The sequence below is a fragment of the Anabas testudineus genome, chromosome 21 (assembly GCF_900324465.2).
Source record: "Anabas testudineus chromosome 21, fAnaTes1.2, whole genome shotgun sequence".
Classification (NCBI taxonomy): domain Eukaryota; kingdom Metazoa; phylum Chordata; class Actinopteri; order Anabantiformes; family Anabantidae; genus Anabas; species Anabas testudineus.
This window is the reverse complement of record NC_046629.1, coordinates 22,036,717-22,325,074: the sequence shown is the minus strand read 5'-3', so window position 1 is coordinate 22,325,074 and position 288,358 is coordinate 22,036,717. Positions and strand designations below refer to the sequence as shown.

General features: G+C 39.1%; 5 protein-coding genes across 10 annotated transcripts; 2 read left to right on the top strand and 3 right to left on the bottom strand.

Annotated features, from left to right (window-relative positions):
• Positions 1-6,386: 6,386 nt before the first annotated feature.
• calcrla (calcitonin receptor-like a) lies at positions 6,387-30,515 on the bottom strand. The gene is made up of 13 exons (XM_026376900.1): positions 30,310-30,515; positions 15,309-15,417; positions 14,678-14,822; positions 14,338-14,448; positions 13,479-13,591; positions 12,666-12,757; positions 12,441-12,567; positions 12,058-12,211; positions 11,826-11,886; positions 11,139-11,205; positions 9,773-9,991; positions 9,189-9,230; positions 6,387-8,705 (listed from the first exon to the last, which is right to left on the bottom strand). Exons 2-13 carry the CDS (start codon positions 15,381-15,383, stop codon positions 8,484-8,486), a joined length of 1,428 nt encoding a protein of 475 aa, XP_026232685.1. The 5' UTR covers positions 15,384-15,417; positions 30,310-30,515; the 3' UTR covers positions 6,387-8,483.
• Positions 30,516-33,554: 3,039 nt separating this feature from the next.
• tfpia (tissue factor pathway inhibitor a) lies at positions 33,555-62,789 on the bottom strand. 2 transcript variants are annotated; one of them, XM_026376341.1, is made up of 7 exons: positions 62,637-62,789; positions 45,353-45,556; positions 37,890-38,066; positions 36,901-36,963; positions 36,376-36,435; positions 34,750-34,944; positions 33,555-34,562 (listed from the first exon to the last, which is right to left on the bottom strand). In XM_026376341.1, the coding sequence occupies exons 1-7, from the start codon at positions 62,713-62,715 to the stop codon at positions 34,486-34,488; spliced, it is 855 nt and encodes a 284-aa protein (XP_026232126.1). In that variant the 5' UTR covers positions 62,716-62,789; the 3' UTR covers positions 33,555-34,485. The 2 variants fall into 2 exon arrangements, with proteins under 2 accessions (XP_026232126.1, XP_026232127.1); XM_026376342.1 differs by having other exon boundaries at positions 45,353-45,553; positions 62,637-62,764.
• A 58,006-nt stretch (positions 62,790-120,795) lies between these two features.
• On the top strand, positions 120,796-187,940 carry gulp1a (GULP PTB domain containing engulfment adaptor 1a). 5 transcript variants are annotated; one of them, XM_033326849.1, is made up of 13 exons: positions 120,796-120,985; positions 148,591-148,676; positions 163,246-163,326; positions 174,869-174,930; positions 180,453-180,524; positions 182,828-182,926; positions 183,075-183,212; positions 183,411-183,527; positions 184,407-184,493; positions 184,952-185,182; positions 185,300-185,438; positions 185,622-185,716; positions 187,044-187,940. In XM_033326849.1, exons 3-13 carry the CDS (start codon positions 163,299-163,301, stop codon positions 187,113-187,115), a joined length of 1,140 nt encoding a protein of 379 aa, XP_033182740.1. In that variant the 5' UTR covers positions 120,796-120,985; positions 148,591-148,676; positions 163,246-163,298; the 3' UTR covers positions 187,116-187,940. The 5 variants fall into 5 exon arrangements, with proteins under 5 accessions (XP_033182740.1, XP_026231718.1, XP_026231720.1 ...); XM_026375933.2 differs by lacking the exon at positions 184,952-185,182 and having other exon boundaries at positions 120,799-120,985; XM_026375935.1 differs by lacking the exons at positions 120,796-120,985; positions 148,591-148,676; positions 184,952-185,182 and adding an exon at positions 157,544-157,643.
• A 498-nt stretch (positions 187,941-188,438) lies between these two features.
• On the bottom strand, positions 188,439-222,905 carry col5a2a (collagen, type V, alpha 2a). Its single transcript, XM_026375932.1, has 54 exons — positions 222,645-222,905; positions 205,875-206,096; positions 205,471-205,490; positions 205,348-205,380; positions 205,220-205,252; positions 204,913-204,966; positions 204,108-204,200; positions 203,783-203,851; positions 202,170-202,214; positions 201,955-202,008; positions 201,708-201,761; positions 200,840-200,893; positions 200,659-200,712; positions 200,440-200,493; positions 200,245-200,289; positions 199,912-199,965; positions 199,720-199,764; positions 199,473-199,526; positions 198,902-199,000; positions 198,700-198,744; positions 198,512-198,610; positions 198,357-198,410; positions 198,113-198,220; positions 197,816-197,869; positions 197,601-197,699; positions 197,423-197,476; positions 197,215-197,313; positions 197,075-197,128; positions 196,853-196,906; positions 196,692-196,745; positions 196,517-196,570; positions 196,346-196,390; positions 196,156-196,254; positions 195,964-196,071; positions 195,824-195,877; positions 195,574-195,627; positions 195,254-195,307; positions 195,106-195,159; positions 194,869-194,976; positions 194,561-194,614; positions 194,254-194,307; positions 193,690-193,851; positions 193,267-193,374; positions 193,012-193,119; positions 192,873-192,926; positions 192,685-192,792; positions 192,542-192,595; positions 192,297-192,404; positions 191,724-191,777; positions 191,445-191,552; positions 190,990-191,299; positions 190,635-190,816; positions 190,285-190,527; positions 188,439-189,919 (listed from the first exon to the last, which is right to left on the bottom strand). The coding sequence occupies exons 1-54, from the start codon at positions 222,733-222,735 to the stop codon at positions 189,773-189,775; spliced, it is 4,485 nt and encodes a 1,494-aa protein (XP_026231717.1). The 5' UTR covers positions 222,736-222,905; the 3' UTR covers positions 188,439-189,772.
• A 23,625-nt stretch (positions 222,906-246,530) lies between these two features.
• slc4a3 (solute carrier family 4 member 3) lies at positions 246,531-285,706 on the top strand. The gene is made up of 23 exons (XM_026377368.1): positions 246,531-246,660; positions 253,753-254,130; positions 261,513-261,687; positions 262,126-262,376; positions 262,535-262,722; positions 264,767-264,993; positions 271,554-271,699; positions 273,099-273,279; positions 273,527-273,662; positions 276,795-276,978; positions 277,665-277,770; positions 278,185-278,369; positions 278,765-278,987; positions 279,103-279,318; positions 279,412-279,560; positions 279,682-279,876; positions 280,009-280,200; positions 280,867-280,956; positions 281,053-281,219; positions 281,306-281,559; positions 282,077-282,246; positions 283,319-283,492; positions 284,561-285,706. Exons 2-23 carry the CDS (start codon positions 254,077-254,079, stop codon positions 284,636-284,638), a joined length of 3,741 nt encoding a protein of 1,246 aa, XP_026233153.1. The 5' UTR covers positions 246,531-246,660; positions 253,753-254,076; the 3' UTR covers positions 284,639-285,706.
• Positions 285,707-288,358: the final 2,652 nt, after the last annotated feature.

Here is a 288,358-nt window from a genome sequence, read left to right as displayed (position 1 = left end):
TGAGTCATACCACTCATTCTATGAGGTGTTAGTTCTCCATATTGGTACTGAACCAAAGGTCAATCAAATGCATGTCACTGGTTTAAAATATTACTTTATCTTTCTGTATGACTTACATCACTATTTAAACTAGTGCTGCTTCCAGTGGTGTCGGTCGAGGTGCTGTTTGTTTCTGTGTTCCAGGATGTTCACTGCCTAATCCACTGGTGTCAAATCCACTGGCACAGGAAGTATGACTATTACAACAAACAGTGAGTATATGTTTGTTACCATGGACACAAATAGTATTTGCATCAGCAGAAAATTGCACGATAGGCACACAGTATTTTTAGTATAGAAAGTAATTGCAATTTTTTGCACAGACTTGCCACATACATATGCACATGCAAAGCTACACTAATACAAAAGAAATAAAGATGCACGTACAAGACATCCAGATCTCGTCACACACACGCAAAAGGCTCTGTGACAGCTTATCCTTCTATTCTCACTTTCTACAGTGGCTCTACTAGGAATGACACACCTGTCATCACACTCTTCTGCGTCAGCTGCCGTCTAGCTTTTGGCTGCTGTGCATTAGCTACTTCCTGGAAGCCCCTCAAGCTTGATATAGATTCACGGACATACCACAGTTTTACAGATTGCCCCATTCGGTTGGCAGCTGCTCACAAAAACATTTCTGTGAAAATATGCCTGTATAAATAGTGAGATCTGCCTATTTGTCTATGTATATTACTATATATCTATTGTATGCAAGATAAGCACACCTTACAAGCAACAACTGCTATAACTATGCTGCTGATCCTACCCTTTGACCAGTTTTTGTTATCCAGCACTAGCAAAGCATTGTAACATTTCTGTGAATGTACAGTAATTGACAAACAGGTTTTTCAGGTGCCTGTGTGTTTCTGGTAATAATGATACTGTGTTTTGCACTGGGTAATAGATATTTTACACCTTAACCAAATCGTGTTTACAGTAGATGCTGCAAGAGTATCCTCCAAAAAAAAGGATGAGCTCTCTACCTAATATGTTTAATCACACACTCTCGTTCTAAGTCAACCAATTCTGCTCTGACAAAAGAGAATTCAGCTCAAATTACTTCTCAACAAAGACTCAGTAACATGCTCTCTGCTCCCTCCATCTGCAGGGTAACACTAGCTTACTCTAACCTCCTGCCAACACCTTGCACTACACCTTTGGGGACAGGGCTTTTTCCACTCGACTTCCATCCCTCTGAGACTCCTCAGCCTGACCTACAAGAGACTTTATAGTATTAAAGTAGTTGTCTGTATTTCCCAATTTCTACAAAATCACACAACGTGAATAAAAGAGGAAGTGCACTTCTAATGTACTTGGTACTTGGTGTGTACATAGAGTCATATAAATGTACCAAAATGACCATAAAATGGATGTTTTATAATATGGGCCCTTTAATGATTAACAAAAGTTAGATATAGAGTTTAATAAGGTTATGTACTTGGACATATCCATTGCTATGCAGACAACACCCAGCTACATTTATCTATGATATCAGACTAAACAAGTCAATTGAACAAAGCTCAGGCGTGTTTTAAAGACTTAAAGACGTGGAAGTCCAGCAGACACGCAGCAGACAAGGTGTGCTGAATAATAAAGGGAGCAGTAGCAACAAATACAAAATGTGGCTTATTGTTTAGTCGTGGGGGAAGTATTAGTATTATTGACGTATTTTCATCCATCTCACATGTTCTGTATATATGCTGAGTTCTCTGTATTGATGTTATTTTGTATTTATGTTGGTGTGGATCTTTTCTGCTTGTGATTCCTTTTTTTTCTGTCTGTGTTGAGAACAACTGTAACAAGGCAAAACAATTTCCCAAAATCCCTCTGGGATTAATAAAGTTTTTTGAATCTTGAATTTTAAATCTTGATTCAAAGGGAACCAAAATTAATGGAGATATTTCTGAGATCTGCATCAAGTGCAGCTAATTTACACCACAGTAACATAGGAAATAGCTTTTGTACAGTAGTTTCTTTGTTTTTAATAAAAGCCATCAGACAGTGAAAATAGTTTGAAGTATTGCATCAGAGTAACACAGGCTTATTTACTTCACTCTTATCAAGAGCCAGAGCTCAGGCTACATTCTTTAAAATTCCACTTGACCTGTAAATAGTAATTTCCGAGATATCCTAAAGCTAACAAGCTTCCTCTTGTCTTTCTAATGGAGTTGGCTGTTCTCCTACATACACACATCAGTAGCAGACAGGCAACATGTTTTCATTAAGCTAAAGGCCTGCCCTCGTCCCCATTTCCTCTGCTATCATGGATGGGTACAGGATGGGGTTGATTAGATAGTGACAAGCACACATGGCACCGATGGAGCTTTTCATTGTGCTGCAGTGAAGAAATGAGACAACACTGTGGAGGAGAAATTAAGCTCAAGCACTAGTAGTGTGAGAAATTTAACATCTGCTGGGGCTGCAAAGCCCCTCTGGTATTAAAGAACATGGACTGAGGAAATCTTTGCCGTATCCTGATTAACAAGGGGACGCTTAAATGAAATAGTCTACCCTGTGTAATGAAACAAGAGTGATGATATACAGTACTTTAGAGCTCAGTCCACTTCACCAGGACAGTGAAAAGCAGGGACACCTCTGACTTTTTACCTGCTTAAAGGTACTATAGTCATCAGCTCTGTTAGTTACTAACAGAGTCTGCCCGCTGTTTGCTGCTGAGCAACTAGTTCCATTGTTTTCATGCCGTCTTTTGATATAATGTGAAGAAGTATTCATCGCATTGCTCTAATCCACATCTAGAATATTTACAGAAAAAGAAACGCTGTCTCACTCAAATCAAGTGTAAGTGTAGTAGCTCTGGTGTTGTACTTTGTGCAGTCAGTGTACAAATGTATCCCTGTTTTTGAGGCCAAGTGTAGCCGACATCACCCTAAAGCAGCCTCTTATTATTTACCAGCCACTAGTGTGGAGCCTTACTTATTCAGGTCAGAGGGAGACAAGCCACAAGAAGCACAGAAGAATTTCTGTTTAAATGGACCTACCGGAAACCATGCATTTTTAAAGCATGTGCTACGGTGACATGTCATGACTTAGATTTAAGCCTGACTTGCCACATTCAAGAAAGCTAGCAAAGGGTCATAAAAATTCTGTATGTCAGCACAGGCTGGTTGGGGGCAGTGGAGCAGCAGTAAATGAGCAGTACAGGGAGTTATAATTGGACAAAGTGGGATACAGAGGCTGTGGGTGGTGGAGATGTGTCCTGAGCCTTATGTTCTGCAGCGAAAGAGCTGTGAACGAACTTTTGAACCCATCTGAGAGCAGCTTGTGAAACAAGAGCGTGAATGTATTTTTGTTTTAAAATAGATTATTGGGGCATTTACACATACTGAGTTTCTGACGCTCTGAAGCATTGTGTGTTGCTCATGTGTGCAATGTCTGGCAGATCTCAGTCAAAGCACTGTGTCACATAATTTAATGAATAATATAATGCCAGTAATAATTTATGTTAAAGTGTTTATCTATAATGGAACCTTCCAAAGGAAATAAACATTTCAATGTATTGTACAGTGATAGGCAATTTAGTCAGGTGCTGCTCTTCCTGTCCAAAATCTGAAGATTATTACATATTTCATAATTATGTATAATTTCTGATCTTACTCATCATCTCTTACTAATCAAGCTTCATCTTGTCTTAAAGACCTTAAAGACCATAGTTCCATATTCTCCAAGCAGAACACGTTCTCAGAGTGCAGGTCTACTTGTGGTTCTTAGAGTTTCCAAATGTAGAATGGGAGGCAGAGCCTTTAGCTATCCAGCTCCTCTCCTGTGGAACCAGTTCAGGTTCTGGAGTCAGACACCCTCTCCATATTTAAGACTAGACTTAAAACTTACCATTTTTTATAAATCTTATAGTTAGAGATGGATCAGGTGACTCTAAACCATCTCTCAATTATGCTGCTATAGCTTAGTCTGAAGGTGGAACTGTACTGATACACTGAGCTCCTCTCCTCTCTCCTTTCTGATATATCCATTCAAATGCTACCATTGCATGTCATAAACTTTGTGTCTTCTCTCTCCTGTAGTTGTGTTTCTTCCTCTCTGTCTCCCTCTCTCTGTACTTTTCTGCAGGTATCCTCGGCCTTGGAGCTGTATATCACCAGAGTGCAGTTACTGGTTCTACCAAGCTGCCCAATATTCTTGCTGCTTGTTGTTGTTTTTTGTTGCCTGCCGTTCTCGCTTCACCTTCCACTCACCCCAACCGGTTGAGGCAGATGGCCGGCCACCCTAAGTCTGGTTCTGCTGGAGGTTTCTTCCTCTAGTTCCTCTTCTTCCGCTCCACTGTTGCCTAATACTTACTCTTTTGTTTTGTATATAATTCTGTATACAGTTATATTTTGTAAGGTCTTAAACCTTAAACACTGTAAAGAGCCTTGAGATTACTTCTGTTGTAATTTGCTGCTATACAAATAAAACTGAATTCAATTAAATCTCACCTTTACTTCATGGGAGCAGTAATGAAAACTTTGTCATCTAGAAACACTGACACACAATGGTCAAAAATACTGGAATATTACATATCCATGAATTTGAGCTATAATGTTTTGCCTTTGTTTTGACTTCAAGGTGACATGATGATGATTCATTAATAAATGAGCATCAGAGACACATGTTCTATACAGTGACTCAAGATCAATTAACTGTCCCAGTAATACATCTGTGTTAGACAAAGAGAGATATGTTGAATTGCCAACAAGCTCAAGAAGAAAAGAGAACAACTAGTGGTGAGGGCTAGTTCTGTGCTATAATGTATTAGTATGCATATACACACAAAATAGCAACATTATCGAATTCAGTGAAATAATAAAAAAGGAGACATTTTATGTAAATATATATATATATATATATATGTATATGTTTGTCACTTCCAAAGAATAAAACCACCAGATACATTCAAACAGCAGTGTGGAGTCAGCACGTCAAGACTACCATAGTAAAATACAGTACAGTCTAAACAAAAACTACAGACATTGTCCTCAATTCTTTTGTCATACATTACAACATTATACCAAAGTATCACTGGGGACTTCACAACCTTTTGGAGAGTCATATGAAAATTATTCACACATAAATACACAACTTAAGTAGTGCACAGGAGTTAGTGGATTTCTCACACATCTTAGCCTTCCCACAGCTGTGATAGAAATGATTGTAGTTGTATATGTCACATTATGATGCATCACCGCACTGTAAATGGATTGATTTATGAAGACTCCACATCATTGCATATTAGTCACTGCTTGCAAAGCACTGCTATTACGGCCATAAACGGGCGCTGTATGGTTTATGGTTGAATTAAGAAAGTGTCCGGCATATAAAAAAGTACAAAATGTGTACGTGTGTGTGTGTGTGTGTGTGTATTTGTGTGATGCTGTAGCTTAGATCTCGCTTAGAATGTTGTTTATTAACTTCCGTCTTATATTAAACTCTAAACTCAAACACTGGCAGCAAAAAATATGCCACCATACTGTTTCCTATACTGTATAGGTTTCTTAGAAGTACACCACCATTCCTTGTCTGTGTGGAATCAATTATTACAGTGGATTTAAAGACTGTAAAAGACAAATATTACAATTTTCTGTTAGAAATTGTCATTTTAGACCATTTATGTGACTGTAAAACAGAATCTACGTGTTTGTTTTCTATACTCGCCAATGAAATGACAAAGAAAACTTGCCCTTTGGAAGATTGCAACCTTGTCTCATAAAACACACTTTGGTCTGATCAGTGATAATATGCCATGAATAAGTTACACAGACTTTTCTTTCTTCACTTTCAAATACAGACAAAATAGAAAGGTGACAGAATTTATCAAGGGTGATGACAAATAATACGAGTAGACAAATACAGGAGCTCATAGAAAGCCCCTAGTTAGTAACCCCAGCCCATTTCCCACCCCTCCCTTCCCTTTTTTAAAACGCAGAAGCAGAACAAACAGCTTCTTCATCATCGTCCCACACACTGTCACATAAGACGGTCACTTCATGGTTGAATGCTTCTGACTGTGATGTACTCATAAATAGTGTTTATATATATATATATATATATATATATATATATATATATATATATATATATATATATATATCTATATCAATCATGCACACACATACAGTGTCAAAAAAGTATGTAAACCCAGCAGTGGGGGGGGGGGGGGTCAACCAGTTATTAATTTTAAGGGTTCAGATACTGTTTCAACTATCTCTCTGAGGCTCTTATGGTTGTTCTCAATAAAGAAACATGAAAAATCCAAATTGTTTTTGTCATTATTTTAGGCACATTACATTTGTTAGAACTCTTGACTTAGATGAAGATGATGACAAATGAATGCAGAAAACCATGACATTCCAAAAGGTTCACATACTTTTTCTTGCCACTTGTATGTACACATACACACACTCACACTTTCAACTTGTCTTGTTTTCAGAAATGCAAGATTTACAATAGTATTTACATCAGGTCATAGGTACTCATGTTCCCAGCACTGTGGACAATGTGTAACACATATTCTTAAAATGTAAAAAAACAAAACAAAAAACAAAACAGTGATGGTTTTGGGATTTTGAATGACTGAACTGACAGCGTAACTGTAAAAACGTACAATACCTACGGACCAGGTCTGCATGCAGCCTGCTTAAGTTAAATGCTATACAGAGAAAGTTTTTTGCATTATGTTTTAGCACAGCTTGTTGTGAGACATGATCATGTCATCACACATACTTCTCAATAAGGCTGTGTTCAGACTGATTAGCAAAGAATGCAACTCCCTCATTCACTTGAATGAGGTCACTGCATTGCTGCATGGGTTTCCAAAGCAGAGGACAACAAATCGTCTAATTTTCCGGGTAGTACGACATATATGTATTTGCTCAATAAGTAAAATAAGGGTTTCCATCCATGACTTCTACCCAAACCCACGCAAATTTCAATCAGATTAAAAAAATGAACAGAATGAATTTCCTAAATTTCCCTTCGGAGATTAATACAGTTTATGCAGTCCTATTTATTAGCTGTCTCCATGCTGCTCTTGAAACATCAGGCACTAAGTATACAAGGAGTTTTCTACAGCCAAAGCTAACATGAATCCCTCTTGGGCAGTCTTAGTTATCCAAACAAAGTGGCTTGTGTTTTACCTAGAAAAAACTGAAGCAATAAACTGCGTCTGTGAAGAGCCTGAATTAAGTGAATGACATGATTTGACTGAATATTTTTGCTTTGACTTGATTTTAACATTGTTATAAGAGAACTGCAGGCTAGTTCCCCATTTCTAACTGTTTAGTTGCACTAGAAAGGAAGTGATTCATACTGAGGCTTGAACAACAATTATTACATAATTCTTTCACTGGCATATTGTACTAAAATCGATATGAAAAAAAAAAAAATCTATTCGCGGAGGTGAAGTATAATTCAACATGGATTTCCTAAATCAAACAAACATAATTTTAACACAGCGCTGCTTTCAGTCTGAACAGCCAGTCATGATCATGTCTCAGTTGGATTAAGTGCTCTGAGAATAATAAGGCTAAAGACCGAAGTGAAAGGGAATGTGATGCAATGGTGTTCAACAGAGGCAGGTCTTTAAAACGGAACTGTTACATTCAAGTATAATGAGCAAATATTGGAGTACATGCGACTTCACGATGGCTTCTTGGTGATATCTATGTGTCACGAATCATGTTCCAACTTACCGGGATGCACATGGCAGTAAGGATCACTTAAACACGCTCATGAAATCTCAATGAAATGGTTCGATTCTATATCATTTGCATTAACTGCACACACACAGAAACAAACCGCAAATGCTTAGAAGTCATATTGGTATTTAACAGTGATTTTGAGAAGTAGCATGTCAGATTAATAAATACTGTGTGGTATGCACTGTAGTCCCTACAGTAAAACTGGTAGATAAATTAAATTGTGAAAGATAAACACTAATATAACTTTCATATATTATTATACACCTGTCTCTTCTCAGATTTTGTTAAAAAAAAAATGAGGCAAGCTGGATTTCTCACTGTTTTGGCACTACTCATGTCAAAAGAATTTACAGTGTAACCAAAGGCTTTTTTGTGCACAACATGACCCCGACTGGTAGTCAAACAGTTAATATTCATCCATTTCAAAAGAATTTCGCCAGACAGAAAGATCGTAACAATATTGTGATTATCAGAATGCATCTTAGTCCAGTTGAAGAACTTCAGTTGCAGATTGTAGACGAAAACAGCGCAGCAATCGTTGTATCGAGCTCACTCACAGTACTGAGTCTGTGTTGCTGTGACGGGGAGGTGGAAATTGGCTCGAGACGGGGGACAGTCTGTGTACTTCCTCCCTCGTTTCTGCAGTAGGAGGAGAGTTGTCCTTTTTGCCATGGAGCTCCAAACATGCTGCAGTTTTTACAGGTGGGACGGTGCAGATAGTGTTTGCCATCAGGCGAAGGGACTGTCTGATTTTAAGATGGAGACGTCGGCGTCGTGGCAGCCCTTCCCATTCATGTGTTCCGTGTGGCTGTCGATGCTGTAGCAGCCTTGCACCTCGGTGATGGAGGACGCTGTGTAGGAGGCTGAGCGCAAGGCATCTGAGTGGTTTCCAATGCTGCTGCCAAACTGGGTTTGATACTGGTTCCAGTGCCTCCTCAGAACAGCTTGAACCTAACAAAAGAAACCACATTTCAGATGCTGGGACTGGTTAGGAATCTTATGTTGACATAAAACTTTTACTGAGAATGTGGTGAGAATAACAAGTACAAGTAGAGGAAAACTTCTAGCTTTGCTTTTTCCAAATAAAAAATAAATACAAAAGTTATTTCCAATTTTGAGCATTTATTGAAGGCAGGTTCATTCTAAAATGTTCTATGTACATTTTGGAAACAAAAAATATGGCAGTAAAGCTTCTGTATTTGTCAGTCCCTTGCATAATTAATTGCAATCAGTGCACAGTTGCGGCTACTTGCCAACAGCAATTAATAGTCTGAAGCAATGCCCTGACCTGACATGACCGCCGTTACCCTGCTCTAAGGGTAAAGCAGAGGAAGTGGCCCTGAATATGCCTGGTCACACAGTGGAGGTGTGGATAGCTTTGTGTATGTGTGCATGCAAAAAATAAAAATTAATAAAGGGCATATCCCAGCTTACTTCTCCATTGAAAAAGCAGAAGATGGTGGCCACCAGCAGACCCTGGAAGGGAGACAAATGAAACACGTAAAAAGGGAATCACATAAGCCTTAGTAATTGGTCTTAAACATGAACAGTCAGTTGTTTGTAGATGATATCTTGCCGTGCAGTTGAGAAACTTAGAGGTCAAATAAATAAATGTAGCTGATCCAGCTTGTTGCTCAAGACACTCAGCATCCACTGCCAATGGCAGGACAGCACAGGATTATCAGATAACACCTCGCCAACATCTGATTTCAGCCCGTTTCAGCTCAAATAATTTATGCCTTCCTTCCTGCTGTTCTTCCCTGAGCTATAACATAAACAAAGTCTTGTCTGAGGCTCATGGGGATGCTTTTTACTAAAAGCGATGAAAATCATAAGGCATGTGTCCAGGCCTATTAAAAAGTTCAAAGATGTTGTTGAGTTTCATGACGTACAATATACAGTACGTGTTAAGACAACAGGAGGCTGCAAACAGTGAGCAGGAACACTGGAAACAGTTACCAGTCACACAACTACAACTGAAGCACTTCTTGATTCAGATAGTCTGACTGTCGTCTCACCTGGTAATGCATTAGTATGTGCATGATGTAGTCGTATATTTCAGAGGAAGCCCGTCCCGATGGCTTGTAGGGGAGCAGGACATACTGAATTCCCAGAAGGGGGACCAGGATAAGGGTGGCTCTCACTGCCTTCAGGTATAGGCTCGACTCTGCTTGATGGGTCACCTTCAGTTTGGTGATGAGCACTCGGACAATGTTCAGTAGAAAGAACAAATTGACCTAGATCAAGAGCAACAGAGAGGACGTCATAACAACATAATGTCATGGCTATTAGCTGCTGCTGGTCTGTTTAAGAGTTACATAAATTCACTTTATTAATATGTTAAACATACACTGCCCGTCACAAAAGAAAAAGTCACACACACTGTAATATTATGTTGGACCACCTTTGGCTTTGATTACGACACTTATTGGCCCTGGCATCTGCAATGTCACAACATTTATTCTCATCCAGAGTTGCATTCATTTGATCATGATCATTCGCCATGATCTTGTATTGATGATTAAATATATTTTCCATCACTACAGGATGTGTCTTCTAACATGGTTGTTTAAGAAATGAGAAGCTACTCACTGCATCAGTTAGGGTTAAATAACTTGTTACCAACTAAAAAAATAATCATCCATGCAGTAATTATCCAGTGGGAGTCTCTTACCTATTTACTTAGTTAAAAAAAAATCACCACCTGGATTTATTTTGGACGGGCAGTGTATGTACCACTGAACAGCAGAAGCCAAAATAAATAAAGATATACTGAACAGAATGCTACTAGATTATTATGCCTGACAGTCTCAATGAAAGCTCTATTTGTTCTCATAGTCTATATCCTCAACATTTGAGGATTTGTATGCATCTGATTCCTGTTCTTTCAAATTTAAGTAAACCCTAAAGTTAACTGCCACATTATACGGTTACTAAACTGCATTCTATACTGTAAGCAGGTTTAAAAAACATGATGAGCAAAACCACAGTACATCAAGACCTGAACTTGAAACCTGGACAAACTATTATAAAAGTTGCTTAACAGAGTCTTATGGGGCCATTTTTCTCTGAAGCACGTATGACTATGCTGATTGGGTGAATTCCTAGAATGCAACACGGGGCCTGGAGACCAGCGGATGGATCGTCAGAGAATCTGATGCACAGTTATGCATGTTATGAGACCGTGTCCTGCTTACATACCCCCCACTGTGTGCACTCACAAGAAGACAAAAGCAGCTTATTGTTGCTCGTTGCGCAATAAGAACAGAGTGGCAAGTGAAATATGGAACAAATCATCTGGTTTATTTTAGTAAAGCAACATTATCATGATTTACTTTGCTAAAATTGATTGTTTTTGGGGAAAAAAAAACGAAACTTTCTTACCACAAGAGCAGCACAGATGGGACCATGGATGATGTAGAGTAGGGATGTTTTGGAGCTAATCCAACAGCTACAGGGGAGAGGGGGATAAAAGAGAGACGTTTACCCAACAGCATCAATGTATCACATGTCAGCTGACCCATGAAGCAGATCAGTGGGTTTTCTGATTAATCATTTGCATGATTAATGCAACAGCTTGGGAGATGCTATCAGCCCTGTGTGCAACATGCAAATAAAACACAGATGAGTTCAGACAATGTTTTTTTTTTTTTTTTTTATTTAAAGGAAATATAAATCTAACCTTTGCCTGATTACAGCCGTCCTACATTTTAAAACATATGTTTTATTTTGATTTGGAATTATGAAAAAAATTCCCATTCTCTGTGTTTATGAACGTGTGCATTGGTGGTGTAAACAGACATCATGCAGGAAAGGCTTTTTATACAGACAGCACACTGGGTGGCAGTCAGCAGTGCCTGGACATATACACAATGTTTATAGATCAAAATGGGCTGTAATTTGAACTAAATACTAGAGGAAAGTGTGTGAAACAGCAGAGAGAATAGAAAGGTTAAAGTGCTATATTAACAGGCTGGTGAGTTAGCACTCAAGTTCACCAAATAGACATTAGATTAGATTTGGTAGAAACTGTACAATTCAATCCAATAGATTGTGTAGTGAAGTGCTTACTTGTCGTTGTAGTAGTAACTTCTCGCAATAGCGTGAATGGAAGCTGGAAGCAGAGGAAAGCCTGAAAAAAGAATTAATCAGACACATTAGACATAAGATCGAGGAGTCTGGAAATATTATGTGTCTGTGGTAGTTTCTCATTCATTTTGTTGTTTTAACTGCTGTGTTGCCTTGTATTAATGTCCTTTAACAGATAATACAAATACGGAACATACAGCTATGTGCTACATACCCCAGCCAAGAAGATAGTACCACATCAGATGCTGCTTCTCAGCAAACACAGCCACCACGATGAGAGTGTGCAAGTAAATTCCCTCACACAGCATCCAGAAGTAATTACAGCCAAACAGGTACAGATGTATGAACTGGGACACTTTGCAACTTGTCTGAAAAAGAGAAACATGCATAAGAAATGTGTATGGTGGCTTTTCTTTTTCCTGGCGCATCACTTTCGAGTTTGTGTGAATAAAATAATGTAGTTAGAGAACAGTTTCTAGAGGAAAACAAATACTTAAATACTGAAACTACCGAGGAAAAGGAAATCGCTCCAATTGATTTTGCAGAGAAGTATGATTGTAAAAGCAATATAATATTAATAATCACACATAAACTCACTGGATTCCTCTGCAACAGCTCCTGGTTGTTTGCCACAGCCGTCAACAAAATGATGGTGATCACAGAGTTCAGCACATAAGAAAAGAAGAGGTTTTTGTGAAGGGTGATCCTTTGGCAACTTAAACTCCTGCGAAAAGAGAAACATGATATTGCAACCAGCATGCTATCAATTTATGTGAGGGACGAGAAAGACCTGTCTATAAGAGGTGTTGTAAATGGGCTCACTTGAAATGGAAGAATATTCCGAGAGAGATGATGAGGGAGGTCAGTGAAAGCCCGTGTCCAATAAGGGCTAAGTAGAAATGATTCATCGCAGTCTGGAAGGAAAAGAAAAGACACAAATAAAATATCTGGATTCTCCTTATGACTAACCATGCTGTGAGACAATAGACAATCCGTGTCACCAGGATGTTTCCATGCAGCTAAATGTTTCCATAAATACCCCCCCCCCCCCCCCCCCCCCGAGGATAACTCATATCCTTTTCCTGTATGCTAAATCAAAATCAATTCGTTTACAGTAAATATGTCAGTCAAGTCAATTGTTATTATAAATTAACTTGTTAATATGAAAAGGAAATGGATGATTGGATGGAGATGTCAGGTTGGCTAATGGAAGGTTGGAATATAAGTGTATGCTGCAATGGTGAGATTTCCATTTGATTCGGATAATTATAATGACTATTTTTATTTTGTCTCTTTGCGTTAATGAAGCCATCATATTTTCTTGTCTAGCACCATCTCCAGGAATAACTGCCTTTTTTTAAAGTCAACCATTGAAACATTTTATTACATTTCAGCCAACAATAGCTTGACATTTGTGTCCAGTTGTACATTTTGGTTAAATATATAAGGAACTAATGTCTACTGACACACAGTGTTGCATGTAATTTGCACATTTGTGACCTTTTACTGCCCCTATCATCCCTGCATTATAGCAACTGCCCAGACATTTATTAAAAGGTCAGTGCTAATGCAATGACGCATCTCTTTATATCTTATACTGTGCTATATAGTATATCATGTTAGAAAGTGACCAACCACTCTTCCTTCTTTGGTGTGTTCATTACAGCGGGTGTAGTTGGTCCATGTCCGGTTGCTCTCAGGATGCTGGAACCACTGACCATCGTCAGTGCAAATCTTTGTAACAATCTCTGTGGGTAAAGATGACACATAGAGTGGGCGTGAGGCACAACACGTTCCAAACACACACAGCTTTGAAATTCTACACTGAAAACCACTTTCCATTTAAACCACAAATTCTAGAGAATATTTCAACCATGCAGGCTGAAGTTTAAATAATATTTTATGGTATTATTTGTAGCAAAGCAGGTGGGAGAATATCAAATCAATAAAGAAAGAGAATCAAGAAGAAGCTCCTCTTTCACACACAACTGGGCTGTTTGAAAAAAGCAACTTCCTTTACACCATGAAGTTAAAATGTAACTTTCGTAATAAACACATTTGTGCATTTACACTAGTGCACACAAAGAAAAATACTGTAACTACTGTCAGTCAATTACTTTTTAAAAGATACAGCAGAAATACACCCGTCTGTCTCTACTCATAAAGCTTCATAAAACTTCATGTCCATTAGTTGCAGCTGGTTAGTTTTTCTCTTAATACAACATAATAATACTTAATAATACATGCTCTTTCAGGTGTTTTACTTTGAATGAGATTTTCATCATCTGGACATTTAAATCAAAGTTACAGGAAGCACTCACAAGGAGCACTAAGCCTATGCAATAAAAGCTCACGGTACTGTAAAAGTTTGGGCTTGAAAGTCTCCATTACAAACTACAAGTGAGGGACTGACTGATATTTGGGATTCAAATTCAGGATCAATGTATTTGAAATGGACCAAGTGTGTTTGGCTACTATAAACCACAGATCTCACCTGAAGGATCAAAATCCTGGAAATAGTCTGGGCAATGCTGTTCTGAGATAACTCCTGGCCTGGTGTCGTCCCAACACAGCCAGCCATCCCAGGTACGATTACACATGGGCTCTAAAACCACAGAGAGTGGGGGGACCGTCAAGCAATGACACAACACACTGGTAAGTGTTTCAAGACATTAACATTATAAAGGTTTTTATGTATTCATTCAAAATAGACTGATAATGACCTCTCTGGTATTTGGACAAGACACGACTCCGACTGACAACTGAATACACTGAGCCCACAATGAGCAGCTTCACAGATACAGTTAAACATAGAAGAGCACAGATACAGATACCTGGTCTGCTTTCGGTATTGTCCTTCATTATCTTCTGATAGCACTCAAACTGCGCCGTAACTATCGTGTTCCTGGTTAGTCCCAACTCGTGGTACACACTGGTCGTCTGGGTTTCATTGACCTCCAGGCTTGCCCTCACAAAAATCTGCAAATCAAATCAAATCAACAATGTGGAATGCTTCATAGCGTCTCTGCTTTAGCTGAAGAAAATACAAAGTCATGTTTGCTGCCTGTGCTTGATTGAACTAATTGTGAATTTACTTTTAAATGAATGTTTACTGTTTGCTAATCAGTCCCAAGGCAAATATTTCCCTTTACTTTTAGTTTTCCAAATCTTACTCTTGAGACTAGACTTAAAAATTCCCTTGGCTGTGTATGTTGACTCCACAGTGATGTACACAAGCTTCAAGTAAATCCATTTGGGCTCCGTGGAAAACATGACTCTTTACAGAAACATTGCCAAACAGATGTGTCTAGCTTTTTATTACACTTCTAACCTAACCTAATGATTTTTCAGCATTTCTAAAACTGACTAACAGCACAATAAAATTTTTTTTTGGACTGGTAGTGTATATACACATATTGTATGTGGAGTTCATGTTCAGGCTTTAGCATCTGCAGGATGTCCTACCTTTGTCAGATTAAACAGCAGTATGAGAGCCACTGTCCAACTCCGCCCGATGCTGTTTATCTTCCGTCTGGCCATGTCAACACAGGTTGATGATTTATTGGCTGCAGATCTGGAATGAGGTATAAACTGTTATTACAGCAGAAATATTTGATTAAGAGAACCTCTCAGCTGTTCCGATCTTTATCCATTGCTGCTGGATTGTTTTCCCCAGTGTCTTTAATTTTACTTAATGTGTTTCAGTGTGCTTGATCTTTGGATTTAATCTAAAGAAAGAAAGAAGCATGAATTGAATGATTGAGTACATGCAGTATAGTAGATACTGCAAGTACATCTGACCATCTACAAAAAATGGAAGGAAGTGACTAATTCAGATTAAATTGTAGAAAGGGATGTGGGCAGGAATGCCCTTTCTGCGTTCTAGTAGTAAACACTGACTAAACTATGACATAACCTGACTCTGGCTCCATTTGTTAACTTGTCTTTCTCAAATCCAGATTCTAGTCATAAAAGTCAAACAACTTCAAAATCATCCTAATGGGAACATCAGAGAGCAACGCGTTCAGAAAGCAAACAATTAGAATCATTAAACACAACAAACTGTATGATTTTATCTCCTAGCTTTTACCAGACTGCTCCAGAGTAGTGAGCATTTGGGTCTAGTCTGATTCGATCATAGCGACGGCATCACTGTCTGTGCATGTGAAGTCAATTTGAGGTTAAATGTACTGTACTAACAATGCTAGTGCTCTGGCATGCTGATCAAAGAGCAACACAGCTGACAAAATAAGCATACGGAATGAGCCCAGCTAAACCACAGGGATTTAAGAAAATTCCCTGACAAAAGTCATGTAGCTGAGAAAGTCCGTGCTCTCGCTGCTGCACTCATACGCAGATCATTTCATCTTTAAAGGTGATGCTGGCATCTCGTGAAAGCAGGATCCCAGTAAGTTGCAAGTGGCAAAGCTGCAGGCCACTGGGATTTCACGTCATGGCTGCTGCATAGCAGATGAGACTAAATTGAAATGGAAACATATCCCTCAGGTTGTACAAATCTGCTTTGCAAAGCAGTGGGTGTACAAATGCTTGGATAGCTTTAGACACTTTAAGCCTGGCTGCTGCCTGATGTTTCTCTATCAGATTCTATGTGACGCTTAAGGTCAAGCATTTTATCTTTTTTTTTTTTTTGTCAGTATTTGTTAACAATATGAAGGCTCCCTTTCTGCATTCTGTGTCTTGTAACTTTTTTCCTGCCATAAACGTATAATAGAGCCAAGACGCCCCTCGTGACTCCCACTGGGCTAGGATATTGTGGCAAGGCAGCACCCACGATGATGTAAATGGAGGTACGTGGCAAACAGGATTGAATTACACCTCATTCAGAAGTGAAATTGAATAAAGTCCTTCATACCCGAAAGGAACTAGATCACCACTTGTATTTGCCACAGCCTAATTAAATTTGGTGTAATGGAACAACTTAACAATCGGAAATGGGCGAGTGCATTTGAAAGGCAGGGACTTACAGTACAAAATGGAGGGCCTTTGACTATATGTTTATTTTTTTAGATGTTTTTTAATTTTCTCTAGATGTGTATTAAGACTCACAATAATGTGTCATTTAACAAATGTATACACCACATGACACAGAGTGGCTACTGGTCATTTTTTAACAGCTTGGTCCAATCATCCGTGGCGGTGATTACAGTGAAACATTTTAATCCTTTGTTTTTGTGCTGCAAATTATTTTTATTATGGACAAGTCTTCAAGGGGGGGTCATGGAAACCCAAGTAGGGTGCAGGAAGTTAGAGAGCAAATCAGAGTAACAGCAGCATAAATCAGACTTTATAAGGAGACCAAGATGAAGAACTGGGTTGTTTTTTGTTTTTTTCATGAACTGCATGAATCGAAAGGTTATGTGTGGAAAACCTTCAATATCCCAAGAAGGAAACCTCCCCTTCAGCACTGAGAGAGAACTGGCAAGAGCTGGACTGTTTTGCACGGAAGGAGGTGAGGATAAAAACACCAACACAAGACAACCCACACTGCCACTGTGGGTTATTGACTGTTTTATGAATAGAGTGAACAACACTTTGCTAATCAGTTTACTGTATGTTTGTGATGTGATGGAAGTGCACACTTACGGCTTTGGATGGAAAACAGACAAACGTTATGAGTAAAGTTTTTCCTGTTTACACTGCAGGCACCGCCATGTGTGGTAAATGTCTAGTATCTGTCCTGGTGTATCGTGATTATTGTATCCAAACTTTAATAATACCCAGGATGAGAGGACCTCTACTGTACACTTGTGATGTAATCCTATCCTCCAATGACAAATGCAAACTTGGAAAATGTTATTGCAACAGATATTTGACCATCTCATTTGGAACCTTTTCACACACGCGGTGTGGCTTTGATGACTTTTACTGCAACAAATTATTCAAATAATGCAGCTGTTCTAAGCAGGGGACATCTGATGTATTTGACTCTACTGGTTCTTAGAAGTCTCTCTCACCAGAGTGACTGGACCAGCGCCTCCACAGGTCTGTTTGGAGTTAAAGGAGCAATACACTGGGGAGGGGAGGGGCTTACTGAAAAAGGGATTGTAAAACATTATGGTGATGTGCAAATTAGAAACAGCCAGGAAATGATCAGCTGCTCTGTCACACATGCATGCAAACACGCAAAAATGCACCTGCACACACATACACACTAGATGCTATTCTACGCCAAGCTCCCCTGTTGTTCTTTGGCAAGGGCTGTTTTTCATACATTAGCAGACCAATACTGAGGAAACATCTTGTCAGATATCAACAGAGAACAGATGTTAAACAATGCTCTCCCAAAAGCTGCTTCAATATTGCATGAAGCTGGAGCACATTTGTTTCTGATTCTATTTTCTTTGCTTTTAGTGCTCATACAATCCCATTTAACAAATCATAAAGGTGGAGAGGAAAAAACCTTGGGAAATTTTAGCAATGCATTTAGTTTCTGCCATAAATATGTTATTTATGTTAGAACAACAGTATCTTTTTAAATAATGGATGGTTTCCACAAATGATTGAACTGTTCTCTATTTACATAAATGAGTTGGTCAAAACATTAGAACGACCTCTTTATGTCATGCACTCCAGCACTCCAGTACGTTCCACCACTGCAACATTTATTTTTATAAAAAATTTTATTAATTTGCAAAATGGGACTGCAACCTTCACAGAGGCAAACATCTGATTATTGATCTGCTTGGGTTAACTTAATCCAACCAAAGACCAGTGCAAACTGTGGGTGGACCGCTATTATCTCTAGTACTTGTGAGTGTTTCACAGAAGTGGTTAGTCATGTACACTTTGCACAGGAGCTGACGTCACCTATTACATCCATCAGCATGTAGAAACATACCTGGAAAAACAACCAAGGCACAACAGTTGTTGTCTTCTCATGAATCAGCCTGGCCTTATCAACTGTCCCTAGTGAGATGTGCTGTCATGTAAACATCCTTTTGCCTTCACAGGATGTGAGACTCCAGGTTCTGCTCAGTGGCATTTAGATGTCTATAGGCTCTGGGGAGGGCCTAAACGCAATTACTGTCTATTTTCTATTCTATAGCAGGATATGGGCTTTGACAACAATCAATTTATCAACTATGTCCAGCTTTTGCTCTCTGGAATTACTCAAATGTGCATTTTGAGTAAAAGCTGAGATACAGAATGTTCTCTGCTCTATCAGGGAGTATCTGGTGAGGAAAAAATAAAATAAATACTGTCCTGTTGCACAGCGATGTTTGCTTGACTTTTATCAGACTGGTCACTAGGGTACACTGTACATTGAAGTATCTCATGATTGCTATATAAACAATAGACAAGACACTACTTAGCACAGGAAATAGCACACCCAGATTTGTGTGAGTACAGTAAATAAATATAGCTTATAACATTTATATTTTAGTTAGTTCATGTGTAGCTACCTCTGACAAGAGCCTGAAAAGAGCACATACTGTAGTAAAACATATTTTTCATGTAGTAAAACTCAGCTGTCTGTGTGGTCAAATTCTGTAATATGGAAGTTTTTATACAACAATTGTTCAGGGTTGTAATGGTTTCACAACAATGAGCTTGCTAATCAATCAAATTAAGCTTTAGCATAGAGCCCAACACAGAGAATTAATGTCACCAGCGCCAGAGACCTTTACAGACGAGTTTTTCCACTGTGAAATGTGTTGTTCAGTAGCTGGGAAAGGGTCCAGCACCTTAAGTCTACAGCTGGTGAATGATTAGAAGGGGATTGATACCCTGGCAAGCTCAGCTGGAGCATGCATTTGTGATGGAGGTCTTCATCTAACCGAGGCCAAGTATGACGGACAGCATACACCTTTAAAACATAAAATTACGGAAAGATTGGACATATGTGTAATGGCTTTAAAGAGTTAGTACATAAAAAAGTAAAAAAAAAAAGTCATCAACTGGATAAAATGTGATGGTGCTGACAGCCTCTCAATATGCTCCCACTTACAATTTTTCAACATGTGGATTTCATATGTTATATTATCATACCCTAACCCTTTGTTTATTTTTATGTCTTGCTTTGTGAAATTTGTCAACGTAATCATAAGACTGTCTAACCTCTGATGAGCACACTGTTCAAATGTGCTTGTTCTAACACCAGACCAGTTGACTCTTTTGTCAATATGCTCTATTGTGTCTCGTTTCCTTAGACGCTGACAAGCCCAGTTTCACTTCGCGTGCAGCATCTGCAACCTGTGGCCAAGGCCTGCGTCTTTATTAGCTGGCTCATGTTACGCTAACATCAAACATGTTCGTTAGAAAACAGCTTGCAGAGTGCAGGTGTTGGAGCTGTATCACTCCAAACTAATGAGCAACATGATACCCTGCATCCAGCGGAATTGTTAGTGCATACCAATGTTTGCTTTTAACAACGCAGCAATGCAAGTAGTAGAAAATAATCCTTAATCTCTCTGTGGTTGTGTTTAACTGATGGTTGAACGGAGTTGATAGAAAAAGGATCAATCAAAGAAGAAGCTTTTCAAAACTAGCACCTTTTAAGCCTTGTGAAAGCTTCCCCTCTCAATAAATGAGTCTAGATACAGCAGTCACATTTCCCATATTACTATAAAAATGTTAGAATTAGACTTCAACATCTCAATAAGTGATGTTACCAAACACGGGACATGAACACAGACCTCATGCAAACCTGCATGTTGCCAAGGGCATCACCAGATGTCAGTGAAAACAATAACAATCCCACACAGATGTGAAGGAGGAGTCATCTTTGTTGCATGAAAAGACCTACTAAACTCTCAGCCGCCCTGACTGATGCACGCAATATTCTTTGCATTAACATGGAACAGTTGTGTTCCACCAGTCTAGCCGCAGACAACAGATGCCTAAGTATTCATGTCATTGCGTTCACGCCCTCGTTGCCATCATGCCAATGTTCTCAGGGCAAGCACATGGATCTACTTACAAGTATGGTGCTGAAGAGAAGAAACGACTACATTCTAACACCAATGCAGCTCACAAGGAAATTACAACTGGGACTCATACTAGTCCTGAATATTGTAACTATAAATTATGTCAGGTGCTAGAGCTACAACCAGTCAGAGCCAAGTAACAGAGGGCACAGCTACGGTGAAAAATTCTGTTGTACATGTTATTCAGAACATAGTGTGCCCTTCTACAACAAGGTAGAAAGTAGGTGTGTGGAAAATGGGGTGGTGGATGGACATGTGGTGCATCCTGTGGATTTCTTGTTCCTTCAAACACCAACCGCTAATGAAGGCTTTACATTTCAACATTACTGCTGTCTGGCAGTCTTTGCCTAACCTTAATCACTTAGAGGAAATAGAGGCACTCAATGCAGCCTGGGATTTAATAACAACCAATATTAATGTTCTGTCTGGCAGAAAGGTGGATTATCACTACTACAGCATTTTGTCTTGGCTTGGGCATCCATCTAATAATAATGTCTATTGTCAGTTATGATGTGTACTTAATTACCTTTGCATCAGTGTAGATTTCCCTGGCTTTAAAATTTAAGCTGCAATAATTATTTTTTTTCCACTTGTCGGAGGTACAACAGGCTGAAACACCACACTGACAACATATTAACCTGCTAATTTTCAAACCCAGCAAACACAAAGCAAAATCAGCATTCTTTGGACTTTGATGTTCTGTTTCTGCTGTGGTCTCCTGAGGAACTGGCCAACACAGATTCCTGCTGTTGATGGGAGCTGAGTTTATAACCCAGAAAATAAAAACATTATGCTTAAAACAGCTAAAATATTCTCTGTAGATAAAGTAATAATTATATGTGCATTCATTACGACCAGGGACACCATTCACATGACACACAGCTATTTGATTATCACCATGTCAACTATCAACTGGATGGAAATGAACCTGAATATGTTTCTATCTGTTATGCAGTATCTTGCATTTCACTGAATTATATCAGCCAATTAAACATACTATGGCCTTTTTTTACATTAAAAGAGTAGTCCATGCAGTGTTCCTGACAAGTCTGGCAGCAATTAGGGCAACAATGCATAAAAAATAAATGTGGTTTGAAAAGGTTTAGAATACCCAAAGAGCCATCACAGTAGGGAATAGCACACTCTAACTAGTACACTAGCTGAACACAAGTAATAAGTTTCCAAGTAGATGTGGTTTCACATTTCAATTACCACAGCATATAGTACACAAAATAAGCAGAAAATATCATGATGCTGCACTAATGAAACAGTAACACGTGAATTGTCTTTAAAAAGGTTTGACAGTTTGATATGAGTTTTGTGAATAGCATGAAGCACAAAGTGCCAACAATGCCAAACATTCAATGCCTGAGCTCTTCAGTTGGTACATGAGTAACAAAAATAAATAATGAAAAAAATCCAAATCTTATTTAATGAAGCCTGGGGAGCAGTCTGAAAAGCTGTCAAACACAGCAGCAGCATCAAAAAGGAACAGCGGGCATCAGTCGTAGCTCACTGAAGAGAAGAAAAAAAACGTTACTGTGTAAAGATAGTTTTAAATCAACTCTGAGTAATGTTCACAAATACAAATCAAAAGAAACCCAGGGAAAGCCCAATTAAAAGTGAATATCCAGTATTTTTTCCATGTGCTCTTTTCACCTTTTTAGCCATAAGACAATTTTAGTTTGGTTGGAAACAGGGAACACTGCGGTCTCCAGTAATGAAATGCAACATAACGACTGTAATTTACTCAAGTATGTTCCATTTGGGGCTAATTGATGTTTCTACCCACTACATTTCAGACTGTACTTTGGAACAACTACCTGACAGCTGCATCTAGGATTCAGATTTTACACTAAAATTTGTTTTAGAAAGAAGTTTTCCATAAATTCTAATGTATTTCTAATGATCGGTGATCCTTTCACATGAATAAACGTCTATTAGCAAACACAATTTGCTGTTGGAAGACACTAGTGCTAGTTGTAGTGCTGGTTGGTGGATTTTGTTAATGTACTTCTGAACAGAGCCAGGCTGGCTGTGCTCCCTGTTTCCACTTGTAGTGCTTGGATTATCTAACTGGCTGTAGCTGCATATTAACTGTTCAGACGTGTGGTATCAATCTATCAGGCACTTTTTTAAAGAGACGATACCAAACACTGGTGAACTTGCTGCTATGTAATAACAGCCATGCCATTGGAGTGTCATTTCTCCATGGAATCTGAAATCACATCCATTTTAATGACAAAAAAATCTCTAACACCACAGTGAAATGCCTTACTTTTAAAGGAGGTTCACATCACTAGTCTTACCAAAGGATCCCCCTTTCAGAGCCTCTAGTCTACGCAAAGGAAAAAATAGCACAAATACCTAGATAAAAATACACTGGTTAAAAATAAACCAGGCTTCCATAGTGCATTGCACATACATAGCTGCTAGTAATTCCCCTCAGTGTTAATGTAAATGTTTTGATGTAGCTATAGGACTTCTAGGCTGGGTTTTAAATAGCCCAACCTGCTGAGCCTGCGCTGAGTACTCACAGTACAGTGCATACAGGACACTCTGGTGGGAAAGAGTGCTTAATTCCACCAATTTTTTCCACTACATGGAGCTCCATTTTCACAGGTCACTAGGTTTTCTTTGTCATGTGCTTTAAGTGCCCTGACTGTCTGACAGCTGACACAAGCACTTAAGCTTAGTATTTTTTCCTACTTCCTGTGTGATATTTCTGCATCCTAACTGGCTGACTGTTGCATTTCAAAGAGTTTTGTTTCACAACTGTGTTTTCTGCAGCGATTAGCAGTCACTGAACTGGCATAGAAGAGGATTTTCAGGCCAAAAACTGCCCAGAGAGTTTAAATGGGTGTTCACATGTTCCCTTTGATTTTATTGGGAGACATGGAAATTGTTGTTCACATCTCTGTATTTCATCAAACGATGCTTCAGCTAAATTATCTGTTTTTTGTTTTAAGCATGCTTGTTTAATCTGGCTGTGTACATTATGAACCTGGAATGATTTCTACTGGGATCTCTCCACAAACTGGTTGAGCACCAATCCTCCCTATGCTCAGCATCATTGTAGCCATCCACATATTTCTAAAGCTCTATATTACACTTACCACTTACAGACTGTGTAAGTAAAAGAGAAATTTCCCCCCAAAAACACATACATGCAACATCAGTAAAGTACTATAATAGAAAGGGGATATCACTGATGCATTATTTCATTATTCAGTTAGTTTAGTTCAACAGAGATAATAAATCACTGAAATACACATTTTCATTTAAATGTTTAGTGTCTGGTTGGAGTCTTACTACGTCAACAGAGGACACAGGGTCTTCTAGGACTGGTGTGAGTGGTTCCTGATAGTGCCATGACAGAAATATCCCTCGGGCTGGAGTCCAATGGGCCCTGGACTAATTCACGTCACTGCTAACTGGCTTAAGTTGCTGTCAATGCCCCTGGTTTTGTGTAACAAAAACATTGTGCAAGCAACCAAAGTTATTGGATATTTGTAATATTTCTCTAATCAGCAACAATAACAACTTATTTCACCAAAGCAACAATTAGTTGAGGCTGCAACTTAGTATTTTAATGAGTAATTCTGTTCATTCTTGCTTCACTAATGTGTTGGTCTGTAGGACGTAAACACGTAGCAAAATACCTTCGAGGTGGTGCTGGTGATGTTTTCAATAAGCTTGTTTCACACTTCTAAAACAGATTGACTGTCATATACTGTATGAATGGGGGAAAAATTAAAATAAACTAATATTTGTGATATTTTGCTTGAAAATTAAATGATCAATTGAATGATCAATTGATTATTACTGTGGAGTTTTTGTGTTGCTTTGAACGAGAGCCACTCATGCAGCAGTAGCCAATAGAACAAAGGTGACTGTAAGAAGATGTTTGTAGGTAGGATTGAAGGTGGTTAAGAGAAATGGCCATTATGCCTGATGAATTGTTAAAAAGAAAGAGGAGTATAAAACAGTAGGCCTAATGGTCCAAGTCTAGCAGGGGAATAATTAGAAAAAGAGTTGCATTAGTGGTGTTGAGGAACAAGATCAGCGTTTATCAAAATGAAAACTTTATAGGTTTGTTTTTTTTTTTAGTTTGAGTTCATCCAGGTGACACTGTAAGATGCGATAATAATTACTATTAATATTGACAATACTAATGCTGTGTTTTCCAAAAAAAGACCTAAGCAATTTGGGCCTTTTATAAATCTTGGATTCCAATTATCTACGATAACATGGAGAGGGTTTAGGCACAGCTAATGGCAGACTGAATTTGACAATAATAATAGTCACATTTTCACAGTAGAGTAAGTTAGCTAATTGGAAATCCCACAGAGATGCCTTCTGCACACACTTGCTCACAGCAGCAGAAAATGCAGGGTGGAAGAGGGGGTCCAAATTGTGTGCACTGACTGAAATGTGACCTCTTCAAGACCACAAATCTCTGCACTTACTGTAAAAAAGAATCATCACTGCACTGCTCTGTCAAACCATTGAACAAAATATGGTAATTTTGTGTTATAGGAGTTTGAAAGACCTTAGACTGCAAAATAATTGTGGTTCAATACTCATCGTAAGACACAGCTACACATTACTGCAGGTTCACCTTTGGAAGACGAATGGACATACAGAGCTTCCCAGAGACCATTTCCTCTACTCTGTATGCCAGAAGCCCCCTCCCACATAGTAAATTAAGAAGGTTTGTTTAGATGACACCCTTAGAAACCACACAGGCTCTTTCCACTTTGCTCTATTATCCACAAAGCACTGCTGCTCACATTGGCAACCGAGCACAGAGACAAAGCTCTATAGGTGCTGCTTGTGACGATTAGCCCACCGCAGGCCTCGTCAGGCTCACTGTACTGAAACTGAAACCTGAAAAGGAAAAATCGACCCTCCATAATGCATGAGTGGAAAAATTACTTCAAAAGGTTTCACATCTCTGAAACTGAATCCAGAATCTGGAGAGAGCATTTTGAAACTGGTGCATATACATCACTGTGCTTTTGTGTAATACAATAACTTCAGCCAGTGGGAGATCAGGCAGGATGTCATAATCTATACTTGGGTCAATTATACAGTGAATGCACCTGAAGGACAAGAACAGATGCTGATAGAACATGAAATTGGCCATCACAACCTTTTATACATACACGTGTGAGCATAACAGTATCCACAACAGCACATGCAACACAGAAGATAAATCAACAGGATAAACGGTGCAGAAGCCCAGTGACCAGTGATGATTTACGAGGGGTTAAGTTTCAGCATTACCCTTGTGACTGTGAATCTGGTGGTCTTTGCACTTGCCAGTGTTTGTAGGAATATGGCTCCTTCACACAAGCATCATGAACATGGCAACATGCAAATGCTACAAATGCTAGGACAACAGCCCTGAAGTTAGAAAGGAAATGAATCCCTTGGTGCTTTACTGCAAAGACGTAATCCTAAATTCAACCCTTGTGTACCACAGAGCGAATAGTAGCAGAGAGAATGGTAATGTCACTTACAATGTGAGTAAGATTCCAGGGGTGCAACCGTTTAAATGCCATTGCTTTAGGAACAGTTCCACCGTGGAGACATTTAGCTATGCTGTCCAGACCTTTATCTCACCAGCATTTAATAGCTGTTTTCTGGACTCAGGCATTAAACACTCAGCATAGATAGTTCGGAGGTTGAATGTGATGGATTGCATGACATTCCCACAGCACAATCAGCTTATGTATTTAGCATAGGCTCGGGGCAGTTGGAAGATGTCAGAGCAAGAAAGGCCTCACAGATTCATTTGACAGTGCTGCCAACTGGCAGCTTTAACACGGTCACTGTCACTCACTGTCACCGTCTGTCTCTATCCTGCATGGACAGTGAGGTGAAAACCCAGCTATACCAAGCTTACTTAACATCTGTCCTTGAGGAAGAGCATCATCAAACGTGGGCACAAGATAATTACCAAGATTTGAAAGCAGAAAATAAATATTTCTGCCACACAAAATTATGTTTATATTTCCAGATTTTCTTGCTAATCCTCAGGAAGAGCACCGTTAGTTAAATCGCTCACATCATACTGACATACGCAACAAATGGCAGATGTTCAGATGAAGAAGTAAACAGTGCTCTCCCTGAAAGGCCCTAAAAACATATTTTCTCAATCAATGTCTTACAAAGGGCAGCGGGGGGGTCGATGAACACAAAACAATCTGCCAACATTAGTTAGTTCGTGGTTATTTCACATGAGAGATTTCTGAATGTGTGTTGGCTGTTTTCTTCTCACTAGTTTGACAACTAAAGAAAGGGGTCAGGATTTTGAAGCTGGTCTACAGTACTGACGTCCATATACCGACATGTATGTCACAGTAGCTCTTGATCACTACAGCTGCTGCTTTTTGTTAAACACGTTAGATCAAATTTCAACTGTAGTAAATCGGGCTAAAATGCACAGCTGTCGTTTCATGCAAAAATGCACTCCAGAGTTCAGCTGTAGTCCACGCTGTAGCCTGATGTGCACCTTCCAGGAAATGTACCTACGCGCTGCGGCGATGCTGACTGCATTAACTCTGATCGGTCAGTTCACATGGTGGCAGAGAAGTGGTCACACAGGCCACTTCTCTATAATTTATATAACTAAAACATAAAGGTGAAGAAGTTCGTTGCGGTGCCGTGGAGGTCCCGCCACCAACTTGCAGGTTGGTGGAGTGATTGCAGAGCGACAAGTTACAACACACAAGTCTTAATACTCACAACATCCTAAGCCACGAAAAAGCATGAAACAAGATTAAGAAGAACAGAGAGCAGGTATTTTTTCATTTGTTAGGTGGTGACAGCAGTTGGTTACAGCCATACTTAAGCTCTGCTGCCTCCACTTCTGCCTCGTGTCTTTTCTTCAGTGCCACTGTCTCTACGCCGTACAGCATCGCAGGTCTGTCTCATCATCACTTGAACACCTTTCCTTTCACTCTCGCTGATACTCATTTATCACACAACACGTCTGACACTATTCTCCACCCGTTCCATCCTGCTTGCCCACACCTCTTCACCGCTTTTCCTACTCTCCGTTGCTCTGAACCATTGACCCTAAGTACCTTAAGCCCTGCGCCTTCTTTGCCTCTGCTTCCTTTAATCTCACTTGTCCACTTGGTTCCCTCCCAGTCACACACGGGTATTCTGTCTTGCTGTGTCTTCATTCCTCTGCTTTTCAGAGTACACCTCCACCTCTCTAGCTCTACCTCCTCCTACCACCTGCTCCCTGGTCCCTGCAGATCACAGTGTCATCTGCGAACATCATACTCCATGGAGATTCCTGTCTAACCTCATCTGTCAGCCTGTCCATCACCAGAGCAAACAAGAAGGGCCTCAGAGCCCATTCTTGATGCAGACCCACCTCCACTTTGAACTCCTCTGTCACATCCACAGCTCACCTCACCACTGTCTCGCAGTTCTCACATGTCCTGCACTACTCTAACACACTCCTCTGCCTCTCCAGACTTCCTCATGCAATACCACAGCTCCTCTCTCGGCACCCTGTCAGACACTTTCTCTAGATCTACGAAGACACAGTACAACTTCCTTTGCCCATCCCTGTACTTTCTCCATCAGCATCCTCAGAGCAATTACTGCATCTGTTGTACTGTTTGTAGGCATGAAACTATACTGCTGCTCACAAATGCTCACTTCTATCCATAACCTAGCTTCTACTACTCAATCTTTCAAAACAACATAGTTAAATGCAAACATGAACCATTTCCACTCAACTCTTATGGAGGGGTCTAGATAACAACAAAAGCAACAGCAAGAAGTCCCACACGCACTTCCAAACACAGAAGGTGACCCGTTCTTCATAATTACTTTATGTGTATTTCCACTGAATTTTCAAAAGACATGATGTGTAGCACACGCGTCGGATATAAATCGCTTCCAAAGCCTTACTTGATGGACTGTGATGTGCTTTTTGCTGGATTTGCTCATTCAAGGAGAGATTTTGGCTCAGCTTGATGTGCATCAGGTACAACATGAACATGAGGGATTACAGTCACAGATTCAATTTTCTGCAGCAACACGTGGGTGATGCGAAGCTGGAGGACAAATGGAGAAGCAGACAGTCGCAAAGAGCAGCTCTGTAGTTGGAAGAAGTTATTTGATAAAGAGTTGGAGTGAGACCGGGGTGTACTTAAGCATTATTATAGACGACAGCTGACGAGGGCTGTGTTACAAAAACCTGTCCACCTTCTTCTGCTGCCTTCGTCTAACCAATATTAACCATGTGAAGGAAATTGAAAATCTTTTCAAACACAAAGCATTTTTTTAAATGCAAAGGCACAACAGCAAAGAAAACCAGCACATAAAACCCGGTGACTTCACTCTTTTATACAATCAGTTTCATTCTTCCAGTTATAATTTGCCATCCTCTTAGGAGCCACAGTGCATTATACAGTAATTGGGAATCCTCCACTAATGCAAAGCCCAGGAGAAATCTGCAGAGCAGCCTGCAGCAGAACTATATCAGATTTGACGTGTTGACAGAGGGAGAATGTCCAGAAACTCTGCTATGGAAAACAAATATGCTTTGTCTTGAAAGTTACCTCTGCTCTGCCTCCTCCCTACAGTGCGTCTTTCTATGCTGTGCCCGTGGTAAATATCGTCATCACATCCTCCTCTTACGCATCATCATCATTCATCACTACCATCCCCTTTTTTTTTTTTTTTTACTGTCCAGCCCACAAACTTCCAGGATGTCCAAATCAGCTTCTTATGTAACCATAAAGATAATTTAGCAACCAGTGACCATGGCTTACATCAAAGGCTCGGTGCTGAATGGAGCACAGTCACTGTTGCTTTCCAGTCCAATCAGAGTGAAAAGCCCGAGGACAGTCCATGTCTTCATATACTAATCTATGGAAGGGATGGTAGTAATCCACGGATGGATGGCAACCATGTCTGAGTCAGCCGCACACAGTCGACGCTTTGGTAGCTATACCAACCTCGTCAACCTAACAGATCCAGCATAGTTTCACCTCCCCCTTTGAGCGGCTTTTACGCATTTCCACAAGCATGAATTTACTATAGGCAGAGTAACCGGCGGTACATGAGTCGATCGCATCGATCTCACACATCCTATGGATAAGACGGACAGTGTGGAGAAAGGTGAGCCTGAATAGCTCATGTGAACCATGCATTAAATATATGCATGGCTCACCTATAGCACGACGCGCTTGGATGGTCTGATCGTGGCCAAAATGATATCCACGTTTTTCACACTGCAGCTCATAACAGAGGCGTAATGCAGAGTGACTGCTGTGGATGCTCGTGTTGAACAGCATATTGCATTAATGCACATTCCTCGGCTTTGCAATCCACGCAGACACAGTTGAACTGACCTCGATAAACACGCAACGATCAACGAGATGCCCCGTGAGAAGCCGCTCGGCTTCTATTCGACAGTTCTGCAGCGCTATTTGACCAGACAGCCTGCAAGCAACTCAGCACAATTTCATGTCAGCGCGTCCTACCAGAGAACGATCCAAGCAGAGGCACCGGCTCTGAGGTGGAATCAACTCTTGAGGCAATCCCCAAAGTGTCTTCTGTGGTGGGCTTCGGCGAGAGCACTAAACGCAGCCGATCTCCGGCGTTCAGTGAGCGCAGCTGAGGCGGCTGTCAGGTTGACGTTGGAAGGCAACCCACTACTTCCTGTTACATCACACCGTAGCCTACAGCTGAGGACCTGGGAGCCGTGGCCAGTTTCACTCAGTGCAGGATGGTTTGCCACGCTCAACTCCCACACTCAGACTTTTAAATCCCACGTTTTGTGTCGTTCAAATGTGGATGTAGGCACATTTCTTTCCCTAAGCAGCAGTGTCTTGCAGCTCAAGCAAATCTAATTTGCATATTACAATTAACTCTGAAAAACAAACAGAAAACATTAAATTGCAGCATTCTACTAATGGTGTGATTTCCTCCCAGTCCTTCTCTAGCTCCTCCTAAAGGTGTCCAGCATGATGGGATTCAGATCTAGTCATTACCTTGGCCTTTTTAATTTACTTTTTACAATTCTCACACAACCAGGAAGAACGTTTACAATCATTGTGTTGTTGTAAAACGAAGTGTTCCTAGAGGGAATGATGTATCCCTTCAGTATGGAGTGGTATCTAGCTGAGAATGCCGTACACATGATGTCCCACTGTCAAAGCATCCCCAGATCATCACACTTCTACCACCATGCTTCACTGTTGGTGTTAAGCAGCCATCTATCATCTTTTCATGAGCTCTCTTTCTGACACACTCTACAGTTTGTTCTTTGATTGGACACCTCAAACTCATCAGGCCACAACACTTGGTTTCAGTCATCTAAAGTCAACTGTTTGTGCATCTTAGTCCACAGAAACATTTTCTTCAAATCTGTCAACTCTTTTTTTGTTTGTTTGTTTTTTTTCTTGGCAACTCTTCCCATGAGTCCAGCTGACCGGAGTCTTGTGTGGACAGTGTCTGTGCACACTGGTTTCTCTCTCATCTTACTCAGTGATACAACCAATTGAGAGCAGTGAGGCATGTGTTTCTCACGGAGGACACTCGTAAACCCTTGTCCTTTTGGACAGGTAATTGGGGTTTCCACTATGGCTTCTATTCTTGTTTGGATACAGTTGTGGCACGTCTCTAATGCTTTCATTTCGTGGCTGCATCCTGGAGATAGTAACCTTCCCTTCCTAGACAAGTATAGACTGGCGAGTTTCTAAGGAAGCTGCTTCTTAGTTTTAGCAGCAGTTTTAGTCACTCTCCCTGTGGAGGAAGAGCCAAATATAAACTCAAACTGATGGTTTACTGGACATAAACCTGTTTTAATGTTTTAATACTTGAGAGGGCAGACATGATCATTTTAAGCCAATCCATATATAGAGTTTGAAGTTGTAAAGTCTTCAATCTCGATTAAGTAGCAAATTGAGGTTGTTTTGAAATTTGTATTTTACATTTCAATGTAAAATTAAATAATACCTACGCATTTCCAAGCTTTTTCTTTCCAATATAAAAAGATTTGGCAGTGATGCAGAAGCCATTGGTCAGGAGTGGGTCAGTATGCTATGATATCAGGCACGTCAGAAAAATCATGAAGACGGGTCAAAATTGTAAATTTTCAATATGCCTCAGAAAAATGAAAAAAAAAAATAAAGCAACAAAGTTACAGTACCACAACAGTAAATGAAACCTCTTTTCTTCTTTTAGCTCTGTTTTGCTCTTCTCCAAGTCTGGAAGGAAATACCTGACTCTACAGCTGCTCAATGGTCATTCAGCAGATAGTTTGTGTCTTTGCCATTTGATGCTGGACAGATATTGCAAATTGGGTTGATCACATCAGAAATTTTTTACTGAAAAGAGTTTCATGCAGCTGCTGGAAACCATGTTGATTGGAGCAGTAAGGCCAAATTAAACACAGTAGAGCTGAGGGAAACTCCAGTCGGGTGATAATTCTCTGTCGATTTGTCACTATGAGCAATGACTTTCACATTATGTAGTCATTTCATCTATTGTTCATGTAAAAATATGAACTAGTGCAGGTTAATTTCAGCATAATAACTGGATTAAATATAGAATCATTTACGATTGTTGGTGAAATCCAAATATGCATTACTGAAACTGCTAGCACCTCCCCAGAAATAACGTGTCCTCAGTGACATCACTGGTAGAGACTGACCCAACACTGACGTTCAACGTACCGTTTATTGCAGTAGTAGTATCTTAATTTTCAACTAATGCAGTAACACAGACCAGTCACCCAGGATTTAATATTCCTTGGTCCAGAGGAGCTGTGAAAGGATATTTCAACAAAGAAAATCAGTCCATTTCAGAACACCCATGTGAATGATGACATGTTCATTTTCATTGTTTGCCTGAAGCACTTTGTACACAAAAAAGACCAAAGGGGAATTATGGCAGAAAAAACCCAGAGAAAGACAGGGAGGCTGTAATAGAAATGTATTATATGAAATCTGACAGTCCAAATTTTTCAGAGCTATAAAAAAAGCAAACACAGCATTTAAGAGGGGTCAGAGCTGAGAAGCTCCTCTAAAAGTTATACAAGACTGACCCCTTGTGTTTTTCCTTATTTACTACAACTGCAGGTTATATTGCAGCAGGCACTTTGAAACAGATAGAGTTGTAAATAGATAATATAGTTATCAGCTGCAGAAGAGCTGATCAGAATAATTTCAGCCAACTCTGGGTATGTTTACTCTGAGCACATTTATCATTGGATAACACAGCAGCAGCAGCAGCAACACATGCACATCTATGCATGTATTATACTTTTAACCACCTTACTCAGCATCATCTGATGACTGTATTTCAACACCCACTACTATTCAAAATGTTAGAACATCCTTGTTTCTGAAAGAAAAGTAGATTTCATAACAGTATGTGGACATGGGTACTGTTGTACATTGCTGAAACCTATTTTCTAATAGGCCCCAAATCTGCAAACGATAGTCCTCTGTTCCAATAGCATGTTACTAATGCATGTTTATCAATTTAAAAAGCAAGTTGCAACATATGTTTTTTTTATGGAAATTTCTAAGTGAGCCTAACTTTAAATTAGAGTATAGCCTAGACATAAACATATCACCAATATGTTATGAATGCACCAACATGGTGATCAGTGGAAACACAGAAATAGATTCTTCATATATTAATGTCTTATGTGTCATTTACAATGTTAACATTTCTCACAGTAAGTGTTGTGCAGAACAACTGACACCGTGACTGTTCCAAACATGGAAGGTATATAGTTTTATTCTGAACTGTGGATTACATTCATAGGACAGTCATGAAAACAGTGACATTATTAAAGATATGTAGGCTTATAAACCTAGATCCATACAGGATTTCTACCTTCCACTCCTGATGTAAGCCTCTGCAAAGGAATGTGATCCAATAAGCGCTTTGATAAGAAAACAAAACGCTGTGGCAGACAGCTTCTTCAGACTTGGCAGGAATTCGGGGTATGCAGAGGAAAAGCAGTCAGTGAGCAGGTCAGGATCACCAAAGTTAAAACTAAAACGGTATCTGACTCAGATTTGTGGTCCTTGGAACTCCAAAAATGTCTTCCCTCTCAAGGTTAATGAACTTCCAAGTTCTCACTTAACCTGCTTCCTGGAACACAGCCAGGGCTGCAATAGTGATTCATAAAACTGCATAAAAGAATTAATGCTTCTTCTGAACACTAAAAAACAAGGAAGTCATTACCTTGTTTGCATCGATTTACCACGGCAAGAACACATTTCGCTTGATCAATGCGTTGGCATGTGTTGTCCTTGATCCTGGAATAGGCCACTCCAGACTTCTTTATTCTATGAATCCTCTTCCTCTCATTGATAAACAACAGCAAAGCTTTACCAGACACAATGTAGAAAAGCATTGGACACTGTATATACAAAGTCAGTATGCAGGAGAAGCGTTCATTCTGCTAGTAATAATCCAGTAGCCTGTACACTGTCCAAGGCATTATCATAGAGACATATAGAGACAAATATGTACTTTGTTGGATAAATTGAAGCAATGTGGATAATGATTCAGTCGCTACAAACCTATTTCAACTACATTAGAAGTACTAAAGTACTCCAAAAGCAACAGATATGAGTGAGTAAGCAAAAAATAAAATATGCACATAAATACACGCGACTCCACAGATGGTGTCGGGTTTAATCCTGAGCCCTGGGCTTAGAAAAAGGTATCTTTGACCAGAATTTCTTCTTCACTGGAATGGTGAAGCCACGACCTGCAACAGAACAACGCAAAAAAAAAAAAAGAAAAGATTTTCTTAAATACAACAATTTCTTAAATAATAGTATAGATATAATATATAATTTACATAATCTCTGTAAATTTACAATTAAACAATACAAAGCATTTTTTATCTAAAGCAAGTCATGCATGCACACAATAATCTTTTAGAAACATCATACCCTGTCTGCGTTTAATGCACTTTCTAAAACACTCTTTGCGGGATTGGAAGTTATTCTCGTTTCCCCCACAGCCTCTGTAGTAGAACGAATGGCATCTCCTGGTTTGGGGGTTGTATGCAAACCTCTTCTCAACCGTTCCTCCGTCACATGTTGCCGCTTCCATGGGTTGGAGGCACACTTTATCTACCTCCCGCACTGTAAACCGGAGCAAGAGCAACAAAATATCAAATATTAATTAAATGATATGAAAATTATAAATAAAATATCATGTATAATTGCTGTATACAGTAGTATATTCTTTACATTGTGCATCATTAGTTTGATAGCTGAGCCAGGAGAACCCCACGATAAAGAATCTCTCTTTTCTTTTTATCAACATCTTTTAACTTTTTCCCAGTCACTGAAAGTGCACTTCATCATATCACCATAAGATGTCACTCTTTAGTTTCACCCTGACGTTGTGACTTTGAAATTCAGATACACCCATTTTAAGCTGATGACAAATAAATGTCACCCGACACGAATTACTGACACACAACATTATCAAAAATTATTCTCTAAATCTGTGTAATTTCACTTCCCACTTCGCTCCTTGTTTTAGAAGTTTGACTTTTCATGGCAGTGTTGTTTCTGCTCGAGGCCTTGCTGCAGAAGTGCAAAAAAAAGTTACTTATTAAAGAGGCCGAAACTCTTCCTGAATCTTTCCTTCTCGATATTTTCTGACAAGAGTGAAATTGAACTCTTAGAATTATAACTCTTTGGAAGAGTTGAGGGAGGCCGGACAGTCTCCCCGTATTCTCCTGTCGCTGCACAAAAGAGCCTTGAAACACGACAAGTTTGATATGTGCTCCCTTGCTGCTAATACACAGAAAATTAGTAAGTGGGAATATGTGACAAATGGGCTGTGGGAAGGAAGGAGACACTGAAAGACATTGTTTCTGCCCTTTGCCTTTCACAACAGAAGCAATTTTGCAAGCTGTCTGCCATCTATGCATCAAGGTGCCCTGACATTTAATTTTACTTTATTGACCTATAGTAAAGGGATTGTCAGCAGTACACACTGGTTTAAAAAAAAAAAAAAAAAAAAAACTAGCTTAGCTTGTGGTTTAGATATAAATCTGATTCAATATGGAGTAGCTGCTACTCTAAGGACAAGATGATCGATTTAATAACACCTTACTGACGTTTAATTATACTCTGCAGTGTGTCTATCCTAAACATCTCACTCTCTGTGATTTTGGTAATGAATTGTACTCCATGGCTTGTGCTTCGCTGTCTACATGTGTGTGACAACACAAAAAGTATTATATTTCTTCCTGATCAGGGTCACTGAACTAAAAATTGTAATGAGCAAACCCAGCAGGCGGAACTCTGATGTCATTCAGCCTGAAAGTAAAGCTAGTGTTATTCTATTGGTCCCAAAGAGCCAGTGTGGGGACTGTACGAGATAATATCCACTGTGTCTACTGTAGAGACACCAACTGATCAGAGCTCCCAGGAAAATTCACAGTTTGTATATTTATGAAGCAACTCTGCAAGGTAGCCTCTTGGGTCTACAGGAAATCCCACCTCATCTAGAACTTTCTGTCCCATTCTGTCGGATCACATCGTACAATACTTTCTTACCATTTGTATCTTGATTAGCACTGTTCAGTTGCACCTGAGGTTCGTGTACACCCAGTTCTCCTGAGAAACAAGCACAGATGTCAGCCATGTAAGGAAACAGGTCATCATTTCAAAAAGCTTGCTTTAATAAGATGAGAAGACTGATTAGTCTTCAGTTAAATGCACTTCAGACCGCCTTTTTGTGTGTGTTTCGTTTAGTGCAAACACTTTTGAATAGAAACTAGCCTTGAGACATAGCCAGCAAAACTGTTCCCCCCTGATTGGCTAATACCCCCCTCATACACAAGCCCTTTCTCATGCAGCAGCATCATGCATATGATCATGCTTACCACTTGCACTTAATCTATCCTTTAACTAAACCTACAAGTCCAACAGGAAGCCTCTGTGAGCCCCGTGGCACCCACTCCCCAGTGCGCCAAATAGTGATGCCAACAGATAAGCGTCAGTATGTGATGTTATGGTATGAGAACATGTTAGGTACACATATATCTCCTTGTGGCACAGTAAGGTGTCAGTGAGTCTTACCGGTTACTATCGCTGGCTGCACAGCATCAGATTTTATGACCATTGGTGCCTCACTGGGTTTTACTATATTGACAAAAAGGACGGAAAATCATCAAAGTGAAGTTGTGTCTCCAGTGTCGCTCCAAAAAACATAAACCCAAAACACTAGTAGCTGTGAGCCAGGCCTTTTACATCAACTATATTTAGAACAAATCTCATTAAATCCCAGTGATCAATCATAATTAAAATGTGTTTAATTTCATTAGTATCAGACTAGAGGTGCTTTTGGTCTGCAAACAGATACCATCTACTAATGAAAGCAGACAGAGCCATCTATCTGAAATTGTTAAACAAAGAAAATGAAAAATCACACAAGCTTTTCCAATTGATTTTCACTAGAGTACGGAGCTGTGGGCAGGACCGGTCACAGCTGAGTGACTTTCTTGCTGTTTTCTCTGACAATTTCAATATCTAAACGACTTCTAAGTTGTGCCTAAGTCGAGCGTAATTGAACCTGTTTGGGCCACTTCAAAACGATTTAAATGCTAAATCAAGGAGGAATGGGATTTCATGGTCAGCTAAAATTCATCCGAAAGTAAATTTTTGGAGGTACAACTATTCTGATTATGTCACCTCGCTCTGAAATAGGTTTTCATTTGTTGTGTAGCAACTGGGATCTGCTGTGTCTCAGCTGCCTGTGAACCCTGAAGTATAAAAAATGATGCATCGTGCTTTGAAAGTAAATTCAAAAGCAATTATTTCACTCAGGTTAAATTAAAGAACTGAAAATGGGACAAACTACAATTAGAAATCTTGAGTTATGCATCTGCAGAGAACTTCGAAGGCTGAGGTGTTGATGGTTGCTTCTTTATAATTCACTTCCACTTAACCTCATGTGTGTAACATTCAGAGAGACTGGACACAGTAGCTCCACATATCTTATCTTATCTGTGGTTGCGGTGACAGCTTGCAATGTTTGTTAGAGTTTGCTGTAAAAGAACTCGACCCACCTGGGCTCTGACATTTTGCCTGGCAGGCCTCCATTCTCCTGAAATTGTTAGCATTGCCGAAGCAGCCGCCGTAATAGAAGTGCTTGCACTGCTGACTCTCGCTGTCAAAAAAGTAGCGCGTCACCAAGCCTCGACAGGGGCCAGGAGCCTCCGGTAAATGACACGGGTTCTTGTCATCTAGGAAATGAAGAAGTAGAACAAGTGTAAGAAAGCAAAAGCTGAGTCTGTTGCCAAATAAATCAATAGTAAATGTGTGAAGTTTCTTTAAAATGCACAGTCAATATCGCATCTTCTTCTTTAGCTTTGGTTTGAAATCTAAAATGTATGACTTTAACACCAAAGTTTGGAACATAAGGACACTTTGTTTCGTGGTGGATTTATTGGACCAAGAAAGAAGGGAAGATTCAGACAGGAGAGCTGAACTGGCTTCAACTCTCCACATTATTCAGTATCAACTTCACTTTGTTTGTATTGATTAGTGTTACTTTTACACTTTCTTCTTCCAAGTTCGTCTTTTTCTATCTTTCTTTTTAGTTTTTGTTCAGAACTCAGAGCTCCAATAACTCCAATGTTTTCTCCAACTTCTTTTGTAGAAAGAAAAAAAAATGACAAACTTCACTGACTCAATTGAATTTTCAGGACAGGGAACATCTACAATAAACTGTACTTTATATACTATGTAATATCTAATAGCTACTGAATAACTCCTGAAAGAGAACACTGAGAACAATACCACCCAACAAAATGTTCACCTTACTGGATTCACATGAAGGGGAGATGTATACTACGTGCACTGACTCAAAGTGTGTGGAAAGTACAATATGCAGTGAATGACATCAATGGTCATTCACTGACAGCTCCTGGTACAGTGACATTTCCACTGCAGTCAGGTCTCCGATTCAGATTCACTCCCAGTCTGCAGCAAGCTGAAACTCAACACTTCCTGCAACAGCTTCCTTATGTTGCCTTGTTCCCAGTGAACCGCATCTCCTCCTCTCCTGTCAAATATTTTCTACCTCTTACCTCAGCTCTAACTCCCTGTGTTTCACTTCTCGGCAGTTGTCGCCTATATTATTACCCTTGGGTCTAGGAGTTTTGGGATAGGGATCTGCTGGATCTGAGCTCCAATTCTCATCTAAATTCTGCCTCTTTTATTGTCTAACATCATTTTGGGTTGTAGTACAGTTTTGTTTCCTGTTTGTCTACTTTTCCTTGAACGCGGTTCATATCTGTCACACAAATCACTTCTATCGTCTTTAATCAGAAATGTGTTATAATGTAATAATAAAATCATATTTAGACATTTTGGAGTGTGGAGCACTGCATGGAAAAAGACAGCAGAGCTGTTGTGCAAGGCTGTGGGGAGTCATGCTGTTTATCTGAATAAGGAAGCTGGTGGCTAGGCATAAGCTTGATTCAGGCCTCTAACACACTAAGGCAATAAGTAGAGTACACACACACACACACACACACTAACGATCTTCTTCTTCTTCTGGAAGAAGTGAATAAGCATAATCCTCAAACTATTGCTTTGAGCTGTAATGGTCACCCGCTAGCTTGCATTCGACATGCAGCCTTTACCCGTTTCCAAATAGATGATTACAGTTGGCTGATCACAGAGCGCTGCTTAACATAAAATCAATCACACTTGCCATAAGCCAAAGCACAGTTGTGCTGAGACGTCTGACGCGTGTGTTGATGCTGGTGCCTGTCTGCGCTCACTTTGCCGCGGTAGCTGAGGACTTCACCTAAACGTGATAATGATAATGATGCGACTCTATTTGGTTTATCTGTTAAGTCTCTGAATAACCACACTCTAGTGAAGGGTGACCGTGATTGAAACACTATCACTACAACATCTAAATACATTTGAGGAGGTGACTTTGACTTAAAAGCATGGGCAAAGAGATGTGTCAAAGGCTAGTCTAGCACTCTCTCTAGAGCAATGCGGTGATGAATAATTCAGGAACAAATCTCTATTAAAGCTGTGAAGGTGGAAGAGGTGATTTGTGTTTTGAGAAGAATTATCGGTCAAGTGCTGGGTGTGAATCATGCAGTCCACCGTTCAGGGGAACTTTGGCTGCTCTCCAAGGAGAACCTCAATATTTCCAGCACAACAGATTTTGAGGGCTAGCCTGGTTTGCCTGTGAAAAGACCCATCTTTTTATGATTGCTTTGATTCTTTGGCGGCTGGCTTACCCAGAATGGGGAGAACAATGAATCTATTGAAAACAAACTGCACTCTAGTTTGTGTCACCCAATCCTTCTCTTATCTCTGCTCCGTTGCTTTCCCCACTACCCATTTTCTGCTTCCAACTATCTTCGACATATTTCAAAGTGCTGACATAGTCTTGCTGAGGTCTCCTGTAGAGAAAAGATAACTGATCTCTAATGGAGTAGAAATTTAAGCTAAGTCAGGCGCATAAACAACAGCGGCCACTGGATGGAGACAGACATAGTCCATTCACAAAGAGTCTGGGCTCCAACAATATCAACCTCCCTGTACTCCATTCGACTTTAAATATCTAGGGGAATCAGCTAATTATTAGTCTTTCAATAAAAACCAATGAAAATTGAATGAGATGTGTTCAAAAATCTTGTTTGGTCCGATTAAACATTCCCAAAGACCAAATGATCAATTTAAAGTCATGTTAGCTTGCTTTTAAACAGGATTTAATACTAATCAATAATAATAATCAAAGTTTATTAATTAACTACTTGTTTTGGCTGCACAGCGTGGGCTCACATGTCCTTACCAATCTAGCCCTCCTTACCATGTGTAGCAGCATCATATGGGTCGTGCTGTTCATTTTTGTGTCCTTTTCCCTTTGCAGTTGTTTGTTCTCACAGACTGAGCATAAGGCTCTAAGCCAAGGACACAAAAGTGCACCTGTCACAAAGAAACTGCGTGTGTGTGTCTGTGTGTGTGTGTCTTTGCCCACTTCAAGCAACGCTGCAAAAGGGAAACCAGACCAAACGATGAGTTAGGGACACTATGGTTGTGAGTCACAGGGGTTTCAGTAAAACATCAGGGCTAGACAGTGAAAGCTTTTGCAAGGCTGAAGAGATTAAGAAAAAAAAAAGTATCCTAGACACTAAGCAAGAATGCTCTTTATGTTGGTCGGTGACCTTTATAAGACCAGGCTTGTTAAACCGTCTGTGGCTGTTTCACCACGTGTAAGAACCACGAGAAGGTATAACTAGCTGACAGGTGTAAAATGGCACTGATTTGACGATAACAGTCCTGCTGTCCAGGATGGGTAAAATACCACGCAGCGCACAGAAAAGAGAAAAACAAATAAAAATAACCTTTAGTTCTGGAGCTTACTGCAAGTTAGGTGTATAATGACCTTTTCAAATGTGTGTAGGTGATAAATGAAATCCTTCTCAGAAAAGTCTGCACTCACCTTTTGTTAGTGAGCCATGGGGTTAAGAATTTAATGTACAGTATAGATGCTTTATACAAAGAAACGTTCGACATCACAGTGTAAAGACAAGGACGAAACAGCAACATGCTTCACGTATAGAGTGTACTAAAATATGTGTGGGCGCTGCTAGTCAGTGAAAATTCAAAGACAGTTGTTAATGTTTTATTTCAAATTAAATTAAAAATGCATTAGACTTAATAAGGCAGACACAATCAATACAACCCTAATTTTACTGCAGCAGTGCTCAAGGCTCCTAATTTTCTCATTAATGGTTTCATTTGTTTGCAGTGACCACACTCAGGTCTGCTGTTTGTAAAATATACTGTGCTCCATTCTGTTCTTACAAAGCAGTGTTGGACCTCTCCCCAGGAGTACCGCAGCTCTAAGGCCAGCAACATGACCTCATTCAACACTATTTCTGTCCAAGATGTCTTATTTAACGGCAACTTTTGGATCTACTGCAGCTGCTTAATTATTTCTGTATCATCTTGCTGCAGCTCTAACTTGAGGTTCTACAGTGTTGACACCTACAAATTCAATACTTAATATATAAAAACATTAACTTTCACAGACTTTTACAGTTATTTCCCCACATTTTAGTGTGATAAGCTTTGGCATGTGTGGAAACATCATGTGAACATGTTTTACAGTTCTGATCCACCAAGTGCACTAGGTAGGTTTGAGAGACTTTTCGCTGCTTTATATGATATGTGTGAGTATGTGAAGACAGAAAGACATGCCTAACTTCAAACATATTTTTGCAACTGGATGCAGCTGCTTCAGGCCTATTGTTCATTGCATTGTTCAACAATAAAGTTATTTAATAATACGTCCAAAAATCGACTTTTTCAGAAAGCATACTGACCTGTTTTTACTAAGTACCCTCACGAATTATGCTGGTGTGGTCCATTGCAGTATATATTTAAAAGAAAAGTAGGCAGTAACAGTAATCACAAGCAGACTTTTGGCCCTTTAACAATTTCTTTGTAGGTATTTGAGCTGTATATGGGCTGGCATATTTCTCCCTGTATGTTTGGGTCTGTGCCATTACCTAGTCGTAGTATTACCTTAGTTAAATTAACAAACTGTTTAAACCACCCTGACAACTGTTTTTCTATTTGCTGTTTGAATAGAGCCAGTTGGACAAATCCTAGAAATCATTTCCAGGATTGAAGTGTGATACAGTTTTTTTTTTTCCACTCGAGCTTTTACTTTGCCTATTAAACCACAGTCAACACACAGCACAGCTAAAACGGACACACTCATATATGGGTGATTCAATTTAGATAACCACTACTACTACTACAGGCTGTTCTACAACATACCATTTTTTTGTTCAACGAAGAGCCAATAAAAAAAGTTGGGAACGTGCCCTGAACGCGTACGTTTCAGAGCTCTTTCTGCAGTATTCTTTTCCTTATGACCAAGATGCAGCAGGTTTTATTTGTGAGTGAAACTTTGCATGCAGACCAGCTTGATCATCTGACGCTGTCCAACAGTAGCTGTTTTATTTCATGTCAGCTTTGGCTCATCTGCAGCTAAACATTGCATACTTCACAAATGTTGCAGACAGTAAGAAGAGAAATGAACTTACTACATATATGTATGTGTGTGAAATAAAATTCATTTATAGTCCTCTTGTGTAACTATTACTAATACTTGGCATCCAGCTTGAAGGTGAAGGTTGCTGTTTGCCACTGGGAGAAAGCATCTAAATGCTGTGATAGATGTGCTACTATGGTGCGTGCAAGGACAGATTTCATGTTGCTCAGACAAGCTTGGGTATTAAATGTGTAATGTTTCCCTGCTGTAGATGACAGCAGCATTACATACTGTATGCAGCTCTTATATCAGAAAAAGGTGTTCCTAAGGCATTCTCACATTTCCTCTTGTGGACGTCTTGGTTTCAACACACTGTTCCAGTCACATAAAGTGCTTTTGAACACCTCACACTGCATATGAAGTCAACTCCCAGGCGAGAAAGGTCTAATTGTTCGAGCTTTGATTACTTTTCAAGAGCAGCAGTTTCCCGATCCATTAGTGGCAACATGATGACACAGTGTATTACTGCACGGTCAAGAAGAAATGATAAAGCACAGGAACGACACAGCAAAGATCAGTGAACGCGTTCCATTTTTGTGTTTTTCTGTGTTTTTGTCATATTCACACATGCACACCTTCACAGTCCTCTTTAATCTCAACTTTTAGTCACCCTAAGTTGCTCCTGCATTGATGTAAAACATCAAACTTCAGCGATGTGTGTAATCCAGGATTAGTGTCAAGGATTGGAGCTTTTTGTGTGTGTATCCATTTACTTCAGTCACGCAACACCACAAAAAAAAAGTTAAAAAAATCAGCAGCTGCCACATAACACGCTTGAACTTGTGGCAAATGGCTGCTTGACTGTAGCAACAATGATGATGATGATGATGATTGAGTACATTTTTCCATTCAATGAAAAAAAAACAAGTCTTTGTCTTTGTGTTTTCATATCACTGCCTACCAGAATTGCAAAATAGCTGCTGTTTTAAAGACTGTATCAGAAAAAAGAAAATGAATCTCTGTTCGAAATGTGAAGATGTTTTCATCAACTGTGTTTTGAACTCACTTGCACCTGGGAACACTGCCATGCAGCTATCCCCCCCACCCATCCAGAACAGAGTGAGAAAGATTATTTTTAGCTACATTCACATTTCACTCTAATATAACTAAAAAAGAAAACGCACATAGCAAAACTATGTAATGCAACACAAACACATACATAGTTATAAATACTGACAAACACGTACAGAGCACACTGGGCTCACAATAAATATAAAACGTGCAACCATCCCAGTTCTGTAAATTCATGCTCCCACTTCCTTGTTTACGTGCTATTATGTGTGTTTATATGTTTATATGCTTGGTTGTGGTGACAACTTACCTTCATCACAAGACATTATATTGTCAGTAATAAAGTGATTGACAACTGCACGGCATGTGAGGACTGATTTCATTCAGATGTGGGAAAATTCCTCTCAGCTACAGCACTTTCTATGACTGTTTGCAGTGTGCTTACAACCCTAAGGGTAACAGTCATGCTTGGCTAACTAACATAATCTGACTTCTTACTCACTGTCACACTGTTCAATAAATATGATACACTGTACGAGGTTACACAGAGGTCCATATTTGGACCTCTCAATTTTAAACTTTGTATACACACGCTACATTATTTGTTAGATTATCAGCAAACATACAACTATTTACCCTAATCTTATGTTACTATTCTACGCTAATCAATGAACTGAACAAATACCTCACAGCTCACTAGCAGGAACGTTATGGCTGTGTGAGCTAGAGCTCATAGGCAGTTGAAGATAACAGGTTAAAGTCTTATGAATATTTATGGTTTGTGAATTTAGTTTTTGAGCTCGTATCAATAGCATCTTTGAGGTCAATTTTTACCCAGTCTGACTCCGAGAAATGGATGCATGAATTTGTCATGAGCATACTGGAATAGTGAAACTCCCTGTCCATGGGCCTTGTGGCTAATAACATTCATAGATTGCAACTTATTCAGCACATTGCTCTGGTCTTCTGAAATCTTCATTGGCTACCTCTAGCTTTTCAGGGCACAATTTAAAACCCTGCTATAAAAAGTTTTTAATGAGCTGGCTTGACAGTGCGTTTCAGACGTGCTTGCAGCCTGGTAGCATTGAGCATTTATGCACCTGAAGAAAAGAAGAACTTGCTCTAACACTATGGCTATATTATTCAATATGCAGACTAAAATATTGTGTGTACATGCTTATATTAGGTTTTTCTTCATTACACTCTCATATAAAACAACAGGCTTATTTTCTGGATCCAGCTTGTAAAAAGAATGAGGATTGATGGGGGGGGGCCGAAGCCAAATGTTATCATGACCAGCTGTTGAAAACATGAAAATGATTTTTTTTCAGTCCCAGAAGGCAATGCACTTTCTGCTACTTACAGTAGCTAGCATTCCTAACATGAGCTTTTAATGGAGACATCATGGAGTGGCACACTCACCTGAGACGACACAAGTGTCCTCACATTCTTTCAAGCTTCCAAAATTGTTGCTGTTTCCCCCACAGCCTCCATATTCGAACATCTCACACTTTCCTGTTAAGACACTGAAGAAGAATCTCTCCTTAATGCCCTTGCACGGCCCTTGGTCTTCCTTTAGGGCACATACCTCGTTGAAGATGAAGCGTTCATTTGGTCGTCCATCTGCTGGGAAGAGACAGAAAGTCACCTTTTAGTACTCTGCTTCTTGTTGCACTCTGTGAAATGCATTTTTTTTATGTAGGGGGAAAAAATTAGGTCACAGCATCCAACTCTAACCTCAGGCTCTGAGATAAGGTAAAGTTGCATGCCACTATAATTTCCAAAAAGACTGCTGTGTGAAAGGTTTGACAGCCTACTGTCTTAAGATAGTGGATTGCACAGGGAGGCAGTGTGGAGGATTTGTTAACTGCAGAGAATATTGAGCTGTGTGACCTGACTCCACACTTGAACTGAATAATTTAAAATATGGAAATGTCATGAAAGTCAGAAAATCAACTTTTGGTTTAGGCACAGGCCTATAGCTGTATTATTGTACTTCTTCTCAGTATTGTACACTGAGAATAAGAAACCATCGGGGAGCATCAAAATCCCCCCCTCCCACCCCCACATAAAAGCCGATCCAGGCAGGTGGCAGCTGCAAGGAGAAGAGTGAGATAAAGCAATGGAAATTTCACAGCATGCGGCTCACAGCAATAGTTTGCACAGCAGCGGATCAGACAGTACTGTAGTGTTCTATATACCGCACAGGTTATCACACACAGATATCATTCAAGTGTGCTTTAAATAATCAGGCCCAGTGTGGACAGCATGTTCAATCACTAATATTCTGCTGCAGAGACACAGAGGTCACATTATTCAATACATAATTATCAAGCTCGGATGTTATTATGAAACCTGCACATACACACTTCCCCACTTTCATTATCATTCATAAAAGGAATGAGATGACACGAAACCCTCTGAGCTCTACTAACCACTGTTGCGAATGTTAAATCACTGTCTCAGTGCACTGCTGGGAAATGACTCACTGGCCTTATCTTTGCTGTTTTTTGGGTCAGGTCTCTGTTAGGCCCGCCTGTAGCGATGCAGTTACTTCAAAATCCAAAGAATCTCTGTGCAAATGGATTTGCACATCAAGGTCAAAACTTAAATGGCAGTGTTTAAAAATGTCCATCTGGATTGCATATTCTAATGTAATAGTGTTTCAACATTCACGTACTGTCATCTGTTGTCATTTAGGTCCCTACATTAAGGTAACATTTAGCTCTCGCTATCATTTTGTTCAAATGTAGTTTAAACCTATTTTCTCTGGTGTGATTGGAAAACTTGGAAAATGCCCATTAAATTCTCTTTCCTGAGTTTCATGGGGAACCATCCGCCCTGTCCTATCAGCACAGCTGTCAACAAACAGTGAAGGTAATGAGGGCAGCGGCTCACCACTACAACCTGCCCTTCTCACTCACTCATCCAATTCTAATTTATAGCCAGGAATTGGGGGCACCAATCAAATAGTACCAATCTCCCTTCTTCCACCCAACCTGCAGTAGTGTTGTTGTGTGTGAGAGATGTGGGTGATGTCAGCAGAGCACCCCCGCAGAGACTTTATATTGATGTTATCCTTGTTGTGGCTGATAAGCAGGAGAAGATTGGATTGTCTAGAAGGGGAGAAGTTACACATTGACACTGGCAACGTGCATCTCTGTCTGGTACCAGACCCTGTTTTGGCTATATAAAAATAAAAGATCTGGACCCTGCACGCATGCACCCTCAGTGGGCCATGACGCCCACTGGCACAGCTGTACAAATACCTGAATCGACCAGTCAGCACATGTATGTGTACTGGTTATTATAAGGACGATATGTTCTCAAGTGTTTGTAAGATATGAAAAAAATGTTTGCTTAGAAAATGAAAATTGACGTAAACTATTCTCAAACTCTGTTAGCATCGGTTGTTATCACCAACATCGCAGCTCCACGTCTGAGCTCTTTTTGCTTATCCTACTGCGATAGTGTTTATATTTAGTCAACAGTAGCTCACAATGCTTATAACAGAGAGACTTTTCATTCCAGGCATTTGACGGCCCTTGGTGATCCCTTACAATGTGCCCCTCACTCCCACAGTCCTGCTCATTGCTGAACCTCACTGAACAAACTTTGCAGAAATAATGACAAGTTGAGATTGTTTGCTCTCTTCTTTGTCAATGGATGCCTCAAGCTGCTATGGCTGCAACACTTCTCAGAGGAAGAAAGCAGAGATGAGGTGCAGACTGGGCTTGCAAATAAGAACGTTCAATAAGGCAGAGTTTGGCCGCCCCGAGGAGAGGGAGGAAAAACTATTGATTTCTACTCTTCTTGTCTGAGACAGAACAAGGTACAATAAGCAGCATGTCCTTCAATCACTCACGTCCAATATCCAGACAGAGCCATTGTTAGGAAGAAGAAAGATAACAGGAGATGATACTAAGAGACAAATTAAAACGTATTATCTGCAAGGAAACCAGAAATGGTCCTTAAAGACCAGATAGACACGTGCACCGATGTGGAAAAATGGATTTATGCACAAAGGAAGTTCTGTTTTTTTCTATATTGATATCAACTAGGATGGGATGCAGTATTTGCCCGAATACTGTACAGTGTATTACCACTGAAGTGTACAATCTAATACAGCTACCAATTCCGTGAGCAATGAGGGGCTATTGCTAGTAAATTGTGATTTGACAGAATTTACACAGTGATTAAACATTGAAATAAAGGAAATGCATGCAGCATAGACTATATTTGGTTTTCTTCTTTGCTGTTAGTCCCCAAGACTCTTATTGGCTAACATTAGCTGGTAGACTTTAGACAGACTTGTATGGTTACAAGTACTTATTAAATCAATTAAGTGTGTAGACTAGAAATTAGATCAGCCATATACAGAAATCTGTAGTAGGTAGTAAGTAATAAAAGTAAAAAAGAGGAGTTCTGCAGCTTTTATGATGGTTTTAAATAAGATAAATAAATAAGTTTTCCACAAATCCACCCGAAGCTCTAGATCTGTGACCAGGGATCTTCTGAGTTGTTGAACAGAAAGTAATAAATACAGCCGTGATCTCATGGTGAATTAGCCAGAACCCAATATGTAATGTGGACTGTGTTCAACAGGGAAACATATTTTAGATTTTAGATGTGTTATTTTCTGAAAGGTCTTAAACCTTACACTGTAAAGTGCCTTGAGATAACTTCTGTTGTAAATTGGCGCTATACAAATAAAATTGAATTGAATTGAATTGAATTAATCTTCCATCAATAGCTAGTCTACCGAACACTGCTGACAAGATTTTAGCACACACACACACACACACACACACACACACACACACACACACACACACACACACACTCTGGCCATCTTAATCTACTCTGTATTGATTTTTTATTTATCACCTGTACTGCCTTACCCTAACCCTAACCACAACTGCCTCAGTCTAAACTTTACACTAAGCCTAAAACCTAAAACCTAGTCTTAAACGCAAAACTGCTCTTTAAACACCCAGCTAAAATGTCCTCACTTTGTAAAAAATTTCTCAGTATAATGGTTAAAAATAGCCACCCCCCACACACACACACAGTCACGCACACACATTTGGATGTGCATTATGCCAAGCACCTCTATAATTTCCAACATGGACATGTTCAGTCAGTCTGAGGCCCAGTCCCTGCTTGTTTACTGTAACAGAAAATTACCTTCATTTCTAGATTCATTAGCAAAGAGGACTTAAACACCAACTCTGCAGTACCTATGGAACCACAAACAACAAGAAAAAGCTTCCTACTGATGACTCAGTAAAAGACAAACTTCTAAAGAGAGCACATCGTCATCAGGATGGCAGGAAAGTATGATATACTAAAACAATCAGTTGGACAAAGTGAGACAGATGAAGATAGAAACAGAGCAAAAGGGCAAAACGATGTCCCAGTCGTGACAGCTAGACAGTTTTGTCATCAGCAGTTTTATCATCTGTAGCTTCAACTGCATGACAGAAAAAAACTTTATATGCTTTCCAAAGGATGACCTCCACATTTCTCTGTGCTATAAGTTACTATATGCAGCAGTAGATGTGTGCATTAAATACAAATATATAAAAAGTATAGTATAACAAGTAGCTAATTTTAATACAAACATTGCACACACACAAACACAACTGTCTTCAAAGTTACACTCAGTTGTGTGTGCATGCAACGCATATTTAAACAGTCAAGTTAGTCACTGATGTTGGGAGACTCATTTCTTTAGTGACTCACTTTGCTAATTGGGTAGTGAAGCAAAGAGCACAACATCCATTAAACAAAAATGATTGCAACACTCGATTGGAGCAGTATGCGTGTGCTTCGGTGAAGAAACCAACAAGGTGCAACACCAGAGCTGGGCTAGATAGGCCTGTAACGTAAGAAAGCCTGTCAGTGTTTATCAGAGCCATGCCCAGTGCACAAAAGGCTGAGGGTGAGTCACAGCCTGGCCCAATGTTTTACGTACTGGAGCTGCCCTCATTAAATGATATTTACTTGGATATGTAGTGTGTGTGTGTGAGTGTGTGTGTCTCTGGTCTTTGTACAACATGTATTTTTGTTTTTGTGTGTGATTTTAAAGAGAACTTGAAGAATGCAGGAGCTACAAATAGATTAATGATTTGTTGTATTAACAACACAAGACATTTGCAGTATGTGGTCAAAATGGTTCAATATCTCTCTTCAAGGACCGTGGCCATTACTTTTAAAGTGCTACAGAGTGCTGCTATGGTATATTTTTAGCCCTGTTGCCATTCTGCTTCAGATGCACATGTGTGCCATTCTTTTCCAGGACCAAAACCACCCAGAAAGTCCAGTTTTCTACTGGGTCGTGTGATATGTTTTGCTACATTTGAGGCAATGCTTACCAAACTGCAGGTAATACATTTGCTGGATATAGCTGCCTGTCAAAACTGAATGAACAAAAAAAAAAATGTCTACTATCAGCCACATTACTTGATGAACAGAGTTGAATAAACTGGAGAAAACAGTAAGAATTTGACTTTCATTATTTTAAAACAATATTTTTTTAGAAGAGGACGGACTGAAAGTCAGGTTTTTTTTTTTTCTTTCTCACGATAAATCTCCTGTCCCTGAACACACACACACACACACACACACACACACACACACACACACACACACACACACACAGCGTTGCGTTGAGCTCAGCTGAAATCAGTTGTGTTGGAACTTGTTTCTACTGTTGGCATGTTGACAAAGTTCTGTCAGGAATCACACAGTAGCTGCTCTGGGTGACCACCTTCAAAAGATGGGCTGTTCTGACCTGTTTAGTTATATTGTTTAACTGTATGCACTGATTTACATTACTTAATATGAATACACTGTACATATCTGCTTTAACCATCTGTTTTTCAGGCACCCTAAAGTATCACACAGTAATGAACCACCACAACTAGTGTTCTTGGCATATAGTTGTTATAGTGGTCATAAGGAGCAGAAAGAGTATTAAATGTACTGTTATAACAACACGTCTCAACTAATTCAACACAGAAAACTGGCAATGTCTTGAGCACAGTGTGTCAAGATATTGGTTTCACTTTAGATTTTGCAATATGAGGCTGTGTGAAATTGGATAAAGCTCAACAACAGAACTTAAATTATGTGTAACCATAGACAGAGGTGCATGACTGGAAGATAAGAAACAGCAAAACAGTGACTGATAGGAAAACTAAAGTGAAACAATGACAACGACCCCTACAGATGATGACACAGCTCATTAAAACGACTTTGGCCTTTGAGCTGCCATAGAGTGATGAGCCAATTCCTGCAGCAATCTTTCAAAACAGGGGGAGAGCACTTCCTGTGGAGCTTCATCTTGGGAGACAAAGTGAGCATACACCTTCCAATGCACCTTCTCCAGCAGATCGAAGGAATCCTAATGAAGCATGGACACGCCCAGGCCTCCAGGAGGGATCAGTTTCTATTTCTATAAACAATAAAAACTTGGAGAGATCTCATTACTTAGACTGGGGGCTACACGGAAGAACTTACTCATGTTCGGGCAGCGACAGGCCTGGTCCTGCATGGCACAGTACACAGAGCGTGACACAAACTCAGCCAGGACCAGTATTTTGATTGTTGCTTGAGACATTCAAGCAGATAAAAAAACTTGTGCATGTCATGGTTCAGTGACATTAAAGAGCATACGAGGTCTTTTACTGTGCAAGCCGTTACTGTGTGTATTAGATCTGCTCCCTCCTTCATTGCTCTACCCAGCAGCACCACAGAGAAACCTTCGCAATTATCTAAAGGGCTTGTAAGAACCTGCATTTTTAATCAGAGCCTGTGTGTTGGTATGGCAGGTGGTGAAGGAGGAGAGATGTTAATTGTGGTGTTAATTGTCCTCGCACAACTCTTGTGGACCCCTTTGTCCATGGCAAGGCAGATTTAACATTCATCTCAGCCTTGCATTTTCCACCCACGAGCTCTAAGGGCTTGTGTTTTTTTGTCTTGCACTTTCAAACAGGAGACTCTGGACAGATGAACACAAACAAGAAACCCTCTGTCTAGCTCTCTATGACTTCCACCTTCTTCCTTATATCTGCAACAGAAGCAAACTTGAAAACTTGTTTTTATTAATCTGACTTTCCTCCAGTGCAAGCTCAGTGGTGGAAATCTCTATCCTCTTCCCATCCTGCAATGGCATTATCTTTTCCAGGCAATGACTAAGCTGAGCCCCTACCTGTTTCCCACTTGGTCCTGAGAAGAAAACAACGGTGGGAACCGGAAATCCCCCTCGCTCCAGTGATTCTGCCAAATCCGCGCTCTGACATTTGCAAAGTCTGAGCGCCACTGAACCGAACAATCCCACTCAATGCCAATTAGAGCTTGTCTCGGCTAGTTCTCAGCCAATCAATTGGACAAAATGTGTTTCCTGGCCTGCAGACTAATGCTGGGTGGGCGAGTTGGGGGGGTGACCCGGGTTGGTGACAGCTATGCTTAAACCGCTCCCAACTTTACAAGAAATCAAGGACACTTGTTCCACACAAAGTGCTTATCTGCTCCTTTAATTTGACCATGCAGAAGCTTCTCAGTCCAGAAGGAGCATATGGCAAACAATACTGTGGACATATGATGACATGATGTGAGTTTGCCATAAGTTGCACAGGCCTGTAGGGAAGAAAGTCCCACAGCACCATCTGCCAAACTGATGGAGCACCAATTATAAAATATCCAGTGAATTATTCATCACTTGCTGTAACAAGCAAATGATTCACAAGAATGGAGGTGTTCAGACCAGTAATAATAAATGTCCTAATGTCGAAAAAGAGCATTGGTATATTAGAATGAAATCATATTAAAGTGTCTGCTTGAAGTGAAGCAGAGGCTCTGAACAACTTTAATTAAGACAATATCTCATAAAATCCAACTACAGCATTATAACTGTGTGTTAATTTTACAGCACTAAAAAGGTATGACCTGCTTCTGGCCTATTGCACTTTTTCCAACCTCCCAAAACCTGGTGGTTGCTTACCTCCATGTACCAGCATCTCCCAGATTGGTCATGCTCCCTTGATTGTGTGCGAAAGATCAGAGATCAGTGGTGGGAACACAGAGGACTTTTCTAGCCCTGACGTGTATGCAAACCAGGCAGCAAGGAGAGCGAAGTTCAAACAAATTAACTAGCTCCGTGGCAACTAGTCTCATCTCAGATCTGCTGTGTAATTGATGCACATAAATAGGAATTGCTCATTATTTCCACTTCAGATGCAGCTGATAGCCGAAACCGAACAAAACTGTATTTAAAGGCAAAATCAGCACAAAGTAAAAGTCTGATTCTGACTGGGATGTTTTGATTAGAATAAACAATGCTAGTTAGATACATGACATTAAGGAACTGAGAACACAAAAAATTTGAGTCTACAAAGATGTGCATTTACAAACTATCCAATCTTACCACAACACAAGTGAGAATGTGCTAGAGTGAGATTATATCTTGATGACGATATCTTCTGCTCTAGCTTGATAAGAACTCCTCTAACTGAGGTTCTGGGAAATGCACAGCATCTTAGCTGTTGCCAGTGCTGCACTGTTCTGGACAGAGATCCTGGAATCTGATTGCGGGTCAATATTAGAAAAAATATACAGACTTTAGATGTATTAAAATTCAAATTAAAATGGCTGTATTATGTAAAACGGTATTTTAATATACTTTAAACATCTTTGTGATAAAACACTTGCAGAAAACATAGATTTCTGCTTAAAGCTACAATATGTTTCTTTATTTGAATTGCTCTTCTAACGAGTCAGAGGATTTCTGCTAGGTTAGCATTTTATAACAACAACTACTAGAACTTCGCAGAGCACAGTAGTGTAGGGAGGCAGACTGATGGGCAGAGCACAGTGGATTGATTTTGAGTCTTATGAAATTCACTTTACACATAATATTGGATATAGTACGTTTGAAAAACACAACATACAATAGGAGGTGCAATATTAGTGTAATCAGTGACACGTGAATTCCATTCACACCATATGCATATCCATCCACCGTAGTGTTGACAGTACTGTTACGTTTTGATATCTCACTATAATATCACAAGTTCAATATCTAGTCAATATGAGCTTATTCCCCAGGTCTGTTACCACATCATTGTGATATGTGAGGGCAGTGTTTATGGAGTGTACTGTTTGCCGTGAGGCAACATTATTTGCTGTCAGAAAATCACAAAAAGTCAACACTGTAGCAAGTCAATAGTCCCACAGGTCAGGACCAGAGCATGACAGTAAATGACAGCGTCAAACACTTACAAACAACAAAAAACCTACTGCACATTACAATCATCAATTAAGTTGACAAGTTGATATTTGGTCCTGCATGAGTAGCAAAGTCAAAATGCTATTTTCCTAAGTGCATCCCAAACACCCACGTACAGTGAAGCCTTGTCAACCACTGAATGGACCTTCAAGGACTCCACAGACGGCGGCCATGAATGTCTGTGTCTTAGCCTCCTCTGTGTTGATGAGTATCTGATTATACAGCAGAATCAATGGAACAGACAGAAAGTGAGAGCAAGTGGCTCATTCTCAGCCTGTGCAAATGTCATCCTCAACTGATTGTACTGTAGATGCACTCCACATTAGATGAGAGGATCGATACAGCGGCCCGTCTCTGTAGTGCAGGTTATCATTCAAACAATACAAATGAGGAAAAAAAAGAGAATGCTTTTTTTTTTTTTTGCTAGTGATCAGTAGGTGGTGGTGCGACTGAAAGTTTAGTTTGCTTTCCTGTGAGGGATTAAGCCTGCTGCTGCTGCTTCTGCTGGGAATAGGCACGCAGAGCAAATGATTAAAGATGACACAAAGAACATTGAAAGTACAGCAAAGATTACAGTTTGCTTTTGTTCCATTTCCACTGAGTTCTAAACAGCAGCATCTATTTTCGTCCTCGTCATGGTCACAATGCCACTGTTATTACTGCAAACTGAAAAGAATTAGCTGTAGCATGTCTGTAAATTGCACTTCTTTTAAGGCTGAACGTGGTCATCATTTGTTGATTTACTGTCTGAAACAAGGCAGAATGCAAAGGGAATTTGAGAGCAGTGTGTTTGCATACAAAGCCGGTGGAAAGATGTGATTAGACTCGTCAGTGTGAATTGAAAATGATTCAACTTGAGAGAAAAATCCGCACATATGCCAAGGGTTTATGAAACGGCCTTATTAACACAGAGATGAGAGAGACACTGGAGGGAAATAACAGAAAAAAACCAAAGATGCTGGTGAGTTAAGTCAGAGGCTCAGCTGAACTGAGCTGAAGACACAAAACAGTCGTCTATCCCTGGTTTGTGCCCCTCATGTAATACCCCCACATTAGAAGACACAGAAATGAATCCGAAAACAAGTTAGTGGTAAACTGTCCATTTTGGCATCTCTCACCAAAGCTAGAGAAGCTTTTTCCAAACCCTTATGAAGCTACATTCTCAAAATGAGCCAGACAATTTCTGAAGAACCATAACTGAACAGATGAGAAATCACGAAATACAATATCTTTAAAATTGTTGTCAGAATGTCAACATGCAGATGTATGATGATGTCTCCCTGAATTGATTTTGGAGATGGGGAAGGGGATTTTGTAAGGGGATCACCAAGGTTATGAAGGTTTATCTTCTGGTAACCATGAGCCATAGTCCATCTGGTACTGTAGATGTAGAACTAGATTAATAATTTCTGACCTGCTAGTAGTTTTTTAATTTAATTTAAGTTCATGGTAAACACAGTTCCAACGCTGCTAGCATGTGTGAAACTAAATTTGAATAACTACTATTTTGTCATTTCTCATTGATGGTGCATTAACAGCCTCGTCGATTTCAATTTCAATCAGAGGAGAACAAAGAAGCTGGGTATGATAGATCTGAGGCACTTTAATTACAGAGGAACAACCAGACCTTGTGTGGACTCTGCACATTTCATGCAAATCAAGTTTAAAAAAAGCAGTGAGCAGATGAAACAAGAGGCAGGAGAGCTAAGAAGTTTTGCCTTCAGATATAAATTCATATTGTTATTTGGAATATTTAAATATCCTACTTGCTTAGAATCCTAGATGCAGTATGTCCAGTCTGTGCTGTTATTTCTTAACTGATATTGTTCCATCTTGACAGTCACGTTGCTTTATACAATGTGGAACTGTGCTTGACTCAGTCAGTTGCCCAGTTTTATGTGAAAACGTGTCGTCAAGGACTGCATTTTTCCTCTTATCTGTTTCTTGGTCGACTCATGATCAGGTTCATCTCTTTATAGGGTTCATTGCATGCGTAGCACCCTGATGAAGGCGAGATAGCTGAAAACATTTAGTAAATAAAACATGTCGTGCTGAAGAAGAGTTGTGCAATGTGTTTCTACAAACTTTTACTGAACCCGACGGTGCTCTGCACCCTGAACGTTAGGAACTGAAGACAATCAGCAGTCAAAAAACAAGAAGCCCAACATCCCACTCCCACCAGTCTGGACTGGTACAGAATGAACCATTACTCCTACATCATTTTTGAATGCTACTTCAACAAGTTCAGACTTACTTCATGTCTTACTTTTATTCCTTAAAACTTTTGCAAACACATCAGACAGTAGCTGCTACGGTTGAGTGAGAAACTTTGTCAATTTGTCTGCACACCTTGTCTCCAATGTCACTTATGTTTTTATGCTACATGGTATCAAAAAAAAAAAAAAAAAGCACACACAGACATTAAAAATAAAGAAATACAATAGCATGCCCTTTAATCTGTATATAGCTTGTTTCCATTACAACTTACGATAACCGGTATCTGCCACTATTTCAGTATTTTATTAGACACACCGCTTCCTTCCTGTTCTTCTTTCCATCACTTCTTGAAACTCTTCTCCTTAAATATAGCTCTTAACCCTCAATTATCATCACGACTCATACAGGAAACATTGCCATGACCTTATCCCTCTGCAGAGGGGCAATTGGGCTGTGCTGAAAAAAAAAAAGGCATTCCAGGCATGAAAAAGATACCAGATATCTTTCCAAACAACCCAGAGAGACTGAGTCATGCATACAACTGGACATCAGCCCTAATTAGTTTTCTTGTTGGTGTCATTCACCTCCTGTGCGAAATGTGAAAAAAATGTAGACAATTATGTGTCAACTTTTAAGAGATTAAAGCTTCCTGTAAGCTACAAAGAGACGCTAATAATGTCCCCAGCAACAGACTCTGCTGTCCACAAACCTCCCTTCATAATTTGACACACTATGTATACAGACAGGTGAAGCAACATATCCATAAAAGCCTTACTTTGTCTGCTTCGATTAGGGAACAACACCAAAACCCACAAATCAAATATGTTGCTCCATACAAAGCAACACGTGAGCTGGGTTTCATCCAGCCACCACAACCACAGTGGTTCATGTTTACTCAGGTAAACTAGCTTTTCCTGGGAATATGACCTTTGTTTTGCGCATGAAGAACTCTTACATCAGACACTGTAGCCAGGTGCATGATCCTGTTCAAAAGATACATTGAAGATGTCTCAGTGCAATTTTTCTCATTGTTACCAGATATCAGTAATATTAGTCACCATGTACTGCTTTAAGGGCTGTCTGAAGACTCAAATGTACAATATGTAATACATGAAGCTGTGCCCAGAGACATGATGTCTTCATCATTTTCTGGAATTATCAACAAATCATACAAATGTAAAAACACAACTTGAGGTTATGCTGTCAGATCCTGTTTGTATGAATCAGCATTATATATATATATATATATATATATATATATATATATATACCGTATATTCATTGGACAGTGATAAAAAACAGAATGCAGCAAATCCCCACACAGAAGACGGAGAGACAATGTCACATTGACTTGAGAAATCATTTTTAGTTTTTGTATCATTGGCATTATGTTTACATCACATTATAAGTGAACATGCACAAGTGGCCAACATTTCAATTTGATCCTCACTTTTGAATAAACTCTGCTTTTTTAAAGTAGGGAGTCATTTTATTAGGGTACAGGAAACTATTTCTGGAGAACCTGGGATCTCCTCCATTGCTCTGTCTGTCTGTAACATTACATCATAAAGCTCATTTTTATGGATTTAGTCTGGTATATCACTGTGAGCCGATTGCCTCTGAGCTGTGCCATCTTCTCCTGCTCCTGGGCAATTAAGATGGCACTGAGATTTCTCCTTTGTCAGTTGTGGAGACAAATTTGCACGCGAGCTGCACTCAGTCTGAGGTTACCTCACTGTTAGTCATGAAATGAACTGCTAACTTAACCATCTCGTCAAGTTGGTGGGGAAACAATTGAGGAGACAGTAGCTTCTGTCTAAAAACAGAACCAATGAGGTATCCTATGTCTCTACAGTCAACAGTGCCCAGGACGCACAGATTAAGTTGTGGCTAGTTTGATGTTGGGAATGAGTGTTTGAGAATCTGTGTTCTAATCAAACAGGAGAATGTAGAAATGTAGCGTGTTGTGTTCCTGTTAACAGTTTACTGCACATGCTGGAAACACGTACACTCTCATCTAAAATAGCATTCCTGCTCTCATGTTATACACCATGTTTTATATTCTGTAGCAGGTGACTCAGCTACGACTTTTGAATTCTCTGGTGTCAGGTACTCTGTAGGTGTGAAACACAAACTAAATTCATGAGTTGTTCTAAATCAATTAGATTATATAATGAGTTCATGACTCCCAGAAATGGGGGACCTTTATCCATTTGCGAAGTGCTATGCAGACGTGGTAGACATATATTAACGAAATGGGAGTAGACACTCCGTACTCACTCTAATTTATCAGAACACAGAGAGAAAAAGACAACATCCACCCATCCATTACTGTTACCACCTTTTCCCTTTTAGGGGCACAAGGGGCTGGAGCTGAACCCAGCTAACACTGGGTGACAGACTGTCTACCCTGGACAGGTTGCCAGTCTGCCCCAGGGCCACACAGAGGCAGTCCACCATTCACAGTCACATTCCCACCTACAGGCAATTTAGAGTCCAGAGGCAACATGCACTTCCTGATTAGACAACCAGTTTCTTAGATGGAGGCTTCACATGGAGCAGAATTCAGTCGTATTGCTGGAAAACCACACAGCGCTGCTGTTAACTGGCAGATAAAATGTCTGCTACAGCAAAGATATATTTGATCAGAATATTTCTTGCTCCTTTTATGACTAGAATTGAAGAAATTTATCAAAGCTGAATTCATTTCCAAATCCACACACATCGAATCCAAAAGCTTTTGGAATCCCTCATCACCTTTTTCGTAATGATTTTTTCCCGTTCAGATCTCACCTGCGAATATCAAATTAAACAGACTGCAGAAGACCACAGTCCAAGTCTCAGGTGTTAGAGAACATGTCCATGTCCTCAGACAGCATGTACATGTCAGGTGTTAAATCTTCAAAGAAGGTGTGGGGGCCTAGTCTTAGGTCCTTAGATGACACATATACCTGCACTCAGGTATCTAAGTCCTCAGAGAACATATAAACTCGATTTCAAGTGAGGTTTTTCCGTTCTGTTGACACTTGATATGCAAATCACCATGACACTACAGCCAAAATCACATGATGCTTTAAAACAGTAAACTGAACGTTAAGTTATATTATCATTATTATTAAATCAAAACATCTTAGGTGTTAAATTCTAGTCCAAAGCCTGACATTTAACTGTGAACTATTGGAATTCTCTCGCGATATAATTACACATAAACAATCGCCCCCTACCGGTTGAAAACCAGGTGCTGCTTTACTACTATTGTGGCAGCTTTTGTCACCAACCAACCACCGCCTCCTACCATCCCTCACATGCTCCCTTTTATCAAATTAACATCTCCCACAGTTGCAGTAAAGAGAGAATTAAGGATACATTGTCAGCGTTGATTGCTTCAGTGTCAGTGTTGTTGTTGTTGTGTGTTAAATACAAATTAAAACTGCTGAACCAAAGGCAGAGAATGAATTCAGACAGAAAGTGGGAGTGGGTGTATGTGTATGCAAACAGAGAACAGACACTGTAATAGCGAGTTGCATCAGTCAAAGAAGATTTCATGCAATTTTGGCATTAAGTCTATATTATAATTCTCCTGTGGTGCCCCCAGAAAGAGAGGCTGCGTTCAAATTGCTTCTAGGTGAGTTTTCTAGACAAAACAAACATTTTGTGACTAAAAACTATAGGTCTGTATCTATTTTCAAGGCAGAGAAATAGCCACAGTGTTTGATTCTAGGTGTATTCATCTGATGGTTAAATGAGTTCTAGTGACAGTTTAGTTGAGCCCTTTTCAGAAGTCCACTCCTTGTTGCAAGCGTTAATTAAGATAGGACATGCTACATGGTTTCTTCTCTGTTTATGGCCTGAGGCGATGTAATAAAATGACTTCAAACAGCAAGTGAGTGTCTAATTAAATTTCTCCACAAATTAATGAGACACAGTGTTTACGCCTGATTAGTGAACAGTGAGGCTACCAAGAGCGCGCACCAATGATACTGGCGTTTAATTTCAAAGAGGCCCAGTGACTCCCTTATTGTTTTACCTCTCAAGTGCACGTAAATGATATGCAAATAGTAAAAGCTAATCTTCGTCTATGAACAAAACCCCGTTGAAGGTAATGTAAATAGCCCAGATTGGCTGTCTGTATTTATTTATGGCTTGTATTCCCATATCTTTGATGGATGCAGAGTATAATTGCTAAATGGTAATGTGTTTTTGTAATAAGGCCTAGAGCCCCGTTCTTTGTTTTGGAAGCCTCAGTACTCAGCATATTTGTCCTTATGTGCTTTAAGGTTAAAATGATAAACGTGTGCTGCTTGTAAATGTTAGCCATCAACATGATGTCAGCCGACGGCATCTTGGAAATCTCATCCTCTTAGATGTAAACAATGGCAAATGCGTGCTTAAAGGTGTACAGTTGATATGTGAACTCAACAGGCAAACAAATACACCCACCCCTCCAGTGTTCCTTCAGTGACTACACCCCTCTACATGTCATGCATGCACATGGGCACAGCAACAATACCTGCGACTAGGGCTGATCCAATAGATACAACCAAACAAGATGTAGCCACACATTCAGATAAGCACGAGCACTAAATACGTCAAACGTTTGTGCAGACTGGTGGTAATTACTCAATCTGAGCTGGAACTCAGTCGAATGACCTTTGACCTCTAACACTTCACCAACAAAACGCAGACACTCCTGCGCCACTAAGTCCTATCGTGAAGTCAGCCCTCCCAAAAACGTGGATGTTATTTTTGACTGTCGCTTGAGCCTGAAGCAAAGTGAAGAGATTAGCCCGGACGTGTTGTTATCAGCTGATGAATATCTTCTAACAATCTCACTTAGTAACACACAGAAAATTCTATTAGCTTTTTATCCTTCCTCCTGATTTTTGCCGTGGATTAACTGTTGAGCTATGGAACTGCTTCAAACTTTTCAAACTTCAGCAGCCAGAGTTTCTCAAACACTAATCACACTAATTTTAGTTTCACTACAGGCTGCCAATCATGTTTTAAATATCATTTGCCTGGCACACCATAAGTAAACAGAGTAACTAAACGGCTGATGTCTTTGTGGTTATTTAAGTGCTCTTAAAGAAACTGCTGCTGTGATTGTTGATACACATTTGAGCTACAGCTCATTTATTTAGTTTAGAAGTAGCTGTTGTTTTTTACCTTTGGATGAAATCTAACCAGCTCTCATGTGTATTCTACAGTGTCCCTCATTGTGTCTCAATAAGACAAAAGTCTCCATGTCTCATATTTTATTGTAGGGCCTCCTCATAGACTGTAAATGTTCCTTCCATGATGGGAAATGATGCTTAAAACCTACTGTGTGCCATTGTGAGATAAGGGAGATACAATAAAGACATACAGTAAATGTTGCAGTTCATCTCCAGTGCTCTTATTCATTCAGCCAATATGTGACCCAACACTCTTAGAATAACTTTCTGCACTTTGGTCTCTGCTGCATAGATTTATAGGTAGGAATCAGAAGTGCTCAGTATTTGCTCTCAGAGGTGGAAGAAGGGAACATTACAATTTCTCCTGCCTCTCCTCAAACCTTCCCTGGCTTGTTGGGTGTTTGACATTTAATCCCAGCAGCTTCATTACCGCCAGCGAGGCTGTTGTTGCGACATGACAGGACAAGAAGAAGGTGCCAAGCAGTTCAGGTGTGGGTCGCGGCCGGTAAGAGAACTGTCGAGCTGGACTTTGACCCTGCCTGACGCCACATCTCTCCACACGCTAATAAGGAGCTGAAGCGCCTCCAACACAACAAAGCGAACTCGGAAGCTGTGGTGTGGAACAGGAATTCAGTAGATATTGTTTAAAGTAGTTTGTTACCTGTAAGGCAATAAACCTCCAGTAACTGTACCTGCTTTATCCTGTTGAAGGAATCACATTGAAGCGCAGCTGTCCAGGTCCACACATTTACACGTTAACGTAAATAGATATAAATCGTGTGTCACAACGATAATAACACACACTGTAATGTAATTTATTTAATGCCACGTTATAAATGAAATAAACTTAAAAACGTGACATAGTAATGTGTGGATATTCACTAGTGTGTACTCAGTTCCATTTTACGCACGGGAGGTTTCTGCGGTGGAACTTTCCCCTACAGCTCAGACGCACTGTGAACACAGTTAAAATATGAATCTGAATCTAAATATATATATATATATATATATTTTATTATCTTACCATGTCTGTGGCAGGAGCCAAAACGGGCGACACAGAGGAGCGAAACGGCGCAAATCCACCACTTGTCTGACAGAGCCATGCTGCTGGAGAGGGTGCCCAACCGCGCTGAATGTAAAGTTTAGAGGAGAACTTCTTGAAGTTTAAGGGCTGAAGTCGTGAGTGTGGGTGGGGTGTGTACTTCCGTTTGATAACACCGTGCCAGTCTGCAGGCACAGAGAAATTGAAATTCACAGTAATTTCGAGGAGGGAAACATCACTGTAAGGAAGTAACATATTGCTCCTGAGTCATAACGTTTTCTGAGGAATTAAATCAAAACTGGCTTTTTTGTTTTTTTATTATTATTATTTTATTTCTATGTATCATTGGTCGTCATTACAGCTTATCATTTCCCCCATACAAGGACTATGACGTAATAAAATAACCCAATAATAGGATTGTGGGCAACCATCTCAGCAGCTGTTTATCTCTCTGTCCGTGACTCTGTCTCTCTGCTGGGAGCTGATTAGCTATAACAAGCCGAGTCCCAAGTTGCATCTTCTCAGCCCCCTCAACAGCACTTTAATCTGAAGCAATTCATCTCTCTGTGATGAGAAATTTTCATCTGAAGTCCATTACCTAGACTCTGCTGTCTGTTTCATTTAAGAAACTCGTACCTGACTTATGGCCTTTGGAGAGCTGCGGAGAACCCTTTCAGCTACTTCAGGCTTCTGCTAGTGACACACAGTGTAATTTAGCTTCAAACTGGCAGATATATGCTGTAATTATAGTCTGGGAGCCTCTTTGCACCTCATACTTGCATAACTTGAATGAATTCATTGCATTGTGTTAAATACTGCAGTGGATTTATGTGCAGCAACGTTGTGTTAAGTACAAGTGGCTGCACTGCTGCAAGGTTCAGTATTTGTTACACAGCTGGGGGATGCCCAGAATAAAAAGTCACACACTCACTGTTATACATGGAAATTAATCCTTTACTGATCTAAATAAGAAGTCGGACATGTGCATGGAATCATGTTCCCATTGTAAACCCCTCTGAGACCAGTTTGCGCTCAGGATTTATTAATAAAAGTTATTCAACTCATCAGTTTTCAACAGGACAACGCCCCCAGTGCACAGCACAAAGTCCAGAATGGGTTGGGTTTTACAATTTTCTGTAGAAGACCTTGATTAACCAGCACAAATCCCTGACCTCCTCCACCTAGCAGATTTCTTGTTGTTGGGTTGTTGCTGTTCAATGCTCTGATAAGGGTTAAAAACTTTGGGTGCATTTACAACCTATATGGCAGCTTTAATGGAAAGGCTTGGCTGAAAGTATTTGAAGGCATTACAGCCACTTTTATTCATATGTACATATATGTACTGGACTAACTAATACTAATAATGACATACTTTATTGATCCCCTTGGGGGAAATGTGGTTGGACAGCTGACAGACAGTAGATATCAGTGCCACTACAGGGTTTCGGTGTCTTGTCCAAGGACACCTTGACACGTAGCCAGGAGGAACCGGGAATCAAAGCACTCACCCTGGGCTTTATAAACAACTGCTCTACCACCTGAGCCACTGCCACCCTAATGTAATTGTACATTAAAGTGTTAATTTTAAATTGAAGCTGAAAATATGATGAAAATTGCCACTGTCAAATTCTGCACCTGTGTCTGTTCATAACTTTACTTGGCACAGATTTAATTTAAAATATTATCTACCACTGTGAAGACTACATTTGGTTCATTCAGTTCCAAGATTTGTAGCCACTAACTACATAGTTGTTTAATTTTTTTAAGTAGCTGATCACCTTGACTGAAAGACCATTAATAACTCGACAACATCACACCGGTGCTTGTGCCTGTTCAGTTTGTTGCTGGCTTCAACAGCCTTCACTCAGCTAAACACTTGAACTGTTGAGCTTGAGGATTCAGTGTTAATTATTAATGTGAAAATGTACCAAACCTTCCTACTCTATATACTGTCAAATAGTCTAAGTGCAGGCAGTAATAACAGGCACTCAAAGTGTGGAGTATATTTCAGATTCTCAATAATTGTGACTCCTTCAGCTAGAAACTGATGAAGAAAGTGAAAGAAACAGGATATTGACATTGTTCCAAAACTGATGACCGCAGTCAAACTTTTTTTGCTCTCTGACATGACAGCTGTGGGAGAGGTGGATACTGGTTCATCTCTAAAGAACAGTTGGGAAAACCTGAGGTGTCATCAAACCAGCCGGCACTCATGGAGCTCATAAACAGCCAAAAGATAGTAGTCATACACTCCCAGGGGTGACTATGTGAAACTTTATGAGTGGTGTGTAGCAAAAAAACAAGGGCAAAGATGCTCAATTCACCTTCCTTTGGCAAATAAAGGTTTGGAAATAAAATCATAAATGATAAAAGTGCTATATCTCTGTACGTGCCAGTGAGATAATTGAGTACGATATATCCATGGAGATGTTATTAACTTTATGAGTCAGTCAAATCACAACAATCCTCCCTTAGTAAACTATGACTATTTCATTCCACATTAGCCACCTTCAACACAAGAAGCTGCTTGAGAGTGTGTCATCATTAATAAAGGTTTTACTGTATTTTCTGAGATGCAGCGTCTCGTATTTAAATAGGTTTAAAGCACGTTGGTTTCAAAGAGACACTGTCTGCTATTAATAATGTTCATTTACAGCAATTGCTAAATAGTAACTTAGATGTAACTTGGTCATTTTAGGTTTAATCTAGTGGAAACCAGGATGAAATGACTTAGTGAATATTAGATTATATATTAGATTAGCATTTGTAACATAAACTGAAACATTCATTGCTTCATGTCTGCTGGATGAGATATATATTATATATATTATATATACATTATATATATATCACTAACCCTAGCCCTATGAATAGTTTGTACTAATGGTTTTTAATGTTAGGTAATTTTAGTTTTACATCATTGCTCTTGAGCTCATTTTAGTTGTAATAAATATTTTGTATTTTAACTTCATCAGTCATATTGTTCTTGAATCCTCATCCTGATCTCCACCCAGTCTTTCATAGGTTTACATATTAAATTGTGTTTTTATATTTTCTGTAAATACATCAGCTCATTGCACCAAGAACGTGACACAGTGTTGCCATGATGCTGGCATTTAGTTCCCTGTGTGTATATGAACTCCATCCTGCACATCTACAAAAAAACATCACTGTTGTGCATTGAAAATTATTTTTAAAAAGTAGGTTAACAACAATCACTTTTAATAAACCTGAACAAAAAGAAAAAAGGAAAGCACAATTGGACTGAATTATGTCACCTCTCTTGGCAGATCTGTTCTTCTTTCATCTAAATGGGCCTAGACGGCATACCATATGTGTGACTTATTTGTAACACACTGGGCCACACTCCTAGTACTGTACTTTGTCAATGTGTGTTTGTGTGTGTCTGGGAGACTAACCACACATCACTTACTCAGTGTGTTCAGGGAACTGTGGTCCCCCACATTCTGACTGGAACGGTGTAGAGTATGAGAAAGTAAAAGTCACATGGTCAGATATGCAGAAAAGGTCTGCTGAAATTTCCTGCGTGCGAATTTTCCCACGGATATCACGACCTCAATATTTCTTACAGGATACAATGTGTTGGAGTAGAAGACTCACGTAGATGATGAAATGATGTTATCGTCTGTCTGCTGAGGAACTCTAGAGATGAAAGGGACACATAGATTAGCTGCGGCTGAAAGAATGTGTTTTTTCAGATGCAGAGGGAAAAAATTGAATAGTAGCCTACACTGTTTACTTATTGAGTATAGTAGAAATGAAAAGAAGAGGTTATTCTGCTAACAGAACTACACCAGGTTGTGTAACGTTTGTAGATTGATGTAAAAAAAAAAAAAAGATGTAGAGAAGAGATGTAAAATAAGTCATCATTCTTTATCCTGTTGCTGCTGTACCCACAAGAACTGGATTAGGCTCAGGACCACTTCATTCTGTCATACCTCCGTGTGACTAACAAAACACTTGCCATGCTTAGAAATCCTCTTCTACAGCTTAACATGTCTCAGGTTCTGAAGGGTGCAGGGTGGGGGTTAAGAAATAGGTGAGACGGCATTGATGGGACGACACAGTGTGAGTAAGTGAAGGTTTGAGCTGAGGGAAGTGCACTCACTTTATAGTGTTCAAAATGGATGCTCCTCTATGAAGCTAGCCGTCAGATGAATTATTATTTGAATGAATCAGAAGAAGACAAGACATTGTCCTGTAAGTGGAGGGTGAGAAGCCAAATGACTGAGGATGAGCTTGTAGTTTTGTGGCCACAAATAAAGGTGCAGAGACATGAGTCACAGCTGCAACATCTGCAGGCTTTAATGTGAAATCCCCCCGCTGGATTCTGCAACCACCTGGAGCACTTCATTAACTGCCTCACTGTAATCTTTGTAATTTCCCAGAGCACATGGGCCAGTGAATAACCAGCTCTCTTTGATTGTAAAATGGTGTCGCGGCAACACAAACAATTGATATCACCCACCAGTGTGTTAGGAAAAAGGGTCAACAGTTCATTTTTTCCCTGCTGGCAGCTCCACCTACTGAGAGCAACCTGGAGTCAGCTGTCAATAATAACAATGGTGGATATTTAAAAGCTGTGTGACCTGGAGCTGAAATACAAGCCACAGCTGCTTGGATAACACAACGTTGTGGTGTGCATTCATTTTTAAAACCTACTACCTATAATTCCCCGTGCTCCATCTGAACCCAGGTTACATTGTCCTTGAGTCTCAGTTTACTACACAACAAACTTTAATTGTATCTCCAGGAGATGATGAGTCACTTTTTATCTGGAGGGAGACAAGCTAATGTTACATTGCATTTTCTTTTTCTCTGCTCATTTAACATTTACATTATGGAAGTGAAAACTAGGAAAATCAAACATCATTGTCTATTGTACATGATCAAGAATCCTAGTCATATTAATAAGAGCAGCAACTTATGAAAGACTCTGCTGAATGTCATCATTTGCAAAGGCTTGTTGTGCTTGAAAGTAATTCAGATCCCGAGACAAAACATTTCTCTGTCAGGTGAAATTCAATACAAATGTGTCCTTGAAAAAAGAAAACAACATCTCTCTCATGTTCATCCATCACTTTCAGCTAAATGTTTATAAAAATAAATTCTACTGGATGCATTTTTCTAACTCATCCCAGTCCTTATGTGTTTTATTTAAACGGAAGCTGTTCTGTAAAGGCATAACTGAGCAACAAAAGTGGATATTTGCTGATATGATCGGATTTCAAAAATTACTACATAGGCTAGATGGTGGTGTATTGACAGTCTCAGCAGCTAGAGACTTCACTAGCAAACGTCACAGGGGTGTGATCGTTCACTGCAGTGGTAAACAAACCTTTTCAGTTCTGCGTAGGTCTCCCAAGAAATCAAATGCAAGCGTAACACAATAAAACACCTGAATAACAGTGTATATATTTTCTTGTTAAAAACCATATTGGTCTTTGTTATCTTCTTGTTCCATCTAGTGTAACTACAATGTGCATTAAACAATGCTGGCTGATCAATAACTATTGACAACTTTGAGGTTTGTTTGTTGTTTGCTCCCCAAAGACGCCCAGTCATTGTTCAAAACTACTGACAGCCTGGTCTGATGAAAACACATTTCTGATTGTAATATACTATTGTAATATAGTTTTTTTTCTGAATTGGGGTACAGGTATCCCGGGTTGTGAATCACTGTCAAGTTCAAAGAAGTTTAGTTTCACTTAGTCAGAAAAATACATCTTGCTCAATTTGAATACGTCAGATAGCGCATGTACATTAAAAGAAAAGCCCCCTGGATATCAATTAAAATGGATTTACATGCAAGGCTAATGTCAAACAATGGAGCCTGGGGGGATTTCCAGCTCACAAAATAATTTCATACAGAAAGAGCAGTAGAAAGACTTTGCTCTGCAATTAAGGTCCTTGTTCTATTCCAACTCACGGGTATACAGTAGTATGGTTACAGGGCAAAACTAAAAGCAGCAGATTGAATATCAGACATTATAAGCACTCGTGGAGTTAACACATTTTACGCTACATCTGAGTTTTAAGATGATGCAGCACTCTCACTTTGAAGAAACTCTTGGAAAAGCACAGTCAGATTTCAAAAGCATAATCAGTTCTAAGCTTCCAAGTTGGATCAGAGACAATTGGACCCATACACACTCCCTCTACCATTGTTTCTTTATGCTTGGAGGCATCTGCTCCTGAAAGAAAATGATCTCTTTTTTGTATTGTTTTATGATGAGGCGGAGAAACCTCATCAAGGCGCTGTCTCGAGCTCAAGCATCAAGCTACATTTAATGAGCATGAAATGAATTCACATCGGGTTCGAATTTCCTCGCATCCTGTTTAAACAACTAATATTTAAGCAGAAGTGCATCATACAGAGACTCCAGGTTGGTTACGCGGCCAGAAATCATTCTGACACTGCAGCAGCGCGCACACACTCTGGCAGCCACAAGGCATCCACCTGGTAATGTGGATAATATGATGCTCTAGAGATGTGATTATTCATTTTGAGACTTCTGTGTTTTGTTTACTGATTAAAAACATTAGAGAAACAGTGGGAGGAAATGTAAAACAATGGAAACACTAATGTGCATGCATTGGCAGAAACAATGTAAATGCTTCTACAGGTCTTCCAAAAGTAGCGGTGCAAAAAAGCCCATTTACACTGAAGATATGTAAAATTCTGAATTTTATCTTCTGGTGTGAATTCTTGTAAACTAATGTTTCTGTCAGACCACGCATGTTCTGACTTTCCTCTTCAGATAAACTGATTTCTTTTCACCATTTTTTTTGAATGTCTATATGGAGCTCTTGCACTGGCAATGAAATGACTGTAAAACTGTTTAGTCTTACACTCATAACTTTGTTTTATTTTACTTTTGCAGATTATTTGGTCATATCGTCTCCCTGAAGTGCTGTGTGCAACAGCTGCTGTGTGTATGCTGCTGGTATTCGGGAGTTTACTGCCTATTCAATCATTACAACTAAAATAATAATAAAATGACACACTGCAGAATGCATTCACATGTGTTTCTTTTTAAATCTTGCTTTTCCTCATATAGTTTAAAGAAAACCATGAAACTTTCTTCCCCTCTTAGACAAAGTCCTTTTTTGGCTGTCTCCGTTTAATACGTGCATAAATTGTGAACTTGATGAATGCAGCGGGGATGCCTAAGAGGGAACATTAATCATTAGTCATGGAGGACATGCTGAAATAATTATATTACGGGCTGAAATTAGAGGCTTCTGCACAGATTCTGCCCATGATGGCAGTGATTCCCCTTGGAAGCTATTCTGCTCTGCTGCACAGGCTTCCTCTGAGGTGATGCAGTCACATAAGGCAACGCGAAGGCAACTCTCTAAGACCATTTTAATCATCTCCTTCTTAACAGTCTAAATGTTGTCTGCATAGACCCAAAGCAAGAAGATGAAAGGACTGTGTAAGTGACAACATCAGTATTGTTATGCATATGATGTGACACTTGTCTTTGAGCTGAAATACTTTTCATTGACAGGGTAGATTTGTACGGCTGATGGCTTCATTCAGAGCTGCTCCACTGACTGTATCATACAGGGTATCACACCTTTACAATCAGGACTGGAAACCACAAATAGTGCATGTGCTGTTATTACATACAGTGCATTCTCCAAACCCAGAGGTGTCTTGAAATGTCAGTAACAGGGACATTCTGCAAACACTAAACTCTCCACTTATGGGTTGTAAAGTAATTGAGGCTCTGTGGAACTGCTGAAGAATCCACTGAGCCAAAGAGACAACTCTCTAAAAATGATGCTACTGTCATCTTGTGCTTTTGGAAAAAAAAAACTTTAGAAAAGGTGGTGAGCAGTGTGCTACAGTACATGCTGGCAGCAAAACAGTGCAGCACCACATATAATCAAATTGGACTGATTAAATGTATTTGGTCTGGCAGTCAGTGCCCATACAGCAGCACGAGCTGCATTGTGCTTTTGGTTAAAACAAAAGAGTTTGCCAACAATTAATCATGTGTCAGCAGAAAGTTGTCCTCATTTTATACTGAAAATCTTCCTGAAGCAGAACTAGTGTTAATATGAGGGTTAGACCGATTTCTCTGTGCTGGTGACTGATTTTCCTTTGTGCATTTTTGCACTGAATCGTTAAATTGTTCATTGATGTGCTGCATGGATTATATTTCTTTCACAGAAAGTGAAAGAGAGAGTTCACGTTAATGGGTCAGTGTTTTAATTATGAGGGTAATTTGGCATGAATATTTAAACCTGAGGTCCAAGCGCCCACGCTGCCAGAACCCCTGACCAAACTGTCACTACAAAGCAAAATTAACTGATTGCCTGGCAGCAGCTAATTGTCCACCACATGAATTAACTCTAGAGAAAAGTAAGTGCTCCACTGTGCTCACCGGCTCATTGTTGTTTCCCATTTAAAGGGAAGAGCATATAGTGCATTTATAAAAACAGTTCTGTATTTAAAACCTCTCACGATCCTGGTTCGGTAGCAAGCAAGGTCAACTGTACGATGTACCTTTAATAGATCCTTTTTTGCACAGAAGCCTCTTCTGGTCTGTTCAACACTGAGTCCATTCTGAGCTGCGGTTGAAACTTTGAACATTTTTGTCATGGATCAATCACTGTCATTGAGTTTTACTGCAACTGAACATGTTTGCGTTTTATGTTGTTTTGTTCATTTTGAAGATCCATTTTGGAACCGCTTCAGGCTATTAGAGATGTGGTACTGCATGAGGCATTGATTTAAGATACACACTTTCCCCGTGCAAGTAACGTAATAAATAAATAATATAAAATAACAGAGCAAGACACTGGTTGTCAAAATGACTAAATGATGACATTAATATACTCTGCAGATTTCAAGACACTAAATAATGAACCTCAGTCAAAATGTCACAGTGTTTTTCAAAATAGACAAATAGTGTTTTGGAGACCCAGTTGATGTTTCAATCTATCTGGAATCTGTCAGGCTTCACTGTTTAATCAATAATGCTCACTTGTGTTACTTTATGACAACGATACAGCAGACGAAGCAAATCAATCAAACATATTTCAAACATATTTTCAGCTTTGTAGGTGACCCCTTACTGGAGAAAATCTAATATTGCATTGTGTCATATACTGTATTAATAGGAAGCGGGTGGTCAGGAAAAAACATTACTTGCTTTAGTATTAGCCCGTGACGACTTTATCTTTTATTAAATCAAACAAGACATCCACTCGCTGGAGCTGACGCAGCTTCACAGTGTAATCTCACGGAAAGCTGGAAATAATGACTGCCACTCCCCGCTGTCTGTGTCAGGGTGTAGTTTGCACCAGCGGGAGGCAGGAAACAAATAATAAAATGTGAGATGGAAACATTTAGATGGCATAAGACAATTTAGTGAAATGACTATAACAGGCATAATGTAAACAAAGACAGATGGCAAAAAGACAAAAGAAATCTCTAGTAAATAATTTCTCAGTGCTGAATTTTTCATTCAGTCATTCTTAGATAGCTGCAAAATACACTTACAGCACTTATCTAGGACTTACAGGATAAGGAATTTGACGCCTAAATTAACATAATGAATTACGCATATCCACATGAGGCTACATCCTCTTTTCTTCTTGACATGCTTCCTGTATTTGCTCTGAATGTTACCTGATGGGACCTCATGTATGCATGCTGTCAATACACTGCTGGATCCCTCATTTGCTACCTGTCGCAGGCTCCATCAACACGACTAATGAAGTAAATAAATAAATCTCTCCCCTCTTTGAAACTCCCTCTGCCTCCCCTCCACCACCAGATGAAAAGCTGCTCGGCGGCCGGGAGATCTATTTTGAGGTTGTATTTCCTTGATGCATCTGCCAAAGCTCATCAAGCAACATTAGCAAGAAAATGCAGTGCTAGAGAAAAAGAGGGTGGGAAAAAAAATCTCTCATAATCAATGCAGTGTATGGGATGTAGCTCTCCTTAAGGATAAGTCGGGCTGGGACGTGTCATAACTAACCTAATCTAGACAGAACCAGCCATGGGGGGAAGCATTGTATATTTTTCTCATTAATTCATACAAAACCTGGCAGAAATCTTTGATCATTTTCATGTGTCAAAATTCTGCCAGACAAATCTAGCTATGCACAGTTTATGTACATACATTGGCTACATGTGTTAAGGGGATTTTAGTGCACTGGGCTTCATCGGTATACGTGATGGAGTGGACCCATTAACATGGAAATAAGAGAACGTGTTCAAATTGACATCTTTTTTTTTAAGTACACAGCATCTGAATGCCCTGGAGGTGAACAATGTATTTTTACATCGAGGACAAGAAGGCAAAGTGACTTTGACAATGGCTGCAGACTAAAAACAATTTCCATAAAAAAATTATTTAATGGGACCGGACAAATAAAGGACAGACTTTAGTGAATAGTAACATGCATTTAAAAATATTGCACTAATATGTGTTTTTATTCATTTTGATTGACATTTATAAACCTGGTCCCACAATGAATCTCTCACCATAAAAAGGAAGAGCAAGTCATTATCAACTGTAATTAAATGAACATGCTACTAGTACTCTGAACCTTATTTACACACATTAGAACCATTTTATTTACTTTTTCCAGCAATCTTTTCTCTGATTTACAGAAGCCAATTGCCAACACTAGGAAAATAAAAAAAGAAGAAAGGTTTGCAACGATGGGGAAAAAAAACAATAGTAAGTCAAAATCATGAATGAATAGGTAAAACTTATGAAATAATAAGTAAAACTTTCGACTTACTAAGTCAAAATTATGAGTTTTTACTTATGTCTACATGCGCAGCAATAGGCTTCAGAGAATGCAACAGTACAGTAGACTTCAAAAGATGCAATTCTTAATAAGGTAACTATCAGGACTATTCTTCGTAAATATTGGGCAGCAATAATTTCAGTGTTTTAATCAACAATCAACAAGGTGTTTCAGCTATATTAATTAACTAATTTTGCTGCTGCTGAAGTTTCGTCATACAGACGCTGTGGGTTATTGCAGTGGCATTCACTCCACTAGATGGCAAACCTTTACAGTGAATAGGAGAGAAATAGGTTTAGACTTGAAGACTTAGCTGCACGTTGTATTCTGGCACAAGAGACGTAGCTACATCACTCTCCAGAGAACGTAACGAGCTGATACGTGTTGCCATGACTACAATATTTCATTAATACCTGACAAAATGATGTCTTAAAGACCTGACACTGTGATGCTGATACTGCAGCCATTTTAGCTATATTGTGTAAAAATCTGTTCTGAGAAATGTTGGCCTCAAATACACTAACTATTTTGTAGCTCAAGCTAAGACCATTCCACCATCTACCAACACAAATACTGGTCGTTAAAACATAGACTACTTTTATTTACATAGTCCCACTACACGATGTGCTGACACACAAGTGTCCAAAAGTATATAGCTTTCACAGCTGCTAATGCTGGCCACTTATGCATGCTCTCACTAGTTTAGAAATAAAGAAACCTTCACAACGAACTGAAAGCTACTTGAATGCATAAGGTATAACTAAATATCATGAAGACATAGCCAAGTCACGAGTCTAACAACAGCCTTTGTCACACCAAGTATGTATGTAAATATGTGTCAAACTATTATTGTGAGAAATATTTATTTGAAAAATGAGCGATTTTATAATATTGATAAAGGTTGTAACATTTCTTTGAGGCTAAATTTTTGGTGCAAACTTTAATTTCATTCAACTAAAAGGTTTTGCAGAGATTGGTTGACCTGTCACAATGGATGAGCTAAGTGACTACTTAAGGTCATGAGAATGAGCATGTGGAATGTGACAAAGGAGGCGAACATTTTATATTAGGGAGTTACAGTTTTGATAAAATCACACATTAAAACAATGTTTGGGGAAAACTGATCTCATGATATACAAACAAACTGTTAATTTTAATGTAATTGCTCTTGAAAAAAGAAAATCATTAAGTATTTCTTCATTTCAGATTGATTCCAGTGTTATACTTCTAATGACAGATGACCAGTTAAGCCAGTATCTGCCTTTCGATGGTGATCGACATCCATTTGATAAAGCAGATGGAAAGAAAACAAAAACATCCCAGCACTCTCTTATCAAAACTCTTTGAGGAACTGAGAGGGAAACTCCAGAAAAAAAAAGTGATCATGAACGTGTCTGAGCGAGAGCATCAAACCCCGTTAAGAAATGCTGAGAAGTATCCGTGGAAAAATTGACTGGGCATGATGCATTTCTGAGAAGGGGAATTTGTGGAGTTAAGAAACCAAAAAAGGTGGCGAAACCAGAAAAGACAGTGTGCCAAAGCACACTAAAAACAACAGGTAATTGAAAAAGCTCGGAAGCTGTTTTTTCCTGGTGGAAAAAATGCAGTGGGAAAGTTTACTGACTTTGATATTCATCTAACTGAGAGAACAGAATCCACTGGAGTCAGTGGACTGTATAAAAAAACACAAAGCTGGTGTTGCCCTTCTATTTAACAACGAAGAAGAGAGAGATCTCCAGTGACAATAATCAGGAGAGAAGTGTTGCAAGTGCACAAGAATGTGAAGACACAAGACACACCAGACATGTGTTATTACCTTCTTAGCACTTAATAGCTCTGATGTAATTTATGTTGGAAGCAGCACAGAATTAGTAAATAAAAACAGAGGAAGAGTTTATGTTTACACTGCAAATGAGTCAACTGATGCGTCTAGTTTGACATTTGGAAACAGTCCTTGATGACAGTGGCATTGTAACTTCCCGCACAGAGTACTTCATCTCTGAGATGGAATACTCCAGTCTTGAATCACTTTCTTCAGAACTTTGAATCATCATTGTCTCGTTCCATTGATTTGCAACAGAAACCAATCACCCCGAAAGAGAAAGTGAAGAGAATCATTGTTCTTCATCATGGTCAGATTCTTAAAGAACCCATTGCAGTTTTTTGTGAGGAAAGGATCTAGTGGATAATTTTTATTTCAAAGTCATTCTCCCAGATGGAAAGCTTGGAACGACTGTAGATGATGAAGGTGCTTTGAGGGATGTACTGTCCGAATTTTGGAATCATTTTTATGAGCGGTGCACTTTGGGAAATGGCTTTAAGATGCCCTACGTACATCATGATTTTAGTAAAGAAACAAAAAAAAGCATAGGCTAGATTTGACTGGACAAATGCTGTTTAATACTTGTATATGTACTATTTGAATTTATACGTTGAGGTCTACAAAATACACAGACCACTGGATACTATTGCCATTTCTGTCTCTCAGCATTAATATATTACTAGCTTGATTACCTGTATTGTTTGAGTGAAAATAGAACTGGTCCAAGGACTTGTCTAAGAAGTTGTCAGTGAAATAGCCATTCTCTCTCAATTAGCAACTTGGTCCAAAGGTTACAGTACATTGTCTATTTCAGCTTGATTCTCAGAAAAATGAAAAACTCGGCATGTCTGCTACAGTCCATGTCCATTTTCTGTTCCTAAATCACATCTGGCAGGACATCCACCAGCACTGATTCCAGTATCCATAAAGTAGCCAGCAATGATGTTTGGATTATTGCTTATTTTGTTGGTTTTAAGCCTTATCGTCTTTCTTGAAAACCCATTAATGCAACCACTCATTGTAATTCCAAAAAGCTTATCACAGCCAAATATAGTTAGTTTAGCTGTGATAAACACGCCTTTGCAATCTGTTTCCTGACCTCAAATCAACACCTTCTCCATCCATTAAACCTAGCAGAATATAAACTATTTCTCTGTCTTTTTAATCAACATTTGTGGTGCATCCATCTGTAACCACGACACTGACCAGATGGTTTGGTTGATGCTGAATGGAAGCTGCCAACCTTAGCCACATCAGTTTTATTCTTTCAAAGCCAAAACTGCTTCTTGCTTAAAATCCTCTCAAAGGTGCACTAACTTAGGGGAATCCCATGAGAATCAGCAAGCAAATGAAGAATCTTATCTGTTGAAAAGCCACATTTAAAGTAGTCCTCAAGGTACTCACAATCTATTTACTTGAGAAATTTATCCAATTGTTGCAACAAACCACAGAGCTACCATTTCACTGTTGAGTCAACATAAGTTAAAATTTTGACTTTTGATTTTTATTTAATAATTTCGACTTTTTAAATTCAAAGTATGGACTTTTATCTCCTAATTTTGACTTTGTTAAGTCATAATTCTTACTTTAAGAAGTCAAAATCTTAATTTATTATCTCATAATTCTGGCTTTCTATCTTATAATTATACTTCTTTTTTCTAGTGGCAGAAATGGGCTTCCATACTGATTCAGTCACAGAGTGTGGTTTTGATGTCAAAGATGTGAACATTAACTAATGCAATTTTAAAAGTGACCAAACGTCTGGAGGGGAATATCTATATAGATTAAAAAAATAAATCTAGCTTTTCAAGTAGCTGTATGCACTTCCATACCACTGGTTGATTGAGCCTCTCTTCTGCTAATTTGCTACATCCCCCACTTACACACTTGCTTTGAGCCATTCACAGAAATCCTACACTGAAAGGAATATATACTGCCTTTAATGTAAGTACTGCACTCTCTCCCTAAAATCTTCACAATCCATGAGCAGTTTCTGAAACACATATTATCATAAAATTGCGAGCAGCACCTTAAGCCTTGCAGTCAAACTCCAATCCTGACTTGATGTTTCTATACTAAACTCCAAGTGCAAGTACTTTTTGAAGGAAAGAAATGCAACCAGATAATGTTCTCTATCAATATAAAGACTATGATGTTGACAATCAATGTAATTTCCAAGTAACAAATACTGTATGGTATACTGGCATTGAACATATCAGTAGCATTTTTAAATATGTTGTTCACATTTTGATGGAGAAGAGAGGAGATGGGGAAGGAGAAAGAAGCAGAAAAGGGACCCCACTGAGATCAATTAAGCAGATCTCTATAACCTAAAAACCTGAGGGTGGATTACAGACCCTGATGCACCACCACGTCCCAGATATTGTGAATCATCTCATTTTTTTGGTGCATACACTTTGCACAATTTTAGAAGCTATAAATCCCCGAGCTTATTAACAGTGTTCCAGTGGCTGGGTGCACAAACTGCAAATTGGTAATAATCAGAAAGGTAGCACGATCCTCACAACACGGCTTGTGTAAATAGAAACTCAACACTCTTTTTCAATTAGTGAATTTCTGGTAAAAAAAGAAAAAAAAAATGTGCCCACCGTAGTTATTCTACAGGATATTTGACTTTTGGCTTCACCCTCTGTGCATTTGGGAGGTGATGGATCTGTTTGTTTGTATTTGCATACAGATTTAGACTTTTAAGTAAATCACGTTGAGAACGAAAGAGGCACATTTCCTCTGCAGATAGGTTTGTTCTTGTGAGGAGTGTGTGACGTGAGAAGCACACCAGAGCCTTCAAGTATTAACATCAAAGACCCGTTGAAAATATGAAGTTGATTAAATTGTGGCATTTGCCAAAGCTTTATTTTGTTCCTGCTAATTAGATGCCAGGTTTTCTACATTATCATCGTTATTCTTATTTCTTTGCAACTTGACTATGATGCAACATTCTGTTTGAATATTTCAACATTTTCTCCAGCTTGTGCAAACATGTTTGACTGAAAAGCAATTGGCCATTTGAAAAGTGGCTTCGTTTCATCTTTTTAGTAGTGATATCCCCGAGACAGCACACAAACCATTTCCATATTTTTCATCCTGTGTGTGTGTGTGTGTGTGTGTGTGTGTTTCTATCACTCATACACACTGTAGACTAAACACACACACAGACACACAGGTGGGATCAGTGTCTGAGAGTTGAAATGCTGCTTGTGGGGCCAGTGGCTGGCAGCCAGTATGATATGCAGCAGGCCGGCAGTTTGCTGGCTTACGCCCACTTCACAAGCTCCCAGTGGCACTGAGGATTAACCCAAGCCCTTCTGCCACTGCCACTGTTTTCACCCAGCCAAGCTGCTCCCAGGATAGCAAGCACAAATAAATAAATAAAAGACGAGTTGACTCCAGGTTTTTATTAAAAAAAAACAAAGCAAAACACAAATTTCACTGAGATATGCATTAATATTCAAAGTCTGGTGTAAAGATAATTCATCTTCCTGTTGAAAAACTTAGGAATGTGTAGTGATTTGTCAGAGTATTTTATTTTCATTGACTGTGAAGCACTTTACAAGAAGATATCTCTACGTTACTATTGCAACACTTTAAGTTTCTAGACAGCCTGACACGTAGTTTCACCTCTCTAGATGTTTGGAAATGGTGACTGTTCAATGACCCATGACTTTTATTGGGAGTCTCTGACAAGTGGCTTGGTGGTTGACTGGCTATAGAGCTGAAAACCTGCTAACTTCACTTGTCATTACGTTGTTATTAGAAACTGTATGCATCATGTTATGATGGAAATCTTTACTGGTGCAATGACTGCATCTGAGGGAATTAAGGATTAGCAAAAGCACTGTAGCAAATCGGGAGTTGGATTGGCAACGCAGAGCCAATTTGAAAACCATGCCAGAGAGAGCTGAACTGAAACCAGAAGCTGTCTTTAACAAACACCCTTTCCTTTCAACCCCAAATGTTTGCAGGCGAAACATCGCAGCTCGACAGAACAGGCGAGTCCATGAGCGAGCGGGGTCAAATCCAGTTTAGACAGAGATGAGTGAATGCTGTAGAAGATCTCAGACAACACAGATAACCACTAAGAAACTGACAGGGCTTTTAAAGACAGCATTGAAGAGTTGTCCCAGAATTCCCATGTGGGAGCTGTAGCTTTTTGGATGCTAAAAATAAACCACTGATTATCTTAGGAATGATGAAGGTTTCCTCTACCAACCAGTGCTGTGACTTGTCTGAGCATATGGAAACAGGTCCAGAGGCACCGGCTACATTTTATTTCCACAAAGAGCAATAAAAAGTGCTAATGAGAGACTGAAGTTAAATGCCCTACGCCTCAAGCAGGCACTCCTCATCTCTCGTCGCGATTACAGCGAAGCCTTCCTAACAGCACTACCACCATGCACAACCAATTCTCTCCAGATGATGCAAAATGCAGAAGCACGTCTCATTTTTGATCAGCCAAAAGGGAAACAAGTCACACTGTTCATAACTCTGCACTGGCCTCCAGTGGCTGCCTTCGTCAGATTAAAAGCTCTCATAGAAACAGTCTACATTGTGGTCAACTCCCGCACACCAATATCAGCTAATGAATGAATATACAGTAAGTGAAATCACCCAAATCATCTTTAAAATGTTAGCTGCTTCCAGTAAATTAATTTGTTATATAGAACATATAGAAGAATAATTGGCTTCCCACACAAATTAACAAGCACATTAAAAAAGTTCTTTATTCTTCACTCTTAATAGCTTTAAAAATGACAGGTAATGACAAAGAAACTCGTTTATCGTTTGAGTCACAGCGAGACACTTATTTTAATCTAATGAAATGGTGGAACTTGCACGGATCTCAACAGCGCATCATCACATTTTATACCTATCTCACCTTGACGTCTCTCTGGCTGACAGATCCATCTTCACTTCTTTCTGCCGTAGAAACGGAAGGTTTCAGCTTCAGTGACCCGATGAGTTCGTGTATCATTGATGCCACAAGGCGGGGGACTGATGCTTCGTCCTGTAACTCAATTAAGGCAAAATCAGCAGAGAACTCGAGTTGCTCGGTTTTATTCGGGAGTGGATTGTGCAGTGAGGCGTCGTTACTCAACAACACCTGAAGGAAGTGACAGTGGGTGTAATGAAATCCTCCCTACTCTGTCTCTCATGCACATCAGCAGCACTAAATATCATGACTGGAACTGGGGTTTGTGTTTAGAAATGTTCTTTGCATGCCAGCCTGTGGAGAAAAGGCCTTTTAAACAGTGCTTGCTTTCATTACCCCCGTCCAACTTATAATTACATCATTAAAACAAGTCTATACTTTATGTTTCGTTAGAGTTGTGCTAATAATTTTTTTAATTCACCTGTTTTACTGCTATGGTATTTGAGCAACCAAGGAATGCAGGACAAAAAAAAAGGTAAAATGAGGAAAGGTATTTGGCTTTTAGAAGTTCTGTACATGACTCAGTGGGTCATGACAGTCCTGCCATAACTTTCATACCATGTCACAGAGGTACTTTTTGATTCATAGTTCAGTATCAGATTGCATTGGCAAGAAAAAGAAGAAAGAAAAATATTTCTGTAACTTATTTAACCTTGTCCTTACATGTAAATTGTTTTTACTAGCATCCAAGAGTTGCTGCATAAAAAACAGGTAACTCAAACTGATCAGACAATACTGGGACGCTGTGCGCTATGCAGTAAGTGAGGTGTGGTACGCCCCCCCAGACCACAGTTGCTTCTTAATGACCTGTCAGGTGAATGTGGTATGTTTGTAGCCCAGCTTGCCTGCACCTGTAGTACATTTGTATTCAAGGTGTGAACAAAAACAATTTATAATCATACATTAGGACTGTGACACATCAATGCCAGGGCACGTGTCTCACGTCATTGGCACTAGTCAGACCCCCATATGTTGCTTTTCAGCTACTGTAATTCTGCATATTGACAGACAGCAGTCCCCATCGGTAAGAGAGACCGATGTGGTTTAGCTTGGCAACTCACTACACAAGAAGAATAATATAAGTGACAAAAGTAGTCAAGAGGGCACACACATAAAGCTCTCAACTCCATCTCATCTAAAAATGGTGAGCAAATACTGCTTGGTCTTTGTGCAGTCCTAGGTCTTCGGCTTTCCTGAACCTCCAGTCAACTCTCTAAACACAGGACTCTCACTATAATGGTGCTCTGAGCTTTTGGTTCATGTGGAGTTTTTCTTAGTTTTTTTGGGATGTGCAGAGACAGATGAAGGGTAAATACTGCCAAGAGGACGACTCACACTAAATTGAATTCCCATTTTTGCACTTGCTGAAGATCTGATGTGAGCTCTGGTTATTTTGTTTGGCCAGACTCATTCAATGTTCATTCAACATTCAGTGTTTTTAGGATGAATTCAGAGGTGTTCAGAAACAGTATGGCTGTAAATTTACAAAGAAATGCATCAAAACTGGTCATCCAATCAGAAAGGTGTTGTGATGTTCTATGTTGCATCTAGTTGTAAATGTGATTACAGCATGTATACTCACTTCAAGCCTATGTAATGGCACCACATTTATGTCTGTCCAGAGTTGCATTGAGTTCTTACCATAATCTTGTATTGATGGTGAAATCAGAGCGCTGCATAAAGTCTTCTCCAGCACATCCCAGAGATTCTCAACAGGGTGAAGTTCTGGACTCTGTGGTGTGAAAGTAATGTGTCATGCTCCCTGAACTACTCTCACAATTTGATCTCAATGAATCCTGGCATTGTCCTCTTGGAAGATGCCCGTGCCACTATAAAATCCATTCATAGAAAAAGCTGCTGACCTCAGTGTGTTGACAGCTGTAACATATTCATCACTGCAGTAATTATCAGATGGAAGGCTCTTACCTATTTGCTTAGTGAAATGCAATCTGTGACTTTTTTTGGCAAGGTAGTGTGTGTTGCATAACATTTACCAGTGGGTCTGCTGAGCCACTCCAGTTGGAGGCTGTAGATGGAACTGTTCTCAATTCATGCTGCATTCAATTTGCTGAACAGGGAGGCACCAGAGTAAATTTAAAGCCTCAGAAGAGATTACTAACTGTGGTGTATTACAAAGCTGGTAAGAATCACTCATTAATCACCATTCTGGCTGGCTGACATTACTCACATAATCAGCTGGTTGAAAAACATACAATAAAAGTAGAAAGACAAATGAATTAGTGTGATTTTAGAGAGGTGTGTGTGTGTGTGTGTGTGTGTGTGTGTGTGTGTGTGTGTGTGTGTGTGTAATTTCCCTAAATTAAGCATCCAAAATGTAATGGAACACAAGTTTGCCAAGCTGTCAGCAACAGACTGTACAAAACACACTTGGCAGCGTGTGGCTGTGTTGGTATCACCACATGCCCTAGGAAGCCTCACTTCCCACTGATGTTGCATGGTGAGACGTCAACATGTGCAGGACGCTGTGAAGCTGCAATCTGCATTGCACTTTATATTTGTGCAACATACAGTACAGCGCTCACCTCTACACACCTGTTCGTGCACCAAAGACTCAGACTGAATAGTGAATAGTGGCACTGGATGAAAAAAGTGCGCTGCAGAAAAACCCAATACTTCAATATTCTATTACCACATATATCAATGGGGTGGAAAAATAGGCTCTTTGACAAATAAAATTACTATTGGTCTACAGAGCAACATTTACTGGAAATAGCGGCTCAAGGGAGAAATGAAAGAGTAATGTTTTGATGTGATTCAGTAGCTTGTGAGCTCACACATTGTTCAAATTTGTCCTTGAGCTTAGCAGCGATTCTGTAATAGGAACACGCAGGAAAAAACGTCTGTGTAGTAGAAATCAATTTATCCCACTGCATGAGATGTCTCACCTGACATCTGAGCCTGTATGTCTTCTTCGGTGACAGCGGCCATTTTAAATCCAGGGCTTTAAAAAAAACACACACACAAAAAAAAAAAAAAAAACAGACAATGAGGCAAACACAAAGACACAGAGCGGGACACAAACACAGATAGATACCCACAAACAGACAGCAAGGCAGATAGATAATATCATCTGTCCACAATGATTAGCGATGCGCCTCTCTCCTATCAGCAAAACGTGGGACGAATTCAGGTGAGGCTTTTCGTGAGCCACACGTTAAGATAAATGTGCACTTTTTGTGAGAATGGTCGCAACCGGATGCACTACAACCTGCACTCACGCTCGGGGTGAATGATCGGTTTTTATCTGCACTCAGAATCTTCTTTTGTTACATTAAATGTTCCCATTTATTTCCAGTGCTGGCTCAGGACAGGACTTTGCAGCCTTGCGGCAATATTCCTCACGTACAAGTTGTTTTTCATCATCATCCCTCAGACAGTGACATTTTAAACTAATAAGAAAAAGATCCCTGCTCAATTCATAACAGTTAACATTAGGAGAATATTTAGTTTGAGCTGTAGACTGCAAATGTTAAAGGTATATCGAAGGAAAACACCATCATGGTAATGATGAGCTGTATTTTATAAGCTGTCCTTTTTGTGTAGCCTAAAAACTCCACTTGTGCAGTTTATGTTCAGAGAGACTGATTTCAAGTTTCTTATTTAGCGACTTAATCAGTGCATCTACTCTGTTTCCCCAAAGGAGTCGTTTCCCTTGTCAATAAAATTGTCTTTTTGTAATTAACAGCAAGTGTTTTTCTTTGTGGTTTCACTTTTAGATTAAACTTTAAACAGAAATGTCCTTTCCAAATGGAGCTACTGAGCTTGTAATGGTCCTGAGTGTGTGGTATTAGATGTTACCTGCTACTAAGTCTTTGCCAACAATTTGTACTTTGTAGTTTTCAGTGAACAATGTGAACAATTTTCTTCTCCGCCTACCCTCTTTTCATAAGTGTTTGACAAGCCCATTTGATTTGAAGTGCAAAGTGTAACCTTGTGTACCACTGGTGAAATGCTTTGGATGGATTAACACAAATTGCTAAAGTCTACTACACTCTAGAATAAGGCCTCAGACTTTAACAAGAAAATAGGTCATTTGGCCGTGAACATAAATGAATCATTAGTTCAGTTGTTTCCCCAAGGTTAGAAAAAGATTACGTTCAAGGCGAAAAGAAAACAATGCTGACCAGTGGCAGGAGGTGAAACACTAACTGCAGTCTCTCATGGTGAAGTAATCTGCTTTGTTTGTCTGGCCATCAAGACTAACCTTGTCTCTGAAGTGCAACACGAATCATCTTTGTCCCATCTTTGCATCACTCGAAGCACGTCGATTTCACATTCACCAGACCCCTCTCTTCCTCTAGTTTTACTGTCACAGTCCAGCAACCATAACTTTCTACAACCTTTGAAGAAGCAAAGTCATTTTTTAGTCTTTCCAAAACAGTGAAGACAAGAGCATATGTGTGTGGAATGGATTGAATGATTAACGTGAGTTGAACAATTTTGCATGGTTAATAAGATTACTTTGTTCTACCATAAATTGATTTTAAAGTAAGGCTTTAAGATGCAATCAGCGGGATGCTGGAGCATTTCTAAATATGTCAGATGTCTAATGTTTAATGCTTAACAAGCTAACATTGACTTCACAAATGGAGCTACAGCTTTTATTGCAATTGACTAAATTCATAGTTGGCTGATTTGCTGGTTTTTGCCTACCAGTGTGAAACCAAGGACCCAACTTAAAATTATTATTATTATCATAAATCACAAATGTGACATAAATTAATAGACCGCTTGACTACCTCCAATTGGCACAATTGTAATAAAATTGATTTTCATTGCAGCAGGGCCTGACTAATTACAGTATGACAGCTCTAGAAATCACATTTATATACTATAAAGATTTTTACTGCAAAAGACATTTTGGAGTCTCACATCCTGTATCCCAGATGTGGTTAATTTAAAAAAGGGATTGGCCATTCTGGTCCTCAAGGACCTCTGCCCTGCTTGTATTCTAACTACCCCTACCTTACACATCGCAGATTACCTGGTTCAGGTGTGTCTAGTCAATCTCAAGCTGGAAGATATCATTTTAAATGTGGGTGGAGCAGGGGAAGACAAATGGAGTTGGTATCATTCAGCTTCTGATCCTGATTCAGGTAATCAGCAGTAGTTAGGGCAGGGATAGCGGGAAAACAAGCAGGGCAGTCGCCCTTAAGGAATTGCCACTCCAGCTTTAAAGCATCCTAAACAAATGTTTTAAGGCAAAAAACTGCAGTTGTGGCAAACAATCGGAAACTATAATGTAATTAAGCATAACCTTTCAAAAGCAGAGGTGTCTGTGAAGAGTTGTATCGAGCTACATTGCACTTGCAGTGGAAAATGTAGCAGTGTCATGAGTCCTGATTAGTGTAAGGCAAGATGCTATTGGTGTGCGGGCATAAATGCATATCAGACTACATATCGGTCCCCAATTCACACCTGTGAAAGTTGCTCAATGGCGCATACTCCCAAAAATTGTTCATGTTTCTAGAATCCTCTCAGCTGTGCCCAGAGACCATTTTATTTCTAGTGCTGACTTTGGTCAAGTTTCTGCATACTGAATGAGTTCAAATGAAATAACCCAATGACTCCTCAAAACCTTCCACGTGCTATTAGACAAAGTAGAAAAATCACATGTTGTAAGGGGAGCACTAATATACATTTATTCCAGTTTATCATGTAACAGTCAGTGCACATCAGATGATGAATGGGAATTCATATTTCTGCTGATATTGTAGTAATGTGGCTTGGGCAGTAAACCAAAATTGCTTCACAGCCCACGTGCAGGTGTATTGGAGGGCGTTCTATGCCGTGTCTTGTGTTGATTGCGGCAGTTTTGTCAGTGATATAAGATCATGTTGCTTTTTGATTGATTCATTAACAGCAAGCTGTCACAGATCACTTGGTCATGAAGTTTAGATGTCACTTTCATGACTTTCACAGGAGGTTTTTAAGACATCAAAATGTACGACATAATTAAACACACTTGAAGATCATTCAATCAGTCCTTGAATGAACAGCTTCACATAGTTCATCACGTTGATGTTATTTTGTCATTGATGTGGTTCCTGGGTTCAGTCAGGAGTAATTTGTGCTACATGACCTTTCTCTGCCTGACCTTTCAGTGATTAATGCAGAGCTGGTGCCTCAGCGGTAACCTCGAAGCACCTCTGACACAAGCTCCCCTCAGCTGTTGCCTTGCACACGTCCTGACATTACTAGCCAGATGCTGAGACTAGGAGGGCTGGAGCACTTTGTGGGCAGTGTGTAATTAACGTGTTTGACAGCAGATTACATCTCAACCCCTTAAAGAATATAACAGCTCTGTGGAGAATACATGCACAAAATGTTTAGAGCAGCACAGCTCTACTGTCTCCTGCCAAGGACTGTAACACTGATTTCAGTGTATTTTCGAGAACTGTGTTCTAAACAGCTGTGTCTTATATTCAGTCATTTATTTTTGTGGCTGATAATTTCCTTTTGCCATTAATTGTATCCCCAACTGGCATCTTAGCCAGAATGCAAAAGTATGGTTATTGTGAAACCTAATTAACCACTAAATGGCTCATTGTCATTTGCTAATTGAAAAAGCAAAGCACACGCTCAGAAAATGCATTTACTGTAACACAACTGCATTAGATAATTAAATTATTTGTTCAGCCCTTGGCTCAGACTGTTGGTGAAAGGGGTTTTGCTTTGCTGAGAACGCCTCTTAATTCTGGACTCATTGTATGTTTAAAGGATATTCTTGAATTATTACAATTAGAGAATCAACCCTTGTATAGTATTTGGCTCTGTGGGACCCATTTTCATTAATATTAAATAAATACAATGTATATTTATATTTTTAATTAAAAAAATAATTAAAGGGCAGTTGAAGGGGTCGGCGAAATACAGTAGATAATCTAGTTGGACCGTCCATACAGAACAGCACTAGGGTCAACTAAGGATGTTCACTAAATGACCCCATAAAGTCTTTTACAATCAAGGAGTTATCATTGACAAGCTTAAATATACATCCTCGGTCTCTCAGTCAGGCAGATTTGCCTTACTTTAACCTTACTTAAGCTGACAAATACTGTAGAAAGTGATTTTTGCAGTCACTCAATTTCAGCACAGGTTGGGAATGGTAAAACCATCAGGCTACCTGTGGTCCATGATTGATAATTTTAGGTCACCAGTCATTGCCATTTTTAAACAACTGGGAGTGTAAAAATGAGACAAATCATATTGGATCTTTTTAGAAAAGTCAGACTGAATGCCAGTTATCATGAGCAAATTAATGATGAAAAGGCACCTCTAACTATAATGAGTTTTATAAAACTCTGATCAGCCAAGTCTAAGATAATTCATGTGTATCATGTCATTTCAACACATTTCAAATAATATTTATATCATCTATTAAATTAAACTGACTTGCCACAGGTATAACTAGGTAATCCAAGGTAATCCTAAACTTGAGTATTTTTTTATTTCCTAGGATGCATTCCATCCAAACAGGTAAATATTACAATTAATCAAGAAAAAATTAAATCTATGTGGTTAAAACGATGGGTGAATAGGGAAATGGCACTTTGTTTTGTTTTCATTTACACAATGAAGTCTATTTAATTTACTCTGGCTTCACATTTCTGATTTCGTTTCGTCACCGTGGCAACATGGGCCAAGGCTCATAATGTAGAATTTGGAGTTTTTCATTGTGAAAAAATCACCGTTGAACAACACAGTCCCAAAATCTCACTTTCTTTTCAGTTCACTTTTGACCACATCACATGGTGTTCACCAGCAGATTGATATGTTGGGATGGACCTGGAGCAGGCCGTCACTTCCCAATTACCACCATTAACTTCACACTGCCCCACAGATTCGCCATTAAAAGTGTCATATTTCACATGCAGTTTTCTCCAGCAGTATGTACTAGGCTGCAAGAGGTCTCATCTTATGCCAAATCCTCATTGGCATAAATTCATCTGTGTTTGAGCTGACTTGAATCATATACCCAAATTCTCTCTTTTGATGTATCAATAAATATTATATTAGGTTTCCAATGTAAAGATGTTTTATTAAAAATGTCTTTCCTGTGCTTCAAGCCTTTATTGAAGTACACATCATCTTTCATTCATTCAACTGTGGCTTCAAAGCATATTTAAACCAGGTTTAAACCAACCAACCATGTTTATGTCTCTCAGACATGAACATATTAATTTTTTAAGTTCAGACATAACAACCTCACTCAAACCACAATAATACATTATAATGTAAATGTGTGTTTACACTGAAGTTGCACAACAATTGAAATGTATTTATTTATTAAAGAGGATTATAAATTACAAATGCAGAGCTTATTTTCTTTTCTCGAAGTTTGTTCTTCCTTCAAAATGAACTTCAATCAAAAATAGATTCACAAATTGATGGTATTGAATTGCTTTGATGGGGGATCCAGTGCCATGTGCGTTTTAACTTCAGAACACGTTGCAACATCATACGAACCGCTTTATAGCTTTTAATGCCATGCTGAGTGTTGGATTTGGCAGGCAGATCCCCTTTGTATCCTGCCATGCAAATGATTGTCAGTGGCCAATGTTGTGAATGTGGCCACATTATGTAAATCTTCTGGTCAAGGCCAAGCCACACTTATATCCAAAGCCTCTTAGCTCATAATTCAGGAAAGCACTATTGTGCAAACAAAAAACATATACGGCATGCAAACAGCTGCATTCAAAATTTATACAATATACAACCTGATTTTACAAATATTCAGTTGTTTGCAATGAACAAATCTAATGAATAATTTAAATAGTTCAACACAACTAATGTTTCAAGTGGTTCCCCCAAATTCAACACAAAATGCAACTTTAATGACTGCTGAAGTCTCAAAATTATTTAACCCCTTCATGACTATCATCAGTATTTAGCAGAGCTTTCTGTTGTCAAGTGGAAGTTCACAATGAAATAGAAATCAATATGGACTCATCTTCATAACCAGCGGTGGCTACTCAAAGCACACTCTAAAAAAGGTAAAGACTAACACAAGAAAAGAAAACTTATAATGAAAGGCGTGTCAGTTAAAAACAAAGTCAACACAGCACAAAACTCTACACTAAACTGTCTCTGGCTGCTGCTTTCTTTCAGTGACGAGCAGGAATTGAAAGGGGGCGTGATGAGTGAAGGTGACTCGAAGAAGGAGAGGTGAACAGATGGGAAAAGATGGCAGATAAATTATGTCTATTTTACATTAACATGCGCAACAGCTGTATACTAACAGCAGTTGGGCACATTATCAAAGGTGAGCATGATACTCAACTGTGAACTACAAATCAAACATTTGGCAACACACTGGGTTTTACATGAGAGACAGGAAGTTTGACAATGCATCCATCTATTTTCACTTTTTTTTTTAAGCCATGTTCTGCAGACCAGAGAGTCACAATGTTGGAGTTTTAATGCATGACAGTTGATGCGAATGAAAGATTGAAGACAAGAACACAGCAATGTTCACAGACAACACAAAAAGTTTGATACCCATGGAGCTGGTGCCAAGATGGACCCACCTGAAGGTAGACAGGGTGTCAGAGCTTGTGATGAAAGTGAGGAAGTTGGTTGTTATTTCGCAAAAGCCCCAAAGCAAGTATGTGAAAGACAGGCCCAGTTACACCTGCCCAGCCGAAAGCTAGTTCATGATGTTTCCACAAGATGGAATAGTAGTCTTGATATGCTGGCGTGTTTTTGGGAACAGCAGCCTGCTGTGCTAAACACCCTGTTGTTAAAGACGGAAGAAGTCAAGGTCAATCTGACAGAGGTCATCAAATCGATGTGTCCTCTGAAAGTGACAGCCACCGTTCTGAGAAAAAATATCCAACCATCTCAATAATTACCCCAGTCCAGGTCAAACTGCAGAGGCATTTCCACCTAGATCAGAGTGAACTACCAGTAATTTCCCAGATAAAAGAGCAATTCAGAAAAGACTTTGATTGTCGCTATAGAAATCTAAGACCTCCTCCATTTTGCCATGGCGCTTTATCCACACCTCACTTTAAAGACCTGGCTTTCTTCTATGGCAATGATGCCAAGGATATAATAATCAAGAATAACAGCAGATGTGGTACAGACAAATTGAGAGAAGACTCGATAAGATTACCATCATCTAGATGGTACTAGTATATGTCTATATCCCAGCATTAGTTTGCTTTTATGTGTAAGATATCTCAGGAGCAGTGATAAACGCTCTTTTACATAGTACACAACTTGTCTAGATATGTAATGTGATGTCTATGAATTAGAAGCTGGCTTTTGCTTAGAATAAATAAAATCTATTGTGAATGTACATTATAAGTAAAACACCTGAAATATATGAACTTTCTGTCATAGTCTCTGTATTACGCTGATTATTAGTTGTCAAGAAAGAGACAGGTAGTAGACACACAAGGTGACAGGAGCTTCCACGAATTGGAAAAGTATGGTGCTTTGAAGAAAAGAGTACTATAACAAAATATGTAGTTATAGTGTTGTTTCGACAGAAATTATTTGTCGGTACCCCTGATGAGTCTCCCTCCTATTCCACTGCAAATGATGTCCCTTCCAAGAAAAAGACAGTCATTGACCAGATGTTCGGGGAATTCCTCACTGCCAGAGCACCAGCAAAGATTACAAGACAGACAGAGCTAAGGAGGAAATACAGAGAGGGATTCTTTGGATCTGGATGGTGATATGTTGCAGTGGTAAAAAAACAAAAAAAACAAAACTAAGCTTTCAGTCCAGCAACAAGTTTACCATCTGAAAGCAAGATTTTAAAGTACTCCTGGTGACATTGTTAGAGCACAGGGAGCAGTTTGCTTCACTCTGATATGTCGATCCATTAACATTGCTGAAGAAAAACTTTGAAGATGAACACATGGATTAATGTTAGTGTGGAGTGGAGTAGATGGACAATTTTGAACTATTCTCAATGGACACAAGGTGTGATAGTAATTTACTGTATATTTTTTTATTTGTAAGTAGGTATCAAAGACCGCTTTGTGAAAGGTTAATTTACATATTTATTGTTCATATATCTTTTTATCAATGTTGAAGTTCCTTTCTGGTGCTCACCGGTGAGGTAAGCCTACCTACTAAACAGTTTTCAGTTTGCACTTAGCTGTTTATTGTGAGCCAAGTGGACTGAAACAGACAGAGGACACACTGAGATTAACTAGCTAGTCAACACAGTGTTGGCTGAACTTTCCATGACACCTGCTCCCACTGCATTTCAACTAAAGTGTGTACAAGTGTTTAAATGTGCATACTTTAACAAGATATGTGCTTATTTAGCATTTGTTTATACAATGGACTTGCATCACTAGTTTTCCCATTCAGCTCTCTGGTATCTCCACACCAATCTTTTAAAATGCTGACATTGTTTAATATGGACACAGTGAAGGTCCACACTAAAAATACATAAAGCATAATATTAAAACATTCACTATTTCTAAAGAACGCCATATGTCATAGCAGTGATGAAAATAACGACTGCTTAGTCAAAGAAAATACAATCAGCAACCACCAGCTGAACGCTTCTCACCAAGAACCGTACAGTCCTGTGCTGTATGTAAATGGAGACCTTTCTGAAGCATCAGCATGAGGCGACATCGATTTCCTGTATCTATATCACTACCCCGGGCTCATTGTGTCCCCTGAGGAAAGAACACCATCTGTATGCATGGGAATGCTGCTCCATATGTATGACTCCAGTCGGGACAATGTAAAGTCAACACTTTTTTGTGGTAATGTATAAATTGTTTCAATTTTACTCATGTTATCTCTCTTAAGTAAAAATAAAACTTTAACAAAAATCTTATTTGCTTACAGTCTTATTACAGTCTGCTTATTACAGTCTTCATTGTATCTTTTCATGTTTACGCCCATGTCACTCACTTGTGTGTGTGTGTGTGTGTGTGTGTGTGTGTGTGGGTGTGTATGTGTGTGTGTTCGTGGGGCTGGGTGGCTGATGGCTCGCAGGCTGTGCGATTGGCTTTTTCAAGTGATTGCAATGGTGTCTCATCTGTTGATTGGCAGCTGTTGCCACAAGAAGGCTTCACTCTCTTTCCAGCTCTCAGCGAACACACCAACAGCTCATCAGCTTTGCTGTGATCCAGCCTGACAGAGTCTTTCACTTCTGTGTAGATAATTGACAGCTCCAAGCCGTTCATGTAAAAATAGTGTTTTAGTGGATGGGTATTAGACTGTTTAATGCTGCCGTTTTCAAACTTGTGTATGGGATAGGGACATAGAGATTGTCAAACACAGGTGTAACTAATAATTTGAATAATGGCTGTATTATGTTTAGATGATGCTCTAGCATCTGTGCTGGCCCACTGTCACTGCTTACAACAACATGCTACAAAAAGTTGGGACAGCACCATGTTTACCACTTTGTTGCATCACATTTCCTTTTGACAGGACTCTGTAAGCATTTGGAAACTGAAAAGACAAGTTTTTCCCTGTTCTTGCACGATTTAAGATTTCAGCTGCTTAGCACGTTGGGGCCGCCTGAATATATAATTTGGTGCTTTCACCTCGCCACCACTGCCATGCCACCTTTCGGTCATATAAAGGCGGTCACTCTCCTCTGTAGTCCGAAGAATGTGGCATCCATGATTTTCAAATGCCATTTTAAATTTTGTTTCAGCTTGACTCATTTTACAGAAGCACAGGAAAAACTGTGACAAACCCAGTTTGTGACATGTGACAGTTAATTTCTTGTTTTGTTTGTTTTTTAGTCATGGGTTTTTCCACTACAGAATTGTGTCTGTTTTTAATTAATTAAGTAATACTGGTTTTGACCTTGTCCCTTGCCTCCTGAGATTTTTGGATTATTTGAAACTCTAAATAAAATGTAAATGATGAAATACCAAAGATCTTTGCAACTTTCTGTTGAGAAAATATGACAAATTAAACATATGAGCATCTCTGTCATTCACCTGGACTCCTGTTAGGTAAGTCCTGTGTTCACACTAGCCTTCTAACAGATTTTGAGGGAAATACAGTATTTGTCTCTTCAGCTGCTGAGTGTACCTTTATGTCCATCTAACTGTGTCTGTCTGCTGTTGGTGCTATAGTTGAGGGTTTAGAGCTTTTTCACTTGAAATAGCTGCTTGCTGCAGCAGAAAAGGACACCAGGAGAGTAGTGAATAGCAACCGAGAAAGTATAGTTGTTTCAGGCAGAACAGTGAAACACTGAGCTGAAAGTCACAGTATAGCTCTGCACAGCCAGTGAAGCCAGCGCATAATTCATATTAAAAGCTGCTTGTTTCACATTGACATCATACAGTCAGTTGATATACAGTTGTATAAAAAGTAAATAACTTTTTAAATCTGTCCAAAGTTTTCTCTATCAATAGTTTATTCTAAGTGAAACAGTGCTTTTCCATCATAAAAGAAATCTCTACAACTGTCTTCTTCTGCCTGAGGAACATCGGTAACTTAGGAGCAAAGTGATGTATTCAATATTAATAGAAGTACAATAGTCCAATAATGTCCCTATAACTCCATAAAAAAGCCTCCAGTTAATCTAAAATGCTGCAGCCAGAGTTCTGACTGGAACTAGCAGGAGAGATCATCATCATCATCTCACATAATAATAAAGCGCCATCTTATCTTAAAGACCTCATAGTTCCATATTCTCCAAGCCGAACACTTTGTTCTCATAGTGCAGGTTTACTTGTGGTTCTTAGAGTTACGAAATGTAGAATGGGAGGCAGAGCCTATCCAGCTGACACCCTCTCTACATTTAACACTAGACTTAAATTTTTTTTTATAAATCTTATAGTTAGAGATGGCTCAGGTGACTCTGAACCATCTCTTTGTTATGCAGCTATAGATTAGTCTGCTGGGGGAACTCTACTGATACATTGAGCTCCTCTTTTCTTGTCTATCCATTTAAAAGCTACCATTGCATGTCATTAACTTAACTTACCTTCTTCCTCCCTGTCTCCCTCTCTCTGTTCTTCTCTGCAGGTATCCTCAACCTTGGAGCTGTATATCTCCAGAGTGCAGTTACTGGTTGTACTAACCTGTCCAGTGTTTTTGCTGCTTGTTGTCATTGTTTTTTGTTACCTGCTGTTCTTTTCTGTTAAATTTTGTAAGGTCTTAAACCTTAAAGTGCCTTCAGATGACTTCTGTTGTGATTTGGCAGTATACAAATAAATTTAATTTAATTTAATTTAATTGAAGACATCCAAGCAGCTCCCCAATCACGATGCTGCCTTCACTGTATCTCACAGCTGGGACAATGTTCTTAACACCATAAGTAGTGTTGTGTGTTCTTTCCAGACAGTCCTGTCATTCCATCTGTCCTCCAGACATTTTCCTAGTGATGTCTGGAGTATCAAGATGGTTTTCAGCAAACTGCAGGAGTGCTACTCATTTCTTTTTTTCAATCTTTTTGAAGAGCTGCTTTCTGTAGTAACCATTTGTTCATTTGTTGTGTTTGAGCCACTATAAGATGAGCACCAAGGAATCCAGTCTCTTCCACACTGAGAGAGCCATGCTGTTAGTGAAGAGAAGGGCAGAGAAAGTGTGGTGATGTTCCATTTGCTGAAGACAACCATCAGATGTGGTTGAAAGTGGACTAAGCTTAATGGACTCTATAACTACCACATGAAATACACTCTAACGCTGATTCATGCACACATTAACTGAAATGCAAAAATGCTCAGTATAGTAAATCTTGTTTCTTGTTGTGTGTCATAAGACAACGATTAAACACTTTACCTTTAAATGACAATGTACAGAAAATATAAAGAATGGAAGAATGACCTCCATCCTGAATTGAATTGGCAAATTCACTTACAGGGTCAGTGCCCTAGGTGCCTACAGCACTTTGCACTTATTCCTCTCTGTTCTTTCACTATAGTAGCATTTTCATAAAGGGTAAGAAATAATTTTTATTTAGTGCAGCCTAAGTCAATATCTCTATTTTCTTGACAAAGTTTAACATGAAGGTAAATCAGGTAAATGTTTGGATGACAGAAATTCATCTTCTCCAGTTGCCAGCGTGCAACATCAAATCCCCTCAGATGATCTAAAATGCAGCAGCACGTCTCATTTTTGATCAGCTATAAAGACACAACTCTTCAGATCTCTGCACTGACTTCCTGTAGCTGCCCTCATCAGGTTCAAAGCCCTGACCGTTGACTACAAAGTTGTCAACTCAACAGCACCGGCCTACCTGAACTCCCTCATCCCGGTCTACACTCTCTCTCACTCACTGCGCTGCGATTTAATTTGGTCTTTCTTAGGAAAATCTCACTGTGTCTACTTTCCTCATGATTGAGGCATAATACATATCTGGAACTTGTCTTCTTTCTTCTCTGCGGTGTCTCATCAGGTAAATGCAGACAAATTAAGCAGGTGTTAAGAAAAATAAAAGAGAGATTTTTTTTTGTAGGCCAGGAACCTGTGTGAAATGAGGTAGAGTGCTAAGAGGTCTGTGACGTAAGCACTGTCAGTGTCACCTGAAATATGCCTTCCAGGTGTTTTGGTTGCCTCTGTATTCTCAGCAGCATCAACCAGCACCGCCGACAGCGAACCGTCAAAAGCTGCTTTGTCTACTTCGATGCCTTCAGTCTCACTCAGACACTGTTTATGTTGATGCACACCTGGGTACCGACAAAGCCAGATTCCCTTCGGCACTCCAACAGTGACATCAACATTATTGCCGCTGACAGTGCCAAGCCTCGACTCTTTGTTTTTTTCTTTAGTTTCCTCCACCTCTGCTGTGTGAAAATTGAGTGAGTGCACATTTAAATGTCAGTATGCTGCTGAAATAATAACAACACGCTCCCAATCTGGGAGGCTGTATCCACACACTGAATTTGATTAGAGAGAGGTGTGTATAGTTATACTTACATTCACGTACATTTTATCAACCAATACATTCAAACTTATACCTGCATTAACTATTTTCAGTGTTGTTGAGTGTTGCTGTTTATACGTGTTATAATACTGTTTGTAGAGGCTGGAATAAAAAGACAGAGTCAGAATAATAATAATTAGCTTTTATGCATCTAAGCAAAAACTCACAAAGAAACTGGAACCAGAAGTGTAAAATGAAGGGGTCCTTAGGCAAGACCTTCTCACCCCGCCTTTGTCTTGTACCTTGTAAGTCATTTTGGATAAAAGCGCCTGCCAAATGACTAATTGTAAATGTAATGTGGGGTGGTGCTGTTGACTGTTCATGACTCCCAGCTAAATGTCGAGGCACCCTTAGACCAGACACTGAATCCCCCACAGTAGTGTCGTCATCTACTGCAGCTGTCCAAACAACACTTTCCCTAAGGGGATCAATAAAGTATGTCATAATTATTATTAAATGAAAATATGATATAAGACAAGCACATACAGTACCTACAGGGGGGGCAAGGGGGCCATAGGTGCCCCGCTATTGTAATATTTGCCTCATACCTGACTCCCTCATGCCACCCTGCCATACCATTTAAATGTTTCTAGATCTACAGTAACTACATCAACAACATCTACAAGTCACATAAATCTCTATGGCATCACTCACGACCAGCAATGAGATGTTCCCTCGCTGCACTGGTATTTATTATTATGGTTTATTATGGTTTCTTCAGTATATCAAAAAAAGGAACATGGGGCAACCTCATGATTCAGCTTCCATATAAATGATGAGAGCTAATCCCATTTAATTTGAAAAGGTAGCTATTATCTTTCTACATTTTAATCTTTATTGAATAACTTGGAAATTCTTGTGAACATAAATCCACAGGAGCCTCTCCCCAGAGAAACCTCATTTCCAGCCTGACCACTCAGCCTGAGCTGCTAGTTGAGTATGTCTAAGCTTTTTCCAATTATATACCCGATACACTTGCATAGTACCATGCCAAAGGGGGCTTTAGAATGTCTGCCCAGAGTTAAACCTCCAGGACAGGTCTTACTGTGCACCGGTTCTAACAATCTCCCATGGGACCGAAGCTGCAGCCCCCACACCTCCTCCCTTATCAACCTGTTTCTTGGTTTCGGTGCTTCTTCATTCTCCTTCAAGTACATAGGTAATTTAGAGGATGGCAGAAAAGTGATGCCTGTCAGTTTCAATCGAAATTCCTTCTCTCAGGCTCCTTGAAACTTGACATTGTGAATGTCTGCTGTCAAGTGCTTTGACCTTGGGAAACATTCACTTTGCGCACAGGAGTGATTTGTCAAAGTGTCGATGGTGGCTGAATGCAGATGAAATGTGGCCCCTTCACTCACAGCCCATTTCAGATTATATTAACTTTGTTTAAATTAAAATGCCACGAGTTCTTCCACAGCTTCTCGAGTATGTGACAGGTTTGTCACTTGTTTCTCCAGCGATGTTTTACTCACTGTCGCAACGTGTTACATTTTAAAACCTCATTTTCTCATACGTTGTATTAAGAGGAACAAGGGAAGTATAGCTGTAGCTCAGCAGTAACAGGCTGACAATGTTGATGCCGCAAGTGACACTCCAAATGCAGTCGACACATTTTATGTTCCCTTTTATTGCAGTTAACTCAGAATTTATTTTCCTTTTGCAACTGACTGAAAGACCCATTTTCTCCTCAAGCCAAAGGTGTTTTTATCAATCACAGAATAAAGGCTTTTTTACAAATTAGATTTAGACTTCTCTCAAATTCCTATTTTAGTTCAATACAAACTGCATTAATTCTTTGATTAAACCTGAGTTTAGTTATTTAATGTCAGCTAATACTGTTAGTCATCTTTCTGAAGACACACATCTTTTAAAACAAGACACAGATTTGTGGAATGGATTTTCATGGAATGTATTATTACATTTCACCAGATTTATCATTTAATGTAGGGCGGGGGCTATAACTCAATTCTCAACTCAAGTTTATTTGAGCACAGAACTACTGACTTTTGGAAGGTAAGGGAACAAAAACACCCCGAAGCACATCAGGAGAAAACGATGTATCAAAGAAAACGACAACAACAAAAGTGAAACTTGAATTAAGACACACTAAGGTTCATTGAGATTGAAACACAGGACTCCTCTGGCCATGAACTACAGCACACTGTGGTGAACCAGGCCAATGTGCAGGGTCTCTTAAATGTTCAGCACTCCTATTTGATTGATAATCTTATTCATTAATTTCCTTGATGGGTTTGATTTCTTTTAAATTATGAGGCGTGATGCATGATTTGAGGCTTAATTGTTTAAAGTACCCTCATCACTCTCTCTCCCTCTCTCCCTTCCCATCCTCCCAATTTGACCTTCAAAACTGACAAATGTGATGACAGATTAAGGTCAAGATAAAGGACATGAAAGGTCTATTTGCTCAATTACAGTACACATAAAAAGGTCACATTTGCATGGGCTGCTACAACACAGTGCTACATTGAGCACTACAGATGTAGTGTTTACCAAATTGTGGATTACTGACATTGTGGGCATGTGTAAAAAAGCCTGGCAAGCTAAGCATCAGATTAGATGTGTGGATCTGGATTGTAGTCACAATAAACATACACACATGCAATCTGTGATGTCAGGGGTGGTGTAAACTGTTTCAGACGCAGACATATGCAGCAAAGAGCTGCTTCTTCTGCTTAGCATGAGAGTGACACAGTAATCAGCATCTTGATTACAGCTGCCTTTAACAAAACACTGGTAGACTACTATACCTAAACCAGGTTATTCTAGAGTGGAGTCATATTTTATTGATAGAGATTCACTGAGACCGAGACTGACCCACATAGAGACATGCAAACAAGGAATCGAGCAAAAATTATATAGTAATTAAAGTATTTCATTTAAGTTGTTACTTAGGTAGAAGTGAACAATTACATGCTGTCAAACACATGTAGGGGAGTGAAAGGTAAAAAGACTGAATCATAGTTATGTTGCACAGGTGAAAATAATAGTTATATAGCACCACAACAAAAGTCATCTCCAGCCAGTTCACAGCGTGGGGTTGAAGTCCTTACAGAATATTGAAAAAGACAGCGCTAGTCAAACAAGAGGTCAAGATCAATGCAACCCCAATATTCTTGGCTTTAACACATCACACCATTGTTGAGAGCTACTGCTAACTGATGAAAACAGTGTCTGTATTGGGTCAGCATCTCAGCAGCTTCATTTAAAGTGAAGAGCAGGCAGAACGGGACTGTGACATTCAGCTTTTCACAGCAGACAAACAGGACTATCATCAGCACAGCACTCGGAATTAATTATATGACTGAGTATATAAATGTGCTCTTGTGGGTGGAGTTACAATAGATGGTTAAAGGTATGTAAGGACATACAGTATAGAATAGGAAACAATCCTACAATCTTGGGGCTAAGCAGCTCTATTATTCTGTGATTGCAATAGTTGTCTTGGTATTTTAACATCATGTAAAAGCTTCATACGTGTGCTGCCAAAAGTTCATGATACATTACCATTATGGTCACATGGTGGCAGCATTGTTTTCAGTTGTTAAGGAAGCGATACAGGTCTTCCATTGACTTGTTACCATGTCTTACTATGTTTGGTTGTGATATTTCTCTTTTGTTGTCTTTTATTCTTTTTATTTCTCTAATATTAAATCTTCAGTTATTGCGTCATAAATGCAAACTAAAATGGGACCACAATGTGCTTGTTGACTTTTTTTTTTAAAGTTAAATACCACGCTCGCATCATACCTGTGTGTGAAGTATGTAGCTCTAATGTGCCTCTAATCTGTTTGTCATGACCATATCTGTAATTTATAGTTGACTTTCTTCCAGGACTCTCTCTCCCTGTTCAGTTCTCTCTACACATTGACTGAACATTGTGTTGATGCAAACATGCAGAGCTCATACCATCAGGTTAACTCCAGTGACACTCCAGGCCAGTTAGGTTTGCAGACCACAAGTTATTCTCCAGATGGCCAGTCTGGCCCTGGCTTTGTATCCGTTTGCTCTTTCTGAGCTGTGTCCTGTGGAAAGAGCGGTGTGGCACAAATTAGCTTCACACAGTGGCTGTACCATAGTGGGAGGAGGTGGTTGGCTTTGTGGCTGATGGACTTTTGGAGTACTGCATGCAACCACCAGAGCTAAAAGCACATGTTAGCTGTCAGACAGAAAGTAAATGTACCTCCTAATTATACTGTAGGCCTGCTGCTTGTTCAACCACTTCTTTTCTAATCCTACACGTAATAAACACAGGGGATGTGTCATGTACTGTAGGTGTGAATCCTATTGACAGAGCAGGGCTAAGTAATAAAAGTAATAATGATGAATGAATGATGCAAGAGTTTGTCAGTAATATTTTAATTCTTTTGTTGTTGACTGATCATGTATGTATGTTGTCTTATAATTATTTTTACAGCATGTTAACTTTTCAAACTGTTAAATGACTAGTAGTAGCAGTTATGATTTTATAGTATGCCTTTTCACAGTTTGCATGATGTATGCATTACACAGAGTGCAGCTTCTGTTGTATGTTTGGCTGGAATGAGCATCAGAAACACTATCCGAGAATATATAACAATGATCTGAGAGTATCTCTTCATAACCCCCTTCTCTGTTGTTGCTCTCCTTTATGTTTATTTTATTATCACGTTGTTAGATCCTGACACTGGCTGATAACAACAGGTAATATGCACATGCACACAGAAATGAGATGTAAAGAAATACATTAAATCAGATCTCACTATTTTGATAGTGGTCGCACTGTCAGAGATTGAATATGATTCAGATTTGGGACCACATTACGAATGTGGCCCAGATCGGAAATGAAAAAAAGGAAAATATTTGGTTTGTTCACATCTCTCAATCAGATCAGAGTCACTTGGGGGCCAAACAATAGATTTAAGCCACTTCAGCCTGTAATATAAACCTAAATGATGTAACTAAACATTTTTCTCTCAATTTCTATCCATTGCTTTCATCCCATTGACACTACAATAAACACATTGTTGCATTGCATTTGTGAAGTTGGTTGTAATGGCGTCACTACAGAACCTCTAGTGTTTCTCATAACATCAGGTCCTCTCACAACACACAACAATGGGTAATTCCAGGCAGAGTCAAAGAAAAGAGCAGTGGTGGCACTACATAGAGCAACGCCACTCACTTGATGCAGCCAGCAGAGTCTGTTAGTTCAATTATTCAATCCTGAAGTGTCCAGCTAGTGCTCACTCGGGCCAGTTTCCTGGCCACACTCATGTGTGCTGCATGGTTAAAATCCTAGCCTGACTACTAAGACTTTTCTTTTTTTGTTTTTTTTGAACATGAACTTGAAATGTAGTATTCTTTTGCACGACAGAGTCGTTTCCTGAGTATACTGTATAGCATGTCTTTCTTTGAAGTTCCAACTAATACAATCAAAATCCTCAAATGTATTTATTTTCTATGATTCATTTCATTTGTTCACTATAGATCAAGTAAAAAACACTACACTCATCTCAATCTACAATTTCAAGCTTGACAGTCAATAGACCTTATTCCCTCAGAAGAGTGAAGAGTCTGTTCGGAATCAGATTGTGCCCCAGAAGGGCCTAGAGAACAATTTCAATGCCTGCGCATCTGCTCAGGATACAATGCACTCTTGTCAGAGAGGCGACAATAGAAGAAGTGACAGCATGGTATCTGCGTGCAGTACAGTACAGCAACAAACCTGCTGCCCAAGGCAAGATAGAGATGCAGAAGGGAGAGGAGGAGAAAAAAGACTTGGCATGGAAATCTTAGCAGATGCCCTGCACACCAGTATTTGGGCTGCCTGGAGGTCTGTGTATGTACAGGAATGTGACAAATTAAAGGAAAAACCTGAGTAAGTGTTAGAGGAGGAACATAGGTTTCACACAGGTGGACTGCATGTTACAATTACCATCCAATCCAACATGCTGAGCAGGTCCAATGGATTCTGATGTTGGAGCAAGATGTGGGAAGGAAAGTGACATTGAAAGAGTGCCCACTGTTGGGGCACAGATGGCAGGATGGTCAGTCACAGAGACTGCCCAAGTGGTTCGTGTTTTAATAGGAACAGCGACCAAAGTGACATCTGCTTTTCTACCTACAGGAATATCATCAGTAAATATTCTTTCTCAGGTGACTGAGAGTGCTGATGTAAGCTGTGATAACACCGTGTCAGCAAGAACAGTCCATATAGAGATGGATATAGTTGGGTGGATATTATAGCAGGGCTGCAGTGCATAAACCCTGATTACAAAGATTAATGCATATTTAAGAGTTCAGTAGTGCAAGAAAAAAACATAGTCACTGGTCTTCAGAGGTTTGGAAAGAGTTTAATAGTAGTTCTGAGTGACTGCCTTAAACTAGGATGGAGCATTTCCATCCTGGGTGGTCTCTCCAAGATGGTAATGCCCCCATCCTTAAAACACGAGGGGTCACTGAATGGTTTGACGAGTATGATAAATCTGTGAATCACATGCTCTTGCAGTTGTAGAGTCAAACATTAAAGTATTTCTAAACTCTAACCACCTTCTATTGGACATGTAGGTAGGATGCTTTAAGTGGCCTGCCCCTAACCTCGGGGCCACAGGGACAACTCCTGAAATAGTGCTCCTATGGTAGCAGGTTTACATGAGCTTCATTGTGATGGTTATAATAATAAGAACATACCAGCAGCTCCTTAGTGCAGGCAATAAAATGTTCATCAGTCCTTTATATGTAGCTATTTTAAATTCATCTCAATCCCAAACATAATTTGGGTATCTGCTGCCCTCAGGACTGTGATTTCCTTCTCAGGGGAATACAGTGAATTAGCCTGCGTGCTGCTTTTTATACTTGGCACCACACCACCTTCCACGGGGTTAACAAGCTATAGCTCCGAATCTCAACCCTCTCTCTCAGCAGAGCTAAGCATTTTATGTAGAAGTAAGCAACAAATGTGGTTTATCTGCACATGATTCTTCACATAACGCAGCAATAAGAATCCTGTGATATTATACTGAGCAGCAGGTTACAGCTGGAATACTCTATTGTTTTGTTATTGTGCAGAAACCCATTACAAGACCAGCACCAGCAGCTCATTTGTCTGCCTCTCAATACTATCTGACTTCACTACCCACATCTGTGGCTCTCAGGACCAAACCCATTTGTTGGTTTTGGAGACAGTAAATCTCTTTGAGTCTATGGTTTGTTTTCAATTTAAATAACGTTAAATAATTACCTGAAAAAGTAGGGCACTGTGGATTTTATGAAATGTTTATCAAACCAGAGTAAAGGGGGCTTTTGATGGGGATTGTTTTCAGCCATGGGGGTAGTTGCATCTTACCGCATGATAGTATCTGGAAAATAGAGAATTTATTAGGCTTTGGATACTGAGACAAATATAGAACATCACAGCACTAACATGATATTTCATCCTAATTGAATTGCATAGGAATTAAACAGAAATTCACATGTCTTACATGATGGAACTGAAGAGCAATCACAGATTTAATCAAGCAGCAGGATAATAAAGGGATTATCGAATGTGAACTCTGAATCACATTAATCATGTCCTGCGATGAGATGAATCTTATCTTTGAGTCGAGCTCCTAATGAGTAACATGCCGCTGAGCTCACTCGCTGAGAATGCTTGCACTCTGCATTATTTCCTGTGGTGTACGCTAATAATAAGCACTGTGCCTTTCAGGGCCTGATTGCTGGCCCGTGCTAAAACCCTGAATGCTCCATTCACCTGAATCATGTTGGCCTCGAAACTGGGGACTACACTGGACTGTTTGGCTTTGGAGAGAAGGAGGCAAATCCCCCTCTCTTTTGTTTTGTTACTAGGTCATTCCACTGGGGACATGCTTGGTTGGTGGTTTCCCAGGATTTATATAAGCGCTGCCCCATATTCTTGCATGTTCTTTTGGACGTTAGCTTTGTTGTGTTGTTGGTTTGTATCATCTTCTACCTGTGCATGTGGTCTCAGCGTACTAGATAAAAGGAAGTGTCGATAGAGCAGAAAATTGCCCTTGTTGGCACCATTAGCGAGGCTGAGAAATGAGATAGCCATGGTGATATGCACCTCCATAGCAGAAGCAGAGGCTCCACTTAGCAGCTTACAGGGCTGGACAGGTATCAACCATTCCCCTTTGGGCAGCTGACCAGCCTCTGTATGTGCCTACTGATAAAAAAAAAAATCTAATACATTAGGACTCAGGGCATGTGAGGGAGAAAGCGTGAAGCCAAATCCAGCAGGCCAGTGGAAGAATGAGTGACAGGTGTGATAGATGCCTTTTGTTGGTTGGTTTATTTGTTTGTTCTTTACTGTTCCTATTTATGGTGAGAATAGCCACAGGGTGAAGAAAGTCTCAGTGAGGAAAATTGTTAAAAAACATCTATAGATGCATTCTTCATCCACTTTATTGTCATTTCATTTCCCCAAAGATGGGTTTCTACTGGCCAGCGTGATATTGCTGCAGGCCATTCCCACACACAGGGCTGGCTTTCCAACAGCTTGATGAGCTGTCATGAAGTTGTCACTATAATGGAGCTTAGACTGACCGGCACATTGTGGAGCCACCAAAGCAGTTAGTCCTCAGCCATTTTTCAAAGCACTTATATTTCAACAACATTTGGCAAAGAAAATATCCCATTTCCCCTCTGTGGTTGCTCCGTCTCTCTTCTAAGCTGCTTCAACTGTGCTCAAGTGATTAATTACCACACGTACACACGCACACACACACAAGGACACAGCTACACTGTGACCTAAAGCCACATGCCCGCTAATAGGTATTAATACGCATCAAATATACAGTCTGGCACTGTACTACACTTCCTAAAGTGGGTGGCAGGTGGGAGGTGTACTGTTATTTTACTATGCTGATTTCATTTTCTTTCAACCACGTCTAATGGCAGCAGGCACAAAGAACAGATCTGAGTGTAAACGACGCTCAGTGTAAATCCACGTTGTGTATTATGCACTTTCCCCCGGAGGGAATCGTAATGGCATGAGTGCAGATTTCTTTTTGATGAAGTCTAATACGGTGTGATTAGTCTTAATGAGCCAATCTGCCACAACCTTGCTGTAAAATCTTGCTCGTGATAGTGTTAAAGCATGCTAATGTGGACCACACTGCCTCTTACCTACTGCGGTCTTGATAAGGTTCTATAACGAGCTGATGAGCTTGTAAAATGTGTTAGGTTTGGCTTTAGATTGATTTAAATCGGCTCTTTTTTGACACTTTTTATAAAAAAATATTATAATAATACAATACTTTTTATTGTACTTCTTTTTCCATAAGCCATTTAAGCAAAAATACTCAACATTGCTCTCTTGAAATGAGCAGAAATCAAAAGTGCAGCATGTCTACACTGGCAATGTGTAGCTTATGAAAAGGGGAAAAGCCAACTGCGTTTGCCTCTGAGTCAAAAGTATTGTCATGATAAAATGTCCTTCAAGTTCCTCCTGAATGCTGGCAATCTATCTTGAAAGCTGTTCACATTTTCTCTGGCGCATCTTTGTAGGCAGGGAGAAAATCAATGGCTAAGCTAAGTAATGAATTCCTAGTGGCCTGCAGCAGCAGCGAGCCCGTTGGCACTGCCAGCTGTGCATCCTGGGTAGTGAGAGTCTCCAAACAAGACACTCCAAACACTGTGCTGGAAAACAATTTTATTTCTCAGAGATGAGCCATAATTCAGGCTTTAAAGAGCGCTCTCACTGTGACATGCTTATCAATACAGCTTGCTCCCCGTGGCTACTACTTCCTGATTTGGATGTGGCCAAATTAATTTTTTTACAGCACTATTCATCATTTCCTCTGCAGCTGAGAGGGAAACATTTTTAGTTGACAAGGGAAAAGCATTATTGTCTAAAATAGATCCTCAACTGCTCCTGTGTGCTGCTTGTTTACTTTGTGTGGAGGTCGTTCGCTTCACCATTTGAAATTTTTTACTTCTTCATTCTTATTGTTTTGAGAAAATTTCGTCACTGAAATTAATCATACCTAAGTAGGTTTGGTTAACTTTAGCTTTGCTGGAACATATTTTGCAACACACAGTCAAGCTATGGAAATTCAGCCATTCATTATCGTCATGGTGTTGGTCAATCACTTCATTTCTGCTTTTTCTCTATTTTATATTATAAAAATATACACTATAGAATTATTAATCAAAATATCATTTGATACACATGCAAATGGTCAGTGCTATACCATGCATGTTGTTTTTCTTGAATTTTAAAGCCTTCTATAAATTAAATTTTTAGTATTAGTATTAGTATTTTTTAAGTAAAAATTTTTTTCTGAAATTCTAACCTACAGTAAAAAAGCTGTTGTCAAGTGTTTCAAAGCATCATCTTGCTCTTACACTGGGTAACATTTTTTGTTGTTGTTGTTGTTGTATTTGCATTAACATGAAAAGTGTTCAAATAACTACATGTAATGTAGGAAACCCTCTGTACACTAGTTGCCCAGCACCAATCGCTGACAGACATGCTCCACTAGTTCTCGTAATAGCATTTAAGAGCAACAAAGAGGCAAAGATCAAAACAGAGATGAGACGAAAAATAATTCACAGTAGATTGATCGGGTGGCCAGGAACTCACAATGAATGCTACTGTGGCTGCTGTATTTTTAACTGTGCCAGCACATTGGCTATAACATATTCTGAATGTTTTTCAGGAGTGCTGCCCAAGAGGCCAAAAAACTGATGAATGCTTTTTTAACCACCTGACAGCAGCTGACTCTGGGTCAGATCCACCTCTTAACTGGCAGCTTAATGTTCAGCCTGTGTCATCTGGATGTGGACCTGCAGCCAGTCAGTCAATCAGCAACCAGTATCCATGGAACCTGAATGTTAGTCAGCTGTGACGTGTCATTAGAAGTGAGGAATCAGTGAATAAAAATACTAAATAATTCATTGAAAGCTAAGGTAACCGAGCTCACAGCCTGTTCACAGGGCACAAGCCAAACAGTGGGCAGCAGCAGCCACACCACAGCAAGGGGCGATTTATGGCTACTGTGGTGTGTCTTGGCTCGGAAAGTGCACGGATAGTTTGTTGAGAGCAATCATTTTAGAGGAACCAACCATCTGCTATGTGCTCCCACTTTGCAGATTGTGGGCCTGAAAGTGCAGCTAGGAGGTAGGAGGTTGAGTCTTGGCAATATTTTATTTTGGTGGGTAATTTTTGCAGTCATCGGCAGACTTATAGCACACAGTTTGTTTTTAAACTAAATAGGATTTGTTGCATGGAATATGCAGCTCTCTTCACTTAGTCCAACTGCACCCCCATCCTGGCCATAAAAGGAGAAAAATGTTGAGGTGTGAAATTGGGAATCACTTGGAGCACCATGTACTCATCTCTCTAATCTACTGACCCATTTTAATGGGATTTCCAATTCCGTGTCTTCTGTGCTTGTGGGTGCCATCTCATGTGGTGAACGCATTTGGTCATCGCCCACTGAGGGAGAGAATTAAGGTTTCCATCAGCTTCCCAGCCTCTTCATTTATATTATGCGTGTGTGCGCACAAACAGAAGCAACCAAAACACAAATAAACATAAGTGTACACACAGATTAATTCCCTTTGCCATTCAAAAAATGCAAACACATTTATAAATGTGCCTGTAGCAAATCATCAGTATCTGCTTATGGATCTGTACCGGTTTATGCAAATGAATGTATTTGCCTTTCTAATGGATGCATGCAAGCTTTTGATGCACAGAACTACTTGAGAAAAACATAATTTCCATGTTGTGCAACAGTTTTAGCCTTTAGTGTGGTATATTCTCTTGTCATACATTTGGACAGACCAGGGCAACAATAGAAATGAATTACGGTCACATGTTTGTGCCCTGTGCCATATTTCAGTTTTATATCATGATTGTATTTTACACAGTTTTTCTAGTTTATTTCTGTAAGTGTGTCAAATACAAATGCTCCTTTTAGGTTTGTGATGGTCTGAAACTGTGATAAAGAGAAAAATATCTGGCTCTTTAGCTGCTAAATTAAGTTAGTTTGAAGTTCATTAATGTTCATTAATGAGTCGTCAATATAGGAATCTATTCAGTGCTCCTCTTTGTTCACTAGCTGGCTGCAAGGCTGTTAGAAATTGGTGCTTCCGCTGCAAATGATGTAAGACTGAACAAATGTAGTAAAGTGGTGGGTCATAAAAACCAAAATACCGAGCTAAAAGACACTAAAAAGGGTCCACTGGGCTGAGAGCAACTGCACAGTAGGGGGATCAGTGAGTTCTTTCACATGGTAATTGTTAATATGAAATGACTAAACACAACACAATCACATAGGAGACAGAAGGTTGCAGGTGTTATCTAAACTCATTAACCTGCTTCCAGTGAATAAAGCTCATTCATTAATTAACACGCTGAAACGTAACTGTTATACAGTCCAACTGTCATAGGTTTAAAAGCAAGAATCCTCAAATTGTCATCATGTTGGACGACTTGTTTAACTTGATAGCTTAACAACAGTGGACCCAACAAATTAAAATATGTTAAATCCCACTGTGTGCTCACTATGTTTGTCAGTGTCTGATTAAGACTTTTGTTGTCTGTTAAAATCATGGCACTCATTACTAAATATATAATTTTGTAAATTGCCAGTAATACGCAATAAAATTCACAAAGAGGCTACTGAAAACACACACACACACACACACACACACTTAAACCTCTCCTCTGTGATCTACCCTAGAAATGAGTGCTAAATGTTGAGTCTTAAATGTTTGATTTCGCAGTTGCCTACATCTACAAATGCCATATTCTTATCTTTTATTTAAGGCTTTCCGGGACAAAAATAAACTACACCGGCGTCTGCAGGAAACACACACAATGAAAGTGTAGCAGCTACTCACCACTACAAAGATGAAAAGTCATCTCTTTGTGGCTTTTGATCTTCTGTTTCGCTACATCCTGTTGGGGCTCACAGCTGGATAATGAATCAACGTCCCTGAATAATATATCTCTGCATGGATTTGGTATTTTTATTCAAAGCAAGGCCTCAAGTTTGTCACACATGCAACAAGCTGCCAGGCTTTAAGGTTTGACCGGTGGATCTGTGACCATATAGAAGGAAAGGGCAGGACGATGCTGCTGAGAATAGTGTTCATAACAAAGGGTAACATCCACGAAACCGAATTACACAAGATGTGTTCACCAAATTGTTCTGGGTCTTCTCACTGTAACTATAGAGACAGCACTTTGTTGTGGTTAAAGCCACCTTGAAATCCTGAAAGGTCCAGAGCAAGATTTTAGCTTTTGATACCTCTGACAGTGGCCACAGCAATTATTATCCAGCAGCAGCCACGAAGCTTTACCACCGCACTGAGAATCAAAGGAAATAACATAGTTCCCTACTGAAATTCACAATGGACAGTAATGAACAGGAAACCAGCCAGTGTGGACAAGAAAATCAAAACCTGTGCAGAAGAATTCAGAAGTTCTTTTACATACTGCCTACCTACATCATCCATGGGTTTACAAGCATTTCAACACAGTTATTTCCATAATTTAGTTAAATGTTTTATTAAATTTATTCAGTTTATTTATTTGTCTTTCAATCTGTTGCACTCTCATATCAGTATGTAAATGCCACGTCCGTGCCAAATCATTTAAAATGTCATTATGAGCAGCCAAGCAAGAAAAGCCATTATTCACATCAACTACCGATGTCAGCTGTTGAGGAAATCACTGCAAATGTATAAGTCCTGCGAAAAGAAAGGACAGAAAAGAAAAGAAAAGAAATCTTCCATTCAGCTAATCTTACTATCAGCTATGTTGATGTCAGATTCCATGCATTATTGAACTGCTGCAAATACATGATAAACTTACATACTGTATATACATGTAACCAACAAAAAGGCAGTGTTCTGGTGTGGCAACGTTAGCACTAGGAATATAACCACCCTGAAATAATGATGATATGATGATAATGGACTCTTAAATCAGGGATTTTTACCACGTAGGCCTGACATGTACCGGTACATGGAACTAGAGTCAGGAGTTGATTAGCTGGTGAATCCATGTAGCTGCTGGTTTGTTAAGAAATAGCTGCAGTATGTACAATATGAGATAAAGGGGTCAAACACTTCATGTTCCATACCCCCATTCTCCCTGTAGTCCCACATCATTCAGTGTTTTTTCAAATTCAAAGTCAACTGAGTCGTCTGCCTGGAGATTTTAATGAGCATATCATACTTCTGTCTGCTGACAAACTTTCTAGAGAAGCAGATGTCCTCGTCCAGCAGAACTTAGCACCTGTTCACAGAGCAACAGGTGCTAAGCAAAACTACCACTAACTGGTGTGATGTAATATTACTGTGCTTGATTAGACAACCACTTCACAAGATGTGACTCTTATAGGGAATCTATGGGGTGAAACACCCAATTCAACAGTACAGACAATGACAACATGATCGGGAACCATACACCATAAAAATGAAAACAAACGCTAGAAACATGTATTTATATGACAGTTTCACTTTTTGACAGATATATATGAATAACACTTGGTGAAAAGTCACTCAGCGCATTTACTTCGTATAGTGTATCATTTTGAGGTATTTCTGCTTTACTTGAGTGCTTCCATTGTCTGTTACTTAACACTTTTACTTCATTTCAGATACTTTTACTTTTTTACTTTACTATTTTTACCAGCATTTACCAATAGTTATTAGTCACTGTTCAGAATCACATCAATAAAATAAAATATTGTATTATTCAAATGATAATAATTAGATATAAAATATATCATCATAAAACAGGATTTAAGTTGTTAAAGCATCACCATCTGTAACATAAAGTGATTAATACATTCATGCATCAACAGTCGAACAGTATCATAGTCATTCTGCAAAAAGAGTACTTTTTTCTGATACTTTTTTGAGCTATTTTTGAGCTAATACTTTTTTGTTGTGCACAGCAAAACATTTTGCAGTACTGTATGTATTTAATAGTGTGGAAAATGATGGTTAAGTATTAATAAACCTGGAGGATATTTGTGTGACAATAGCAAAAGTGTTGCAGACAGAAAGGTCGAGAAGAGAAACGTCAAGGTTTGGGCAGATTTAAGACACAGTGGCAAAGCATACTTTTTCACAGCAGGGATTTTATAGCTTTTACTTGGCACTGCAACTTTGTTATCTACAAACTTCCTTAATTCCAGACTCCAGAGTCTGGCTTGTTTTTTCACCACATTGCTCCAGAGACAGGTTTATGTAAAAAAGGTTTCTCAGTGCATATTCTTAAAGGTTGCAGTCACAGTCGGACACTCCAGTTCCACAATAGAAAGGCATCGCGTGGCCACTCAGAGCTGCAAGGACCCGAAGCTGCTGCTGCTGTTAGACTCGAGAAAACAACCTGGTGCATGCTCTGAAGCAAAATGACAGTGAGCTCCTCTAATCCTCTGCTCTAATCCACCTCTACTAAAGGCAACTTGCCTGCTTTCAGCTGAGGTACATCACTTGCCAGAACACCTGATTCAGCAGACACAGTGGCCAAATGGCTGAAATCTAAAATATACAATTGGAAGAACATCCTATTATCATAATATGATAATGAAAGAGAGGAGCTCATTCCATGAATTTACACTGGATTTAGTAGCTATTGTGAGGTATTTTTGGTAGCATTAAACTCTTAATACAGTACTTGTAATGCTTCTGATATTTTCTATGGGATTCAGTCTGTGAGTAGTCGAATCTTTAACAAAGTCCAGATCATATTGTGTATTTTAATGTAAATGAATAACTGATGAAAGTCAGAGCCAGTAACCCACTTTTACACTTAGTTTTTTTATTGTTTTCTCTTGTGCCCACTTAATATTACATCTTTACATTGAGCAGGACATTTGTTTTCCACTGAGCAGCATAATCTCTCTGCTAAATGCATTGGATGTCTGAGATGATCTTAGACATGCAGGCTTTTGTTCCCCAAATTACCACACTGACTGATGGAGAACGGTGTTCCTTTGTGGAGGGAATTCTCAGGCCTGCAGGCCTCTGATAACAACAACATCAATTGGCAGTGTATCTAAAACGAAAAGGCTGGGTGTTCTACATCAGTCTCTGGGAGAGATGGCTGGTAATTTTACTGATGGCTTTTGCAAAATGTGTAATGATGAATACTCATTTAGTATAGACTTAATCAGTCATCTAAAGACAAACAAAGCTCTAAAGAAAACTGAAAAATATGATCAGGAACGTGGCTTTACTTCAAATCAAGAGAAAAAAAAAACCTGGATGCAAATAAAGGAGATAAGCATAAACCTGCCTGTGTGTCTGATATCTTGAAAACAAAAGGGGCCGATGCTAAATTGGCGTAATTCCCTTTTGTCTGTTTTGGGCAGCGGACAGGTTTACCACGTCTAATACACTGTCTTTGGCTATTACCTCAGACAGAAAATAAGGCTCATGAGCTCCAGCTTGTTCTCTTTTGTGTTTCACCAAGGATCACAATAATGAGTGTAATAGCATCTGCAACACACAGACTCTTCAGCCCAGTAATGGAGAGTTGATTTACTTGTATCTGCCCTCTGGGCCTGAGTTGCCTGAGGCTGTAATCACACCCACAGTTTTCATGCTCAGTACCAGATGGCTTCACTGATCCTTTATTGTGTCCTACTTTCTTTTTTTGATTGGCTGTCAATTTCTGTTACTAGACATGTATTGAAAGCATAAAGTGAGGGACTTGTTGGATGCAGAGCGATGGTCCTTCTGGTACAATCCCACAGAAGAGCTGTGACTGTAGTTCCTCTAATGGGTATGAGTATATATCAGAAATGGACTAAGAAGCAATGGAAGAAGGTGGACCGTGGTGTGTATATGTCATTTGGCAGATGCTGAGCAAAGTCAGGGTAAGGACTCCTACTGGAGTCAGGGCAAGCGTAGGGACCCCTACTGGAGGTAGGCCACCAGGATAAACTCTGGGAAGAAGGCAAGGAAGGGGAGGCAATGTGATGCCTGGGTCCAAATATTACATCTTATTTATTAATATTAATATTGTTTTGGCACTGTTCGAGACCAACTACACTCCATCATGGCAGTTTTCTCTTTTAACAGGAAAATGTTCCCTGCCCCTGTAGACAAAGGTTTTTGATCAACGGAGGAGCCATGTCACAAATTACAGGACTAATAGGATACCGTCCTGACATCTTGGTACCAGATATCATCTTCCAGAGGAAGAGACAAAACCTGACAAACTTTGGGCTTAAGTGTGGAAACAATCCAAAAGAACTGACCTCAAGCACCTTTTGGGAGGGTGGCTGTGAGGCAACCCTCCCAAAAGGTGCAAAAGAGTTAGTGTTGCACACTGTTTAGCATTTTTCTAATTACTATGATAATGTGATAAGTAACTGTTAAACTGTTGCAAACAAACTTTTGATGGTTTTAGACCAAATATTCTGTATAACAACAAGCAAAGACATTGAATAGTAGCACAGTACTTAGTGTGCGTTCCAGTGGGGCCACAGATATTACTCACCAGCCCAGAGAGTGAAAAAAGAGAGACAGTGCACCAGCGACATAGAGACAGACAAAAAGAGAGATGAGTCCATCATAAGTTTTATTATAGTTTAGAAAAATGCAATGCATTCAGTATTTCGTGCAACCTCCATAGTCTCACATGTAGCTCTTTTTTATAAGGAATCTGGCTGACGACAAGCTAAGATGGAAAATATAAACAGTGTCATGTCCCTTTTAAAAAATTCTAATTAAAACACACTTAAAAAGCTCTTCTCAAACACCTTCATTTAAGGCATACAGGAACTCGTGAGAGACATTGCATGGTACATTGTATTCCACATGAATCTCCCAGATTTGACTGTTGGTTTTCGTAATGCCTGATAGTAGCAGGTGTAGTTAGAGCAATTGTGACTCATGTCGTATGGGAACACAGGAGGAAGTTGAGTGAAACTGTTATAGAGACAAAACATTTGCAGAGGCTGACACAGCAGATGGTAGCTCAGTTCCTGTTTCCAGCCCACAGTTAACATTCCTTCGTAATTACTACAATCAATCCCAAAACTTAATCTAAACCTAACTAAAACATAATCAAAGTGGTGTTGTGTAAGAAATTTACTTTATAAGTACAGCTGTTTTAGAATCCCCATAAACATTATGTTATCGTGCACATTATCATTATCATTAGACACTTCTTCTGTTACAATTCCCTCCTCCAGCCAGTTGCGGCAGTGTCCCCGGAGGTCTCTGTTTCCCTGACTTCCGGGGCCAGGCCTTGGCTGATTGGAGTGGCAACAGGTGTGGGTTTTAGCAGGTGTTTGTTGTTAATCATTAGTTTGTCTTGTATTTAAGTCCATGTCTGTGTGTTTGTTATTTGCTAGTGTGTCAACCGTCTACCTCGTTTGTTCCCTGCCTCTTCCATTTACCTTTTCCCCGACCTCTAGCTTTGTTCTCCACGGTTTGTAAGTTTTGTTAGTCTAGTCAGTTTGTTTGCTCTGTAGTTTGTTCCAGCATTTTGCTGCGTTTTTTGTTTCTTCTAGGTCCAGCTTTGTATGTGTAGTATTAGGTTTTGTCCCAGCATTCTGCTGTGGTTTTGTTTTCGTTTGTTAGTTCCAGCTTCTGCTGTGATTTTGATTTCTGTAGGATCGTGTTTAGCTGTGAGGGTTTTGTTTCTTATATAACCTATAACCCTTTTGCAGTGTTTTTTAGTTTGATTCTCCTTTTGAGATTTTGGTTTGTTCTATTAATTTTATTTGCATTACATCCCCTCTGTTCTGCATTTTTGTTGTTATTTTTTAATAAATCTTGTGTGGGAAGTCACACTCTGTTGTCCTGTTGTCCTTCTGCGCCTGGGTCCACTAGTTAGCTCGTTCGTAACATCTTCATCTTCTTCCGAGGGACAGTTATTCATTTAGATATTTTCTTCAGTGACTTTTAGGACTTGCTGTGCCGTACCCTAACCTTCCCACCGTTCACACCAGCATTCTGTCTTTTTTGCTCTCTGTCAATTTCATTGAAACACAAAAACAGAACTGAAAACAGCTGATGCTTTTTCTGACTTAACCACATGATAGCATTGCATCACAAATACACATACAGTCCATGTAATCAGACAGATTGACTTTGTTTCCGTGACCCTACAGTGAGTAACCAGGTTACTCAGAAAAATAGGGTTAGACGGGTAATCAGGGAACAGGTTTACAAGAACCATCTGAAAATCTGTGTATGCATGTATACATTATTATATTATATTATAATATAATATTATTTATATTCAGAGGAAGAGATGAACAGAAACAGTAGAGACATGGTGAAAAGCAACACTTTTAGACTTGAAGTTCACTAAGTTTTTCAGTTTTTGTCAGACCTTGAGTAGACTTTCATTTGCATGTGAAGTTCATCACTTTTAACCCCACTCCACTACTTTGCTTGTCCGCAGTATTTTGTCATGCAGATGCTCTCAGCTAAAAGCTGAATCCTACCCAGGTGTCTAATGTACAAATGACAAATGAGAAATCAGTTACGTTGAGAAAGCTAACTATAACCTGGTTACTTAAGTGCACGGATGAATGATTGTGACACAGATTTATGAAGCCTTCTGACTGAATAGAGATTTATAGTGTTTATCCTGATGGTGCTATCGTCCAGTGTCCTGCTTCCATCAAATCTCCTCAGATGCTGCTGCCGCTGTCTTAAAACTTCTTTAGTGATTCACGAGGGGCCATTTCTTTGCCTAGTGGCGCTATGAGGATCTTGCCACCAGCCTGGACATGCAGCTCTAGACATGTCTATAAAAAGAACAATATTACCAGCCCTAATTTTAAGAACTCCAATCAGCATTTTTATAACTCTGGGTGAAGCTTAACATGCAGTCTGGTCGAGACACAGATGCTATCTGACAACATGATGTATATTTAAGTTATGGTGAGATAACATTTTTCAAGTCATACTGATTTATATTTAGAGACATATTTATGCAGACCATTTAGACATGCTTAGCCTCAATATAGCTCACTCTTGCTGCGATGCAAGATTGGCGCTCAGACTCACCCTTCTGTCTGGATCCCAAACACCTAGCGAGGGAAAAGTGAGGAAGCAGCAAGTGATGTGTGTGAGGCATGACAATGCATGCAATCGTGGTGAAATTTTTAGCCAATACGTCACATAAAGCGAGTAAAAGAGTCTCAAAGCACAGCTCCCTAATGGCTGCTTTATGTGACATCAATACCCCCGGCTTCTCATGAGATCGGATATACAGGGTATAACTCTGTACTTTTGAAACAACCCCTCGCTCACAATGCTTCTGTGTGGATTCCAAATCCAATTACCACAGCAGCAGATCATAGGGCTGCTGAAGCTGAAGTAACCCTGTGCATGAAATGTAGGGCTGACCCCGCTACTGCACAAAATAAAGACACATTGCACAATAATTGCTGAAGTATGTCTTTGCCCTCTTCAAATGTCTGACAGCCACACGTCTATGGTGTGCACAATTGCTAACATGTCTGATAAACACTGATATTTTGTGGAGAGATAACTTTCTACTGCATTAAAAACTTACAGAAACACTCAAAAGGACTTGCTATGGGAAAGTGTCTCTCAAACAGCATGAGCTTAGAGATCTAACACTTTAAAAACAAAGAATGCTTATTCTACAAACAGAAGAGCAGAAATAGAGACAGGATACTGCAAGAAATTAAAGCCATAAAACAGCACAGTGGCTGGTTGGGAGGGTGCTGGCAATTATGGGTCTCATTTTCTCTCTTTAATTCCAAAAACAGACTCCCGTCACCTCTCTCAGTGGAGTGCTGAAAGAAAAGCATGACAAACTCTGCCCGTGCACTTTTTTACATCAATCATCTGGATGGCGATGTTGGCTGACGGCTGCGCTGATGAGCTGCAACAATGATGGATATTTAGAACTGTCTTTAGTGCAGCTCTGCTCTTACTGTGCCCCCTCGTCTCGCCAGATCATACACACAAACTGATACATTTAGGCTGCTGCTGATGAGCATTTGTGAAAAAAGGGACCCTTTTTATGCACTGAGAATGGGATTGCAAATAGCAGTATGAAATAGACGTAGCTCAAATAAGCTGCTGTTGCATAAAGCAATACCTTCAGTGCAACTGGAAAATACACTCTTTTTTCTGCTTCTCAGTAAGAATTAATGTGCAGGATAGAGAGATGGTGTGATTTTCTAATATTTGCCTGAAAATAGCTGTGATGCTGACTATATGCTAAGATGTCAAGAACCATCAACGAGACGGGTTCAGATCGCAGTTAAAATCAGCAGGCTTTGACATTATAGAGGGGAGGAACTCTTTAAAAATACAATTTTCCATGCTCAGTCAAACAGGCGAGCTAGCTGACAAAAAGAACATTAAATTGGGAGAAAGTGGATGACGCTGATGGTAGCTCTGCCCTGCAAATCACCAGAAGAAAGTTTTTCTACATCAATGTGTCAACAGACGGTAATTACATGGCCACAAGTGCAAGCAGCCTGTAACACGGAGAAACTGAATCCTTTGGATAAAAAAAATGTATCTTAAGAACAGCTACAACCCTTGTGGAAATGTAAAGACAAGGTAAGCTTCAGATCAGTATAGTTAGTGTCTTGCTCAAAGGCTTCTTATATGTCCAGTTTCCTGAGATTATTTCTATATATTTTAAGAAACCAAAATGTACGTGGATTGAAACTATGTCAAACTGGATCAGATTACTCTGAGCACAGGTTAAGGCAAATGAGTGCAGGGAGAATGGCTAGAAGGTCAAAAGGGGCAGCTGTGGTGGTTACACCGGTCACTCAACAAGATGCTGCGTAAAAGATGAGAAAATGAAAGGAGCTAAGCTCAAGAAGGTGCTGAGAGACCTGGCACAGGAGGCTGAAAAGGGAGCCTCTGGCTCTGGTTTAGAAGAAATGACTTGTGCTGGTGGGAAGAAGCCAGCTATCAAGGGCATCCAAGGATCCAAGGACACAGCTGCAGGGGGTGGAAGAGACGAGACGTTCCTGGTCACTGCCCCACCTCCCTGAGATGTTCCAAGGCTAAAGGGGCCAAACATCTGTGAACGGTGGCCCGTGGCTGACGACCTTGCAGATGGCTAGATGGCACTAGCGAAACTACCTAATCCCATTTGTCCCTGTATTACCTTCAATGTACTGCAGTTAAAATGTACTTGGTCAAGCACTGAATGTGATCAAACCCTGATATACTAAAAGTAAGACTTAGAGAGAACTGACAAATACAATGTATGTAATTTTATCAAATACTACTCTATGGTTTATGTATTCCTACTGAGTGTTTAAAGCAGCAGGAAACCGATGTTTCATGTGTTGTTGTTTTTTTCATTTGACAAAAGAGAGATATATAAATTCGCCGGCCCAATATTTTCTCAGTGTGTTTTTGTTGAATGAACCCACCTACACTAATTTCAATGAATAAAATCCAGACAGCAATATATAAACTAATTAATATCATATGAATGTAATGTCTAAGAGACACATTTGTGTTATGACTGGAGATTACATTCAGACTGTGCAGCTAAAGGAGGCCTATAGGGGACAAAATACCAGATAAGAATGCAGGGAAGGTCACTTCCCTGGATATAATATAAGATTGCCATAGGATATAAGGCAGATATTGATATTATTTATTGTCATGAATACTTAAATCCATCACTGACATTCGTCATCTGCCCTAACCTCAAATCTGAGAGCAAAGTCACATACTGTATCTGCAATGTCATCAAAAGAAGCTGGTCAAAGACTGAGAGAGTATAAATACTGTGACAGCACCTGGGGTGATTTTCCTGTGATACTGATACACTTATAGCAAACTGTAGACGAAAGGAAGACGAAGGAAAGTCATTTGAAGCTGACTGTCTGCCAACTCCTTTGAGGAGCTCTGTAATCCTCTGTGAAATCGCAAAGCCAGACATGGGCTGCCATGAAATAAACTTAATTTTCTTGTAAATGTCTTAAACAAGAGCCTAGATTTGACTGTGCAAAGCCCATCTCTCTGTCATCACAGATACAGCGACTGACCTATTTGGATTTTGTTTCAGGAATCATTCTCTATTGAATCTCTACAAACTGATTCATATTTTAATGTTAATGCAATGTGTCACTGATCCTTGTAGAAAGCCATCTTTTTGCTTCTCTTTAGTAATCAAAACACAGACGCCTGAGAGTTTCATACCGAGATTGAAAGGGGACCGTTTTAGCATTAAAGTTTTGCTTTTTTTCTTTGTTAAGCAAATCAAAATCAGTGCAGAAGAACCAGGGGTAGTGTCTTTTTTTTTATTCTACACTTTCTTCCTCCTTCTTCTATGGCAAAATCTGCTGCCTACATTACCCACAATGCAACTCAATTTGGTGAGAAAATATTCCTGGAGCCTATAGCTGAATGGATGGACTACAGACCGCACACAAGCTGGTTCCAGACTGCATGTCACTTACAGTCAGTCAGTGTTATTTCTCACGCCATTTGTTGCCACTAAAGCTCGACAGAAAATTGGGGCAGCTGTTGGATGAGGAGGTCGAACAGGTCATCCACTAACCACGGGGTTGAAAGTGTTCCTGGTCAAGGCACTAAAAAAAGACTGTTATACCTTCAATGATGCGTCCTAAACTTCCCTTCTTTCAGAACAACCTATTAACAGATAAAATGCATAATTAGTTCTTAATTACAGATTTTAAAAAATGATGAATTTCAGTGCTCTTTTTTACTATAATTATTCTCAAGCCATTTGGCACTTTATAATTACAGCACTTCTGTCATGTTGTGAAGGGCCTTAGCTCAACACTGTTCACTAACAGCCTGACTTCATGAAAACATGCTTCACCTCTTCAATTTGATGTTAGATCTAGGAAATAAACAAAAGTTTAGAAACATTTTAATAGTTTAGAAACGTCTAAAATACAATTTAAAAAAGCATATTAAAAAGTAATTCATAGAAAATGATTTAACTACTTTGTTATGCATTTATTTCTTAAGTAGCCTACAGTAATAATTATTATTTATTATATTATAAATGAAATATTAAATTGTTTTATTGTTTACTGTTAGAGGCTAGCAATAGCAGCTAACATTCTTTATTTTTATTAAGCCTATAATAGTTATTATCTAACACCTAGCTAATATTGCAGAAAACCTGTACATTTCATAAACTTTCAAAAATGCAGTTTAAAGTAGTAAAACTAATGAATATGACATTATTTATTTAACTAACTGCTCGTCTAATCTATATTTAGCATTTTAGCTGAGCAGTTGGTTGTTTTTCAATACATTGTTAGCCAACAGTGCAGAAAACCTAATAGCACAACTAGCTTGCTTGAGCTACTGTGTTAGCCTTGTTATTGCACACCTCCAGGCCATTTTCTATTTTATTCATTTTCATATTGCGTTTGCTGCAATTACCGCCTATTTGTGTCAAACTTAGTCCTGACTCGCACTAAAGTAACCATTTTTTATCCTATGGCTACTTTGTTTAGCATTTGAACAGCGACTAATGTGTGAATGCGCATTTTACACGTTAGTTCACGCGGCCTCGCAGCAGAACAGAGGGCTGTGTCTTCTTTCATTTGTTTTTATGTTTTCTACATTTGTAGATGTGAATGTCGAGCGTCGCGGTGCGGGGCTTTCCTCCATCATGTGCTGCCTTTCCGGGGGCGTCTCTCCCTCCTCTTCCATGTATTATTGAAGTTGCGAGCGAAGAGCTGCTGCTGCTGCTGGTTGACGTCAGCCAACTTCTCCAGCAGCTGGAGAGGGGAGGCGAGGAGCCCGGGGAATGACACTGCTGGATGTGGAGCTCGGACTGTGGAGCGCCGAGCACCGTGGACTTTGTTGTTGTTTTTGAAATCTGCGGGACTGGTCGGACTTCTCCCAGCTCCACAGTGAGTACAGTCGGTGTCCTCTCTCCTGTCTTTCTACGATTCATTGACTGCTTCTCGGAGTTTGCCGCGGACTTTTCTCGGCTCCTGGCAGCGAGGTTTTGTTTGTCGCTGCACACCGTCGCTTGTGCGATGTGCCGTCTGCCATTAAAGCTCGAAGTTGACTTTGTCCTCACAGACAACTTAAAGAGTGATTTCCTGTCTTATTCCTTTTGGCTTCGCGCTACGTTCGTGTTTCGGGATTAAATTCACTCTTGACCCAACTAACGGGAAACTTTGTTGCGCAAGTCGGTGCAAGGTGGACTCGGCTAACACGTCGAGTTCGCCTCTTCTTCGTGCCCGCAAATCTTGAACCTCTTACTAGTCGACACTTTAAAGTCAAGACGCAGCGTCAACTCTTATTGTTGGCCGTATTACTAACATTTTTAATTATTGGCTGTTGTTGGTTAACATATATTTAAAAAATAAGAGCCGGAGCTGTCATTTGCATTTGCACCGACGTTCGCTGTAGTTAGCATCTGTCGTTAACGGTGGAGGTGCATGTTGGTGTACAGTCAGGAATATCCAGCCTACCTCGAACAGTGTCTGTATCTAAATATAAACGAAGCATCAAACAAATAAACATCACAACGACTCCGGCTGAGGAGCTGTACTTCCAACACTCCTGTGTTCAGTTCTGAAATGCCTTCTGTTGGCACTATTTTAGCCTGCTCTGTGTGTGTGTGTGTGTGTGTGTGTGTGTGTGTTTATGGTCCCTTCCTCCTATGGAGGCAGCATGCTTGTGTGGTTGAGTGCATGTAGGCTAAGATGTGGGATGTTGAGAGCATCGCTTTTGTTATTTCCATCCAGCCAGGAGTGGCATATTGAGATTAGTGACACTCAACCTTCAAAATGAACAAGGATCCGTTGAATGACATGTATCTCTCATCTTCACTCGTCAGGTATTGTGCCTGTGTAACTGTTTTCAGTCCACAACATGATAATAGCTTTGTAAATTGTCTGTCAGTGCGCACAATGGGGGTATTAATAACTTAAAATATAGGTACACCCAGTACTTTGAGGAGGGATAAGCATCGCACTGTGTACTTCTGGTTTTTGTCTCATTTTATGGCTGAGGAGTCTGAAGTTGTGTAATAATGGTTTGGAGACTTACTGAAGTCAGCAGTAATAATTGTTTTGCAGATGTAGATTTTTAATCTCTAGTATTCCTCTGAACAGGGTGATGATATAACATCTACTGAAGAACCTGTGGATTTTATTTTCATCCACTGGTGGCAGTAATTGAATACCATTTCTCCGAGTGGCTCATATTGTATGCTGTGAAAATCAGCATGAATTAGCCTCAAGGCTTCTACAAATTGCAGTCGATGAGAGCAGTTTTCAGGCTCATAGTAGCCTGCCATTGCATAGACAACATGACAACAGAGATCTGATTTTAAGGAGAGTTAAATCAAGAGCATATCAGTAAATGACACATTTAGATTCAGATTATACAGTCTTTGCAGCCAATGTGTTAGCAGTTGGTATTTTATTCAATTCAATGAGCTGTTTGTTTGTTTTTGTTTTGCTTTGTTTTTGTTCACCAGAAAGTATTACAGTGTGGTTAAAATATATCAGCAGTGTGATATCTGTGACTTTTGTAAACAAGTCTGCCATCACTTGTGTCCAGATATCATTGATTCAAGTGCATCGAAAATATAAAAGGTTCTTTAAAAACAGAATATTTGGGAGCTGGTGTTGCAATGCTGCCAATGCAAAGGTTTAAAGAGTAGTAGAGACCTCCCGCAAAGTGCATCGAGAATATGACACAAACAATACAGATTTAACAACACATATTTCTATGACAAAACATACCTGTGAAGTACAGACAGAGGCAAAAAGGTCATTTTTCTGGTCTGTCTCTGGCCTCGCAAACCTTTTGCTGTTCTCTGAGTTTCTTCTCTCTTTATTTATAGGCTCCTGTGAATCACTGTCTTAGGTTGGAATATGATCAGGAGGAATTTTAGCCCATTCTTCCTGACAGAACTGTTTTAGCTCTGTCATATTCTTTGGACGTCTCATGTGTGTAGCTCACTTTAAGTCGTTTCATAGGATCTCTATTGGATTTAGGTCTGGGCTCTGACTTTGACCTTGTCATTGTCCTGTAGCATCACACAACTTCTACAGAGTTTCAGCTGATGTACATACATTCTATACATTATCTTGAAGAATTTTTTGATACACTTGGGAACTCATCCTCCCCCCAATCACTGCTATCTGACTTTACGATTGGGATGATGTTTTATAATGATATTCAGTGCCCTTTTTACGCCAGATGTAGTGCTGAGTGTTCTTTCTAAATAGTCTAATTTTAGAACCATAAAAACCTCACAGTGGTAGTGGAAATAGTATGTGAACCCATGGAATTAATATCTGGTTGCTTGTTGTAGCTGTTGATCAGACCTGCACATAATGTGGGCTCATGAACATGAATCTTTGATCAATCGGGTGTTTGTTGTGCTCTTGGGGTCATTTTGACTGTCTTCCCATGTCTTGGTAGAGGAGCCACAGTCCAAGTGCGTCCATTTATAGATTGTTTGTCTAACTGTAGACTGGTGAATTTCTAAAGCCTTTGAAATCACTTTGTAACCCTTTGCAGCTTAATGTAAATCAACAATTCTTGATCGTAGATCCTCTAAAAGCTTCTTTTGGTGAGGTATGGCTCACATAAGCGTATTCTTCTTATCTGGAGCAAACTAAAATGCTTGAGTTGTTTTTGTCAGTCAAAGTAGCTCTAGCCCACACCTCCAAACTAATTTTCTTAACAAGACTCCAGGTATGCTAGCACCTGACTCCAGATAGCATTTTTGAGGTCATTATTCCAAGAGGCATACTTTTGATGACGTACTTTTTCCACTAGCACTATGAGGATTTAATGGTTGTTGTCAGTAAAGTCATGAAAGATCAGGATTTTTTTGTATTATTATTTTAGGCACATTGTATTAGTTAATACTATTGACCTAAATGAAAATCAGATAATGTTTTGTGACAAATAAATGCAGAAAACCCACAAAATAATAAAGGGTTTACATACTTGTTCTTGTCACTGTATTTACAGCTACATTTTCTGCAGATAAAAATGAATTATGTTATGTTTATCCTCTTGTTTTTATGTTTTGTTTTTTTCTGTGGACTGAATGTACTGTACGCTTTAGGTGAAACACACAGTGTAATGCTTGCATAGCGCAGGCTTTACACGTGTATGGGGTTTATCCTCAGTGGACATCAGAGCTGGAGCTGCAAAGAGGAAGAGAGTAAGTTGTGATTCAGGCAGTGAGGGTATGACATTTGTGTGTTCAGATTTGACCAATTTATGACCCTGAGAACAGAGGGTGGTTTTTATTTCTATTTTAGAGCTGATGACATGCAACAGGACAACATTTAGCAATGGAAACCATGTAGACACCATGACAGACACTGGGATTTGCAGCAGGATTTCCAAGAGGAAATTGGTTGTTACAAGTGGTGAGCCCAATCAGTCACCTGCTGAGTAGTATCAGGTGTACCTGATGTGTGTTGTATGACAGTTTAAACTGTGTGACATACTGTCTCTGCTGTCTCACCTGGTTTTAATATTTGCTGCTTAATAAGCCTGATACATTGAGCAGACCTGTTAATTCAATGAGATGAAGATGGATGCATTTGATCAGGCTGTAGTGATCTTTTCTCTGCACGTCAGGTAGCTGTTTGGGAAAATCAGTTTATTGCCACTTTAATGTTGACAGCACTCATGTTTACCACTCACTTCCTGCCTCTAGAAGGTTCGTCAGATACTTCATCTATCAGTGTGAGCTAACTCTGACTGATAACATCATTACTATCAGCCCTTGCTCCTCATTTCTCACTGCCACCAAAACTCTATTACAACAAGTTCATTTTTTTCACCTAGGGCGATTTGTTGTCAGATAGCTGGAAAACTGAAGTGACTTCAACTTCATATGCAGTCGGAAACATCAAACGGCTTTTCAATATCTGTGACTATTCCCGCTGTTTCCTGTGGAATCAAAATTCAGCCCAAAGATTACAGTGCATCCCCTTAGGGTTCAGTTTTTTTTTTTATCCTCATCACACCAGTGACTTGCCTAAGTTAAAATAATTGATATTTTTGTCTTGCTGGGCTAAAGTGTTGACACTCACAAATGTCACATCCTTTGGTCTCATCATCTCTGTGATTTAACTAATCCCTCCAAGCACTTATTACACATCTCAATTAATCATGGGCTTTTGAAAATGAGACAGCTGAGGGAGCTTTATGTCTGAGCATGCTACTGCCTATTCCATGTCCGTGTCCTGTTTCTTTTGTCATTTTCTCTCGGATGAGACTGGTATTGTTCTGTATAACACAGGCTGCTTTCCAGTGTTAATAGATCTTCTTTGTTGTTAATGTGAAGTGTCATTCTGGAAGTATGTTAAGACCTATAAAGAGAGGGGGAAAATTATATATCTGAAGTCCCAGGCAGTTAAAAAGGTGACATTTTATATTCAGTGCTTTGATGTTGCAGCTGAAAATAACACTTTTGTGCTACTTTCTGCAGCATAAAACCTTTTAACAAGAGCCACGTAGTTAACCAAAGAAGCAGTGTAAAAAGTGTGGATGGTTGCAAAACTGTATGACACATTAATGGACAGTTGTGTCCTATCTATTAGTACTAGTACATTGATCAGCTACACACACAGTGCATAGTACACAGTCACAGTTACAATTTAGCCACTCTCCACCACAACATTAAATCCTCCAGGTGGCTGAGCAATGTATTTCAGTTAAACATGCAACACATACATTTTTGGCCAAAGAATTTGTCTGAAGTTTAAATGATAAAAAAAAAAAAGGGTAAGTAAAGTGCTGGCACAACAAATCTTTAAGAATACTTTTTTAAAATAACTGCCAATGAATATAGTCATCGATTAGATGGATGCTACCTATGCTGCCTACCCTAAGGATCACAAACAAATTTAAACATTTGAAAATGCTGAGGATGTAGGATAGTGTGCTACAGCCAGTGCTTGCACATCCATATAGGCAAACTAGGCATTTGCCTAGAGCACCCCTCTGGCAGGGGTGGGAAAATGTGGGCCACATGTCCTCTGGTCCCCTGAAGAGATTATGCGATTATTGTCGAGCCCTCATGAATCATGACTGAGGATATGGAAATAAGGGTACCTCAGCATGTCTAAACTGAAATGATCTTGGTGAGGTGTAAAAAGAGAGCCTCATTGTTGAAAGATAACAATATAGTTTGTTTGGCCTTTGTGTGTTCATAGCATGGTATGTTGGAAATAGTAGGGGGACAAAATAATGATTTGCCTAGAGCAGCAGAAGTGTATGCACTGGTACTGACTTTAGTAGACAAAAGTTTGGGGAGCACTTACACTAACAGAAGATTAAGTCCCTAATATGCATGTTTGAGCAGGTCTATAGTAATACAGGATAGATGCACTAACTACAGATCACTTTATTTCATTATATCAAAAAAATGCTAACAGTAGACTAGCACTTGTTAGCCTGTTAGCCTGTCACCTGTGCAGTCCCTGCAGCCAGCACACTTTGAAGACTCTGCTGCAGTCTGGTTAACTTTTAGTGCCTGTAAGTGTTAATCTTTGTTTTGCATTTTTATTTTATTACTTTTATTATCTATCACACGTAACACAGTATACATAGCCTACAAGATGACATTATTATTATTTATTGTAAAACACATGTGAAGCATAAACATTTAGTAAAACTCTGAAAAATTTAAGGTCACAATATTTTGGTCACAATAATTGTGATATTACATTTTCTTACCAATGTATTTTGTTTCTAGTTATGTTATAGATTAAATAGATTCATGCAAAATTAAGAAATGAATAAGCTATGCGCTAAATAATGAAGCTAATTTCATACTTTGTACTGCAAAGTGACACAGAGAAACCTGATTTAACACTATTCATCTGTCTACAAATACAGACTCCTAGTTGCTGTCAGCACTAGCTGTCAGCCAGCTACATTCTATATATTTCCTCCATCCTATATATATTTATTAAATGTGATAGAAATGCAGCAGTTTAAAAAAATGACTTATTATTATTATTAGTTTTTGTTTTCATTGCTCTTGTCAGTTTTCATTCCCATCCTTATCTGGTACATTATCCGTCTGTACGTTGTTTAATTTTAACTGTGCCCCTATATTTCTTTCTTTCTGCTGAGAATCCTGGGTTTGACTTACTGTTACTGTGTTCAGTGTTACAATACATGCACTGTACAGTATTTAGAAAATGTGTTAGTAGCTGTTTCGATTGAATGAAACATTCCATTGAAAACGCTTCCAAATTATAAGCATGTGCTGCATCTATTTATTTATTGAGTGGTAAACTGAGTATCATATTGCTTCTGCAGTACTGAAAAAACTGTAAACCATCAAATGGTCTACCTAGATCCAGACTAGTGTTGGTTAACCTAATAAGCAATATGCAGAGAATGCTGTGCATATAGTAGAATAGAATGTCTAATGACAGAAAGTGGTAATACATAAACGATACCTAAAATGTAAAACAAAATTAAAAGAGACTGTTCCGTGAATAGTCCCATTTCTGAGCAAACAATTTACAGCAGTTGGATCTGTTCCCTTAAAAGCCAAATGAGTCAAGGGTAAATAAATCTGCCAAATAAGTGAATGAAACAAGGTGCTGGTCCTAATGAAAAGTTTCAGTGTGATAAATGAGCCATCTTATTGCTTACTCCTTGGATGCCACATTACAGACCAGAATGGAATTGACTTTTTTGGAAATCATGCCCTGCAGTTCTTGGTCTTGGAAGTGTCTATGCAGGATTTGCGTTAGTTTCTTAGTCTGGGCAGTCAGACCACTTGTTGTGCAGTACTCCCCACAAGGTTATGATATGCTTGTTTTATCATGCTGAAGTTTAAAAGAAAACACACATTGATTTCTTCAGTGTCTGTTTGTACAATATAAAGCTTTAGTCTTATTGTCAAGGATTTTGGAGGTCAACTGCAAATATGGTCAGAGGTGAAATAAACTGGGTAGTGCTGACATTGAGGTAGGCTGCAAAAATTATGCCATAGAAAATCAATCGCTTAATCAGTCAGCCATTAATCATGTGTGCAAGGCTCCTCATATATTTGATGAACAATGTTGTGTGTGTGTGTATGTGTGTGTGTGTGTGTGCGCGTGTGTGTGTGTGTGAGAGAGAGAGAGAGAGAGAGAGAGAGAGAGAGAAAGAGACTAGGACTTTAACAAAGCTGTTAACTACACAGTCTTCTTTGCAATTACAGTTCTTGAAATCAAACTCATGGACTTATACACAGTTCCAGTTACTTTCAATAGATGACTATAATTTCAAGTAATATATGGATATACATAAAAGTACAAAGCCGCTTCACTTATTCAATGTTTAAACGTGGCTTTTACATTAGCTTGGCTTGTTGCCAAACCCCCTGGAATTTTACTGTAATTCCCAGTGATGTAGTAGAGCTTTAAATGACTTATGCACAGTCACACAATAAATATAGATTATTTTTGTTGTTCTCTGCAAGTGGAGAAAAACAGACAAATAAAATTATGCTGATGCCTCACAAGAATAACCACAAATACCATCTAAAGCCTTCACCAGTTCAGCCTTTGCTTCAGTCATGTCAACACACATAAACACCTGGATTTAGAAGATGCACATTAAAGCAATTACATAAGAAATAAACATAACTAAGGTCTGAAGACAGTTGTATTGTCAGCACAATAGATTTTTATGTATAATTCAATTTGTACCAAATGTGCTAAAATTGACAAGTCAAAAATCCAAGTAATACATTTATTATTGACAAATGAAGACGGAAATTACAACAGGATAAATAAAAATTAAGATTAATCCTACTGGTCAACAAGTTGGTCACAATATATGGCCAAAGATTATTTTAATCATTGTTCTGCTTTTTATTTCCTTGATTGTTCAACTTATAAAATGTCAATTTTAACAATAACAAAAAATGTTGAAAAAGTGTTTAAAAACAAGAGTTGTCAGAGCCTAAGGTGACATTTTTAGATTGTATAGTTTTTACTACAATGGTCCAAAACCCAAAGATATTAAGCTTAAATAAAACATGGATACCTTAAAAGTAATTAGCAGCAATTTCTAATTTAGAGGTACAGGATGAATCAGTGTGTGTGTTATCTCTAAGCATAGCCCTTTACACGTGAATTGTTGACTGCAAATACAAAAGGTACTTTTGTATTCATAACCATCTGTTGCACATTGACATTTGGAGCAAATGTCTTTGACTGTCTCTGGGATAGGTCAGATTGATCTTGTGAGTAAATCGCAACTGAGACAAGGGAAGCCAATGACAAAGGGAAATGAGCAGGCGAGCTGATGAGAAGAAAACCCCCATTAGCCTCATTACATTACTGCTTTCAAACTGTGACTTTAGACTCCTTCTGATTTGAGGCAAATCATAGCCACTGATTTGATTTAATGTGGTCTATCTTTGGCACTTTGTTCAGCTCTGCACGCTGTGTGCTCTTTGTGGCCTTCTCTGTTGAACATTATTGCATTTTTTTCTGAATCCAGTGGTATTGCCATGTTAAAACGACTTGAAATTACTTGATTATAGTTACGTTGTCACAGCTGTTACTTTATTTATTCTTTTAGGGAATTGTTTTATACTATTTTTAATTATGGTTGACTGTGAAAATCTATAATACATGCATGTGTTTGTATTATTGAAGGTTGATCATGGGTAAATTTATACATTGTGATGAAAATCTTCCTGCAATATAATTTCTTGTTGTACCACTGCAAGAGATATACTAATGGGATGAGAAATATTTGGCTTTCAAAATTTGATAGAGATGGTAACTATAAATAGACACAGCAGACATGTGGACTGAATGCTAAATGAGTTTGCAGTTTTGATGTTTCGCATCGTTGCTCACACCTTTGTCTTTTTAACGACCGCATGCTTCTAGACAAATTCACAGCAGATGACCTTTAATTAGCTGTGGAAATCAAAGCTGTTAAACTCTCCCTCATCTGCCTGTTGGTGGTCAAAAATATTTCAAAAGGCCACATCCACAAGGTGATGCATGTTGTTTGCTTACAGGTAATTTCATATTCCTACAACACAGGACATGATTAAGACCCCATGGCAGTTTATTTGACTTGTGGATCACACATGCTGTAGTAGTAGAATATGCTATCCACCCTGACTTCACTCTTTCAATTTGTTCAGGCTTTCAGTTAAAACACACTGGCTAACAGATGCCAAGCAAGTCATTAATACCAATTAAAATTGAATGGCTGCTCAGCTAAGAGACGTCCACTGAGAAGTTAAGCTATGATAAGCTCAATATCCATATAGAGTGAAGCAAAGTAATCTCACAGACTCACTACTCCATCAAATGTCAATCACTGGAACATTAATATTGTAAACAAGGACAATATACCAGCCCCCTGTCTACTCCTGTCCTACTGAAATAAATTGTTATAGGTAGGTGCATGTCTTTAACTCATATTAGTATTAGAGTATTAGGTCACATATTGTACTGTCACAGTTTGTCTTTGTGATCCACTGAAAGGGGCTGGGATCTATTGTGAAAACATAACTGTACATAACTCCACCACAATAACTCTTGTTGAGAATAGTAGGAAGTAAGCTTGGTCTTTTATTTAGGTTCTAAAGTTTATAATTAGATTTAAATTGGTGGAAGAGTCATAACTCATCTGGCATAAATCCAGGAATCAGAATGGGCATTTCAGACTGCTAGTCCCTTGACTGCCAAGGATCTTGAAGGTTCAAAGGAGGAGCAGCAGTCTATTGAAGAAATGAGGGGGTCCCTTATCTTGAGTCTGTTATCTTGGCATTTGCAGGTTAATGTGAGTCAAAGGTTTTGCTTTGGTGTCTGATCTGTTCTTCATCCCTGCATCCCTGGAGGGTTAAAGGGGAAGTGCTGGTTGTAAAACAAGAGAGGACCCTCCCCCATATATTTTGTTTGGTGAATTCCTCTAAAGTCATTGAGCACTGGAACAAATGTGATGAGGAGCAGATATATGTACACACAAGCACTACAGAACACTGAGACGGTGAAGAAGTGGAAGACTATAAGGACAGAACAGGGAAATCAGTAACCTAATATACTGTATCTAATGGGGCTACATTTATTTTATTGCACTTAAATCCTGTTCGGATCCAGTTTGGACTGTTTTTAATCCCTGTGCAACCTGACAGAAAAAAAAAATATTTGAATTAGTTTTTTCAGTAATTCACTTTAGACTTTGTTAGCATTTCTTTTCTTTACTGACTTTTTAGGCTGTGATACATCTGGCCAACAAATCTATGTTTCCTTACTTTCCTAGCTCTTCTGCAGGACATAGTGTTACAGTGGGGCTTTGGTTGTCTTGAGTTTGTACCCGTACGTTCTGTGTCATTGAGGACTTGGTCCAGAGAGAGGAAGCTTTTTTGTGATTCTTGAAAAAAGGTAATGGAGCCTTACTTTGTAGATGATTAACATCATTATTAGTAAAACAGATTTAATCAGATTTGTGACAGCTTATGTAGTTGGTCCTTTTATGAGGTTGGTGTTTTCTCCCACTTGGTTGGGGAATGCTGATGCAAAGCTCTTTTGCCCACTTTGCATTCTCTGCAGACCTCTGTGACCTTTCTCCTGTCTCACTGTCTCCTCAGTTCTCTGAGCTGTGCTTTTGTCTGTGGCTTGCAGGTGGTGCTCGCCATTGCTTGTTCTCCTTGTTCCTTAAGGTAGTGAGGTTTGAATTTACCTCATTGACTGGGTTGTCTTGTCACCAGTTCATTTTATCTGGAAGACCATCATGACTTACTGGGAGACCCTGTCATCTGCTGTTGTAGGATTTTTGCTCTAGGCTCAGATGTCTTTGAATGTTTCTGCAGTGAGTCTGCTTCTAGGCTTTGAGAGCTAAGCAAACAGCTGCTAAGTTGTCATGGTGTGGGACAAGGCATAATATTTTAGATGGGGACTCATTATTGTGTTTAAGTTCTTGAGGAATAGGACGTTGAAGTTTAAGTCTTCTTCCAGGTGCAGTTCTTTACTGGAATCAAAGTATGCATGGTGGACAAAAAAACAAAAGGGCCGTGTTCTTTCTTTTCTGCATTGTTTGATGCTTAGTGCAACTGGGCCTTGTTCCTGTTTTAATGGTCCACAGTCTCTTATTAGCAATTGGCATAGCAGTTGGTAGTTGGCTCTGGCATGATTTGGCTGACTGTCAAGGATACTGCATACCTCAGGGCCTGAAGTTATTCTAATGAGAGGAAATTTGTCCTTTGCTGTGGCTTGGTCTGCACTCTTCACGTCAACATTGGAGAAGTACAGGTGTCATGGCCACCACAGTGAGCTTGCCGCAATAAAGCAGAGGATTGCTGCTAACTCCTTAAATTGTGGACCTGCACAGGACCCGATAAAGCTAGGACAGCCTTCACTTGCTCTGAGTGGACATGTATTTAATTAGGGATCTAGTGAAAAAGCTTAAACTTGATGACTGTTTAGTTTTCAGAAGTGTAACAAAAGAATTGTTGTGCTTTGAGGTTGTCTTACATTGCGGTTGTTCTGTTCTCATCTTCATCTAACCAACAGCAGTTTCATTGTTCTTTTGTTTGCTTATGCTGTGGAACTGAAATAGTTTTGTGCTTCTTGTGAACACATCCTGCTGCTTTTGACATAAAAGAAGAGCTTGGTCAATGCATTTGCTTTTACCAGACAGTCTTTGCTTATCACAGATGTTATCAGCATGAAATATATATATAGTGGGCATTTAAGGAACAACAATGAATTGCACAAATGTGAAAACATATGTATTTAGAAACAACAGCTCTGACAAGTTGACATTTGAACTGAAAAAGAAATCCTCATTACTAAATATCTTAGCATAGCAAGTTAATTATGGGAACCTTTGACAGTTAAAATGTATCAGTTTGAATTAAAAGAAATGAATGGCCTTATACAAAGAAAAAGAAACCATAATAAATAAAATAGGGTTGATAATGCACTTAGCACAGTTATAACAGCAGTACATGCATTTTAAGAAACAATTCTTTTCCTGTTAAAACAAGCAAAACAAGCAGAACAGTGGGTCCTTGAGGACCAGGATTTGCAGGATCTGCTCTACACTCTTCATGTTGTGTGCAAGGAAGATTAATTTGACCACATTGGAAAAACATTGGTAAAAAACAAACTTCTCTCATCTTGTGAACAATGTTGCAGCCTCTGAAAAAATGCACTCCAATGGGGCTGAAGTTGCCTGAACACAAAGGCTGTATTTGGCTGCAAATGCTTGCCAAGGTTTAGGGTAACAGTCACAGTTTTGGTTCCTCAAGTGGGCCGGAGTGGACTTTTGACATGTCCTACGTTGTGTTCCATTTGGACTCTGGATGGTTGTGCCACCATTGTTAACCAGTTTCAGATATAATTTCCCCCCCACAGCAAATGAAGATGCAACAACAGTGAAGTGTTTAGATGTGGAATTCCAGGCGACAAGCATGTAATTCACTTGTGCTCACAATATACTGTGATGCTTCTTTATGGCGGAGCACTTGGGCACATGGCCTGCATATCCTACCCATATAGAAATTACATGTACTGCCTGTCTCTTGTTTGTTTGTACTTCACTGAACAAGCATAACAGCTGACAAACAGCATTTATAGCTGATGGCTGTGAGCAAATCAGACAGAGAGACAGACGAACACTGCTGCCAATGTGTTCCAATTTGACTGAAGCTTTATAATGGACGTATTCTTGATCCAACACCTCCAAAGACATCACTGGTGCACGCCTGTCCAAGGCATCCCCAGTTAATTTAAGAAGCCATTCCAATATTGGTCAAAACAGGCTGCTTTATATGGCTCTTTTATTTCTTGATGACTACCATTAATTTTAAAGAGCAGGCCTCAGTGCTTTGCAGCTGCCATTTTTTTTTATCCGCTTGAGACAACATGCCTGCATTATCATTATCCACCTCCTGGTAATGAATTGGCAGGAGTTGTTTGTGTGTGTGTTTTATTGGTATTGTTTAGCACTTTAGTTGGGAGGCTGATTTCTCAGTTCACTCTCTGAGTTGACTGCATTATCTTATCCTAGTGGGCCTGAATGGCCATTTATGTGTTGTTTTGCCAAGGCTGCAGTCTAAGCTAAATGCTTTTTCAACTACATTATTTATTTTCTTCTACACTATCAGCCTGGAAGCTTCCTCCATAAAGATCATTCACATTAAAACTAATTAGATTTATTTGGGCTCATTACAATACTACCTCCCTGGGCAAACCCTGTCAGGGTTTCAGTGTTCTATTGCTGCTGTTTATACTTCAAGTTGACTACAGCAAAAACACACAAACCCTCTTTTTTTTTTCTTCTATAAGAAGTTACAGAGGCATGGTGGTGCTCACAGCAAGAAGGACCTGAGTTTCAATCCACCAACACTTGTAATGAATAACGGATGGATTGATGTACTTGGTGGCAGTAAGAACACACTGCAAGCACAAATTTGATTTATTTTCACCATTAAATGTGATACAACAAATAGTGGACAGAGGGTAATATAAGAATTAATTTGAGTAGTATTTGTGTTCATCTTGTTGCACTTTCAAAGAACCAAACATATAATTTAACATGACAGAAATATAATTTTGCACAGAGGAACAATTACAATTTCTAATACTTGCTTTCTCGTTTTTAGTCTGTTTTTTGAAAAAAACTAAACAATTTAATATTTATGACAAATCAGTATCTTGTCTTCCTCCTTGGATCTCCATAGTTATTTTCCAAATAAATGTTTACAATTGGTTTAAATGGAGATTGTTTTCAGTTTATTGTCCCTAATTTTTTGCTTTCTCCAGCTCATCAGATTTCTTGGTGGCTGCCTAGAAAAGCTTGTTTGGCAGTATGGGCAACAATGAGGCCAGCGAGGAAATCTAGCATATAACTGCAGAATTAACAGCAGTCCGGTTTACCTCTTTGTGCAGGAGCTGAGATACAGCCCTGTACTCTGTAGACTGTAGAGACTGTAGAGTCTCTGCGTCCCCCTGCCACAGAGGCTAAAGTTGATCTCCAGCAAGAAGATTCAAGATCGAATTACTTCTCCTCTCCTAAATCTGCCATCAGCACTCAAATTTAAGCTACTTTGCAGCAGTCAAAAGAATCTCTTACATGAAACCACGTTAGATTGAAGCTCCTTTCTGTCCTCTTTACAGTTGTGTGTGATATAAGCCTACTCTAAGACAACATTACCGTTGGCTAAAATCAGGGTGATATTGCTGATAATGCACTTACAATGGAGTGCAACTGTAGATCAGTTGGCAGACCAGTGTTTCACAAACTGCATTGTAAATACATGAAGTTGTTATGAGTTATTATTGTTACTAAGTTATGAATCTTAAGTAATTTCCCTATTGGTAATAAAGTATATCAGAAATAACAAAAAACTAAACCAAACAACACCCATTTTGAACTATTAAAATGCTGCTGAAATAACCTCATCTGCTTATCCTGGATGTACATGGCAGGTGGTATATGAATGTTTGCATCGTCTGCAGAGCTTATATACATGAAGAAAGCATGGGTGGTTAAACAACTGATATGGAAAGAGACTGTTACACATCAGTTGAGTCAATAACACAATATTATTTGTTAAATCATCTACTCATATATAACTAAGTAAATAATCTTAATTTTGTGAGCTTTATTCATTTGAAACCAGTTTCTGTGGACAACAGCACCATAGCATCTAGTTTTTGGTGAAGCTGGTGTCATTATACTCACCAAATAGTGATGAAACTGGGTACTACAGAACAGAAATGTGAAACGGGGGATTAAAAAAGACAGCAGCATGACTTCCTTGTTTCTGTCACTGAGACACACTCAACCCTACTGCTGAATTGTTAGTGAAGTCAGATTCTCTGCTGTTCAGTGTTATTGACTTTTCATCTGTCCGCACTTTAGGAAGCACAGAGGATCTTCTCCTGTGAAGGGATGCATAGTTCCGTTTTGGAATTGAGTTAAAGTTTTATAAATACTACAACTAATTGAGCTCCGCTGCCAAACAATCATAACTTCACATTCTCCATATTCTGTTTAGTAAAATTTCTTTGGCCTCTCACTGTAGAACAGTGTTTATTGGGCAGTTTACTTAGTTATTGAGATTAAAGTGACCACTTTTGGGAACATGATGGTGAATTCAAACAAACCTAATTTTGCAACACACATTGTGGATTAGACAATGCAGCATATATATATTTATATGAATATTTTATCACCTGTATAAAGGTGCTGAAACCAAATTAGATTATGCAAAAATGAACGTAAACAATGAAATGGCAGCCAATGATTGATATAAAAAATGGGACGTACTGAAATGACATCTTATGCCAAAATTGTTTTCCCAAAATAAATGTTTACATATTAGTGTTTTTACATGATTTCCTGTTATTTTAACGTTGACTTTTTGAGTACATACCAGCAGAGTGCCATGAATAAATGCCAGCAGTAACAAATAGAGCTCTTACAGCTTTGTCTTTCCATAATGGACTGTAATTTACCAGACACAGCCCATTGTTTAATCTCATTAAAAACCCAAAGTACTTGCTTTTAAACTTTGTTGTCATGAGAAAAATTAGAAGTCAGAAATTTCAGACACTAGCCAAGGTCTTTATTCACAGGTCTGACCGAAGGAGAGCGTCTACTGTGGGGAAAACAAAATGTGAGGGAATAGTTATGCTCTGCTTCTCTACTGTAATATGCTACGTTTGCATCAGCATACACCTGATAACTTCTGACCATGTTTTTGTACTTCTGTCAATTTAAGATACAGTGTCACCTGTGCTAAGATGTGAGAATGGCCTACAGACTAGCGTTTGTCTTTACTGACAGTTTCTCATAATAAGTCTGTATTAATATTCTGCCTGTAGTGGACAGTTTACAGGTTTTACTAATGACCTTCTTTACCTTTCCCTACATACAAACGCTGGTCATTCACACTCCTGTCGTTCGCTCACACAGCACTTTTTTTTTTCATTCTTATTTCAACCTTTAAAACACAATGTCCCAAATTTGTCATCTGTTTCAGTGGACCACACTTATCTTCTTCCCTCCCAGACTTCTTTCTTTTGCCATGCTTTGCTGTTTCACCCCTGATTGTGTCTCCTTCATCTGTTACAGCCCACTTGCTGTCTGAAAAGAACAGACATTGATGGATGCTAATCACTTTTCCTGTGCCCAGCCAACCAGCTCAGCCAAAGGCATCCCCCTTGGAGCCTATCAATAAATGTGCTACTCTGTTCATTTTTAACATTATTGGCACTATTAGTAATGTACCTGTAGTAATTACAGTTGACTCCAGATAGATACGGCAGATATTGCACTTGGCATATAGGTACAGTGGCAAGAAAAAGTATGTGAATTTCATGGTTTTCTGCATTAATTTGTCATAGAATTTGATCTGGTTTTCATCTAAGTCAAGAGTATTAACAAAATGCTGAAAATCATGACATTCCAAAAAGTTCACATACTTTTTCTTGCCACTGTATATGTGTGTACACTATAGGCTATACTCAATTTACACACGATTTCTGCTTGTCATTACCTCAAACCACAATACACATCAAAAACCTGCAGCTTTTTCAAAGAGAAGAAGCTACAGACAGCAAGTGAACTTTCACTGCCCTCTAATCCAGTCTGCCATTCATGTAGCACAGGAAATAGAACACTTTCCTGAGTCAGAGGCAGTTAAACATATCAAATATTGATCTTTTTGTGGCGCAAAACCATTTCTTTATTTAATATAGCCAAAAGATGAAGTGCCGGCTATAGTGGAGTTTATTTATTAAGCCACCTCAATATAACTATTTTGATCTTGGCAGGCCTTGTGTTTTGTTTCTTTGAACAGATAGTTTTGGTGTATCTTTTGCTGTTGTTTGTTGCGTCTGATCATGGCTTAAAGTATTCTGGATGTCTTTTTGCACAAACTATCAGACTTGGCTCCACCCTCACCCACAATTCATAAAAACAAATGAACATGATTAAGGTTGTAATTTCTTTTAATTCAATTCAGTTCATTTTTTATATATAGCGCCAAATCACAACAGAAGTTATCTCAAGGCACTTTACAATGTAAGGTTTTAAGACCTTACAAAATACAATTCCCATTCAAAAAAAAAAAAAAAAAAAAAAAAAAAAAAATCCAAAGGGATTTAGAGTACGAGGTACAAGGCAAAGGCAGGGTAAGTGTAGGGAGGTATTACCTAAACCTCTGTCTTCTGCATGGAGGGTGGCATTCTTACCACTACACTATCCAGCCAGTCACACACTTTAATATTTCGTTGGACTGCCCTTAGCTTTGATTACGGCAGTCATACACTGTGGCATCATTTTGATATGCTTCTACAATGTCACAACATCTATTTTTGTCCAGCGTTGTACTGATGATGGTAGAGTTCGACCGCTATGCAAAGTCTTCTCCAGCACATCCCATCATCATATCATAACACGCTCATAACCCTAACCCACTGCCTGTGGGGACAGTTTCCAATGTAGTCACTAGGCATAATGGGTACATTACTTCACCCTCCTCTCTTCTTACCCTGATGCTCCCATCACTCTGGAACAGGGTATCTGGACTCATCAGACCGTATGACCTTCTTCTGTCAGTTCTTAACCCAGTTTTAGTAGTTTCAGCAATTTCTTTATGTTTTTTTTTTTTTTTTTGCTTGATGCCAATAATTTGACCATCCTGAAACAGATTAACATCTTTTCTACGACCACAGGATGTGTCTTCTGACATGGTTGTTTAAAAATTGAGAAGCTACTCACTGAATCAGTGGGTTAAATAACTTGTTACCAGCTGAAACATAATCATTGATGTAGTAATTATCCAATGGGAACTACCCATTTGCTTACTTAAATCCAGGTGGTGTATACAGAATTATTAATTATATAAAAAACCCAACAATCCCATTTGAACAAGGCAACAGTGAAGACAAAAAACTCCCTTTAATGGATGAAACCTCTAGCAGAACCAGGTTCAGTGTGGTCATCGGCCTCGACTGGTTAGGATAAGTGGAAAGAGGAGAAAGAGCAGAAAAGCACTGGGCAAGTTAGTAGGGCCAGTAACTACACTCTCGAAATATTTACATGTATATCAGAGGTTGAGGATACCTGCAGAAAGGAAAAAGAGCAAGAAAGAGAGACGGAGAGGAGGAAACACAATTATGGGAGAGAGAAAACACAAAGTTAATGAATTTGGATAGAGAGAGGAGAGGAGAGGACATTTTGTAAGTAAAGTTAGTATTATCTTTATGAAGGGATGTGGTCCGCTACCATGTCATCAAAATCTCAATGCTTTCTAATCTACCACCAAATCTAGTTAATTATCTTTTTAAAAAAAGGCTATTTTTATAGAATTCAGTAAGAAAATTAATTCAAACTGTTACGCGTAACAAAAGATGTAACATCGTTAACCCTTTCCTCATTAATTTCTCCATGTGTTGTACTTTTTTCTCATATCATTCAAAGTATAAATATACTTGTTTCAACTGCATAAAGGTGCTGAAAGCAAACTAGATTATGTGCAAATAAACTGCAAAAATATGATTAATTAATAGCACAAATGTTTTGTCTCAAGAGTTACAGAGATGACATCACATGCTAAAATATTTTACCCAGAATGAACATTTACATTTTGTATTGTCACACTATTTCTTATTATTTTCACTTAGATGTATTTGAGTACATATCAGAGTACTAGGTTTCAGGCAATGAATAAATAACAGCAACACAGCAGACTCTCTTGAAACATTGCCTTTCCATTATGGACTGTTATTTACTAGACACAGCCCATTCTTTATTAACTAAAGTAGAAACAACACAGTGAAATAATATGAATTCTATTTTACCATTCAGTGAGTATTAGTTATTTTATTCTATTTTAACCAACAAGTCCATCCTACATAGCTCTGGGCTTTAATACATTTTGACAAAGGTTTGTTTTGCACAACCCAGCCAATGTACAGCATTGTGTTTGCTGATTGTTTTTCTGCAGTTTGGAATTCTGAAATCAGTGATGAGCTGTTGACTTCCTTTTTCAGGAAACATTTTCATGCAATCAAATATTGATGTAAATCAGAAGGAGAAGAAGGAGAACATCCGTGCCCTCACAATGGTGATTGATTGCTTCAGGTCTTTCAGTGAAAGTTTTTTGGTGCAACATGTTGTGTTTGAAGGTACAAAGCAGAAGAGTTTGTGTTCTTAGTCTTATGCTGATTATTTTATTAGTCAAGTTATTATTTGTCCTATACTGTTTCTATGAAACAATGTAAAAGTCATGTTTAATGGGCATAAACATGTTTATTTAACATTTCACATCATACCCCAAAACACCTAAAAATATAGCTTTGCCCCAACATAGAAATACTAAACAGAAGGACCTACTCTATGTAGTCCAGAAACAGACAAAAATGCTTAAAAATTTTATTTTTTATTTTTTTATTTTTACTGAACCACGATTAATGGGGACTTTCTTGTTTGTTTTGTAAGGCCTGCTTAGATTTTTTTATTGTAGACAATCCAGTTTTTGAATTGTAACAGTTATAGTATTTTGCCTTTCTTTTAGAGCCCAGAGATAGGATGTATGAAGCTCACTGAGTGATAATGATAAAAACCAAATCTAGTGAGGTGTGTTGAATCAAATCAACATCATTTTAAGACAGACTTAAAATTCTGAACCTATCCTCTAATTCATATGCATGAGACACAATATATGTGTAAGCAAAAACATTTTGTTAGTGGGGGCCTAATCACATTAGAAAAATCATTTTCACTTCATCTAGATGCTCTTATTCAGCTCCACGGGGAGTTTGGGTTGTATGCAGGAATCCTGACCTTTGAGTTGAACCACTAAATCAAGATGAGCTGGGAGAAGTCTGAAGATGTGTTTCGCTTGCTTAGTTACCCTTAAAGCTATTTCCTGTCACATCTACTCTGTCCGCTGACAGAGAAGTATAGCCTCATGGCAGACTGTTTTGGCTACTGGCCCATACATACATACATGCATTGAACTTTAAAGCTGGCACAAGATTTGTCCTTATCTGTGTGAGTGGGATCCACTCCAGTGAAGTTCTGTTCATTGGTCTACAATGTAGGTCTGGGCTGAAAGAGTCCAATAATATGAACACCTCTCTATAGTCTAAATCATCATCAGTAAATCTCTTTGGATAGGCTGTCATTTGTAGCTCACCCCTTTATGGCACCTGACCATAAAGAGTGAGTCACATATAACCTAAAGTGCACATTGTCTCTGTCAGAGTGCACTCTCTGTGAGATCATTCAGAGTGAAGTTAAGTTGGCATTCTTCCACCTAGCAGTTTAGTGTAATTAACCATTACAGTGCTTTTCAGTCCAACTCAAACAGAGAAAGCAACTTGAATTTGCCAGTATACATGGGGAAAAAAAGAACATTGGTAAACATGACTGTTGGTCATGTCATGCCAATGAAGCAAAGTTGCATAAGCTGCTAGATATCTACAAAAATACGATGCAATAAGATTATTGCAGTGTATGTTAACATATTCTTTAGCTGTTATAGCTGTTATGGGCTAATGTATCCCAATTGTGATGTGTCTTTATACTGACTTTAGACTGACCTGCACTTAAAAGATAATGGAAACTGATGATTCCTCATCACAGTGGCAGACCTGTCTTCTAACATGTTCTTGTCAAATTTCAAATCAAAACTGAAGTTGGTTGTCAACACTTTACAGGTGCTGTGATGCTTGTAAAGGTCAACAGATATAAAAGGTCACTTTGCCAAGAATAGATTTAGACACATTCAGAGTAAAAGGCACTGCTAAGTTGAACCTTGAGAAGAACCAGAATGTACATACAGTTTGCAGGTCTTCTGAGTGTATAATTTGAGGGTGTTAAAAATGCAGCTTACCCTTTCTGTGACACTGTGCTGATTCAACTCACTGAAGGGTATTTTTCACTTCTCCAGCAAGTTTTAAGCACCAGATTGAGTGCCCAAGAAGTCATTGTTGACTTCCTGAAGGAAAAATGATTTCTTTAAGGAAAAATTACATCCATAAAGACTCCCAGGTATAACCAGTGGGTGTTAGCCCTGACAGTTTTTCTCTTCAGTTTCTACTTATTTTGATGAGTGCAGTACTAGTACTATGTACCATACTTCACATATGAGATATGGTAAATATGAGCAGTTTATTATTTTCCTAATGTACAGCTGACCCTGGAACATCTCAGCAGTCAGTTCATTTACCTTTCATCTCCTAAAATGAGTTAATTGGCTGTGATTCCTACATAGGTTGATACATAGTTGTTTATTTTTTTTATTCACAGTCCACATGCACATGCACATGCACATTATACTTTACATTATTGGAATTATATAGCCAACAATTGTGCAAAGAACGTATCTCTTTGTTTTTCTGATACATAGATTGCTTTTCATGTTTTCTTTTTTCCTTTTAAAAGACAAACTCAACAAATCTTTATTAAAAGTTGAGTTGAGAGATTGTTGTTATGGTAGTTGCCCAGTCAGGAAACAGGGATGACCTCTGTGGTGCTGGATTGGCAACATGGCCCCAGAAGACATGAAGAGATTTTTGCTCAAAGCAAGACAAAGTCTAACAGTAGCGGAAATGTTACCAGTGTTCAACCAGTTTGCATTTAATAGAGTTTAGAGATTTGTTTATACAGTACAGCAGGAACACCACAAAACACAGTTTATCAAACGTATAGACAAATGTTGTGTGTGATGTTGTTTAGTTTTACTTTTGTGTGTTAAATGTATATGTTAAAAAACATCTAATGCACATTATGGATGTGCAGTAACCAATAACTAGTACCATTAAAAAAAAGCAGCTTTGCTCATCTTTGACTTAAAGATGCTGGTTAAGATTTAGTGACATCTAGCAGTAAGGTTGCAGATTGCTACCATATGAATACCCTACTCCCATCATTCTTTCCAAGTGTGAGAGAGCCAGCGTCTAGCCTGAATAACAATTTGTTGTGGTTTTTCTTTTTATGTCTTCTTCAGCTTCCAAACGGTATCATAATGTCATGACGACCTCTGTAAAAGGGGACCCGCTCCCTATGAAGAAATAAAAGATGGGCAAAATAAACTGCAATGATTCTTACTTTAAGATGATTACAATACTATGGAGCAAGATCATGCAGGACTTTTTGCACAGCAAGTCTTGGTTTGTAATGAGTTCTTAAATTACATGACAATCAGTGCAGTGATCTGAGGCTAGTTTGATGTCCACAGATGAAACTTGTCATACTTGTTGAAACTCAGGGTGGGGATATTCTGAATTATGGGAAATTAACCTTTCACCCAGAGTGTTTGTAAACCAATCAGTGAGCAGGACATTAAAGTTTAAACTAGCCTACTACAGATTACCAGTTGTACAATCTTTCTGCATCTACTTAAAAAAGGGTTACAATTTTCACAGCCATTGTGCTGGGTAGGAATTGGGAAAGATAAAGAACTATTCTAGGTTCAGAAATGTGTTGAAATGTGTCAACCAGAAATTTTAGCTTGGCCTCAACTGATTGACTCTGTGGGACTGTCACTTGCTTTATCTTAAGCCATGCTATGTATAGTGTATATATAACAGGTGTGGTATTACCATGCCGTTATACTAGCATTCATATGTTTTCTCATCATGCTGACCTCCGTGTGCATCCTGGTCCTTTTCATCTTGACTGCATCCTGACTGTCTGTATCGCCGCCATCATCACCTCCATCAGATCTCATGTTTGTATTGTTCTTTAGCAGCCACTCATCATCACTGTTGTCACTATACACTATAATGGAGTTGGAGGGAATTTAGTAAATGCACACTGACATACAACCAAGACAGCCATAAGAAAAGGTGAAGCAATTACATGTGTTGGAAATATACTTTTCATGCATGGAATCTGATGCTTGCATGATGTCCACTTCATATGCTTATATGTCATTTACTGCTTTTTAAAAATAAAATCTTTAAAAATAAAGAAGATGCTTAGATGTTACTTTATATGATCATATTTTTTTAACTTCTAGTGTTCTTTTGTAATGGAAAAACTGATGGGATATGTCAGCAGTGGTTAACAGGTGTGGCTGCCATTGAGAGAAAGTTATAGCGACTGAATAAACCTCAGTAGAGTAGTGCAGCGAGCATTCTAGAGGCTTATATGCAGTTCTACCAGAGAGACCACTGCATTTAGGAGAAAATTACTTTTAAATAGCTGTCCACTGCAGTGACCACTGTACGCCAGAGGGTTAATCGAGTTTCTTAGAAATAGTGTTATGGCTAATGTCATGGGTACCACCAAATCTTCACAAATAAATGCTCATGCACTTTATGCTGATAGCAGTCTTTGGCATGGAGAACCCATCATCCATTTTCCCAAAAACAAGCTGAAACTTGTCTGACCCCAGAAGAAATTACCACTGTATTTTAGTCCATCTGGCATAATCTCTGGCTCAGAGAACCCTAGCTGCATTTCTTCATGGAAATAAAGTGTGGTTTTAATTTTCATAAGTTTGGCACAGTGATTAGCCACAACCCATCTTTGTTTGCAAAGTTTAAGCATTGTTTGAACCTTCGATTATTTAACATTTGCTATTACCTGCTAATTTTGGAATCATCTAGATGAGTATGCCTTTGAAGTTAAGTTCCACCTTCTTCATTCCATTGGAAATGTTTTCTATTGTTTGGTAATGCAGTGTTTTTTATGTTTATTTATCTGCTGTAGTGTAAATAATGTTCAGCTATTTGAGTGCAGATATTGTGTGCACATGTGAAATTGCTCGGGCATACACACATATCCACATACATATGATTATCATATTTTTACAGTACATAAGACAGCAAGCCCATAACAGTAACTACTTTAGCTGTTGTCACAACAATCACACAATCCCAATGAGAAGATCCATTTACATTTCTAGATCTGTTTTTTTTTTTTTTTTCAGCACACTTTAAGGTCATCCTACAGAAACTGCATCCAGTATCTGGTCTCTTTCTTCCCCAGTTTTAGTAATGAAAATGCTAAATAAATAAAATAAGATCTAGATTGCAAACAAAATATTTTTTCCAGCACCCAAATTATCATTAATGTTTTAGAATGTAAAAAGTAAAGTTTTAAAATAATTACTAGGCTGAAATCTTTGCCTCTCACAGTCTGCCTTTGATACACTTTATAATATGTCATGGTGGTGTTTTTAAAGCAAGCATTTGTAATCATTTCTTGTTGTTCAAAGCTGTAAGGACACTAATGTACCATGAAGAAGGAGCTCTTCAGAAGCATAAAAGTCACAGAGATTCTATTTTATTATGAGCGTCCTATTTTCAAAGGTTGCTTAAGATGAAGCTTTGTGATAGTCTGTAGTTTCTGTCTGCAGGTCAGAGCACTGCACGCTTCAAGATGCTTGTGCCAGCTTGTACCTTCTGTATACAAAACCTGACATCTGTCCAGTGCAAACAGAGTTCTGCCCCTCAGGAAGTCAGATGGGCTGAAGCCAGTGTGGTGCTATCTGTGTGTCCCCTGTCTCTTATCTACCACTTCCAGCATGCTACATACTGGATCTGTGCTACTACTCACGTAATGGTGTTTTGCTATCAGGGAACTCATGCCCAGAAGGATAAAAAGGTTCAAGATCCTTAAAACTTGTTTGTAATGAGGTATAAGATAAAGGAAGGTGCTGCCCACTATAACCACATCGTTAACAACTGCTCTGTACACCGAATTTTACACCATACAGTGACAAGAAAATGTGTTTGAACCCTTTAGAATATTATGGTTTTTAGCATATTTTTTTCATAAAATGTGATCTGATCTTCATCTAAGTCAAAAATATAATGTGCTTGAAATAATAACAAAATCTGATCTTTCATGTCTTTGAAAAAACATAAAAACTTCATAGTGCTATTAAAAAAGTATGTAAAACCTTGGAATAATGACTTCAAAAAAGCTAGGTGTTAGCATACCTGGAGTCTTGTTAAGATAATTAGTTTGTAGGTGTAGACTAGAGCTACTTTGACTGACAAATACCACTTAACTTTTTGAGTTTGCTCCACACAAGAAGAATATTCTTATGTGAGCCTTGCTTTGCCATAATGAGCTTTCAGAGGATCTACAATCAAGAATTGTTGATTTACATAAAGCTGCAAAGGGTTTCAAAGTTTCTGTGAAACAGTCTACAGCAGTCTGGCAGCCAGTCAAAATTACCCCAAGAGCACAACAAACACATCAATAAGGTAAAGAAACAACCCAGAATGACAGCCAAAGATTTGAAAGAATTGGCTAACATCTGTGTTCATGAGTCCACAGTACGAAAAAACATTGAACTAGCAGGGTGTCTATGGCAGGACACCACTAAGGACACCGCTACTTGCTGCATGCCTGAAGTTTGCCGAAGAGCCCATTGATACTCCACAGCAGTATTAGCAACATGTTTTGTGGACTGACAGAACGAAGATTGAACTGTTTGGAAAGAACACACAGCACTACATCTGGTGTTGAAAGGCCACAGCATATCATCATGAAAACATCATCGCAATTGTAAAGTATGGTGGGGGAAACATCATGATCTGGGCCTGCTTTGCTGCATTAGGGCCTGGCCAGCTTGCAGTGATTGGGGGGAAGATGAATTCCAAAGTTTATCAATTAAATTCTTCAGCATAATGTGATAATGTACGTCAGCCGGAACTCTGTAGAAGTTAGGTGATGTAACAGGACAGTTATTAATTTCAAGGGTTCCCATACTTTTTGTTGCCACTGTATCTACACAGAAAGTGTAGTGTGAGCACAGTAGCAGGGCACGCACATTCTGTACATTGTTAATATACACAGTCGATAAAAGTTTTATCATAGAACACTCACGTTCGACTTATGCTTTCTTCTTTTACAACAACTGTCCTTTGTGCTGCTGTAGTCCACAGCACCCAACATAGTGTCAGACAGCAACAAAAATATATACAGTAGTATCACTTTTTTTAAGCCTGTAAAAATAAATTTTTGACTATACAAAAAACTTAATTCTTCAGTATATTGAAAATTACTTTGTTGAGATTGTTTTGGTGTTCACTTCCTTAACAGCAGTCAAAACATGCCCACATCCTCTATAACATGTAACCCAGCTCTGAATGTAAATACAAGTAAAAAGGATTAATGAAAGCCTGTCATCGTTTTTACTATGCATGTTTCGTGGGCTGGTTGCCTACCCACTAGATAAATGAACTATATGAATTTTAATTTTAATAATGCCTGTACTACACCTTAACTTTGTAATGAAATTATGTTTCATAGTGTGCGTAGCATCCTTAACATATCTGCTTGTTAAGATTCAATGTAACAAGCCAACCTGAGTACAACATCATACTGCAACAAAAACTCACTGCTTCTGGACAGATTAAAGTGACAGCTGTTTATTCCATTATTCTGTATAAGACATACTGTGGAAAGCTAAAATGCACCAACATTCAAAACATTTTACACAGAATTACTTAAGAAAATACATTTTTGCATTATTCCTTAGCTGGAAATAGATCTTAAGAGATAGAAATGTTCTCTTGCAGCTTTTTTTTCACTGAAATGGAAATCTCAGTATGGGGGAGGAAAAGATTTGATTCAAGAAGGAGATTAACTCTCAGGAAATTATGAAAGAAGACTCAGTCTTTCCGATTTGAATTAAACTGACTCGTCCTCATCATTTTTCTTTCAGTGGACGCAAAAGCCATTTTTTTGCTAATGTACTGTACACTGACAAATTTGTGTGTGTATGTGTTATCATTCATGCTCATTTTAAAATTGGAAACTAGAGTGTGTGGGGATGACCCTCAGCACCATTTATCAGAAAACTCTTGCCTTTCCATATTTATGAACACTCTTTGCCCTTTACATCTATCTCTGAATGTCATTTTTCACGAAGTATTCAGGGACTTTTGTGATAGCAGTGTAATGCTACATAAGAGAAAACCAGGGAGTCACGTATCAGGTTTTGCAGATAGCCCAGTGTCTTTCTTGAAAAGAGTGCATTTTTAGGCATACTCGTGAACTTGGACCTAACTCTGATATCATTTAGATAGAGGCTAAATACAGTGATGGTTTGGTGAATCTATTCATATCTAAAATGCTAACCCATTGGAGGATAATATTAAATTATGATTTCATTATTTGACCTTGAGTGGTGTGACCTATGACCTGTGCAGTCTGTAAGGGTTTGAAGTGGAATGAAAGGGCATGTGTACTTGTGTAGTGCAGAACTCCCTTGTGGCCCAGCAGACAAATTGCTGTATCACTGGTGTAAACACAGGAGAATAAACAACTTTTCAGTATGTATATGTCTGAAACACATGGTTATTTCTTTCAATCTATATGTTGTTTTTATTTTTTTTTTACTAAATAAATAGCTTTTATATCGACAAATAACTGTGAACATTTAATTGAACTGCTGCAAGTATTCACTGCAGATGTGCGACTTACAGTAAGGCTAATTCATCTCTAAAAGTTCGATTCTTAATTGTTTTTTTTTCTTTCTGTCTCTTCCTGCCTACAGACGATGCAACACTAATGAGCACCCATCAGCCCTTAGATGAGTGAGTCACAACAAAGGAACCTGAACATCAAGAGTCTGCTGCAACAGTAAGGCTTCACATCTGCTACCTTCAGAGCAGTCTGAAAAGTTATCATTATACATCATTATGATTGTGTAGTTATACCCACTGCTCCTCCTAATGCACGTGCTTATTGTTCTATTCGGTGAATATCACAGTTGATTGTAGGGAGGAAATGCAGTAAATGGATTACGGTAGAATACTCGTGTACAGCTCTGGCTCATCATTCAGCTGTGTATATTCTTGTCGCTTTTCTTTGTGATCTAACAAATAGGAGTGAGGTGGCATTTTGATCACATGTAGTTGGTCCTTTGGACTGACATTTCTACTTTCTACTTTTGAAAGCAGCATTCAGATTCATCATATGGTACTGGTAAATATCACAGTATTACATCAACACTTTAACACTGGCATTAAAGTGTCCTCTGTGAGTGGTTTCTAATTTTTTTCATGTATCAAGTATGATATACAGTATATGTTACACCCGTTAGCAGACATCTTACATCTCCCTGAGGTTCTTGGAGTCTTCTGCATATAAACAGCAGCTCCCTGATACCTGCTAATTATATCTAAATATTATTATATCTAAATCTGATATTCTTCTCTTCTTGTTTTAAGAGGGCTTATTACTTATGCCAAGCTTTATGTTAAGAAGGTAATGGTGAGCTGTCGATGCGAATTCTGTTGTTTAATCCATATTGTAGCGACACAGAGGTGGGGCATATTGTTCTGTTGGTGTTTGACTGTTCCAGTTCCTGTTATGTGTTATGTGGTTCTTCTAATTGGTTCTTTTATTTTGTAGTGTATATAGTTGTGTGATGTCAGGTGTGCTTCCGGGGGTTGGGAAGAGGAAACCCGGGAGAGATTTAGTGGTTCCGGGGGTGACTAAAGACTGCACTGAGACCTGTTGTCCCTCTGTTCTAATTGATAAAAATAAAAGGGAGTTGTTCACTCTGAGGCTCGTCACATTATGTTTTAATATTGTATTTATGTTTGTAACTAATTTAATCCACTTTAATACATTTGGAATTCTAATATATGATCATAAATGTTTTGTGTCTTTTACATGACAAAAGGTTAGGAAATACAGAATATACAGTATAGTACTTTAAATCTACAGTAATAAAAAAAAACTTAAAGTACAGGCATAGATCAGCTTTAATTTGAAGCACGCAGTACACTTTTTATGTTATTATTATATTTTTACATGTATGTAAACATGTGGACAACATTCTTGTGAAAAGTGCAAACACACAATCTATGTTTAACATAAAAAAGATTGTCTCCAGTAAATATCAACCATTCCTATTATCCGTAAAGAAGTAGAATGAATAAACTAAGGATGTTATGTACACCCTGTGTACAAGTAGTTTTCTTTTCTTTTTATTAGGACTAGGTGAAAACAAATTATCACGATAATTAGTTTCATACCAGTCAGTGTTGACATATCACCCTATAAATCAAATCATATGAACTTTATTTGTAAAGAACATTTAAAAACAACAAAGGCTGATCAATGTGGAACATTTTTTTGAAGCTTCAGCCAAAATACATAAAACTGAAAAGATAATAAATAAAATCCCATAGAAATAAATTGAAGCACATATTTACATTACAAACAGTACTGTAAACAAACAGGCAAATGCAATAAGAAAAAAAGTTAAGAACACTCTTTAGAAGGCTTTAGAAAATAGAAACCTTTTTAGTTTAACCTTAAAATATTTATAATTGATGAGTCTTTGACTGCAAAAGGAAGACTGTTCCAAAGCTTTGGGGCTGCTACAGCAAAAGCACGATCATCCTTTCAAACTAGTTTTCAAAAAGGAACAGTTAAAAGTAGTTCATTTGCAAATCTAACACATTGAGCTGTCGTAAGGGCAGATGAGTTCTAAAATGTATTGGGCAGCCAGTCCTTTAAGAGCTTTAAAAACATATAAAAGAATGTTAAACTCAATATGATATTTGACTTGTTGGCAGCAGCATTTTGCATCCACTGCACAAGTGACAGAGCAGACTGAGAGACACCAAAGGACAAAGAGTTACACTACTCAAGTCTTGCGGTAATAAGATCGGAGATCAGGGTTCACACTAACAGTGGGTCTAGAGGTCATATAAGCGTCAAAGAATTTTCTATATGTAGAATAATTTATAGGGTGAAAATAAGAAGTAGGTAGTTCCTGTTTCGGAGCAGGATGAAACACACTGGTTAACTTTGCACAAAGATGATCAGAAATGCACAGATGCTCAACATTCAGTGACAAAGACTAACTGAGAAAACTCTCATCGAAATGCAGTATTAATTTTTGGCAGGTGGCACATTATGACACATAAAACGGGAAAATCCCCACCAGTTTTGAACATAAAAACCTCAAAAGCTGGAATACACTTTAAAATAAATGGGGATGCAAGTGATACATTACCTATAAATAACTGAAATGCCTACCCCCCAGATGAGGAGAGATATCAGATTAATGCCGCTGCTTAAATCTGACAATTTTGACTGTCCTCACTGATCTGTCTTCTGCAATAAAGTCAGCTAATGCATTTGTGATACCACTATGTCTATTCCGTTAACATTTTCTGTTGTTATTTTTATTGCCATTTACAGTTTTATTTGGTGCTATTCTCATTATCATTGGCTTTTAATGTTTTATGTCAAAACATGGATTGAATGACTTCCATTTAAGTTGTATCGACAATCTTTCAAAGTTATGTTGAGGAGAAGTTATTTTGCTATAGATTTCTTTATCATCCAACCCTGCTCTTTGGTGTCCTTCTGTCAGAGAAAAAGTTGAAAATAGACAGGAGTGTGTCTCTTCTTCAATCTGTGGCATCTTTTTAGGACAGCAAGTGATACAGTATTGAGCGTGAGAAAAGGAGAGTGGCATGCTATAAAGTTGAAGCTTTGATGTTTTGTTGCACTGAGAATTGCAGTGTTGTAGAAAATATGATCAAAGTTTTTTGGGCCACTTTAGGAGCACCTTGCTTACCATTTGAAAGAGTACCATTTGTACGGTGACAGCAGGACTTTTATCATCTAAGTCCCATCTGAGCTCCAGTGAACTGTTTGGCTTGTATTTGAGTGTCTAGTCTTCTTTTCACTCACTTCATATACATTTGGAGTGTCTGTAAGAGAGAATATAACCTGGAAAATCTTTTCATTCCTAGCTCAAAAATAGTGCTTTCCAGACTCCTAGTTTAGTCGGTACATGTAAAACAGTTGCTGACAGTAAAATATGCCCTTGTAAAAGTGACTTTGGCCAGATTTTATGTTGAAGCTGGGGACTTCCTTATCATGCAGAAACAGGAGTGTAGATTAAAGGTAAATTATTGAGGTAGATTTGGGCCATAAATGGGCCGTTGGAATCCTTCTTTAAGATTTATGGGTGTGTCACTCCAGTGCCGTTTTTATTCTCTGAGACATATCCACAATCCAGAGGTAACTGCAAACATAATGGCTACATGGTATCATGCACTGTGGTGCACAATATTGGTTTTTGTCTTTCTGCAACCAAGATTTTATCTTTTTTTTTTTTTTTCAACTCAATTTCACATTTACAACATGAAATCTTATTTTATTTTTAACAGTTACAGAGAGTAAGAAACACTGTATTATAGAAAGATTAAAGAAAACATAATTTGCTGCAGTCTGTTTTTAGAAAGCAGAGGGCATAGGCTACAGGTTGCTGTCTCTAATGCGAAGGGACCATCCATTTATCATTGCTTTGGATGATGGCCCTGTATTATCTTTGTCTGTACACTCTGGAGGAGGAATGCTGTGCTTGGTTGGCAGATTTTCAGAGCTAGGATCAGGATGTGGGTAGTGTAGAGTAGAATAAAGACTAGAAGCACAGGGAAATGGCTAGAAAGTTCAAAAGTGCACCCACTGTAGCCTATATGTATTGCACAGTACTGTGTTCCTTTGAACTGACTCAATGGCAGCGGAAAAAGTCACATTCCTCAAACATCTTTCAAATTAAATTACACCGGTAGAAAAATAAGAGATTAGCTCAAGAGGTATTTGGAACATTTCATTAGCCTCCCAGTGGCAGTATAGACTGCAGATATGAATTCTGGTTATATGGATTGTATCTTATCTTTCAGAAAAAAAGCATAAATTACTATGCGCATTATAATTTTATACGAATTTATGCTCACAGTTGGGATCATCTGGAATGATAATTTCTTCACATTGAAAATCTAGCACAACTCTAACTGATTCAAGAGAAGCAGCCTCCTGGCATAGTACTTTGATTTTATTTGGAGACATTTAGAAATGCACTGTGAATAGTATTCTGTATATGTGAATATTGTATACACTGATCAGCCACAACATTAAAACTACCTGGTGGTTTTAATATTATATTGGACCGGGCTCAGCATGGAAAAACTGTAATGCTGGCCATGATCGACAGGTATCAGAACACACACTGCATCACAGTTTGCTTTGTGTGTGACTGTGTAGCTTCAGGGCCTGTCAGAGTGTGCATCCTAAACCCTGTCCTCCAAAACATTAAAAACTACAAAATAGTTTTTAAGCTTATTGGTATATGTGAGAACATGCATGCCATGTTTGCTTGTGGCCAGTTTACACAAAGTTTAGGATAACACTTGGGTCTCAGCTGTACCTGTCCTTTCATATAACACTTCATTTTATTTGTTTACCACTTCTCAAAATTCAACAAAACCTGTGAATATGAAGTGTCTAAGGTCCACTGTTTTAGAGATAAGTTAATCAAATTAAAAAGTCCACAATGAGAAAAAGTCTAAATTTTTACCTTAGAATATGATTTGCAACTTGTTCAATTTTAAACACTCTTCTTTAAAGTAGTTTAGTCCAGAAAGGACAAATGTATTTCCTCTCTAATGTGCATTCAGTTGTTGTTGCCATTAAAACACATTAATGTAAAAAATGATTGAATGGTGCAATAAACTTGAATGAATGAACTCTGAGCTTATAAGAGGAGAATCTGCTGTATACTGAGACTATAAAGTGAAATTAAGGCAGATGCAGTTGTCTAAAATATCCCAAGTGATTTTTTTACTAATTGCATTGCATATGCAGTTAGTAAATCATATGAGTAGGCCTTTTTCACAAATGTTAATTACAGTAGGTGTATCTCTGGATTTACTAAGGTTAGGTGGTTTGCAGTTCTTACTTTAGTGTGTATTTATGCCTGTGAAAAGTGAGCTTTAATTTGCCATGACCTTTAAAAAATATTTTGTTCTTTATTTTGTACGTACCTAAAAATGTCAGCACTAGGCACAGAAAGAAATATGTATACAATATTACACTATTTTACCTGCCTAGACAAGTATTTGCAAACAGTACAGATTGAGCATAATTATTCCTGGATAAACTTGAAATTGAAATATTTTCTGAAAAAGTTCTCTGTTACTGTTTTACATTGCCCTAACTTACACAGCTAATTTCGTAATGTGTGAATCACATCATCGCGCCTTGGGAGAGGTTGGATAGTTGAGCAAGTGCATTGCGAGCAACACTCATTATAGTATAAAAACCCAGTTTAGCACCAGGATCCAAATCAGGAATTACACCCAAGTTGGGTTGGATGTTAGATAAGTTAGATGACTGCCTTCTCATGCTAATCATCTGCCATTTTCAGTGGCAGCATCCACCCCATATAAATGGTTGTTTCAATACAGCAACCTTTACAAACTTGGGCGTCACATAAATTACAGTATCTAAATGTGACAAATTATTTATGTGCAGGTTGTCAGGTTGCTACATTTTCAGCTAGCTCTGATCACTATTTCTACGTGAAATATCAAACAGCACGTCAGATCAGCTGTCAGATTCCAAAATGTAATTGATGTTAAACTCACCATTGTTGGGTTTGTATGCTCTCCGTAAGCCAGTGTGGAAACATGCTGCCTGTAAACCAAAAAATAATCACTGTGTAACACCACTAAACAATGAGTGGAGACTTTTTTGACAGTTGTAACAACCCCTAAAGACAGAGGGAAATATCACCTGTATGAAAATGGTCAGCTGATCACACATCAGTTCTACCAATGAGAAAACTAATTTTATTTGTATCAAGAAATTAAAATCTATGAAATTCTTCTGAGACTTGACCTTTAGTATTCAGATCAAGTAGATTTTGGAAAACAACTAATTATTCAATCGGTAAATCTATTAACATTTAAATACTTTTTTAATCAACACATGATATTCTGCTGTACAGTATATCTTACAGTTGTTTGTTTCACTGTTTACATTGGGCATCTATGGCACTCACACTAAATAGATTCAGAATGAAAATTCAAATTCAATACTGCATTTAAACTGGTTAAGTTGCTTTGTCTTAAACTATGCTTGTATCAGTGATTCTAAGGATTTTTGGTGTCATGCACTGTGTATTTTCTTCTCATGCTCTCACATGTCCTGCACTACTCTAACATACTTCAATACCACAGCTCCTCTCTCTGCACCCTGTCATAAGCTTTCTATATATCTATTAAGGCACAATGCAAGCCTCTGTTTGCCTGCTCATGGCTCGTCAGCTTTATTTCTCTGTAATTGCCACAGGTTTGCACATCTCCTTTGTTCTAAAACATTGGCACCATTACCCTTATCCTCCATTCTTCGGGCATCCTCTCACTCTCCCACTCTTCAATATCTTTTTAAACAAACTAGTTAAAAACTCTACTGCCACCTCTCCTAGAACACATTTACTCTACTGGCTTTTCTAGTTTGCATATACTCTACAACATATTTTAAAATTTAATCTTATTAAAAAGATTGCTGGATCTCCCACTTCTTTTTTTTTCTACAGTGTCCTCATACTTAATGTATCACAATAGCAGATATAGTTGTATAGAACTAGTGTGTAGCTCTGCAGTGAAAGTGGCAGTAGCAAGAGGAACACTATCAGCAGTGCTTTTATTTTGCAGCTTATAATATTGCCTAAAAAAAACACTCTGGGTACAACTCACCGTTAACATGCTAGTACTAGTGGTTGGAAATGGTTTTCAGTCTTGGCCATAGCCAGCAGAATATTTGGTGCTCACAAAGGCCATGCACACTGAAAATACATTGCTGAAACTATACACTGCTTGTTTGCATTGCTGCCTAGATGGAACACAAATCATGTGGAGGCTCCAAGTCTCAATGAAAATCCAGTGAGATGCTTCTCATTGACATGCACATTCCTACTTCTCCACCCACTCCCCAACTCCCACAAACATCTCAGTCAAGGAATGAAATAATTGGACTCTGAAATGATGTAAATCTGTAAACCAAAAGAAGTGTAAACATTAGTGTAGCAGAATGAAGATGCATAAATCATATGTGCATTTATTTTATATTTTAAAACTGTATTGCTTAACTAAAATTTTATCTATGCGTTTTTCCTATGGAACATGGAATAAGGGGAAGGTATAATGCTGTAGCCTAGTTAGACAAGAAAGTCTGAATAGGTGACTCAGTGGTATTGTATTCAACTGTTGACCTAGATGCACTCGAATTGTTGTGTTTGTTGTACTTGTTTACTTCAATTTTGAACTTTGTAGCTCATCAGAAAATAGTAAAGTTTCATCAAAATGAGAGATATTTTTTCTTTTCAGATTCTTACTCTTAATGCATTATAGTAGGGGCAACCATAGATTTAGGGACACTATGTACACAAAAAAGAGTGTCCAATATGCCACTTGATGTGCCTAATGAGAAATTTTTTTGCCCAGTTTTATCCATGTGTCTAATGTAATGGGACCCACTTTCCCAGAAAAGGTCTGGGCCAACCACTTCCCTTACCCCACCACAGCTGTTCATACAAGACACAAACACGAAATCATACTGTACTAGGCAGAGCAAAGTAAAACCCTAGAAAAATAAAGTATGAAAAGCCCAAATCCTGAGACCCTCCCTGTTTTAAATGCTCACTTAGGCAGAAATCAAAGTTCTACTGGCCAGCAAAAACACACCACTACCCAAGGCCCTGACCAGGCTTGAATCTCTAACCAGATACCATTAAGAGTACAAGAAAAGCCCTCATTTGTTTAAGTGACCTTTGTGAATTGGCTGACAAGTGCCTATGACCTTTTTGTGTGTTTTGATTTGTCATTTTAAAACATTACTCAAACATTTTCAAGAGCTCTTTTTCCACTTAGTGACCACATTTTACCACAGCTCTTTAAAGCTTGTGTGCTTGATACACAACACATTTATTTGATGATGATGAGCATTTATGATTGCTAATACACACATGGATTCATCTTTGCATAAAGCATTATATTTGGCTCATTATATAGTATGTTGGATGAATGTCTGAATATGAATAATTAAAATTAACTGCATCTCTAGAAGTTTTCTATTCTTGTATTAGAGTTTAAACTATGTTCCCTTTCATGTTTTCAAAGTCTACCTTCATCTGGAATTTATTGTTGTTTAAAGGGGTAAAACACCATTTCAGCTGCCAGGGTACACACCTTTAGAGCTTTCTAAGGTGTAGTGGAATATGGGAGGGTAATATGAAATTGATATAAATTTAAAGGGAAGCTGTCATAGCTTTTTGTTGGAGAGTCTGCTGCTGATTTTACTGTGTAATGTTTTGTCTATACTACTGTTTTGATCAGTATCAAGATGTGGACTTAAGGCTGTTGCCAGTGCACACAGTCTGATAAAGAATTGCATGCTGCAGTGAAAGGGTCAGGCTACAACCTCTGGCATGTTGGCTTTTATAGGTTTCCTCTGTTATGCCACGGTGAATTGCAATGGAACAGTTTCTGTCGAAAGGGGTCTCTTTTTTGCACATGCAAAACTCCAAAAGAATCTGTTTTGGACAAACTGTGGGCGGAGGAAATTCAGTTTGAATGTCAAGTATCATGTGTCTGGGCAAAAGCTTCTTGTTGAGTTTGCAAACCCCATCATCTCTCCCCACTGCAGTCCTTAGTGTACCACCATCTGGCCCACAGCTGAAAACTATTAAGAGCTGCTGGAACTTCCGCTTCACTATTTCTCCCTAGTTTGAAGGCAAGTAAGTAGCTTTTATCCAAACTCTGTTGTTGTTTGCATGTTTCTCTTGAGTTTTGTTTTCCTTCTTGTAAAGTGTATCAGTGTCTTTTCCTTGATAAAGTATGTCAGAGTGCTGCATTTGATCCACTGGAGCTAAAGTGCCAGGCTGGGAGGGAGCAAGCCTTTCAGATTAGACACCAAGACACCACGGTTGAGTCAACGAAGGAATTCTGTGACTAAATTCAAATAAATAGATTGTAGTTGCGATGTCTTATGTGCTGTGCCTATCTGGCAAGATCCCAAAGCTGCGGGAAGAGCAAAGTGAAGAAAACAAAGGATCTCTGTTGGTTTTCTTTTCTGAGGCATTATGCTGGAAACACAGTGCATGCTCTGCTTCCATCCCATATAGAAAACCTGCTGCTTTTTAATACATATGGGTCAGATTAGTGAGTGGCTGAGAGGCATGTAGAACTGTGAACTCTCTTGTCTTACTTTTGTTTTTTTTCTCCTTTTTTAAACATTAACTTTTGTCAAACCTTTGCATTCATCTTTAGATGTAATCTTTTTAAATGTATTTTTATGTGTTTGGGCTTGAGACTGACTTCACAGGAACAAAGTGGGTTACGCTCATTTCCAGAAAGACTCTTTCTCAAGCTAAATTCCAAATGTTTGAGTCACTGAAGGTGAATGTGAGACTCTCAACATAGTTTTGGCTGTGCAGTTTGAAGGATGTTTTAATGTCAGGAACATAATTCAGACTACATATTATTTGTAGATCTAGTTTAAATAAAAAGTGCCTCGTGTTCAGATGTGTGGGTTTCAGTACCTTGTAAAGAATGTGTAATTTTAACTGCATTTACTGGTTTTTATTACCATTTAATTGTAACTAATGATGTTGGAACATTTGTTATAATAGAGCATAAATGTGATCGGCTCAGGCAACTGAGTATGCTATAAGCACAGCATGGACTCTGTTGTTGAGAGAATGTAAGCACATTTCATGTGTGCAGTATGTGTACTTGCATGTGTGTCCGTACTCACAATCTTCTGGTGGGGAATTGAGAAGACCTAACCCGATGCTTCCATTGCAGCTGGTAAACATCGAAAGGAGACTGAGGAAGTTTGCAGGTCTGTGTTAAATCTGTGTGTGTGTGTGTGTGTGTGTGTGTGCGTGTGTGTTTGTCTGAGTGTGCATGTGTGTCTTGGGGTCGGCAGTTCTCCCTATGGGGTGCTGTTGAATCACCAGACAGGGAGCTATTAAAACAGGTCGAATACTGCAGCTGTCAATCCATGTGAGTGACATCACACTTGGGTGTCATGTTAGGCATCACATTAGACGTATGTGACTTATACAGAATGCCACAAACAAAAAACAAACAAAACAAACAAACAAACAAAAAAAAGCTAGCCAGGCTCTGTCTGCCCATTTCTACTGCTGTAGCCAAAAATATAACCAGTCATGAAACTTTCTGTCAAGAACTTACTTTGTAAGGTTCTAATGGTGACTTTAATGGATGTCCTAAGGCTAATGGAGGCATTTTTTAGTGATTTGGCATTGAATAAGAGAAAGTTGGGACAATTTCCAGTCATTTGTTGGTTCTTTCCCATCTTTAAAAGAGAATTCAGCTGTAAAATATGCTTTCTTGTGTTATTTAAGAGACTGAAACAAATCCTCAGTGGAAGTAATTTGAAAAAAAGGCTTTAGTTTTAGCTGAATCTTTTAGGTGGACCACACATCTGGAGGGCTGCCTTTCTTAAAAGCATTTAATATGTTCATGATGGAAATAGAGGCTACCCAAACTTCTCTCTGTACGTCCTGGCACAAAACAGCCAAACCAACATTCTGTCTTCCTAGATTTGATAAAAACACAACATTGTGACTGAAAAATACAAAAAAACATTAAAGGGAGGCTATATTGTGCTAATACAGTACTATTTTGTAGCAAAAAGACATGTCTTACCTTGCTTTGAGAATAAAAACAAGGGTGCACTTAAATTCAGAAAGCTGGATCTCTAAAAGGCTATAGCTAAGTACCATAGCTACCACTGCCAGGTCTTAATTTGGCAGTCGAGATACTGCAGAGTAGTGTGGTGCTGAGATGTACAAAATGCACTCACTGTGTCTTTGGTGAAATGTAAACAATACTGGTGTCTTTGTTCATCTGCCCGTGCAGTGCTTTTTAAAAGCAACATGTTAGACCTGTAAATAAGGAACACAAGTAGTCTTTTTTTTCAGCAGCAGAGATATTCTGAGACTGAGGAATGTCCCAGTCTCCACCCTAAAGCTTGTTCCATTTAAAATTTCTCCAGTCCTTTCCAGTGCCTGTGTAGCAGGAAAATATCCCTTTAGACTGAGAACCCACTTACATTGTGTATGTTTCTGCAAACTGCTTTCCCCTCAATTATATGCTGTATATCATTATGTGCCTTATTATGTGCAGTCTGCAGATAAGAACATTTCATTTTTCACTTTAAGGAGACAGTTGCTCATCATTGCTGAGTGTTTTTAATGCAAATTCAGAAATAATTGGAGCTCTGTCATAGATTTTATGACAGAGCAGAGGGTATTTTTTAAGCATGACTTGTTTGTCACCAGCTCCTTCCTGCAAAGAAGACATTTGACTCAATAGTATGACTCCATTTTAGAGCAGCACCTTACAGGACCCATTAACCTTTCATGTTATATTTATGGATTTATTTTCACAATTCTTTCATTTTTTATCTAATTTCTCAACCCCAAAGACAGTTGGTCGATGATGCATTTTATATAATAGGCTCTTTTAAAAATGGCATAAGGATACCATAATTAGTATTTGTGCATCAATCAAGACACAATACAGCATAAACCTCCTTGAGGTTTTGTTGAAGTGGCAAGTGATGAAAGAAACCCAAATGTATTTTGAGATTAAGCAGAATCAGTGTAAGAGGATGGCTATTGCACACACCATTAAAACAAGTACAAGTACTTTAGTGAAGTAATTGCATTGAAGGTTCAATGGGTAGAGCATCATCCTGGGATTTAGATTGTTCCTGGTTTGAACCCCGTCTCACCAGGTGTATTCTTAAGCAAGAAACTCCATTCTACGGTAGTTCCCCGGGCCCTGTATGTGGCTGCCCACTGCTTACCTCAGGTGGAATGGGTTAAATGCAGAGGACACATTTTATTGTGACATATGACAACGGAAGGCTTCTTCTTCTTACTTAGGAGACACTGAGGTAGAAGGTAGTAACCATAGTAGAGCACTTGAGTCAGGATGGATCTAATCTACTCAGGTAGGGTTTGACTGCTTTGATACAATATGTATCATGATGCAGGGCTTACGATTGGATACATTGCAATATAAATGAGGCCTTTCTTTTAAAGCCTCCTCCACATCAGTCACAGCTGTGACCGAAGGCATTATGTTTTTGGTTGTCTGTCCTTACAGCTGTCCTTCTCATTCTCGTTAGCTAGAATTGCCATGGGGTAAAATTAATTTAGAAATTATTCTTTAATACAATATTTAAGTGTCCCAGTTCTAGACTTTTTTTTCCAAAAATCGTGTTGTGTCGCATCTGCTATTTTTAAGAATAGTTACAGTTTTTATTTAATGTTATTTGTTAGAGTTGAGCATTTGCTTCACGGTTAGCTCCTCTTCATTATCTATGCTTCTGTTTAAATTAGTTTGCTCACTGCTTTATATGATTTACATTGATTGTGAATAGAATACCAAAGTAAAACACAATACATGGGCTCTTAGTAATATGTGCTGGTTCTTAGTGTTGCTATTGGGGTGTAAACCAACCAATGCAGTATGTTGTTATTGTTGTCATTATTTTCTGTTTAGGCTGTTTTAGTAAATTGAATACTATGCCTTATTTATAATGATATTACACCAACCAATTAAAATGCATATTTCCTTCTAATTTCCATTTTAATCATATGTATCATGATTAGATTATAAAACAACAGAACCAAAACGGACTCATTCCATGAGTTTTCCTGATGAAGAGAAAAGTCTAGAGTAATACAGTGACATCATTTTTATATTTATATTTTTAAATTAACAATACATTTCTTCAATTTTGGCACAAGCATCCGCTTAAACTGATGTGTGAAAGGATTCAGTTTTGATGGTCCAAGTCACTATGACTTGTGTATGTATGTTAACTGTTAACTGGCGCAAGCATAAAACTGCAAGGCAGTAATTCTAGTTCAAAATTAATTTACGCACATTGGGTGTATGTAGATTTTCTGCAGGTAACTCTTAGGTCAGGTCTAAAAAGACATTCCTGGTCAAGCTTCATCAAACTATGGAAGACTTAACTTGGTATCCAAATGAAGCTGCCAGATGCTGGGTCAGGTCCTTGCTGGACTTCTGGTCTCTCAAAGAAGAAACTTCTCTGAGAAACTTCTCATCAGGTTTTCCACTATATACTAATATACATTAAGTATGTACAAATTGTCTATGTGTTCTAACTGTATTCTAATAAAGAGACTAAGAAATAAATATGTTTATGTTGAAAATAACCAAACCCAAAAGGACTTTTTCACAGTACTGTATTTTACTTTAATTAATCTAGATCCAGAAGATGTTCACTGACAGAGAGCTAACATCTAGAATTGTAGCAGTTTGTTAAAGGATACAGCATGTTGGCAGTTTGGTCCTTACACATGAGCAGGATCTGTTTTTCCATTCACTAAAAAATATATAATGGCTCTGGTTTCCTTTGATAAATGGAAAATGCTAGATAAGGAAAAATTTAATTCATTTTCCGAATCGCCCAGGCACAAGTTAATTTGTTTGCAAAAGCAAGGATTGAAATTGCTCTTACGCGGCAGACCTTGCATATTTCCCACAGTAAAAGAGCAAAGAATATTGATTGCGGAACACACTGACAGCTACCTAGCTCTGCACACTTTGTCCTTGCAGGCCGCTAGATTGCTGAGCTCTCATGGGGAATTGATGTGAAGGTCTAAAAGCAGTCAAAGCAAAGTGTCACATTTTAGAAAACCTGTAGAGGTGGGTGTTTTGCATTTGTAAAAGAAATTGCTCCTTTTTCTGTATTGTAGGACAACGTCGATACACTATACCTTTTCTGTTTAAGGGCACATCCAGGACCACAGTGAATTTCAACAGAAATACGGAAAGATGACTTTGACCACAAACAACATTCATCTGTTGCTTTATCCAGTCTATAGCAATACTTTTGGAATAATGATTCATACCACTGGTGTTTTATTAGAAAATAATGGATTTATGAATGTAGATTGAAGTTCTGTACCATGTATATTAGTGATACAGTTGAACAAATAGCACTTGCCCTTGTTCTGTCAGAAAGATTAGAACATAATGCCATTGACTGCAAAAGAGGATCATGGCAAACAATGTTCATTATACTGGGCAACGTTATTATTTCTCTTTGATAAAAATCCCAAGTCTTAGACATGAGCTGCGCTAGAAAACATCTCAGTGGTGAGCAACTGCATCTAACATCTAAACATTGCCTCAGCCTCGGAGGGTGGGGGTTTTTTTCACATAAAGAAAACTTCAGAGCATTTGTTTTTAGACTTTCTGCTTTTGCGTGAAAGGTTGAGGTCACAGCTATTTTAACTCTCCTCTCCCTCCTGCTTTTCCAGGTGGAGTATTGGCAGATACTCTGGCGGTACCTCAGTGACACACATTTTCCACTATGAACCGTGCTTTCAACAGAAAAAAAGGTGAGCACATGTGACTAATGACTATTTAGCTCATGGATATTAGCTATTCCTATTTAATCTACAACAGAGCCACATTCTTCTCGTAGAAGTCTGACAAAGGAGCATTGTTGTTTCTTTCACAAAGGACTGTGTTCTTGCAACTGAATGATAGTGAGCATGACATGCTTTAAGATACAATTTAAACCTTTATATGTTTGTTTGTTAGTTGTTGTTTGTTTTTTTTCATTTATGCATATCAAGACAAGAGGTATAGGAGGCTCAAGAGTTAGATGAATACTAATTGGTCTGCTTTGATTTTATGTTAGGCTTTTGATTAATCTAGCCTAGCCCCATGCAGTTTGTTTAGCTCTAAAAAAACACCTCTCTGAATGATATTTATGTTTGTTATTTTCCCTTATGACATGGTTTTTTATTTTAATTTTTAGATCAAAATCATGTTCTGTGCAACTTCAAAGGCTCTTGACCGACACCAGCCGGTATAAAAAACCTGTTTATTTATTCCACAAAGCTATGAAGGACAGCATAAATGTTAATATACGCAGAATATAAAACGGCTAATAAAAAAAATGGTCATAACAACATGCGGTTCACTGTGACATGCCTTTAGCTGTTACACAGTAAAGGGGGTTGGGCCCTACTACAAATTCTTAAGGTGACCGTGTCTGAATGCAGAGGAGGGGATATTTGAGAGTGCAGTTTGCAAAACAGCTTGATGTGTTTACCACCATCTGTCCCACTCCCTCTTCTGTGCATCAACAGGCCTAGAGAATCATTGGACAGTGTTGGGGAATGTGTGTCCAGAACCCAGGTGGCGCACTGGTCGTTAATGATATGTGGGCGTTATAATTCACATTTTTCCATTCGGTCTTCTATTTTAGAAGCTAAAGATGGTAATCAGGGAAGGAGGCAGATTTACCCCTCTTAACCTCACGGGACTGCCGCTGCATTCCTCTCACTTTAGCTGGGATTGAATTTCTGAGGATTTAAGCTGACTGTTAGGCTGTACATTTACACATGCTTTTATTGTGAAGGTACTGTATGTAGAAAAGCTATAGTTGGAACAGGGAACAATCTGACAGTCAGCCTTGGCAGGACAATACACACATCAGAGGAGAGCCTTCAAGGAGGAAAGACAATTACACAGACAAGAAAGTTTTCATTTACCAAACGCTCCCAGACATGCTAGAACACACTGTCCATTTCTTTACAACTTTAGAGAACTGGAATCAGTGCATTAAATTCACCCATCTGTTACTGTACCAAAATAGTGTGTTAAAACTGTTTCACTTAGAGAGGGGAAGCAGTTTCCTGACCTCCATCATGCTCTTACAATATATCTAAACACCAACAGATGCCTCACCCTTAGGCTTCTCTCAAGTTTGATTTCTGCAATCTGCATTTGTTATAATCTCTGGAAAATGGTGCCAAAAGGTCCCCCACAGATAGTTTAATAAGAGCTTTTCCCTCCCAGAAAGATGGGAGGTTTTTTATTTGAGAGCATGAACCATATTATATAAACATCTCTGGAACCAGTGTATTTAGCTGCTTGTTTGCACACTCAGTGGACCTTGATATTCCAAGTTTCCTGTAGCAAAACAGCATGAATGTTAATGAATGATTTTCCAAAGAATTTAACACATCTGAATGAAGGTGTTGATTTAAGTTTTAAACTGGTCTTTAAATTAGGAGGAGGAAGACAGCATAATGGATAGTGCACTTACTCTTCTGGAGAGAAAAATAGATTTGTTTCCTGTGTCATAATGCAAATGCTTGCCTACAATGACAAGGTGATTTTTCATGATTGTTTTTTTTGTTAAGTTTAAAAAGTTACATTTTTTTCCATGGATCAGAATTATTATTATTGTTTTTATTCATTAACAGCTGACAACCTTCCATGTGAGTTGAACAAAGGTTTATTTGCTAATGATTTCAAATGAAGGTGGATTTTTTACTTGATGAACACTTAAAAATCCTCTAGAGCAGGGGTGTCAAACTCATTTTCACCGAGGGCCACATCAGCATAATGGCTATCCTCAAAGGGCCAGATGTAACTAAATGCAATCGAATGTAATGTAAAATAAATGTAACCACTCCTTAATGTTAAATAACTCATTATTTATTATAAATTATTCAAGTGACAATTACAGTTGCATAGAAAACATATGTTTGCTTGTTGCACTAACATAAATCCTTTTGAATTTTGTCAGCTTATGAAAACCCACATAACTCCATTAATGAAGGATCAAACTCTCCAAGTAAACAAAGAAAAAATAACATTGTGGTGAAACACACCTGAAAAGTTAATTGATTTAAAACATTTGTTTAATCTTTTATTTATCAAAAAATATATATATATATATAATTGAATTCATCTACTGCTATGAATAAGTTTTCAAAAAATAATAGTTACAAAATCAGAAGGTTATCTATGGTTATCTACTAGATAAGCTGGGAAGAAGTAATTATGAGCTGAAAATGGATGAGTTTACAACTATATTGGTCAAGTTTTTCAAGTAGTCTTTGATGAGGAGATGCTGCCTGTTTTTGAACACAAGGGGATTCTCTCTCTACTATCGATCGATCATCTTCTGAAAATGATAAACACAAAACAAATGCACGCACAAACATTAAATTGTACACAGTTTAACTGTTTTTCTTGATAAACTGACCTTTTTAAAACTCTGTAACTGGTCGGGACGCACCTGCTCACAGGCCTTCAGCATGCACTGCTTCAAAAACGCTCCCTCTGAAAAAGGCTTGGAAGCTTGGGCGATTTCTTCAGCCACAATGATCTAGCTTTTACTGCGGCCTTTAGCTGTGGATTTTGTTAACAAACTCTGCTGCAACCGCAGTTTGCCTTTTAATTATTGGGCAATTTGTTGTTTTTCTTGAAGGCTAGGTTTAGCGTACTTATCTCCGTGTTTGGCGTCAAAATGTTGACGCAGATTGTACTCTTTGACAACCGATATTGCCTCGTAACACAAAAGACATACCGGTCTTTCTCCTTGAAGCACAAACAAGTATTCGCTTTCCTATCTTTCTTGAAACAGTCTTCCTTCTGCATCAACTTTTCTCTTTCTGGACATTTTGGGATCATTATTTATATCTCAATTTCACTTTGTTGGCATAGATGTGGAAACACTGCCGCGGCTATTGAAGTCGAAAGGCATTGTGGGAAATGTAGTTTTTGGTAAAAGCACATGCTTAATTTCTTTTTTGGTATTTATTTGTAGACACTCAAAACTTTTAAGCTCTCACGGGCCACATAAAACGACATGGTGGGCCACATCTGGCCCGCGGGCCTTGAGTTTGACACATGTGCTCTAGAGGATAGTTGCTTGTGGTTTTGTTCATATTAGCATTGTTCCTTTCCTCACTCAGACCAACATTTGTACTAATACAAATCTACTAATACAATAATACAGTTTTACTTATTTACTTAGACTTTTGCAAACAAGCCTCTGCTGCTTTTGCCTGACAGACTGAAAGCTGGCATTGACTACAGGGCTCCACTGATTTACCTCTCTCTTTATCTCTGTGTCTGGCTCTCTGTTTTGGACTTGATCACGTCTAGCAGGTAATGCCAGTAGGAGTCTTTATCATTTTTATCACCTATGTTCATTGCCCCATGCTCTTGGACGTGACTTGCATTGAATAGTTGGACAGAATTCATGTGGGTATTTGGATAATCCACAGAGCAACAATGTAGGAAACATAACTCAACATAATAATATTTAGCAGCAATGTAATCTATTAATTGTTGAAGTGATTTAATTTAAAAATTGTTTAAATTGTTTAGGGACCTGTTGATTCAACCCTACTTTCACTGATTCATAAAGCTGGTGTTATAACATGTTTTAAACTACACTCGTGTATTGCAATTGGTACAATATTCCAAAATTAATTAAGGATCTTTCCCAAACTTGTTTGATGACACCGAAACATTCTCTGCTTTTATTAAGAATAAATAGTGAATATGCACATTTTTTCTCACTTTGAAAGATTAATTGCTGAGCACAAGAAGAAACACAGTGTTTATTTTGTTAATGGAAATTATGGCAAAACTCTGTTAAGCACACAATGACGAATAAGTGTGAGACAAATCTGAGTTGTTTTTTTTTCAGCAGACTATTTAGATCAAAGTCTTTATCTGAACCTTATCTGGCACTGTTTGCTGTTGTTCTTCTATGAGCTCCTGTGGCTCATAACCAGTATTAAAATGTTCCCATTCTGACCTCTTTTGCTCTTTTTGACTGATCGGTCTAATTACTCAATTTAAAACTTACCCAGGCTGTAGGCGGTTTATACTGGACTTGCATAATGACTTGTTTGTCATGTCTGACACTTTCACTGTCAGAGGGGCCAAATATTAGCCCAGTCAGGTCCAGCTGCAAAGTGACCCAAAGATAAAAGGTTTTGTGCTAATCATGTGCCCATGTATCCAGTTGCTGTCAGTCAGCTGCATTCTACATATTATAATCCATAATGGCATTGTGAAAGCTAACCTATGACTAAAACAAGACTAAAACTAAAACGGTCAAAATCTTTAGTAAAACTAAGAAGAAAAAAAAAGACTAAAATGTTACTCACACAAACTACAGTTACAGAAAATAACCATGACTAAACTGAACATTTCTTTCAAAATTAACACTAAAAAAATGTCTGCAAACTTGTACTGTGCCACCACTGGCCTCCAAAGTAGTTGTAATGTCTCAGAACTACTGATGTTAGGCTCACATTTGTGAGTGTAACGAGAAACTTTCCACCTTCACGAGCTAAATAAAAAAACAACTTTCTAAAGTCTAAACTATAAACTATACTTATACGTCATTCTGCAGAGTCAATGTCAGTTACAAGCAGAGACATCTATTCATTGTACATGTACTGTATTCATCAATAGTTAAACTTTTTTCGATTTTCACATTTTTATGATGGAAAAATGTTTAATATTAGATTAAAATGTCCACAGGTGTAGAAAAAGAAAAAGTTATTGGAAACAGAATCCATAGTGTGCAATGTACAGAAAGTTGATTCTATTGTACTGTATATCACTGTAACATACTGTAAAGAATCTGAGCTAATTGACTAATTTAATGAATAGATTATAATGCAGACATACCAGCAGATGGTAGCCGAAGATTATTTATTTCAGAACAAAAGAATTGCCCTAATATGATGTCCACTATCCAGTAAAGGACAGAGCACCAGTTACCCTAGATTTTCTTGCAGCAGGAAGAAGAGCTTCTGAGGTATTTGGGTGACACATATCTTCTCACGTATAGTTACTGTATAATTATGCATACAGTCATAAGAATCACAATTTTTTGTTGTGTTACAGCAACTAAAACACAATAAAAGATTGTAATTCTTCATGTTTATTTTCTCACACTTTATCTTTAAGAAAACAATTTTGTAATTATGTCAGTAGCTGCATCTAAATGATAAACTAGAACAACTAAAGTGATTAGTCAGAATATTCTGGTATAATAACTGGTATTATTAGATACTAAAAGTGTCAGATTGACATCATTTATATGCTAACATTTTTTAATTATTAAGGTCATGCGTCTCCTATCGGTCATTGGGATAGGTTTAATATAGAGTCAGTGTCAGTCATACGGAAAATTGGATGCATAAGATACACAATTTCATCAACTCAAATGCCTGACGAGTGCTCCAAGTTCTGCTCAGTTTAGAAATGTATCCTGAACATCAGAGCACAGATTAGTGGATGTTTTTTTTTATTTTTTCCAAAACATCTTTTGTGACTGATTTATTTTTTGCTGGAAGAAAATTATGAAATGTTGACATCTGACAGTGCTTATAGTCCCTAAACATTTAAAGCATTTTAGCTCTGTATAATCTATATTAGCCCTGAACAAGGGCTTGATTTCTTACTACCAGCAACAGTTTTTGTGTTTGATCTTTAATTAAGTAAAATACTTCAGGAGTATTTCAACAGAATAGAGAAGTGCTATTACATAAAACTACAGGAGGTTGATACAAAAGCATTAATGCTTATTCTTTAATCCAGTACAGTGGCACTTCAACAAACCACTTTAAACATTATCATTTTCTTTTGTTACTTGTAGAGAGGTTTGTGTGGTTGTATGTGGATTGCAGTATTGCTTTATTCAGTTGCATTAAATTGTAGCTAGTGTGGTTTTTGTCAGTTTCCTATATGTATTATATGGAGATGCAACTTCAACTTTCATTTTGTCGCTATAAGGTGGCAATTTTTTGTCATTGCAACCTTTAGCCAAGTGTTTTCTCTATGAATTTTACCTTTGCTTCACATTGTACAGCATATCCAAAGGTATTTGCCAAATATATTTTTCATACAGTGTAAAATACCTTATCTCAAACACTGTCCTATTTAGTCTCAGTAGAAACCTGCTTGAGGTCCTTTTCTGCTTTGAGCCCATTCGAGGTTGTCTTCTGCATGATGAAGAACTGTGCATACCCAGCAAATTCATTGTGTGTCATTGATTGAGCACTGCAGTGAATTAGATTATTGCCTGCCCACTTCCTGTGGCCCTAGAAAATTGTGCACTTGTAGTACAGTACAGTGGAATGGCTAAGACAATCTTTTAGAAGGGTGAGCACAACGCCTAATAATATGAGTTAACTAGAGGTAATACTAAATACAGCTACTATTGTTGTTTTCGTATTTGTAGAAATTGTATCAGTACTATTAATATAGTACAGCCATGTGTGCTTAGGAAAATTTAAGTATTTTGCTTCCATGCACTATCTCTGGACTTTAATACCTCTTGTCAGCCAATATATAGTCAGGCTGCTATCTGCTCTTCCCTTTTTCAGTGAACTGTTTTCCTGCAACTTACTGTACATTCAACATTTTGAAGGTGAGAAAGAATAAAGCATAAACAGCATCAGTTTACAATAGCTTTTTTCAGCAAAGCGCTTTAGAAAATTTCTCAATGCACACACCATTGGCACGAAGACCCTTTATCACAACAACTCCCTGATTTACAGTAGAACGTGACATTGTGTGAGATAGGGCAAAATACAGCTGTTAACTTGTAGATAAGGAGAGATGGTTTGCTTATCGCAAATCATCTCACCACCTACAATAAATCCACAATTATCTCTACATGCAGTACTATTTTTTCTGTGCAAGGTATCTGTCTTCTCCAGTGTACAACAGTCCAAATGTTGCAATGCCGTTTTTCAACTCACTAAAATCAAATGTCCTGAAGGCAGCATCGCCAAAGCCTGAGTCAATTGAAAACATAATAAAATCTGTTTGAACTGTATGTTCAAACATACAAACTGCCCACCAAACCATGTGATAACAGTAATGTGTTAAATGATATATGTAACCTGTTTACTTGCCCAAAATTGTTCTTTGTTTCACTTGTATTGCTTAGGAATTAACTTTTAATGTTAGCTAAAGGGGCCCATTTTTTATTTATTTGTTTTACCCTAACTCAAACGATTAAATATTTATATCTGCCTAGTCTTTTTTTTGATTAGAGTACAGCAGATACAGTGAGGGAAAAAATTATTTGAACCCCAGCTGATTTTGTAAGTTTGCCCACTAACAAAGAAATGATCAGTCTATAATTTCAATGGTAGGTGTATTTGAACAGTGAGACACAACAATGACAAAAAAAATCCAGAAAAATGCGTTTCAAAAAGAGTTATAAATTAATTTGCATTTCCACGAAGGAAAGAAGTATTTGATCCCTTCGAAAAACGTGCTTTAGTACTTGGTGGCAAAACCTTTGTTGGCAATCACAGAGGTCAGCCGTTTCTTGTAGTTGGCCACAAGGTTTGCACACATCTCAGGGGGGATTTTGGCCCACTCCTCTTTGCAGATCCTCTCCAATGTTTGGCAACTCGAACCTTCAGCTCCCTCCACAGATTTTCTATGGGATTAAGGTCTGGAGACTGACTAGGCCACTCCATGACCTTAATATGCTTCTTCTTGAGCCAGTGATTTGTTGCCTTAGCCGTGTGTTTTGGATCATTGTCATGCTGGAGTACCCAACCACGACCCTTTTCAATGCCCTGACTGAGGGAAGGAGGTTCTCACCCAACATTTGACGGTACATGGCCCCATCCATCCTCCCTTTGATGCGGTGCAATTGTCCTGTCCCCTTGGCAGAAAAACACCCCCAAAGCATAATGTTTCCACCTCCATATTTGACAGTGGGGATGGTGTTTTTGGAGTCATAGGCAGCCTTCCTCCTCCTCCAAACACAGCGAGTTGAGTTGATGCCAAAGAGCTCGATTTTGGTCTTATCTGACCACAACACTTTCACCCAGTCTTCCTCTGAATCAGTCAGATGTTCAGTGGCAAACTTCAAACGGGCCTGTAGATGGGCTTTCTTGAGCAGGGGGACCTTGCGGGCACAGCAGAATTTCAGTCCTTCACGGCGTAGTGTGTTACCAACTGTTTTTTTGGTGACTATGGTCCCAGCTGCCTTGAGATCATTGACAAGTTCCTCCCGAGTGGTTCTTGGCTGATTCCTCACCGTTCTCATTATCATTGAAACTCCACGAGGTGAGATCTTGCATGGAGCTCCAGACCAAGGGAGATTGGCAGTTAATTTATGTTTCTTCCATTTGCGAATAATTGCACCAACTGTTGTCACCTTCTCACCCAGCTGCTTGGCGATGGTCTTGTAGCCCATTCCAGCCTTGTGTAGGTCCACAATCTTGTCCCTGACATCCTTGGAAAGCTCTTTGGTCTTGGCCATGGTGAAGAGTTTGGAATCTGGATTGATTGATTGCTTCTGTGGACAGGTCTCTTTTATACAGGTAACGAGCTGAGAGGGCTGCCAATGTCAGCTCGTTACCTGTATAAGATCCACCTGGGAGCTAGAGATCTTGCTGACGGATAGGGGATCAAATACTTATTTCCTTCATGGAAATGCAAATTAATTTATAACTCTTTTTGAAACGCATTTTTCTGGATTTTTTTTGTCATTGTTGTGTCTCACTGTTCAAATAAACCTACCATTGAAATTATAGCCTGATCATTTCTTTGTTAGTGGGCAAACTTACAAAATCAGCTGGGGTTCAAATAATTTTTTCCCTCACTGTATCTGTGGGCAGTATTTTAGGAACTAGTCCACAGTAAACTTATAGATCAGACTTGCCTAAAAAAAAGACTTTTGCAAGACTGTTGATGGAAAAAAATGTGGCATGCTACTACTGGATATATCTGGAATAACACTTTGTGAATGGTTCTGCAGGAAACAGTAAACTGAGAAGAAGAGAGAAGCAATGCAGCCCCTGTCTCTAGAGACAGTACCTTACAGTATGACAGAAACATTGACGCTTTTCAGGCTGCCACCCTTTGAATGCCTAAGAGTTTGACCATGCCGAGTGACCTTCAGGCGGCACACCTCATTCTTAATGTGCCCTTTTATGAATAAGGTGGTTCGAGAAGTTTCTGCCATTTTGTGCAGCAAAGAGAGAGAAAAGATGTGCAGACTTCCTTTAATCAGAAAAGTGTGTGAAAAAATGTCAGTTTACCTGCCATGCTACTGTGTCAGCATTCGCCACTCTCCTCCCTCCTGTCTCCCTTTACTTTCTTGAAATTTACAGTTTCTAGTGACCAGTGGCCAAATATTGAAGGTACATACCCCAAAGATGCTGCGGCTGCTGCAGTTTCACTCCCACACTCACCACAGTGATATTTGTTGCTTGTCATACCCTCATGTCTCTCTCAGAAGTCAAAAGTTCAAAACAAACAAAAATTACAAAAGGATGGAGTTATTGCTTTCATAGTTGTACATAAATCAATTAAAAACATTACCATTTTGTCAAGTTTCATTTGGTCCCAATAGGAACTTCATGTCACTTTGGAGGAGACTGTTGGAATGTGCAGGCATTGACAACTAAACCTACTTTCATAGGATGAGAATAATTTATGTATAGAAAGTGATGTATGAGAAATTAAAAACTTTACACTCCATAATTTTTGTGTGCTAGTGTACCTAATGTTTTTGGTTATTTCCTTCCCCCGAAACTATCACCAGTAAATAAAACATTACCTTTGTAACTTAACAGTTTGCCTACCGGTTTCCTCGTAAATAATGTAGTGGTTTAGCAAACATAAGCAATCACAATTAAGCAAATATGCTGCACCAAATGAACACTAATTAGAAAGACTTTAAATTCATCAAGCAACTTAGCCAACAACATTAATGTTAAAAGTCATTAGCATACTTCTGCAGAGGACATGCTAACATTGATTCACATCGTTTGCACCTTGCTAAGTTGTGATTAAAGCAATCATCCTGCAGGAGTTTGAGTGCCCCAAGGTCACAGTCATGCATCTTTTGTCACTAGATTCATTACCAGAGCAATAAGCCATTTATGAATGGGAAATGAAGAAAGAAACGGATCTGTAATCAGTTGATGATTAGGAAAATCTGAAAACAGCATAATGGGATGCTGTGGATTGTGCTGTGAATGACCTGTAATGATCTCTGAACCACTGCTCATTTTGACTTGGTTTATCTTTGAGACTTTCTCCAGAGCAGTGTTTGAGTCATGTCATTAACTGTAGCATATACAGTACTACTATATAATATCATGTGTGAGGCTATCGTTTGATTTGAATATTAAAAAACCCTACACTTTTACTTTTGGTTCAGTAAACCTTCAGTTTATTCCATTTCTGGTTATTTTGGAAAATAAAATATCTCTTTAGATTGTTGTGGAAAGCTCATCTTACTTTATTTGGTTAGTTCTAGGAATCTAGAGAGTTAGGTTTGCAGTAAGGACAGCATCACACAAAATTAGTGAAGCATGTTGCTGAGTTTTGTGATTTGCAGTTGTCAACACTTAAGAGATATAATATACTTGCATAATGTTACTTTTAAATATGGTGCCTTACAGTATTATACATAAATGTAACCACTTGTCTCTTTTTGCACTCTGTGTTATTGTCCACCACCAGCAGATGTGTAGGAGAATGTAACAGCCAAACAGCCATGGCATTCTCAACTTGCAGAGATGCGTCCTCCCCTTTATTTGCCCAACCTGCAGAACATTTACATCTGTTTGCAACTAATTCTTTCTGTGTACTCTGAATGGATGCTTCTAAAATTAGCTTTGTGTGTTCAATCTGAGCACAATTTAAGAGAAGTGGGCTGGTGACCAGCAGGTCAGCAGTTCGATTACCTGTCTAGCAGGACAGATCAGGGTAGAAAGTGAAAACAGCAATTGCTCTTGCCTAATTGCCACCATTTGTATGCCCTTCAACAGGGCACTTAACCCCCAGCTGTTCCAGTGGAGCTACTTACAGTACAGTAGTGCCCAACAAATCTGCTGTGGTGGATTTTGGTTGTACTGAAGAGCTTTCACATGTGTCAAAGAGAAACAGTTACTGAAGAAGAAAGTGTTGTTCCTAGGGACCCTTTACTTACTGCATAAATATTTCTGCTTATTTAGTTCCTGCTAAGACTTAGAAGTTTTGTATATATAAGTTGTTGTATTATATTGATTCCATACTCCTTCACTTATATAATATTGACTGAGTGAGCTGCTTGTATCATTTCAGACAAATCATGGATGCACACCCCGGAGGCACTGGCCAAGCATTACATACCCTACAATGCTAAGGTAGGTTTCACCATTAACTGATCCACCAGCAACTAGCAAGGATTTCTAGTTGGGGTTTATTTTATTTTCTTTCCAGCACACCTTGAGCATGAACTGTCAAGACATTGGTTTTTCCTTATTTATTTTCCACAGCTGCTGTTTTCCCCTGGTGCTTTGATGAGGGGAAATCATTCTTGTCAGACTTTAATTTGAAAGATTTTATCTGTGGTTTATCTTTCTTGATTTACTTTTTATTGAGAATACGGTTTGAGCTGGGGGTGTTTATGTTAGGTGACTCGTGCTTTAGTCAAAACCAGCCATAAAACCTGATCCTGATGCAAGAAATGAAGTGACACACTTGATTTTGACTGGAAACATGGTGAGTAACAAAACAGTTAAAAAAAAAAAAAAACAGAAGGAGGACTGTCTCGCTTGGGAAGCCTGTCAGACTGGTTTTCTGCTTCATTTCAACAAAGAGTTTGTCTCCTATGAGGCACAGCATCTGTCAGCCTACATCCCATGCTTCAAAAATGTTAGATTGAACTGAGGAGGAATTCTAAAACTACCGCATCCTTCCAAACTGCTAAAGCTTCCCTGCTGTACTGTATGTAGCAAAAAAGCAAGGGTCATTTTCAGACATGTATTATCAGTTAACATACTGGCTGCATATTGTCACCTTTCACTGATGAGTTTCCAGTCCAGCTAAATTTACTGAGATCTGAGTTCAGCACTCACCACTGGACAAGTCAAAGTGCAGAGACAGTGCTTCACCAGTTCTGTCCGATTGAGGTGTTTAGAATAGTTTAAAATAAGCTCAGTGGTAATTCACTAAACAACATGCTAAAATAGAGAGAACAGAACAAAGTCATAAAAATATCCTGTTTTGAATCTTGTCTATTTGATGACACAAGTTTTTGTTTTGTTTTTTTTGCTCTTTTAGTATCAAAACCCTTCTACCTGGTCTTCTGGCACTTCTAAACCTAAGATCAAGTAAATTTTTTGACATGGCACTAGATCACAGGGTGTATGGCTAATATTTGGAGGTTTCATCAAAGCTTATTTTCAGTATTGTTATGCTTGTTTAAATGTATCTCATTCTAAAGTAAAAAGAAAAGAGAAATCAGAATGCTGTAGTCATGTATCAGTTATATTCATACAAATAACTTAAAGTAAAACCTTGCTTTTAATTGGATATTGTATGATTTTCATTACTGTTTAACCTTAAAATGTTTATCGTTACATAATCAGAAAATGGTTCAAAATATTTCCCTGCACCACAAGGTGATGTTTTAAATGTTTTCGTCATTCAACAGTCATGAACAAAAACATTCTCAATTTACAGTAATCTAAAACAGAGTTGTAATCAAGGTTTTTTTTTAGCTCAAGTCTGTTCTTTCTCCTATAAGTTTATAGTATAGTTTCCCTACTACTGTACTATATACACAACTGTTGAAAGATTTCACAGTTGTCACTTAGAAATGTCCTGGTTCTCTATGAATAAATACAATAAAAATAAACAAAAATAGTAGTTAAAATAAATAGATATGAGAAGGCAATATAGTCACTGACAAACAGCAAACAAGTAGCAGAAAGTCTGGTGACTGTCCTTATAGACAAAATATCAGCTCACTGCATCTTCCTTAAATAGTCTTTAGATAGTTTGGTACTGTTTATGTCCAAATTTGGTTCCAATCAAACGCTGTCCACTGAGTATGACATGTCATTGAAAAATAGAGTGATAGCCTTTCTTCTTCAAGATTTTTTTTTTTTAACCTGGACAACGGTCCCATTTAACATCACCAAAACACTAAATTGCCAGTTTGTGCTGCTCTGTGCAGGGAGTAGTAGACAGCATTGTGTAAGATATTAACTTTCCTGGCAGTCTCTTGCATAGAACAGCCATCATTTCTCAGAACAAGAACAGACTGACGAGTTTCATAAGAAAGTTTGGTGATTCTGGCCATTTTGAGTTTGTAATCAAATCAGCTGTTGCTGATTTTCCAGATGATTAACTGGTCTAAAGGATAGCTTTGTTGCTTCTTTAATCAGCCCAACAACTTTAAGCTGTGCCAACATAATTGTTTCCTAATGACAAACACAAAGTTCTACTGGAACAAATGACTAATGTTTGATGACAATAGTTGTCAGTACAACTGTGTAATGTATGGTATTAAAAATATACCGTTTGCAGTCATGATACTATTACAATTACAAATTGAATGTCATAAAATCTGTAAAAACAAGGACATTTCTAAGTGACTCCATACTTTAAAGCAGTAGTGTAATTTGGTATTTAAATTTAAGAAAAATCATTTCTTTGCTTTATTCTACTGTTAAATAGTTTGCTATTGAACTGCTTACTAAATACATCACATATAAAAAATTGGGGTTTTAGGAAGGGTTTAGATTACTTTACCACAACCTCAGGACTTCCAAAATCTTTAAGAAAATTAAAATGGAGGCGTGGACTAGAACTACTTTAACTGACAAAAAACACCCAAACCTTTTGAGTTTGCTCTGCTTATGTGAACTATGCCGGGCCAAAAGGAGATTTCAGAGGGTCTACAATCAAGAATTGATGATTTACACAAAGCTGGAAAGGGTTACAATGTGATTTCAAAGACTTTAAAAAATCGCCTATAGTCTATAGTTAGCCTTACAGTCAACAATGGAGATAATTTGGGACTGTTGCTACTCCACCAAGAACTGGCCGGCCGTTCAAAATGACTCTAAGAGCACAACAAAAACTCCTCAATGAGTTAAAGAAACAAGCCAGAGTGACAGCCAAAGATTTGAAGGCATCATTGAAACTGGCTAACATCTGTGTTCATGAGTCTACAGTTACATAAAACATAGAACAACAAACTGTCCATTGTAACAATGTTACAATGGACAGACCACAGAGCACTACATCTGGTGTAAAAAGGTCACAATATATCATGAAAACATCATCCCAAATTAAAGTAAAGTAAAGTATGGTGGAGGAAACATCATGACTTGGTTCTGTTTTGCTGCATTAGGGCCTGACCAGCTTGCAGTGATGGCAGGGGGAGATGAATTCCCAAGTGTATCAAAAAATTCTTCAGCATAATGTGAGAATGTTTGTACGTCAGCTGAAACTTTGTAGAAGTTGGGTGAAGCAGCAGGACAATGACTCAAAAGAACGAAACAAATCCACAACTGAATGGCCTCGGAAAAACAAAATCCGCTTTTTGGAGTGGCCAAGTAAGAGCCCAGACCTAAACCCAAAAGAGACGCTATGGAACAACTTTAAGAGAGCCACAAACATGAAATGTTCGAAGAATATGACAGAGCTAAAGCAGTCCTGCAGAAAGAATGGGCTAAAGTTCCTCCTGAACAATGTGCAGGTCTGATCCACTGCTACAGGAAGCACCTGGTTGAGGTTATTGCTGCCAAGCGGCGGTAAATTAATTCAAAGAATTTAAATAGTTTTTCTACTATCACTATGAGGTTTTTATGGTTGTTCTCAATAAAGATGAAAATATGAAAGATCAGATTTCTTTTTTTTTTGTGTGTGTGTGTGTATGTTATCATTATATTTCTTCATCTTGACTTAGATGAAGATCAGATCACATTTTATGAAAATTAATACAGAAAACCTTATAAATCCAAAAGGTTCACATACTTTTTATGCATTTCTTTTGTATATGACATTTGAATATATTTACTTCATACTACATAATTTGTGGGTAATACATTTTTTTCCTTAATCTTCTGACATTGTATTGACAAGATACATACAAAATGGTCAATCAGACACATATCAATCGGCATCAATAGGTCAATAGAAATTAATTTGCCCATATACTGTATGTATCGAAACCCTCTACCTGCCTCTACAGCCTTCACCCAAGCAAAAATGCTCCACAATTTAATTTCTATGAACTAGTTACTGCGTTGTCAGAAAGTGACACCAATAAATGGGAAGTGTCAGTCTCATATTTTCCGGGTTGGAATTTATTCAGTTTTATTCATGTATGATGACAGTAGAGACTGTGATTGATCTCTATATCCCATCTGTTTCGTGTGTTTCTGTCACCATGCTACTCCCTTGATCTGAAATGTTGACTGAATGACTGATTGACCGAATGACTGGCATTAGTGCTTTTTGGGTGCAGCTTCAGTTAGCTTCTGCTCACCTCTCAGCTCCACAAGTGTTACTGACGTCTCAACTACAGGAAGAAAAAAAAAAGATGAAATGTGAATGTCTGAGCTGAAGGGAACAGTGTGACTAACAACAATCGTCTCACATTCATATTTTAGTCAAATTGCACATGACACAGAAACTGTCCCTCCTAAAACAAAATAAGTGAAGAACCTCTGGATCAGGACCAGTGAGCTGAGCATAGACAATGAGGTAAAACTCAGTGTTCAGCTCTTTGTTGTTCATGTCAGCAAACTTCTCAGACCTGGCACAAGCTTGAAATCTGTGCTCTCCTCTGTGCATATTCTGTTTAATTTTTGTGTGAGTCCTCACCGTGAGCAACAAGGGGCACGGTCAGGTCATCTTTCAGCTGCATGCACCAGTTGATGGATGAGCCTCCGAGCTTGGTTTGCCTTGTGAAATGTCCCCAGTCGTAGCCCAGAATGCACTGGTCAGGAACAAGTGCTTCTCCACTCTATTCTGGGCGTCTGTCAGCGGTGCTCTCAGACATATCTCTAACTGTGTAGAGTACATTTGTCAAACGGCTGCAGGGTGCTGACACTTCTGTACAAAGCTTCAGTCTGTTTTCTGGCTCGATTTTAGTATTTTCATTTCTTGCACTAGCACATAATAAGTGCCAGAGTAATTATTATGAGTATTTGCTAAATTCATTCAATTATTAGTGTAAATCTAAGTTACTGAAGACAAAAGGACTTTCTTTTATTGAGCCAACAGATATATATCACTCATAGACTTTAACATTGCGTTGCTTAGGCATTAACAAAGCCAAGTAATTAAAAGCTTCATGCAGATGTTACTTTGTTGTAGAAACAATCCATGTATGCCTGAAGTGTTTACTTTGTTTTTTTGAGATATAGTCTTATTTTGTTTTTCCCCACCTTTGATGGGCTGACACCAGTGTTTATGATGTCTGATATTGGAACAGGCTTCATACATTAAGCTCAGGAGGCACTAAAGCAATGTGTGTGACTGGAACAATTACTGGTGCCCCTGCCAGATGGAAAGCCTCGTGTTCAGGCACAAAGGTTAATGGCTCCATCTGTTGGAGAACAGCAAAAGTGCTGCTGTATACCTGTCTCTGTGTCTGTACATATACATTCACACACTCTTAATGGATAAAGAAAAAGAATATTTTTTTGGTACCTTGAAGAATGTGTACATGAATAGTTGATCAAAATATGTTGTTTTTGTAAAAGAGTTCAGTCTTACTGCTGACAGAAACATGCTCTGCTAAGCGTTATGATGAAAGGGTTACTGTTCAGTTTACTCCTTCGCCTTGTTGTGTTACATATCTTGTCTTTGTTATATCATAAATTAGCCACATCATAAAATCACAACCTTTTTTTTTTCTTTCTAGTTCCTTGGAAGCACAGAGGTTGAAGCCCCAAAAGGCACAGAGGTTGTAAAGGATGCAGTCAGAAAGTTAAAGGTAAAGCCAGACCTTGGAAAAAGCTTGTAGCCCAAAGGCTAGAAAAGTGTTCTTGAGTGACAAGATTGGAAAGAGACTCGGAGCAGAAGGGGTAGGAGTGAGTGACAAATGCTCCCCTCCCTCATCAGTTACCAGTAAAGGTGCCCTTGGAGTTTTTCAGCTCCTATGTGTGGATGCCTTAAACTGCTGCATAAGCACAGCAGCTTGCCCAGTCAACCTCCTCCGCATAAATGTGGAATTCAATAAATGTGATATTTATTTGCAGTTGTTTCAGATCCTTTACCCATAACTTCATTTATCATTTGTTCTGAAATTCTATTACTTACAGTAATTCTATTACATTACAGTTTATTTTTCTTCCTAAATCACTACAAGTATGTTAATATAAACTGTCAGAACTCAGTGTTATTTGATTAAAAAACTCTTGACACTTAATGCTCCCCACCACTGGTTCTTTATATATGCTTTTTAATTGAGCCTAAATGTGCATATTATGATGAAATTTGTACTATGCAATCCCTTCATCTTACACTCTATTAATACTAGTCATATAAACAAGTGTGCTTTAGAAATGTTAGTTAATGCATTAATTAAAGCTGCCTTAATTGTTTAAATGGCTAAATGTACTTTTCTAGGTGCATTAATGCTTCATAGCTCAAAAGTTGTATCTTTTGGTCCCCAAACTGAATCCACACCAGCTATGTTTCCTCTTATGAAACTCTGAAACCCTGGTGCTAACTGAGCAGCACTAAACAGCAAACAGACAAAACAACTTAGCTGGATTAATGGAGAATTTAGCTGCTGAAAAGCAAAAAGATTCCCTCACAGTTTCAGAGGATTAAAACTGTACGAAAATGATTTCTTAGACTTTGTAGGTGGCTAGAAGAAAAGCTGTTTCAGAGCAATAAAGGTTTGCTTGCTGTAAAACCAAAATAATGAGCTGAAAGTCACTAAAACATATCTAGAAGTGAGGGGAAACTACAGAGTTGAATGACTGCAGTGACTGACTAGCAATGTTGGCCAGTAAGCATGGGAACCATTACAAACCAGGCTTCTCTCCATTCTCCAAGCTTCTTGTTAATATGGCTCTGCTCACTGGCTGCTGGCCTCCCCTCTGTGTGCTGCCAAGAATTGAATCTGAGGCCACTTGTAGGGGAGCCTTGTTTTTCCAAACCCATACCTCTATTGTTACATTACATTTGATCTTGAAAGCCTGTTTGGAGACCAAGGCTCCATGGTTTCTCTCCCAGATACAGTCAGGGCATGATTAGTGAGGTTTTATAAACAATATCAACTAAAAAGTGTCACAAAGATATTCTTCATACTTCAGGAAACTTTATGGTTGTGTATGTTAAGATTTTGTAATATATATGTATATATATATATAAATAGGATAAAACTATTTTTGGGTATTATCACCTTTCAGCAAGTGTTATTTCAATTATGTCTCCTCAGCTGATGGCATACACTCCCCATTTAACAGACATTTTCATTGGTTATTGGCCTTAACTCTCTGCCAAGTGCTGTTAGTATTTATGTCACTTGGCTAGACTTGAATAGTGTTTTGGCAGTGCTTGAAAGAGTGACCCTGTGATTTAATTTCTTCTTGTATCTTCAATGAAACGCTGCACTTTAATGATTAAATGTTCCTAAATAAGTTCTCATTGCCCTTTAAGAATGACATGCTACCAAATATGTTTATGTGCTTTGTATTGTTGTTGGATTTTAGTGTGGTAAATGTACTTGACCTTCAGTTTGTGTGAAATGTCTCTTTTAAAGTTCTAATGTTTATATCTGTGCTAGATTTAATGACTGAGAAAGAGAAAAGTAAAAGAGAATTATCATTCTCAGTCAGTTCCCCTCAGCTCCACATTTCAGCTTCTTGAACTACCTCTGTCCTCTCAGTAGCAATAATTTCCAGCTTACTGTACCCTACAGCCCAACACCAAAACAAACAAAGCTAGCAACTTACTAATGAACATAATTGATCATTAATATTCAGATAAGATCCTTTTTGGAAACATAAACAAGAAGAGTGAATCTTACTTCTTCTGGGCAGCCAGAGACATGACTTTAAATCAGTACTTATGGTTCTCTGTGTCTACTCAGTGTGTAAATAAGAAACTGATTACTGATCATAACAATAGTTTGTGTTTTCCTGTAGTTGCAAAAAATAATTATGCAGCTTTAAAATGTGTAAATGTCCTGTTAGGAGGCTTCTAGTTGTGTATATGTCATTAGCGTGTTTTGCATTAGCAGAGTGGAATAACAATTTATTTTTTTGTTATTTTTCTAATGGGCAGTTTCAGAGGCACATCAAGAAGTCAGAGGGGCAGAAGATCCCCAAGGTGGAATTGCAGATCTCCATTTATGGCGTGAAAATACTAGATCCCAAGACAAAAGTGAGGAAAAATATTTGATATGTACTGTTTGACAGGTGCATTAATAGTGTGCACAATACCTTAGACGTTATACTGACAACACTGTGTAGAGAAAGAAGTGAGCAGTAGTTATGAAGTTGGCATTGAATTTATTGCTTTTGTTTTCCAGGATGTGCTGCACAACTGTCAGTTACACAGGATATCCTTCTGTGCAGATGACAAGACTGATAAAAGGATATTCACTTTTATTTGCAAAGACTCTGAGTCTAACAAACACCTGTGCTATGTGTTTGACAGTGAGAAGTGTGTAAGTGTTCTCCGCTTCCTTGACTCTTCATTAAATTATTAGGTATCATGTTTCATCTTCCTGTTTGTTTGTTTGTTTGTTTGCCATCTCTCCAGACTGGTACTTTACATCTTCTACCTAAATGTCATCGATCAGCTCCGGTGTAAATAAGCTGTAGTGACACTTGGATAAGAGGTCTTTGTTTCTTTCGTGCTGCAGGCAGAGGAAATAACTCTAACTATTGGTCAGGCCTTTGACTTGGCCTACAAGAAGTTCCTGGAGTCTGGAGGAAAAGATGTAGAAACCAGGAAACAGATTGGAAGCCTACAGAAAAGAGTATGTATGATTTAGCTTGTTCGGCCTCACATAGGCTTTAACTGACTTTGAAAACTTGTACCACCCTGCTGACACATTGATATTTTTGTTAATTAATGCAGAGCTTGTTTCTATTGATTGTTAAAAATCATTGAATGTGTGCAATTAGCCTGTGCTGATGAAAAATGTCAGTAATGAATATTAATAATAGAAAGTTGTCTTGTGAGAGCCTTAGTCTGTAATTAAGTTTTTGTAAGACCTCGCTGAAAGTGGAGCCATCCCACTGGTTTTGGTTAAATGGAGGTTTATTACATGTATATACATGAGTATGAAACTGGCTGGTATTAAGCTGAACAGCAGCGTGATGTCTGACAGATTATAAGGTTAGGGAAGGAGGCATAATTAGGAGGAAAAGAATAAACAAACCCACGAGAGAGAGGGAGAGAGAGAGAGAGAGAGGGAGAGAGAGAGAGCAGAAAAACTGGGAGTGGTTAATACGACAGTTTGGAACATTCTTAACCTGCAGCTCAGCAACAGCAAAAAGACTGGAAGACCATAGAAGACAACTAAAGCGGAGGACCAGAGACTCTTTCACAACATCTAGTCAAATCAAGAACTCTTGAAAAAGTGGATATGTCAATGTGACTTCTTACAGTCAAGAGAATCTTTATGAATGTAAATAGAGACGCTTCATAACAAGGTGCACAAACTGCCAACACTCAAGAACAGAGAGGTCAGAAAAAGAAAAACACCTGAGCACTTCTGGAATCAGGTTATTTAGACAGATGAATGGATGGAAAGCACATGATGTTCGCTTAATTCAATGATCTAAATTCCAGGCATTTTAATTACCACGTCAACTAAACTGAATGTATTTGTTCTGTTTTGTTTTTTGATCAGATTCAAGAGCTGGAAACAGAAAACTCTGAGTTAAAGAAACAGCTTCAAGACCTCGAGGAGCAGCTGATGATAACTCATGTGCCGCCCGTAAGGCTGAACTGCACCGACACACACACAGAAACGTTAAAGTGAGTGTTAGCAGCAAGCGGCACACAAAGCTATTAAGAGTGCATAGACGGGAACCAGTGTGTAAGTTCTACTCTAAAGGTGAAAATAACTACAGAAGCCCAACACTAGAATAGGAATCATTTAGAATTGAACTTGGTCTGTGATTAAATGCATGGCCTTAGACTGGGGTTTGGAATGAGTGAACCTATCTGGAGGAGCCAGCGGGGGTCTGAGCTGAGTCTGAGGCGAAGCAATTACACACCTGATTGGTCTGATGAGGAATGTGATACATTCAGCGTCTAACTGGGGCAGACGCCTCCTGTGAATGTCATTACCCACATCTCGCCCGCTCTACTGTGCTGACTAATGCCGTCCCTCTCTGGACGTTTTCTGTCTGCAACTTCTCTCTCATTTTTATTTGTATTTCTTATTCTCAGCCGCTGCACATGAACGCAGCCAATGAAGCGTACGTGCTGCAGAGGCCCTCCTCTCTCTTCTGGTGTCACAGCATTAAGTCGCTCTCCTGTCTGGAAATCTCCTCTGTCACGCTCACTCCCATGAGCTCGCCGGAGTCCAACCTGTCCAGCGGCCTACTAACTCCTCCTCCTGCCAAACCTGCTCTTCTTCCTCCTAAGCCTACCGAGGGATGCAGCATCCCACGGCCTCGCGTAAACACCCCACGCTTTCTCTCTCTGTCTTCTCCTGTGCTTTGTCTCTGTCCCTGAAGCTTCATGATCTGCTGTTATGATACGTAAGTTACACACATTTATCTGCTGTGTATCCAGGCAGGGAGTATCTCCATGAAGCCGCAGTCCACAGACATATTCGACATGGTTCCCTTTTCCCCTGTGACACCGCTGGTGCCCACACTGGCCAGCAATGGCTGTCCACCACCACCACCAACCACGCTGCCACCAGATATAAGTGAGTGAGAACTGGTAACGCTGTAGAGCGTAACATCTACATGCTGGTTTTTGAAAGAGGCAGCTGCAGAGGAATGCAGTTCAAAGAGCAAACAGTGAAAATGTTCTGAAGATCGTTTTTCTTTTCCAACTGTGTGTGTGTGTGTGTGTGTGTGTGTGTGTGTGTGTGTGTGTGTGTGTGTAGGGAAAGACTTGTTTGGCGCAGAGCCATTTGATCCGTTCACCTGCGGGGCAGCTGACTTTCCCCCAGACATCCAGTCAAAGCTGGACGAGATGCAGGTGAGCGTCTGTCTGTGTGTGATTCCTCCACATTGGGAACTGCAGGGGTTGATGGTTCAACTGTGAATCCCAGCTCTCCTGTCTGTCTTATCGTCCACATCAGCACTTTGAAGATGAATAAATAAATAAATGGACAAATCTCCGGTTTATGTGCACAAAGACTGAGGCTAACGATAAACTACTTGCAGTCCTTTCTGAACAGTGGTAAAGCTGCAGTTTGTTCCAGCTATGAATATTAAGATAGATGACATTTATCATACTGTGGCGCATAAAGCCATAAAACAACACATTGATTCTACTGTATGATCCTCTTTATAAAACGGCTGAGCTCAGTCAGCTTGTAATGAAGCAAGGAGGGAGCTCAGTGTATGAATGTGGCCGACTGCTTCATTTAGATTTATTAGGGATGTGAAACCAATTAAGCCTTCAAAAATAAAAGCCTTAATAGAAAGTAATGAATAGATCTATAACTGTAAGTCCTCCTGTGCACACACAATGAATGATATGTAGTAAAAGTCAAATGTCTTCATAGAGGAAGCTGTTATTGCTGATAAACCAGGCACTTGCTGTCAGTAATATAACCTCTATGAAGTCAAATTTAACCTAAATAAAGAATACGGAGCTGTTATCTACCCGCTGCAGCACAGCTGTTGCCAGCAGGAGGCGCTGTTGTTCAGATCCACTTTTTTTTTTTTCCACTTCCTTCACTTTGTTCTTCTCCTCGACTACTAACAGCTGAATTCTTCTCTTGTCTTTTCCACGTGTAGCGTCAGAGATGGTTCGTACTCTCCTGCTCCGTGTCTGTGCTGTTTTCCTTGTGCATGCCTTGAATGCTGCTGCACGCGTCCACTCTGAAGCTCACTACACGAATTCTAATCTCTTGTTCTGAGCTGCTTTTGTGTCTTTAATGGACGGCAACAGACTCTGCTTTTAACTAAAGTGAACACTTAAATGTTTATTTAGCTCATAAAATGATTAGTGGAGCATCTGTCTGCCTGTCAGCTTCACTTTTTATTACTTTCATAATTGCTCTGCAGCTGTGATCAGCATCAGTCCAGCTCCAGTGATCCTTTTAGCCCTTCAGTCTCCATCCAGACGCACGCCTTCGTGTTCCTGCATGACTCTGTGATCCTGTGTATAGCGCATGACCGAGCACGATGGAGCAGCCACGTTGAGTCTCTGTAGCATTTTATTCTTCACCTCACCGCTTTCCAGACTGTCCGCGTGTTCTCTCATCTTCTCAGCATCAAACATTCGTGTGTGTCGTCTCAGAGCAGTGTCAGCGTGGTCGCCGGGTGTCACAGCTGTTGTGTGGCTTGTTTTCCAGGAGGGGTTCAAAATGGGACTAACCTTAGAGGGCACCGTCTTCTCTCTGGACCCGCTAGACGGCCGCTGCTGATGCCAAGAAGATGCTCTTTGTCGCGTTACTTTTAACTCGTTTGTATGAAGAAGTGCCAAAATCCACTCCGCAGCTGAGTCGAGATGTCGCAGTTTTCATCTGGAGGTTTATATGCATTTGCATTTAGATTGTTTTGGGTTTTTTTTTTCGATATTTCAAGGTAAACTCAGATCCATTATAGAAAAGAACTATTTTTGTAAAAAACAAACAAAAAAAACAAACAACACAAACCTTATGGAAGGAGTCGTTAAGAGCACCGTTGCTTACACAGGCAATGAGAGATGTACATAGTGGAGTATGTTCAGTGGTACACTGTGGCCGACTTTTCCTATCAGACACTTTGTGACTAAGCACCATTTCAGTTCTGTATTGTTGACACATTCCTGTTTGTATGCCAAACGCAAGCTGGCAAGAAAAAACCCTAAATGGAGTCTGTATGGTTAACACAGTTCCTCAGCTCGGCCATAATCTCACATACAGCAGCTTGTTTTACTCAACATTATGTAGTGAATTAATCCAGCTGGATATTTTATAACCCGACAGTGTTGTTGTTGGTTTTTTTTTTTGCCATTGCAGTATTTACTTGTTATTTTTACTTTGTCATAATTTTAGACTCTTTTTTTGCACCAGAAGGCACTTTTTATTCCTTTTTCCTTTCTATTTTCTTTCTTTCTATTTTTGTTTCCTCCTTTTGTTTCTTTCTTTCAGATTTTTTTTTTTTTTTTTGGACAGCCTCTGTACTTTTCCAGTACTTTTCCCATTATTTTACTTGCTTTGACTTTGCTGTTACAATTATTAAAGAAAATCTTTCTGCAAAAACCATTACTTAATGATTCTGATCTGCTTTCTTTTCATTTTATAGATTTAATTTAGTGAAGTCACGGCAGTGCTGTGGCTTCCAAATGTCTCAGAAATGTTAAGGCAGTGATTTCAAGTGAGACCATATGTTGGTTATTGTTTTTATTTCATTTGTTTTCAGCCACTTTTCTGCTAGGTAAGTATTACCTGTTGAAACAGCAGCGTGTTAGTGTGCTAATGTTAGCAGTTGGCTCAAAGCGCTGCAGCGTGTCAGAGTACATTGTGGCTTTAGACTCGTTTGTAATATTCTGTTGGCAGTTGTGTGATTTGTCCTGCTGATGATGTTCAGAAGGGTTCATTCTGCCACTGTTCAACTTCTTTTACTACATCTGCTTCCATTCTGTGGTCTACGGTCACCTTTCCTTACAGCTTTACACCCACCTCACACTGAAATTACTCTGTTATGATACAGCTTGTTAAATTATCACATGAATTCTCCTCAAACAAGAACAGGCAGAGAAAGTATTATAAAGTATTTTCAATATTTATTTTTGAAAGGATGAAAATGCATCTGCTTCCAGTGTGGAAAGCCCTCTCTTCCTCCTCCTCCTCCTCCTCCTCTTCATCTCTGCCTCTGGGCTCTTAGCAGGCAGTCAGTCTACAATAAATATGCTCAAATATGAACCAAATGGTCACAACAGAATGACTTGATAGCACATTCTTCAGAGAAAACAAACAGCTTACTTACTTACATTAGAGACAAGTGTGTTAACTACATCAAATACATTTTGTTTCTAACTACAAAAAGTGTCTAAAATGAGTCTGTGTGCAAAGTAACAGCGTTCAAAGACCTAACTCCACCTGAATTAACGTGACAAGAGCTTGGGGGGATTAACAAGCTTTTAGTTTAATTGTTGCATAGCAAGAAGTACAAAGCAAAAAGGCACTCACAGCCATCTTATTCTGTAAATATAAGTCGAGGATACTGCAAAGGGGGAACTGACATGCATAAAAACAGAATATTCTGTGCTACCTGTTACTCTACGATATTTAAGTTGCATGATAGGAAAAAAACATTTACAAATGACCACACACCACTCACATGACACCTCATTTAGCTCTCCATCATTGACAGAAAGATCTTTATTGGCATCCTCAAACCCTGCCCTGTACCACGCAGCCGGGAGAAGAAGTGCACAAGGATCACACTACTTACAAAACAGCACCTGTGAAAAAAGATTTACATGGAGCGTCATCGTTTTCTCACTTTTGGTGACGAGGTAGCGAACACTGAGGACTCGACAGGTCTCAATGCGTCTTTAATGACGGGATACAGACACCGGTTCTTCAGAGCGGTCTTTAGAGAATACCTGCGCTGGTGAAGCATCATCAGCTCTATTTGTTTCCTCAATAGCACCACAATGTTGCTTTATATGCCAACATTTCAAATAAAAAAAGAAACAAATTAGTAGTGGTGGGACGACATTTGACATAGGTTCAGTGGGGTTTTTCAGCAGCTGTCTTGTTTCTATTCAGAATTCTTTGGCCATGTTCTGTGAAATAAAATTCAAATTGGAATAAACTGCACCAGAGAGAACCTTGAAATGCATGAAGCCTAAAGTCAAACGTACACAAGAAGACAGAGGAATGATTCAGATTTGTACCAATTTTTATGTGAATTCCAAACATCCATCTAACTTACAGATCGTCGATGTCTTGAACTGGGTTGAAAGGCACAATAAATATCTTGCCACAGGGCCAGAATAGTTCTCAGTACTCGTATGTACAATGTGGCTGATCGAATCAGCTGTCAGTTCAATAGTCTCAGGATTCTCCTCGACTCATCCCTGCTGACGACTCTACAAGAAGCACACGGGCCCGATGTCGATGCCAAACTCTTGATCTGGACCACCAATGTCCACAGGGGCAATATCCACAATAGGAAGTCTTGCTGTTTTCTGTGTCCTGTACTCAAACACGGTCTTGCCCCAGTTGCCATTGGCTTTCTGTGAAAAGGACACAAATCCAAATGTTAGTCAGAAATGTAATAGCATGCAGCAGACAGCCAACAGTATAAAGGGCTTTGTTCTGTGCTTAGAAGCAGCGCGTTGGCACTGACTCCAGAGGTTTCGTTGCGTTGCGTCCTGAGCCTCACTTTCATATTTTCTTTATACTGTATAAAAATAATACTGCTGCATAAATGTTCACCTGTTCTCTGAAAGTGTAATAATCTGCTGCCGATAATGGTCCCAAACAAACGCAGCCTGTTGTTAATAATTATGTGTGCATTAATTAACTAAACGTTTCTAGATTTCAGCCTCTGTAGGTGTTGGGAGGCTGACTAACTAGCTGAAGACATGCTGGGACTTACTGAGCAGGAGTCTTCCACCACTGTGTATCTGAAGCGGTTGTTTCCTTCTGCTTTGAGCTCCAGGTCGTTGGTGCCTTTAAGGATTACAGCTTTCTTCAAGTTGCCCGTCTTCTCGTCCTTGTAGCCCACAGAGTTCTTGCAGTGGTAGGTGATGGTCTGGGAAGCCTCTTTGGACAGCAGTCGGATGAAGGTCATCTGGACTGTGACAGAGTTTGCAGGCTGGTCTTTGTTGCCATAAGTGAACTAGAAACACAAACACGGCTGGTTTAGACAGAGCACACCCACACCTCATCGAAACATCCAGAGGTTTCACTCACTACTCTCTGGCACAGTCAGGATCTACTACTCACATGTGTCCCGCCGTTGATGTCGGCTCCAAACCACACAGGTTTGTTCCTGGATGAGCTCCACCACACTTTACGAGGTACGCTGGACGGGTTGGCGGCGATGCAGGTCTCTCCAGTGTCCATGTTGCAGTGTACTTTGATGGCATCTTCTGCACTGCCTTGATTTGGATCCATCCAGTACTCACCTACACAGCACAATGATCAGGGTGTGATAGTACATAGAACTATAGATATGTAGCAGATAACTGACTCTGCAGCAGCTGTGAGAGCAACAGCTAAATTCACATGGAAACTCGTTCACAGCTCTGTGGCAGAATCTTTCCACTAGTTCCTCTCTCTGATCGCCACCCACACTCACCACTCTTCTTCATGGGGTAGCACCTCTTCAGGTCATCACAGGTCCTGGCAGGATGCTTCCTGCTGCCATCTGGGCTCTTCATGCTGTCGATCTGACTGCTGAGGGCCTTCAGCGTGGCCTGGACGCCGGGGTCCACAGGAACTATGGTGGATGAGTTGCTGTTGGGCAGAGCCTCGTCTTCACTGAACTCAGGAGGAGGCGGAGGACCGGAGTCGTAATCCTGAGGGCCGCCAAAAAGGTCATCTATAGCCGCCATGGGTGGTCCAGGGGGACCGGGAGGACCAGGAGGTCCAGGCTCTCCTGTTGGGCCCTGTTGATTTAAAGAGTATTTTATTTTTCTCTATTCTCATCACTGGTCAAATTGGCTACTGACACGTTTAATGGTTTTCTAACAGGGCTTGCTGCCGTTTAACAAACAATAAGAACCTCATGTCTGTGGTTCAACGACACAATACCTCTGGTCCAATTTCTCCACTGATTCCACGAGTTCCAGGAGGTCCCATTGGTCCAGGCTGTCCGAGGTATCCTTCCTTTCCAGGTGGCCCAATAGGTCCAGGAGGCCCCTGAATCACATTCCAGTAAATCATTGTTAGTTTTAAGTCTCAACAGCAACAGCTTGATGTAAAATGGATGCTGGCATGAAAAGATAATATCTGCTGTGTTTGCTAAATTACAAAGCCAGTATAAATTTACAAAACATAAAAATAAGAAACAGAAGAAGCTGTGGCATTTACCCTCTGGCCACTTGGTCCAACAATTCCTGGAGCTCCCTGCTCACCTGTTGTACCCTAAAAGAAGAAAGAAAAGTTCATCATGCACTTGGGAGCAACGGGCTTTGATGGATATGACCTGCTGGATGATACTTCAGAAACTTTCTACTGTAAATACAACACACTCTCCATTCTGCAGTGTATTATACAAATGTCAAAATGCTTTCAACACTGAGCATCTTATCACAGTTAAAGTAATTAATGATGAGGAACAATAAAATAAACAAAATAATGAAGTCTGTTTACTGATCTTAATATTTCTTATGTTAATTCAATGTTCTGCATTAAAAGATATGAGGAAAAAATGTCGTTTAACACAATTGTTGACAGTGATATTTCATATTTAAGATTTTCATATTTTTACATATTATTGATAATTGATTATATTTTATATAAGCCCACAGAAGCAATATTAGCACATAAAAAAATGACATATCTGCACTAATAAAGTCAGCGTGAGCAGTAAGAAACACATCGACTTCATGCAGAGTGGCCAGCTCAGGAAATGTTGGATTCCTCAGTTTTTCTCTGACTTACTGGAGGTCCAGGGAGACCCTGCAAACCAGTGAATCCTCTGTGTCCCTTCTGCCCTCTCTCTCCATGGTCGCCCAAATCACCCTTATCACCTCTTGGTCCTTGGGGTCCCTAAATGAAGAAAGATTGAACATATTTCAGGAGATTGGACCTAAAAGGTCACTGTGGTTCTGGGTTCAGCTGTAATCTTCATTTAAACTGATCACAAAAGTCAACTTCCACAGTGATGTTCTGTGTTGGACACTCACCACTAATCCTCTCTTTCCAGCTGAGCCTGGTGGACCAACAGGTCCTCTTGAGCCCTGAAAATGAGTCAGATCATTACACAGCCTTATCACTACTCCCCTCCATCCTGCTAACAGACATATGTAACTCGCACAACTCTACTTACAGCCTCTCCTCTCTTGCCAGCATCACCGGGTGCACCAACAGGACCTGGAGGGCCAGGAAGCCCCTGTGGTCCAACCAAACCCTCTGAGCCAGGATCTCCTCGGTCTCCCTACAAGAGTAACATCTGTCAGTCACTTGAAATATGAAAAGCAGCACAGAGCACACATTTGAATTCAGTTAGTTTCTTACTCTTTGCCCAAGAACGCCGTCCTTTCCTGGGGGACCATCAGATCCTGCAGGACCCTGAGGAGCACACAAATACACACCTGTAAATACGCAGTGGTATGTCGGACCTGAGAACCATAATCAATTTAAACGTCCTACTTACATCTGGACCAGGATCACCACGAGGTCCATTAGCACCAGGAGCACCAACAGGACCTGGGGGGCCTTTATCTCCAGGTGCTCCTGTGCCTCCTTGTTTTCCTGGTGGACCCTAAGAAAAAGAAACGGGAAACTCAGAATCCAGAATTTAAAGGACCATTCCACCCACCACATTAATCACAAAGACATTCAATAAAAACGGCTCTGAATAGGATCCCTGTTAAAAGAAGCTCAGGAGCAGCAGAATCAGAACTCATACCGCTGGTCCTGGAAGGCCGGGCATCCCGCGCTCTCCTCTCTGCCCAGGAAGACCCACAATGCCTCTCTGTCCTGTAGTTCCAGCTGGGCCTGGAGGACCATCAGGTCCCTAAAGCCAAGATCACACAGTGTTATGGCTTTGAGATTCACACACGTGGATTCCAAGTTGATGCCACAACCTGGAACTTTCTAACCCACAGTTAGGACCAAGCATTTCTAAACTATATTCTATAACAAGGGCATTTACATTTCTTTACACTAAAACTTCTGAGCAGTGTCTGAGTTTAATCATTTCAAATGTTGCAAAGAATGCAATTTAGTTTTCTACTACATTCTGCACTGGTTGCTCACAATATTCCACAACTTAGAAAAAATGTGTTCACCAACACATCAACACGTCAAACAGGAAACTTGTCAAGTTTACCGTGGGTCCATCCTCTCCAGAGTCCCCTTTGTCTCCTGGGCTGCCGGGTGGTCCTGCTGGTCCTCTCTCTCCTTGTCTTCCAGGGGGTCCGTGGTCTCCACGAAGACCTGCAGGACCCTCTTTCCCAGGAGGTCCCAGAGGTCCAGGTTCTCCTACTGGTCCCTAGAAGAATTGGTTACAGGTCATGAGCCATGCAGTGATCTCACAGTACAGTTACATAAAGGTACAGTACACATCAGGTTGGAGTAGAGCTGAGTGATGATGTCTCCTCTACATATAACTAACATGTTAGTCAATCATTATCTAATTGTGTTGCTATAGCGAACTGGTAACTGGTATCGTTTTTTTATTGTAAAGGCAGACTTTTAGATTAATGCTGCTGTAAGTTCGCACCAGTTCACTCTTATAGTACAGTAAAGTTGACAGAGAGCAGAGATCCAGTTAAACAAGTACAGTTGGTATTTTACTGTTTTACTGAAACAGCGATTAAAGGTTAGATGTCGGTGTTATTGATAATCAATATCTTCAATGACACATTTCTGACTCAGAGATATTAATACTTACAGCTGGACCTGGTGGTCCGACTCTTCCTGCAGATCCAGGGAAACCAGTAGGACCCTGGTACAAGCAGAGACATTTTATGAGGTGCTCACTCACTGCTTTATAACATTAAACCACTATATAGTATTCACTTTTAAAAAGGAAAGTGATATAAGACTAATATTATGTTATTCATCAACAGGCATTCAAATCTGTAGATAAATCCAGAAATCAGGCACAGTACCCTTCCTGAGCGCACAGAAACATTTCCTAACCATCTACTGTAATTTCACTTTGTAACAATAAATCTGTAATTGTGAAATGATCTTACTGGTGCACCCTGTGTTCCTCTTCCACCTTTCAGTCCAGCCACACCAGCAGGCCCCTAAAACAACAACACTTTCTTAGACATGTATGACATAATCTTTAAGTAACATATGTGGCAAAAGCAACTTCTCTTTGTTATTGAAGGCAGTGAACAGATGATGAATTTGTTACAAACAACAGAACCTTGAATCTGGACTATGTTAAAGCACAGCATCAACTGCTGACACTTAAATCCAGTACTGGAATATATAAAAATGCATCAGATCATCTCCAAACCACTTTGTATGTAGTATCTGTATGTCTACAACTCACAGGAGGTCCGTGAGTGCCAGCCAAACCCTGAGGACCTGGTGATCCAGCATCTCCTTTCTGTCCTGGTTCTCCGGGCTCTCCCTTGACTCCAGGTTGGCCATCAGGACCCTGTGAAGGTCATGTTGAAAAAAACAAAACAAAATCAAAAACAGATGAATCTGTCATTAGTTTTACATCATCTCAGAGAGAAATGTCATTAGACACCAATGAAACAAAGAGGAGGCTTTAACTACTTACAGGGGGCCCAGCAAATCCAACAGCACCTATTGGGCCAGGGTCTCCTCTTGCTCCCTGTTGTAGCAGAGACACGTTTGCGTCAGTTTACTGAAAAATATTAACATTATTATTATTAAAATAACATTATTGTACAGGTTGTACTACTCACAGGCATTCCTCTGGATCCTAGAGGTCCATGGGGTCCTTTGGGTCCAGGTTCTCCCTATAAAGATAAAGATATAAAGACACATTTACTGAGAATAATTTGTCATTCTCCCTGTGCTCCCCCATAAATGTAGTGTTTTATGTTTTCAAACTGTCCTTCACAAGCTGCTAAGGAAGTGAAGCTGTCTTCAGGATGCCCACTACGCTTTAATCAGTGTAGTAGGCATCCTGAAGACGCTTCACTTCCTGCAGTCATAACACTAACTCACTGTGACATGAACAGCAGCTTTTCAATGTGTGTAAGAAGTCAAACAAACACTGTACCTTCTCACCACTGGGTCCAGAAGGTCCTAGTGGGCCAACAGGACCTGGAGCCCCCTGTTGGCAGTAAAGATATTTCATTGGGGTTACCTGCACATAGCTGTTAGCAGTAACTTGAGCAATCACAACAGGGAACACATTTCTTTAAACAGGCTGTAACATGTTGCATCATCAGCCAAATCTTATTTTAGTGTCACAAGTATAAATTGAACCTTTATCATGGATGAGATGAGACAAACACTGTTTTGCTTACTCTTGCTCCATCATTTCCAGGTGTTCCTTCTGATCCTTTCTCACCAATTGCTCCCTGTACAAATACAGCAGGTAGTTATTGATATTGCCAAGTGAAAATACTATATAATGGCAAACAAAAGAAGATCATGATGAACTTACTCTGTCACCCTTAGGCCCAGGAGGGCCGGAGATGCCCCTCTCGCCTGGCATTCCCTGAAGACCTGGAGGACCAACATCGCCAAGAGCACCAGTGGGACCAGGACTACCCTGTAGTGACAGATGCCAATGTTAGTATGTGTATTTACAGCAACTCTTAAGTGGTCCTATAATAGTGTTTTGCTTTTTTTGTACCTTTGGTCCATCTGGGCCAGGTGCACCAGGGATTCCTTTAGGTCCCTGCAGACCAGTTGGACCCAGTTCTCCTCTCTCCCCAGGAATTCCACGCTCACCCTGCAGAAAAAAATCACATTTTCAGTCTCTGATGCTCACAGTCACTATGTAAATAAAACAAATATAGTTTAGCATGGGCAGATTCTCCTACCCTTGGTCCAATTTGACCCACAGCACCAAGCTCTCCAGGAATACCCTGGAAATCACAAACAGGGGTGATATTTGTTCAGTCCAAACTAAATCCTAATCACCATCAAGCTCCAAATGAGATGTTTCAAATAATCAAATAGATGTAGCAAAAGATACGTTTTGTAACACTCACTTGATCACCTGGTTTTCCAGATTCACCAGGGGGGCCTTGATTTCCAGGCAAACCCTAAGACAAAACAATGATTAAACATGGCAACTGTATGACCACACGTTGCGGTCTAACAACGTGTAGGTCCATTAGCTGTTCCTCAACTTTCTCACATTTTACTGCTAAAACAATGACTCACCTGGAATCCATTAACACCTGGAGGTCCTTGCTCTCCTCTCTCTCCTGCAACACCCTATGAGAGAAAACATTAATGTCTCATTTATTTGTGATGTATAATATGTTAAAAAATAGAGCAGTGAAAATGCAGTCACTGTAACCACGGAGAATCCAGTCACTTACTGGTGGTCCAGGGGGGCCAGCAGGACCAACCTCTCCATCTTTTCCAGGTGGACCCTGAAGACAAAGTGACAATTAAAAACCAGCTGCATTATACTACATACACTGTATCAGCCAGACAATACTCAGTAAAGTAGTGTGTTCATTGTATTAATACATAAATGCAGTCCTGCGATGCATATTCACAGGTCTATGAATTAATGTGTATTCATAATTAGCACTCACTCTTTGACCTGGCACTCCTGCAGACCCTTGTTCTCCTGTCTTTCCTGGGTCGCCCTTTGGGAGTAAAACATGTTAGGGGTTAGAGGAAGAACTGAAAATAAATACAATGATCAGACTGTGAGTAAAAAAAACTCTCTTACACTGAAGCCTTTGGGGCCTGGTACTCCCATGGTTCCTGCAGGGCCTCTGTTTCCAATGGACCCGGCAGGACCTGGACGACCATCTTCACCTGGGGCCCCCTAATAAGAAGCAAACATTCTTTGACTCAATTTCAGACCAAAGGACTAGATTCAATCTCATGATACATTATGTTTAGTGTCTTATTTGTGGCCAGGCTCTGTGACCTACCAGTGGTCCTGGTTTGCCCTCTGCCCCTTGAACTCCTGGGGTGCCAGTGAGACCCTTCAGAAAAGATAAAAAAAACAAAATGAATGGGGAGAAAGCAATAAAAACAGTAGCTGCACTGTTTGAATTGAGAGATGGTATAGTAAGTAAAAAATTTAAATGCTAAGCTCTTCAGTGTTACCCTTGCACCTGGTAAACCAGGTTCCCCTGTACGGCCAGGGTCTCCTAGAGAACCTTTGGGCCCTGGTGGACCAGATGTTCCTCGATCTCCTTGAGCCCCCTTTAGAAAAAATATAGATTATATTTAAACAATCTGTAGATTAAAACGTGAGTGCAAATCAAAAAGATTTGCTATTATTACAATTTTACACCTTAGCGGACCCAAGTCTACTGTACCTTAGGTCCTGGCAGCCCATCAGCACCAGGGAATCCTCTGTTACCAGGGGCTCCCTAACAAACACATCAACAAGTTAGATGCTTCATGTTTATACTTGTAGTCTCACACAAAAGTTTGACAGTGGAGTGAAGGTCACACCCATGTATGTAGATGTGTTTAGAAAATCCACACAACAGGGAAAAACCCCTTTCATCCATCTTCTACACAGACTTTACACTGTGCATGGTCATTGTGGGACCAGCCTCCCTCTCTATGACTGCATGTATTTTACAGTATGAGGTAGGGTGCTGACTCACTCTCTCACCAACAGGTCCAGGAGGACCAACAGAACCGGGGTCTCCACGTGATCCTCTCTTTCCTTCCTCCCCCTGAGGTCCAATAACTCCCTGGGAGCCTAGTGGACCCTGGGAAGTTAACAAGCAAACAACAATATGCTTGAATTTAAGAGGGAACCTGTTACCTTCCTCTATATTACATTTGAGTTGCGTTAGTATACATACAGTAAAAATAAAACTAAAGCGTAATTATTTATTAGCTTACAGGTTCTCCTTTGGGTCCAGCCTCTCCTTTAAATCCTGGTACGCCAACATCTCCCTATAGCACAAACATTCAAGGAGGTTAATGAAGGGGTTAAAAAATCCCATTAATAAACAAACAAATAAACAAGACTTTTTTAAAACTAAAAGCCACTTTACCAATTGTCCTTTGATACCAGGCTGCCCAGTGCTCCCCTGAGGTCCTGGTGGGCCAGGAGGTCCAGAATGGCCACCTGGACCTTGTGGACCACGATTGCCCTATTAACAGTCAGACATGTTATTTGTGACCTCAGTGCATCCATATCATCAATACATATGTTGTTTAAATTAAATTACTGTGTACTTACCACTGGTCCTTTGGCACCTGGGCCACCATCTGTACCCATGGGTCCCTTTCAACACAAATGGTCTTCAGTTAGTTCATCAAGTAGCTTAACTGAGCAATATGTGAGTCTGTTAACTGCTGTGATAAACTAAACAAGCTATCCAATCTACTGTCATCACACGGCTCATTAATGTGTATCGTGTGTGATGTGTAAATAGACAAACCGTGAGGCCAACTGCTCCAGCTCTTCCCTGATGACCAGTCTCTCCTCTCTGTCCCTGTGGGCCCTCAGGACCCCGGACTCCAGTGGGACCAGGTTGTCCCTGTGGAAAACAACCACCTTTATAATTTGTATACATCCAGTAGATCCCAAATTAAACAGATAATAGCATTAGATTATAGAATACCAACCAATTTGACATTAAAAGTGAATCATTATTTGGTTAGAAGCATATTATTCAAAGTACTCAAATCATTTACTTTAAGTAAAAGTAGCAGTACCACATCGTAGAAATACCCTTTACAAGAAAAAAAAAGGTCCTGCATAAACAAATTGTATTTAAGTAGGAGTACAGTATGAACATTTTTGCTCAAGAAAACTAAAATCTGACTCATTTTTAAATTAGTGAATATAACACTGGATCATAATGAGTACAATAATAATCACTTAATTAATTTACATGCTGCTGAGTGGTTTGTACATTTCACACCAGGGATATACAGGCTGCTGATTCTGCTGTATGTTAATAATCTGAATCTGGAAAGTAACTAGTAACTATAGTTCGCTGTACTTGCCTTCATTCCTGGGGCTCCTGGATATCCAGGTGGGCCACTGAGACCCAGAGGACCCTGTCACCAAAAAGCAAAGTTATCATACTAAGACTAAGAATTAAGTAAAACTCACATTTGTTCAGAGAACATTTAAAGAAACTCATAATTGGAGCCCTGAACCTTTACATGTGATTTTATGTCAAACTGGCCATAATGCAATTTTGCTTACTGAAGGCTACAGTAAATCAAAACACAGTGAATGCTGACTTACCATTGGACCAGGTTTTCCAATATTACCTGGTGAACCACGCTTTCCCTAAAAGACAAAAATTTGAGTTAATTTGAGTTTTGAGTTGATGTCTCTGTTTTAGAAATAACTGACACAACAATAATAATATAATACACACAATCAGTCATTAGAGAGAGCAAAATTATTTGAGGTGAATAGTGATATTGTCCTTACTGCTATACCACCAGGTCCCGGCCGTCCTCTCTCCCCTGGCATCCCAGCAGGACCCTGTTTTACAAACATTATTATTTACAGCTTCTCGCCATTTACAGGAAGTCCACAGTGTTCTACAGCAACTGTGGATGCAGTCTTGTTTTTTTCTAGATAAGAGCAGATGTACATATACACATACATTCACAAGTAACACAATTTGTATCATCTGTACGGGCTGAGCCAGGTAATTTATGTGCATTAGACTTCTTAAAGTTTCCACTAGATCCAGTTGAAATAAATGACGACATTAAGCTAGAAAGCATTAGGAAGTTTAATTTTAACAACATATCTTACCATGGGTCCAGGTCCTCCCATTGGACCAGGAGGTCCTGTAGCACCCTAGATACGCAGAAAAAATAGACATTTTGTAATATGACAGTACTATTACATATTACATACTGTAGGCTTTGTAGAAAGTAAATATCTAATTGCATCCAACAAGTTTTACATAACCAGCTGGGAATCAAACTAACTTTACTTCATTTCTACCTTGGATCCAACAGCTCCAGTTTCACCTTTTTGGCCTAGTGGTCCACCGTGGCCCTGTTAACAAAAACAAAATAAAGTCAGTTGGTATTCTTAGTCATCCTTTTCTAGAGCCGAGCTAAGGACCACTTCAAAATTGTAGTAGAGCATTTGTAGGATCACACTAGCTGGCAAGTCACTGGAAAAGATGACATGTAAAAACATATGATTTCCTATACTCACTCTGTGACCCTTTAGTCCAGGAGGTCCAGGTGTGCCTGGAAATCCCCTGGCTCCCTAAAATATGTGGCACAAACCAGCACAGTCAGTTATAACTTTTAAACAATCGTTAACAACCAAATATACAGTTTCTTGGCAGTGCTATGCAGCAGAGTGATGAAGGTGTAGGAGTAGGGAAGCTTACAGGTGATCCAGGAAAGCCAACTTCTCCAGTATTTCCTGATTTGCCTGGTTCTCCCTGTGTGGGCATATGGCATTTACACTTTACAAACATCTGTACATATGTTAAATTAATCCAGTTTAGAACATTATTCACTTCTTAATAATAACACAAAGGTATTCAATTGCTTTGTTATATATAAAGCCTCTGTCTTTGAGTTTGTCTATATATATATATGTAAAACAATCTACGCTTTGATATATTATTTGTGGGTTTCCCATCGATCCTCATATTAATTGTGAAAGATCTCCCATCGTGTCAAACTAATGAGCTCCTCTCCTTTGTCCTCTTCTCTATCCATTAAATGCTACCATTGCATGTCATAAACTTTGTGTCTTCTCTCTCCTGTAGTTGTGCTTCCACCTCTCTGTCTCCCTCTCTCTGTTCTCCTCTGCAGGAATCCTCAGACTTGGAGCTGTATATCTCCAGAGTGCAGTTACTGGCCCTACCGACCTGCCCGATGTTTGCTGCTTGTTGTTGTTTTTTGTTGCCTGCTGTTCTTTTCTCTCTCCTCTTTCCAATCACCCTGCTGGAGGTTACTTCCTCTAAGTTTTTCCTTTCCACTGTTGCCTAATGCTTGCTCAAATGGGATTGTTTTCTATATAACCCTGTATACAATTGTATTTTGTAAGGTCTTAAAGCTTAAACCATGTGTGAGATGACACAGAGAGATGACGCTCTGTTGTGATTTGACGTTATACAAATAAAATTTATTTGAATTGAATAACGATTACAGATTTACACTAGGCTGGATTTCTTTCCTTTGTATCGCAGTTTGCACAAGTTAGACAAAATGTGATTGATCTTGACAAACAGCTCAGAACTGACTTACATCTTCACCAGGTTTCCCTGGAGGGCCCTCAGGTCCCCTTTGGCCAGCTGAACCCTGAAACACAGAGTCATGATGTAAACATCCAGTAATTTGAAACTACTCATAGTAACATAAAATATATTCAAGCTAATCCCACTCTTATACAGTATGTAAAGTATTCACACAGCAAAACACAAAACAGCTGAATCATGTATTCACATGGTAATTTGACCATTCGTACAGAATATATGTAAGAATTATGTTTTACCATATGTCCTGGATCACCAACATCTCCAGGGGGTCCTTGAGGTCCAGATGGACCCTTAAGAGCAGAAGGGAAATGATAAGACATTTAAAATATAAAAAGGGAGCAAATCAAAATCCAAATAAAAAAAACAATAAACACTTTTTATTATTAAAGTGTTTATTTAGCTTTAATTTAACTAGCTTGTCTGTCTAAGGTAGTTCATAATGTGGACTCACTTGTGCACCATTTGGTCCAGGAGGTCCTCTTGTTCCACCCTCTCCCTAAAACAAGTATGATGCAAAATCAGATGATTAACAATTCACAATATTCATCAGTCATAAATAATTTACATGTGTTTCGACAACAAGCAGTGAACTGAGAGGCTTAACACTGAAACTGATCTTTTTTTTTTTTTTTTTATCAAGAGGTTTTATGAACCCAAAACAGCATAGTAGATCACGAACATCTAGGACAATGTTGCAACAGTTGCACATTTCTTGTATCTGATTTTAAAAGCCTATTGAGAGGCTGCATTTTTCTGTTGTGCAATTGTTTCAGTAATATACTGAAAGAACAACTTACCATATTGCACAATATTCTATGTTTAAAGAACAACTTCACCAAGTTTCTACTTGCTATTGTTCTAAGTTGTTACCATTTATACAATCCCATATAAATGGTATTAAAGCTGGCTGTTTAACTCCACAAGACAATGTGGGAAAACAATTTTCAGTTAAAATGATGTCATATGGAGGAGCAGTTGATCAAGACTACAACCTCAACATCATCTGAGCTAAAAACTCCATCAGACAGCATTCAATGAATAAGCAACCTCATCCTGATTTAAAATTACGACATGCAACTTAAGCTAGCATTAGATTTACAGTAGAATCAATCAACTCTTCTCTGTTTAGCCAACATTTCTTTTTTTTAAATTAATTTCAACAGACCGCAGACCCCTTCAGGTAGTCACTGATATAAAACTACATTAAATGAGAAACTATAAATCTTTACTAACGAAGTAGAAATCCTTGATCTTCTCTGACTGGTTAGAAAGAGGAACCTCACTCAAGGGAATATTTCTGTATTGCTGCCAGGCTGTTCTATGAGCCAGTACTGTACCTCTCTACATCAAGATAAGTCATAAGTCAGCTTAAATGATTTTGCATTCCCCAAATATATAGTGTAGCTTTAACACATTAAGCTGTATACTCACCATGTTAGTGGGTTGTATTTTTGTATAGGTGAATGTCATTATAAACATATTATAACAGGAAACATTTTTTTTCTGCCAAGATATCTGATTTTGCAGTACAACATCCAGATTGTTATCCAGAACCAAACTACAGTATTACTACTACAATATTTTCTGTGTTAGACACAAGCATGGAAAAGAGGAAAAAATGGGGAATACAGAACCCTAGCCACATGTGGGACTCTAAAGTGACAGTTTGCACTTTTTTCCTTTAGCCCCATCCACTCCTTGGGACTTGCTTCAGAACTTATAACAGAACCAATTTGATATATTTGCATAAAAAATTATAAAGTCTAAAGCCTTGAAGTTTATCTATAATACAATACGTTAATAATATTTTGAAAGTCCTGTTCAAACTGTACAACATACAACACTCTGTATTTCATAGGGCCTTTTTTGAAGATGTGTCACTGTATTGCCAGTCAGTGCACAATATCATAACACTATCGTTGTTTTGAACTCACCACTGTTGTCTGCCAAAGCTACAAGCAGAAAAATACATCTTCTAATGCCTAATCAAACCTAATTATCAAAAATAAATAGTGATCTACTTTGCTTTATGGGTGAGTTCACATTTTGCTCACATCATCTTACCCTTGATCCAGTTAACATGCCTTGGGGTCCTGTTTTTCCATCAACTCCGGCAATCTGGGAGCCCAGACCCTGCAGGTGAAGCCAACACCTTTAATTGGTATGTATTATCAGTATGTGTTTGTATAGGAGCATATGATAAATGGCAAATAGGATGAGAGAGGCTAAATGGAAGCATATCTGGATACAAATTATATAGTACAACAGAACCAATGAAAGACATCATTTGCCTAGTGTTTGTTCTTGCTATGCTTGCTGGAACATGCATCTGTAGTAGGTGCAGAGATGTGTTTTTGCAGCGTGTGAGAGTATTCCCTGCACAACTCACTCCTGGGTGTGTTGGATGTCCCGGAGGTCCTGGTTCACCAGGCTGACCTGGCACACCGGGCTCTCCATCATAACCCGCGGAGCCCCGCAGTCCCTAGAAAGTAGAGAGAGAAAGAAAGAGATGCTGATTCACTTGATGAATGAAAACCATTTTATGACTATGCTCAGTCTGACACTGATTCATTGTTTTGTGGCTGAAACCATGTTGGTACATTTTGTACTGAAATTCTTTCTTGAACCTAAATAGTTAGACTGAGGGGTCACTTAGATATTTGGCTCAATATAGTCGAGTCATTCCAGTTTGATACAAATGATGCAGCTTAATTTCCTTTGTTTATGAACTATGAGCTATAGTGTAGTGAATACTGTACAGAAAGGAAACCAGTGGATACGTGCTAATAAATCACCCTCAAAATGCTGCTCTCAACTAGATTGTAACACTCATTCATCAAGCTGCTACATTTCTGCTTGCTAAGCACATTATACATCAGCCTTCCACACTACGCTACTACTGTTAGTGTCTTGCCCTTGAACTAAAAACTTGTTTTTATACTGCATTATTTTTTCAAGTTTGACAACGCTAGTCTGATAGAATAAGGTTATCCTCACGACTCTACAAACCCAAATTAACATCAAAACACAGTCCAACATTTGCACCTTATATTTGCATCTTACATATGTTCCTGATTAAATTAATCAAGAAAGACCCAGAAGGATTAGCTCATCCTACTTTGGCAATGTGTTTAAATTTTAATGTTCAAGCTGAGGTTCTGCTTTTGTCTGTGGAGACTGTGGATGTGACATACAGGCCTGCCTTTGTTTCCACGTGGTCCTCTTTCTCCTGGAGAGCCAGGTGGTCCCTGTTGTAAAAAACAAGAACAGTCGAGTGATGATCACACCACGACAATGTGAGCTGTTTCATAATGGACTGTGTGTGAACTGATGCTTATAATGTCACAGTGTCTCAGATGATTGTGGGGTTATTCAGTTGTGCCTTTTAAGCTGATGTTGCTCTGGAGGTAACTGTCCTCTTATGTCATCTAGTGTCAATTCAGTTGCTGAGTATTTACACAAAACATTTGCAGAAGCTTCCAGGAAACTAAAGATGCTCACCATAGGTCCAGGGCGGCCTCTGATACCAGTCACCTGCAGGGAAACAATTGGACACACCAGTTACACCCTTTATTTAGAGACTTTGTTTTGTTGCTGTGTAAAAGGTTTAGATTTAGCACATTACTTACAATTGGCACTTCCCCAGGTTCACCCTTCTGACCCTGAATAAACACAGAAATTACAAAACCTTTCTAACATGGTGCTGATAGTTACAGTAAACAAATGAAACATCAGAAACAACTGTGGCCTACCTTATAGATCCTGCCCCCATCTATTTTGAGGGAAAAAGCACAAAAGATCACATTCTTTAGTTCGACCCTATTTGCACAGCAAATGATTTAGGAACAGGTGCTCAATAAGTCAATAAGTGTGAAAGCTGTGAATGTTTAGTTCATGTAGAAGCAGTTATAGAGAAAGTAATTTTTCATCTTACCATGACTGCAGCTACCCGATAAAAGAACTGCTTTACTGCTTATGTGACAGATAAATAAATTGACAACCTGTCTGTATTTTTATTATTTTATTATTTATTATTGATTTTAACAAAGTCAGTTTGTCCTTGTTAGACTTTTTTTCTTGTTCTCATTTGAAGCTTGATGGGAAAATACAACATTTCCTTACATGTTTTTCACTCCTAAATGAACAGCTCACTCACCAAAAGTGCCTGTGTTGCTGGTGATGACTGAATCAGTCTGACAAACAGGGCAGCACTCGCCCTCAGGGATGACCATTTTCTCACAGTTAGTCAACTCCTCGCACTGGATTTCATCACAGAGGACCTGACCGTTGTCACACACACAGATCCGACATGGTTCTGGCTTCCAGATGTCCCTGTTTGTGTACACCTCGCCATCTGCTGTGCAGCTCAAGTCATCTCCTGAAACACACAAAGGTGGGCAGTTGTCTTTTTCAGCTTTGTGTCTATGAAACTAAAAGCAAAAGCAATAAGTGGATGTTGTTGGTTTTTGGACTTTTTGTTATCCACACCTTAATAGAAGCTCAGAAACCAGATAAAGTTTGTGAAAGGAGACTCTAATCATTAGTACACAGTGTACATCCTTGTATTAAGCAGTTACCTCGGAGAGATCAGTTGCTGAGTTAGCACAAATCTTCATAACTGCAAAAGTAATCATGATACATTAATGCTAAACCCACAATTTTAGCTTTATAGAAATCCAAAAAACGCATCTAAAAACCTAAATGCTTTATATGGTCTAGAGAGACCACCACATGGTTTTCCACCATATTCTGCACAAACTTTCAGAGAAACCAGGTCTGGAAAATGCGACCACCTGTTTTAGAGCCTCTCCAGAGATCTCCAGCCATGAGACATGAGCTCAAACCTGCAGCTTCTTCCAGACTCATTAACCACTATGATTTTTAAACTGATTTTATATTTTAAGATTGACATCACAAATAACATGGCACATAGTGCCTTGCACTTGCAGCAAATCATCAACAACTAAATACACAATCACTATAGCCCTGATAAATTTTTGTATCTATGGCCATTAGATGACTATTCCCCCTATCTGTTGGGGGGTCTGTCTGTCTTTCGGTGGCTTTAGCAGAGATCCTATATGTATGGATTCTGTATTCTGAGCCCACATCTGTCAGGTCTGCAGAAAGGACATCCTGAAGCTTTTACCTGTTCCTGCTATAAACAGTAGATGGCAGCTCCGAGCTTCACACTGCAGGTAAGTCAGGTTAGCCAGCTCCAGGAAAAGGCAGTGAAGATTCCTAACTACTAATGGAAGTTTATATTAAGAACTAGGAGAATATGATGACCTCAGCCTGTCTCATTCTGAACTGTGGAAATCTCCATGGCAAAATCAAGAGCAGTAAAAGTGTGTGTTTATAATGAGGTGTAATGGCGCAGGACAACATGTCTTAACAGAGCTTTATTCAGATATATGGTAGACTGGCCTGGTATGAAGTAGCAAATACAATGACAGCTGACAGCAACATGGCTGTTGCAACATGACTTTACTGGCTTGTAAAAAAACTATAACTAACTTTGAACAATGATGTATTCTGACACACTTATGGGACTTATGTTTAACATTCTCAAGTTACATTATGAAACACATCTTTTCTGTGGACTGCATAAGAAGATACAAATAGAAATGTACATTACAGACAATGCAATGAAGAAACTGCTTAAACAGGTCTGAGAACAACATAATCACATTACACAAACTAAACATACCTGTGTGATCACAAACTAGCACTAGAACAATAAAATGTACTGAGACAGAATATGCTGTGTTAGCAATAACTGTGAAATTACTGATTCTGTACAGATCAATGGTCATTTACTTTTCAAAGATCCTCCACTTTGCTGCCCCCTGTTGGTAGTAGCAACATGTGATGTGATGCTCAGCCTAATGTATACAATATGATATCCATCCATTACCCTAACTGCTTGTCCTCTTAAGGGTCATAGGAGTGCTGGAGCCTATCCCAGCTGTCACTGGGTGAGAGGCAGGGTACACCCTGGACAGGTTGCCAGTCTATCACAGGGATGACATACAGATACAGACAAGCATCACTATGGAAGTAAGCCAGACAGGGGAAGCACATGCAAACACTACACAGATCAGCAGATCCATGGTTTTAAACCTAGATCTTTCTTGCCATGAGACGACTGTGGTATCCACTACATACTGCCCTGTCAGCTATATATATATATTATCACAGAAAAACAATATAACATCAGCAGCAGCCAGCAGGGCTATTAAATCTAATACCATTCATAGGTTTACTATGAAGTGAAGAAGTGAAGGGCTTCCATTTCAAATCAGATATAACAGGTGAGACTCGCAAGACTCACGGTACACAAAAATGGCTTCTTCCACAGTGATCTTTGTGAAGGTATGCATACAATAGATGTGAATGATAAATTACATTCAAACTGATGATGAGACATCATCTGCACTTCTAAAGTTCCTCTAATTAAACAAAACTCAAGGCTTTGGATGCTGTACAATTGCACCATGTAATCAGACTAAGTATGGCTAGCTGTGATTTGAGTAATACCCATAGGGAGACACACGTGTATAGAAATGCAGAAGGAACTTTCTTTTTGTGGGATTTCTTGTTCTTCTTTCCTTTAATTTTGAATTATTTTAAGTAGGAATTATGTAGAATATTTTCATATGTAGTTAATGTAATCTGTATATTAAATGTATTATTCTTTGATCTAGATCTTCTTTAATATGAATTAACAGTCATTTTCACACACACACAAACCACAATATAAATGATCCCTTGACATAAAACAGTCTTTAACATAGACTCTTAATCTGCAGGCTTCTCTGATCCAGCTGTGTTGGCTGAGGACTACAGCTTTTATCTGTGTATATTTTAGAAGATCAACACTCCGCCTGGCAACTACAACCCCTAGGTATATCTTCCCTGTTCATCCTTGTTCTGTCAACTACAAAAGATTTGACGACAATAAAAACACCACATAGTTCGGTAAAAAAACTTTCTGCCTTGTAACGATCCATAACAATTCACTGTCTGTGGCCAAGTTGGGACGCACCTTAACCCTAAACCAAAGAATTATCAGTAAGCAAAACAAACGTGAGTCCATGGGACATGTGTCCAATTATCCCTCATTTGTGAAGACACTTCACAACTAATCTTTCATTTCAATTTTTCATCTTTTTTTTTTCTGTTTTTGCCTTAAACAAGTTGGATCGTCTCTTGCTGGGCTCTCAGGTAAGTGTTATCTTTACACATCTTTTACAGTGCGTGACTTCAGACATTTGGCTTAGACATAAAATTGCCACACCATGGATGTCTGGTTGAGCAGTAGGATACATAGCTGAGAGCGTTTTTTCCTGTTGGGCTTTGACTGATTTCAAACACTGTGTGTTGGGAGACTTAGATTTTTACTGGAAGAGAAATGTGGTTTTCACAGCAGTCTTAAAAACCACTAGCTCAGACAAGGAGGGAGAAAAGACGTTCACTTTTTCCCCTCCACTCAGCTAATTCATCGCAGGCTCCACGCTTTTCCACAGACGCTGTAATAGCACAGTTTAATCATGACAACGGTGAAAAGGCATGTCGGTGACTGCTTGATCGGGATTTTCCACTAGTCAGCTAAGAGGGCAGACAGTTTCCTCTCCTGGTCTAAAACATGGAGTCTGGAGCTCTTCAACATGACTCATGTGTCTGCTCTATCATCTATCATTTTGTACACTTCACCAGACATCAGCCCAGATAACAAAGAGCCCAAAATCCTCTGTGAAGTCACGGCGCACAGGAGGAACTCAACAATGAGGAAATAAACTGTTGCCTTTCCACAAACGTGATGTAGCTGGCAGATGTGAGAAAAGAAAAAAGAAAGAACATTTGTGGATTTATGGATTTTCCTGGGCTAATATGGAAATACTTATACTGTGTTTGGGGACAATCTACTGCAGCCAGAAGTCGAAGGGTTAGAAAATGACCTTATGGAAACAATGAGTCATTTAAACTTGATCTTTAATTTCCTTTAGCAAAAAAGTAGAGGCCCAAAACTGATTGGCAACACTGTTGTATAATTTTCAGAAAGATATCACCCTGTGGTTTATGGAATCAAATCACATGTTTTTTTCCATTCGTGGTTTGAACAAGATTGTCATTGCAGTGAGAGTAACTTAACTTGTGTTTAAATACTGTGAGGAGGACAGCCTGATTCTTAGTCCAGATGCAGATGAGTTACAGCTGCTGAGGGGTGGCTCTGCAGCAGCTGTGCTTTCCTGCTCAGAAACCCTCTGTGTCACGGACACACGTAAATCTCTCCTCTGTAAAAGCTCAGTGATTGGTCCACCAGTAAAGCTGTCCGTAAAAGCAGCCGCTGCACAAACATCAGTTGAAGCTTTGCCATGACAGCCCAAAAACAGGAACGCTGACCTTTTGCCTCACGTTAATAAAGTGTTTTGCATCGTTGCCCTGTCTTTTAAATGAATGGCAAAGGAATTTCATTTATATATCATGAAAGCATCCTGTCTGTTTAATATTCTCAAGCAGGAAGGATTTTCTGTATTATGTTGACAGGCCTTGAAATGTGAAAGGATTCTCCAGTTTGAACATGCTCTTCACCTTGGCTTCCACAAACAAAGCTCAGTATCTCGAGGGAGGGGTAGGAAGCTCAGGCCAGGAAAGTTGAAATGAATAAGTAGCTTGCTGATTACATGTCTAGGCTTTTCCATCAACAGGCCTTGTCTCCAGTGGGTGTCCCTTTAAAGAGGCAACCACAGTTATGAGCTGTTCCCATCCCATGTTCAGCCCTGGGAGGATTGTGTGCCTGCTAAAGTACACATCCCCCTCCTCTGTTCTTTATCTGTTCTGCTCAGTGACTCCTTACTTTATGTTGCTTGGACTGGATGCATTTCATCTAATAAGTGTTAAAGAAGAACTGGTAACTTTAGTACAAACCTGCATTTTCTACTAAAATACTAACACAGACACAACTTAATTTATTAGCAGCAATGGGGGAACATGGAATATGTATGTAGCAGCATGTAGTATTCTCAAGCACCTTTCACTGTCATAAAATACAGCTACTGCAGGGCAGAGGCTAAAAGAGACGTCCTTAATCCTTGCAGTTGTACTAATAAACAGGTTGTGTGTCTTTATGCCACATGGAATTAAATTTTCATCAGGTGACATACTCAAGGCTCTCACCAAGTTCAGGGTCAAAGTTCTTCTTTTTCCTGGTTGGAGGTACATCGCTCTCAGAATAAACTCCATGTGCAAAACTTTTCAGGGATAATTCCTCTGCTCTCTATTCGGTTCTAGTCTTTAATCAACACTGTGGCTTTACGACCAGTTATGTTCAGGGTGCAATATAATTTCTTTGCTTTGTTTTCTCTGCTTTTCTGCATTAATTAAAGTGCAGACATCTGACTGCAAAAGGCAGCGCTGTTTACTGAACAACATATTATTTACAGTATTTGAGTATAAGAATCGTAGAACAAAAACAGTGATGTTTAAATCATCAATCTGCACAATCCACAATTCATGTTCACTCCTAAACCCTGAACAGCTACACGTCACTTAATGCTACAATGATTTTTTGGTCAGCTCCGTCACATCTACATCATGCCACTAAAGTTTAAGTAGGAAACATCAACAAATAAACAACAACAAATAAATCTATAACACAACACAACTCAGCAGAATTATCATAAGAAGGTCCAAACAAAAACACTATGCTTTTAATAAATGCTGTATAACTCTTTATGTTAGTTTAAAATTTCAGAACAAAATGCTAATATATCTATAAGTTCACCAGGTGGAGCTCACATCAAGTCCTGGTAAACATTTAAACATGTGGTTTTTATATCCTCTCAGTTTGGATCCAGCGCACATTGATCAAACTAAATAAAACACACTGACACAAATGTGAACAATGTGCTACTCCACCTGTCTACCATCTACTTTATGAAATGTATATTAACCCACATATAACATGAAAACTAGTGTATCCACCTGCAATAATGTCAATTTAACTACTGAACTGGTCATTGTAGACAACCTGGTCATAAAACACGGACATTTCCTGTTCCTGTTAACACACAGCGGAGGAGCGTTGCTACATCTTTTATGGACATAATCAGTGCAAATAAGCATACTGCAGGCCATATACGATATCATAATGATCTAATTGATCCTGACACCTTTATAAAGTTTACAATTTATACTTTTTTTACAACTTTTAAAGTTTTACAATTGTAAAAGCTCGTAAAAGCAGGTATGCAGCAAAAGAACTGGGCAATCTCCAAAATTCCAGTTTACCAGAGCAGAGCGTTAACATATACAAGGGGTGAGAGATCACGGTATTTTACATCAACTCAGCACACAGCCAGATGTGGAAGAATAAACTGTGGAGTGTGCAAACAGAAGAACCCAGAGAAAAGCTGATCCATGTTCCAGCACTACATACTTTGTGCCTGCATGGGATTTTTCTTTGTTACCTACGCCATGTGACTACAATGAACTCATTGTTGTAAACATGTAACTACTAACTAACTACTACACACTGTTTCAATGTGGATATTATGCACTGAGCACTCGTTCTGCCTGACTATGCAGTTGTTGCTATGATGGAGGGTTAAATGTTTTAGAAAATCATGACATGGAGCATGCTAGTCGATACTGTATTTGTTAATATGTGTCAATTATCATTATTTTAGTCTGAGGTACAATTGGTAATGGTCAAAATGACCAATAAAAACACTGAGCATTGAAGTCCATGTTCTGCAGACTTAAACACGCTGTCTGCAGCTCACATCAGTGCTGAACATCTGTTTGTCCTATTAGGTGCAGACTGAGGTGCTGGCATAAAACGTTTCTCTCTGTCTCTCTGCTGTGTCTGTATCTCAATGATTATGTGTGAGTATGTGAATATAATCACAGATGGTTGATCTGTACAGTGGCTCTATTAAAATCTTGTTTACCATTTTCATTGTGCATTCATGTGGCTTTCTGCAAACTCAATACAACAGCAACATAACATCAGATGTTCACATCTTACACAATTCTTTCATTTAGAGAACTGTACACAAAGTATACACTGCTTACAGTGTCACGACTTAAAGGTTAACATTTCTAACAATCATCATGCTCACTTGTGAAAGCCAAATGATGAAACACACATGTTCAATCACTAGCATTCTTAACGTGAGGAAGGACTATGAGTTGTTTTATGAGGTGTCCATATTAGTGGTGAGCAGCAAGCCCAAAGGCAAGGCAGATTTATTGTCTCCACATTTCTGTCTGACCTCAGTGCTATGGTAGTTTAGGGATGCTGCATCCTGTCCTTAGACCAAATGGCTGCCAGAGGCTCTTTTTTAAATCCCACTTTTTATTTTGCATTAGCCTGTGTTTTCTCATATCCTCGTTAAGCTCTCCAGTCTTCCTTTCTTTCCTCATCCCCCTCCTCCTTTTTAGGACTTTGGCACACTCCCCTTTTTTCCCTTTTTTGCTCTTTTTTGTTTTCATTTCCTATCTATTTTGTCTGTACTTCCCTTTAATTTCTTCCCCTTTGCTCTTTTTGTTTCTGTCTCCATTTTGTTATTCCAAAAGCTCAGAGAAATTATGCAGCTATCATAAGTATGTGTAGCCCCTCAAGCAGAAGATATTTCTCTAAATATTTACATTATAAACTGGACTGCGTAGTGTGTGGTCACAAGCTTGACACTATTTATATTTACATTAGGTGGTAATATTTTACTGTTATAATGTCTGTAACAGCAGGATAAGTTCTGTTGAATGACTGACAACAGTATGAGCAATCAGGACCACTAGGAGTCATATCTTAGGCTACGCACACAACAATGTAACTTACATTACATTAAGTTGAGGTCGAGGCAGATGGCCGCCCACTATGAGCCTGGTTCTGTTGGATGTTTCTTCCTCTAAAGGGAGTTTTTCCTCTCACTGTTGCCTAAAGCTTGCTCAAATGGGATTGTTGGGTTTTCTCTATAATTTTGTGTATAAATATTTTCTGTAAGGTCTTAAACCTCACGATCTCAAGGCACTTGAGATAACTTCTGTTGTAAATTGGCGCTATACAAATAAAATTGAATTGAATTGAATTGAATTAGGGATTCAGAAGGTTACGTTCTGCTGGAGCTTAAGCACAGGTTCTGCTACTTCATGTTATAAAGAACCAAATCAATAATTTTAATCAGAACTTAATTCTTACACATTGAAAACAATAAAGGAGGTATAAAAGTAAGTAGTTAAGGCCTTTAGTGTAACAACTTACAACTAATGTTTTTCCGTGCAGAAATTTGTGTCACATCTGAAACATAGCAAAAAACACTGCTGGAACATTCTTGGTAATTTATAGAAATGTGAGTTTACAAGTGGGTTACAGTGCTGAATATCAGACACAGCCAATGTTTTGACTATTGGAATCCCATGTTAAATCTCTTGAAAATAGTGTGTGAGCAGCAGTTTAGGTCAAAAACAATTTCCATCCCACATTAATTTGATCTCTCAAATGGAAACCATGACTTACAGTGTAACTCCAGGTGAACTACCTCAAGTGCTCTAGTATTTTCCAGAGTCATCTATTAGCACATCTAAAGGATAGCAGCTTGGGTTGTTTTCAGCGACTTCCTCCCCACAGGTACAAGCCGCCTGGGACTCTCATTAGTAGATAACTCTTTTTTATTTAAAGCCAAACAGTGCAGTGGCTATGCTGGCTAGTAGCCAGTATTAGCTGTGGTTAACACTGCCTAGATAACTGTGAGGAGCCTGAAAGGGAGCCGGCCCTACAGGGCCTCTTTCTTGTGATGACATCACTCAGGCTGAAGCCCTCAGGGGACACACAGAATTTATTACTTTCTCTTTATTGCTAAATGGAGCCCTTGAAGTTTGCTGCAGCCTGCATTTTTGTACATGCCGAAGACAGACACAGACAGGGAAAGGTGACGAGGTCAGAGGGCGCTGTTATGATGTAGATCAGCTCAGGTCACTGAGGTCTGCTAAAGAGCTGGCCACATGGAGTCTGACCCATGATGCAGTATGATCTTATCACAACTAGATGGTATTGGTCTATATGTTGACAAACTATTAACTTTAGTACTTTAGAACTTTGTAATGTTTGAGGTAGTTTACCAGGTCCTTGGTTACATGATACCATTTCCACTTTCATAGCTAGCTAGTCACTTTGTTACCACGCCTCAGCAACCACAGTCATGAATAAAATATCATTATAAACAATGAAACGGTTTATATATACAATTATTATTGATACACTGACAATTATAAAAAAAACCTAAAAGTTGCTTTGGATAAAAGCATCTGCTTAATGACTAAATGTAAATGTACAAACCCATGCAGTCTACAGTTTACAGCTTACATTTTGCTTCCATAATTTAGTTTGGAAGCAAAAAAAAAAGGGTGGGGTACAGCTGCACATAATTTAGTAATTTAGGTGTGCCTGCATCTAAATGTCTTCCCCAAAGCAGACTTTTATATAAATTTTAACATGTTGTGTATTAATATAGTAGAGTCTGGGATCTGTGAAACAGCACACTAAGACTTAACGTTTAGAAGGTCTCTCTCTGTCTCACTCAAACACACACACCTTGTAACAATATGGCAAAACACCAATATTGCAGTGACCAGTGAAAACTCTTTTTAACTAGCATCTTGAGAGCATTCTTGCAATGTCATCAGTGCCAAGCAGTGGATTATTCCTTGGAAGATCTTCTGCAGTTTGCTGAAACTCCTCCCTTCTGTTAGTAACAGTTGCATACTTTCTCCAACATGTCATCAGCAGCTGTGTGAGTCTCAGTCTTCCAAAAAGATGACTCCAAACTGAAAAAGGCTATGTTCTTAGTTGTCCTTAATTCTTAGGCATTATCAAATCTTCAGCTGACCTCATTTTTATATTTACAAAAGTGAAAGGAGCTTTGGCAAAGTTAACACATTTGCACACTTTGAACACCATCAGTGCCGACAAAAGTTTCTGGATGCACAGAAAGGCAGGAATGTATAATATAATGTCAAAACTAATTAAAAAAAACATAGTTTTAATCCAATGTCTTTCATCTTCTGACCATCAATCTCAAAAGTTATTAACAACAGGCAGCGATGCAGAACATGTTTAAGAGAACATTCCAATTTGACAAAACTTCCTGTGCTGGAGTTAGATCAGCTTCCTGTGATGTACAGGGAGGTATTTGCACTAGATGACAAGGACCAAAAAAGGCTCTGGGCTTCCCTCATTGCTGCTTCTTCCACACACACTCGTTGTTTTTCACTCATTTCAGATTCCAGCTCTTATCCCGGTCCCTGCCCTGACTCCTCTCTGCCCTCGTCCTCCTCCTTTCTCCTACATCCCTCCATTGTTTCCACTGTGAATTGCATTTGTGCCAGTGATTTTCTTCCTCTACTAATAGATGTCAAAATCATGACGAAATGAAGCTCCCTCCTTTCCGGCCTTATCCCAGGTTTAAAGCTTATCCCCCTAAATACCAGTTCACGTCAGTGAAAGACAAACAGAGAAGACTCAGTAGGAATCAAGACTCAAAGCCTGCACCTAGACCTTTAATTTAGCCCAAGTAAATAAAGACTGACATGATGCACATGTTTGATTAACTGAGAGAAAATGTCTACACACCACAGCAATTACAAGGTTATTCTGCACGATACTGTTTCTTTGGACAAACCACTATGGCTTTACTTTAACTTCAAAGTATATTTACAAAAAATGCAAACTGCTAGTATTAGATGTCATTCATATGGACATAATTTTCAAGCTAGCAGACCCTACCATGCCAGCATTTGGATTTGTTGTTCTTCTGGGTGAAATGTTTACCTAACTTTCTAACTCTCCAAAACATCCTGTGAACAACTACAGCCAGAGCAGTAAGAACATCTGACATGTGAAGTCTGCAAGATGACTCTGAGCTGCAGCGTTTTACCCATTTGGCAAAATAATTTTTAAGCTAAACGGTAGCAATGAGTCACCAGCTAAAAGCAGACATTTCCACATCTCACTGGTCTGTCTTAGTGTGAGAAGTGTGTGTTCGGAGACACTGAGAGGACATTACAGCCAGTGGGTAAGGGGCAGCACAGACTCACATTGTTTTAAACAATGAACCCTTCTTTTTACTGAATAATTTACTTCCCTACTGGACTAGTTTTTGCTTCGTCCATGTCATTACGACGTAGCAGATGATGCTTCATCAACAATAAGAAAAAGCTGTCTAAATGCCCAAATCTCGTCAACCCCACATTTGTCCCAGTGATCAGGATGACTTCTGCAAACAACGTTTGTCCAACCATTCTTCTTATCATCACATCAGCATTTAGTTTATGCTTCAGAGAAAAACTCTACATACATGTATCTATGCTCCACACAACATCAGTTTGATTATGGGTGACATTTCAAGAAATATCCCACCCTCTACTGAGATCGGTTGCAGCACTGTGTTCCTTCAGACTATGAGCCTCTTGTTTGAAACCACTGTAATTCAACAATTGACTTTGTCTGGGATCTATATTTTAGCAATGTGGTGTAGAAAGAGTACACATACAAGAGGAATTCTAAAATATGTGGTCTTAAACAGTCAGGGCACCCATTATGCACCCATCATACATGATCAATGTATAATCAATGTGAAGTAAAGTAAATCCATTTTTATGTTTCCACAGCAGGCCTTAGCTCACTTTACAGTTATTCTTAACAAATTCCACAAAAGAACCAAAACCAACAATGAATTGTGTCCACTCACTGTAGTGCCTGTGAACCCAGAACCTGATTTTAGTTTAGTTTAGTTTAGTCTGCCATAGATCTAAGTTGTTGTTTAATTTTTTTAAGAACACATGAGGGAGTAGCACAGCTGCATGTTTTTTCCTCATAATAAATGTGTAGTATTTTTCTAAAGTAAAAAAGCTCTAAAGGCTCCGAGAGACCAGCACATTTACACGACTCTTTGTTGTGGAAATCCATTTCACACACTTTGAACAGCAGTGGTGGTCTGTGGCACAGTCAAACAAGCTAAAACCAGGTTCTGGATTCACAGATGTTACAGTGAGTAGATCATTTATATTTTGTTGTGGTCTTTTTATGGGATTCTTTTGAAATAATAAAAACAGAAAATCACTGGCCTTAACTTTACAGTACAGATACAGCACACTGGCTCACCTCACAACTGTAATCTAATAAGATCATATCACTTAATATCTTTTGGAGCAGAGTTATTGCTGCTGCTACAGCCCTTCCAGTGCAAGGCCACCTAGACTGAAGTGTAGCTTAGGGCTACTGTAAAGCAAATCACCTGTCTGTCAAGTTGTTAAGTGCCTAAACATATATTGGGCTACATTGCTAACCCCTGTCACCCACCAACACCCATGTAGCTCCACTTGTTCACCCTTAGAAGTTGTAATATACAGAACCTAGCTACAACTTAGAATTTGGGTTGGACCACAACCTACAATTATGGCTCACAGTTACCATTTTGTGGCATTTACAAGTAAGCATGGTGTTTGAGAATCTGACAGGCAATATTATCACATTTTTAAGAACATCATATTATATAATGTAGTCTTCAGCTACATTATAGATTTATTAGATTTAAGATAAATCATATTACTGCCATATAATATTTTAAATACTTCTAAAGCTGAACCCCTCAGTCTTGTACACATTTTCTATTACACAAATTACTTTGAATTATCCAAAATAAGTTTCTTATTCACTTAATTTGAAAAATCACAGCTATAATTTGATTTTGCTGAGAGGTTTATCTGGCCAAAGGCACTTCACCACAGAGAGAGTGAGAGAGTTTCCACAAAGGACATTGCATCTCATGGAATTGGAAGATTTAATGCAATTACAGCAGCGTTTGAAATAGTCACCAGGGAAGAGACAGAACATGTTTGGAGAGAGTGCTATATTACACTACGACCTGCCAACATACAGAGGATCAGCTCCAGAGGGCAAACGTCTTCCCGATCTCCTGGTAAAACTGCAACCAGCTGTAACAACACTCCGTAACAAACTGCACAGTGCATGAGCAACAGCTCACTCCAAAGCATTAACATGACAGTCATGTTTGTTTTTGTCATTCATTAGATGATGATTATTTGTATGAGCTAATAAAGGGGCATTACAGCAGTTTAATACTGAACTTCTGGAACTGAAGTTCCAGGACTGACAAGAGAGAGAATAAAGTTGAAAACTGAAGTAGCAGAGTCTGACATATTCGTTTAATCCTTATTCCTGTCCAAGCTACAAGAAGACCAAATCCTACATTCCCCGTCATACATTCAGCGTCTCAGGATGGGAAGTAAATTGAACCTTATATGTACAATGTGCTTTGAACTTTTTTCCTCTACATTGAAGAAATACACACTATTACTTGTGAACATTAGCTTAATTGCTTCAATTCTGCCATGTCACGTGTAAGCTTGCTGGCCAAGCTCTTCCTCTGTGACTAGTTTGAGGAACAGTGCTGGAACATTTTTAATTGGAACGTTCAGTGTTTACGTTGTGTCCTGTCATCCCACACGGACAGGCTGAGAGGATCACAGGGAAGACTGGGGAGTAAGTGTCATTCAAACAGCAGGAAACCTGACAAGAGGAAACGTAATTGCATGGCTTTTGAACAAATAGGTAGTTTAACTTGAACCTGTGGAGGTGTTCGATGTAAAGACAGAAGAAATGACATGCTCTCGAGCTGTTAAGACTAAACCACAAACCAATAAGAAGCAGGTATATCAATGTTAAAGTCACTAAAGCAGTACTGACATGTAATGTCTTACATCAGCCATTTAACGTCCCTCCCTTACAACTATCGCTAAGGCTAAAACTTGTTTTAATATTTTCCAAATACTGCCAGAGTGACTATTTTAACATCTGGAAGTCATCCCCCCACCCCAAGCCTCCATTTGCTGACTGCAATAATGTGGTTTATAAGTAGTTCCCATGGAGCAGTCCTCAGAGAAACAAACTGCATTAAAAACCTATCAGCTCCATCGTGTGTGCCACCAACACATCCCAGGTTAAGTGCCAGACATGTCACATAAGACAGCTGATAATACTTTGAATGTGTAACTTCACACAATGTACGATGTGGTGAAGCCGACCCCCTTAAATCTGAAAGAAAAGAGGCGTGTAATCAAGTCATTGCTAAAAAATGCAGCATGTGTTTCTAATCAAAGCCGTCTGTGGACCGGGTTGAATTCACATGTTTGGATTTTTCAGCTTTGGTAGAAAACAGCCCATTTGTTGCGATGTCAGTGATGTGGCAACACCAACTGGAACCAATTTAGCAGACAGAGTGACCTCATGTAGGTTTGTTGATTTGGAATACCAGATTTTTGCTTTCTGCTCATGTGTTTTTTTATCAGAGAGGAAGAAACCGCAAGGCAATTTACATTTTGTCTGTGACCACCATCAAAAACCTAGTGATGCTGAGACAAACTAAATGATAATAGTAATAATTGATACTTTATTAATCCCCTTGGGGAAAGTCTTTGTGGACAGACTGCCCCCTTGAGGCGCCAAGGGTTCAAGGTTGAGTGTCTTGTCCAGGGACACTTCGATATGTGGCCAGGAATCGGGGGGGAGCTGTGAAGCAAACCACCAACCCCGGGCTTTGTAGACTACTGCCGACGATTTGATGAGAGGTGCTAAGTGGCATCCTTCAAGATGTTTTACAGCTATGTGAGAGCCTGGGAGGAGTCATGTTCAGGCAAATACACACAAACACACATGCAGAGGCATGATTTCTCTTTTGTACAACTCCTGGCACACGCTGCTGTTTTATCTTGTTGGAGTCAGGGATCTATTGCAGATTTTTTCTACTTTTTCCATGTTCATATTGCTAAACTTTACTCCAAATATTATTTGAGACATTCACCTTTCTCTAATACATGTTGTAGGTTGTGCATAAAGTGTGTGCATATTTTTTTCTACCCTGGTAATCTATGTTGGCGTCACCACTTACAATTGTGAGCTTGAAGTCTGCTGCTTGATCTTATTTGCCCACTTATGTTCCTCTGCAAGCAAACTTTTTGCACATGTGCAGGCATATGACTTTCATCTAGAGCTGCTCTGTATTGACTAAAAATCTCAACATTTGTTTTAAACATGTTCAGCCATCAAAGCACTGTATTTACACCATATTTGATTTATAAATGCCACCAATTTCCGGTCTCTCAGAAATCGTCAGTCAACTAGGAGAAGTCAGACTGTTGCTGACTTTTTTTTCTTTATTGTGTTTTAAGTGTTCTGAATGTGGTAAAGCTGTTTCTCCACAAACAATTTGAAGTTGCATTTTTCCATATAAAAATTCAATGGAGCAACATTAGTAATTGTTCAATGTTTTTTCACACTTAATTACAAATCTTTCAACTCAGCCTTAAGCTGATCAGACTGGCCTACATGGTCATTGTGTGGAAACAAGCCTTGACTGCCCCTCCCACTCACCCACTCACACACACACACACACACACACAGTCTCACCACCACATTTTCCCTTAGTCTACAAAAACCATAAACTTTCCACTGTTTTATTTGGTCGAAATGTGCTCACCTCCCCAACAGCTATTCCATAGAAAACCTGAACAAATGTGAACAGAGACAGTTACTAGATGACGATGAAGAAGCTAATTAGCTTGCTTTACCTAAGACAAACATAAATTAAAGTTGTTGTCTTGTAGTTTGGTAAAGTTCTATCTTCTTTCATAGTTAAATGCCTCTTTTTAAATCATGACATGCTGCAGTGAAAGTGCCTGTTTTTGAACTGGCAACATCAATATTAGTGTTGCGTGTTTTCTTTGGCAGGAATAAAGTGAGCACAAACAGTATGCTATGGGCTCTGTGCCGCATTCGCCACTGGGTGGCGCTGTATCTGGAGCCACAGTATTACACACTCTGAGGTTTATGTGAAATTAAAAGAGTAAAGCCCAACCAATGCAGTTAATGATATAATGAAGGAAAAACTTCAATAACCTAGAGTAAATGAACTGGTTAACTCTAAACTCCATCATGAACTCATCAACTGAAATTTCCAGTGCACAGAGTGAGCCATGACATCACATGTAGAAACAACACAGCCCCTGTGACGACACAAGACATCAAACAAAAAAATGGGGGAAGCGCAATTCAAGTAAAACAAGACACTCAGGTGTTCCAGTTCTCTGTGTTGCCAGCTGAAGACATCAGCAGTCCCACAGTCTCAGTGATTCAGAGAATCCAGCAGCATCTCTGCTTCTCATGTCTCCTCACATCTGCCCTGAATTAACATGCAGTCTGTGTTTCCTCAGAGGCTCACAGGCTCTGGTGCTCAAATTCTTTTTGCAGATGTACAATGTAGTCCGCAGAGGGAAAATGGTTGTGGTAACACTTAATGAATGTTCCAGAGTGGTGGACTGGTCCGGGGGTAATGTAACACTGCAAAGGGTCTCATTTTCCTCCTCTGCATATTTTCATTGCCTCAGGGTGACATCACTTGCGATCACCGACAGATGTCAACATGACTTTTTCCTGACATATAGGGCTTGTTAGTCAATTGCACATAATCCACCCTAGAGGAACTCTAATCTCTTCTCTATCTTCTCTAAGCTACATAGATTGTTCGTGGCCAAGTAAGTTTGTCTCTTATATTTCTATCCAGTAGAAAACACCAACTCTTAAGAAACTGTCAAAATTCACTTTGTCATAAACACAATATGTGAAATGAATTTGTAGTATTTTGACAAATCTATTCTAATCTGAAACAACCTCAGTCAAAAACACACTTGAAGGAGTTTCTGTATATACTTTTTTTTTTTTTTCGGTCAAACAAAACCAAACCTTTGCTTCAGTTTGCACAAGCACAAACAAAAAGATCATCCAACTTCACACATTACAGCCAACTGCAATTAGGTGTTAAAATAAACAGCAGAGGGGTTGACTTACCACTGGTCCCATCTTGACATGTAACAATCAAAACCTGAGCTATGGAGACCACCAGAAAAAAGAAAGTCCTTAAATGCACAAAGCTCATCATGTCTATGAGAAAGACATGAGCCTTTCCTGAGTGCAGAGCAAGGGGAAAAAGGATGAAAAGAAAAAAATGCTCAGGTTATCACTGCTCCACCATGAATACAAGAGTGGCTCTTCTTGTAAGCAGCAAGCAGACCCAGCCCAGACTGCGTGAGTGCTTTTTTGTGTAGTTACAGCTTTAAATGAGAAGAATGCTAGTGAGCCTAATTTTCCTCCCCCTTTTGTCAGCCCTCTCCCATAACCATCCTCTCACAGACTGTGGCTGTGGGAGAACTACACCCATGTTCACAAGTTCTCATACTTTCCAGTGATTCTTTCTGTCTGTGTAGTTATCTCAAAATGTTTTCATCTTGTTTTCATTGACTAAGAATAAAGAGATAACAGTGAACAGATAAGGAAAATGAGTTTGCTTGTTTAAAGGTGTCACTGAATTTCGCCTGTCTTTACAAGTGGTTTCTAAGGAAGATCGTAAAAGAGCTGTTTTATGGCAGTCTCTGGGGCACCAAACAAGTCACACATAGTAAGCTGAGAATCCCTCTTTACTGGGCAAATAAAAGTAAGAATAGTTTTATAATGCTTTTGTTTTCTAATGAGAAGATGTAGTCAAGAAACTGCAGTATTCAAAAATGCTTATCACTTATACTTATTTGCTTATTAAATCTGTGGCATCTCTTTAGTTGTATTAGTCCAGAGAAAAACGTACAGAACATATAACAAACTTGGGTGGTCATGACTGTAGGTGGTCATCTTAGAGAATCCAGAGTGTAAATTTAGAGGGAAATTTGAGGTCAGCACCTTTTGACTTATGGTGAGAACATGGGAACTGTCTGCAGTGTCAATAGGATTTTTACAACCTGTTAGAATGCAATATTTTAAACAGTGAATATTTTAATCTGTGTGTCTTTTGCATATGTAGTACCATTGTACCATGTAGTGACACTTTAAAGTCCCTAATTTTGCATCCAACCTGCAGTACCACACTCAAGGCACAAATCTTAGCACAATCCATCCATCCAATCATGAAAACCCTGTATACATCTAAATATGTCTATAGTGCAAGATAAAGCAACACTACTTGGACTACTCGAAATGATGAGCCATTTCCCCCCAAAAGACATAAAGGAGTCTGTTGTAAGTCACTGAAATTGCTCATAAAGAAGCCACTGATTCATCTATGGGAAAATTACAGACATGGGAGAAGGACTGGAGCTCATCACCGGTTTAACCAGTTATGGTGAATCTTTGTGAGAAATAATAGTTTCTGGATGCAAACATGATGTTACTATCAGTTTAGACATCCTTCATTTTGAACAACTTGAACAGAGTATCTATTAAATCATAAAGAGTCATAGTAGGCTATGTAATGACTGTTTATACTTTATTTTTAGCCATAAGTTGTGCCTCATAAACTCACACGTAGTTAAATAAATCACCTACATCACACACATTTGAATTTATATAAAAAATAGACTACTGTATTTAATTGCATCAACTTTCTTGACCAGGCCGTGTCACACACACACTAACCCTTAAACATATGACAGGAAACAGCTGTGTGCCATGCTCACAAACTGCTAAAACAAATTGGGTGATTGACTTGTCTTTAGACAAGGTCTGCGTGTTGGTGTGTGTATCTCTTGTCTAAAAAGTATGATTCCGGCGAAGGAATGAATTCCTAATGAGGAAGACAGCTGTTTAATTTCTGGCCCTGCCCACAAACCACATCAGCCAATTTGGAGTCCCTCTGCTACAAGAATCTGAATTTCTTTCCAATTGGCAATATTCTTATTTGTTTGTTTTAAATGATGAACAACAACGTGTTAATCAGTCTCACAATACAGATTTTACTGAGTGCAGCGGTCAGTCCCATTTTAATATCTTTCATTTAGGTTTAATTAAATTAAATTTAAAATGTTATATGTATATTGCTAAATCACAACAACTGTCATCTTGAGGCACATTACAGTGTGAGATTTAAGGCCTTACAAATTATAACTGTACACAGAATTTTACAGAAAAGCCCACATTTCTCTGAAGATGCTAAATAATTCCCTACACAGTGCCTTTGTTGGGGTTTATTGTCAGCTAAGGAATAAAGTAACACTTTGCAACAAAGTGCAGTAACTACCATATGTTCAGTCATCAACTGGCTTACAATTACAATTACAATAGCTGTTTTGATATTTTCTTTTGATTGTGTGGCAGTGAAAAGTATGACAAATTTGAAATGTCCCTAAATAATAACATTATTATATTATAATTCATATTATTATGATGATCTGTATAGCTGTGGAATAAAAGGCTTCTTAATGACAAGGTTTCCTTTTTTTGTCTCTAGCATTACCATTGCATGAACAGTAAACATAATAGTAGGATGTAGAAATACAATATCATGAGCATGTCTGAATTTTAATTAATATTGAAAAATATTCAACCTGTCTCTTTTTTCCTTATAGGTAAAATACATTATTAACAATTAATATTGTAGACTAATTAAACGGTGACTTAAATGATATTGATATAAGATTTTATGTTTCTAGTTTCTAGAGTATAATGTATTTAGAGGATTTTTTTAAATTCTTTGGTTAGAAGCACAGACATGTTGATCGCTAAGAAGATAGTATGTGTTTGTTTACTAGAGTGGATTTAGATGGAGACTGACAACATCTCCATTGACTCTATGTGAACTTCTTTTTTCAACAATAGTGGACCAGGGAGACTTCTAAATCCCTAGGAGTTAAAAATGGTGGGGCTGGAGCTACAACATATTTTCATAAATGTCCTGCTTTTCTCAATGGATATCAATCACACATTTGGAACTAATGAAAGCTACATTAATTAAGTGACCATATAGCATTAGACAAGTTTAACAACATTCATACTGTATACTCCCCACACTTGAATCATTGGAAACATGTTGAAAATCTTTGAACTCATCTTTTAAGCTCTGCCACAATGCACATGACTTTGTTTGCAGGAGAGTGATGTTACTGTCCAAACTATTGTTTATCATTAAACACTGTATACTGTAATGTATAATATAAAGACTACTATTCACAACATCGACAGTCCACATCCACAATCTGTCCAACAGGCAGTAGTTCAACACATATCAGTTACAAACATTATGTTGTCAACACTAACAGTAACACAGAGAGGCCAGGGTCATTATGATTCAGGATATTAGCTTGGTTTTGGAGATAGATATTATACTTTGCTTGCTGCCTTAATATTGTACGTTAACAACTTTTCGACCGTCCCTGAACAGCCTGAATAATGAAATGCTCCGTTCTCTTTCTCAGACTAACTGAAGTGGTGCAGGACCTCGACCAGGTAACCTGACCTGAAGACGCCATTTATGACTGTAGAAAAGTGAATTAATCTATACACAACCCTTTAAATATAATATATCTACCATACTGAACATAAATCACATGCATACATAATTAACATACATAGTGTGGTGAGGAAACACACAACACATAAAGTGTGAATTACTCAGAACCTGAGAGCCGACACACTTAAAGTGACATAGTTTATAACATCAATTTAATTCCTCGCAACCTATAATTATCCCAATTTATATCTGCTTCAACACGTTAGACAATAGTTAGGTTAACACTGTAGCATTTCTGGTTTATATAAATGCATGCTTTAAATAAAATACTTCAATACTTTGTCCCCCACTCTAGAAGATGACCAGTAGCAAGAGGCTACTGTATGCTAATTAGCTAACATTAATGTACTAATCTTTGAGAAGAGAAAGTTGTAAGAAACTGCTAAAAACTTTCCTTACCTTAACTTAAGCTGCTTCCAACAAGTCTGTGGTCTGCGTCCCCTCCGCCTTCCCGGTCAGTCCTGACACTCTTATATATTTCATCTTTAAAAGAATGCTAGTTAGCTAATGCTAACTTTACATCAGCATTACTAGGCATGATATATAGGCAATATAACAAATTATATCAGCAGTAAAGCTGTAACATTTGAGCTTTAACTAAAGACAAAACCTCTTACAAAACCGTCTCTTACATTTTTAATTAACACCAAACCCCAAAATAAGTCAAATTATAGAAAAGTTGAACATCTTGGGTTCTTACCCAGCACCTCACAAACAAACTAGACCTAACCCTGAACTAGAATAAGCTCAGCTGTTACTAATAACATTAACGGCGCCTTAGAAGTGAGCTAACAAATGCAAAATCACAAACTGAAGCAGCTGAAATGGGACATAATTATTTGATCTATTAAATTAACCTATTTAATGTCTATGTGGCTATTTTATGTAGGTTCACATTGGTTTTGAAAAACAGAAACAAAAGGTCTTACATGCTAAGCTTTGAAAGTCACTGACCACCCTCCTGCACAACAACAATGGTGGAATGAGTTCCTGTCATAGCTGTTTGTACACCTGGAACTGACTGCTTTTAAGAAAATGTGGGATGTTATAAAAAAATGTTTCAGTATCTGAAGGTTGTGATTGTTTTTGATTTGGTTAAAGAAGCCAGGGCAACATGGGATTATGACTTGTTCTGGTTGGGATTGGATTAGTTGGTGTACATGCTATTGCATTATAACTTTGCAGTGCTTGCTGAATCTATGTTTCTCTGTCTAACTATTCTTTTGAAACTACCCGACATTGGCAAACACATTGTGGATTATCATCCACAATGTGTTTTTGTCATTTGCAATGTCATGTGGTAAAAATGCACCTAAAGCAGGGGGCGCCTGCTTTCCCAACAAACTGTACCCGATATGAGGCAGGCATGTTTTTCTCCACCCACACATACAGTTACTGTTCATGGGCAGTCCCTCGAGTGATAAGAAAGGGCTGCATGCGCTGAAGCCATGCTGAAGTTTGAAGCTTGTATTTGCCATATCAAGTTTGATGGTGTGGAGCATTTTGTGTAAGGAGGTTGACACTAGTCCAAAATCACTATTTTATAAAGACAGCTGTACAAGGGAGTAGGATACTGAACAAAAACTGAGCTATGGCACAACTGACATCATCCTCCATCTCACTTCACTGTCTCCTCCCACAGTAAAACTCCTGCGATGACGATTTTCTGCAGAGGGGGGATGGTTCCTCATGACTTCCAACCAAAAACCCAAGGCTATATAATTGTGCCTAAACTGCGTCACAGCAAATTTCACACATTCTCCGCCTCTAATATGATGTTCAAATGTCTCTGTAGCTAAAGTTGACATATTGTGGAACAATTATAGCCTACAGGAATGTTGAATACAGGCATTTCAACATTTTAGTTTAAAAAGTCAAAGGACAACCAGAACAAGCTCTAAAACAATGTGTTACAATTTGGGAATCTTGGAAATGCTAATGTTTGTCTTCAGGATAACTATGGTTTGTTATTTCTGCAAAAAGACAATATTTCTGTGCTCATATTTTGCTTGGATCTGTCTGCACTATATTATTTTTGATACAGTCGCAGCCTTCGCTTTGGATAAATGAAAACAACTGAATATTGCAACAAACAGACTCTGCAGCCAGAGCTCACACACCACCAGAAAGCCCACCATTCTGTGGAAAACAGCTTTCCACAACCAAAACTAACATAATTTTTACAAAGAGTTTTCAAAGACCACATTTGAATCCACAAGATGGCTTCCTCATACTCTTCTTACTTTCTTGTAATATGAGCTGTTGGATTGGACAGGCAGGATGTTGGAACAGATGCCTCTGTTGAAACGCAGATCTTCATGTTGGATCAGAAAATGATAATTGCTGTCAAATGAGCACACAGGGATGAGAACAAAATATATTTTTATAAATTCTTGACATATTTTTAGCTTTCTATTATTATGTTATTATGATGTCTACTTTTTAAATGTCCAAATAGTCCACTGATATTAATGGACAAAATTCCTAGAGATACTGAGCTGAAGCTGGATCGGAACTGTTTCGGAAGCCATACCCCATGCATTCTTAACATAAAAATTAATGGTGGGGTTATGTGGGAGAATTTCTGGAACTTTCCTAAACCATCCGTCTGTCATTTACAGCCACTTTACCTTTTCATGTGAACAACTGAATGCAACTCAATGGACGTTTTGCAGATGCCCAAAAGTATGTTCTCTCATGCTCATATTTAAACAATACAATATGGCAGCAGGCTTTTCACCATGCCTCAGAGAGTGCCTGTTTTGATTATTGATGTGGTCAGGAAAGACCTAGTTCTTTTCTAGTACAATTCATCTCCAACATCGTCAGTATGTATTCAGTCAGATGGGCAATTGTTGGGTGTCATTATTTCCTGACATTTCTATACCAGTGGCTGTCTAATAAAAATATTAAATGCTCTATAAGAATCATGTAATAAAAAGAAATCACAAAACCGGGTAAGTTATAGATGCAGTCAGACTGGTCCAGTGACTGGAGGCTCTAACCACGAATGCATGATTACCCTTTGAGTGTTTGAGAAGTTCAAGGAGAAGCTTATTGGCAGACCTAAGGGTACATTCCACTGTATAACAAGTCCAAAGTGTAGCTTGGAGCTGAGCCATGAACCGCTATATCTTATTAGCAAAATTGAATCAATTCAGAATTTAGCTGGAAACCTGTGTTTCTGGCATTGTAAATGAGCCTCACTACTTAGTTTCAGTTAATGAGTCTCAGCATGAGACTTAAGCATGACTGACTTTTTTTGAAAACAATGGAAATATTTCATTTTAGATTATATATTCATATTATCATGGATATTATGCTTGTATTTTGACCCTGTTCTTTGCATTACTAAATTTGGTACAGATGACTCCAGATTTACATGAAACATTTGCTCTGTTGCACTGAAAGTGAAACTCCTCAAAGAACTGAATGGACAGGAAGAATGTCTTTACAAATTCTCCCAGGCAATGTAAGCTGTGAGCACACTTCCTACAGCGGAAAAATCCCCCCTGTGCTATCTCTTACTTGTACTTCAACAGTCCTCCCTCCACAGAGAACTAAGCCTGCACCTCTGATTGCCAAGACTGTGATGACTTTTCTCTCTTTCTTACCATACAGTTACAACAGTCCTGGCTCATCTGCTAAAGTCATCTCAGCCCAGCCAACCCCCTTCTTTCCCCAGAAGACTTTTGAGGGCAATAAAATACAGATAATAACAGGAGACAGCCTGAAACAACAAAATCAGATTTTCTTAACAGAACAAACGCCGTGTCCAAGGTACAAAATGTCAAACACAAACAAACACTTTTTTTTTGTTCTAATAAATCTATTCTGGTGAAAGTTAGCTGCATTTGCTTGTCTGCAGAAATTACATATCACTGTTGGAATATCCCTCAGCCAGGTTAGGACGCATCTGTCCTCCTGATTCAAATCAGTTATCCACTGTTTCAAGTGCAATAAATGAGCCACAAAGGCTTAATAAATATCCCATTGCAATAGCTCCACTAGTACTAGCATTTAAAAACAATGAGTGTTTGCAATAGGGCTTTTACTTTGAATCTTTCCAGCTCCATACTCCACTCTTGTTGCTGCCCTTAACAAATGTCTGTAATGCTCTGCAACTGAAGGTTAAACTGTTTATCATTGCAGCTTTGATCAGGTAACTCAGTTCTCATTTGGCCTACAGGGGTATGTTGTTTTTAGTGTGAAGTACATTTCTGTCAGGCATGAGTGAAGGAAAACTGTGTAACCTACACCAGGGGCCCTCCACAGTGTCCACATATGAATTCTGTCTGCTGTAGTGAACCCAGGGTTGACTTTCTTTTACGCCAAAAAGAAATGAATAGTTTCCTTGGTCTTCCTGCTGAACTTTTGAACCAAGGGCACAGTTAGTGCTGACGAAAACAGACCAAAGCAATGATTAGCAATGAGTTCGTCATTAGTTTCTCCATCTGCACACCACTGTGACAGCTACAGAAAATATAATGTAGAGGAAAAACATTTTGTCCTTAACAAAGAGGCTTTTTTTCCAAGTGAAAATTGCATTGGGATAGTATCACAATAGAAGTCCAATTATAGAAATATATGTATTTCCAAAGCTTAACTGCAGTTTTTATTCATTTAACATTAAAATCATCACAACATTCTGCAACCTCAGCCTGTACTAGGAAGATTCCTGGTGGTTCCAAAGATCTTTGGTTTCACAATCATTGAGGCCACTGTGCTACTGGGAACACTCAGAGGTCCAGAAATAGTTTTACACCCCCTGTGCCTTTATTCAATTATGTTCAGTTATGGTAGTCTCTATGTCGGCGACACAACTAGAGGAAACTTTCCCACTGCAAAGGGTGTGAATACTAGATCAGTAACTGAAACCTTTTCACATGATCATTCTATCCACTTACAAGAAAATATATAACATGAAGCGTACAAGAAAGGTAGGAAATTAAAACAATGTTTAGTAGAAGTGGGAATGAAAGCAGATTTAGATAGTAATTCTCTGTAATTTTATTATAACAAGTAACACCTTTTGTAATAAACACAAGCCTTTGAGCCTTTATTAATATCCAATCATGTTTAGTGCAGCTGTAGGGGAGTAAAGGCAGCATTACTTTTCCTCTCGGGGTCGGGGGTGGGGGGTGCATAAGGCAAGTGTGTGCATCTATTTAACGTATTGTTTTCACTGCCCATTTTCCACTTCTCCTGACAATAGCAGTGCTGACATTGTAATGGTGATAAATGCTCTTAAATGCATTGTCGAAGGAGAGATCGAACAAGTCCCAACAAGCTTCTCAAACAGAGCAACCAATAGGAATGTTAGCTGACAAATGAGGAGTAAAGGCCATAATACAACAGCCATCAGTCACCGTCTCAGACAAGGTCCTCCAGGCAGACAGCAGGCAGGCTGGGGAGGGGATTTCCTCGGTAACGTGGGAGGGAGATCATGGGAAGTAAGCAAGAAATAAACTCACTTCAGATCCAAGTAATATGGAAAAAGATGTTCATTCCCCAGTGTGTCAGTATCTGGGACTATATTGCGCCATGTGCTGTAGATCATTAATGCAGAACCATATTTATGTACACTGAGAGATAATGGGGAAAGCTGCCTTCGTTCTACAATGGATGAGCATTACTAATATGAGTGCTGAAATGCTTTGAGCTATTCACTGCTTTGCTTCTCTAAATTAGCAGGAGCAACACAACCAGAGAACTAGAACTGAAAGAACCAGAGCAAATAAGTTGTATAAAGGTTTCCACAGCGGTCTAATGCCTGACCACATGTACATTTGGTTTTACATGGTTGTGGGGAAATGATTTGCACCTTTTGGAAAATGTGAGCAGGACTGAGGCCACTGAGCATGAGTCATTGGCCAGATATCTTTGAGGGGGATGGAAGTCCTGCCTTTGAGTGCTGGACTCAGACATTTGTTTACTTTCCAGGCAGAGGAGCTAAGAGGCACAAGAAGGGAAAATGCGAGCAGAAACATTTCACTGGGTTTCACACGTGATGGTGTTGATACAGTGTTCCTGCAATAAAGGTTCTGAACTGAAATGTTCTTTGGAGATTGTAAAAGTTCTTTTAAACTAGAACAGTATCAATAGTGTTCAAGCACTTTGGTTGTCCGTACGTGATCGGCTTTGTGCTGACGTCAGTCACAGATGTTTTACAGATATTAATGGTGGACATTAACTCCCGGAAATTAAATAGCTCCAGTCCAATAGCAGGTACAGTATGTTAGCCAAGTTTGTGTACACTTTATTTTTTATGTGAAAAAAAATGTGAAAAGTTTAGTTGTTTTTTGTTTTTTTTTTCAAACAGTGGTTTTACTCTGTGGATGGATGAGATCATGGCTAGTCAGTGGATAACAGTGTCTGAAAAAGAGGCAAAATGCAACAGAGTGGAAAACTGTGACTACCTCTAAGGAGCTCATTCAGACCTTTGGTGAAGAGTGTGAACTGTTAACTATGAACAGCTACAGAGAAAAGGAAAAGGGCCAAATGACCAAACGGTGCTTTTCATGTCTGTTGATTCAAATAACTTTAGTGACCTTTACTTTTCTTCAAGCATTTTACTAAAATCCCAAAATGTATTTCCATAATACTTGAGGATAAAATGACATTCCTAGGGGATTGAACTATACTTACACTATATATAAAAATATAACATATAGTAAAAATACATAAAAACTAATATGGTTAACTACACTAATCAAAATCCAATTGATCCTAAAAGCAGTTAGTGTTAGCTGTCCAGATGACAGCTGTCAACCCTGTCTCCTAAAATTTGCATTTCACTACAATGAAACAAATACATTTGAAATAGATTTCATACAATTTGTAGGTAATATTAATAGCAAAGACAATTTACTATTCATAAGCTCCAGCTATGTTGCTATTAAATAAAATGTTCCTGGCACAACAGGTTTACCGTATTTAAACAAAACCAGTGCTTGGTAGAAACAAGGTTGACCTCTCTGAGTGTGGCCTTCAACTTATTTCCCATCACTGCAGAGACTTTCCCCAAGTAGCAAGCACACATATTTTTCTGTGACAGCTTGTAGGTATTCCTGGTCATGATCTCTAACTGAGATAAACCCAACATACATGACAACACTTCCAATGAGTAAAATAATGTTTTTTTCCTTATCTTACATTCTTCCTATGTGGCTAGTAGTGGGCCCCAGGACAAAAGTGCTGTTGCGTTCAGCAAACATAGTAACACAGCTTACTTGCAATAGTATCATAGTAACAATGATATAACCATATAAGGAATACCTTACTTTACTTACTGATGATATAATTATAATGATATTACTGTAACCTGCATTGTAACACAGTACATTGCAGCTTCCTGCATATACCTGTACTAGCATCACTGTGATGTTAGTACCACTAACATCAGATGCTGATCAGGTAGGATGCTCACAATCACTACAGTACAGCCTCACAGAGCTGCTAACATGTTGTAGACCCTAGTGGAAAGGTGCAATCTGGACACATTGCTAGATATTTGGAGAAAACAGGACATTCAACAAACAAACATTTTTACAATCTGGAGAGAATTAATTCATCTTTATTTTTTACAAAGTTTCAAAAAGAGTTTGAGAAATCAGAAATTGCAATGCCTTAACTTTTGTAGCCAAGCTACTAACAGCCTTTCACACAGAACAAGACTGAACTTGAATAGTTGTGAATGTACTGGAGGCTTTGTATAGGCTTAAACCACTTTGCATGGCCTTGTAGCACAGCTGTCAAACAGTTTGGAAAGCGGCTGGCAACTTGGCTGTTTGCTGTATGTGTGCTAATATTTGATAGAGACTCACACTTGACTTGAAGAGAGTTGGAAATACATGAGTTCATACTTTTCAGTTTAATCTGACAGACTATGTCCCAGAGGCATCGAGGCATTAGCCATGCAGTGTTAGAGTGTAGACAATGAGAGATGTGAAAAGTACCGGTTCAGGTCATTTTTTAGGTTGAGAGGCACATCACATAGGATAGACAGTTCCCTTGTACTTTTAGCAAAGCTAATTAATATGTCCTTAAGACAGAACTGAACTGTATGTCTTTATCAAAGTGAATCAACTCTCTGAATCTGAAGTAGAACTGCAAGGCTCTCTCTGGGTGAGGCCAGACACCCTGTAAATGAAATCTAGTTTGCTTGTGCACATGATCTCAATCTGTTTGTGAACCACATTCACCACAAAAAAATGTACGGAAACAGCCATAGAAACTTGCTGTGTATCTTAATCAACTCCACTGATCTCTGCACATTTACCAAGCTCCAATTATTCCTAGTCCACAGCATAACTAAATGCAGTGTCACATCTTTGAACACTGCCACATGCAGTGTCTTTAGTGATTTATTGGGGGGAACAAAATGATCTTATACTCAGAAAGAGTAAGTGAGTAAGATTATTCAAAAACAGTGCTGCCAGCCTGGTTTCAGGGTTTCTGGGCAAATTCTGGCACTGCCTTTTTCATAACTTTGAGTTGCCAATAAAATCCAGTCTTGCTGTGAATGCGAGCTGACTGCAGCTGCACAGCACCTCCACAACAACAAAAGACATGCTACAAACCTCTAGGTATCAAAGTCTTTTTAATTTCCATAATTATGTTAGCTGTAAGGCAAAATAAAGTAAAATACTGGGCAAATGAGAATCCCCTCGGGCTACATCAACTCCTGATAGTGTGATCTTGCTGTGTAGGATGATAGAATCAAATAAATGGTCTTTTGTAGTTATGGATATGCCCACCTAACATTAAACAGAAGTTGAGGAAAAACAGTAGCCCACCCTCTTAACAACAACAACTGGTTTTACATAATCATACATTACAATTATTCTCAGCAATATGAGCTTTTTGAATCGTTCACTTCCATTTTTAACCATATTATGCACAGAACACTGGTCCAATTACGGTTATTTGGTAAAATAGCAAACGTAGTCTTCATCCAAGCCCATGTGACCACAAACTGGCAAACGATTCTGCATACGGAGGCAGAAAACGTCAGGCCCAGAGTAGAGTTTGGGTAGTACAGCCATCTCTCCTTACAAATAACCGAGGATGGGTTCAGATGAACTCCATAGTCCCCGGGAATGTAAATGGTAAATTCTCTTAAAGTGTAGTAAAGTAACAGTTAGGGCTACAGTTTTTCAATTGACTGTGACTCTTCTCCATCACTTGTAGCAGCTGCATGGAACAAAGACATATTGTACTGCCCTTTTTCTTTTTTACTACATTTTTCTGTTGTGATTTGCAGCATATCCAAAGAAACAAAGGCGGAAAAGATAAAACTCAGAGGAGAGAAGCTGGAGCCTATTTTCTTGAGAAAGTTATAGTCCCCAACACTGGGATAATCACTAGGTATAAAACAAATGCATGTACTCTGGTGATGTCACCCTTTTATTAGGATGGTGTGTGAGTTCTTTCTTTCCACAGCCAAGGGGGGTGGGGGGATTCATGGCCCTCATATTCCAGATGGGTAAACCACCCTGTGTGTCTGGTGAGTGGGGGTCTTCTCCAGCCCAAAACTGGAATGTACCAGAGTCATTTATCACTCTGAGGTCTGTGAGTCAAGAGGAAAGAATATGTATAGTATAATCCTTAAGACAGAAACAGGACATGGTTTAGGAAATCTATGTGAAGCGTTTTACAGTAAAACTTTGCAACGCTGCGTATCTTTGGACAATAAAATCATCATCACAAAAGGCGAAAGGCATGATTCGTTTGATAGCAAGATAGAATAAAGCTACTTCTCAGCAGTGGTGGTTAGATGGTAAAGTGATCACCTCAGCCTCCCTTGACTCCTATGACAACAGTACCTGTTTGCCTTGCAATACTTTCTGCTACATGTCTGCAGCATGCCTGCACAGACACCCCTTGACACACTGTGTACAGAAGCTTTAAAGCAGAAAGACTCCTAACCCGTCGCTGCAGATCTGAGTGAGGAGGAAAGCTAACCCCAGGCAGGTAACATTACAAATAGCTGATGGGTGAGTAATGACAGCTCTTCAAAAACTTATGTATTCATACGTGTTGGCTTGTAGCTGCTACAGGTAGGGAGCGATCGCAGCACTGCTCAAACCTCGTCACCCTGTCATCTTTTTTTTTTTTCTTCATCTGTGATGCATTGATGATGTGTTGTGTTCTGCTGCCAATAATTCGTGGCGTACACTTCCCTCATCCTGTACTGACTTGTAAAGCTACAAAAAAGGAGTGCAGCTGAGCAAGGTGTTTCATCTTCCATGATAAATTAGATGCATATATTTAAATGGAAATGATTTCTCCTTGTTTGACGTATTCCACCTCAAACTATTTTCTGGTTTACATAGTGCCTGTTTTCAAGCTTTAAGTTTTAAGTTTAAATAGTATTTTGTTTTTTAGCATCATCTGTAGTTGGATACATATCATGTATGTATGTGCAAATGCACATCTGCATGCAATACAGAAGAGGTCCCTGCAAACACAGCACTGCATTACAAACTAATGTCGTAGGGCTAAATAATGTTAAAGCTCACAAAACTTTTTGATCCTCAGGACATCCAAAACACATCGTTGGACTAAGAATGTGTATAAAGAAACACCATTCAGCTTAAATTAAGGGATAGAATACAGTGATGAAGAGTAAATATGAAATATTCCCATCCAGTGAAATGTTAGTCACTGTAAAAATTTACAGTTTATGTGAGGAATTTCACTGCAGAGATTTTCATTTGAAGATGATAATGCGGAATACTCTCCACTTGTGTAGATGCTTATGACGTCTACACCTTTACAAAGAAACATAATAGCAGTGAAGCTACAACCACTGAGATTGCTGCACTGTGGCTCATATAATGCTCACATTAAAATTACAACTCAAATTAATACAGCACTGCTGGTAAGTTGGCTTCCCCACTGGAAAACTCCAGCTTGCTTCTTTAGACTCTTTCAATATGTGCACTTCATTATCTGAATGCAGTCTTTCCTTTGAGATGTCCACTGCTCCTTTAATCCCATTAGGCAGTAATCTCAGAGTATCTGTCTTTTTGGGTTGCTGTGTAAGTATTACATTTTTCCATGCCTTCAGAATCTACACTGGAACTTTTTTCACGATGAATCATATTTCAGCATTTCATGTAATTGTTTAAAGGGTAAAATACAGGAGCTGTGTTGTATTACAGCCCTCTTATAGCCTGCCAGTAATAATACAGTATCTCTAAACTCTAGAGGATCATTTTCTTTCTTTTTTTTCTGTTTCTTGCTGTGGTTGGCAATGCTAGTCTTCTCTGACTTCTCAGACTTGTTTTTTTATGTTAAAAAACATCAATGTGGATCATATTTCTATTCCTGTCTTTGTGTGTGAACTGATTTAAAAGAGTGCAGCAATTGATGCAACCAGAATTTGTGAAGAAGGAACTCCCCCCCTCTACACATACAAGATGAATTCTCAGTGATGAGTCAGGTCTGTTTGCCACATTAGGCTGGAAAGGTTGAGCCAATAGAGATGCAGAGGCCCTGGATGGACCCCCTCCAACCTAGTGAAGGTTGAATCAGTTTACCCCCTATAAAGTGGTGTTCAACTGCTGACTCACATTCCCTGGAGTGGGTGATGATACAGAGGCACAGCGGGCATAAATATAGCAGCACTACAACATGAGCTGCTGGAGTGTTTGGGGTTAATGTGGGATATGTGCTGCACATGTAGGATGAACTATGTGGTCCAGTAACTGGCAACAGTGCATAGCTGCACATCCGGCATTCCAAACCTATCTAATAAATCTGTAATGCAAAGGAAATATTCTTATAAGTGAATTATTGGCAGTTTTCATTTTCACCTCTAGGACTTCCTTGATTTGACAGTGTATTGTACCTTGATCTAAGACTCCAAAATATCCAAGGGTTTGTTGCTGCCAGACAGGCTAGTAATTCAACTCCTTGTTTAGCCTTGTTTAGCCACAGCAGATATACGAGGCTGTGCTGCACCATGCGCAGCATCACATGGGTGCGGGGTAGTTTGACACTGTTTATACAGTTCCTCTCAGGCGGCGAGCCACGTTTTCCTTTATGTAGAAGTGTCTGGTTTGTGTTTACGCAGGAGTTAGCATTTATACTGCCATCCCAATAAAATCTGTCAAAATCCAACAGACGCCTTGATGTACGGCTCACATGTGGTGCAAAAGTTGCACTTTAAAGTGGCATTGAGCATTTGCCATCAATGTCCCCTGCAATTTGGGCTCACTCGTAAAATACACTGAGGTCAACAAATGCGTCTAGTTAAGCCTGGACAGACTTAAACAGATACTTTAAAGATACAATGTGCACTTTGAAGGTCTTAAAGACAAGAAAAAAAAAGCTATTTCAGCATTTAAACTAGTGCTGGAACACAGTTTTTCCTCTCAGTACATACTAATCATACTGAATATATTGAGTATTTTGAGTTTCCCACAGCTGTTGCAAAAATAAAAAAAACTTGATGGATGGTAAATTAGAACAAAATGCAAAACAAATATTAAAACTACAGTAAGATGCATTCAAGATGTTCTAGCAATTGAAGTATGAAGGTTTGTAGTTAAGAATGGTCTCACCAGGAAGTGCACACAGCCCGGAGACCCGGAGTGAAAAACTTCAACTAGTCAAACTTACACTGATTAAAGGAAGCTACACTTCATCACACAGTCCATACAAAAAACACCATTTAAAGTTGCAATGCTCACATAAAGTATGTCCACTCCATTCAAAAGTTCAAGGTAATTTAGAAATGAAAAAAATTGGTGCCAACATAATCCTTTTAAATTTATAAACCTGCATTAGCAAAAACAAGGTGCCATTGGGAAACAGGACTGATGTTTGCTGATGATGGGTCTCTGTATGTCTTATATTCAATTATAAAACAGTCATTTCCAGCTAAGTCATTCACATATACTGTCTACCCTGTACTTCTGATCAATTTTGTGTTTGTAATAGACAAAAAAATCAGCTGTTCTTTCCAAAACAACATTTTTGAGTGACCCCAAACTTCTACACAATAGTGCATAACTGGCAGACTATATATGTAAGTAGAAATACTCGCTTGCTCATTTTAATCTGAATCTATGGTGCCCGAAAACCAAGAAAAGGCTTATTTATCACTTAAATGATTAAAATGAAGTGTATTATTTTTTCTTGAACTTTCAATGATGCTTTTATGTTATGTTGTATGTTAAAATTTGTTTTTCTATTCAACTGTTTTATCTGTTTGCCTTTTCAATCCGTCGATCACTGACCTGTAACTACCACTGACAACACATTCAAAAGGTTCACTGTTGTACAACATATTCTACGGCGTAATGTACTGTGGACTGAATCGTTCAGTAATCCTGGTTACACAGGGAGCTTTAGGTATTGGTGTGTTGATCTGGGTCAGTTTTGGTTCATCAGTTCATCTTTGCTTCTTTCACTCTTTGCGTTTAGTGTTGGTGAATGTTATTGTTGCCACCCAGAAGAAATAAAAACTGAATTAAACTAAATGTATTGTACAATATACAAACAATGTACTATACTAAATTATTTGTGTGCATTGTTTTGGGGACTATGATGTAATGACTAGAGGTAAATATGGGCTTTTACTTGGCCTCAGACTACTTTTCCTAATCACTAAGGCATACAGTTCGACAGGGCACAGTTTGTGTTGATAACACTTTTCAAACCCTTGAGGACTTTATGGGAGCTGAGACAACACAGATGTTGTTTGCTCAGTTTTAAGTGGTGTTATAGCTTTTCTACTGTTCTACACCGAGCATGGTGTGTCCCATAACAGCATCCCTTTCTACCTCTCAGTGGGACCCTTTCCTCTGCCTGTTGTAGTTTTGTTTCTTCACATTGTTTTTTTTTTTTTTAGTTTGGTCAGTGGTTTGATCTGATTTCAGTTCTATCTACAAAGATCCTGTCTGTTTAGCTCAAGATAAGACTCTAATAACACAATACTTTGGACTCATTTAGATTTTACAATTGTCCACACAGTTGCAGTCCCAATCCTGCCAATTTCCTTTCAAAATGTCTGCTTTGGCTTCACTGAATGTCATTTTCCAGCACAGACATCCTGACATTGTGGATGACAGATCATCATGTAAAGTGTATTTAAATGGCTGAGCTTTGTGCTCCTAAAGTGAAGCTGCAGCACTTTTCTGCTGTTGGAGTTAATACCCTAAATAAATTAAGTTGTGCCCATTTGAAGAACTAATACTGAGTGAAAATGTCCTAAAATCTTTATTTACCAGAGGAGAACAACATGTCCCAACAGGTACACAGTCCCCTCAAACTCAAAAAGCCTCACTCATATTACATATCTTCTTACAGTGGACATGCTCGCTGTGCTAATGGACCATTTTCCTGGTGATTGAGCAGAGTGTGAACACATCTGCCTGCTTCCACACTTCATTTGTGCTCCAATCTCTCCTGCTAGCTGTTTCCAATGCCAGATGAGATGCAATGACACATAAGGATGCAGTTTGGCAGTTGGCACAGAGGGACGTGGAGGAGCAGGTTGCTGCTTGCTGAGGATCTCTGTACTCCAAATCAATTATTAGCCCCCATCACATTCCAAAGGAACTGGGGACCCTGGGAGGGAGGGAACCTGATTTTATAAGAGATGGTAATCACTGGAGAAGCTGTTTGATTGCATTTTAAAGAGGCATTTTTCATTTTATAGTTTTAGTTTTAGTTTATTACTTGTGCACCTGTTGCTATTAAACAAGTAAAGAAGAAACAGTTGGAGTCTATGCAGAAGCATTACACACATTTTCAGACAACTATTTCCAACAACTTATGTTTAAGTACCTTTTTAATTATAATTATTTTTGTAAGAACTTGTTGTATGCAAACATGTTAGCAAAGGTTACTCAGATCTATATGCAGCAGACCTACATCGGCATTAATTTGAACTTGTTTCTGGCCGTAAGACAAACTTATGGCCAGAAACACACATCACATATTCAATTACATTAATGAAAAAGTTGGTCTGTGCCTATGCAGCAAGCTGTGATGCACAGTGTACCCTGACATGTGTCGATGGATAGCAATAAGTTCAAAAGTCATCAGGTTGCTTTAATGCTGTGTCAGTTCAGAGTATTAATGCTTAATGCTTCTTTTAGCACTGTTTTGGTTTCTATCAGCTCCTGACGAAAATACTGTGTTTAGCTAGCTGATAAATGCCCCTCTGTGTTCTTCAGCTTATCACTAACTGTGTCAGTCTTGGGTTTGTTGCTGAGCAGATAATGTGCAGAGGGTATCAGAGCTTTCCCAGTGAAAACAGTGGCCTGCTGCAGCCAGAAAGTATGCTGATAAAAGTGTAATCCAAAGAGCTCCAGAGCTGAGGCAGTTCAGCAGTAGTTCTCTGTCGGTCTGTCACAATGAATGACTGATTTCACATTATACAGTTATTTGACTGATTGGTAATATGAACCATATTGATTAGTGTAGCTTTAGTTACACACGTGCAAAAGATAAATATAGACAGAAATTGCAGTGCAACATGAAGAAGAGTTGACACTGCACACTCGGGTCACAGTTATGACAGCCTTTTTTTACTTCCTGTCTTATGTGTCCCGGCATATAAGCTGGTGGATTCAGCCATTTTCTCTCTGTCTTCTTTGGCACATGGTTTGTGATTTGGCCTACGTTTCCTGTTGTTTGTTTTGTTTTTTATTACACTTTTTACACACATCCATACACTCACAACACCACTGATGTTGCCGATTTGCACATATGCTTGCTTTGTGCTAAGTTCAATAAATAGTTGAATGGCATGTGTTTGTCCTTCCTTAGAGCCAGGATTTGACACAATTTATTTAGTGAGATAAACTAATACCATGCAATGCAATAGTAATAATCCCTTCCTAACTTCATGAAGGTGATAATGTCCTTTAAGGTGATTGGAGTCAGGTGTCTGAGCAGAATGAAGAAAATGACTGGTGGTCTTGAAGTCTAATTTGTCTTCTGGAGACCTTTAATTACTTGACAAGCAGTCTTACCTCCTGAGCCGCGAGATCTGACCTGCAGGTATTGAGGGGGCCAAATAAAACACGGTGTGAGAGCACCTGAGGAAGTGTGTCTGAGGTAATATTAGGAAACAAGCTCAAAGTAAGTGACTACACCCACCTATAGGATCATTCAAATACGTGATCTCCACATTTAACTGTGAAATCATCTTCATTATCGCACTGAAAAAGAAGTCCTCACCATGGGCAGAGGACTTTTCCAGCAAACAATAACAGCGGAAACTGATCCAGCTGGATCATCCAGCAGCTGTGAAACGTCTGTGTAGCAGATTTAAACATCTTCAAACATCAAACGTGAACGCGGTTTTCCTGCCACCATTATAAAGTCAGTCTTAAAAGTGCTCTAAGTTAATCTTAAGAATAATGCAAGTAATTGTTTTAGCCATACCGTGTGTCATATAGAGGTAACATACTCTAAAATGTGCAAACTCTTTTCATATTTAAAGTTAGGGTCCCCTCTAGTGGAGTGATCCTTTATTACATATTGGCACACACACATTTCAGTGATTGTTCTCTCTCCTTGTCGATGTGTTGTTAACCGTGCCTCATAGCATTTCCTTTAAAAGAAATCAAAGTTTAGTCGGCACATAGGTTTATTTTGCACACAACTGTTGTTGGCCTGGATCAAACTGTGTACAAATCAACATGGCAGATCATCAGCTAGTGAGTATGTTGCAGTTCTGCCTCAGCTGCCAGCCGTATCTCTGTCACGTATTTACATCAACAGCTGTAGTAAACTGTACAGCTGTTACACTCTGGTGTCATTTTTCCACACTTCACACACAATACATCAACTCTGGAAGACAAACAGGTTGATGTTAACAATAATTAATCTAATTCCGTTGGACTGCATCCATGGCAAGTTTATACAACCTGAGATCCACCATGAAGGCTGACTGTAGGCAGCTCTTCTTTTCAGTCAGGACAGTGAAACAAATGTAATTGTAAAAGATGTAGCTGGTTAAAGACACAATGTCTATCATGCTTGAACAGAAAGAATTCACACCCCTGAAGAAAGCACACACGCAACAATAACAAAAGGAGAACATGGCATACACTGAAAAATAATGGTTACACTTTAATATCCAATATGACCTCATGTATATAGCAGGAGAGAGATCTAATGGAAACAACTCTACTGTTACTCTGTACTAATCTCCACAGAGGGAAGTAATGCACTTTTTATTCTGCACTTTAATTAATAGTTTTGTGTTTTCTGGTTTTCAGTGGTTTACACTGCCTGCTGAGCACTAAACAACAGACAAATCTAGTAACTAGCATAATAAAACTGCAGTTATGTTTTGTGGAAAACATAATTGTTGCCAGAACTATGGATTGTGCTTTTATTTTTACAATGTCCTTACAGGTTTTTGTGCTTCCCCAAGGTGGCCAGCAATTCGAGATTCGAAGGACTTTATTGAGGAAAGTTGCTGGGATAATAAAATAGAGATCCTGATGTGACTTAAACATTCAACCTTCTAGACGTGGAATCTAGTTGACATTGCACCACAGAGTCTAAGATATCTAAGATAAGATCATGCAGTTTCTGTGGAAAATTGGCTCATCAGTTTTACAACCTATTACATTAAGAATCCCCCAATGAATCTCAGTCTGTATTATATTTGTCATGTCATGTGATGGAACCTGAAGCTTTAAAGTCAACACAGAGGAAACTCAGAACACACAGAGCGATAGAAAGTTACTTAGCCAAAAACATGGACGTTAAGAGTCTTCATTCCCTGAACACTGAGAACTATGAAATCCTGATAGGAAACTGCAGCCACTGGTGATGTACTACCTATTAAGTCATTACGCACATGTAGTTTCCTTTAAAAGTTGAAGTCTGTGCAGGTTTTTTCACCTGTTTGGAATACAAATCATGTTATTTGAAGTATTGTATTCAATGAGATATTTTTTTTTCTTAACTCTAGTGCAGCATGAGACAATGTGTCTTAATCATGATCATGTAGAAGTAATTTTAAAAAGAACAAAACAAAGCAATGTCATTAACTCTAATGCAGAGTTGCAGATTTAAAGTTGCTGACTTTGCTTAAATGATGACTGGGTTTCTATTACTAGTGGAGAGCAGTGGCAGCATTACCAAACCTAACAACACCTTGGAGGAGATTTGGGTGACAACTAACTAAAAGAAAGGCCAGTGTTCACCCAGAATCACACTGTAAAAGGCAGAAGGGTGCCAGCATCATGATAATCATCAGGAAAAATGTAAGCGAGAAAAGTAGAAAGAGAAAGGCCAGCCCTGAAACAGAGATACCATGGAAGAAGCACCGGAGTGGAAACAATCTCACTGACACAATCATCTCCACCAGTGCATCTCAAGACCTGTGGATACACCAAGTGGGCCTTCAACAAGGCAGCAACCTGTTCCAGAAAAAGAACAATGGAACAGGAACAAAGGCAAAAACCTGGTCATGTCTTACATGCCTGGGGTTTCAGAGAAGCTGAAAATTATGTTTAGAAAACACAGCATCCCTGTTAATTTCAAACCCTCCAACACACTCAGGCAGAGACTCGTCCACCCCAAAGACCGGACTCCAAAACACAAAATGAGCAATATAGTGTATGCGGTCCAGTGCAGTGAAGAATACTCTGAGCTGTACATTGGAGAAACCAAACAGCTGCTGCACAGGAGGAGGAACACCTCAGGACCTGAATCAGCTGTGTACCTTCATCTTATGGACAAAGCACAACTCTTTTGGACAGAGAAGACAAGTGGTTTGAGAGAGGTATGAGGGAAGCCTTGCATGTGCAAATCAACACCCCCTCACTCAACAGAGGTGGTGTAAGAAAAACATCTTAACTTCTATGGTATGGTACATCATCTGGTTTCTGCACCGCATTCATCAGTTGATTTCTGCAGTGACGACTTTCATTTTAATCCTATCCTGTCCCTTGTCCTTTGTTTTCTTTTGCTTATTTCAAATATCTAGGTGCATTGTAGGAACCTCTGCACGTGCTCTTCCAGAGTTCTGCACTGATGGTACATACGAAGCTGGCCCCATCACAGTCTGGCAGCTGGGTGTGCTGCTCTATGAAATGGTGGATGAACAGTTTACTACCTATAAGTTCCTTCGCAAGAAGATTACATTCAACAGTGAGCTGTCTCAAGGTAAGCCAGCACTACCTGAGCTCGGTCAAGATACTGTACAGATTGTTTTCCTTCCATGTTCCAACAAATCCCTGTAGTTTTCAGCCTAATGTTTGCTTTGCTGCTGTCCTGTCTCATTTTAAAGTACCAGCATTTGCTGCAAATGTGTTTGACTGTAAACCCAAAGGAGAGTGCCACCCTGGAAGAGATGCAGCTTCACCCCTGGTTTTTGTAATCTTTCACTACTCAACAATGAAACACCTCCCGTCTCTTCAAGGTCTGATTTTTTACCTTTACATTTAGTTATTCGGCCTGTGCTTTCATCCAAAGCATTAGATGTACCAAGTGAGGTACAAAGCTGGCAAAATGTCTGTGTCAAGGAGAAGAACTATAAAGTAAAGTGCTCTGGGAAGAGCTGCTTCAGTCCAGACCTCCACTATTATAATATTACTGTACATGTAGCTGCATTTCTAGTCAGAGACATGCGTTCCTCTGACAACATTTATTATTTTTATTAATTATAAATCTTATAAATCTCTAAATATACTAAGTCGCTCTGCTTTGTGCCCTTTGGTTGAGAGAACAGATTGTGTTGTTAGTGTTGTTAGTCACATGTTTTGTTAGTCTGGACATCAATGGATGAAAGAGAGGGGCCTAAAAAAGACCCAAAGTGCCTGAGAAGAAAATAAAGGGGAAGGAACCACAACAACATTGTGTAGCAAATGAACAACCAGCATTATGGATCTTTCTACTCACCCTAACCGGTCCAAGCAGTTTGTCATCTACTCTGAGCCTGGTTCTACTGGAGGTTTCCTCCATTTATGGAGTTTTTCCTCTCCACTGACTGGATTGTTGAGTTTTCTAGATAATTCCAATTCATTCTCTATACAGCATCATTTATCCCTTGCTCACCAACAGAAGAGGAGAAGTGACTTAGAGGATCCGTCAAAGGGGAGAAGGACTGGAAGTCAAACTGAATAAAAGGATTTTGCATTATACTGTACCTTCTACTTTTCTTTAGATTGAGCTGTATGCTTCTCATGAGTGCTGTACACCTTTTGGGACAGTAGAGGGCAAAACATGCTGGTCATACACTTGTACTGTAAAAAGAGGAATATGGAAATCTGGACATTTGCCTGGGATGTTCCTGGGAAAACACAAATAGCTTGGGCAGCATGTTAGCCTTGTCCACCCATTAGTGACTTCAATTGGTCTGTGGTTGTCCTTCCAGAGTCACGTGGTCACGCTGAGCATCCTTTGCAGATCCAGCGGGCTGCGTGGCGCGTCTTCACCAGGTTACACTATGGACCAGCTCCACTGCTGCCATTTATAGTCGCAGCATTTGTTTCTTCTAGGTTTTCCCCCCCAATTCTAGCGCAGGACTGCTCTCAGTAATCACAGGTGAGTCGGATAATACGGTGGTTGCCAGTGGAAACGTTAAGCAGCAGGGCAACTACGCACTGGCATCAAAATGATGCTGAGTCGCTGTGTGGGTGCGTGGACGTGCTGCGCGTCCGAGCAAAGTGAAGGACTGCCTGTGACTGACGGTGTATGGAAAGATTTTAATCGGCGCTTTTAGGCATGGCGTTGTCTTTGAGTGCGTTGAGAAGCAGACAACACGTCTTCATCTGTGCGCAGGTGGAGCAGCGCACTGCTCCGGAGGCGGTGGCTCACGCACGGAGTAGTACGCTGACAGTCGTTGTTGTGCTGCAGTGTTTCGCCTGTACAGTAGAAAAGTAGACAGTATATGGATAAATACATGTACATGTATAGTCTATAAAAATCTGGAGCTCCTTGGGTTGTCTGTGAGCCGCGATTCAAGTTGAGACAGAAGCAGGAGGTGGGTAAGGTCACATCCAGTAGTAATGACTCAGCAACCATCGTCTACTGAGGACAGTAAAGTCATGGTGCTGCACAGGATTTCCAAAAACTGAGTGGAGCAGCAGACTGTTCAGACTGTGCAGAGGTAAGATGACACCTTTTTAGCGTCAGTGTTTTATAAATAAGGAGTTTCACAATTGAGTGCACCTATTGATTATTGTGCCACTTATCTCTGGAGCTGGAGGAAGCAGAGAGGCTGTGCAAATCACAGTCCTCCAGCAGGGTGAACCCAGGGGTTCACACAGTGTTCGACAGTGTTTTGCATGTTACAACATTCCTCATTTGAATTATAATACAAAGTCATCACTTAAGATGAAAGTCAGTGATTATCCATAAGTGATGCACAGTGATCATTTTGCACGTTTGGCTTGAACTTTCGAGGTCATCCATCTCTGACATTCCACTTTGAATGCAATGGAAGTCAACTGGATTTTGTTTATGTTGCTCTCAGCTTTAGAGAGAGAGAATTTGCAATTTAAAACATTACCCAAAGCAGCTCCGACGTGGCGGTGACGGGGAAGGTGAAGTACCACTTTGTTTTCTTCACTCAATTTGAAGTATTGTATGTATATATACACACATCTTCACATCTTCCTTCTGGCGTAGGAGAGGTGGTTCCTGCCGGGCAGAAACCTTGGAATGCATCCCCCTTGGTGGTTGAGACCTTAGTCTTTCTGACCAGAAGAACATTTGCACATTTTTCAGAAGCCTATTGTTAGCCTATTGTTGGCGATACTACAGACTGGGTAGTTTAACAGGTTAAGTGTGGTTTGCAGTAACTCGTGATCTTACACTCTCCGTCTGCACTGTAAGTGAAGTTGTGTTCATAATTGTCAGTATGTACTGTGAAACCCTGCAAGATGTCTCTGCACTGATGCCAAGACTAAATCATGTTCAGTTTTTTGATGCAACATTTGCATTTACCAGCTCAATGAATGTGCGATTTTTCAAACACTGTCATATTACACACGCCTGAATACTTGTCATGCTACATATGTTTTCAGTGGATTTACACTTTAGCACATTTAATGGTCTTCTTATACATGAGGATTATAAAATGGAAATTTGCATCCTCTAGATGTGCTGGATCATCATAAAAATACACATTTAAAGCAACAGCAGTTAAGCATTCTGCTGATCTGAAGAGTAAAAATGATACAGCCTTTAATATCTCTTATTACCTTTAGACAGTGTAAAGGCTTCTTCTTCAGCTGATTGAATCCCTACAGCCGACTGGAGGCTGTAGGGCAGATATGAGTTTGGCAACTGCAGCTTAATTTGAAAAGTGCCTCACCAAAACAAAATGCTATTATATATAAATGATCCACTGGGTTACTGTGATTAAATGATGTGCATCAAATATCAGGCTGCTGAAAAAACAAACAAAAAAAACACCTCTCATCTAGATTTTACCACTGTGTCTGTTAGAAAAGTCAGCTTTCATTTGTAATTGTGTGACAGAAGTGGCATTGAATTTGTTAAATGTGTTTTTGCTTGAGTAAATCAAGATGTAACTGAGAAAAAGGTCAACTTTACTCTGGAAAGTCATGTAAACCGGATAATTATAGACTGCTTAACTGATTCAATAATATAAATTATAGCTTGAGAAACTATAGTTCATCAACAGCTTAAGCAGAGGTAGTACACTGTACATTTTTAATCTAACCTAATCTAATGTAGTAGAATAATCTGCAATTATTTAAATAACATCATTTTTTATCATTCATATTTTAGATGGAAAAACAATGAAGATATTCAAATTTGCCTCTGGCATTAATAACTTTCTTTTTTTTATTGAATTGAATAATCAATAATAAAACAATAAAATGCAATGCAGGTTCCAAAGGTTCTGGTACTCCGGTTCCCCCTCCCCATCACAAGCTTCCCATGTTAGCTTAATTTGTGACTCTTGAAATTGCAATAGGCATGAATGTGAAAGTTAATGGTTGTCTGTGTGTGAGAGATTGGTGACCTGTCCAGGTTGTACCCTGCATCTCGCCCAATGACAGCTGGGACTGGCTCCAGCTCTCCTGCAATCCTTAACAGCAAAGGCAATTAGGATAATGGATAAATGGAAAATGCAATGCAATAAAAACTTTACAAAAGAAATTTGTAAATATAAGAGAAAAAAATTAAGTAAAACTAAATGATAGCAAAATGTACAAGTTAATTGGTAACAGGTGAGGGTATCATGACTAGGTAAACTGAATGTTCACCAAATGCTCAGTCTTAGATGGAAGATGCAAGATTTTATCTTCTACAGTGTAAGATTCAGGGACTGTTGAATGTGGGTGCACTGCATGAGAAACAATCATGCTCCAATGATGAAAATAGCCATGTGTAGTATTTTGGAAACCACTGTCACTTAACACAGTCCTGTACAGTAGCTGCATGCAGAAATGCAACCTAAAACACTATTATCACAAGAATGAAATATCAATTCTGTGTAGAAACTCACAGAATTCACTGCGAGTGTGTGGGTGTTGACAACATTTCTGTTATGTGTCTGACACTAACTCGATGTACTGTAAGTAAAAACGCACAGCTTAGTTTTTGTGTCACAAGGCACTTCCCCTTACCTGAATCAGTGTTTCAGTTTTTTTATTCCAAAATGTGTGTAACACATTTGAAACGACAACTTCAAACGTCTGGAGCTAATTCTCTGGACACTTTCGACTATGAGAAAATGGCCTTACATATATATAAATGTAGACTGGACTCGACTCTCTTCTTCATCATGAAGAGGCTTAAAGGCTCATATCCAGCAAGAATTGGCAAATATTCCCCTTAGAAAACAGCAACAGTTATCTGATGAGTGATAAGTGTGGTGTAAAGGAAAGGTTTGACTGTGGGCTTGTAACTCGTTTATGTTGTTCCGTGTTTGGCACAGAAACTCTTTTCCTTGCACTTTTGTCAGATAAAAAGAATCAAGCAAATGAACGAATATAAAATCAAATCAAATTTTATTATATATTGGATTTTAGAAAAAAGTACCAACCTGGATATGGGGTTTGTGTTTGCAAGATCAGTTGCTAAAAGTGTTGTTCCACAAGAACATCTGTCTGGTGCTTCAGTCTTCCAAACTAGTAGAAATCTTTGGCCATCAGTTATGTAATCACTATGTTTAATTATTCCTCCAGCTGCAGTTTCTGTACTTATTCTCAATTTGAAGATTTGGCGTTGTCAGGCGTCGAAACGGTAGACTAAGGAAGACAATAGCAGTTGATAACAGAAACACTGCGAGAGCTGTAAAGAAAGACCCTTAAACAACTGTTAGTGAGCAGCCAGCAGCAACCTCCAGAGGACAGGAGTGAAGGTATCACAATCTACTGTTTGCAGAAGACTTCAAGACAAAAGTATAGCGGCTACACCAGAAGATGCAAACCACTCATTAGCAAGAAGAACAGGAAGGTCAGGCTGGAATTCGCCAAAAAGTACAGAAATGATCAAGTTTTATAGACTGATGAGACAACGATTAACCTTTATTAAAGTGATGGAAAGGCTGAAGTTTGGTAAAGATAAAGGTAATGTCATGGCTTGGGCTGCGCGGCTTCATCCGGAACAGGTTCATTAATCCTCATTGATGATGTAACACATGATGGCAGCAGCAAAAACTACGTCTACAGAAACATTTTGTCTGGCATTTTAAAGAAATACAACCAAACTGATTGGGAAATCCTTCATCATGCAGCAAGATAATGGAAGGCAAGAAGTGGAAGGTTTTAGACTGGCCAAGTCAGTCTCCAGACTTCAACCCTATAGAGCATTTTACCTGCTAAGTAGGAGAGTAAGGGGAGTAACCACCCAAAACAAACAACAACTGAAAGAGGCTTCAGTGGTAGCCTGGAAAAGCATCACAAAGGAAGAAAGAAAGAATGAAAGTTTGGGTCACATGCTTGATGCAAACTAAATTATTTGAATCAATATCAATTCTTATTTAATTCAATCCATTTTAAGTCTACTTTTTATAATATTTTTGCTCACATGAAAAATGGGTGGGTTCAAAGAAAAAATGTTATCTTCTAAGTTGTTTATCTGATTGAGACACCTTTGCTAATTTGCACTGAACCTTAAGAAGCCTCCCTAAAAGAAAGGACTGGGTTTGCATGTTTAAGAAATGATTTTGGACTCACACAGATTAGGCATGTCGAGTGCAAAATGAATATAAAGATTATGGTCACAGAATTAATTTTCTACACAAGTGTGTGGGTAGGAGGAGAAACTCTTGGACCATTAAGATGTGCAGCTCATGTTGAATCATGTCTTAAATGCTGTTTCTCCTCCAGTGTACTTGGGAGAGTCTCCCTGGAGAAATAACCACAGCTGCTGGTCACAATAAGTAATAACTTTCACACCTCTTTCCCCCAACACTCAACGCCTTCTCAGTTCTCTTGCACTGAGGTGAACTCACCTTGCCTCTGACAGCCTCTAGAGGTAGCTTAAAATAAGGGGTGGCACAGATCCCCCATGCTGTTTGGCACCTTTGATAAAAAACAGCGAGGTGGTGTGTTGGCACGGTAAACCCGGCCTTGAATGTGCAGTGTAAAAAGAGCTATTGTTTAAGCATGTCAGCATCCCCATCACACATTCAGAGGGTGAACCATTCAGAGATCTCTGATGACACAGCCGGTATGTAAGTGGGTGGGTCATTTGATATTACTGTAGACATGAGTTAATTGGTTGTGGGCTGGGCATGAGCTGGGTCAGCTTTGACCAAGGTGAATACACACTCTGCTGGTGGCCATTCATGATAACACCCTGCACAATGGAGAGAAGCTAGGAGCATGTGTAGGGGGTACACTTTCCCATAGCACAAGTGTTATTAAAAAGATGAGTCACTCAAATGAATAATAAAAGGCAGTTTACTGATGCATGGATTATTTGCCCTGTACTACAATACTACTACAGAAAATATTGAGAAAAACATGGAATGGTGTGTTTATATGCACATGCATATTGTGCATGGCTAAAACACCCCACTGTAGCTTGTCCCTGGAGATGCTGCACATGTCATAGTAACATCTTGTATTGCCCAAGCAATAACCTCCATGTTCTGCATGCTCATCTTAGCAGCATGCTTTTATTTGTGCAGTGCCTTGAGCATAAAGTGAGCTAGGAGCCAGCTGCAAATGTCTCAGAGGGAGCGAATGAGTCAGCTGAATAGAACTGAGACAGATGCAGAGCCTCTTACTGTGGCAGTGGGCAAACAGTGGATCATTGTGGATTTATCAGCTACAGTATATTGCATCAGCTCCCATGACGTCTTTATGTTCACAATACCCAGTATTTGTATACTGTTTGATGAATTTGCTTTAATGTGTTGTGTTGCACAGAGTGCTGCTAAGCCTGCTGCTAAGCTAAGACTCCAAAAATTCTGGACACTACAACTCCACCAAAGACTAGATTTGTGATGGCACTTGTTTCTCTTGACTCTGCTACACAAAACAATTGCAGACTGACAATCCCTGACATGTTGACATGGATAAAGGATGCTTGTTTTCCTTTACCAAAATAATCAATAGTGTCTATTTTGGCAATAGATAATTAAGCAGTTAGGGGCTTTCTAATGTTTGTCTATCTCAACCATAGTGGTTTTGAAAGTAGACTAACGTGAGAATCTAAATAAGTGAAGTAATGCTTACGTATGGATGTGCTACTGGAAGATAATGTGAAGCAAAGACCACTTTGGTAAGAGAAATAAATATTTGATTTGTGAAAAAAAACTCCACCAGAACAGATTTATTAACAACACAATGCATCTGTAAAAATACTGGATCATTTCTGATATGAGAAGCAACAGTGTCAGAATTATTCTATTGCACCAGTTTAAAGGTGCATCCTGTGTTTTTTTTTTGTTGTTGTTGTCTTGTTTTGTTTGTTTGTTTGTTTGTATGCTTTGTTTTTGATCACTTGGATTAAACTCAAAAACTCACAAGGGCAAGACATTATCTTATAAAGTTTAGCGTTAACTAGCAACTAGTTAGCTCATATTAGTATAAAAATAGGATTCTTCCTTCACCACTAGATATGCAGTAGAGACACATCCATCTAGCTATGGGCTATTTGTTAATTGCCTTTATTGTGTTTTCACATTATTAGGTAGACACCAGATACCAGAGGTCCTAAAAAATAAAGATTGAAACATGCACTCAGTTTGAGTCCATGCAGCGGCTTTAATCCTCAATTGCAATGACAGACTGCACAGACGTGTGGACCATAACAGAGGACATTACTCTTTAGAAACGAATACCATATTGTGGGTGGAAGCCGTGATAAAATGTCATCTTGTATCACAGTTATCTGTCTGATTAATTATATATTAATCATACTGTGAATATATTTGCATTAAAGTAACATACTGAGTCACAATTTGTTTTGCCAAGATCGCTCACATTAGAGAAATAAATTGACACATAACCACTGACTGTGCATTTATAAAATGTGCTTCAGTTTATGTGTAGGTAGCTGTATATCTTTAGCATATAGTTATCATTTACAGTGTCTCAGTACATTACAGTGTGTGTTAGCTTGATTACTGATCAGCAGCTGAACATACTGCATATTCTTTCATTTACACCAGTAAATGTGTCTTTTCTGTCCGTTCTTCTGCAGGTTATGCCACTCCAAAGGTTTCCAGGATCCCCAGCCGTGAAAGAGAAGGGCTGATCCCTGTTTTCCCCCAGGTTCCTGCTGCTTTGGACCTCATAATTCTCATCTTCCTTCTTCCAACTTCAGTAGCCACAGCAACTCCTACACCTGACTCCCGCCACTGCTGTCATTTTCTACTTGTAGGGCTTTTTGTCCAGTCTTCTCCCCAACACCAACTCCATATGTAGTATTTCCTCCAGTCGCAGCCACACACTTTCTGCAGCCTCCTGCCATCCTTCACTGGTTCTAACTGTCTGCATTTTACCTATTGGCTGCACGCCAGGCCCCATGGCTACAGGAGGTCACGTCCCTGAGAATGATGTGTTTATCAACCTACAGCAGGTAACAATTCTTTTGACTTATATTAAATTAACCTTTATTTAGTATAAAGTATGACATCAGTAAAACATTATTTTAGAGCCATGTGGTATGAGGTCGTTTGGAATAAGTCTTGTGCAGCTTTATTGCAAATCTAACTTCTAAAAACAGTACTTCCTCTTTTATTTAATCAAGAGCTAGTCTGTTCTGCCCTGAGGACATACTGTTGTCTTGTTGCCAGCAGTCTTCTCAGGAGGTTAACTGCCCATCCCAGTGCTTTGAATGGCATAACCTTGTGAGAAAGGGAACAGCTTTCAGTTAGATTTGAATTGACCTCATTAGACCTGAGAGCTCTCACAGGCAATGGAGTGGTTAGGAACTAAAGAGTAGAGTCACATAAGGTAACACAGACACAATTGTCTGTGTGTATTTAGGTTGCATTTGCATCATTTCTATTGCACTGTATCTTAAACAGAAGCAATTACTAATAAAATAAAAATGCCTTTATTTGTGTATTCTGGTTAAATCTGGTTAAATCGAGAACACTGGTGTTGACATGCAAATATGCTCATTCTCTTTATTTCCAAGAAGAACAGCAAGCCTGGCAAAGGAAAACCTCCCGAGACCTCTTATAATTAATAATAGTCGCATCATGCAAGCTACTTCTAAAACCACTTATTGTAATTTTATACCAATATAAAGAATATGTTTATGTTGTCTTGAGTACAACAACAAACACAACATTCAGACTAGATTTAAGCAGTAAGTATTTGGAGGAATGCACAACAAACACAGGATGTAGAAGTAAGCTAAGGGGAAATCACAGTGACCGCAGTTTCCAAAATTAATATGCAAACATGGACTGCTGAAGACTTGAGGAGACTTTAACTTTGCAATAATTAAACTGCAAAAAAAAGTTTGAGATATCTGGACAGCGTGCGCAGCAGTTGTTACTTTGATTGAGAGTAATTTGGTGTCATGCTCAGTGAGCCAAGGAAGGAGTGCTTTGTTTGACACTACAGTAGGTGGCCTTTTTGGTAATAGTGTTGGCAGCATGGCTAGAAGCCTGACACTGTAGAGAAGTGCGATGAGAAGACAGGTCTTCCCATGATTGTCTGACAGCTATGAAATCATTTTTTGATCCAGTACAAAATCTCTGATAATCATTTCATGTTGTCACATCAATCAGCTGCTTTATATTTATTTATAATTTTATTGTTTCTTGTAGGCTTGGGGGGATGTTTGTGGATCAGGAAACATTTTATATACTCGTATGCTATACTAAAAAAAATATGTTGAATGTGGCAGTTCAAAATCGGCAAAAACGCACAAATGTGTATTTTTCTAGCTGGCTATGGTAGTTTGATGGGAAGCATTCATCTAAAGCAGTTCTCTTATCCTGCTGTGTTACGTCCATGTCAAAAATAAATAAAAAAAAAGACCCATGCTTTCTTCTTCTTTCTTGTGGCCCTTTTTGTTGTGTTTTTCAGATTTTACTAAACCGTTTTATTTATTTTTTATTTTAAAATGCCACTAGATCACTAAAGTCAATCTCCTTTTTTTTTTTCTTGTATAGTTAATACTGATGATGTCCACTGTAAACTGTTCTTCTATTCTTCTATATTGTCTCACCTTTCTGCTGTAGACAAAATAGAATTTTCCCATCATGGGATAAATAAAGTCTAAATATCTTATCTTATCTTATCTTATCTTATCTTATCTTATCTTATCTTATCTTATCTTATCTTATCTTATATGCTTTAGCACCTATGTGCTAAACTACAGTGCACTCACACCATTATCAAAATATTAAATGAGCCCATCAGCGGAGATAAAGAGACTTGTAGAATGAATGTCAAGGTGTAATTAAGCTGTTTTGGTGGCTCAGGGTAGCCTAATCTTTAATGGAAGACTCTTTATGTTGGTTTTTATGCATGTTTTATGTTTTGTGTCTCACATCTGTACATACATCAGTTTAACTCAACTGCTATTTATTTGGTGCTTTGAATGAATGCACTAATTGCAAGGATTTCATTAAAATGCTTTTTGAAAGACTGATGCAACCCCTTCTTTACCAAATACAAAGATTCAGAGGGGTAGAATTTCCTCGCACAGAAACATGATGATTATCTGGAATGAAAAGAGCACTGAAATGTCTGAAATGTCTTTAAGACTGAATTGTTCCCTCCAAAGTCAAAACACAGGGCTGAGTCACACATGGGTCTGTAGAAAAAGAATCATGCCCTGTATAGCAAAGTGCTTTCTAGTGCTTATTGAAGTGAAACAGATTAGCCTGTGTTCTCAAGGAGAAACAGCTTCGCCAACTATGTAGGTGATGTGTCATTATGCACAGTGGGGACCCTGCCATCCACCGTGTGCATAGCATATTGTGATACTGGTTTAAAGGAAATAATAGACCAAATGCTGCATGAATGGACCCATGAACAGAGTTAATGCACTCTGTAAATACAGTGCACACACATACTGTATTATAGTGCAGTTATAGACAGAACAGCTTATTTTTGTGTTATTATGTTCTACCGCTAAACAATGGTGCTTGGAACAATGACAGAATCACTATTTCTTTTAGGGATGTTTAGTGTGGTGGTATGTGTGTATGGAAGCTACAGGAAACTCTTCTGTTCCAGTTGCTAAAAGCTTATGACATCTTAAATCAGTATATTTTAAAATAAAGGTTTGAGATTAAAGTCTTGAATGCAATAATACAGTTGTAGTACTTGGGCTTTGACTGAAAGCTATACTGTAGAAGCTAGACCATGGAATAGATGACACAATACAGCATCTAGCCAATAGTTTTAACATATTTCATTGATGTACAGGCGGAAGTAGTGATCGGTTTATTACAAACTGCTTTTATGCATTGTTGTATCCAACAGTATTGTATTTATAATGGAGATCCCAAAGTTTTTAATAATACCAAATACAGTATATCTTGCTTACTGCTCAGGGGTTTGTGTAGGAGGATGCAACTACAGTTAGCAAAACCTGTGTCAAAAAATGAAAGCTTAGTATTCATGTTAAATAATATTTGACCCATAAATTGGCCCTAAAGAACAGCGTAAGGCCTTGCCATTATAAATGTGTGGGGCACCGTAATAAGCATCGTAACATTAAATGATTTTGTAGACACCATTGTATTGGTGGCATATAATACCAATACATAGCATACTATATAGATTTTTTTCATCTCCTCACTGTCTCGCTAGTATTGTTGAGCCCCCAACCATCTGACATATCTATGCCAAGTGGCATTCGTTCTCTCATCATCATAATTACTCAACTTACCCAGTTGAGCATGTTTTTTAACCTCATTTTAGGAAACTTATGCTACAACATCTTAGCCAGCAGGAAGTCCTTAAGCCTGCTTGATGAATCAAACATTTAACAAGCCAGTAAATCCTCCTGTAAATCGTGTCTCAGTTTAGCAGCCATCATCCACATGCTGCAGATTAGATATTTGCTTCTTTTCAGTGAGACTCCTCCTTCCTCCCAATCACACTATCATTAATTTCATGTCATTAATGCTTGATTAATAAGGATGACTACAGTCTTATTTACTTTGATTTAATTTGATAATGACTAATACCTGAAGAGCTGAGCAGAGCATGGTATATTGAAATAAGATGGCCCTGTATCTTGCCTGTTACTTGACACCCATCATTAAGTTAGTTAAAGTCAGTAAAATGCGACCTGAAACACTTTAATTAGCACTTTCACTTGCCTTTGTCTACTATAATAATGGAACTGCTACACCCAGGGTTTACAGGTATATATTTATTTATTTATTCTTACTTGACACCCATGATTAAGTTAGTTAAAGTCAGTAAAATGCTCAGTTGATATTTTATGGTGTCTGTGGCCCTTGTTGCCTATGAAACATTTCAGTGGATTCACTGATTGGTCTGTATTCAATGAAAACTAAAACAACGTCAATAAAAACACATTGAATAATATGGCAATCATTTTAAAGGAATTGCTCATGAATCTCAGCGAAGCACTAATGCTGATATTTATATTAGCTGATGTGTTTGTCTGGGAAGCGTGCCAGCTCATTCAATGAAAGAGACCAGGATGAAGGGAGCGGGACGCAGTTTTAAACACTGACAGACTCAAATAAGAAGAGCACAAAGCAGCCAAGGCGAATCAACTGATGGTATATTTTTAATCAAGCTTGAATGTTAAGAAATAAGATGATCAGTAAAGATAATGTTTCACTTTTGAAATTGACTCCCTACGACTGTCTGCACAATTGGAAGATTCAATTGGGATTTAAAGTATCTGTCTGCTAAACAAACTGCAATACTAGGCTAGTAGTACAGGATATTGTAGCATATTATGGCATACTATAGCCTGAAGGCATAGGTACAGAAATCTGGCTCAGCATGACAGAGACAACTCCCTTTAATTTGAGGATATTACTAATAATAAATTCAGTTGCTCATCATGGCAGCGTGGCATTCAGCTGTATCAAATAATAGCAACAGACGCTTACCTTAACTGTAAGTATGTCAGACACAAAACTATGTCCCATTTGTTCTCCTGGGATTTTATTGTGAATAAAATTAATGTCTAAATGCAAATATTGAACCATTTTTCTTTGAAACTGATTCAGAAGTCTTTCCTCAGGGTCTCAGACACAGTTAAATGTGCCCTAAAGTTGGGAGAGCATCCCTATGAATGCCCAGTATTCCTGTAAAATGTTGTTGCAGGCCATCACTGGGCACCTACTGTGTATCGAAGCAAATTTTCATCAATGGTCTGAAACTAAATGATTGATTATGTAGTTCTGGGTATTTACATACATTTGCTTTAAAGATATTACAATGACACATTTACAGTAGCTGCGGGTAAAATTGTAAATGAAAGTGGGTCATTTTTAACCCATTCTGCACGTTAAAAAGTGTAAATATGCTGCTTGTGAGAAGATTAAAATCAGGCCTTTTGGTGTTGGGCTTTAGGCGTGTGTATCTGACCCCTGTTGGCAGATTTTCAACAGATTCAGTATGTTGAACTGGCTGCACACATATCGGTGAGAGAGATCACTCTGATTGGCTGTTTAGCAAGCCAAATGTAGTAAGCAACACTGATTTGTCAACACTTGCAGTGTCATCAGAGAGTTTCCTATCATAAAAATGCATTTTTAATATATATAATGTAGCCTAATCATAAATTAGGTTTTGGATTACTTTTGCAACATGTGATTTGAATTATTGACTTTCTACTGATTTGCCAGATTTTTTTTAGTTGCTTTAAACTTGAGCCGATTTGAATAACTGATATTAGATCTCAAAGCAGTAATCCTAATACAAATCCTTAACCTTTACTGTAGCTTTAAAGACGACACTTCACATATAATCTTTACCAAGAGTGTTTTCCTGATCGGTAATGTGAGGCCTTTTGCTTCTGACACACAATGCAAATACACAACACAGACACTGCTCCGTGTTAGTCAGAAGCTGATAAATATTTTAGCGCATCTCTCGGGCTCTGCATTCCATTAAATATGAAATATTAATGTTGTAGTACAAGTCGAGCAGTTCATGAGAAAAGGTTAGACAGCATGTTCCTGACTGAAATGCAGTCTGATTACGCTGTTCTAGTTGGAGAGTACCCTCCTCATATTTGAGAACTAGAGAAGCTGTGCGCTCTTTATAATCCTATGAACATGGAGCTACGGAGCAGGTTCGCCCATGTACACCTTCAAAAAGTATAAGGCTTTGGAAAGACATACATGTAACACTATTACTCTGTGTCATACATTTTAATCAGTGACAATGAGGGAGACTCAAAACTAATCCCAAAATGTGTCCTCCAGGGTGGTTTCGCCTGTCACCTGGCCTGAATAGGCTTGCTAGGTGGACAGTAGAAAGCGTGAACGTAGATGTGAGTCATTAGGATTAGGATCTATTGGTTCTACACTTGCTACCTTGGAAATTGGTCTTTAGGTGTTTCCTGCTGTAGGGCTACTGTTGTGTACAATACAATAAGTGACCTCTTTTCTTTTAAAGGAATACAATCAAGTGTAACAGCAATCACTATACGCCATTGTAAGTCATTCGGTTTTCTATTCACTGTATATAGTTGCTCCACCACCTGGGCTGGGGTTGACCTCCTGCTGTGTCCCTCCACCCTAACTGACTTCAAAGCTCAAGCTTTGAAGTCACTGACATCATAGGGGCTTGAGCAAAGCAAAACCAGCTTTAGACGTCCTTGTACTGGAATATCTAGCTCCGTAGAGAACGTCATCTCATCTTGCCATACATCAAAACTGTTAAATCCAGGGTCTTACACCAGAGCAAGAGAAGGAGATGATGAAATTCATTTGATAATTGAGTTGGTTTGTATGAATATAGAGCACCTACAATAATGAGCACCACTGAGCTTGCTGGCCAGTGAAAACAAAGCTTCCACTGCTCAATTTAAAATTCCCCCTTTTTGTATTCTGCCTGGCTTCAGATAGGTAGCTGAGGTCATTAAACGTATCCCGTCCCTTCATCCCACTGGTAATTAGGAAGTAATGGAGCCCTGGCACAGTGAAATCTGAGACCACAGAGCTGTAGACAGAGTGCTCACCAAGCCAGCACCAATCTGAGGCAGGGGAAGCAGCCGGTCCCGGTGATTTGACCTATCAGAGGCACCAAATGGCTCTGGCAGGACACTCCCTTTAGCCTCAGCCGTCTCCAGGGGTTGTGTAGTGCATTAGTTCTTTGCCACTTAGCACTTTGTTGTATTGATTTAGTGTCCTGCCTGCAGGAGGTGGATAATACACGTACACAGTGCACTTATCCTACTGATACCGAATAATATTAAAACACATTTCACATGTCTCTTACTAGAAATACAAAACTAAAACAGGGTTTAGGTTTTAGTGATAACATGGGTGGAACCAGGTTTTATTAGAAACAGATTTTGTTGCTATGAACAATTCACAACTTTAAACAGCTGCAGTAGTTGTAATATACACATAATGTCTGTAGTAGAATTGAAGTTAGAATTTGTTCTGTGTTCACTTTGGCTTAGCATCTTAATTCCCTTCAGCGTGGACCTGGACCCTGTGTGGCTGCTGTTTCTGATGTCACACCCTGGCTGTGTGTGTGGTTGTGTGCTAAAGGGCTATCTGATTGGAATACCCCATTGGCTAATACATGCAATACAGTCATCAATCACTTAGTTATAATAACAAAGTATTATTCATGCTAAAGTTAAAGGTCCCCTAGGTTTCTTAACAACTTGAAATATCTGGAATTGGCAGGATTAAAGATGTCAACATGTTATATCAGTGTTAATCTGCCTCATTCTGGTGCAATTCTTTTTGACTCGGATTAAAAACTTAACACTTTGTCCCATTGATGTCAAGCTGAAAGTGTTTTCTTTCTATCTTCCAGGTGAAAGTGGAAGAGGAAGATGAGGAAGACTCTGTGGAAGAACAGGAGGATGAAGAGGAGGAGGAGACCTGGGAGAAAGCGCTGTCTGTGGAGCGCTTCGGAGACATCATCAGTGACTCTGCTTCCACCAGTGGAGACAGGATGGGCCGACACTACACTGAGAAAGACTTTGAGTGTAAGCAAAGCTGCTGGCGTGTAGTTTATAAGGCCCATGTACACATTATATGTGATGACGCAGTGCATGTTTTACTTAAATGGATCAAAATGACTGTAAGAAAAATATTAGTTTCTATAAGTTGTATGGTGAAACCCGAAAATATATTTATATGAGGGATTGATTTTTCCTAGATTCCAGTTTGGAAAAGTTCTTTGCATTTTTGGGGGATAATTGGTAATAGGCCCAAGAGCGTTCTGTGCAGTAGCACAGAATAAATGATGATGTCACTGTCATCCTCAGAAAAACCTTATGACTTGTAATTTCCAGTGTCAGTGTAGTTATATGTCAAAACACAATACACACAAATATCACTTAGTGTGTCACTGTCTACTCAGTCAGTCAGTCACCTACCGCTTTAATACCATGATGTATTTTCCACTTTTGATTTATTTTCAGATCACAGGCACACTTTTCATCACACGCACCACCCGTTGTCAACCCACCTGCCCCAGCAACAGCGTTTACGCAAGAGGGTGCACAGCACGGACAGAAGGCGCAAAAAGAAACGGAAGAAAAAAAAGACTTCTCTGCCTCCCTCCGACGTTACACCCACCATCCATGAGGTAGACGAGGAAGAAGTGGAGTCTGAGACGGATGGATTGAGGGGGGCCGCCACGCCCACAGAGCTACACGATATCCAACCGCAGGTAAAATTGACAAAAACATGAACAGGTGTAAAAGGTGTCGGTGCATGAACTCTTAGCTAACTGTTACTACAGAACGAGTAATTTTAACATTTTAAAAACCAGAATAACTACATGCAGGAATATTCCACCCCTCTGACTGATCCTCCTCTTCCTCTCAGTTTAGTTTGGGGAGCCAAGAGGACTTGGAGGAACCCCTTCCACTCACAATCTTCCACACGGAAAATGAAGATCACCCACTTTCAAAGAAAGTTGCCGTCACTCTGATAAAGGGGGCAGCTCACAATGGGGGAATAAATGTTCTTGGACAGAGTAAGGAGGTGTATGGAGAGGAGGTGGACTGCTGCAGGTAGGCTATCACGTGTCGTATTGTTCTATTGTAGTCTTCTGTGTGAACTGCACAGGTATAAAATGCAAGAAGCAGTGAATACATGTGATGCACGACTGGTGCGTCGGTTACCAGAGGATTTGGGACACACAGCAGTATTTACATTGTGTAATGTGGAAGGAGTCATAATGTGTCATGTTTGCCACAATATACAGTTCTGCTTAATTTAGTAGTAAAAGTAGGCTTCTCTTGAAGTAGCACTTGGTTGGTACAAAAAAATACATGCTTAGTTTTAGTGTTAGTAAGAAGGTCATGCTGGATTGAAAGTACTTTCATAATGCTACAGGACTATCCTCATTGAACTGTCTGGAATGTCACATGAATGTCTGCTGTGGTGAAGTTCCTGCTTTGCTTTGCTTTCCATTCAAATCTCCTTTCTATGCAAACTTTCTTACTCTAAATACTACTTGACTACCTTTGCCTCATACTTACTTACTACCTGAGGCTACTTTCTAATATCCACAAACACTTTAATGGAAAATTGACACACTTCTGAAAGTAGAAACTGATACATTGTGATTAACTAATATAAAAATATAGATTCTGCAGCTTTAAATGATTTTTATCTAAGCAGCAAAGCCAGGTTGTTTCTTTTACTTGATACATATGCTGTATTTTTAGATGCGTTGAGCTCTACATTAGCAACCCAAATATGTCATAATAAACAAATGAACCTCATAAATGAAAGAAGATCAACTTTATTAATCCCCAAATGGAAATTCAGGTAGTCTTGTAGGTAGAAAGATATTAAAGGTAGTTAGTAATAATCTGCTGTTGGCTAGGGTGTTGTAAAGCCTGATGGCTGTGGGGAGGAACGATCTCTTTCTCCTTTAGTTCAGAGAGGTGAGTCGTCCACTGCAGCTACTTCTCTAGTCCATAAGGATGTTGAATAGGAGATCGTTGGTGTATTGTAGAATGGTCTTTATCTTTTTCTGTGTGCGTTTAGTGAGTCCAGTCACTGTGCAGGCTTTTTGCACCAGTTTGTCCAGCTTCCCTGCATCCTTCTGTTTTATGTTGCCCAATACCTAAGCTGCCTTAGGAGGAAAACACGTCTCTGCCCTTTTTTTATATTGCACATCTGTGTAAAGTGACCAGTCCAACTTATTGTCCAGGTGCATACCTAGAGAGACTGGCACCACTTTAATGTCCACACCACAAATGCTGAGTGAATGAAGAGGGAGTTTAGACCTTCGAAATTCCACTTCCACCTCCTTGGTTTTAGAGGTGCTAAGTAGGAGGCAGTTTTGTGACTCCAGTCACTAAGGACTGGAGTCACAAAACTCACAGCTTCAGGACTTTATCAGTTCTTTGTACTAACCCTCTTCCTGTCCATTCCTGATGCATGCAATAACTGCAGTATCACCAGAGTAATTCTGAATGTGGCAACACTCTCAGAATTGTACTTGAAGTCTGCTGTGTACAGTGTGTACAGGAATGATCTATATATATATTTTTTTAGGGTATTTATATGCCACGTATGGCTCCAGCTGAATCTCAGATATTAGATGACCCATCTGGCTGGCCAGCAAACACACATAACCATCAGAATATTAATTATTTGGTAGTGTTTTGAATTATGCATGGAGGTTGCTGCTGGGAGGTCAGGGGCTCCATGGTGATTTGGATATTTGTCTCAGCTAATGCGTGAATGGGAAGAGGTGCAGGAACACCATCATGCCTGGGCTGTGCAATACTGTGTTGCTGTGTCTGAGTGCTCACAGCTGAGGATGACTCAGAGGCTCAGTGAGGAGACCCAGATCTGTTGCTGTGTTGTGAAGCCCTCTGTTGGAGAAGTGATGGTTGTGCAACCTAGAGGCACTACACAGTCAGCAGGAACATTTTAAGTTTGTTTAAATGCATGTAATGCATCTACATTTTTAATGTTTGAATATAATATAATATATATAATATATTATTATATAATAATACTAATTCTACTGTGATATTATGTGGACCTTATTTTATGCTCATTTTCCCACCAGTATGTGTCTTTGCTCCCCGTCAGTGCTCCCTCAGGATCACATCCCTCAAATTTAACCACAACCCGAGGCTGGTTCTGCAGGAAGCCCATCCACCATCGACTCGCAGGCACCCAGCGGAGCAACTACGACCTGCGGGAACGGATCTGCATCGGTAGCATGACTGCTCTGGAGACTGCCGTCTACCAGCAGGTTCCCACTGATGAGGCTGAGGCCCAGATGTTGGCCAGTGCTGATCTGGATGACATGAAAAGTAAGGAATATGCTGTATAATACAGTAAAGTCAGGTGCTTCCAGGTGATGTAGCACATTCTCTGGAGGGCATATTGGACAATAGTAGCCAATGGGTTTGTGTTTGTAGCTCTGCTACAACATGTCAGTAGAACGAGAATCACAATTGTGTTGTTTATCTTTTTTACACTAACAAATACACATGAGCCTGATAACCATTATTCAGAAGAACATTGTGTTCAAATTGTTTTTCCCCTGATTGTGAGGCAGGAGCTATTTTATCTTAACCAGTCAGGAGCAAGTGAAAAAACATTTTCAGTTGGCAAGGAAACTGCACTAACTCTCCCATCTTCAGTCTCTCTGTCTAAGTCCACTTATAACAGCCTGCACAGCTACGTAGACCTCGTCCACAGTGTGTTTGCATTTCTGTCATTTCTGTCACACAGATGTTACTTTGTGGTGTCTTGTTATAACATTTAAACTGACACCCACTAGATAACCAGAAACACATTGCACATATTTAATGTTATAGTTTCTTAGCTGCACCTCTAGAATGAAAGACAGCCATGTTACAGTATTCAGACTTTATCGATGTGGTGTGAGAGTGGTGTGAATTTATTCACTTTTACTTTTGTTGGAGAGAGAAAGACATCTGCAGCTTTGAACACAAAAACAATTAATTATAAGCCTATTGACTGTTTCAACAATAGTTTCTCATTTAGGATATATAATATGTTATATGTGTAAATAAAGTAATAATAATCTATTTAGAAATAACATTTGTTTTGGTATTTTCACCTCCTCTGGTTTGAATCATTTGTAGACATGCTTGAGCAGCCTCTGCTGGTAATGTAAGGTACCACTACACAGTTGTTCCCCATACATGGATCAGAATCAGATGAAGAGTGACCTTCTCAATGGTTAAACACAATATGTTAAAAAAAGACGTTCTGAATAATCAGTATTGGAACAGTAAATAACAATTACTTAATTACTTGTGTTAAAACACAATTATTAACATTTATTTCTGACCATTGACAAGTTTTACTCACTGCTGCCTGTTGCCTTGCTCCTCTACAGGTGTCCCACACACTTCGTGTGATGAAGCCATCCCACACAGTCTCTTACTCCCACATACTCAGTTAAAAATAAGTTTCCAGCGCAATAATACAAAGAATGTAGTGAAATGACAGGATTTTCCTATAATATCTGCAACTGATTAACACATGCAGCTTGTAATAAAGAATAAACTCCAGCTTTGTTATTATTATAACAATTCCTATATATACTATATATGCTCAGTTCAGTATATGTTCAAATATTGTCACGATATATGAGACACATCAAATGTATTTCAATAATGTGTTATTGGGTAGAATGTCAATAATAAAGTTAATAGCACCATGAGAGCAGTAAATATCAGATACACCTACTGCATATACTCTTTATATTTATATGTTCTCATCTCCTCACTCTCACATAAACTGCCATTGTTGGCAGACTTTATTCTACAGTATCAAATAGCTGAAGTCTCACATTATTTCCAGTTATCTGTTGAACCTCCAGGAGAATAAATGCAGAGGGAAATGTTTAGACTAAACAGGAAAGAAAGGGTAAAAGAGAAAATAAAAAAACAAACAAAAAATATATATAAAACAGCAGAGGAGAGCGATGGTGAAGCAAAACCTTGTGCGACCAGAAAAACTCATGTATCCGAGCGTCCAGGGGCAGTAATTAACAGAGGCTGCAGTCGATTCCCCTTCAGCAGCGACCCTGCCTCTGGCTTTTCCTGCTTTACCAGAGCAGCGTAATCATTGACTGTTTAGGACCCATCTGGACACAGAAAGCAGGACACTAAGAGTCAGTCAAAACAAGCTATCGGATTTGAAGAGTGATGCTTGACATGGACAGGCTGTGTATGTCGCCACTATTACTCTTCTATTCTGACTAATCTGTACTTTAGGGTGAAATTTAAAAGACATGTGCATTATACATTGTAGATTCAGAACTGGCAAAGTTATAATCTTAGGCCTTATGACTCTGCACAATGCCCGATTAGAGATAAACATTAAACCTCAACAACTGGATAGAATGAGAAGAGTCCATGTATGGAAAAGTTGAGAGATTGCGACAGTAACAGTTTGGATTGAGCTAAACAATACAGATCCCTTTATATGGCAAAATGACATCATGAACCTTTATACACAGAATATCTTATATAAGATGTCTTACTTCCCTAACTGTAACTGAGTGTCCTGTATACATATATATACTGTACTGTATACAGTACACACAGTGTCTTTCTCCAGTTCTGAACACACTCACATATCTGCACAATGGCTTAGACATCTGTGTGCATGCATGCATACTAATAACAACGTTATAACAGCCAGGCATGTAATATTCAAGTATACTGCACATACCGAGGGTCTGCACCTTTTGTACACCAGTCAGACCATGACACCTCAAGGGGACGCACAGTTACCATGGAGATGCAGGGACAGGGATGGTGCAGCTTGCTCTGATAATTAGCACCATGATAGTCTCACTAAGGAGAGTGCTGGAGCTGATTTCTAGGTGTTAGTGTGTTATTGTCTGCGGGTTTCAGTTCAGTTCTCAGTGTAAAATTGTGCTTGAGACCGTTTGATGTATACTGGATGTGTGCATTTTGCATTTTGATGCCACTAGGGTAGAAAAGCCAGCCTCTGGAACTTGACCTTTACCCTTGTACGAACGACATGCAATATGGTTGGAAAGTGGTGGCAGCACTATGGAAACAAAAGGCATCAACTCTTGTGATCCATCCCACTGTGTGTTGGTTTCACAACAGCCACGAGGATCAATTGGCTGTGGACATTGAAAAGGGTGGCACTACCGCTCAGCTGACAAGCGGGTAGACCACCCCTTATCAACATTTTATTTGTGGACTTGCAGCTAAAGTGAATGTTTGCACCACTTACACATTTGATCTGATTGAGCATCCAAGAGAAGGGCCTCTGCCTGAGGGTGGATCTACAACTTTGCATTTTGTTTGGAAAGTTTTTTTTTTCCAACATTCAAGATTTTTGTGATTTATATTTTTGGACTGCAAGGCCAAGAAACTTGTTTTGGTTGGTTTTGTTTTGGCTGACTGGGTGCCACGTAGGAGTTGGTTAGTTTTGACACAATTCTGTGGCACAACCAATGAAAAGAGGCAGGCTGTTGGACCCAGGCTCTTCACAACAGTGACCCAGGAGGAGCAACGGCGTTTAAGTGTTCTAGGAAGCCCTGTATGAGCAGTGTGTCCACTTGGAGAGAGTGGGATAGAAGGAGGCACCGACCGCGGAGATGACAGACATTGATGGACAGGAGAACCTGGGGCTTGGGTCCTCTGAGAAGAAACGTGGCATGGATCACTATGGACCAGAACGTCGGATCAGTGTCCAAAGAGGCTTTAGCACCATAAAGCAGTACCAACATGAGCTTCACAGCTCTTTGTCCAATGTGGATGGGTTTGAGGACTTTGAAGAGTTTGTTTTGGATTTTGATGACTATGACTTGCTTGAGTCAATCCACACTCAGCTTGGGTCACCACTCGAACCTATCCGTAAGTTGTGTATAGTTGTATTTCTGTGGGAATTCACCTCTGCTCTTGCTGAGTGCCGGTACAGTCCTGTCAATTCAGTGATGGGCTTTAATTCAAATCGAAACATTTGACAGTAGGGAAAGTTACGTCAAGCTTCTGATGCAATCATAACACTAGGGGAAACTCAGATAGATGCGTATTTCATTCTATTTTTAAATGGACAGTCAATGGATGGGAGTTCACTAGTTCCCACTGATTCAAAGCCACAAACATAGCAAAGTAGTCCAGGGTATTGAGCGAATTGACACAGAGCTTGACTGCTGCTGTTTCCCGCTTTCTTATTGATCCACTGGGACCCATTTGGCTAGAGCGGAAGACATTTCATTGACAAACAATGTGTGAATTTGCTATTTTTATTCCTCTCTATGCATAGAATTATTGCACATTTACATTATTAAGGTGATTAGTCTAGAGTACTTTAGAACATTGGGTATATTTGGTACCCAAAGTGAGCCCTCTGTTTATATAAGGTGCCATGGGATTTTATTATAACTTGAAACTTTATCCTACATTTTAAAATGAAACGTTACAAAAGTTATGGTTGGTTCAAATATAGTTAATATAGTTACTTCATAGAATATAAAGCTAATAGCTTTTACTGTAAAAATGTTCAGCTGTGCAGCAGGAGGGAGTTAATGGAATGGTTAATGAATGGAAGTTAGACTGGGGTCTGGATGAGTTATGTCATTAAATAACTGATCACCTTCACATCATAGCAGTGCAGTGCGTCGCCCCAATTCTCTCACGCAGTGTTGGGTCGGATCACTTAAACATGTTTCTTAAACAAAGCCGAATGTAATAGTAATCATTAACACACTGTATAATAACTGTAGTTTATTACAAATCACCCTTTCCCCCCCCAAAACCCAGCGCCACTTTGACACCCGGCTTGGCATGTTTTATACTGCACAGCGAGGTGGTGTAATGGCGCATGAGGCAGTTTAAAAGGGGCTATAATCTACAACTGGTGTTCAGGACTACTACACCAGACTGACACCAAAGACTGAATTTATTTCATGTTGAGATCTTCATCTCTGACCCTGACTTCAAATATTTAATGACTTCAATGTCACATTTGAAGGAAGCTGGATCCTCCTCATGAAGGCAGTCCAGTTGTCATGACTCAACTTCCAGACTTCTCATCTAAAGCAGACATTCTCACTGCTGATGGAGACTCTTAGGTGACGCTGCTGCTCTACCTTAGCATTCCTCTCTTCTCCCTGTCGTGCACCGCACCACCACCATTTGTTATGTAATCCATGTTACTTAATTAGTAACTGTAATGGGATTACTGAATCTAGGAAAGTAACATGTTACATTACTGCATTACACACAAATGTAATGTGATTGCAGTAAACCCTAATGCTGGTTTCAGACCCAATTAATTGCCTCAAATTATGTCACTTAGATGAGGGTGTAGACTAAAAAAGAGTTTCACAAATCTTTGTAGTCTGCTCCCACTCTTTGGCTCAAGGCTGCATCAGCCACTCGTGTAACATGTTGTTTGTTTCCCCATTAATGTAGGAATATATCTTTCAAGCACTGTACCTTAAATTCAAAGATTCGTGACACAATGCCTAAAACTAAACTGAAAGATTAGCCGAGTCTTTGCTAATAGAAATACAAGCATATTACAGATGTAGAGGAGTATGGTTTGTGGTCATTTGCTGATTGCAGTAACATAATCCATAAAAGGAATTTAACTAATGTTCCCTTTGTTTTAGTCAAATAAAAGCTTGATTTTACATTATTTGATTATAAATTATACATATGTTGCATATCAGATTTGCAAAACAATTGTATTTCATAGTATTTCACTGAGACCACAAAGACATAGACAATCAGACACGTAGACAGAGTGGTACCTGGCAAGCAAATCTGATTATGTTTTTCGATATTGAGATCATTTTTAATAACTCTTGGCTTTTGCCTAATGTCTAAAATGCACATTACATGAACATCTGGCTGGATACGAAAGGATAGTTCAGCTGACTTATTTTCCTCAGAATTAATATAATCTAGACCATGTGTGTCTTATCATTGACCCAAGTGAACATTCAAGACCGGTCACAATGAAGCTCACTTCCAAGAGTTTGTCTCTTGAAATGAAAGACTGATTGAAGGTCTGTGGATGTCCAGCACTGCTCTTAACATTGGTTTCATTGACTAGTGCATCCTTCAGTAGATACTACCAAAGACTCAACGGATTCTAAACTATTTGTGGTACTTTGGGGTTAAATTTATTAAAAAATAATTCTAACTACATTAACTTCCATGCTGGGGACCTCCAGTTGCTCATTTAAAAGATTAAATAATCCTTTAAATTATTATATACAGTTATTCTGTATTCAGCCATTGGCTAGTGTGAGTGGGCAGCAGGAGTTTCACACTTGATGCAAATATCAGTTCTACTGATTTAACTTGTTACAGTGTAAGAATATCAAATAAAGTCCTGAGGGAGGGAGAGATATCAAAATAGCCCTGTCTGCATCAGTAACTTTGACACAGGTGATTATGAAATTAATGCTAACAAATTGTTTATTCAATTCAGGTTAATTTTTATAGCTCCAAATAACAAAAAAATCCATCTTAACTTTGCATTTATGGTAGTGATTTGTTGCACAGGAAAAGTGAAAATTCAATTATTCTTTTCAAGCTGACACATGTCTGACCACCAGTTTTGGCTTACATAGATTCTCACTCACCCATGGAACCTTTTTTGACTGGTTGATATTTTGTCAGCTGGAAACTTAAACAAACATAAATCTGATGTCTGATACTCCAGCATGGAACATGTTGTCTGACTTGGAACAGATATTTGATTTCTTCACAGTTCTCAAAAGAGCAACTGAGGCTACAGCTCATAAAATAGACCTAGTCGAATTCCTTTCTGTAATTTAGAAAAGCAATAAAGACGTTACGACCTAGTGATCTTCTGCATTTGTGCATGTTCACAGGTCACAGGTTTGAAGACAACCCCGGGGTGAGACGCCACCTGGTGAAGAAGTCGTCGCGCTGTCAGGTGAGCCGGGCCAGCAACAGTTCCACACCACTATCCAGCCTGAAGAAGAAGAAGAGGGCTGCAGAGAAGAAAACTCATGAGGTTGGCAGCCATGCTATCAGCAATGTTTTTAAGCAGCACTTTGACCACTGGATGAAAACATGCACTACAATTTAAAAGTTTGGGGTCACTTAGACATGCTCTTGTTTATTTTCTAACAGAAAACTGATCAGATACAATGTAGATATTGTTGGATATTAGTCCTGAGGTCCAGGGGAACGTTGTGATGCAAGTTTATCGTGTTAAATGACTAACTTAGAAACCCCCATTTTGCTGTTTTGTTAGCACAGCTGAAAACATTTACGTTTAATGGAAAACCTGGAGATTTCTTTGTGACCCTCAAATATTTGAACAGTGCACAACTCCAGCAGATGGTGAACTACCTGAACAGTTAGAATATCTGGCCACCCCTCAGTCCAGTGTTCTCTCATCTCTGGGTTGCTCCTCACTGACTCCTTTGGCGAAATATTGTATTTGGCTTTTCATCTGCTAAATACAGCGCTCCTGTGTGTCTGCTAGTTAGCTCTTAATTTTGTCTTTTTACGTGTGTGGTGCTAGGCAGGTACCCAGGCCACCAAGAAACATTAAAAGCAATTTTGGTGAAGTTGCCAAACCGCAGCACTGCAAGCTCATTGGTCACGTGATGCACCAAAAGTAATTTTCCCATAAATCATTATAAACCTGGTCCAGCATGATTTGGAAAATCTAGAAAAGTTATAGGATTACTTAATTTTTCATGTCTGCAGGCAGACATGAAAAAAAACATGAAGTGCTTTTTTTCCCTCAAAGCAGCTACCTATGAACCAAAATGCAAAGCAAAATGCAACAATGATTGATAAAGTCTTCAGCGCTTTCAACTGAATTGTACAGTTAGTAATTCCCCATGTTTTTCACCACAAATGACCCCTCTCACATTACTCATAGTCATTTGATCCAGTGTCAATAAAAAATATTGAGCGTTAAACATGAATCCAAAGCTCCTGGAGTGTAGCCTCAATGAAAGCACATTCCTCTTCATAAACTTCATGGCTAGTCACCAGACCATACTTAACTACAAAATTGTTCACCTCAGCTTGACCCCAGAAATGGTACAAAACACAAATCATAACAGTCATCTTGTGTTGCTCTGTTAAAAACTCTCTCCCTGCTGGAATGTTACAGAATGTCCCTCCAAACTATTTGGTTACACTTTACCATCATTTTTCCAACATAAACATGTGCCGTTGGTTATTAATGTTTTTGTTTTCTCTGTACAGTAGGTCTTGGTAAATGAAGTAATAAAGTAGAACATGGGAAAATAAATTCCATTTAAGATGAGAAATGGGAAAATTACAAAGGACATTCACTTGATGTTCCCAGACACTTGATCATGCAACATCAACAGCATAATAGATACAGTGTTTTCTCCACTATGTATTAACAATACTCCAATGTACTTTAGCTGTTTGTGGAGCTGAACGAGCTGATTGTGGAGAAGGACCAAGAGATGCGTTGGAAGGAGCGAGCTCGTTGGATCAAGTTTGAAGAGGATGTGGAGGAGGAGACGGATCGCTGGGGCAAACCTCATGTGGCCTCGCTCACCTTCCGCAGCTTATTGGAGCTTCGCCGCACCATCACAAATGGTAGATAATGCCGCCATGTGCTCGTGGTGCCATTGTTAAGGCTTATTTATTTCTATGTGCAGCTGAAATTAAAAAAGAAGCACAACTCATCTTTGGTAGACACTAGTGTCATGCATTAGTACTTGGTAAGCTTGTAGCTTCTCTTAATTTCTCCATAGTAGCATTTACCTAATCTCAGGACTAATAACATAGCCAATTCAGTCTTAGCAGCATTTTATCTTTGTCTTTCTCTACCTCCCTTCACTAGGTGCCATCCTTCTGGACCTCGAGCAGAATTCTCTGCCTGGCATCGCTCATCTGGTGGTAGAGACGATGATCATCTCTGATCAGATTAGAGCTGAAGACAGACCCAGCGTCCTACGGGCTCTGCTTCTCAAGCACAGGTCAGGAATCTTATCTTATCTTATAGCTATCTGCTAAACAAAAGTGTGGATGTTATAGTTTTATAGGCAAAAGTGAGAACTGGTGAAAGTAGATTTTGTTTTAATGCAGGTGATAGCAATAAATCAAATTCAAAGTCATTAAAGTTGATTGCCTTTATGATATAATTATTTTCTAGGTTTTGATCTCTGGGCCTGAACACACACTCCTGTGTGCAATTTTAGCTGCAGTGTTAGTTACCATGGCAACATCAACCATCTTTGTGAGATCAAAAAGACACAAATTAATCCCAAAGTTAACTGACTAAACCCTCAACTCCTGCTTCATGTTACAGACCCCGAAGAAAAACATTATCTTAGATTGAGCTGCCTTTTTATCCACATATTAACAGACCTGTCAGTGTATGGAAGTGTGGATGCAACTTTGTTTACAGTTTGAGCAAGGATTGGGAGTATGTCCACACGGGGAAGTCCTAGCCCTCTTCCTGCTCCTCATTAATCATTATTCTGTCGTGGTGTTTGTTTAAGAAAGCCTAACTCGGGACTACTGAGCAAGGGAATTTCCAAAAGTGACATTTAACAAGACTTGGCAAATCCACTGGTGTACTTCTTTGGGCTTGACTAAACTGCAACTGTCAAGACTTCACTGTAGCTAAACTGGTACTTGCAATGTAGATGTTCAGATTTAACTGTGCATGCATATACAAGAGTGGGTGTTCAAGCTGATATATGAAAAAAAAAAAAAAAAACATATGAACTTGCAAGGTTGAAACCAGAATCAGTAGAATCATTTTTATAAATGCAAACATACATGAGAGGTGTTCTGTTTTTACCAACAGGGTCAACTGTTATTCTAGCCTGTAAGGTTTTTGTGCTTTGTGCCTTGTGCAGGTTCTTTCCAGCCAACCCATGCAGTCACTCTTGGCATCAGGGTCGATGGTGGTGTTGGAAATTATTGGGTGTGATATTGATAAGCAATGCAAGTGGTTTTACAGTGGGGATAGAGCATAGGACATAGTACACAGGTGTCAGAATCTAAACTCAACATGGCATTGGTGAGAAGAACCTGACTCAGATCCTGTCAGCTGTCCCATTTCACTACTAAGGCTCAGGAGGAGATAGTTACATCAGATCCTGTGCACCGCTAAATACACTGTCAAATAAATATCATGTAGATGTAACACATGTGACGTCATCTCCTCATTCGGACTTATTGATAGTTACTGGAATGGACACTCCAGCTAAACTGACCTAACACACAGGGCCAATGGAACAGTCCCCTGCCCACAGAGCATTATAGATTTTTTTATAGAGTTTATAGAGTTACATATTGGAGAAAAAACATAAATGTCAGCTGTCAGACTGAATTACCAGAGGAGATGATACAAAATGATACAAAAATACTGTGGATGATGGTTTTCATTCTCACTCATTCTGCAGCTAATATTTAGCACAGTATAATCACGTCTACTTACAGTAGATGAAAAATGCCAAGTGATGTGTGTTCTCCCTGCTGATAAAATGCATGCTTTGCATTTACAGCTGCATCTTTATACACAGGTAGCTTGTGTAGACTCTCACATCCTGCACCCAACGGATCATTACAGTCATATAAGAAGCATTTTTAGCTCTGTTACCACACTCCATAGATGATGTCGGCCTTTTAGCTTGTCAGTCATCTGCTGACTATTGGACAAATGGTCATGAAACCTTTACCAACATTTATGGTCCCCAAAGAATGAATCCTAATGACTTTGCTGATTTCACCCTAATGACCTTGGTGATTCACTGACATTTCTTCTTGTACCACCAGCAGGTTTACAGAGTGGAATGACATTAGGTTTCTCTTCAGGAGAACATGTTTTAGTTCTTCCTATTCCCTTGTCTGTACACAGCTCTACTTAAGCCAGTCCAGTGGATGACTCACCCTCTGTTAAGCCAGAATAGCGCAGCCAGCATCAAGTGTGATGACAATACTTCCATATTACTAGCATTGTGGTTACCAGATTTCTTGTTTGACTAAATCCTAACATACACAAGATGGGTTTTGCACACATGCTCACAAAGAATGTGCACAACCCGTTGCACAGAAAACAAGCCGGCCAGCTGACTTTCCTAAGAGTGGATCATCCTGCATTCATTCCATCTTTCACAGTCTTTCCACATAAATTCCCAGCATGTCACTGGCTGCTTCCACAGGGAATGAAATGCTCTGTCATTAGAGTCATCACAGATCTGAGATATCAGATTTATGATGTGGAAAGAAACACACTGCGGTGCAGCTACAATTGAGCTCATCACTTACTCAGACCACTTCAAAGATTCTCTGGAAACAACTCAAGCACTCTCTTCAGTGTCACACCTTGTTCTTTTGTCTCGGGGTGCTGTCACATCCGATTTGGGCGCCATTTTATTGGAATTGTCGGCCTAATGAATGAGGTGATATCACTCGTGATGGCAGTGATGTAATGAAGTTGTGTTAGAAAAAAGTTGGCTGGTAAGACACAAAATTCTTGGAAGGGAAATGTGTTTATCCTCGTACTCACAAAATGAGGCTGCACAGAATATTCTCTGGCTGTTTTGTTGGTGTTCAAGTGCGAATATCACGTTAGTAAAGCGACTTTGTCAGCTCAGATGTTCTCATCACAGCTTTCAACTTAGCTTGACCTGAAAAGTGGTGTGGAGTCAGAAGGATTTCACTGATGACTTTTCGAATTCATAGACAGCATTTGTTTGTGCGTGAAGTAAAACGGTAGTAGTCTAATGAAACGTAGGTGATCTCCTTACATCATGAGGTTGACAGTTAGGGACAGTTATCGGGTGGCAAAATATGGTACTAGCTTTCTTTATAATCGGTAACAACGTTTTTAGATACAGTTTGTACAGTATGTAACCTTTTCAAACTTTTTAGTTAGAGAAGACAATATTTCTGCTCTGGTGCATTTCAGAGCTTCTTATCTACTGTATATCTATTTCGTAATGACGAGTGTGGTCTGCAGCAGAGCATAGCATAGATCAGAAAGTGCCAAGTGTTCACACTTGGCACTTAAACATCTCTTAAACATCTCAAAGCACAGCTACAACGTTACAGATTTGCTACCATGGCTGAAGACTTCTTTGTGTGTTTCTCTACAGCCATCCCAGTGATTTTAAACATCGTTTTCACCGCCACCACTCATCCAGCAGCCTACATGGTACCTTCAATCACAACCACGTCCACGACACTGATGTGCCACTAGTGACTGAGGAGGTGGATGAACACCAGGATAACAAAGGACCTTTATATGACCCCAAACAAGACGTGTTCGTCAGTCTGTTTGTAAGTTTCAAGAATTGATTATATTCACACTTGTGTCTCAGTCTGAGAGGATGGTAACAGAGGTCTAGGACACATGACATCTGGATGATGATAGACTGTGCCATAGCTGAAAAATGGCAGGCAGACACCACAGTAACACACGGAATACTATTTACCGAAGCCAAAGAAAGTGATTAACTAGTTTTGACAAGAATCCATTTGGATAATGGAACTCAGCTATCTAAATGGAGGGAGATAAAAGCAGCGCTGAGCTGTCTTGTTCTAGTTTGTGGATTGTATTAAGTTCTAAGAACCAGCATTAAGCAAAGATTTCACCCTGATTACTCTAAAGTTCTGATGTTAGGGTGGTGGCTCTCGTATTGTTCTTTGAAACACCCCTCCATGAGGTCAGAAGTCACGGAGGTAGTCCAACAAAGCAAGCCTCTGTGGGCCACATGTGTTGAATTATGTTCTTAGTCAGCTTACAGGTGCTTCTAGTTAAAGCCTCTTGATGCATTAACTGTGAAAACTAAATGTTCCCTATGGCTCTAACACTTGGCAAATTTGAAACAGCCTATTAAAAAAAAAAAAATCTCTTCAGACTTTAAACACCAGTTGTGCAGTTGTGTGGTTTAAAGTGAATTGCATTAGAATATTATTGCTCATACATGCATTATAATAATATTCGTACTGGTCTTCCCTCCAAGAAATCACTCCACCCTCTGCCTCCTGAGAGCTATCCGGCTACGGCCAGATCGTTGAAACTCCTCGCAAAAATTCCCAAAGATGCTGAAGCTGTCATCGTTTTAGTTGGTAAGCTTGGGGAGTTTCATACATGAATTAGAGGGATTTTTTATCTTCTTTGTTTTATAAACTGTAAAGAGATGAATCTGCTTATTGCCAAGTCTCCAGTAGTCTGGATCCCAAAGATCAAACAGCAGAATGACTTCTGGTTCCTCATTGTTTATAGTCTGTCCTGCTGTTAATGTAAAGTCAACACTTCTGCAGCTGCTTTGCTCTTCCCCCTTAGGTCATGGAAAGCTAGAACTGTAAAGCCGCACAATGACTTGATTTGGCGTTAACAGCAAATTAGCACCGCAAAAGATGTTAAACGGCAGCAGATTTATTCCTGTTGTGATATTTTCAGAATAAACAGGTGATGAAAGGAAATCTGGAAAATCAAAAGCTAAAGACTTGTGTGTGTGTGTGTGTGTGTGTTTTTGTCAGGTTGTGTTGACTTCCTGGAGCAGCCAGCCATGGCCTTTGTTAGGCTGAGCGAGGCTGTGCTTCTGGAGTCAGTGTTGGAGGTTCCTGTCCCTGTTCGCTTCATTTTTGTCCTGCTTGGTCCCAGTCAGTCCAACGTGGACTATCATGAGATTGGACGATCCTTTTCCACTCTCATGTCGGACAAGGTTGGTGTGGAATTTTCCTCATTTCAGTCCTCGGAAACAAAACATCACAAAACAAAAGGAGAGCAGTGTTAGTATTTGTGCACCAAATAAAAGAAATGGTTTTGCACTTTGAAAAATGGAAGGAAGGAAATTTTTTATTGTTGTTTAATTAAATTTTATCTGATACATAACTAAATTCTTGTTAAAAAGATGACAAGGAAGAAAAACTGCAAAGAAGGTACTAATCACCCCAATCAAAGTAGTGAGCAGAAGAGCTACTTGGGTTTTGTAGTCATGCTAAAAAAAGATAATACTAATAATTACTATTCACTAGTGATGCATCAAACCCAAGGCCAACTGTGAATTGCAGCTTGTATCTTGCCTTGTTTCTTACATCCAGTTGTATTTTGCTGTAGAACTTCCACGAGGTGGCCTACTTTGCTGATGACAGACAAGACCTCCTGAATGGCATCAATGAGTTCTTGGACTGCAGCATCGTCATTCCGCCCTCAGACGTGGAGGGCAAAGACCTCCTGAAGACGGTGGCTGATTTCCAGAAGCAGATGCTGCGCAAGAGGAAGGAACGAGAACTCAAGAGACACCACTCTTTGTCTGGAATGGTGCAGGACAACAACAAAGGTGCGTGGTTGAGTCTCTAAAGAGCCTCTTTTTATACTTCTAGACTGTTTATACTTTATTTTAATGTTACAATGATCAGCAGTACCTTTTTTATATAATGTAACTAACCCCCTAGAAACGGCTCCAGAGGAGGAGGAGGAGGCCGACCAGGATGTGGACCCCTTAAAGCGCTCGGGGATCCCATTTGGAGGCCTGATCCACGATATCCGCCGCCGCTACCCGCACTATGTGAGCGACTTGAAGGACTCCCTGGACATGCAGTGCATTGCTGCTGTCATCTTCATCTACTTTGCAGCGCTGTCGCCAACAATAACCTTTGGAGGGCTTCTGGGTAAACCGACGTTTGACACAACATGAAGACATTACCATGTCATTGTCATGATTATGTGTTTTGAATGTGTCTTTTGTTTATTTTTGCGTACAGGAGAGAAAACAGAGGGCATGATGGGAGTGACTGAGCTTATTGTGTCGACTGCTACTCTTGGAGTTATATTCTCTCTGCTTGCTGGTCAGCCTCTTCTCATCATTGGCTTCTCAGGACCCTTACTGGTGTTTGAAGAAGCCTTTTATAAGGTATTTTACAGTATATAATCTGCAATAGCACTCACAGACTCTACTAACATTCCCCAGTTTTATAAAATCAGTTTTATTTTGCCTGATCATGTAACTAACAGGTCTGTGTTTTTTTACTCAGTTCTGCCAGGCCCACAATTTTGAGTACCTGACTGGTCGAGTATGGATCGGTTTCTGGCTCATCTTCATCGTCCTGGTGATTGTGGCAGCAGAGGGCAGCTTTCTTGTTCGCTACATCTCGCCCTTTACCCAAGAGATTTTTGCTTTCCTCATCTCGCTCATCTTCATTTATGAGACCTTCTCTAAACTCATCAGGGTACGTTCTTCAGCTCTCCCTGTAGCCCTGTAGGAACTTGGACCGTAAAAATACCTCACTTCCTTATATTCATAGGGAGCTGGTAAGACTAAACAAAAGAGGAGACATTAAGATTCTCCTCTTTTCCCCCAGGTGTTTCAGGAGCATCCGCTGATGGCAATATACCCCAGTGAGTCCACACCAGCCACTGGATTTTACGATATTGAAACCCCCATCTTCAACCAGCCCAACACTGCTCTTCTGTCTCTGGTCCTTATGATGGGCACTTTCTTTGTTGCTTTTTTCCTCAGGAAGTTCCGCAACAGTCGTTTTTTAGGTGGCAAGGTAATCTCTAAAAAGCTTACACCCAGCATTTAACCACTGCATGAATGTTAGTAACATTTAATATGACTCTATAAAGCTTTCCTCTGTTAGATTATATTATGTTTACATCCTGTATTTCTCACCGAGAACCAGTGTGTGAATCCTTGAATCCTTGAATGCATTTCGGACCTCACAAAACACCTGCAAAGCTATTTTTTTTAGAGAACTGTTAAACCTTCATTGTTGGGTCTTCTTCTTCTCGAATTTTGGAACATCTCCAAGCCTATTCACACATTATTGCGATTAACTGTTGAGCTGGAATAGTAATTATTTCCTGCATGGACAATTTCAATTCTGGCACCAATATTTCTCCCAGTGGTAGCATCTATGAACTCTAATGAAACACAACCACACCAAGGAGTTCAGTTTTTGGGTGTCTTAAATCTGGAAGCACATCAGGAACAGCCATGGATCATCTGAACTGATCTGATCTGATCTGATCTGATTATCCTGATGATTCATCTTTTTTCACTCAATAGAACTAAACACAGACTTTAAATACTAACACTGATGAATGTTGCAGTGGATGTTTGCCTTTCTTCTTGTTTTTGCTGTAGCTCTGGTTTGGTGAAGAGAGCTTTTTATATCTCTCTAGTAGTGTAATGTATTTGTTCTTGATATCTTCAGGCCAGAAGAATCATCGGTGACTTCGGAATCCCTATTTCAATTTTGGTTTCAGTAATGGTGGATTACTCCATTACTGACACTTACACGCAGGTAGCTCAAAATGCAATAACTGAATTACATTATATTACAGCTGTAAGAAATCAGTACCTTTATGTACTTAATATTTACCCATGTTTGTCCTTTTAGAAACTCAACGTGCCATCTGGCTTTTCAGTCACATCTCCAGAAAAGAGAGGTTGGTTCATCAGTCCCTTTGGTGACAAACATCCTTTTCCCACCTGGATGATGGGAGCATCAATCATCCCTGCACTTCTTGTCTTCATTCTCATTTTCATGGAAACTCAGATCACTTCGTACGTACAGTATGATTACCGACAGAGGTAATGCTCCCATTGTTCCTACTTTTATTAATTTTGCTGTTTTTCATCCAATCTCGCAGACTGATAGTCAGTAAGAAAGAACGCCGCCTGGTTAAAGGCTCAGGCTTCCACCTGGATCTACTGCTCATTGTGACCTTGGGTGCCATCTGCCCGCTTTTCGGCCTGCCGTGGCTCACTGCGGCCACTGTGCGCTCTGTCACTCATGTCAATGCGCTCACGGTCATGAGCAAGGCCACCGCTCCAGGTGAAAAGCCGGTGATCCAAGAAGTGAAAGAGCAGAGGCTGACCGGGCTTCTTGTCGCTGTTCTTGTCGGTAAGAGGAAAATGGGGAGGTGGGAGATGTAGGGATTAAAAAAAAAGCAAATCAGCAAGTAGTCAGTGAGCCAATTCAGCAACATTTACATTCTGTTTACAATTTGACTTTAAAATGAACAAAATATGCATCTTCTTTTAAACTCCAGATGTAATGACTAACCCTTCCAGCACAATATCTGGTTTCAATCAAGGTACCCAAAGTAGTCTTGAGTGTGATTTGATCCAGTTTGGGTTTCCAGCCATAATGAGTCATCATGATTGTTGAGCTTTCTTTGATTGAGATGCTGTTTGGTTGAAGAATTTTCAGATTATCCCAAATAGCATCACGAACAAGGCAACTGAACAATGATGCGTGATAAACAAATAAACGGCAATGACAGTGTGTTTCTCATGAGGGATGTTCTCTTTCTGCATGTATAATTCTCCCTACCGTTGCATTATGATCTCATTGTTCATTTTACAAAAGCAGTAATATCAATTGAAAGCCCTTCACTGAACCCCTCTCTGCCCATCAGGTATGTCCATGGTGATGACAGATGTGCTCCGCCTCATCCCTCTGGCTGTGCTCTTTGGCATCTTCTTGTACATGGGGGTTACTTCCCTGACTGGCATCCAGCTTTACGAACGCATCACCCTTATGGTCACGCCGGCCAAGCATCATCCAGACCACATCTACGTCACCAAGGTAACCCAAGAAAAAAGAACGTTTGCATGACCTTGTCTTCTATTATTAGTGGTGAGATGAAGAAACCACACCCCAGCAGAGTGGTGACGGAGGCAGAGTCCATGCAACCAGAAACCAAACGGGGGGTTCATCTTTAATGTTAGACTTAACTCCTGGTTTTTGCAGCTACGCAAATCATGGATTCCACCACATGCAGCAAATCTGTAATTTCTGTACTAACATAGACATGTTTGGTAAGCATTACCATAACGCTTCCTAGAGTTTTGACCCCAAACACAAAGTTAGCTCAAGAGTTTAGACTCTGGCTGTCTGTCACTGCGACAGCCATTGCTCTGCTGCCTTACTATTTAACTTTAAGTTCAGTTTATAGACCCTCACAAACTCTGTTGAGTTTATATCCGTGTGTGTGTGTGTGTGTGTGTGTGTGTGTGTGTGTGTGTGTGTGTGCTTGTTTGTGTGTGTGCAATCATGGCATTGAAATGTCATGTAGCGCTTAGATACAGTGATCTCTTCGTAGTGAGTATCCCATATGGCAGATCTGATATTTAATTTAATTTATTTTATTACAAAGCTGTTTTCTGTTTTATTGCCCACTTAAATCAGCCTGCATGTATTCTAAAAGTGGCACTGTTAATCTGAAGGACCAGACAAAGAAACACAGTAACAGTGCCCAATTTCCATTCTGAATTTAGTTAAACAGACAGATCAGCAACTCTCTCTGCATGTTTTAGCCATACACTAGTCACAGCCAGTGCAGGCTGCCAGCTACTGATCATGGTGACCTACAGACCAAAAGACACTAAGACATCACACCCATCCACACTCACAGCTAAAACCACGGTTGGATAAAGATGTTAAGTTTATGCTTTAAAAAAAATGACTGTGTTGCATATTTCACACACAAAACAAAAGACACAGTATTTATCACTAGATGGAGCCAAAAACATGTAGGATTTATTTTATGCAGGGAAAATGTTTGGGAATGTGTCTTTATATGTGTCCCTGTGTGTCTGTTCTGTGGTCTATGGTATTTTGGTTTTCTCCCCATTAACCACCATGTGTGTTGCTTCAGGTGAAGACATGGCGTATGAACATGTTCACCATCATCCAGCTGGCGTGCATTGTGACTCTGTGGGTAGTGAAGTCTAGCGTGGCCTCCTTGGCGTTCCCCTTCGTCCTCATCATGACGGTGCCGCTGCGACGCCTCGTCCTCTCCGGGATCTTCGAAGAGCGTGAGCTGCAGGCGGTGAGTTGGGCAGCAAAAGACTTCCAGTAATGGCTTAATCTGTGCCACAATTATTTGAAAATGCTACATACGAACTTAACGAGTAACACTTCTGATGATTTCCTCCGCTGTGTTCATGGGCAACTTTCTCATCTAAATATTTTTAAATGATAGGCAAATATTTCTTTTTGCTCTGGGTCCTAACCAGAAAAAGATTAACTGTCCCTTTTGCAGCCAGGATACATGTTTTCTTGGTTACATCCCCCTAACCCATACATGTCATCAATGTCAAATTAAAACCGCCTATTTCCCAAATGTCAACTGTTTCAGGAGCTAGAATAAACAGCTTTGTTCTTAACTTAGTCATGTTTGTTTCGTGTTCATCCAAAGGTCTCATGAACCCAATACACTGTAAAATTGCCTAGCACAACCTTAAAATGAACTTAGGCTCTGCAATCTAGACTCCTAACTGTATGAAACATGTTCACACATATATACATACAGTACAGTACTTGGCAAATGGCAAAAAATGGCAAATGTTGCCGCAACAGGTTGTGTCACTGATTTCAAGAGCTCTCTGCAGGCAGTGTCTGCACATAGGAAGACATCTTCCTTATCTGATTTGAACGTCTAAAGATGGACACTGTCATATCGTACATATGCTAAAGTCTACTGAGGCAAATGGTTGTTGACTGGATTTTACAATTGCAAAAGAGATCTGATCTTCTTATTAAATAATTTTTTTACTAATTACTAAATGAGCCGTGTGCTGGTAGTAGCATCATACTTGACATATATTCATGTGGTTAGTGACATTCTTCTTAGATAACTCTTAATAAAGAAAGTAAATACTTTTTTCTATCCTACTTAGTAGATGTAAGCAGTTTAATTGTTGAATTAATCCTTAAAACACATCACAACTTAAGTGAGGCCACAGACCCTATGTTTGATGTGGTCTCCATCTGATAGTTTAGTACAGTGTTCAAACAAACCAGTCAGAAGTGCGCCAGAGGTTGTTACATATGGTCAGGTAAATTTGGACTTGAGTAAACTTTGAATCAAAATGAGTAATAATTTGCCTTTTTACAGCTGGACTGTGATGAAGATTCTCCCAACTTTGATGAGGACGGACGAGATGAGTACAATGAGATCCACATGCTCGTATAAATTTAAATTGGACCAAACCAATAAAAACCTCCTCCATCCTCCACTCCAGAACGACCGGAGCAAGCCTTTTCACTGTCATGGGGTGGGGGCGGGGGGTAGCTGTAGTTAAGTGAGAGGAGCAACCATAATGGTGTTTATAAAATATACAACAGCTGTAGCTGGATAGCTCCTTCTGACCTTTTAGCTTATTTTTTTAAAGAGCACATCTGATGTTAGATCTTTGTGGTGGTGGTGTTGTGTTAACCTCCCTGAAGATGTTCTGTCAGAGACCAGAGTACGCTACATGAAGTGGATGATGCAAATCTTACCAAACACTTCACTTAAAAGAACGTTTAATCCAAATTTGATCCTATCTGTCCCTTTAATTACTCTGCAGGTTTTGGGCATAAGTGCAATGATGATGGTGTTCTCTAGAACTCCAGCAGGTTGGGCTCACTTTGGCGCTGAATGTGGAAAATTTGGGTCAATTTCTTACTTTATGAAGGAACTGAACTTTTATTGAAGTTTATTTTTGTGTAGGTGAATTTACCCTAAATCTTAAAGCCCTGAATGAATTTCACTGCCTGCTTATGTAGCTGCCTTTTTCCTTTGTACTACTGATATTGCCTATACAGGAGGTTGTAGTGGAGCAAACAAACAGTTAAGTTGTCCTTCTCCTCTCTGTACAGGCTTTAAGTAATGAGCACTTTGACTGGCTGAAAGGTCACATTGGGCGCTGCCAACAAAGATCCCTGGCGCAAAGCCGCCTCTCTCAATGTATTCTCCCTGAGAAATCGGGGAGCTACCACAGAGACTGAGCAAGCTTCTTCAGTAGGTGTTACTGTACTTTGTTAAGTGTTTAATGCCCAGCATACCAGTCTACTGACCTTATTGTTGTGACCTTGGATGTATGATGTATAACCCAGTCTCAACCTTATTTTTCTACTTTGTTATATCTATTTATCCTGTGTCCTTTGGACTTTGGCCATCCCAGTGATGTTTAGACTCCAAATATCTTCCGTGAGTTAGGATAAAAATAAAAACACTATGTAGGTTGACACACTCAAAACAGAAAATATTACAGTCATTATTCATCATTTCTTATTTCCATAGTTCGGTGCATTTTTCACAGAAGTCATGGAAAAAGCATAGAAATTAAGCAAACACACAAGCACTGAAAAATGCTGGGGAACAGTTGAGCGTTGGCAGAACGTATGAATGATGCGTTGTACAATGAGATTGTGTGTGCAGAGTAGTTTGGAAATACAAAGAGATTTAGTGTTTAACCTGCTACATTGTGAGTATTTTTCAGAAACCTTCCCTCTGACCTACAGAAACAGAAAGTCCCACCGTAGGCTACATTATGTAAGCAATGCACAATCGCAAAGCGTGATTCTTGTGTTGCTCCCATTTACACTAAATGCAAGAAATGTATATGGTTTCCCTCACACCAAGATATCGGTTTGTTCGGGTTCAGTGTGTGGTGGACAAAAAGGTTTCTGTAAATAGTTGTCAAATATACTTCAACTATGTTTTGTCGTATTCGCCAGATGATTTTGATGCTGCACATAGAAAATCTACTATACGATCTACTAAAAGAAGAAAAAATCCCAAGTGCTTAAAAGTGAAGCACAGTTTATGGCGTTCTAAAACGTAGATTAAACATCTGTACTTAAGGATCGGCAGGGGATGGTAATTTATGTGAGCCAAGTCTGCCAAATGACTAAATGTATGCTAATGACAAGGATTAGTATATCTCATTTCATAAACATTATGAGCCATAAAAGAATTCTGTCTCAGGGGAAACTGACCTTTGATCTGTAAATATTGCCTTCAAGCCTTTAGTTTGTTTTTTGTTTTGTTTTGTTTTGTTTTTGTGTACATAAAGCGGTCAAGGCAATCCAACACTTGCAGTGTAAAGATATATATGTGGCACAGAGTGCAGCCACTTGTGTTGCACAATGGAGAAAAAGAGGTCAGGAGAAGAGAAACATGTCCTTATTCTAGTGCAGTGACATGCAGCTTTAACTCTTCAGGCCTCTACTGTACTCTAAAGCTGTACTTTGATGTAAAGTGTACACCTGCTGGAGACTATATTTAGTCCTGCAGCTCCCCAAGTTAATGAGTTACTGAATGTGCTTTACATTAGAACGCTACAGGAGTTTCATTTAAAATTGGCTGTGCTGCACATGACATTTGCAACCATGTGTTAATGTTTCAAGGTTTACACTTGTGGTAAACTGAGGGCAAAGACACTACGCTTTCCCCATTACATTGGCCCCACTGTGTTCGGGCATCATTGAATGTAAATGTTTGGCTGCCTGTATTGTCAGGCATGTGATTTTGTTTGTCACATTTAGCTAATCTGATTAGCAATTCAAGTTGTTGCATGACCAGAAACAAACATGGCCTATGCTAACAATGAGAAAAAAAGAAACACGGATATTTTTTTCAAGTTTCAAGTTTTGTTTGAAATTTGTAGTTTTGATTTTATTTTTTGAGACATGGTGTCCCCACGTCCATTGTTTAAAAGTCGTCTGTTGAGTAGATTACCACTTTCAATTTGAATCAATTTCAACTACGTCTTCAAAAACATTAATACTATTCAGGTCCCCAAAAGGACATGATCTGTGTCCTCCAGAGGCCTTTAAGCGAGAAGCCTTCTATCAGCAATTTGGCACTTTAGATTCCTTTCTTTTAAATTTCAACCGAAAGCAGCGTATTTTCTTCTGCACAGACCTTTGTCATGAATTGACATCCATATGTGACAACCACAGGTTTGTGGTCAGTTAATTAAATGCACAAAACTTAACAGTGCAGTCTAACGAGAAACAAAGATGTGCACCAGCTGTGATTGTCTGGTCAAAAAAACACTTGATTCAAATTAGTTTGTTTCATTTATTTGTTGGCCACAGTGCTTGTTGGAAGGGATCTGTCGTGTAAATGCAGGAGAGTTATACATCCGCTGCACAGGTTGACCGACTGTGGTGAAGGTGCCACGAGGCTCTATGTCGATTGAATAGCGGTCTGTTAGATTGTTCAACACATCCACGCGCTCTTGTTATGACAGGAGTTGGTGTGTCTGAGTAAGCCATTGCCAAGACAGAACTGGTGAGCGTATACTTAGCAAAACATCCTTTCGGTATTTGCACAAGTGAAAAGGTGGAATTATGGGTATTATTGAAGTTAATAAAAGGTGTGATGCTGCCACTTATCTGGAGACTGGAAGTTGAAACATTCAAGATGAAAAGAAAAATTGTTATTTGACCATGAAAAAGTTCTGCTATGTCAATGTAGTGAGTTCACCACATTTCGTCGCTTTGTACCACCGTGGTAGCAGGGCAGACCACCCACCCAAATCTAAGGCTCTGTTATTTTTTAACCTCTTTTAATTCAACATCAATGGCTTGGGGAAAGACATCTGGCGGCGGATTCTAGCATATGGAATAGTGTAGCAGGTCCGACCCTTATATAACTCATATGAAACTACACCTACTCTATGTGTTGTATGGAAGGTTTCTCATGCTAATATTATCTCGTTAACTGATAGTGGGATGGGAAAATCAATTCATGTTTCTTGATTGCGCCGCATACCAAAACTTTAGATTGTTAGAAGAATTCATTTCCTAATGTTGGTTTACATGGAAACATATTGTTGGTGATCTCCCTTGTAAATAAAATACTATCCTTATAAATGTTTTTTGTGATTAAGCTCATGCCTGGATAGTATTTTTTATGTTG

What these genes read in the sequence shown, in the direction of transcription:
- calcrla (XM_026376900.1), bottom strand. Translation starts at nt 15,383, where the DNA reads ATGGCCAGACGGAAGATAAACAGCATCGGGCGGAGTTGGACAGTGGCT. An exon ending in TGCTGTTTAATCTGACAAAG is followed by an intron (nt 14,823 to 15,308) that starts GTAGGACATCCT and finishes TTTGATTTGCAG; the next exon opens with ATTTTTGTGAGGGCAAGCCT. An exon ending in AGTTACTACTACAACGACAA is followed by an intron (nt 11,206 to 11,825) that starts GTAAGCACTTCA and finishes TCTCCCCTGTAG; the next exon opens with CTGTTGGATTAGCTCCAAAA.
- tfpia (XM_026376341.1), bottom strand. Translation starts at nt 62,715, where the DNA reads ATGGCTCTGTCAGACAAGTGGTGGATTTGCGCCGTTTCGCTCCTCTGT. An exon ending in TGGCTCCTGCCACAGACATG is followed by an intron (nt 45,557 to 62,636) that starts GTAAGATAATAA and finishes GTCTCTTCCCAG; the next exon opens with CAGATGGACGACCAAATGAA. An exon ending in GGACACTTGTGTCGTCTCAG is followed by an intron (nt 38,067 to 45,352) that starts GTGAGTGTGCCA and finishes TTCATTTCCTAG; the next exon opens with ATGACAAGAACCCGTGTCAT.
- gulp1a (XM_033326849.1), top strand. Translation starts at nt 163,299, where the DNA reads ATGAACCGTGCTTTCAACAGAAAAAAAG. An exon ending in TACTAGATCCCAAGACAAAA is followed by an intron (nt 182,927 to 183,074) that starts GTGAGGAAAAAT and finishes TTTGTTTTCCAG; the next exon opens with GATGTGCTGCACAACTGTCA. An exon ending in GCAGCATCCCACGGCCTCGC is followed by an intron (nt 185,183 to 185,299) that starts GTAAACACCCCA and finishes CTGTGTATCCAG; the next exon opens with GCAGGGAGTATCTCCATGAA.
- col5a2a (XM_026375932.1), bottom strand. Translation starts at nt 222,735, where the DNA reads ATGATGAGCTTTGTGCATTTAAGGACTTTCTTTTTTCTGGTGGTCTCC. An exon ending in CTGGAGCAGTTGGCCTCACG is followed by an intron (nt 198,745 to 198,901) that starts GTTTGTCTATTT and finishes TTGTGTTGAAAG; the next exon opens with GGACCCATGGGTACAGATGG. An exon ending in CTGGCCCAGATGGACCAAAG is followed by an intron (nt 196,072 to 196,155) that starts GTACAAAAAAAG and finishes CTGTCACTACAG; the next exon opens with GGTAGTCCTGGTCCCACTGG.
- slc4a3 (XM_026377368.1), top strand. Translation starts at nt 254,077, where the DNA reads ATGGCTACAGGAGGTCACGTCCCTGAGAATGATGTGTTTATCAACCTA. An exon ending in CCACTCTCATGTCGGACAAG is followed by an intron (nt 278,370 to 278,764) that starts GTTGGTGTGGAA and finishes ATTTTGCTGTAG; the next exon opens with AACTTCCACGAGGTGGCCTA. An exon ending in AACCTTTGGAGGGCTTCTGG is followed by an intron (nt 279,319 to 279,411) that starts GTAAACCGACGT and finishes TTTTGCGTACAG; the next exon opens with GAGAGAAAACAGAGGGCATG.